This window comes from Rhipicephalus microplus, chromosome 6 (assembly GCF_043290135.1).
Source record: "Rhipicephalus microplus isolate Deutch F79 chromosome 6, USDA_Rmic, whole genome shotgun sequence".
Classification (NCBI taxonomy): domain Eukaryota; kingdom Metazoa; phylum Arthropoda; class Arachnida; order Ixodida; family Ixodidae; genus Rhipicephalus; species Rhipicephalus microplus.
The window spans coordinates 144,125,888-144,368,868 of NC_134705.1; the positions used below are offsets into that span (position 1 = coordinate 144,125,888).

Below are 242,981 nucleotides of genomic sequence, written 5' to 3' on the forward strand. Positions count from 1 at the left end.
CAATACTTTTTCCGGGAAAGAAAATGGCATTTAGGATAAACAGGAAGGGCATTGAAAGGTCCTTTTCGCACGTGTTGCTGGTTACAATCTGCACTTGGGCTGTAGATGACGCGCATTCGACGTAAGAAAAAAGAAATAAAAAAAACGGAGCGTTTATCAGTGGTTACTCGATGCATTACGTGGTTTAATTTCGGAAATGCCGTGTTAGCCATTTTTAGACGACCGGCACATATTTTTCTTGCCGCCCCGCCGTGAAATGAGAATACTAGGCTTGTGCAACTAGTGAATTTATTGTTCGCAGTTAATTCGAAGCGAATAGTAAATTTTGTTGAATACTTACGAATATAATTGAAATAGTATAGAGAGAGAGATTAAAATGAGGGAAAGGCAGGGAGATTAACCAGAAAATGGAGCATCCGGTTTGCTACCCTGCACTAGGGGAAGGGGGAATGGGGAAGAAAGATGGGAAAGAAAGCGAAGAGGGAAATAGACGCGCGCAAAAATAGAAAGGGGCTGAGGTGCTATAGTCTATACAATAGGCCACTGCCACGCAAAAAGTTCAGTAAGGCCTTCATTTATTTTCTGTGAGCACAAAAATCATGCCGTCTTTCAAGCGCTGATTGTCCAGACAAAGGTCTGTCGTCAAGGCGAGCTAACGCAGCAGCTAGTTGCACTCTTTGCACGCTGTAACGAGGGCAGTGACAGCGAACGTGCTATATAGTTTCATCGCTGCCGAAATGACCGCAAGCAGCACTTTCATGCCGATTCGGAAGGCGAAAGTTTTGGTGAAGGCGACACCAAGCCATGGTCGGCAAAGCATCGTTGTCTCGAGTCGAGAGAACCCAGACGAAGACCGGAGTCGACGAGACGTGTCCAGCCTATGCAGTCGCGTGTGCCGTAAGCACTCGGCGTTCCACAGGGACTTTAATTCTGCATTAGAGATTTTTCGGATTGTCATTGCAGCATCATTCCTTGAAATTGGTATAGATTCTTCTTCACCATCTTCGTGGGCTGATCGAGCAGCTGCGTCGGCATGTTCGTTGCCCAATATGTCGCAGTTACTTGGAAGCCACTGAAACTTTATTCTGTGTCCTTCGTCGAAGAGGTCGGTGAAGCAGCTCTCTAATTTCCAGCACTAGTTGTTCATGAGGTCCCCAGCGTAATTCGAATATCAAACACTGTAGTGCTGACTTAGAGTCCGGGAACATGCTCCATTTCTTGGCTTCTTAGTGTTTAATGACTTTAACTGCGCTACGTAGAGCAGCAAGTTCCGCAGCTGTCGATGATGTCTGGTGGGATAACCAAAACTTCACCATTGTCGCTGTTGCAGGAAAGATCACCGACCCTGCAGACCCATCCACTTTAGTTGAAGCGTCAGTATATAAATGAGTATGCTCACTGTACTTCTCGTATAACAAGAAAAGAGAAAGCTGCTTTAGCGCTGGAGACGAGAGCCGGGCTTTTGAACCTATGCCTGGAACCGTGAGTTCAACATGTGCATAAGTCATACTCCATGGGGGAGTTGAAATTCTGGATGGAGTTGTATATCCCGTTGGAATGCGTGTGCAATATGACAAGACTGTCTGGCAAAATGAGGCACGAGGTCGGCCTTCTGGCAGTGAAGCTAGATGATGGGCAGGGGCGCGAGTAAGATGCCTCACGTGTGCTCTGAGCACTTCTATTATGATATGCGTTTTGAGCGGGTAGTCATTAGCGATCTTGATGTCTCAGCTCTTGATGAACATCGCGGTAGTCCCTGACAAACTCGCAGAGCCAAAGCCTGGATGCTTTCGAGAGTCCGAATGCTGGTTCTACAGGTATTGGTCAACACAGGCAAACTGTAGTGCAAATAGCCAAGCAAAAGCGTCTTGTACAATTGCATCATTGCATGTGCTGAAGTCCTCCATGTTTTTCCTCCAAGATACTTGAATAAGTTAGCAATTTCTGTCAGCCTCTTTTCAAAGTGGGCCACATGTGGGCCCCAGCAGAGGTCTCTATCAATGAATACGCCTGGAAATCTGTGCGTCTTGACATATGGTATGACTTGGCCGTCGATAGATATAGCGTATGGTTCCATTGGCTTTCGACTAAAAGCAATCATTGTGCAATTCGCTGGCGAGATGTCCAGACCCTGGTCCTTGAGGTACACTGATACCAACGTCACAGCTTTCTGAAGTCTTGCGCGTACCTGAGGTCTTGTCACGCCAGATGCCCAGACGCAGATGTCGTCAGCGTACATAGATAACTTGACCACACTTGGTAGTCGTTCTACAAGACCAATGAGAACAAGGTTGAAGGGGGTTTGACTCAAGATGCCACCTTGGGGAACTCCGCGATGCTTTGGGTGTTGGGAGGTTGAACCATCTGCAGGGTTCACAAATAATGTCCGCCTTTGTAAATAACTGCGTGTCCAACAATAGAGTTGTCCGCCTAGGCTCACTGACTCAATGGCTTCGAGGATGGCATCGTGAAGAACATTGTCATATGCTCCTTTGGCGTCAAGGAACATGGCAGCAGATACTCGTTTACATGTCTTTTGATGCTGGACATATGTGACGACATCTATAATATTGTCGATCGAACTTCGGTGACGGCGAAAACCAGCCATGGCGTTCGGATATATCTCATAGTATTCCTGGTACCATTCAAGCCTGGCCAAGATCATTCTCTACATTACCTTTCCTACGTACGCAACTTGAAAGTGCGATTGGTCGGTAAGAGGTAATGTCCAGGGGAGATTCGCCAGGCTTAAGAATCGGTACCAAGCGGCTAATCTTCCAATCTTGCGGAACGACGCCAGCTTGCCAGGAATCGTTGAAGATGTTAAAGAGTGCTTCTCGTGCCCGTTTACCAAGGTTGCACAGCATCCTGTATGAAATGTCATCCGGGCCAGTCGACGACGACTTATTACAAAAGACGAGCGCCGCATCGAGCTCCTGTGATGTAAACGATAGATCTATGCGCGGGTCCCGTGAGTGAGGAACATGATTCACTGTATGTAGTCTTGTGTACGTTGTCTGGCCCACAGTCATAGCGCAGGAATCTTCTGCTACCTCAATTTCGTGTAGGTGATGAAAAAGTGCAAGGGCTTTCAAGGGAAAGCGCTGTTCTAGAACAGAACGTAGGCCTCGCACAATTCTCCATATCTGAGACAGTGGTTTATGAGGATCTAGTGACGCACAAAATTTCCTCCATCGTTGGGTGTCTAATTTGTCGAGGCGCCATTGTATCTTCTTTTGGGTGCACCGGGCTGTTCGTAGATTGTCTGTGGAATTGGTGTGATGGTATCGTCTTTCGGCACGACGGCGGATCGCACGAAGTCGCTCCAGCTCTAGGTCAAATTCAGAGTACTTCGAAGAGCATACTATTGTGCGCACAGCCACATGTGCAGTTTCCTTAATAGCTTGCTGAAGACCATCGGACAGGCCTTCCTCACAAGCATCCTCAAGATGAGTTTTGAACACAGTCCAATCTATTCTTCGTGTTGTGGTAGAGGAGTATGTGTTCGAAATACCTTTAATGTTCAGGTAAGTGGGGATGTGGTGGCTTCCATGTGTTTCAATGTCCAAAAACCACTTTACCCGTGTAGCAAATCGGCGTGAAACAAAGGACAAATCAAGGCAGCTGCTATATGTGGTGCCTCCCAAAAAAGTATGACTGGCGTCATTCAGAAGGACGAGACCATGGCTGGAAACCAATGATGCTAGACGTCGTCCCGTTGAATTAAGCTTTGAGCTTTCCCAGATGGGATGATGCGCATTTAAATCCCTGGTGATAACCCACGTACCCGGATGTGCCCTTAATATGCCGTCTAGTTTGTTGGCATCGAATTGACTTGATAAGGATATATACACACCCAGAAGTGCGAATGTCACCTTTCCTTTTTTTAACAGACAAGCACACATACTGATAGCCGTCGTGAGGTTGCACTGGCTGGACGACGTAAATAAGCTCCCGACGAATAAATACAACCTTGCTACTTTCGATGTCACTTGAGGAAAAAAATGACTCGTAGCTGGATAGTCTGATTGGGTGCGATAATTTTGATTCACATATTCTCATGATAGAAATTGGTACAGATGAACGAACTGGCGAAAATCAGATATGCGAAACCTCAGACCTCTTGCGTTCCACTGAAAAAATGACGATTCTCTGACCTCCTGTCGGAACGACATGTGATTGTCGGCCATGGCTTTACAGGAGGCTTGCAACGACCGGGCTTAACGCGTCCAGCACCTGTAGGCTGCTCCTAGCAGTTTTCGTATCAATGCTTGTCAGAAGACTTCCGATGACACTCACAATAGATCGCAGCATAGGAATAGTTTGACGATCTGCTGTTGGAGCCTCGTCATCAGCATCATTGGCTTTCACTGGGAACAGAGAGCGGGAAGGCTGCTCGGAAGGCCGTGCGTTCGCAAGCACCGGCCAGTCTTCAGGGGAGAGAGGCTTCGCCAGTGGAGGTATTCTTGTACTCTCTGGCTTTCTACTAGATGTAGATGGTGGTGTAGACTTAAGTGGTGCATGAATATCACCATGACTGGAGCGCTTCCGCCGGTGGCGATGTCGACGCCGGATTTCCTGTGAAGCTTCTTTATAGGTGGAGTTATCCCTAACCGTTTTTTCAAGATACCCATTTCTTTCTTGAGTCTTGGGCATTCCTTAGACGTGGTTTAATGCGTACCTCGACAATTGCCGCACCTATAAGTTGTTGCACAACAGGTGTCTATCGTGTGCGATGCCGCGCACCGGGGGCATACGGTGGAGTTCACACAGACGCTCTTCACATGGCCAATCTTGAAACACTTGTGGCACTAAAGCGGCTTTGGGACAAAATACCGTACCACATGCCGGAAATGTCCCATCTTGACGTGCGTAGGGATTGAGTCGCCCTTAAAGACTATCTTAACGCAGCGGCTGTTCCCAAGGCGGCTTATATGCTTAATAACCACTCCTTGATACGCCGGTTTTATCACAATGGGTAGATCCGTGTTTGGAATTGCCAAGTCAATGTTGTAAATGACACCTGCAGTGCAGGTCCCAGTCATCGGTACGACCGCTCGTACTTTGACATCTCCAAACTCTGTCATCATTCGAAGCTTCTCCAGCGTGTCTGCCTGTGTTGTGTCAACAGCTAAAACGTTCTTACGTGTGTTTAGCCGGACCTCTTTGATTTCATTCTGTGCTATTCCCTCAAGAACAGTGGAGATAGCTTGCCTCTTCAATTTGCGAAGGCTGATGGAAGGATCCATGGGCATGAAGAGAATGGTATGCGGCCAGCGTTCACTCCTTGCCTTCATGGTTGATGTGCTTCCTGGTGATGACGTCTTGGTGAGCCTCCTTTCGGCCTTCCGACTCCTCACAGACATGAAGCTGCCATCTGATGAGTCGTCGCCGTCGACTGAGTAGATGTTTGTGTCTTCACTGGAGCTGCACCAAGAGCCTCGTTTCCTTACGGAGCTTACGAATGTTGAGCTGTACCCAGACGGGCCAGCAGTCGGCTCTTTGTCCATGGGCACGAGAGCAGGAGCATATCTTGAGCCGTCACTGGTGTTGGACCATTGAAATGATACATTTGACATATTATGACGGGGTCGTGACGTAGATGAAGGAAGCAGACTCGATGTTCAGATGAAACTGTTTATTCGGCCGAACTTGTGGCCAGTAAGCGGTAAGTAAGATTACAGCAACACACTGACACTGATCGCGGCGAACAGAGCGTCGGCCGTCGATCAACTCACAAGCAGCGAAGCGTGTCGGCATTTATGCATGTGCCATCGAATGTTCCATCTTTACCATTAATGGTCATGCAAGTTGTGGGATGATTTCGAGTGTTCGCGTCTTGCGTCCAATCTTAACCAAACCATCTACAATAATCCCGGACCTTCTGGAGCAATGAGGCGCGGTTTGCGCGGAGCATTCCTGACGGGTTTTGTAGGCAAAAACCGAATGAAACAATAGTGAAAATAACAAACGCGCGTGATATCATAAACAAAAATGAGCATATTTGACGTGACCCAAGCAACCTACGTAGTTTTTTTTTTTTTTGGAGAACAAGGCATGAGCAAACGTCCTTTTTTGTTGTTTGAACGAAGCGAAAGCAACTTGGAAGAGGAGGGACAAAGCAGTGTCGGTTGAATGCAAGTAAAGCACGTTACGTTTGAAAATTCTCTTATTCGCTATACTTTGAACATATAAGCTGGCGTAAGAAGATTTTAAATCTAAATAATGTTGAATCGATGCCACATAGATACCTTAATTTAACTTCGCTGCAATGCGATTTTTCTTGAGCAAGCGTTTTGCTGGCTTGGCACTTCTAATTTGCAGTGAGACAACCTTCTCAAAAGATTGCATGTTAAATAATAAATGACCATTCGTCCACTTCGATACATAGAAATTTCTAATCGCAATTGCGAGCAGAAATGAATTCAAATATTGTAATATTCGTCCAAGTATTCGAAGCATTTGAATACTCGCACAAGCCTAGAAAGCACACATCATGCGGAAATTAAAAAAAATGTAACAATAAAGCCCGTTTCTGGCGAACATGAATGCTAGAAACTACAAGGTCAATTACAGCGAAGAGTTAACACAGAGTAAAACTATGAGATGGCGTCCACACGAAATGTCATCGATGAACGAGTTTGTACAAATGATAACAAAACTTTATTTCACCTAAGCACAATGTGGGTGTTTTGTTGTGCGGTATACATATTGTATTTGTTTTCGTCTTACTGTATGTTACCCGCTGGCATTTTTCGTACATTTTTGTCAATCTCCGTTACGTTGTGTATCCAGTGCACTTCCTACTATCTGGATAGGCTGTACTGTATTTGCCGCAAATTGAGCTTGTGTTCTGTCTTGTAATCATGTTGTATTCCCCCCACTGTAATGCCTTATGGCGCTGTGGGTATCATATAAATAAATAAAATAAATAAATAAATGTACGACCGCTAAATATCATGGGAGCCATCTCTACACGTGTGCCCTTAAGCCGGGAGATTGTGCTAAACCTGAAGGTTCATCGCAGTCTTGTCAGCTGTATTCAGTTAGTTTCTTTGTAGCGCATGGAAAGGACCAGATTAAATGATACACAGGGTATTTTAGACATACAGGGTACTATGTACCTTCATATGTGCATTCATTTTGTCCTGTCTTTTTTGTGCGCTACGAAGAAACTAACTCAAGATGTGCTATCAACAAGCCTGTATCGCATGCCTCGTGATCTTGTCAGCCATGCCACAAAACGAGCAAAAGTCTATCGCTATCTACTTTGACGAAGAAAGCCAACCACGCTTGGTAAAAAATGGGGCATTATTTTTCATAAATTCTACAACCATTAGGTACTGTTTCTGTGACACACGCACACACTCAACGAGCAATAATAGTACACTGAGGTAAGACCATTTTAATACTTGTTCTTTGATGTGCAGCGTAGTAATTGTTTCGTTTTACTATTTCCTGCATGCTGCCACGGTGCCACAAAGTAATCTTCATCACTTCGCCAAAATTCTGGAGACAAACGTAAATTCCTGTTTTTTTTCACGCATGTGATAACGAAAATAACACAAATTGCTTGGATATCAGCCTATATTGCTCAATCGGCTATTGACAAAACTTTTAATTTTTTTGCGCATTGTGTGTGTAAATTTTCTGGCTGGCAAGTAACTGTAACCACGTCAAACACAAATAAGATAGGTGGGATGATTATGGTGGTGGTGATAACAATATTTGGTAATAACCTCAACAGAAGGAAGACTGCGAGAAACTATTAAAATTAGTCACAATAATCTGAAATTTTGCATGAAATTAAGCCACCGTTGCACTAGTGGTGCAGAAAAAGCAGGAATGAAATGTGGAGCTCTACGGCCAGATTCGTTTAATTTTAAGTTCCTTTTCATTTCATTCCCAGCAAGTGGCGACACCTGTACGCGACACCATCTCTGCAAGGCAGCAGCGGTGGCCTGCCATAACTGAATCGGAAATGGGCGAGAAAAAATCATGTCTCTTCAAACTGAGCTCGTTGTCAAAAACACCTCATGGGTATACGTATCAAACATCGACTGGATCATATTGGTAAAATTGCACCATCGCACTGTTAAAGGCTTCCCGAGACATCTGAACACCACCCATAAGAAACACATAGCGCATTCATATATTATATTGAAGAATACGGAAAATCACTCGATTTTTCAGCAACTTCGCTCTTAAACAAAAATTTAATGCAACGTATCTTTTCATGAAATTTTGCTTGAGTTCGAAGTTCCCGTGTCTAAGCTTGAACTATTCAAGACACAACGTATACGTGGTCGTAAAATTGGAGCACTTAACCATTGGGCTTGCGGCAGAACCTGCTGTACTTTCAGCTCACAACCCAATATAAACTACGTGGACCAACGGGCAGACAGAGCCTTGAGTTTCCCAATCTAGTGTTTTTTTATGGTGACGTATGTCAACACTCAAGTGATGGCACAATAAACAATTTCGCGTAAATTCTTCTTCTGCAGAGGACACTTGCATATGCTATTTCCTCGACTTCGAATACTGCTTCTGAGAGTTATCTTGAACTTACTCAAGACACGGCATGCTTAAGACACGTCAGTAGTGCAGAACAACTGTAACAAAAACAAGTGTGGTCTGTTAAGAAAATTTTTTATCTGGCTATATTACATTTCGTCCTTGTATCTTCTTGTCTTGTGCAACGCCCCCGACTTGTCCAGTGACCTTGCCTCCGAAGGCGTTGTTTATATCGCTCGGCGTTTGTCAGCGGACCGAGGCAATAAGCTTACGTAGGCCGGCACATTATTGTCCACGGCCGCGCGTAAACTACGTCCGTGCGATGGCACCAATTCCAGCCAATGTATCGCCAGCACGTCGGGGCCAGCCACGCGAGAATCCAGCAGCCGAGCGAGGCACGTGTGACATCGCTGACAAATTCGGGGCACTCGTCTCTCTCCTTCCCGTTTCCTTTCGTTCTTCGATCCCAGCACCTATAGAAGCGCGCATGAAGAAGAAAATAAGAAGGCAGCAACGAGTTAAGTGGACTGCCATCTCTTGTGCGCGGTTGCTGCTTAGCGCACTCTCGCTCGCGCTCGTTCACTCTCAACACCCCGCTGCTTGTCTTCCATCCTCCCTCGTCTCTGCCGCAGCGCCACCTACAACGCACGCCGTTGTCCCAACCCGGCTGAGAGGTCTCGAGCTTGTCCGCCGATCCCGGGCCTCAGACACCGCGCGCGCACCCCAGGCTAAGCCACCGGTTCTCCTCGCCCGGCTCAATCGATTGCGCGAAGACCACGTTGTGTTTCTGAGTGTGACAAACGTGGGTGCGCTTCCTCCGATTGTGTTTAGTATCGCTCCTTCTGCGATAGGAGCAACGAAACTGCGCGGGACACCTCCGGGAGAAACGATGTTCTCTGCTGTCGGGTAATTTCTAAATGGGTGACACCCGTGAGGGAAAAAAAAAAGTCGTGAACGATAAACGCCACTGTCACGCTGTCTCGCTACCATGTGGGACTCTTAAGTGCGTTCGCGGACGGGCTTGCTGAAGTTCGTGTTCTCGGCGCATCTCGGGACTCGCGACAACCCGCATCGTTATGGACCCTGCATATGACACTTTGAAGTTTAGTTTTGACTAGTTTGCCTTCCTAACAGGGAGTAACATCGGTGGCGTATTGCAATCAGCAGGAATTTTCGTCGGTGAGTACTGGTGAATTGAACACTTCTTCATCAACCTCTTTTCAGAGTTTAAAACCTTTGTACGCACCTTGGACTGCTTTGCGCACATCACAGAACTACATTAAAATTGCCTTGCTTTCAGCGCTAACAGCAGCAGAAGTGTTAGTGCAGTCTCTATTTGTTTACGTACTGAAGTTCTCTCCAAGGAGATAACTGAACATATAAATGTAAAAGTTATCAGTGACAAAACAGACAAGTTATAAACAATTTATACTGCAACTCTATAGGCAAGACACTCAAATATATATATATATATATATATATATATATATATATATATATATATATATATATAAAAGCACCAGAGTGATTTTACTTTTTTACTTTTATCATTTTGAAAATTCGGCAGTACAAATATACATGCTGCAAATCGTACGTGTCCGAACAGAAACAATATTTAGTCGTCGAAAATTTTTCTGAATGAGACATTTACGAAGAAGTGTACGGTTTTTCTTTTCTTTTTTTTTGTGGAGACGCACACCAAAAAGAATCATGATCAGCCGCACGTCTCTTAGCAGCTTCGATCACTGAAAGCTTACAACACAGATTATGAATCGACACACATCGTAGCCTTTTGCACGGCTACTTCCAAGCGGAAAACTGTGCTTCTCAAACTTTCTTAGTATTCTTCTTCGTGCTCTTTCCTCGCATTTTTGAGACTATTGTTCTATTATTCTTGGCTGCAGAGCACAATCGAAATATCGAGGGGCGCATTTTCCTTGAGGAGTGAAGTAGAGCCCCAGTTTTCATTCTTGCATTAAGAATATCTCACTAGGATGAGACCGTACCTAAATTTTGCTACTTTGAAACGTATTATTCATTTATTTTTGTGAAACGGTGAAACACAAAAGTATGGCCACTGGTGTTGCACTTACCTTTAGCTTGGTTGTTTGGTATTCATATTATAACATAGGCGTGCCTAGGGAAGGGGGGGGGTTAATTGTTCATCGGAGTGCCCCTTTCCTATTATGTCAATGTATCAGACTTACTTCGCGACCCCCCCTCCCCGAGTTAGAGCGCGCTCCCACCTATTAGATCAATGTATGGTGCTGACTTTGCACCTCCCCCCCCCCCGCACTTGCCCTCCACTGTGCCTCCTCCGTGCCCACGCCTATGGGCATTTTAAACTTTTGACTGAACATCACGGCGACAACAACAGCAACGACAATTTATTTTTTCCGGTGATATATCTTATATTTGGGGCCTTGGTTAAAAGGATTAGAGAACTATTCGAGGCAGTAACAAAGCGTTTTCAAGACGAAACGTGTTCAAAACGCGCGCGTGTACTTATTGCGGCAACCTGGCTGCAGCAGCATGCACACCAGTTCCACATGCACTAGAGGTGCGTATGAATTAGGCGATATGGGTGTATATTCGATGGCATCATCTTGCAAGGATGCTATAGGCTGGTAGCATTCAAGAAAAAGAAGGTGTTCTATTCACCAATAGTAAGTTTTATTGCAGAGTTTCTTAGTATTAGGGCTTCAAACATGGCTCTATAATTAGCGACGCATGGTGTGACCCCTGCCAATGAATCATTCAATATCTAATTGAATTATATTTCTTTCTAGAATGTTTCACTTCGTGTGTCATCTGTTCGCAAAAATCATCTGCTGGCTAGTAAAATTTACACTAGTGTATTGAAACCCACAAACGCCTCTTGAAAAAGAAAATGTAAAACAAAACGTTGGGCATTGCAGAAATATATGACAAAACTCTTGGTGCTTACGACATTGGAGAGTCACATAAGAAATTTCAGTGGTGTGCTACAGTTTGTGTGAGTGGTATATGTGTTTTTACACTTACCCGCACTTTCTGTGCTAGTTCAGAGTGTTGCCATCTTCTTCCTTTCTTCTTTTTTTCATGCGACTACACTGGTACCTCACACCTCCTACGCGCGCTTAGAGTTAAGTGTGCGCAAACTTGTAGAGCTCTGAATTCGTATTAGTTGAACTGCGTGAAAAACGTAGACAAAAAGAAACGTACCGCAAAGGCGCATACTAGCAACTGAAAATTTATTGGGAAATAAAAAAAAAGATGCATAGTATGACGGCATAAAACCACGTGAGCAAGATTAACCACCCGAAAAACCCCACAGGAGTGCATCAAGATACCCAGTGTCTGCTTCGTGTAACGTCACAGAAAGTTTGGAAATACAGGCATCCCCGGCTTTGAAAATAAAATAAGCTTTTACGGCCTCACGTTCAATGCGTTTTTTGTAGCGAGCCAGAACTTCCGGAGACCAGGCTGTATTTACAACCACGGCCGTGTGGTTACAGGTTCGTCGAACGCTGTCCTTTCATTCTGAGTTTAACTCGGAATGATTTACGGAATCACTCAACGGCCTCTTCTTCTGAATTAGTGCACTGTCGCCCGGCACATGCGTGTTAGTAATTGTGCAGATTCAGTGCTGATTCTCAGTGCCAGAGTAGCGTGGACTCATTAAAAATGTTCGACATATTTCCTAACTAAATTGTAACCGCTCACTTGTCACAAAAAGCACTACCCTCTTTAGAAGTGAATGTAGTAAAGTGCCAGTTAGCGAAATGTACTACCTATAGTTAGTTAATAGTGTGAAGTCAAATGGTTCCTTCATTACTAAATTGTTATTAACCACACTTTTGACCGCATTAACGCAAGTGGACTACAATTTGAGGTTTACGAGATTACTTAGATGTTATTAGGGGTTTGCGCCTATTTATATGTAGTGCGCTTTGCCGTATCAAGTGATTCTATTACGAACTATGAGATAAAAAAATTAGGTAGTAATTCCCTCGTACATCAATTATTGGCTGCTAACTACTCCATGTAACTACCGTATTAAGTGGATCTCACAGTAATATACTGATAGAGAACTGATCACAAACTTATTTGATCACACTATACTCACGTATTATGATACTCACATAATCACGTATGAGTATGTTCGCATATAATATCAGTATGCGAACTCATATGGACGGATTGCAAGCGAGAACACACACATAAACGCACACACAAGTTCACGACTTTATCATAGCCGATTTATACTCTAGCAGCAGCATGAAAGCTTTTTATGCCCCTACTTTGAGATTGCCCACCATGCACTGGTTAGCAGCCAGAGAATTTAGAACAACTGATGTTTTCTGCACATCATCGTGTGCCCTTCTATTTGCTAATCTGTGTGCATGCCTTCACATAGCACGAAACTTCTATTCCATGGTTGTCAATAGAATTAAACTTTGCCTAAATTTTTCTTACGAGTGTCACGATTACTGTAAAATATACTGTGTCATCTACCAAACGATCTGGGAAGGTAGGTGGCTTAGCAGTCGCTTAGTAAAAATGCTAAGAAGGTTTCCCTGGTTAGTAACGGTGAAAGTTACAAGCTATAGCTGCTGGCTAGTAAAGGTATACGGCGAATGTTGTCACATTCGCTAAAAAATGGTAAATACATTCGTTTACTAACTGTATTTGTAAGAGTGTAGCGTGATACAACTTATTTCACTTTTCGTGGACCTAAAACTATGCCACTTTATTTACAAACGTTGCTCTAGTTGTCGTCAGAATGGGACTCAAGCGCTACGATGGAATAGCCAATAATAAAATGTGGGCTTTCATATCTCAAAACCATAATTTGATTGTGCGCGATGTCGTAGTGAAGGACTCCGGAAATTAGGCCCATCTGGTGTTCTTTGACGTGCGCTGACATCACACAGTTCACGGGCATCAGATGTTTCGCTTCCACCGCAACGCTCCCGCGCTGCCGGGACCGAATCGGCGACCTTAGAGTCAGCAGCAGGGCACCGTACCACTGGTCCGCTGGGGCGGACGAGGCTCGATCGGTTGTGAGCACGCTTATAGGAATTGCGCGAACAAGCTAATACCTCATATTCTTGAAATTTCTTACTGAATGAATCGATCATTGAAGATCAAAACAAAATAAATTTATTTTAGCCAGGAATTGAACTACATCATACATTTCCTTAAAATTTTCTAGAGGGGACCCTGGCGTTGCGATCGCTTAGCGATCATGGGAATGATGTGTAGTACGCGGATTCGCCTAGTCTTTGTACTTATGGACGGCAAATCGCACTTGTGGCTTCGTTTATTGCTGTGTTTTGGTTTTGTTTTAAAGGCATGAATGAACTCTTTTGAACTTCGTGACCCGATTTGGAAAGATAAGTCTAAACGAATAAAGTGGTGAAGCGCAACGACTGAACATTCACTGATTATTTCTTCTTGACAAAACAGCTTCAAGCCACACAAAAACACACACAGAGCCGAAAGTACGAAGATTAAAGCAATCCTTGTATTATACAATCATTTCTATGCTCGCTGAAGCGCCATGCGTTGTAGCTCCCATAGACACTAGCGTCAGAGTTTCCTCCAGTGAATACATACAAAAGTCTATGAACTAGTGAACGTTTCCGAGACGATAAAGTGCTAGAGGCGTGCCGCGCTTGACTACACTATAGCTGTTTCCTATAGGTGCCTCACATAGCCGTAAACAGTGATGGTCTATTTGCGGATTACCAATTTTCCTGATTGAACAACTCCAAATGTGGACGTAGCCGCTGGCCAAATGGGTGTGGTTGCCATGTCATCACCATTTGCACAGCTCCACGGTATCAATCGGTCAAACGCTGGGCCGTGCATGGGCCATTACTAAGATGACCTCTGCCTGTTCATAACACGTAGCCCTACGCACCTGAAAAATTTGACTTCAAATTCGAGTGCGCTGCCTTTTGAATTAAGTGCTGTGAAAGAGCGAGAAAAAAAACGAAGTAAAGGCGTGTAAAAGAAGTGACACCTTTTTTTTTTATCTCCCTCAAGGAAAAAAAGTCGCTGGGAAACAAGAATTTTCTATTCTTTTCTTAGTCGTTCAAATAAATGAATAAGAAAGAGTATTACAAACAAGGGGAGACAATTACACTAGTATTGTAAAACTTAGAAGGGTAGTGACACGAAAGTTTTCTGTTGTCGTTTTCTTTCCGTAAAATGAAAGGCGATAACTCAAGGGCCAAGAATATGTACTGCTAAGCATGAGTGCAGCCCAGGAAAAGTTACTGCAGAATGCTTTTAAAAGCTAGTTTCCATTTCTACTGTACCATGATGTCACAACGGTGTATGAGATTCTCGCTACTTGTTTGCACAAGATATTGTGATGCTTTTGTGAACGCTTGGTACCATGGCTGCTTTTGTAACGCACAAGGGACCATTTGGAGTGTTTTAATGGTGCATAAGCGGCCATTGCGAAAATTTTGGTACCAGGCGTCATCGAAATTAGCGAGACTGCTGCGTGAAACCACCGGAATCAGCACGCACTTGACGTCAAGCTAGTATTGATGTTGCTTGGTCCGCCATTGAAAAATTTACTTTAAGCTCGAAATAAAATATCCGACTGGTTTGCATCTGGGAGAGTTGGTGATCTTTGATCATATCTTTTTAACTTTACAATACCGCATCTCGTCAACCAGACTGGTTGCATTGGCTTTGGACTATTCGGTCACAATATACGGCTTAGCTGATGTGCTGAGGGCGCAAATTGCACATACTTCACTGCTTGCGGTCAGCTATCTGGAATGCCTTCCAAAACGACCACAGTCGTCGTTCCCCAACGTCCTCAACCCTCACCGCCCTTCGCTACCATCGGGTTTACATCTTTGGTGCGTTCGCCATCCGCCTTGTGGTGCTTACCGGAACCAGAAGGGCACCTTTCCACACATCGAATAAGAAACAGGAAACGCATTTGTACTTCGACTTTGAAGCAAGCAGCTATGGACCGTTCGCACACTTACTATGCGGACAGAATTCACGTATACATGCATGGCTCAACCACCCAGACAAGCTTTACCGCTCCCATCGTCATCCCAAAACGACATATCAATCTCAGTGACAAGCTTCGTCTCGTGAGCACATCGACTGGTTCGGAGCTTGTTTTCCTGCAAGGTGTTGTGAATTAACTCACAGAAAAAGCGGCTAATCGATAGGTCGATTACGCGACTGAAAGGTGGCTCTGCCATGTCTCTTGTCGGCACTCCGCCATGGTTTCTATGAACAACTTTTTTGGGGGACACGAGGTCTGACTGGACAAGTACATAACGCATTGTTTCACAGGATGGCAAGCCATTTCTGTATTTCTAGCGTTGACCTCACCGGTAAGCTGTCTCAAAAGCGCATGCAGGAACGAAGCTTGTTTCTATACCTTTATCAAGGATTGACGCTGCTCGATAATTAAGAAAGCTGGCACAGAGCATGACAGTGCAGAAGTGGAAAACATCGCAGTTCATAGACCATCGACCGTATTCTTTCAACCAATCTATTCGACTAGTGGCCCCTACCTGGTCGTTTCCGGCAGTCACCAACGCTCACTCATTCAAGATTGAGATGACCGACAACGTTGGGTACAAAGATGAAAATATTGACCATATTTTGTCCTGCCACTCGACATACTCAAATGCGAGACTTCATCTCCGTGTTACATTAGATGACTTGGACTGCAGCGCTTTCACTGTTCCGAAAGGCAAGAAAAGTGCTGTTGCGTTCGTTCAATAATAGCAGACTAACTCGGCATCTGTCACGCCAAATGCAGAACTATCAGGTTGGTGGAAAGTCACTTTTCTCTTTTCCTCTGCAACGTTACTTCCCCAGTGCGGAGAATAACTTACCGGGCTCAGCCCAGGTCTACCTCCTGCCTTCCTTCTATTCTTATTCTCCTGTCTCCCTCGCACAATTGTACACAACTTGTGTTACAAAAAGAAACAGTGAGCTATCAAAATATTAAAAAAATAATTTATTAAATTGTCTGAGCTAACGTGAGCAGTCGCAATTGTTGCTTCAACTGCGAAAGTAGATTCCATCCACCAACTGATTTTTTTTTTACCAGCATGCTCTTTAAGATCTGCAAAGGCTGCACTCGACACACAAAGTTAGCCCAAGGAATAAACCAGGACGCACAAACGCCAGAGTACACGTGCCACTGCCAGTCAATTTAGTAAATGAGTGGGGTCGCCTGCAGCATTTTGCATGACAAGCTATTTTCTAGCGACACAACTATATGGATGGTTTCATAGGTATTAGAGATCGTATGTGTATTCCCAACTGGAGTTGCATCATGCATCTCGCATTTATTTACGCGATAGCTTTAATTAAAGAGCTTGATTATTGGAATTTACGGAGATGACGTCGTTGGTTGTGATCAAAAAATTGTCATCTTGGGCGAGACTGAAACGTAGAAAAACATGCAGATAAAATCAAAATGAAAAGTTTTGTGTCTGAGTGCGGATTGAACCCAGGCCACCTGCGTAGCAAGCCGGTGTTCTACCATAGAGCTGCAATATTTCCTAATAGCAATTTGACAAAAAAAAAAGAAGAAACACTAATGAATGTCATGTACTGAAACGAGGCTTTAATAACGTGTCATATATTGCATGGCACAAGCGTAGACCCACGCCAAGCATCCAAAGATGCAGATTAAGCAATGAGTGGGTCTCTAAACGGGCAACCATTAAAAAGCATCAGATATATTTAATCATAATCGGCAGCACATCCATCAACACAGTGAGCAGCTGTTTGGGCAACGTGTTGCATTACGGACGCATAGTGGGCCCTGCGCTGATTCGCTAAAGAAATAATTGCGGCTCATTCGGCACTTAACAACTGTGCCGGAGGTAGACATTTAATGGTGCTCTCAAACGGCCATTGTTACGAGCATAGTAATTCGTTTTTCTTATGGCAGGGCTGAGGCGTACACTCAGAAATGAAGCATGCTAACAGTTCAGAAGGCCATACTCACGAGGCCTGATTACGCTATAGCGATCTACCAACTCTTCAAGGTGAAGCTCAAGCATCCTCCAATTTTGCCTTTAATTTCTCAAATTCAAGTGTTCACTAGTCAATCGTGTTGCCGGTTGGGAGGTTGTCAAATAATGATAGCTTAGTGCAGATTGAATTACCGTATGCCACTAATGTATCTTCGAAGAACTGCAAGGAATCGTAGTTATTCCACAGCACCACACACGCCTGTTTCACGATCATTCTGTGGTTTTGGCAGGTTGAATATGAGGCCTAAATATCATTTCTTTTATTATCAGTATGTATGGGCTTCCAATATGTATGGATGAGCTCAGGTCGTATGGCCCGTCTCAAAGAAATATGCTTTTTATTGTAGAGATAGTTGCAGCGGGCAGCCTCTTCTTTTTTTCGTCCGCATTCAAGATTCCGAGATAGCTCAAGCACACATAAGCAATGTCGTTGCATTTACCTATATATGCAAGCTACTATACGCGTATAGAGATACCATCCAACCCAGCGACAGCCAGATACAGCGCTAAAAGGATCTCGTGAAGTTACGTTTCAGCGCCACAGGGAAGAAAATATGGAGATGCCACAAGTGACGACCATCACGGCACTTGTTATCAGAAGTGCTTGTCACCAAAAGTGCTTATACAGCGCCTAACTTCATCTATGTTTCTTGCGATCATTCAACATGAAGTGGAATCGAACCAATTGGCACGCCTGTCCACCTTGCGGCTTTGAAAATTCTTGGAACATTCATTATGCAATCGCATAAGACGACTGAAAGTTCAGAGCCTGGTTATTTTCTTTTCTTTTCGGGGACTGTAATGATCTTTCTGAAAGCTTCCTGCACCTAGCCTGTTTTTGCACAGCCTCCGTGATTGGCCCTTCTCTCACAAACTGATGACATCATGGTGTCTCGCCAATTAGCTGGGCAGCCCTTTCGGTTACAAAGCTTTTAGCACAGCGACTAATGGCCATTTTAAAATCACTGTATATTCGCCTCCGCCTATCATCCCTTAAAGCCAATGCTATTGCCACATCCTCTGCGACTGTCGAATCTTCAGTAGTGATTGTCACGGCATCCCGAGTGAGCCCTTCGCCATCTACTACTACTGCCGTGAAGGCTTCCTTTTCTCTCACCCATGCGGCATCGCCAAAATTCGCATGTTCTATATCCTGTTCTATCTCCTGCCGCAAAGTTTTCACCCTTGTCTGTCTTCTTTCCTGATTGTTCACCGGGTGCATATTCCTGAGGAAAGGAGTGGTCTGGACTTCATATTTTACGCTATCTTTTAGTTCTACTGTATTCTCAGTCGAATCTCTGGATTCAGTTGGGTGCCACCCTACCTTTCTAGTTTTGCTCTACCTGACCTTGTTCCAGAGAGCCTCTCTCTGTGGGCAATTCGCTGAGCTTGAAATATCTCGACTATGATGTTGTGGAAGCCTAGTTTCACTTAATGATCATCCGGTGTATTGATCCGCAATGCTACAGTTGTCTTGACAAGCCTTTTAATTAACCTTTCAACTTGCCTAGCTAAGTTTGTGGCCATCTAAGCAGCCCAATTACCTAAGAGAAGTGTCAAAAGGCGAAGGCATGGGCCACCTAGTGTTTTTTTTTTGTGCACTTAGTTCAAACTGCACGGTGTTGAACAGGATTACACAAGTGAAGGAAAATGCTTAATTGAAGCATTTACCTTCACGGGCTGTGAGTGTCTGCATATACATATACGCAAGGTGGTGATGGTGAAAAAAGGTCCTTTATTAATGCATAAATCAAAATAGAAGTGGTTGCTGCCTCAACTTCTAGCTCGAAAACGAAGCAGTGATAACGTCACAATGATGATGGTAAACGTAGACGCTATTTAGCGACAACTAAATTGGACAGGGATATTTTCGACAAGTTTTTCGTTTTAACCGGCCTTGTGCTACACTATACCGGCATCATGTCTTAAAATGGCAAGGTACCTTTTTTGTTCGCGAACGTATAGTTCCTTCGGCAAAACGTCCCGATAATTCACATACGGCAATCTTGTTCATCAGGACTACACGCGATATGATTGCGGGATAATCACCATGAATTGTTCTGAAAGGGTATTGGGGATCGGAGGGTTCTTGGCAAAAGAAAAAATGGTTACAGGAATGTAACATTGGTGTAACCATTCGCTAAACGATGCTTCTACGCGACCACTGTCCACATCTCAGCCTTCGACTCAATTGATTAACGAATACCAGGCAACAACACTCACCAGCACGATCTGTAAAAATATATGTACTTATTATTCGCGAAGCAACGGGAAAGCCCAAACAGCTTCTCTTAATTACGCTCGTTTTAGTTTAATTGTAACGAGCAAGTCGCCGCTTTTGTTAGATGTTTGAGAGATCACATTTGTCAGTAGTGGTTGTTGGTTTATTTAGGCTATAACAGAAAAAAATTATAGCTGCGTGCGTGTTTTCAGCCGCTCTGTCTGGAGCACCCCAAATGTGAGGAGAGTGCATTCCCGCCATTACATTCTGATGCCGCGTAGGGGGCCCTGCTCTCGCTTCATCCTTTTTCGTGTATTTCTGATCAACAGGAAGCTGCAACTCCTGGTCCCTATAAAACACACGTTCCGCTAAAGTGTTCTGATGGGTCGCCGGGTCATTAGCCGCCCGAGCCCTTCGATACTCCTGGTCACGTAGCTTTCCCCCGCCACGCCCTATCTGGGCGGGGCGTGTACCAGGAAGTGAGGTGCGCGACACCGTTCTACTTCCGCGGAATTTTCGTGGTTCCGTTAGCCTTTGAACAACCGGAGAGCAAAGCTCTCCTTAATGTTCAGTTCAGCGAAGCAACCACCCTCTAATCATCAAAAAAAAGAAAGGGGGGGGCACGACGAACATCGTCTCTAACCAAACCACGGGAAGAGCTAGGTTAAATGATATTGAAAACGTGTCTGCAACCCTGCCATGTACGTGACTTCGCTTTTGCAGACTATAATTCTCTCCTGGTGGACTCTGGTTTCATTACTCTTACTTGAAGCCTTTATTTTATGGGTTTCAACTGTTTGTGTTGTGTTATGCGCAATGAATACACAGGCTTTAGTTTCTTTTGACTTCCTTGACCGTTTTCGGCATCATCTTCATATCTGTCTCACCGCTGTTTTATCCTCGCTGACTGAAGGACGGTGGGTCGACGAATATGGCTGTGGTATTACCTTCCTCCGTGACAAATTGTCTCTCAATGCGGTCCAGTCACGCAACGTCTGTTGCTTTTTAAATAGTTGGCATAAGCTGTACGTGACAGCGCTGACCTAATGGTGACCGCGTCGATGCGGGCACATTATGCAACGTTAAGTAATTGATCCTAATGAGAAGGTGCTTTTTGCGTGCGCATTAGGCACGCATGTGCATGCGAATGTTCTTTGTTTTATTTTGTACGCAATATTATAACCGACGTCACGAAATGCTCTGCATTTTCCTCTTGTGATGCAGTAGGAAGCGAGAAAGGGTCGAATGAGCAGTAATTTCATTAGTCCCCGGCTTTTGCTGCCAAGTCGAGATACAGTAACACAAGTATGGATACAGCGGCTTCTAGCGCTTAGTTCGCTCATAACTCCCACGTAAAACTACAAGTTTCATAGAGACATTAAAACGATGACCGCGTATAATTTGGATATAAATGCCTTTAACTGTTGAGAGTGCTGCGTACAGTGTGTATTATAGTATGCTTTACGGCCAATAAAACTTATTTTCCTAAATTCACATTAACAAGTGCTCAGCTTTGACGGGACCACACGGACTAATTAACGTAACGAATCAGAGATTGTCTTTCCGATGATGACGTTGTGAAATTCTGGCGAGTGTGCGTAAATTCTTTCCCGTGACTGTCGTCTTCTTCTCTTCCGCGCCAAAAGATTAGATGCCTCACCAAACGTGAAAACTTACCATCGACGTACATCGACGTACCGCGTGCAGCCTCAAAACAAGAGATGAAAGAAAAAATCAGATGAGAAAAATTATACCACACGACGTCATCATAATGTCACAGATGGACAAAACTTGTGATGTCATCATTACGTCGCTATGACGTAACACAACGTGAAAACACGTGGTGGCGTCTTCGCGTGACATCTTGACTCGCTGAAGCGTGTTGCGATTATGGAGGCAGTGTGTAACCAGTTGAGGTTCAGGAAGTAAGCAGTGCGTCCGCTTTTTGAGGCAGGTAATAAGACCACGTTTGGTGCAGAGATATCTCGGAAGAAGGCTAGGGATAAAACAACGTGGTTTTTAAGATGCGTAGCGTCTTTTGCACGTGGTATGGTGCCTGGAATGTACTTCCTCTAGTCCGGCCGTGGGCGTGCCAAGCACCCACATCACGAGGTAAGCGCACGTGCACGAGCGACCACGCTCTGAAGAAGCATGCGCGCACGCAACGCGCGTGACAGTGACCTTGACAGTGCGTCCCTCTCGCCATCTTGCTAGGGAAAACAAGGAACACGCTGAAGTTACACGAACCTCTGAGTACTACCAATTGAAAATGGCGGCCATAAGGGAAGATGCGGGTCGAAAAACGCGAGCTTTTTTTTTTGTTTTCAACATTACCGACTTTTTTATTTTCGCCTGTTTTGATAAGATTAGTACCTCTACTGTTATGAAAAAAATAATACAGGCCAAGACTTAACTCAAAATTCTCTAAAATTGCATCTAGAGAGCACATGGTGCCTGTTAAAAGGTCCAAAGTGTGCAGTCTTCAAGCACCTTGCCGGCAATAAAGCGCCGCCGCTAGCCATTGTTGATCGCATGAGTCGAAGAGTCGAGCCTCACCCTTCAAATAACAACAGTTTCTCTCGCTGATGCAGCGCAAGAAATAATGAAAAGAAGCACTCTTCTGCGCGTTTTTCGAGCGCCGTGACTGGCTTATCACATGGTACGAATCGGGGACCGCCATTGGCCGCTGCGCGCCTGCATGTGCTGTGAAACCTATTTGCGGTGTCCATGTCTTGTCAAGCAGCGCAGCTGAACAATGCTTTCCTCGTGTAATTATCTCTATTATGAATGAAAAAATGCATTGCTCGCAAGTCAAAGCCGTTGTGCGGCACGCTCTGTAGGAATAGGCTACAAGCAGCTGGTCCGATTTGCGGCAGTTGTTGGCTGGCAAAAGCCAATGCATCGAAAGTCATTCACACCCGTCAGCCAGAAAGTTCTTGATGCGGCAATGGATGACGTCAGCACCAATCTTGAGAGGTCGAAAGAGCTCGCAGTGAAAGAACTTAGCAGGGACGACATTGCCATTATGTACGACGGTATGTGGCACAAACACGGCTGCAAAATGGCATGACACTGGACTTAGTTTGGCTTTTGCAGTCCTGTCGAACTTTTTCCTAGCTTGCAGTTGGCATAAGGCTCTGCCAGATGGAGCGGAAGTTTGGCAAGCGTTTCATGGCCCTGTCTGTGAGCGAAATGTCTGTGAGTGAAATGTCTGTGAGGAGTCGGCTCGAAAAAGCCGAGAGGGACAAACTCATGGCGCTGGCGTATTTTAGTCGCAGTGGCCACTACAAGAAGGATTGTTCTTTATGTTGTGCAAATTTCATCTGATTTAATGATATTTTTCAATAATAAAAACTCAATTTTAACTTTAAAACTTGTTTTTCTCAAAACACAAATTTCGCCATTATTTCCAATGTGCCCTCTTTTTTAGAGCACTTCTAGTGCTCGGATCTGCATGAAATTTTGCCCGAGTTTTTTTTCAAGTTATGACAAAAGCAATTATCAAGTTTAACTTTCGATATTCAATTGTATAATAAAAATTGTATGTTTACCTTTACTAGGGTAGGTGAAATATGGACTTTTTACGTCTATTATTTTTCACGCGTATTACATATTTTGTATGTGCTTCCTATTTAGTTATTTGCACTCGACACATTATTTGAAGCATTGTAAATTATGAATGGTAAAAAATTACAGAAGTTTAGGGATGAAAAAATGGTGGCCAAAGGGTTCAGGTTTTCACTTTGTCATGTTGCAGAGCTAAAAGTGTGTAACTTGCAAGAAAACTAATTATGTATTTGAAATCAGCATAGAACGTTCCATAAACAGCTCAAGTTTAATTGCTCTAGGGCGAATATTAAAAAAAAGCGTCTTCGAATAGTATCTCCCCATAAGTGGCTTGCCGCCGGTTTGCTTTGTGGCTGTGTCGTTTCACGCAGCGTGTTACAGAGCCAAAAGTCGTATAGACTGGGCTCTTAGTGACACAACTTTTTTTCTAGATTTTTTCTTTGCCATCTGTTTGTGTGAATGTTATAACGCCGCATCCGTGACAAAAATACGTCAGTGAAGGCGTGGTTCACCACAGTATACGACACATCCGTGTCAGAAAAAAAATTTAGTGGCTTTCCACTCTGTGACAGGGGGTGGGTGATCAGTGGAGTTGACGGACACAAATTCTCAATTAGGAGTTGCTCAATAGGATCACAAGCGGAGAGTTTTGTAGATGACAGACATCACAAAAACGGCGTTTTTGGGTGGGACAGGCGTCTTCATTTTAACGTTTGAATTTCGAAGCACATTCTTGACGTAAACGTTTCGAAAGGAAGCATTCATAGTTGTTGCGTTTGGTCGTGGTGGTGTTGTGTACAACTAAGACATTCGCTTTCCTAGATTGTGGGCGGTGTTTCAAATACAGCCCGGCCAAGAAAACTCATTCTGTTTTGTTTATTTCTTTATCCTGTGGACGTTTTTTTTTCTAATGAACTAGTTTTTTTTTCCGAAGCTCCACTTAAGAGGATCTTATTAATTACTTCAAGATACACCATGCAACCTGAGTGGTGCTATGACTTTTGGTCTTCGCACACAGGCATGACACTACCGTAATAGACTTTAACACACACACAAAAAAACCAAGGCTGATCTCGTTTGGCTCTCTCATAAGCGGCAACTCTTACAGAAACTACTCAGTAATTATTCACGATGCTGCCACACAAGCAACGTGCACATCACAATCTCAGCATTGCTCGTTCCAGTCATTAAGGCGGACCAGTGGAGAACCCCAAGAGGTCTTTCCTCTCTTTCACTGATGATTAATGGTCGCAGCTAAGCCAGTCGTATGTGTGCCGTGGTTGCCACTAACGACTACAATGCCGTCGCACCTCATTAAGCATACTTAGCCCCGCGCGCACATTTTCATCTGTTACCTCTAAACGGCGCGGAGATATTTGAATCACCTTTGCCTCCTTTGTTTTGTTAATATATCTGCTCAAATGGCGGTAGAGGTTCGTTGTGTCAAAGCTCCCTGAATACAATAAAGCAATGGTCACATTGAGTCCTGGAGCTTTCATCAACTAACTCGCGTTAAGGAGGCTTTGAAAATTATGAACTTTCGAGAAAACGGCCAATGACTTGATAGCTAAACAATGAGCGAATGTGAACGATGATGACATACCAGTGACATTGCCCAACGGGACTTCAAGTTCCTCTTATATTGAGCTAATTCTTTAGTGTAAAATGATTTGTGTGACGAGCTTTCCGGACATTTCGTTTTCTTGGTGGTAATAAGAAAGTTTGGTAATGCCGAATGAACACAAATAACCTCCTTCTACGATTCGGCTTGAATTGAGGGCAGCTGTCGAGTGTAACATCCGTTAGGCTATATAGAAGTTCATAAACGGACAGTTGATTAATGACGAGGCGCTTTATGGCGTACCATTCATTCGACTTTCATACACTGCCTATACTTTCTACAGATGTCTTCTAAAGGTCAAGTGCAGTGTGGTCTGCCCTTTCATTATTTAAAACATATATAGACGGCCGCTGAACTGGAAGCTGTGCATAATTGCGACCACCGAAAATACTAAAGCCTACATTTGGGGCCAAAAGTATGTTGTGCAACAATTGAATATAGCATGTCATTTCCTCCAATGTGTTAAACCTGTAGGGGTAGATTCGCACGTTGGTCACACCGAAGTACTCTTTCAGCTAAAGCATTTAATGCCTTATCATACGGGATTCTAATTTCTTTGTTCACGTGATTGGACTAGGATGGAATTCTGCTTTCTCATACTAGAATACGAAGCTTTCGGAATCATCGTTAAACACTTTGTTCTAAACACCCTAATAAACCATCGCCATGGGGCAAGTAATAAAAGTGGTCATCACATTTTGACGTCACTATACGACGACAATATGACGTCTTCATGACGTCACAATGACGTTACCACAGGGCACCATAATTTGGTCAAGAATTGTCCAATCAAGGAGACATTGCAAAGCAAGTCAAGGTGGCTCCGATCTTGGAGGCCGAGAAAAACCACGCCAGGTGCACAAACCTTTCCAATTGTGTCAGGGCAGTGTTGATACTTAGAGTGAGAAGAAAAAGAAGATGGCTCCTTCCATAGAGTCGTCTGAAGCGAACGCATAGGACAAGCTGGGTGCTGTTTTTTTTTTTGCTCATTTGATTGTTAATTTCGGCGAGTGATTGAAGCGGGAAAAACGAAGCGCATAAACAAACAACGATGCAGACTTTCCCTTGTCTATTTATAGAGAAGCTCACTTTAAAACATGTGAAGATGTTTTGTTAATGCACATTTTCCCTGAACCTGAGTCTTTACAGAGAACGACAGTGCAATGTCCGCATAATCTATGGGAAGACCATTAGCCATGCTAACATGTGGCATGACAGACTTCAGTCTCACATCATCATCTCGAAGCATTGTCGTAAAAAATCACCGAGAGACGATCACGATACTCCCTAACGTGAATTTTAAGCGCAGCTTCATGCTGGGCAAAGCCCACTATATTTGACGCTTTGACTACGAAAACTCGTAGCAACGTAACATTGGTTACGTAATGTCACAGAAACTGGAAACGCAATAGTGCTGCGCACACCATGCACTCTGTTAATTGCAGGCTTTGCGAGCCAAGCGATGCGTAACGACAAGCCCCGTAACGACAGCCCCGTAACGACAAGCGAAGCTAGCCACTCTGCATTTCCCAGCCCTGCCTGTTCACGAGCTCTGACCGGTGAGCCAGTATGGGTGGCTTATGAAAAAAAGCGATGTTTGAGGCCAGTGACTCGTGGTATCGGCAGTGTATACGCATTCGCTTTCCTTCATTCTCTCTCGCTTTGTTGGTTGCACCGAGGCTTACGACGTCTCTCAACGCGGGAACAGGGACCTGAGAACTGCGCTACTCAAAGAAAAAGGCCCCGCTCACGGAATAGGCAAGACGTTGCGTCGGACACATCATTAAAATGTATCCGTTAACAGGGGCGTGACCAGAGGGTGGCACACCGGCAACGTGCCCCCTCCCTCCCCAATATGTTTTTCTCGCCATGGCTTAGAGAGCGTAAAATTGCCATTTTAAGGGGGTGCCCCTGCCGAAGTCAAGGTGGTGACCCCCAACACCCAGAAAAAATGTCTGGCTATGCGCCTGTACATTTCTGTTAGTCCCCCTTCCCGGTAGCGCTACCCACAGCAAAATTACGTAAAAAGATACCTACGATGTGTTTGATAAATTCAAGTAATGATAAGCATGTTATTCTCGTGTAGTAGAGATTATGCATTGGAAATGGTGAAAGCTGCATGTGATAATATTTATCCGAGTTCAGGGTGATCCGGAAGTCACACCTTACAAACAATTTCTCAGTGTGAATCGATATCAACGCCTGAGGCGCCTCATTTAAAGATAACTGTCATTCGCAGTGGCAATAAATTACTCGTGCTTGTTCATGATAATAGCGCGAGCCACTATGGTCGTCGTCTTTTTTTTTTTTTGCGCTGTTATTTTACGACCAAGCTAGATGCCATCACCGGATATCACTTTCTTTAGGAATATACTCTCCTACGGTTCGTACAGAAAAAAGAGTCAAAAAACTTGGCGAAGCCGCTGGGAAACTGAGCGGAATACGTAACCTCCCCTCCACATTTCAATATCTAACTTATGCAAGCATTCAAAATTCACTTTCTTGCCTATTTTCGATATCACCGAAGCAGTAGTGCAGCCAAATAACGTGTGAGTCTTGAATCCCACAGCGAATTTTATCAGAGGAGCACAACGTGAGATTCATTCTTGAACTTTCCTAATGAGCGTCTGAAAATGAGTAGATTAACTTTCACCTGTCTAGAATGCTGAAAGCACCCATGCATTCATCTGAAATACACACTCCGTGTAGTACATTCACAGAAAGAAACGATGATCGCAAAACACTAAGCCATGCTTGTACCGAAGAGCCGACAGCAATCAAAAGGCAGCAAGCTGATTATCCCTGCAGTAGAGTGGCTTCATCGTAGAAAGTTCAGTCAGAGGTTAAAAAAAATACTGAAAAAGTTTTTTTTTTTACCGCTCTGGCTTGATTGCTTCGGTGGGTGTGGTGTGTGTCAGCAGAAATTAAACTGAACCATTTAAGAAACGTTTCGTGTTTTAACACATAATCTCTCGTTGAACCTTTTACTTTTAATTTTCTTTATCTGCGCGAGACCGTCGCTCGCGAGCCATTTTCGGAAGTTCTCCCTAATGAGTTCGATGTATATGCTCCCTTGTTTTAACCACCGCGCATGATAACAAGCTGCGCGTATTACCCACAGCGAAAAGTTGCACGAAAAACTTGCGAGGTCACGAGCGATTACCTTTGTAGCCCTCCCTGTGGGCACACTGGGCATACGTCATTAACTGCGCGAGCACCTAGGCTGGCGGTTAATTTCAGCACTTCCAAACTTGAGGCTGCACGCACGCCTAAGTGACTCCTAGCGATTACGCCAACTTGTTTTTACTAACAAGCCGTCCTGTGCAAGCTATATAGTTTTTCTCTCGAGTTTACACTTTTTTCTAGCATTTCATTGGCCATTTGTTTTTAAATAAATGGGGTTGCAGCTTAAAACGTGGGTGCTCGAAAGAAGCTGCTCAACACTTCACCTGGAAGTTCCTAATTACTTCTTATCTCCGCTATTACGCCTTATCTTTTCTTCAACACAAGCAGCTAACTAATGGTTCAGCAAGTACGCCCAATTTCTGGCTTCTCCTAGTAAATTCTATCATTTTTGTTTGAACAGGCAAGAGAGTTCACTACATAAGAAATGCTTTTATGTGCTGCGATTCCAGGCAACAAGACGACAAGGTACACCTTTTCAAAACTCTGCATAGAACACCGCTATTCAGGAATACCCCGTTTATTTAAGACTTCTTTTTCTTAATTGTGTTGTACTTGGTGTTAACTCTACCTCTGCGTATAGTAGACGATAACTTGTTTTTTGTTCCTTACATGTTCGCGTGCAACATGCAAAGCTTCATTACTGGGCATCAAAAATCTTCATTAATACAAAAATCTTAGATACCTCATAAAACGCGGAAATTGAGCTTTCGCGCAGTTGGTGTCAACGCAAGTGAAGGTAAAAAAAGATCAACACCACACGATGAAGTCACCGTATGACGTCACCATAGCGTCATTGCATGGCGTTCATTTGGGCCGATTCCGGAGGTTGTGAATAAACGAGATGATTGATATGTCGGGTTTAACGTCCCAAGACCACCATATATGAATATGAGACGCTGTAGTGGAGAACTCTGGAAATTTCAATCACCTGTGGTTCCTTAACGTGCGCCCAAATCTGAGCACACGGGTCTGCAGCATTTCCGCCTTCACAGGAAATGCAGCCACCACAGCCGGGATTTGGTCCCGCAACCTGCGGGTCAGCAGCCGAGTACCTTAGCCGCTAGACAGCCGCTAGTGTGGTGCAACAAACGATTGCGGAGCAAAAAAGCTTGTAAGGCGCATGGTCCTGGAAGCAATGCCAAGCCACATTACTTCCAGACAGCGCTCGGAGCGAATCTGGGAAGTATCAAGACATAGGCTGACAAGAAAAACTAATTATTGGTGTGGTTTGAAGGGAACCCATTGACCCTATAGGTTTTCGTCTATTTCCGTCGTGGCGTGCGTTAGAGTTGTAAGTTCGGTTCAAATACCACAACATTGCAAAGCGCTATATACGTAGCGATTTTCCCTGAGGCTTACATGAAACCTGATTCATATGAGATTTGTTTCAGTAGCAATTTGTTCACCTTCGTACCAGGCTGCCGGCGACATACCCTTTCTGTGTAGCGCTGACATGCATTTAACACAGATGATGGACACCCCTCGTGTTAGCCTTTTGGTCAATAGAGAATGAATGATAGTGAAGGAGAGGCAGGGTGGTTAACCAGTCCAGGATAACCGGTTCGCTGCCATGCTCGTGGGAACGGTATGGGGGAGACTGAAAGAGCGAGATGAAATATAAATAAGGATGGCACCTCACACAGCACACACACAAGCACGCAGACAGTAACTGTTCATCAATCTGGCGTGGAACGCAACGCCACTGTCATCATCGCTTGTCCAGGTCCGTTTTTCTCAAAAGCGTCAGCAGTTCGAACAAGGTTTGTCATAAACTTGTCGTGCACACAAAAGGACACTTGGGCTTACACCTCGGCACAGCGTATCACTCGCGGAATCCACAGAAACCCGTAGCCTACAGTAAAACCCGTTTCCCGTCTGCCATCAGGCACGACACCAACGCGCGTCTTTGCGGCAACGCAATCCAACGCGCAAACGGTGTGTCTCGCCAGTTGGTCTACATTGAATGGCCCGATAAGCTGTGTACACATCTCGCTAAGTGCGTGGACCTGTGTGTTCGAACATAGATGTATAAGTGAGCTTAGTGTTATGCGTCGCGAATATCACGGCGTCCAAACAGAACCAGAAAGCACTTATATCAGGATGTATCCTAACATCGAATAAATATACTCCAAGGTAAACCACGTCTGAAGCTAATCGGAATTACAAAATATGTTCAAAGTACATACTAGATAATTCGTTGTTTGGCTATTTGGTCAACAGCGGTAAACCACAAAGCACAGATTACGTAAAGTATATCGAGGAACACACATAGCACAGGAGAAGCGCAAATCGCAACTGTATAGCGGCAAACTTTAGTACATGTACGCACTTGTCTTTTCGGACTATGACGTGCCATGCACTTGTGTGTACTATTTGTGTAATGTGTATATGCAGGGAAGCTTTTAGCAGTAAATATGGTTGCAAGTTAGCACTTGTGCTGCGCCTTGTGTTCTCTATATCCCATGGCTTATTCGTGCTGCGTGGTTTGCCAAGAAATGAAATACATTTAGGCAGCTGTAAGGGCAATTTTTCTCCGCAGCAGAGATGTGGATGCTTGAGGATAAACTTGCGTAAGGAGACATTTCGCAATTTTCTTAATACGTATTCCACAGCTGCAGACTGATTACACACGCATATCATGCGTATTCATTTTCCGATCTCCAAGCACGTTAAAGTGTACTGTCATGCCACTCATCAAAAAAAAAGAAACTGGCAGAGGTGCTCTGACATTCAAATTCAATTTATTTAAGAGCCATCAGAGGGATTGCGTGATGTGAGTACAAATATAAAGAATTCCAAGCTTTGATATAAATCCGAGGTGTGCAATCTATATGCATTCATCAAGAATTAAAAAAAAACTTACCAGTGGCTACACGTTTTATCATTGTAATTAAATAGAAGAAACTCTAATCCTGGCACTCTGATGTTCCACCACCTATTTCTCGCTTCAAGTAAAACGAATATGAAAGGAAAATATGAGATCCTGTTGAACTAATAGATTACTTGTCTCAGTCAATTTCCCTCGTGGCAAAAGGTTACGCACAAACTCTTCCGCCATGACTTTTGATCAGTAGTGTAGCAAAGGAGTGGCACACAGGGTTCGTGCCCCCTCCCCCCGAAATTGTTTTTTTTTTTTTGCCGTAGCATACATAGCGAAAAGCTAACATTTCGAAAAGCACCCCCCCCCCCCCCACCCCAAGAAAAAAAAATTCTGCCCAGGCTCCTTCTCGTATTACACTCCTTAATTTTAATTACCGAAGCACAAATAATAAGCAGGCGCGTAATGTCCACTTGGCGTTTAAGCTAAGCTATCGTGTCAGAATTGCTCATGTCGTGCCTGACGTCATCCACACACGCACGCACAATGTTACCATCCCCACACGCACGCACATACACACGCAGGCAGACATACACACATTGTTCCTTATAGACAAACCCGCCACGCGGTACTTGACTGCTGACCCGCAGGTTGCGGGATCGAATCCCGGCTGTGGTGGCTGCATTTTCTATAGAGGTGAAAATACTGTAGGCCCGTGGGCTCAGGTTTGAGTGCACGTCATAGAACCCCAGGTGGTCGAAATTTGCGCAGCCCTCCACTACGGCGTCTCTCATAATCATGTGATGGTTTTAAGATGCTAAACTTCACATATAAATCAATCAATGTTCCTTAAGCTAGTCCTCGTCGTTTAATCTGCGAAAGAGGTCATTGAAGGGCGGTGTCTTTTTTGTTTGTATAAACGTTGCTGTGCCCCAACGAACTGGCACCACTCAAAAAGCTGCGAACGCTAGAAGGAATTAGCAATGGGCATGTGCCATCACAAGTCGGTTCTCTATATAGATGGTTAACTATAAAAACGCCGCCCCTTCACATCCCTTACACAACAACCAAAGATCTTGCGCCCATCAGCTCCATCAGCCAACCATATTCACCGGGTAAATTGTTCTCAAGGCTGTTTTATTTTATTTATTTTTTGTGCGACACTTTCACTTACCTTTCCATCCCCCTTCTTTCCGCCAGATTTTGATTGTGAAGTGTGACCAAAGTTCTACTCAACTTGGACGTTTGTCTGGTCTAATTAGTCTAATGTAGTGTAAGTTCTCTATTAAACACGCCGGTTGTAATTCGATAACTTTAAGACGTAAAACACTGAATGCATCATTCACCAAGGCAAGAAGCGACGCGCCACATGTACAGCCCACACAATAGGAGGTATACAAATCCAAAAAAAAAACAAAAACAAATTCGCAAGTTGAGCTTCGTAATGTCCTTCTTCCTTGACAGCACCTCCATTTAAAAAAAAAGAGTGAAACCAAGAAATTTACCTTCCCAATGGACGCGAAAATAATTTTCAACCAATGCAAGGACTCAATTACAGATGTAATATCTTACGTAGTAAATACTCCAAGCCCGTAACCGTTGCCGCGAACTACGGCCAATGAAAGGAGCTCACCCACAGACACACGTGCCAAACATTTTTCTGCTAGCTTCGTTTTGCCGCGCTGACCCCGCCTCGCTCTAAGCTGCGCTAACAATTACCAATTGTTTCATGTTACATTACGTCCAAGTTCCCAAAATGCTGTCAGGTCACTGAATTAGACCACGAGCTCGTTGGCGTCTCGATTTCACAACACGGCACCGCGTATGCAAAGCACGTTCATTCGTCGCCCTGTTCGCGGCCGGTGATTAGGACGGCGCGCCGCATTACGGTGAAGCAACCGCCAACAGGAGCCTAGAGAGAAAAACCACCTCTAGGCAGGACCGAATCAGGATCACCTGCAACACCTTTCGGTGCCCACGCGCAGCGTCGCTGCGCGTTGGCGATGAGAGAGGTGGGAGTGGTGTCACATGCATAAGCGCACAAGGAAGGCAGAAACGACCGAAAGAGAACGAAGGCAATTACGCGTTTCTAAGGCTGCCACACCTGCTTGGATGGCAATCGTGAAAAAAAAAAACTGCGGTATGGCGGTAAAAGAGCCGATTCGTGGAGCTCGCTCAGGCTCACTCGTGAAATATACCTTGTGCTTGGGCCTCCCTCTGACACAGACTCACGAAAATTTTCCTGAGCCGGACTCACTCGGACTCACACTGTCGAGAATTTTCTTCTACTGGACCCACTCACACTCATACTGGCGGCTCGATGTGAGTGAGTTCGAGTTATTCGACTGAAGAGTGAGTTCGCTGACCTATGGATAAAAGCGCGTCCTTCTAGGAAAAAAAAAAACACATGGCTAACGCAAAGGTGACCACGGGTGAAATTCTACTCTCGGTCAGCCATTTTTGAAGGATCGCTAAAGGCCAAAAACGTTTCTTTTTTTTCGCATGTCGGTAAACTAGTGGAGAAGGTTGGGACTGCCTAAAGTACCTCTCACCGTCTGTCAGTAAGTTAATCTTTCATAATTACAAGATCCCCCCTTCTCGTCCGAGAAGACGCTTGGAAAGCCAGAAAGCGCACGAAAAGAATATGCGACTAGCGAGGCCACCTTCGACTTCTCCCACTTGAAACTGTAACGTCATGTATTTGACGGTGTCTAGTAAGTCTTAGGTGTCGTAGCTCTCAATCGGCAGAAGTGGAGTACATTGTCCTCTGAGGATGCCATAAACATCACAGGAAATTTTGATTAGGCAAAGTCGCCAATTTCCGAAAATTACTTTGTGATTTCCAACACCACACTCGTACAGATTTCACTGTGAGTTTCAGAACAAGACACTCTCCTCGGTTATATTCTTGCGTTAATACACCACTGATGAGAAAAGGAACACTACTACAATTCTCGAAGTAAAATTAATCGATATAGATTGATCCATTGTTCTACTTTAGCGCACCTTCATCTCACCTAAATTGTTCCCAATCTCCTCTAATGTAAGTTGATTTACACTTAATTCACTTTGATCATTTTTCATTCACAAGCAATTCACTCGATTCAAGCTTGATCCTATCCTGATAATTCTCCGAGCGACTTGATTATTATTGGTTCACATTTAACTCACCTAGTTCACTATCGATTTACTTCATTTACTTTCGTATACGCTGATTAACTTTCAGTTTAACTAAATTCTCTTTTATTTGCACTCCTAGGCACTTGCATTAAGGACTTCTAGTTTTACGTGAAGGCCATTTTGGCAACAATCGTATTCACGGCACCACTTATTCAACGCGTATACAACTGACCCGCAGGGCACGGGTTCGAATCCCGGCTGCGGCGGCTGCATTTCCGATGGAGGCGGAAATGTTGTAGGCCCGTGTGCTCAGATTTGGGTGCACGTTAAAGAACCCCAGGTGGTCTAAATTTCCGGAGCCCTCCACTACGGCGTCTCTTATAATCATATAGTGGTTTTGGGACGTTAAACCCCACATATCAATCAACGCGTATGCAACGCTCAGACGCTGCTTGAGATAGCCGGTGCGCCGCGTTGCGTCCTCAAAGTTAGCAGGTGCTGATGACAGCCCCTTCTGCTTCCAGAAAAAGAGGGAGTTATAACTGCGACCTAAAAGTGGTGTACTTTACTCACAGGCGGCTCGAAACCGAACCCTTGCTCCGTCGAGCCCTATACAATAACGAACGTATTATGCTCTAGTACTTACTCCATTTGATACTTAGCAGTGCACTATATAGCGCTCTTGCGTAAAGCCCTAACACCGAGAACTAAGTTTTCGAGGGATTTTCAGCACCAACTGGCATTAGGGGAGGCCTGGCGAAATCGTTAACACCAAGAAGCGCTCGCTACGACGGTCGCTCCTTGGCGCCGTTCTGTCCACGCCAGATCACAGCGAACCGATGCGCCCGAGGCGTTAAAAACGGCTAGCGTCGGGCTACCTGGAGCGACGCTTAACTCGGGGATTACCTTGAATTATCTAAAGAACCTCTCACCAGCCTATAAACATACAAAAAAAGAGAAGAGTGCAATCTTCTCTCCCGGTAATTCTCGCCTTTCTAGCGCATTTCGTGATGCAGGCGGCGATTCCCATGGCGTCTATATAGTGTACATGCTCTCGATTGGTCCATATTACGCGAAATATCAGATGTGAATGGTCTCCTGCAGTGCCATGTGAGGCAGCCGCCCATTCGTTTTTGTTTTTTTTTTCTCGTCTCACACGACTACTGTCGGCGATCAACTGATTTCACTTCATTTTTCGTGTTGACGACTGCGCAAGCGGCGATAACAGCGTGCGGCAGAGAAGGGCGAAATCCTGATAGGCTCGCGCGCTTAGTTCTAACATTGTTCACGTGCTTTCACGAATTAAATGGCGAGGAGGGTACATAGACCAGGCAAAGAGTGAAAGTAGGGAGAAAACTGTCTGTCTGTCTGTCTGTCTGTCTGTCTGTCTGTCTGTCTGTCTGTCTGTCTGTCTGTCTGTCTGTCTGTCTGTCAGAAAAACTTAGCCCCCCGACCAAAGTGTAAGCCCATTCTGAACGCCCAGCCATCATGATATACTGGCTGCGCTTATACTTGTGGACATGGTCGATCAAAAAGCGAATATTACGCATATATGAGGCGCAACACCAGTACGTATGAGTATTAGTTGGCATGTTCCTTTATTAGAAAATACATAGATACGTGATTATAAGGACCCTATACGTAATTCTACACCATACACGAATTGCGTGTTTCTTATGCTGCGCTGAAAAAGGGAAGCTATGCACGAAACAGTACCATGCCGATGACATGGTGCTGCCACTTGCCAGAGGCTGTGGGCCCTGTACAAGCTCCTGTTTCCCGACATTACTGCTAGATGGCATCCATATCTCACGCAGCGCCTCGATCATCGTCTTCCCATTACATTTGCAGTGAAACACACTGATATACGTGGCCAATTTTTTTTTCAATCATACATCTTCCACGCTGGGAAATAGATAGCTGTGACAATCCACTGCGCATGGACGGATTGAACGCTGCAAGTTCTCTATTGAGAAGAAAGTCTTAGACGCAGCATCGAACTCGAAAAGCGGAAGCTGCCGGCGATGTCAAAAATAATCATGATGAGGATAGGTTAGAAGTAGGCGATACTTGTGACGTCATCAGACAACATCGTCACTTGGTCAAAGGTGTCGCCATGCCGGAAGAGCTGTCACACCAGGTGAAGTGCTTTCAATGCATGCGATTCTCTGAGGCACTGCAAAGACACCTTGGCTGCAGAGAGCTTTCGTGCATGGTGGAATGAGGAGGGGGGGGGGGGGGGGGAGTGCTACTAATGAGCTTTTTTTCTTTTTTTGTTTTGCTAATTGTTCATATAGGGTACTATTCGCTATTTTTTTTTTTTTTTGCTGCAGAACGTATCGCTATATAGAAACTAATGTAATATGAACCTCAGCTTTTCCACAGCAAAACAGGTATAACAGAACAAAACAGAACGGGCTCGTAAGCAAAATACGCACTTCAGATGGCGGTGTGTACTGTTGTACCCAGCGATTTCAGAGGCATGTCCCGCATCGCGTGTTTCTTCAAATGGCTGGTAACTAAGTGTATCCATCTATGAAGGCTTGCCGAGTGGTCTGTTAACATTATTGTGCTTTGTATTGCGGCAGAGGGTCACTTTTCTGGAGACACTGCCACCTTCAATGATGGTTTTCCTTACTGCGTTCCAGGAACAACGTCAAGAATATCTTTTTTCTTTGCTTGAAACGAATACAACAAGAACGCAAACTGCGCATGAATTGCGGACCTACTATTTATTTTTTCTATAAAGTGGTTGAAGCTGATTAGCATCACAATATTTAGATATTTATTGCAAAGTAAATACATAGATTTATTTGCTAAAAACTGAACAACACACTCATTCATTTTATTTCATTTCTTGGGGTGTAATGTCGACTACCTCAGAATCATGCCATGCGAATGCGACCCATCTGTAGACAGTGTATCATACTGATTTCTTGAAGAGGACAACGTAGCTGGATCCGGCCTTGAAATCGTTTCAGGAAAATGTATCAGGCACGATGTGACTTGGGAAAGGCGTTGCGAAAGCTTCTCTCGAATGTCTCATTCGGGGCAGATTACATTGTGATATTGAGTTGTGTATGCGCGAAGCTATCATCAGCATCCTCATGTGTAAATGAGCGCTAAAAAAAACCTGGGCAAAAGAAATCAATGCGACATCGCTAGGCTAAATGCAACACGTTTTTTTCTGGTTTTTTTTTTTGTTCACGTTTATTTTTACGTGGCATGTGCACAACAATGATGAGGTTCGTTTTCATGACTGCCACTAACTCGGTTTTAGTAAGCATTACTGAGCAATATTACAGGTCATCTCGGCGTTATCGATGCAAGGACAATGTCTGTGCAATACACCAAATACCATCTTTGCCGGCCATGGATGGCTTGCGCGCCCTCGGAAATGCCTTCAAAGGTGCAATTACTGACTGTTCATGGAACTTCAAACCTCACAGTAATCACCAAGAGCTGTTGCGTGGTGGCTTTCAAGTCGATTGTGTTTTTACATAGGCAAATGATTCAGAGTACTGTGTATTCTGCTATACGACCGAGTGGCATTCAGTTCCTTACGTTAAAGATATTGTGAAGAAAATTCAATAACGATTTCTATTCTGCGCGGAGCTCTCAGATAACTACATGAGAAGAACTTCACGTGAAATTTCCTTTGGGAATCCTGCATGACTATATGAGTGACGCGTAAACATTCGCGACCAATCACCCACGGTTTCGTCAAGGCATATCATTTGCGTTCTAAATTTGCGAGATTTTCAATTACGACAGACACCTTAGTGGAAAGTTCCGGAAATTCCGACAACCTGGGCTTCTTTTAACGTGATTCTAAATCTAATTACACGGTCCTCTAGCATGCCACCTCTATCAAAACTTGACCACCACGGCCGGGGTTTTGTCTCGAGACCTTTTGGATATCAGCCGAATGCCATGACCACTACAAAACGTCTGTGGGTTCGTATAAAGGCATCTAGTGCACTATTTTTTCCTGAAGACGTGCATTGTGATGCTCTTGTATTTTCGACGCTTGTTGTGCGTTGACACTGTAAAACTTTAGTCTATGAAGATCTATGCCTGAAGTTTGTCCTCTAACCTCGTTGTCAAGTAGCATAGGCGCAGCGTCTTTCAGCGTTGGGAGCATTCTTCAGTGTCTCGAACGGCGCAGTGCTAAGTGCATACCATAAAACTGGTGTCTGACCTTAAATTTTCGCGACAACTCAAGTTTTCTGCTGTGTACATTGTTTCATATTTACCTTACATGCTGGTCTTGAGAACATATGTATTACATCATCACGAAAATATTTCAAGCGACTTGGGAGCGTAGTGTTGGTTGTCATAAGCGTACTTTTCCAAGTTCGCTATTGCCTCATTGGCAGTTTTCTCATCGGCCCTTTCTTCGTACGCCATCTTACGTTTTTTCAGTTCCATCGGGCTTCAGAAGAATTAACGGGATGGAGAAGGAAGTCAATGGCATTCTCCTCACAGTTCTCGAACAAGGCACGCTCGCTGGTGGCTCCGGCATCGCACTAACGCGAGATAATGAGAATTGTGTCTATAAGGCGTGACCCGAATTCCCCCGCCGAATGGGCGGCGATCTCCATACAGCTCTGATATCGAGCTTCCCACGATGCTGATAACAATGATCATTGCATCGAAATTACAGGCAGCCGGACCAAAACACAGCATTTGCATTCGCGTGGCGTTCTGTACCACGGTGCTTAGAATGCGTCGGAGCGCGCCACCGGTATTGGTAGCTACGCTTATCCCTTCTTGTACGGCACTCTCGCTGTGCAGTGTGGTGCCATTCATTTTGCTATCTCCATCGTTTTTGTTCGTTTGTTTATTTATTTCTTTGTTTGTTTTTGGTGTGTGTGTGCGTGTGTGCGTGTGTACGTGTGCGCGCGCGCGTGTGTGTGTGTGTGTGTGTGTGTGTGTGTGTGTGTGTGTGTGTGTGTGTGTGTGTGTGTGTGTGTGTGTCGTTTCTGATTTTCCTTGTCTTTTCACCAATTACGGAAGCAACATTGTATAGGACGCTGTAACTCCAAATGATCGAGAGCTTCTAGGCTGAACAAACTTTTCCTAGATTGCGAAAACAAACCTGCTGACGCTAATCGATGCTAACGTCTTATAGGCTACTTGAGGTAAATACCTTAATTTAGCCGGCGCCATAATGGTGCGCCAACATCTCCTTATATATCATATCAATAAAAAAAAGAGGTAAATACCACAAATGTATCTAAAGGAACAAAAACGTGCTAATTAGCTACCACTAATCTATTACACCTAGGTGACTGATGTTTTTGAGGCATTGAAGATCTATCTGCGCACATTTGATTGATCTCTGACAACAGTGTGTAGTTTATAAGGAAATAATTTTGTGTGCTTGTAGAATATCACGTTCGAAAGAGGTTTTCATATGGTTATGAGGCAGGGAGTCGAGCCAGTAAGTCTTTCAATAAAGTGTTTAGTACCCAATCGATCTGTATTTACAATTGTGATGATTAATAATGCGCTAGCGCGGTGTTGTAGGTGGGCCTTTATGAAATTATGGAAGCGTGCTTACGCAACAACGCATCGTTCATGTGCCACGATGCTCCTTCGTTGTTTTTATTGTGATAGCGCTTCTAAGTGCTCATTTTTAGGGGCTTTATGCTGTCGCCGTCATGTACCGTGTGCGTACATACATACATACGTACATACATACATACATACATACATACATACATACATACATACATACATACATACATACATACATACATACATACATACATACATACATACATACATACATACATACATACATACGTACATACATACATACATACATACATACATACATACATACATACATACATACATACATACATACATACATACATACATACATACATACATACATACATACATACATACATAGATACATACATACATACATACATACATACATACATGCATACATGCATACATGCATACATACATACATGAATACATACATACATACATACATACATGCATGCATGCATACATACATACATACATACATACATACATACATACATACATACATACATACATACATACATACATACATACATACATACATACATACATACATACATACATACATACATACATACATACATACATACATACATACATACATACATACATACATACATACATACATACATACATACATACATACATACATACATACATACATACATACATACATACATACATACATACATACCCATAGTTTGTGAGTCAACGATCGTTTGCTGATTTGATATGTGGGGTTTAACTTACCAAAACCACCATATGATATGAGAGACGCCGTAGTTGAGGGCTCCGAAAATGTTGACCACCTGGAGTTTTTTAACATGCACCCAAATCTGGCCACACGGGCCTACAGTATTTTCGCCTCCATCGGGAATGCAGCCGCCGCAGCCGGGTTTTGATCCCGCGACTTGCGGGTCAGCAGCCGAGTGCCTTAGCAACTAGACCACCACGGCGCAGCCTACAATCGTTTGCGGCGGGGCACGTTGGACATCTCAGCCGGCAGCACACGTTCTCGAGCTTTTGGGACGTTAAATTCTACATATCAATACATTCTCGAGCTTACAAGCAACCACCTATACATAGATATCATTTGTTTTTGGCACCGCGCTAATCTTTTTGGCGACTTTAGCGTCGCGGCGGCTTCTTTACTAACTCGCGAGATGGCTCGCAAGGGCGTGGTTAAAGGATGCAGACATTCTGTTGCGGCCAGGCGTGATGGTTGTGAAGCTATAGTTCTTGTACTCATGCTACCAGCGTTTCTATTGTTTCGCGGTGACATGAAACGTCGTGGTATACTCTGTTGTCCGTTTTCGCATACACTCCAGCAGTTTTACATGTGTCTGATAGACCTGCAGATGGTTTAGCTTCGCTTTCAAAGGTAGAACGCCATAGCGTAGCGAAGCCCAGCTTGCATCACCTTATAAATGCTTAGCCAGGATTCGCCTCTTCGTGAGCACCTCAACCGCACCGTGAGGAAAAGCAAGTCTGTGTGCCTGACGCTGGCCGTTTCAGTATAATATTGAATGCTTTCTGCAAATGGCGGAATTCCCGCTACGCCATAGTGCATCAATCTAAAAATTAGCGAAACACCCACTACGCATACGTAAGGCAAAACGCACGAACCCGCACAGCTGCAGTTTGTGTATGCGCATGCTGAGGATAACGATGAACTGCGCCTGAACGTTTCCCAGTGGGTGAGCCTTGCAGTGCGTGAACCTGCCTATCATTCTGCGATTCTCAGGCTTTGGCGTCTGGTGCATTTCTACGCTTCTCTTCATATTCGTTTGCCGACACCACTGCCCGCTGGCCTTCTTAGTCACCTCATGTTTTATGGTATTCACTAGGGCTCCTTAGTCTTGTTGCTACCACATTCAGAAGTTCACGCTTGAGGCAAAAGTGTGACCTTTAGAGACAACACTCTGCTGTACACACGTCTTGAGAATGCTAGCACACCAGCGAAACCTGCTGAGGCGGAAGTTTCCGCTATCTTTGAGGCATGACACACACATAGAGAGAGAGAGGAAAAAAACGTTTATTGGCGAATGTGCATACAGCATTTCTTCTTTGGCTGGGGCCCTCGGTCCAGGGCTTCATTGCTTTGTGCGATCCTCCCTGCAGGGGTAGCCTGCCATCAGAGCATGGGAGGAATGGGAGGCCCTCCTTGCATCTCAGGATCTGGACGCACTGCTTCGGTGTGTGAATTGGGGTGCCAGTGCCCGGGCCCTCCGTGGTCTGGACACCTACGTGCCATGGGGTGGCCGTGCGGTGGCCCAGAATCAGCAAAGGATTTAAACTCACTCGCCCAATGAAGTTTATCCTCCTCCTCTGTAGCTATAGTGTCTATGGAAGCCGCAAAGCATGGTGCTTCAGTAAGTATATAATAATGGCAGGTACTGCGGAATCAGGGCGTCGATGTGAGTATATATAAACATCCTGGAAGAAATCTACAGGAGATCAACTGCTACCATAGTGCTTCATAAAGAAAGCAACAGAATAATGATCAAGAAGGGTGTAAGGCAGGGAGACACAATCTCCCCAATGCTATTTACCGCGTGGTTACAGGAGGTTTTCAGAAGCCTAGAATGGGAATAGTTAAGGATAAGAGCTAATGGAGAGTACCTTAGTAAACTGCGCTTCACCGATGACATTGCATTGCTGAGTAACTTAGGGGACGAATCGCAACTCATGATTACAGAGTTAGACAAGGAAAGCAGAAAGGTGGGTCTTAAAATTAATCTACAGAAAACGAAAGTAATGTACAACAACCTCGAAAGAGAGCAGCGCCTTGAGATAGATAATGGTGCCCTTGAAGTTGTATAATACTATGTGTACTTAGGACAGGTAATTACCGTGGAGCCGAACCATGAGATTGAACTAACTAGAAGAATAAGAATGGGGTCGAGCACATTTGGCAAGCACTCTCAAATTATGACAGGTGGATTACTACTATCCCTCAAGAGGAAGATATATAACAGCTGTATCTTGCCGGTACTTAGCTACGGAGCAGAAACCTGGAGACTAACAAAGAGGGTTCAGCTTAAATTGAGGACGACGCAGCGAGCAATCGAAAGAAAAATGGTAGGTGTAACCTTAAGAGACAAGTAGAGAGCAGATTCGATTAAGGAACAAACGGGGGTTAAGGATATCATAGTTGAAATCAAGAAGAGAAAATGGACATGGGCCGGGCATGTAGCGCGTAGACAGGATAATTGCTGGTCATTAAGGGTAACTAACTGGATTTCCAGAGAAGGCAAGCGAGTTAGGGGGAGACGGAAGGTTAGGTGGGCAGATGAGATTAAGCAATTTGCGGGCATAAATTGGCAGCAGCAAGCACAGGACCAGGTTAACTGGCGGAACATTGGAGAGGCCTTTGTCCTGCAGTGGACGTAGTCAGGCTGCTGCTGATGATGATGATGATGATTATGATGATGATGATGATGATGATGAATGGCAGTTAGTACATGAATTCGCCTAAGTTTCGTTCTTTCAGCTACGTATTGTCTGTAGCTTTTTTTTCTTTTCCCAAGGCGAAATTCGACTAAACATCAGCAGTCGCCCTTCAACAGCTTGCGTCTTTTTGGCCGACAAATTATAATCAGCTCACGACGCTCAGAACGAGCCAATATTTTATCTAAAACAAAATCCAGAAGTGCATTCGAAGCCGCAAGCACTAGGCAAATCAATGTACTGCAGAGCACGAATCCTGTGATGACTGAACGAAAGCGACACCACTGTGTTCTCTAGCAAATACTGCGCGAAACTCGATGAGCTATGTATACTGCCCTTCTTGCCGCACCTAGGACGTACGCGCACGAACTGTCTGTCGTAGATCCCTTCTCCCACGGCTTGTGTGCTTGATACACCATTGTGGCAGGCCTCATGACAATGGCGTCACCCAATATGATTTATAGCGCACTCTGGTTGATTTGACCTTCACGACGATTCCGGCAAGTTTGCGCAGTTTGCTGGTTTGCCGGACTCTATAGAGTGCGTATTTGCGCTTCTCGGTTCGTAAACAAGCAAAAAAAAAAACAGCACGAAGCACAGGAGGAAAGGGCAGAAACGAACTAAGCGCTGTCTTACAAACAAAGCTTTATTCTCCATGAGGGAGCCTTGTTAATTTCTAACAAATATCTTGCTGCATCTTGCCCCTGTTCTCACTCCCTCACATACTCTATAAGTAATGCAGACGTACAGCTCTATTTCCCAGATTTCGACGTCTTCCGATGTGATCGGGTAAACAGGTGAGGCGGTGGTGTCCTGTTGGGTGCCCATCGTAGTTTGCAGTGCTGTCGTGTTGTCATAAGTTCCCCACTCGAAATACTGTTTATTCGATGGACAGCTGCGTATCCTGCTGTCATAATTGGCGTATGCTATCGCCCACCAGATGCCGACACCTCCTTCGTACCCAATTTCCACGACGCGTTGCAGTTCGTCTCAACCCTACACCCCAACACGCGTATTGCCATTTTTGGTGATTTTAACCTTCCGGCTATTGACTGGTGCAACCCCGCTATCACGCCGGCGCACAAAAGCGTCGAAAGCGATTTCATAAACACGTGTCTTTCGTTCGGGCCTTCGCAGTTGGTCACATCACCCACAAGAACTACAAACCACTCGAACAATCTACTTGACCTGGTTCTTGCTTCTCACCCTGATAGTTTCTCCCCACTCACCTATCTGGATGGTATCAGTGACCACGCTATCATTCATGGTACATTTCATTGCCTACACAAACGCCCACCGGAATTATCGAAAACAATAACACTTTGCGATAAAGGTAAATATCTCGATATGAACGCTGAACTGGGCCACTTTTGCGATTCGTTCTTGTTGGATTTCAAAAATCGCTCGGTTGAAACAAATTGGTCAATCTTTAAGTATGAAACGCAACGTTTGATTGCAAAATACATACCTACAAAAACGATAACAGAGCGGATCGCATCCCCATGGTTCAGCGTTACTTTAAAACGGCTCAAAATAAAAAGAAATAGGTAATTTACAGCGGCAAAAACATCCACCGACCCACGCACATGGGATAAATATCGAGCAACATCGAAAAAGTTCGATTCAATCCTGTCTAAATCCAAACGCACCTTCTTCTCGTCGACACTGCCAGCTCTGATTCGCACTAACCCTAAGCAGTTCTGGAGGGTCATTAACCCCAAACACGTAAACCCTACAGTTTCCTTGCTTGACTCCTCAGGAACTGCTATTCCTGACTGCAAGGTTGCCGAGTCCCTTAACTCCACATTCTGCTCAGTATTCACCCGCGAGCCAGACGACGGCCCTGTGTCCCTTTCTACTAAATTGCACTCCATCATGCCCAGCATTACATTCCAACCAGACGGCATCTCAAACGTCATTGACTCCCTGAAGCTATCTTCGGCCTCAGGCGTCGACGGCATAAATGCGAAAATTCTTAAAAACACCAAACACCTCTCTAGCATCATTCTTAGCCATATCTTCCAGCAGTCCCTCTCAACAGGTTCTGTTCTCCAAGATTGGAAAACAGGAAAAGTGGTGCCTGTCCCCAAGAAAGCCTCAGATAACGCGTTTCGTCCAATCTCTCTTACATGTGTTTGCTCTAAAATAATGGAACATATCATTTACACGCACATAGCTAGCTTTCTGAAATCCGCAAAGTTCTTTCATCCCAATCAACATGGCTTCCAAAAAGGTCTCTCCTGCGACACTCAATTGGCACTCTTCCTAAGTGACATTAATTCTAAATTAGACATTAACGTCCCCGTCGATGCTATTTTCATAGATTTCGAGAAGGCCTTCGACAAAGTTCCCCACAAGCGTTTGCTATCTAAACTTTCACACTTAAACCTTGACGAACATGTATTTGCATGGCTTTCAAACTTTTTAACTAACCGACAGCAGTTTGTCTACGCTAACAACAGTTCTTCATCCTTATCTCCTGTCCTATCAGGTGTTCCTCAAGGGACGGTCCTCGGGCCCTTACTTTTTCTCATATACATTAACGACCTACCAGACAATATTTCTTCAAGCATTCGGTTGTTCGCGGACGACTGCGTCATTTATCACCCCATTATCGATCCCAGTGATAACGCAGCACTCCAGCAAGACCTAAGGAAGATAGACGAATGGTGCAACAAATGGCTCATGGTGCTAAACGTTCACAAAACATCCATCATGTCATTCCAAAGGCGTCACTCCTATTCCACGTACAAATATTTTTTAAGTGGCTCCGCTATATTTCCTGTCTCGTCCACTAAATATCTAGCTCTTCTTATTTCTCATGACCTTACATAGTCATCCCACATAAATCGCATTACCAGTGACGCGAATCGCACGCTGGGCTTCCTCTGACGTAACATTAACCTGGCTCCGTCCACAGTTAAATTATTGGCCTGCGAAACGCTTGTTCGCCCAAAGCTGGAATTCGCGTGTGCAGTCTTGGACTTACCACAAGCTAACTCAAGTACCATCCTTGAATCCGTTCAGAACCGTGCGGCCAGATTCATCTTTTCCGATTATTCATACCACACAGGCGTAACACTTCTTAAACGTAAAGCTAAATTGCCAAGTCTCAAAACACGACGTACAGTAGCACGATTTTGCCTCTTCCACAAATTCTACAACTCGTTATCATGCGAAAGCTTCCACATTAAAACTGCTCACCACCCATCGAATCGCCTCCACCACTCAAAAGCAGTATACCCACCTCGTGCACGCACGACCGCCTATCTAAATTCATTTCCTGTTCTGACAGCCACCGAATGGAACAGCCTTCCTGAAAGTGTCGTCACCAAAACAAACCCGACTCTGTTCAAAGCGGCCGTTGAAAAACTTCTGTACTGATTATTTTTGTGTCATGTATGCGATTATCCTTAGTGGTGTTATCTGCTTCGCTGGTTGGCATTGTATGCTTTTTATGCTTCGTTGGTATGCTTCGTTGGTTGGCATTGTATGCTTTTTTATTAACAGAGCGTGCTTGATACCCTTTCGTGATACGCTCGTGCAGTTTTTGTTTTCTTTTTTTGTTTTCTTTTTTGTGTTTGTTGATCAGTTGTGTAATTTTCGTGCTTCAACACCCCTCATGTAAAACCCCACTCATTGGGGTCTTTGAGGTACCTGTAAATAAATAATAAATAAATACTGTCATGACCCATGTGCGCATAAATGAGGAGTAAATTCCATGTGAGAACGTCACTCAGCGGCTTGGTCTGTTTCTGTTCTTTCGGTCTGTGCTTCGAGCTGTTTTTCTTATGTTTTCCTTTTCTGCTTCGCTGACTTCCAAAGCTCTTCTCTTCTTCGGTACACGCTTGTCAAACTGTGTGCCTGTGATAAACTAGGCAGGTACTCAGCACTACGAGAACATGGGTAACAGTGAAGATTTCACGTAATCAGTTCAGTCACCATATTACATAAACATTGAGGAGTTTCTAGCAGCTATAATTACGTAACCCTATGAATTAAGTCCTAAGGCTTAGCACCCCATTTTCGCGTAAACCTTTAGTAGTACTTTTTGTCTTCAGTAGCTTTGCACTGCGCGTAATCGTTTCGCGTGCAACAATATGCAAATCGTGAAGCATGAATAACATTTGTAAGCGTCGTTGTATTTTCCTCTTAGGACTTGCGAATCATTCTTAGGTGGATAAGATTGCCAAAAAAAAATAATATTTCCTATAGAAAAGCCCTTACTGTGTGCTGTAACTGAACACATCTTACATGAATATTTAGTGCGTGACGCGAGAGGCTAAACAAGAGATCATTTTGACAAACGTTCTTGTGTTTTATTGTACCTACATGGCGTCGTCATTAGCGAAAGCGCAACTGTACGCAAAGCGCCATGCCAAAACTTACTCGGTGGGAGTCTCGTATCACGGGTTGCCTAAGCAAACATTACACTCCCACAAAAATCACCTGGACAGGAATGTAGGTACACGCTATCTTTTCGACTATAGCTAACAAGAGTCGATTGTTCGATCCACTATCGAGCACATGACCTCCACGTACTAAACGATGCATGCACTCCCCAAAACAAGACAAAGGCTCAGTTAGGCTGCTGTAATTGTTTGAATTAAATATTACCGTACAGATATTTCACTATTTCCTTAAATAATTTATATCATGATGCGAAGGCACAATGTGCCTCATGATAAATGGAATGAGAACGTCCGGTGTCATTGACAGTATAAGTCAAGAAAAAAAAGCAAAATATTCTTATCGTAACCATCCTCGTCATCATTGAAGTGTCATCACGAATCAGTAATGAATCTAACGGGTTTGTTGTTATTCTACCGGAACACTGTGAAAATTGGTCTGAGAACGTAAGATATTTTTATGAAAAAGTTTTCTTATAACCAAAAAAGAATTATTCTACAACTAAGAACACAAACTAAGCTTTCTTCTCAAAGTTATTTTCTACCGCAGTAATTTTATAACCGAAGGCTCATGTAGTGATGCGCCATGTCTACAGCGACAAAACAGGACGCTAAGCTGCAGCTTCATGGCATATAAAATATTTTGTTCAGCTATCACTACTTGTGCAAGGCTGAAGCCATAGAGGAGCTTTCCAAGTAGGTCGCCTATAGTCATCTGCTTGGTCAGCTTCGAAGTGAAGACCCTATCAGCTCTGTCTTAATTTTAGTTACGCTAATTAACTTGGCCCTAATGGATATAACACTGAACACTTTTGTCTTGATTAGAAGTTTCCAATTAAAACTGCAATTGTTATTTTGGGTGCAATCAGCAAGGTCATCATTAACATGGAGCTGTGTAGGGTAATGTAATTAGCACGATCATACTTATCATCATATAAGTAAAGTCTAATTCGCTGGATTTTTTCTTAGCGTGTTTGTGATTAAGGTCACGGTAATTAACAAGGTTTGTTTAGCACGTCAACTAGCATGCTTTATTTAGAATTGTCCAAGCTTTACAAAGCTTCATTAGCATGCTCATATTAGGACGCGGCGTAATTACCTAGTTCTTATTACGACCTGGCTTAATTAGTTTCGCCATAGAATGTCCTAGTTTAGCTAGCAAAATGTACCGCCCAGCCAAATGGCTAATTAGCCAGCCGCACGTGCTCGGGTGCTAGAAGGTGATGAAGAAGAAAGAGGAAACACGCATCGTTTGAGAAGCGGGCTAAAATGTATAGGTCGACCGAGATGATTAACACGTACCCTCGGTTTTAGCGGTGGTCACGATATTGGAAAGCGCTCCACCAGAACAAATCTCAGGGGCCCACGTGCTGATTACTCTAAAGCAGACTTGAATTTAAGCAGTTTGCGCCTTTGAAGGGGCCCTGAAACACTTTTTCAAATAACCATGAAATGAACTTACTGGAAAAACTTATTGTCTCACGAATTCAACGCCGTAAAAATTTCGAGAATCCGTCCAGTGCGAGTGGAGTTACAAAGGTTTGTCGCATGCTGCAATTCCAATCTCTCGTCTCTCGTCCCGACGAAAGCGCTGCAAGCTAAGCAGGAAGGAATGACAGGGACACAGAACAACGTCACACGTGGTTCGCGAACTTGAGCCCTTTTTTCTTCTTTTTTTCTTCGAATGCGTTGCTTTTTCAGTGTGATCGTACGCGCAGGCGTGGACAAGTAGCGGCCTCCCGCGGTGATCTATGTTACGACTAAGCGCTCCATGTTCAAGTCAGCCATTGGCTGACAGATGGTTTGGTGACGTGTGATTTTTGTGCACATAACGTGATTTGCCGAGAGAAGAAAATGCAGTTTTAACTGACTTTGATAATTTATTGTGAATTCCAGGCCACGTTGCTGTGCTATAATATTTGGCTTGCGTGTTGTCGGGAGCCTCTAGTACCAATCGGCAGCGTTTCCTGACCATGCTCGAAAACCCCGCTGCAGTGGTCTAGTGGCTAAGATACTCGGCTGCTGACCCGCAGGTCGCGGGATCGAATCCCGGCTGCGGCGGCTGCATTTCCGATAGAGGCGGAAACGTTGTAGGCCCGTGTGCTCAGATTTGGCTGCACGCTAAAGAATCTCAGGTGGTCGAAATTTTCGAGCCCTTCACTACGGCGCTTCTCATAATCATATGATGGTTTTGGGACGTTAAAACCCACATATCGATCAATCAATGACCATGCTCGAAAAGTGTTGCAGGTCCCTTTAAAAATTATCATCGGAAATAGTCTCCGACAATGTCATTTCATGGGTGGATTTCTTCACGTAGTCGAATGAAAAGCAAAAATAAAGAATATACATCTGGTTTGAAAACGCATATTGTTGAGGAATGGAATTGGCTTTTTCGTACTGTTGCCTCATTCAAATGGGGTGTCGCCAGGGCTTCAAAAGAAAAGCTCGGGCCATCCTACATAGCGCATTTGACGTGCTTCAATTGGTGAGCGCATGACACTGTTTGGTGCGAACGCTCACAGTTCTTTCCTGAGCCGCCTCGCCTTTCGTTCAGAGAATTCGCAACCATGTCCACAGACCTTGCTTGGTGTGTTGTTAGAATGTTAAATTTCTACGCTCACATGTCTCCCATTGTAAAGCTTGTTATTAATGGGCTCAATACAATGACGGCTTTTTAAATAGAGTTCCATATCATCATCTCTATCAAAACCAGCACCAGACGGGTGTCACAAGTACAGGGCTCTGCGGGAGCTCGAGCTGCCGCGATAGCAGCTTTTTAATGAATAAGCATCTTACTCTAATTATTTATTAAAATAATTATGCACGATGCAAGCTAATATGCTGGCACATGAAGTTGTGGCAATAGGTTGCCAAGATAATGAAACTGCAAAAAAAAAATTAAATATCGCCTATTCATGAGAAGGACAACACCTCTAGCAATAGTACAAAACTAAATAATTTCGCTAGAGCAAAAGGCACAATAAAAGAAAAAGGCGCACATACTAATTATGCCTTGATGTAAAATACCATACAAAAATAAACACAAACATAACAACCACATCCGCATAAAGTGACCAAAATAGACTCAAGTAGTGCTTGAGGTTGCGCTTAATGAGACTTTTAAGGGATTGTGCTCTGATAGCATTACGTGCGTCATATTTATCATAATTACCTCCTGCTAAAAGCTCGCTTCCTGAAGGGCGCCAGGGATATTTTGTCGGCAGCACATATCTCTATGGCCAACGTCAGTGCCCCCAATTTATTCATCTCAGACACTGGGTTATGCCGTTTTGTCCTTTTTTTTTTCTTTTCCTTACTATGCTACTTACCTGCTTCCGGCTGCTTGCGCAGGAAATACTTACGGAACCTGGTGTATCACACCAAGTGTGCCTCCTTCGTCAAACTCCTGTGAGGGGCTTTTCCAGCCTCGAGGACCTCTCACCTATCCAGGGTGTAAGTTAGGCCGAGAGCGCTAAACAAGTCCGCCCTATACATCCGCGCTGTTGGCAGTATCGGCCTTAGCGTAAAGAGGAAGGCAAAACGCAGAAGTTTTCGCGCCAGCATGAGCACTTGTCGGAGGCCGGACCCGGGGCTAAGAGCTCGTTAATCACGTGAGGTGAACGCCTGTCTGATACCGCGTGCTCTCTCACCACCCCTTGCCGTCGCTTTTACGGCATGCATATAAAGCCGGACAGCTTGGAGAACCATGTTCGATGGCGGTAGCACAGGTGACGCTCTTGCGCCGCGCGCTTAAAGGACATACCCTCCTCTTGCTTTCAGCTGAGCACACATTATACTCGAGCCCTCGTGAACTTCTAGGGTAAAAGTCATCGGTTGTGTGCTCGCATATAGAAGCGTCAATTTTATTCGGAGCCACTTTCATGGTTTTGTGCCTCTTCTTGCTTCGATAGAGCATGTGTGTGACGTTCGATCCTTTTTAAACATTACGATCACAGTAAGCACCTATGAACGCCTGTTGCAGCCGCAGTGAAAAAAAGCCTCTAAGCCGGGACCCCAGCGTGCCCACACAGGTCTGTCCTTCGCATTCCGCTTATCACTACGCCTATCATGGCCATCGTGAAGTTATTTTTACTATCGCGTCGTCAATTTCTTCGTCTATCTTGTCGTCCTCCGGATTCAGCGTTGCATCTCAACTTCATTTGGTCATATTTAGGTGGACCAGGAAATTCCAAGTGTGTGCAAATCGGTTAGCTCGAGCATTAGTGCGAATCAGGTGTCGTCGGAAGGGGTCTGAGTAGGCTGGGTGATGAAGATGTCGATAAAAAAACGAGAAGCCGAACAAGGAAAACTTGTTTGAAACGCGCTGCCCAGCTTAAAAGTTACAAGTTTACTCGCGAAATTGAACTAATTTGATTGATTGATTGATATATGTGGTTTAACGCCCCAATACCACCATATGATTCGAGAGACGCCATAGTGGAGGGCTCCGGAAATGTGGACTTCCTGGGATTCTTTAACGTGCACCCAAATCTGAGCACACGGGCCTACAACATTTCCGCCTCCATCGGAAATGCTGCCGCCGCAGCTGGGATTTCATCCCGTGACCTGCGGGTCAGAAGCCGAGTACCTTAGCCACTAGGCCAACGCGGCGGGGCAATTGAAGTAATTTCAGAAGTTGCGGTATATGCTGGCACGCCGATATATAAATAAGTTTTCATTGCGAATCTGCTCGTTCCCGCAACCACAGAGGCTGCTGCATTGCGTTTAAATGAGCTTAGACATTGTGGGCTTTGCCTTACGAGCAACCATTAAATGATAGCAGGTGGGCGGACACCTAAACGTTTGATGACAAGTAGGTTCGCTTAAAGAGCGCTTTGCGTATTCCGTGAAAAAAATCTGCAGAAGTCTTGTTTTTTTTTTCTGTGCTCTTAAATTTTGTGCGAATAATACAGGCTTAGTCAATGTTAGAGGTTGTGCGTTGTAGCTTATTGATAAAGTTTGCACTTCCAGCCATGAACGGTGGCTACATTTGTATTGGAGGAAAATTAGGGATAGCTTAGGTCCATGGTAAAGAACCCCAGGGAGGTCAAAATTAACCCAGAATCTTTCGTTACTATGTCTCATTGTCATCTCATGGTATGGCGCCAAAGCCTTCTCTGTTAACTTTTTTCTACCCGGTGGGTGCAACATGCCAGTGAAAAAAATACAATAAATAGCTAAGGCCAAACCAAAGTAGGTTAGACTGTACATGTTTCCACATGTGAATTTGTCACATGTACTTATAGTAAACGGAGACACCGCTGACGTTATGATGACGGGTAACCTTGAACAGCCTTCCCAAGTCAACCTTGCCCCACACAGGCCTGCAGCAGCCAGATTTGAGCCTACACTAGTTGGCGAGTTGGCTTATTCTGTTCGAACAGGAAGGCATGGTGACTAGGTCTGAAAATAACAAAACTAACTTCCGTGTAACAAGCGAGGAACTCGTTTCCCTAATCTCCTTTGCTAATGTGCACTCGGTGTAGTTTTATGGATTTTTTTCAAACATGACACCCGAGCCAGTATTAGGGGCTCTTTCGCATAATCATGCAACAATTCGCAGAATTACCTAGCGCTATCAGACTGCAGCCATCAATCAGCCAATATTAGTCAGCTTCAGCAGACATTAGCCATAACTTTGCGAACACTCACCGACGCTAACTACGGCTAACCATCGCGTACATATAGTTAGCGACGTGCAATACTGCTCCTGGTACACCATTGGCACGTGCGTGGAGAATAAGATAGTGGGAAAGACGGAAGGAAGAAGACGAGCTACGTTCTGGCGCATTAAATAATTGCGAGAATAATTAAATTCAGGCCTCGGGCGCTTTGTTTTCCCCTTGGAGAAATGAATTTCGGAATGCGCGAGAGTGCTTGAAATTGCATGGTGACGCCACAGTGGGAATGGCGAACATGCCTCGCCCACGACACGTTGTGCGTCCATGCATGCGTAGTGAGTGCATATACATGCAAAAGCACTCCGCGCAACCATCTGTACTGGTCCACATTTTGTTTTTGAAGCGACGATGCCTTTGCTCGAAAATATTCCCTCCCCCGCCCCCCAACGACAACCACGGACTCCACGCTTACGCTGTGGACGTGTTGCCACCAGTGCCCGTTGCATCATGGTCGTTCCAACAGAAGTGTTAATTTTTTTTTCTTTTTAATGGAGGAGGGCGAAAGGGTGAGGGAGCGGTAGCTGAATAAAAGATAATATGCATACATTGTTTTTACCCGGAAAGTGGCTGCAGGCTGGCACCGTGAATCGATGGCCGACTGTTTTCTGCAGGCCCACCTGGCGTAATCGCGTTCGCCCAATTTAAAGAAGTGCGTGCAACGCCTGTGGCCGACGTACATTCGCACAAGCACGCGCGCCATATACACGCGTGCATATGCGTATATTGATTGTGAGATAATATAGAGAGCTTATGTATCTGGTGCAAGGGTAACAAGTCAATGTAAGCAACACACAACGACGTTAAGGAAGGTATATAGGGGGAACATTACTTGTATGCTTTGACTGTAACATAGTAATTTTGCCACAAATGCAAAACAATTACATTGAATGTGAGCGGTGCTGGCTAATGCTCCCAGTATTACAGAAACATAACTACAATATAAGTTGCATGTGAACGTGGCCGCTGCTGTTGCTCAATCGCCAGGGCATCGAACGCGCCATCTGTTGGCTGAATGTTAGATTCGTACACGCTGCAAGTTTGCATTTCATCCACGCTACCTCTTTCCCACCTATGTCACGATTGCTCCTCTAGAGTGAAAACATACAAGTAATGTATGTTGTCCCTCCTTTTTGCTTGATTGTCTGTACAAAAGAAGCAAGCCTTCGATCAACCTCCCCTCTTTTACTCACGGGCTACACAAGGCATACAAGGATCTGTGCAAATGATACGTTTGATACGTTAGCTATTCTCCATTGGACATTATGAAACGCGATGCTATATGCACCTTCAGGAAAGCTGTCATGGCGTCACCGTGGTGTACGTCTTGAAATCCGGTCGAGTTTATAGTGCTCAGACATGGTAAACGTTTGGTTGAAATAAAGACATGGGTTAAATTCTTTATTTATTTATTTATTTATTTATTTATTTATTTATTTATTTATTTATTTATTTATTTATTTATTTATTTATTTATTTATTTATTTATTTATTTATACTGCCGATCCTCGCTTGAGGGTCATAACAAGGAGGGAGTTCAATAGTAAGTACAAACAGAAAACCACAAGAACTGGCACTCAAATAGCAATGCACACAAGAAACCAAAATTCACATTAGTTCAATTCAAGCATGACCAAAATAAGCATCAATTTCTCTGTCAAAGGAATGCACATCGGTACTATTAAGAACATGATGGGGTAAACGATTCCATTGTTCTCTAGCATCTGAAAAAAAATGACCACCGAAAGATGTCAGTGCGAGCGTTGAATGGTTTGATGGGGGCGTCATGATTTCATGTTTGTAGGAATCGCAAAATTTTAAAGTGCACGGTGCATGCAGACAGTGGTGCTGTCCGGCAGTATGTTGTACAACAATGCGTTAATGGGTTGCAACAAGCGTCAAGTGGAGGCGCGAAGTTTTAGAGTACAACATAGACGTTAACATTCTCAAGGTTCCACAGAGGGCGGGTGGTTCAGCCAGAACCAGTAGCGCCATAACAGCCGACGAATATCAAACATATTTAGCCAAACTTTTTGTTTCCGAAGTCATCTTTGCTGCAGCACGACCGCGATATGCAGAGAGAGAGAGAGAGAGAGAAAGAACATAAAAAGGGAGAGAGGTTAACTAAACTAAGTCTAATTTGCTACCCATATGGGAGGAGAGGAGAATAAGGGGCGTAGAAGAGAAAAAGAGAGAGGAGGAGATGGGCAGCGCACACACACACACACACACACACACACACACACACACACACACACACACACACACACACACACACACACACACACACACACACACACACACACACACCGCAAACACATTGCAGGGTTTCACAGGCGGTCGCACAGGGATGTTGCCCTAATAAATTGTAGAGAAGATCTTTGATGCAAGGTCTTCAAGTTCATCAGCCCTGAAAGTCTCACGAGCCCTTCTACAGCGCTATGTAAAGGAGGCAAAATGCCATGAGGTGCTCTGCCACAGCACAATAATAGTCCAGGTGAAGCGTAAACGATCTACAACGATGAAGCACTTACAGTGAGGCGAGTTCGTGTGGGTTCATAGTTAAGAGCGGCGCAAGAACACTAGACAAAAACGAAGAGAAACGCAAGGACGGCCGTTGCCTTTGTATTTCTCTTCACTATATATGTGTCTCGTTTTCTTGCGCCGCTTTTAACTATGTACGGGGAAGCATTTAAAGTATTGGGTGAAGCGTATCTAGATTGAAGAGAAACAGCCGTGGAGCCTTATACGTTTTCTTTAAGTGCACGTGCACGAGCTTTCTTGGGATAAAAAGACGCAGGGAAATCTTATACTTACGTAGAAATTAACCTAACAAAAGAGCATTCAGCTTCGTCAGCACCTGCCTCATGCCGACAAGGTTTGGCCTCTTCGTTGGACTATGTCACTGCCACGCTCAGTATGCGTGTTAGTTAACCACGACTCCTTGGTCACCAGCTATTGCAGACACACTTCCCAAATGCAGCAAGGCGTAGCAGGATGCAGCAGAACTTGTTCAATACTGCACTGTCGGCGTTGGTCTCAGTCTTAACTGCAGATGCTTTATCGAATGCTGACAAATGATCGAACACTCTCCCTCGACTCTTCAGATTGGTAAAATCTGATACTGCTTGCAGTTTCAAAGGCATATTTGGCAACGTCAATGGTGGGAGTAATCACAATTCACCTAAATAGAAGGTGCGGGAATATGCTTGTGCTACTAAACGTAGCACAAGCCTGTACTGAAACGCATTGTCATGGTGGTAAAAAATGACAGTTGTTATGCGTAACCTTAATTAGGCCTGTGGGAAACAACAACTTGCTCACAAGTAATGTTCTGAATTCGCTACACCAATATCTTGGTGGGCGGGAAGAGGACTAGGCAACAGATGACTAGAAATTACAGTATACATTGTGCTAACGGTATGATATTGTGGAATTCGTACGGAATATTCGCTAGAGATAATGAATACCTTGTACCGGAGGCAAAATAACAAAGCGTAGACCAAGAAAACCTCTTACTGTGGCACATCAAATTACATACACCTCGCACACTCTGTGATTACCCTGTTTCAGAGAAGTATGCATGCTTTGCATGTGCTGCGGCGAGAGTAAAGGGCAGCAATCACATGTTTTCTTATATTTGCTTCGGCACTACCTCAGTGTGGTCACGAGTTTCTCATTTGCATATATTGATTTCGCGTTCTCGTTTAAGGTGTGATATTTCGAGATTACATAATGAGGTATGTGGGAGCATGTGCTGAGAAAACCTACCAGACAAAAAAAAATGCGTCATTGCTAAGGGAAATCGCCTGGCACCTTGCCACATCTCGTATGTACTCTTCAACTGGAACTTGGGTTATGATTCTTGTATAGTACGAATAACAACGCTGTATCTTTATAATAAATGATGTGGGTTACCGGTAAAGGGGCCAGAGAGTTGGGCTCTTGCTAAAAGCAAATTTGGGAGCCCAACGTATAGAAATAAAAAAAGCAAGAATGTAATATGTGCGAAGAGAAAAACTGCTTAGTTTACGCATACTTGGCCCCTTAGTAGGCTTTGAAAGTGGATGCTCTATAAGCTACAATGTAGCGAACGCTCTCGGAACAGTATTGCCAAAACTGTAAGTATTGTAAGAGTTGTAACATAAAAAAATAAAGTAAAATCCAGAACTGAATTATACAACGTTTTCATTCCTACGTGTTTATGGCCTTTAGTCAGCTGCATTCACTATTGCCAGTATTATGTTCAACATCCCTCTGAGCAGCAATGTAGTCTTACGAACAACTTTGGGATGAGAACATTGTAATAAACAGGGCTAATAACCTGCACACTGTGAAGAGCAAAAGTAGTTTGTGCTTTCCAACACACGTGTAGGGTTGGCGACAGTTCTTTCGAGAGAAGAATTGAGGAGCCGTTTTATAGTGCAGTCATGCATAACCACCCCTCAAAAACGACAAGCTGCCTATGTATGGCTTCTCGTTCATCTGGAAATATCATGCGACGTGATCACACACAACCAGGAACTCTATACGAAGTACATAGCTAACGATGTTCTAAATTGGATTAAAATGCACGGAAAGGAGTAAAATATTTTAAGATTAAGCGCATTAACCTACAAATATTTGCGATAATTGCCTTGATACTGCTAAAAAATGATTCCGTTGGAAAAAAATGCTGTCGACTCCTGCGCCGCACAAGAGAGTAGCCCCACGGCCATACAAAGCACTTGATTGCTTCTGTTACCCACACTTCCCCAACAAGCAGGAAGTCATTAAGAAGTGCGCATGTTGCACAGCGAGTTTTCGAATGTCCTTAAAAAGACATTTGTCGTGCCGGAAAAACCATATATGCTTAGCTTTAGAATTAACGTCATCGACAGTTTATAAATGGTAAACGCCGCTGTGCGAACTCTGCGAGCGGAAATTTCTGTGAGGCCGTGCTACACAGTTTTCGAAGTTACACAGCAGGGGGCTGCATACATTTGTCTTCGCCACCCATTGCAATCTCACGACATGCGTTGCAATCTTTGACGTTGCTCCAAGGCTTCGAACTAGCGGCCCAAGAAAAGCGCAGCATTCGCATCCTTGTAATGAGCAGATGTGCTTAATGAGCGTGCTGCAGCGCAGTTGCTGTACTGGTCTGGATAAATGGCTTTCACTGTGTTCATCGGCTTTTTTATGTCCGCGGCGACGAGTCGTAACAGTCCTATATATATGTCGAAATCTTCTTGTGGAGCCATTGCACTGCGGAGAACCGTGGATGGCTGTTTTGATTCGCGAAGGCCTAGATTCTCATCGACATGTTTTTTTTTTTCCTGACGCTCGATGATTTCATTGAAATGGTTTGATTAGCATATACACGCATATATACGAGCAAGGAATTGCTGATTCGGCATTGTGAGACATTTTATTGCCTGTGGTGTAGTCGTGCAGACTTTGCGGGCAGTTCGTTGTGCTCCAGTAAATTCATGTGTGTCAGTACGTCTGTATCTGTGCGGGTGGGTTCATAACATCTGTACCGTAACGAAGTTGTCCCGCTCGATATCTCCGCATCCGAATCACCACTTGAAGAAGCTCCTTAGCGGCAGACCTCGTTGCACAGGGAGTGAACTTCCCTTGAACCCACACCCGCGCCAAATGACCGTGGCAGGGTTCATTTCATTTGCTGAGACGCGGGCCTACGCGTGATCAGAAAAAAAATTACAATCACGGAGTGAGTCCTTCTAGCTGTTCTTTTTAACAGTAAAGTCGTTTCAGCTAGCCTTAAGTTGCATGTCCCATCACGATTCATAAACGGCTATGTGCGAAAGGAATTGTGCAAGTCCCATAACTCACGACTGGTCTACTTAAAGTGACGAAGGCAACACTTATCACAACGGGCTATTATAAAAGAAGTATCTTCGTCACGAACGGGTATGTGTCGCATAAATTGAGTAAATGTGACTAGTCCCCTAAAATGAACAAGACAACGGTTAGCCTGAATTGGTATGTGTGAATGTGCGGCGCATGAGAAAACTGCCGTCATCGTAGAACGGTGCGTGCAGCATAAATTGTGCGAATACCAATACTCACAACTTCCACTAGAAAGCAAGAAAGCGACAGTTGGAACAACTAACGCGAAGTGATGACGGCGAGTCGAAGGCTCCGAGTACACGTACAATCAGAAAATACTAGGGAACGGGAAAGGCAGCGGCAGCTCCGAGAAGACCCCGAAGCGATAAAAAGCCTTCGGCGAAGCCGTACCTGCTTCGTGTTTGTGGTTTAATTCGAGCCTGTCTTCAATGAGAATCAACGTGGAAACAACCTCGCATCACCTAGCTAAAGCTTATAGCAACGAACCGGAAGCAACCAAGAAGCAACTTCGCATCACCTTGCTAAGGTCTAAATCAACCTCGACGCAACCGTGTTTTTTTTTTCAGAATCGTCCAGTTTCGCTGTTTCAAGGCCTGCGCAGTTAACTGCAAGATTGGCCAACTGTCTTTTTTTTTTCGTCGTTTATTAGAACCACAAGGGATAACAAAGTGAAACAATTCACAGGGTGAACAAAGTGAGCTTATTTGTTTTTATTATTGTTGGTGGCAATAACAAGAAGCATACCATCGATGTAATGGAATAACAGGAAAACAGAGGAGACAGCAAGAACGGAGACGGGAAGGCTTAAAACTCAATAGAATAACGAAGAGGAAAGATATATAGTGTCGCATGTCCGCACGACTAATCGTCAGCCGTGGTGGAGTAATTGCTATGGTGCTCGGCTGCTAACCCTAAGGTCACGGGTTCGACTCCGGTGGTGGAAGTCGCACTTCAAGGGAAAGGAAATGCTATAGAGGTCCATTCACTGAGCGATGTCACTGCACGGTAAAGAACACTAGGGGGTAGAAATTTCCGGAGACCTCCAGCACAGCGTCTCTCATATAGTGGACTTGAGATGTAAAACCCCGCATATTGATATTGCACTATAATTCGGCAAGCATTTGAAGACCATAGCATTGTTCAGAAAGCCATAGTAATTTATTTTACAAAAAAAATAATTTACACATTCATTGTTCAGGCTTTCCTTATGTAAAGTAATGCAATTCACTGTTGAAAATACACAGCACTTTTTTTTAAAGTATAGTGTTTCTTTTTCGGAGACGCTGCCTTGCAATAACCAAACAAAAGTATGTGTTGACGGAATGGATGTATTACACTCTCCTCACGCGCCATCGTCGGCAATAGACCAGCCACATTTTTGTTTTTTTTTTGCTTTTGTTTCTCTCTCTCACTTGAACAGATCAACGGCCCCCTACATGGCACGTGATTTGAAATACTGCAGCATGACAGCAACCGTGGTGCATGAACGTTCATATTAACTAGCGTGAGCCATTCTTCCCGACGCACTAGTGATATCTCCGACCAACTGGTGTATAGGCTAAAGATTTAGACAACGTTGCGTTAATCATGGAGTTCCAGTGAAAAACGAGTTGGTTCTGGCCGTCCATGATGCAGACGCATAGTAAGCAGCTCCATGAGTAACGAAAGTACTTATCCATCTTGGCTAGGTCAGGTTGGGTTACTCTCTCGCGACAGGATCAGACTACGACCTTGAAGGCGACTGATTGGATTATCAATCAATGTCAACCCAAAGAACTATACAGCGTTTCCGTTTGCGCACTGCAAACGGAAACTGGAAACCACGAGAGTTCCCTTCTTTGGTTGTTTAATATTCCTGGCGCGGCGTCACACTGCAAGGGTTTATCCATATTGCTGTCGGCGTGCGATAGGAACTATCGGGGAAGAGGAGAACACAGCTCCTCCTCGCTGGATGTATAGTGAGCACGAGCATACACAACTGAAGCCGCACTGTGGACACAGTTGCTCGTCGTTGTCTCGACACTAGCTGTCATTTCTTCTTCGTTTGGGATTTCATGCCCGTCAGGAGCAATACGTAACCAATAGAAGGGGGAAAACGAACTGTAACAAAAAAAAATAGGTCAAGACTACGTGAGCAGTAGCAAAGAAAACATCACTAGTGGCGCGTTACTGCACAGAACCGCGATAAATAATATTAGTCAGATTTCTTATCGATGTTAGAGAATTATTCAGGAGAGTTGGCACTTCCGTACTTTTACGTTTCAAAGCAGGACCATTGTTAGTGTTTTGTGTTGCAGAACTTGATTCCTACCCACAAGGAATTACGTTTGCTTCATCGGATAATGCCTTGCCATAACAGTGGTATATGCGATGCGGCACGATGCACGTTTGTTGTCATTTCTTTCTGTCGTATTTGCAAGTCCTGCAAGCGGAAGTATTGACACAATGGATCTTGGTCCTGTAATAGGGATGGCGTTCCATCCAGGCACCGAGAATGTTATCAATACTATGTTTTCTCCCTACGAAAGCACGTATCGAAGGCTACCCAAACGCTAAAGATGACACGTTTGTTCTAAAATAATAGGGCAGCAAAACAATTGGTATTCCAAGCCTGAAAAAAGCACGGACGTGAGTCTGGGTTGCCTACTTTGTTTCTCTTCATTCTTTTTTCTCTCTTTTTTTTCTATCACTTTCTTGTCTTGGTTCATTTGTTTTTCTTTTCACTTTTTCTCACTACCTGCTTATTTCTTTATTTATTTTTGTTTTTCTGTGTATTTCTTCCCCTTCTATCTCTCTCTATATCTTGATTTCGTTTTACAACTCTTTCTTCTTTCTTCTCTCTTCATTTCATTCGCCCCCTTTCTCTCTTTTTTCTCCTCTCTTGGTCGTTTTTTATTTTCTATCACATATTTCTTTTGTTTTCTTCCTACATGTTTCTCTCTCAGCCTTCCTATCTTTTCTTGTCTTTCTTCCCTTTCGTCTTGTATATTTATCTTTCTATCTACCTCTCTCTACTCGCTCTCTTACCGATCAGAGTTGTGGCGTCCCACACCTCAAAAATCGGTACTCGTATTCTGCAATCGAAGCAAGAGATTTAGAAGAGGATGAAGAGCACGTGCTGATTGGTGGTGATCATATTGTTCTGTGAGTTATGCAACGACTAATTATCATCATCATCATCATCTTGACCATAATTATCATCAGCCTAACTACGTTTACTGCAGCCAACGGCCTCTCCCATGTTCCGGCAGTCAACTCGGTCCTGTGCATGCTGCTGCCATTTCACACCCGCAAACTACTTAACCTCATCTGCCCACCTAGCTTTCAGTCTCCCCCTAACCCACTTGCCTGCTCTGGGGATCCAGTTTGTTACTTTTTATTTTATTTTTTATTTTATTTAAGTATACTGCAGACCTTCTCGGTTCAAGCAGGAGTGGTACATAGGATATACAAACAATGATGTCATGTACAGAAAGGCACCGACACAATCCAAGAAGAAAAAAAAACTATTGAATTCCAAGTAGCCAAAACAACAGTGTCATAATGCAACGTTCAGAATCATGCTAAAAGGACAAACCAGTCAAAGGGAAAGAAACTGCTCTCAATAAATCCCTATTCGTACATTTGCGTCTATTGTTCAAAACTTATACTTTTAATTTTTTCAATAAAGAACTCTACGGTGTCACAGTTCACAGCTATTAATGGAAGTTGATTCCAATATGCAATTGATGGCGAAAAAACTGAGTTTTTGTGAATGTTGTTGTGACTTGTGGGCAGTCGTATTGTCTTATTGTGGTTAGTTCTCGTGGAATGCCTGAAAGGTTCATGAAGATAGTCTGATCTGGATATTGTATATTTCCCATCATAAAGAAGATACAGGAACTTAAGTTTAGAATGTATTCTCCGTTCGGAAAGGCAATGAAGTTCGGCTTTTTTACGCAGATTAGTAACACTGGTATACCTGGAGTAATCGGAAAACACAAATCGAACTGCTAAGTTTTGCACTCGCTCAATTTTACTAATGAGAAATTTGTGATGTGGACTCCAAATCATATCGGCGTATTCTAGTGCTGGTCTAATCAGGGTCTTATAGGCGGTTAGCTTTACTGCAGGGGGAGTGTTACAGAGTTTTCTCTTTAGAAAGCCCAATTTACCTTGCGCTTTCGAACAAATAGCAGTTATATGTGGATCACAATTAAGGTTGGATGTTAATGTAACTCCCAAATATTTAACTTGATCGCTTTTGGTAATTTCTAAATTGTCTATTGTATAAGCAAATTTGAGTGGTTTTTTCTTATTTGTAAAAGTTATGGCTACGGTTTTCCGCGCGTTCAATGTCATTCCCCACTAGGAACACCAGGCTTGAATTTTTGTTAATGAGTGATTAAGGTTAATCTGGTCCTCAGTTCGATTTACCCTTGTGTACACAACGCAGTCATCTGCGAAAAGCCTTATTTGAACGGGTGAGTCAATGACCATAGGAATGTCGTTGATGTAGATAAGAAACAAAATTGGTGCTAAGACTGATCCTTGTGGTACGCCCGAAAGGACGTTCACGCGGTTTGACGTGTGGTTGTTCACAGCGACAAACTGCTTGCGGCTGTGTAGATATGATGTCATCCATGTAATAATATTATCTTCAAAACCAATTGCATGCATTTTAGTTATTAGATCAGGGTGGCGAACGACGTCAAATGCTTTTGCAAAATCTAAAAAAACGGCATCTATTTGTCCTCTTTCATTCAGTGCATTCGCAATGTCGTTGGTAATCTCGGCTAGCTGCGTGACTGTCGATAAGCCAGATTGAAATTCATGTTGCCTATAGTAGAGTAGGTTGTTAGTTTCTAAATGTGTTATAATGGCTTTAAAAATTATATGCTCTAATATCTTGCAACACGTGCTGGTTAATGAGACCGGGCGGTAGTTACTGGATTGTAGTTTAGAACCGGATTTATGTATTGGAATAATCTTTGCCATGCGCCAGTCATTAGGGATTGTCTGCGTAACTATTGAAGTGGTGTAGATTTTATGTAGATATCGGCTTATCCAGTCAGCATATTTATTAAGAAAGGTGTTCAAAACATTGTCTGGGCCTGGAGACTTCTTAGTGTCAATGTTGTGGAGTAGGCACTGAACACCTTCTTCATTAATCTGCAATTCTGGCATAGGGTTAATTAAAGGATATGATGGTAAAGATGCTCCAGAGGACCCATGCGCGAAAACTGAGTGAAAGAAGGCATTTAATTCATCGGCTATCTGGTCTGGTTGCGTGATAATTTTGTTGCACGATGTGAGCTGGGTAATATCAGAATGCTGCTTAGACAAGTAGCGCCAAAACTTTTTTGGCTCAGACTGCATGAATGATGGAAGCGTGTCGGAATGAAATCGAGACTTAGCGCTGCGAATTTTGTTGTTCAGTGTAGCGATAAGGCCTTGTAGTTGATCAGATTTTCCGGCCTTGCGTCGCCTTTTAATCTTCCTTTTTAAATGTATGATCGCCCGCGTCACCCACGGATAATCCCGGTCAACGCGTTTTCTTTTTAAAGGTACGTGACGAGCTTCACAATCGCCCACGATATCTTTAAAGCATGTCCACAGTTCGTCCACGTTGTTAATTTTATCGAAAACAGGAAGCGACGATTCTAAATGGGCGAAGATAGCAGCGTAATCTGCACGTGCATAGTTCCTGAAATAAGTAGCTCTGGATTCCTTTGTTTTTTTAACTATTGTTAAAGGACACGAAAGAGAAACAATCTTGTGGTCGGAAATCCCATCTTCAACACTTATACAACAGTTTTCAAGGGAATTACTTACAAACATGAGATCAAGCACAGATGAACAAGAACCTACAATACGCGTAGCACTAGATACTAGTTGTGACAATGAGAAACTAAACGCTGTTAGCAACAATGATTCCGCACTTGCTACCTCTAGATGATCATGACCCAATTCATGCCAGTTAATTCCTGGCAAATTAAAATCTCCGCATAAAATTATCTTCGAACGTGAATTTGTGTGTTGTGCAATACAGTCGTGCATAATCTCTAAATATTCAGGGGAAGAGTTTGGTGGACGATACACTGCGCCCAAGAATATGCTTTTTCCATAGTAAGTGATCCGGCACCACACACTTTCATGGTTGCTAATATCCTCTAAGCGGGAAAACTTCACATTCTTTTTATAGCTATCGCTACTCCGCCGCCTCTTATTGTTCTGTCTTTGCAGATTACTTTGTATGAGGAGGGGACAACCTCAGAATCAAGCACGCCTTCGTGCAACCAGCTTTCTGTAATAACTAAAATATGTGGATTGTGGTTTAGTACTAGGCTTTCCAAAAGGGTTAGTTTGTTTAAAACGCTGCGTGCGTTAAGTGATACAATTCGAAGGGTTTTAGAACGCTCCCGTCATTTCTTCGTTTGAATTTCCGGCTGCCTTTGCACAGGCGTAACTGATTTTGTCATTTTAACCCTTCGATTGTGATGCAAATTCCAGACGAACAGTTTTCCGTCCACTTTTAGTTTGTCATAAATTAGCGACACTTTTAAGCCTTCGGCCCTTTCCTGTGATGCAGAATGCCAAAGTTTCTGTCGTGTATCACGCACTATTTTTGAAAAATCCTCCGAAATTGCTATTTTCGTTCCTTTCAGTTTGCTGCAGCAGGACAAAATTCTGGTTTTTTCTGCAAAGTCATAAAGTCGAAGGGTAATCGGACGGTGGTGTTTTTTGTGATATTTTCCCACTCTATGAATCCTTTTTAATGACTTTACTTCGATGCCTAATACTTTCTGGAATACTTCTTGCTTAACTATGACCTCTAGTGACTTCCAATCTTCGTCTAATTCTTCATTAATACCGTATATTACGAGATTGTTGCATCTGCTCCTATTTTCTAGGTCGTCTACTTTGGCCGATAGTTCAAGAAGTTGGATGTTTGAGCTGCTATAGGCTTCCTCACATACCGGCAACTTTTGTTCAAGCGTTTGCAGGCGACATATTTCTTTTTCAATAGACGTAACCCTTTCTTGAACGTTGGTCACCGCAGATTTGAATCTTTTTAGGTCGGAAGTCAATTCTTTCAAAGATTTGGTAGTTTCCCTTTGCTGTTTCAAATTTTTTTTTCAGTAGGTCGTTAGTCGAACTGGATTCAGACTCCGAGTCTGATGTTGGCCCCGGATTGGTTTCTATATCGCCAGCGGTTAGTAACAGCAACTTGATAACATCAGCACAATCTTTGACAGTTTCAAGAAGAAAATGTGGACTTGGCAGCACCATCAAGGTCAGGGAGTCATCTCGAATGGAAGAAGTGTATTGCACACTAACCTGGATAACGAACAGTAGAGGGATTAGCACCCTGTCCTTTCTGGTGCAACCAAGTCCACTGAAAGATGCATCGTTGCACCCGGTATTTATACGGTCGAGATGAGGGCCTTGTGTTGACGTCACTGTGTCAGTCCGCCACTGTCTGCGCAGTATGCTTTCATTGATGTCGGGTGGTAACAGTTTCGTTGCGTCCATGGCGCATTGGTCCGGCTCAGGTGTTGTGTTGACTTGCAAACTGGCTGAATCACCGGCCACAGCGATATGCCCCGTAGAGCACAAAGCGACCTGGATAACGAACAGTAGAGGGATTAGCACCCTGTCCTTTCTGGTGCAACCAAGTCCACTGAAAGATCCATCGTTGCGCCCGGTATTTATACGGTCGAGATGAGGGCCTTCTGTTGACGTCACTGTGTCAGTCCACCACTGTCTGCGCAGTATGCTTTCATTGATGTCGGGTGGTAGCAGTTTCGTTGCGTCCATGGCGCATTGGTCCGGCGCAGGTGTTGTGTTGACTTGCAAACTGGCTGAATCACCGGCCACAGCGATATGCCCCGTAGAGCACAAAGCGACCTGGATAACGAACAGTAGAGGGATTAGCACCCTGTCCTTTCTGGTGCAACCAAGTCCACTGAAAGATCCATCGTTGCGCCCGGTATTTATACGGTCGAGATGAGGGCCTTCTGTTGACGTCACTGTGTCAGTCCGCCACTGTCTGCGCAGTATGCTTTCGTTGATGTCGGGTGGTAGCAGTTTCGTTGCGTCCATGGCGCATTGGTCCGGCGCAGGTGTTGTGTTGACTTGCAGACTGGCTGGATCACCGGCCACAGCGATATGCCCCGTAGAGCACAAAGCGACCTGGATAACGAACAGTAGAGGGATTAGCACCCTGTCCTTTCTGGTGCAACCAAGTCAACTGAAAGATCCATCGTTGCGCCCGGTGTTTATACGGTCGAGATGAGGGCCTTCTGTTGACGTCACTGTGTCAGTCCGCCACTGTCTCCGCAGTATGCTTTCGTTGATGTCGGGTGGTAGCAGTTTCGTTGCGTCCATGGCGCATTGGTCCGGCGCAGGTGTTGTGTTGACTTGCAAACTGGCTGGATAACCGGCCACAGCGATATGCCTCTAGAGCACAAAGCGACCTGGATAACGAACAGTAGAGGGATTAGCATCCTGTCCCTTCTGGTGCGACCAAGTCCACTGAAAGATCCGTCGTTGCGCCCGGTATTTATACGGTCGAGATGAGGGCCTTTTGCTGAGGTCCCTGTGTCAGTCCGCCACTGTCTGTGCAGTATGCTTTCGTTGATGTCGGGTGGTAGCAGTTTCGTTGCGTCCATGGCGCATTGGTCCGGTGCAGGTGTTGTGTTGACTTGCAAACTGGCTGGATCACCGGCCATAGCGATATGCCCCGTAGAGCACAAAGCGACCTGGATAACGAACAGTAGAGGGATTAGCACCCTGTCCTTTCTGGTGCAACCAAGTCCACTGAAAGATTCATCGTTGCGCCCGGTGTTTATACGGTCGAGATGAGGGCCTTCTGTTGACGTCACTGTGTCAGTCCGCCACTGTCTGCGCAGTATGCTTTCGTTGATGTCGGGTGGTTGCAGTTTCGTTGCGTCCATGGCGCATTGGTCCGGCGCAGGTGTTGTGTTGACTTGCAAACTGGCTGGATCACCGGCCACAGCGATATGCCCCGTAGAGCACAAAGAGACCTGGATAACGAACAGTAGAGGGATTAGCACCCTGTCCTTTCTGGTGCAACCAAGTCCACTGAAAGATTCATCGTTGCGCCCGGTGTTTATACGGTCGAGATGAGGGCCTTCTGTTGACGTCACTGTGTCAGTCTGCCACTGTCTGCGCAGTATGCTTTCGTTGATGTTGAGTGGTAGCATTTTCGTTGCGTCCATGGCGCATTGGTCCGGCGCAGGTGTTGTGTTGACTTGCAAACTGGCTGGATCACCGGCCACAGCGATATGCCCCGTAGAGCACAAAGCGACCTGGATAACGAACAGTAGAGGGATTAGCATCCTGTCCCTTCTGGTGCAACCAAGTCCACTGAAAGATCCGTCGTTGCGCCCGGTATTTATAAGGTCGAGATGAGGGCCTTCTGTTGAGGTCCCTGTGTCAGTCCGCCACTGTCTGCGCAGTATGCTTTCGTTGATGTCGGGTGGTAGCAGTTTCGTTGCGTCCATGGCGCATTGGTCCGGCGCAGATGTTGTGTTGACTTGCAAACTGGCTGGATCACCGGCCACAGCGATATGCCCCGTAGAGCACAAAGCGACCTGGATAACGAACAGTAGAGGGATTAGCACCATGTCCTTTCTGGTGCAACCAAGTCCACTGAAAGATCCATCGTTGCGCCCGGTGTTTATACGGTCGAGATGAGGGCCTTCTGTTGACGTCACTGTGTCAGTCCGCCACTGCCTGCGCAGTATGCTTTCGTTGATGTTGGGTGGTAGCAGTTTCGTTGCGTCCATGGCGCATTGGTCCGGCGCAGGTGTTGTGTTGACTTGCAAACTGGCTGGATCACCGTCCACAGCGATATGCCCCGTAGAGCACAAAGCGACGTGGATAACGAACAGTAGAGGGATTAGCATCCTGTCCCTTCTGGTGCAACCAAGTCCACTGAAAGATCCGTCGTTGCGCCCGGTATTTATACGGTCGAGATGAGGGCCTTCTGTTAAGGTCCCTGTGTCAGTCCGCCACTGTCTGCGCAGTATGCTTTCGTTGATGTCGGGTGGTAGCAGTTTCGTTGCGTCCATGGCGCATTGGTCCGGCGCAGGTGTTGTGTTGACTTGCAAACTGGCTGGATCACCGGCCACAGCGATTTGCCCCGTAGAGCACAAAGCGACCTGGATAACGAACAGTAGAGGGATTAGCATCCTGTCCTTTCTGGTGCAACCAAGTCCACTTAATGACCAGCGGTTATCCTGTCTACGTGCTACATGCCCGGCCCATTTCCATTTCCTCTTCTTGATTTCAGCTATGATATTCTTAGCCCCGTTTGTTCCCTGATCCACTCTGCTCTCTTCCTGTCTCTTAAGGTTACACCTACCATTTTTCTTTTCATTGCTCGCTGCGTAGTTCTCAATTCAAGCTGAACCCTCTTTGTAAGTCTCCAGGTCACTGCTCTATAGCTAAGTACCAGCAAGATGCAGCTGTATTACACCTTCCTCTTGAGGAATAGTGGTAGTCTACCTCTCATAATATGAGAGTGCTTGTCAAATGTGCTCCACCCCATTCTTATTCTTCTAGTTACTTCAATCACGTGGTTCGGCTCCATGGTTATTACCTCTCCTAAGTACACATAGTATTTTACAACTTGAAGTGTACGATTATCTATCGCAAAGCGCTCCTCTCTTTTGAGGTTTTTGTAGATTACTTTCGTTTCTGCGGATTAATTTTAAGACACACCTTTTTGCTCTCCTTGTTTAACTCCGTAATCATGAGTTGTAATTCCTCCCCTGAGTAACTCATCAATGCAAAGTCTTAGGCGAAGCGCAGGTTACTAAGGTATTCTCCATTAACTCCTATACCTAACTGTTTCCATTCTAGGCCTCTGAAAACTCCCGTAAGCCTGCGGTAAATAGCATTGGGGAGATTATATCCCCCTGTCTTACACCCCCTTGATTGGTATTCTGTTGCTTTCTTTAGGAAGCACTATGGTAGCCGTAAATTTCCTGTAGATTTCTTTTAGGATATTTATATATGCTTCGTCGGCGCCCTGATTCCGCAGTGTCTGCATGACCTGATATTTCTACCGAATCAGACGCCTACTCGTAATCTATGAAGGCGATGTATAGTGTTTGGCTATATTCTGAACATTTCTCTATTACATGATTGATAGTACGAATGTGGTCAATTGTTGAGTAGCCTATTCTAAATCCTGCTTGTCCCTTTGGCTGATTGAATTCTAATGTCGTCTTAATTCTGTTAGCAATTACCTTTGTAAATAGCTTGCATACTGCGGAAAGTAAGCTGATCGGCCTGTAATTCTTCGAGTATTTGTCATCTCATTTCTTATGTATTAGGATGATGTTAACATTCTTCCAAGATTCTGGTACTCTTCCCGTCAGGAGACACCGCGTGAACAGGTTGGCTAGATCTTCTTATACGATTTGTCCTCAATCTTACAGCAGATCTGATGTTACCTGAACCTCACCAGAAGCTTTGCTTCTTTACATGTTCTCTAAGGCTTTTCTGACTTCTATCATTACGGGTGGGGTGTCAACTGGGTTACTGCTACTTCTTATTTTAAGGTCGTGGTTGTCCGGGCTACTGTGCAGATCTCTGTAAAACTCCTCCGCAATTTTAACTATCCTATCCATATTGGTAGTTATTTTGCCTTCGTTGTCTCTTAGTGCATACATCCGATTTTTGCCTATCCCAAGTTTTCTCGTCACTGCTCTGACGCTTCCTCCGTTCTTCAGAACGTGAGAAGGACTAATGGACGTACTTAAAATATATTTTAGGTGAATGCTTTTTCTGCTTGAAATCAGATGAAAAGTGAGCCATGAAAGATGATGAAACGTGTGATGTAGGAAGAGCGCGTATATCAGTAAAAAAAAAAAAGACCGTCATATTATTCTTCCTGAGCGTAGATCTCAGAAATAGCTTTTCGCGGAGGAAATTCGGAGCTCTGTTTATTTCAGCGGACATCAAAAGGAATACCTCATTATCATAGCACAATTTCGAGTGCACTCCCGCTTTTTATTTCCTTGCGCACAGTTTTATTATTATTTTAATATATTGTGCTACGAACACCACCCACAGCATTGCAACGTAAAAAACAACAAAATGGGAAAAAACGCGAGACGCTTTATTTCAAACACTGAATTTGTGCCTAGATGGACATCATAGAGAACAGATGTGGTCAGTTCCGGTCTAGATATTATCGCAAACTAAGGCCGGAGTGATGGGCGAAAAGGGAGGGGGGGGGGGGGGGCGTGGGGAGTGGAAGTGTGGATGGTGGGGATGCGAAACAGCGGGGAGAGAGGAGGTTGGCGAAGAAGGAGCTCTTCGTATTGATAGAGGCGTTTTCCGCTCGATCATCCCCGCCGAACGCATGTCTCTATAGATCACGATGTATTTATTTTTGCTCTTAGACGAATATTTCAGCGCGTCCATTTTCTTGGTACGTTGGCTGTGCCTCCGACTTCCGGAAACCGATTCTTTGTGGCGTTCCTTCCTTGTTTTTTTTTTCTCTAGCCGGCTCTGTGCTGTGTTTGCTCTTATGTGATGTGGCCCCTCTTTTTTTTTTCTCTCTTTTTTTTTTGGGGGGGGGGGGGGGTCCATGTCTCTCCGCTTTTCCCGTCGATGCGCTTTCTCGGGTTCCATTGTTCCCTTCTGCGCGGTGCTGCGATTTCGCTTGGGAACAATAAAAAAGGCGGGAAGCGAGGAACGGGCCCGACCGGATTGAAGAAGCCACAGTCTCGGATGGCGGTTTATGGCTTGGCGGCGTGAAAGAGCCGTCAGCGAGTGGAGAGATGGTATAGACTGCTCTGCTAATAGTAGAAAGAGGCACGAAGACGGCGCCCTACTTGACTTGAAGGGATGTCTCGTGAATGTTTCCAAAAGGGTAGTCTCATTCTATGCGAGAGTCGGGAAGAAAAAAGTTCGAGTGACAAGTGCGCTGCTACAGAGAGCTTTGCTGACTTGAAGAGCTGCTTCCTGTGGCTGGCAGTGCCATAAAACATGGACTACCGCACCCAGCGCTACCAGCCTTTTTTCTTTCGTTTTTCTATCGTTCTCGCTCGGACAGACCTAACTTGGCCTCTTCAAAGCCATGCAGACATGCTTCTTCGGCAGACTTTCTCTGAACCCTTCCACGAAGAGCTGAGAAATATGCTCGCTACATTTGCAGCCACGATGAGTTCGGAAAGACGTACCCACTAAAGTAAACCAGCTTTTCGAATCTTGCCCTTGTGACCTCTCATGGTGCCTCACTTCCATTCTATATCCTGAATGCATGCTATTTGCAAGACAGGAAACCTCCACTAGGGAGTCATCTGCACAAAGGGAGTATGAAGTTGGTCGCAAATGCTTGGTGATTTTCAGAGCACTGCCGTCCTGAAAAAAAAAAAAAGAAACTCACCAGTGATTACGATACCGCTTGACGGAAATTCTGGGCGCAAATTTAATAATTCACAACTACCATCGAACTGCAAGCGTCACTAATATGAAATGAACACTTGGAAATCCCCTCGTTTCATGACGTAAGAAACTATCACTTCTTTGCTTTCTTCATAAAACGTATTACACAAATAGGAGCTGAAGTCCCGTTACATCGCAACTGCATCTTATATCTCCCCTCGTGTTGATCATACTGTCAGGGTTGACGTATCTTCAGAGCGCGCAGTTAGCTACTCTTATTCATTCTAGTCATGAACACGTCATGATTGGAATCGCTCGCTTGAGTCACTAGTCGCTATCAAATATAAATGGTTTCCGTAAAGCACTAAAAACACACTATAAAGCTGCATTACGCTCACAAATCAATTCACAACTTCATGTTTCTTTACCACCTATTTCTTTTCGGGCCTTTTTCTTCTCAACATTTCGTTCCTTTGTCTCGTTACTATTTATTGCTGTTTTATATTTTTTCGTAAATCGATAGATTCGCTTTTTTATCCCCCATCCTGTATTTTTTTTGCACCTGTGTTTATGCATGAAAGTACATCTGTCGATTCATATGGTTTATTATGGACTGTCATTCACCGCTATTGCTTCATAAGTGTTTATTTTTGCGCCCTATTATTTCTAGTTGATGTATAAGCATATCCTGTTTGTTGCCTACTGTGCTATTTTATAGAGTGTTATATTTTCTTTAGCCCCTGCCCTCTACAACGATTCTTGTGAATCGTGAGGGTACCAATAAATGAATAAATAAATAAATAAATAAATAAATAAATAAATAAAAAGCTGTTTATTTTTCAAAATTTAATACCACGTCACTAACCACCGCGAAACCTGTCATGCACCAATCTCACTCCCTCCTCCGCGACCTCGTTCTCTTTCTTCCTCGTTTGCTCTGCCGGTTGCGACGACGGCACTGAACCCAAGAACAGGCGTTTAATGGCAATCGTAATTTTTTGTCTAATTTTTTTCACCAGGGAAAAAAATAACTCTTAGGAATTTGTATAACTTGTTCTTTGAGAGGAATAAATACAGTGTTTACGAGGTTCCTCACTTTTTTACGAAAACTAAGAAATCGCGATTTTGTCAAAAAAGCGGTTGTTTTTTTTTCTGCCACCCAAAGTTTTATTTTTGTTTTCAGTAACAAAAATATCCCCCCCCCCAAAAAAAAACAAAGAAAATATCACTACCATTCTTCGGGCTCGAATGCTTATAAGCACACGGCAAATTTCACCTAACTTGGGAATGGTGATCCGGAGCTCGTGTTTGATGCTATATGGACACACACACACACACACACACACACACACACACACACACACACACACACACGCATGCACGCACCCCCCCCCCCCACACACACACACACGTTTGAAGAACAACTAGAAAAGAGGGTGTTCCGGGTTATGAAACGCGTTGGTGAAGTGGCGCATCATCTTGCTCCCTTGTCATCTTCCGTGCTGCGTAGCTTTCAACGCACATCTTTCTTTCTCTCTCCTCTCCCCTTTTCAATCTTCCTCATGCAATACCCGTGAGTAGGGTAGCAAAGCAGTTATCCTGGAGAGGAACCTTTCCTTCTCTTCGACTTCAGCTCTCTCTCTGGTACGAAAGAATAGAAAGGGTAATAAACTTCAAATTCGACCAGGTCCTTTGTACTTCTCTCCTGACGCGTGTGGCCAGGTAACCAGTCCAGGTAACTGTGGCTCACTGCCACTGCCCGAGCTATGTTCAGCAATCAGTCGCCAGGGTCTTGCGTCACCAGCAGAGCCTCCCACTGTTCATAGTATTCTTTCTCTGGATCCACGTCTTTCTCTTCGTTTGTAACCGTCCTTGTTGTTGGGGTAGTTGGTATATCACTTCTAAAAACATGGTTTCAACGCAAGCACATGACATACTGACGCACACACCTAGGCATCACACACGCACAGCACTCACTTCCACTAATTTTGTCATAGCATGAAGGCCTGAATATATACAGGGGCCACATGCGCGCCTTAACATCAGAAAAGGCGAGCAGCCAATGCCATTTAGATAATAGGTGATCGGTAATATGGGAAATCGCAGGGAACTGCGGGATACGACAGCTTCCAGTTCTACGTGTCCAACGGGTTAGCAGCAGCAAGCGTGCATTTTCGTAACGCTCCGTTGAAAAAAGCCCCTCTCCGTGCAATGTCAGTGCTTTAGAAATTGCTTTTTTTTTGTTTCTGCTAACCGTGACGGTGACGATGACAAGCTTGAATAATGGGGAAACGTTTTTATTGCACTAAAATGATCTGCTATGTTTTAATGCTGCTTGGGGGTATTGTCAGCTTGGCTAGCAGATCAGTCGATACAGAAAACAGTTTTCACTGTATGATGATACGTTACTGCAGATAAAAAAATCATCATTTTAAAGATCTCAGGGGATGGTGATGACTGTAGTAGTGTGCTAAGAGTTCATTTCGGTATCGCTACTTCGGCCGACATCGTCGGTCGTTAGGCATGAAGCGCAGCACTTATTGAGTGCGTTTAGATACCCTTTTTTTGTTGTTGTTGCTGCTTCTAGCCTTCAGCGCGCTAGAAGATGCACTTTTTAGTCCAAACCAGATGCTTATTTAAACGCTGATCTTGATCAAGTTGCGTGGCATGGCGTCACATAGACAATACAGTCAGACATAGAGGGCGCGGAATAATCTAAACCCTGCGCTTGTTTAACGCACTTCTTCCTTTGAGTGCCGTCCTGGCGCACACTTTGACCAAGATTAACGCAAATGCACTCGTCCAGCGTTTCGTGTAAACTTACTCTTGAGTGAAGCTTTTTGTCTTTTTTTTTGTCATATATATGGGTGCTATGGCCGGCGCTCATCTCGTACGGCAGGTATATTCCACCGTCACCCCCGGAAAATCTTTTCAGGCCTGCACCCAGCAATCTGACGTCATTTCCGGCCGGCCGACTCTCGGGGAAGCCGCAGCGGCAGCGAGCGCAGCGTGGGCGGCGGTGGTGACGGTTCGGCGGCGTGGTGTTGACGGTGTTTCGCGTTTGTTGCTTTCCGTTGTTGTTTTGCGGCAATTTCGTTTCCGTGCGTGATGCTGGAGTGATGCGACAATGTGGAATTAGTGTTGTGTACCCGGATGCACCGGCAACTACAAAACAGGAAAGAAGATACAAGTGTTTTCCTTCCCTAAAGACGCCGACGCTCTCAAACAATGGCTACGCGCCATTCCTAGGAAGGACTTCGTGCCGACTTCGTGCACTAAGGTAAGAATTTGAGATGCTCCTGTTCTTAGCTTGTCGTTGCTTGTTCGGGTAGAAATCACCTATGATGGGAAATACTTGAGCGTGTGGCCGCCGGGCCTCGCGAAGCGCTGACGCCAGCAGCGTTCGCAGAAAGGATGGTCAGCTGCGCTTTGTTCACTAACAGTGCCGTGGTGTCGTCCATTCTTGCAAGCTCTCGGTGGAAGCGCTTCGTGGAGTGCGGTGACATCACGCTCCCGTGTTTCCTTTCATGTTGCTTAAACCGCTTGGCGCAGCGCTTTTATTTAGATGCTTGCTAAACGTAGGTAGACTTTGTTTTAGCTACACGGACTGTAAACACGGTCATGCAAACGGGAGCGCATTTTTTTCTTTTGAGAAGTGGCGTCTCAGACGTTCTTGAAACGTTTGTGCAGGTGTGCGCGGATCATTTCGACGCTTCATGCATCGAGAAGACGACATCGTACACGGATCCAAGGACATGGAGAGTTATTGAAGTTGCACTCCCAGTACCACGGTTGCGTCCTGGATCTGTCCCAACGGTATTTCCCGGCTGTCCGTCCTACCTATCAGTACGAGACCAGAGCACGAGAGAAACCCCTGACGCCAAGAGGAGCCGACAAGAAGCCTCCCAACTCGCCCGTGCTGTAGAAGAGTCGCTGGCGTCGTATGAAGCGGAGCAAGAACGAGACCGGTTTTCGTCCCTCGAAGAACTAAGGGCTCGCCTGCAAGGGATGTCAGTGTCTCCGAAGTGGACTGTGATTCATAAAGAAGAGTGCTCCATGTTTTTGAACATTATCGACTATCGTGAACCTTGTTTGAATGCGTCATTGACCGTGTTTGCAAACCTTGAAGTCTTTGCCTGCTATCAAGGTTCACCAATCAAGAACCTTGGTAGCGCTGTTGTACCAGACTCAGTTCAAAAAGTAAGTTCCTTGTTGGAAATTTTGAACAACCTGTCGATGCTGTCTGAGGAGTGCTGCACTTATCGCCACCTGGCTCAGGCAATACATTCCCTTCTGGACAAATTGGAAGCCAGCATTGATGAAGGCAAGAAAGAGACGGTGAACTTTATGAAGGAGCAGCTACTACTTCTTTCTGCAAAGCGCATTCAGTATAGCACCCAGGTGATGGTCTTTGCATGCATCTTGCGTACAATGTCACCACATGCCTACAAGTTCCTGAGAAGCACAGGTGCACTAACTTTGCTTCACCCAAGCACTATTAGAAATGTGTGCTCGTCTATTCAAATGTGCCCACAAGTTGATTCTTCTGACGACACTTTCCTTCACTATGTGTCTCAGAGATTCAAACATCTGCAGGCACATGAACAATCTGTTTTGTTTTGAGTTTTATGTGGCAAGATATTGTGTTTTGTACTTTTGGCATATTTTCAGCATTAAGGGCAACATCTTGTGTTGCCTGTCGTCTGCCTGGACCGAGAACAATGCGCACTGTGATATTTGTACAGACGGCGTCTGGCTGTGATAAATAAATATGCATTATTCCATTCACGATATTCATTATTTCTTGATACCTTGATAAGTTCCCCAACCGCGGTGGCTCAGTGGCTAAGGCGTAGCGCTGCTGAGCACTAGGGCGCGGTTTCGATGCCCGGCTGCGGCGGCCGCATTTCTGATGGAGGCGAAAAGCAAAAACGCCCGTGTGTACGAGATTTCGGCACACAATAAAGATTCCCAGGTAGTCAAACTTGATCCTGAGCCCTCCCCTACGGCGCGCTTCATCGCCTGCGTTGCGTCGGCGCGTTAAACCATACAATCAATCGATACCTTGATAAATCGTGCGGACATGGTGTCAAGGCACCTCGCCCGAGTCGGTAGGCGTGAAGGGCGCTCGCGGCAAGCGCTCGCGGCTGGCGCAGCCACCCAGCGAAGGGCGGCCGGCCGGCCGGCGCGATGTGACGTCGTCGACGTCACGTCACGTGACGCGCAGGCCTGAAAAGCTTCCGGGGGTGACGATTCCACCCGCGTGTTCCCATAATATTTTTGCAAGGCGCGTCTGCGCGACAATTTATTTCTCAATATAATATTCGCAGCAAATTTATGCGTAAGCTTTTTTTTTAGCGTGGAATACACACGTATCTGTGATAAAATGCTTTTCGCACACACTGACTTCAACGTTCCGTACTCAAAGGCTACCTGTCGCTGTGGCTCTCTTCACAGCCGCGGCACACCTAAATTTTCTTTCTTCATTCCGTGGGAATTGATAACTCCATTTGCCTTCACGCTCGAGTCGCAGAAGCCGACGGCTGAACAACTGACCACGGTTTATCTGGACGAAGATAAACGGGCGACCACGCGCGCGAATGCTGAATAATCTGAGGCTTCCGGCGAAGCGGTTCGCCGTCGTCTACTCTTCTCGAACAGGAAGCCGGTAGCAGACAGTGCGGCCCACAATCCCTCGCTCTTTTACTGGTCACCTATTTCAGGCCTGCTCACTGTTCCAGCCATGGGCTTTGACGACACTCCGTTTAGACTAGTTTCACTGCACAGACGTACCCACGCTTGCTCTCTTCGCTCGACATACATCGCTTGCCAAACCTGCAGACGAACGTATTCATGACGTGCTGGTGTGCTTGTTGGCGACTCGAGAAGACTGTGTTTTTAGGGGCGAAGCTCCTTAGGGCGTGGGCTGTGCGTCCCCTGTAGCCTGTATGTAGCCACCTCTAGTTTAGTTCTTGCAGTGTTCACTAGATGGCGGTACCGTCCCCTGTATGTAGCCACCTCTAGTTTAGTTCTTGCAGTGTTCACTAGATGGCGGTACCGTCTCCTGTATGTAGCCACCTCTCGTTTAGCTCTTGTAGTGTTTACTAGATGGTGGTACTTGTAGCTGATGATGAAAAGAAGCAAGATGTTATAAACTAGAAAGCGGTACTTGTAGTTGATGAAAGACGCGAGATCTTATACAGGAACCGCTCTCCCTTCATTTCACAGACCATAAAGCCGTCATAATGAAAGGACATCGCAAGCCATCCATCGTCTAAGAACAAATAAAAGTTGATTTGTGTACATACACACACAGCGTTTCTCACGCCTTTACATGATGATCGACTGGGCGAATTACACGGAAGATTCACAGTTTACCGATGAATCCCTCCGGAGCTTCGCCCATTCATCATCATTCACCCCGTGAATATGCCGTAATTTTTTTCTGTGTCCGTGAACTGCAGCGTGGATACGTGATGCGCTCTGTGCACTGGATATTCCAAATCTGTACGGCTGCGAATCCGAACGGTTGCGCGTTGCTGCGTGGCAAATTGTCGCGGCAAAGGGACCGAAGTTGGGTGTGTTCTGGTTTCCTACAAACAACCGAAGAACAAAATGGGTGTGCGTCGTTCGTCAAGCTGACGTCGACATCCGTTTTCTTGGTGACCCAAAGGTACATGTGTCCGTACCACGTAGTTCCAAGTTGTTTAAACGACACCATCTCTACCGTATTCTGTTCTTATTCTAAAATAAAGGTGTCATGTGTGCTTCTTACTTGTTGGGGTAAGCCGTGGAATTAAAGTAACAAATGCGCGTAGAAAAGTTTCAGAACAGGCGCTTTTCCTTCAGGGTCGGTAAACATTTCTTTATTTGCGATTAGCGCCTTGGGCTTCTTGTGTTATCTTTTTTTTTACGCAGGATGAGGAAGATGGAAGGAATGATGTTGCGTTTCTTAGTGCATTGTTTTTGTGCATAGTATTTTCTTGCCCGTGTTCCTACCACTTTATAGCGGTATTTTATTTGGCGCCCGTCTCATCCGCACTTTAGCTTAATATGTTTCCTTGAAATTTAGATGCGTGTAGACACTTATGGTAAGGTGCTTTCTTAAACGGTTTTTAAGTGTGTGAGCTCTACTTCAAAGTAGAGAAATTAAGGACCGATGCGAAATATACCGATCCAAGAACCACCAGGAATGTAGAAGTGCCCACGGGGGCTTAAAATCTAGACACAGAACTAAGGTATATGAGCGACTACGCACCACGGCGAGAGGGGCCAGAGCAAAAGAGGAAACGCCGCTTGTTGTTTGGGTCACCAGAGATTTTTTTGAAACCAAATATTTGTTTTCTCTTGTGAAGGTATATTGTGCTTAATAACGTACTTGTCGGAGCAGCACACAATTTCATCGATAACTACGATACGTGTCTATGAAGACATGATCGTAAGAGTAGAAATCAAAATGCAGAAATTTTTCAATATATATATTGTGTGTGTGTGTGTGTGTGTGTGTGTGTGTGTGTGTTGGTGTGTGTGTGTGTGTGTGTGTGTGTGCGCGCAAATAAAGAATGAATAAAATTTACCTAATGCATTTCGTTACTTTGTTGGTTCATCCTATGTTGCACTCATAGATCGACCACACGTTGATATCACACAGTCTTTAACTTTTTGTGTAAGAAATGGTCCACGGACAGATTTCTAAACGCTTTCAAGTGCGATACATCACTTAAACCAGCCCCATCACCCCGCCGCGGTGGTCTAGTGGCTAAGGTACTCGGCTGCTGACCTGCAGGTCGCGGGGTTAAACCCCGGCTGCGGCGGCTGCATTTCCCATGGAAGTGAAAATGTTGTAGGCCTGCGTGCTCAGATTTTGGAGCACGTTAAAGAACCCCGAGTGGTAGAAATTTCCGGAACCCTTCACTACGGCGTCTCTCATAATCGTATGGTGATTTCGGGACGTTACACCTCACATATCAATGAAACCAATTAAACCAGCGCATTTTTTACGCAAAAGGTAGAATAAGGCTGTTAAGCGTGTAAAACTCGCCGCAAGTGCTCTATCATGTAACGGGAGACGATGGTAACAATGGATTCGCTGCCTCACTCGCGCGCTTAGCTCACTCGGGCAAAACGAGTGTTGTCACAGCGGCAGTGAGCAGGCCTGAAAGTAATTTTATATATGTGGCATCGCAACAGCACACATTATCAAGACATACATTTTTTTCCTCTCACTGCCTGGAAATGATAAACTGGGATACACCAGGAAACAAAGATAGCGAATGAGCACTTACAGAGTGGTCCTTATTTTTTTTCTATGAAATAAGAATCAAATACTTCACATGTAGTTTTGCCTAGCGCTTCGGCTAATGATATTATAGACTCAGAGAATAGGGCATCACAGCCACGTAATATAGCATGCGCAACCATGTGCGCATACTTGTCATCTCGTTTTGGTAACTTTCTAGCTTACTCCCTTAAACAGTAATTATTACATCTTTCGGTTTCACTGATGCACACGTAACCGCAGGATAAGGGTATTGAGTATACGACCATAGCGAACCTCTCACAAAAAGCTTTTTATGCGTCTTCTTGCCGCTGTGCTTTTTTGCTGTCGCAAATACGTCAGCACAATTTCTTGATTTTCTCGGGTGCTAAAAACATATCGGTACACCGCGCCTGCCTACGCCTTTCTTGAAATTGTGTGAGAGCTTATGGGATTAATTTTCTCGACTTGTGGCCTAATCCTTGGGGGCTGGGTAGTAGTCATCGCTTCCTGTTCTCCATGTTTAAACTTCAGCAGTAGTGATTCAGCAACGGCTGAAATGACCGATCGAGGGAAGCCAGTAGCCTCTAACCGGCGCACCTCATCAAAGAAACGTACGTTTCTATGCTTTGGGGGTACGACATCCTCAGCACCGACTCCAAGCAATGAGACGATACTGCCTTCTCGAGAATCTTTGAGTGGGATGAAGTGCAGGGCAATAGCTCCTTCTTGAAACGAAGATAATAAAACAAGCGAAAGTGTTCAGCACTCCACGTGAGGCTCAAGTGTAAAAACTACAGACAAGCTTTTTGTGTTAATTCAACAGTAAAGAAAAAGTCTCTTCCTAGTTTTTTTCAAAAACGTTCAAAATATTTTCACTGCATGTAAGGTCTTCCTGTTTATTTTAAAGAACTAAAAACATCGTCGACGTATCTCGAAACCTTCAAGATATTTTTCTTTTTGAAAGCATAATCTAAGTCTCTATATACTTCAGCCAAAAATATATCACCTAGAACCGACGGGAAATTGTCTTCGTGTGCGCTTATGCGTGATGACGGTGAGAAGTCCAGATCGGTATAGCGCCCCAGCACCCAGGGGCTCAGGGTTCTGCATGTGTCCCGAGGACACATGCAAAACCCTACGTCACGGAGTAATGGAGCGGAACTGCAAAACTTGGAGTTTCACCCGTAGATCCCTGCATACAATGCATGCATCAGTGTTACTTGAGGGTAAGTTGCGGCCTGGAGTCTTCTCCAAGTCGCCGCTTGCTCCCTATTCAGACTCTTGCGTGCCAGCGGGTGCCTCTTTTTCTGCTTCCTGCAATGTGCCAAAACGTCTGAATACTTCGGTTTGCGTTCGTTCTTGTCGTGACTGCCATCGGCACGTGTTCCCTTCGTGTTCAAGATGACTCGGCTCAGGATCTCGAGCTGCGGCATGCGATTCCTGGTTTCTCAGAGACTCGTGCGCCGAAGAGTCCGAGCCTGTAGGATGTTTAGGAGTTGGTTGTTTCCTCCACTTTGGTGCTTTTTGAGACACAGAATGCGGCTTTTCTGATGCTTCTGTTGATGTACTTTCTACGTGCTTCTTGTGAATCCGCTATCATGGTAGCAAGTGTAGTGATGCGGCCTGTCACCGCGCACACCGTGGTCGTAAAAAAAAAAACAGGCCGCATCTTCCCAAGGGGGGAACTCGAGTAAATACGTCGTAGTGTGGGGGTTTATCGGGTGAATGTCGCGTGATTGGGTGTGGTTCGGGATTGCTTCATTGTTCACTCTTCAATGCTTAAATGTTCGCTCTTGCCACTATGCCAGCCCACGCTCTACTTTCGACTCTCTGGTTGACACAACAAAGCAGACGCTGTTACTGAAAATATGCGTCTGTCTCGTACAACCTGGCTGTACACACGCGTTTACTTGGATGTAGCGATCACCAGGACTATGCCTAGCTCTGTCACTCTACCTGCTTCCCTGGCTGGTGAAGATGTTGTTCTCAATTGTTTGCCGTTTCCTTTAACCACGCTGGTTTCAGAACGGCCATTTGTAATATACGCCACTGCGTCCGTGTACCTCACGTTTTCTTCATTTATGTTGGTGCCTTCTAGTGTCTGCTTGATCAGTTGTATCCTCGTATGTCTTCTTCCTTTGTCTTATCCGGTGTGCACATTAGTATAGTGCTAATGCGTAAATTGTTTCTGACCTCATACGGAATACGCTGAGCAACGTGTTCGTTGTCTTCGACGAGGTAACCTAAATCTTGCAGTATACAGTGTTCAACTCGTATTCATCAGCTGCAGTCTCTCCAGCTTGTTGACATGATGCGCTTCCACAAGCGGTTTTCATGTTTTGTTTACTTCCGTTGTGAGCAGCCTATCCGCTTGCCTGAAGCGTGACAGACCCATGGGAATATTGTCGGCTTTTCTAATGAGAGTGTTCATTTGACTCAATTCACTGTCCTTCGTGTTTACGTATGCGTCATCAGCACTTGGGTTATTCTCGTGCAGTATTCTTTTTTAATCGATCACTTTTGTAGTCTCGCTTTTTATCAGGTAAGCTTCCTTGTCTCACGTTTGTGTAAACCTTTTTCTAACCCTGCATCATCGGCCTCATCCTTTAGATTTTGAAGTCTGATGAATACGAAGCATTGTAACCTGATGAATTACGACACCTTCCACGTTCACTTCTGGGTCTCGTGTCTGCAGCACTTTTCGGACTCTTGTGCGCTTTTTGAGAAACAAGAGCCCAGACTTTTCTGCGGCACTCGTCAGTCCAGCTGCTTTCAGGTATTGTTCTGTTCAGTCAACCGCTTATCGCACAGAAATCGGCTGTTGGGCCGTGCGAAAGCTCTTGAAGTGGGCAACAAACCCTTGTAACTGCGCTCGCTCTTGGGGAATGAATGGATGAAGTTTATTTGGTACTTCGGAACGTGCTTGAGCACGTTGCGGGCCGCTCCAACGACGGAACAGAACGACCGATTCTCTCTGCTGCGTCGCGGGCCTGGTGGACTGCTTATAGCTGTTGTTCGAGCCCGGAGCTTGCAATAGCACCCTCCCATTTGAACAGCGTGATTACTTCCCCACAGCGCAACGCCGGGCACTGCCAGAGCATATGCTCCAGGGTGGCTGTATCGTCGCAGAAAAAACATGTATTAGTTGGCTGTATTTTGAGCTAAATTTTGCTCAATTGCGCGAGATTAGGGTACGCCCCGACCTGGAGAAGCCTGAGTGTCAGAGCCTGAGGTGTGCTTAGCTTTTTGTGTGGTGGAAGGTATTGTCTCCGCGCCAAGTAAAAAAATTATTTTGTCAGTTCATTATACGAAATGGGAGGGTCACGGTTCTTCAAGACATCAGCGCTGCACCCCCCCCCCCTCCCCGAAAGCTACGCGGTTTACTAGTCCTCACGCAGCTATGTAGGCTGACTCATTGAGATTGGGCGGGGCTCCCTCAATGTGTCCCATAAGAGCTGGGAACCAAACGAGCGTGTGTGGCTCGATGTCTTTGTCCCGCGAAATTCGCAAAGCCAGTTCCGATATTGTTTGCTTGGCAAATGCTCGGACAGCCTATTCTGAAAGTATTTGCGGCAGTCGATTCGTGATCCCATAAGATATATAGATGATTATTACAGAACACCGACCACTTTTGGAAGGCTGCGTGAATAAAACAACTGAATACGGGTAGTGTGAATTCGCATGTGCGTTAGAAAAAAAGATAAAAAAGACCTTCCTAAAACTTCTTACTTCAACGCCAGTCACTTTTAAATATAAGCTATCTATATTTGTAGTACAATTACGTCAACATTAATCATAAAAAGTTGAGTAGTAGTAGATTTTAGAGAGGAATGAATCGGCATTGTTGACCGAGAACTCATGTCCAAAAACAATCGTTCATGTGCAACGATAATGGCAACCGTGATCCTACCTGAGTCGAGCTTTTCAGACTTGACATCCGTCAATATCGTGTACCAAAGCGTGCCTCGACGAAGCGCCTCTGGCTCGCTTTTTGTCTAACTTCGATGCCACGTGCTAAGAAAAAAAAAGAGACCATGGCATGCCAACAATAAAACTTCCTTTGTTCTTCGAGTGCAAATAATTCTCGGCTCCTTGAGCAAAGTTTTCCATTCAGCTAAGAATGAGAGCCTCGGTGGGCTGAAGACAAAAGAACTCGCGCTCATCAACGCGAACGCGTCGTAATGGACCGGTGCTCATTCAAATGAGCCAGACTGCAATCACCAACGCAGGTGTTCTCACGAAGAAGCTGTTTTCGCAGCGCATACATCATTGAGTTGTGCCGCTTGCATAAATAACAGACCAGTGTAAATATGCAGGGGTTGCCATTAAAAGTGATTTTTGCGAAGAAAGATATGTTTATCGTCAAGAACCATGGCACCAACACAGGAGTTTTAATTTGTTCAATCAGAGCACACTAACAATTCGAAGCTAGAGACGACGTAAAACTAAACAAATGACTGGTGTGGGCCGCAATCCTTCTGGTCAATTAGAAAAGGCTATCACACCTGCAGTATAGCATGAACACGTCAGATACGAACAAAGAATTCACTGGAATGCCGGGACAGTGTCGCTCAAACCTACAGATAACAAATCACCGCAATTAAATTAGTTCAAGTTGTGTTTCCTCTTTGAACCTTCCTCGAAACCAGCTCGTGCTATTCCTGTTCTGTAGTCTGGCAAGCCTCCCATGGAACTCAACGCCTATCGCTTCATTGCTCTCCTCAGCTGCGTGGGAAAGCTCAAGGAGAAATGGTGTCTGTACACCTGGACTGGTTGCTGATGAACAAGAATGCATACCCTACACAAATGCCTGGATTTAGAAAAGGTCACAGCAACATTGACAATGTAATCAGTCCCATCAACTGCGTCGAGTTCAACAAAGCGACCAGCAACATCACTACCAGCGTATTCCTCGACGTCAAGGAAGCATTCGATAACTTGACTTGTAAGTCGATCCTACACGCTCTGAAATCTTTAGGAGTAGGTGGCCGTGTGTACTGTTGGATCTCGGACTACCTCAGAAGTCTACATGTCCACGAAAGAAGGTGACACAGCTCCACACAGAGTCAATTGAGGAGTTCCCCAGAGTGGTGTTATCAGTCCAACCTTAATCATGATACCTTGCTCTCATTGGACTTAAGAATTGCATCCCTGCATCGATTGAAATCTCACTGTACGCAGATTACATTTATACATGGAGCAGTGGTCGCAACAGACGTGTCCTACGAGCAATATTGCAGAAAGCTCTCAATTCAATAAAAAAATTCTTACTTGTACGAAGTCTTACGATGTCCCCAGAAAAGTGTGCCACCGTTGCTTTTAGGAGGCGTGGTTCCTCACACTACACAATAAAGGTAGCGCATTCTCTCAATCAATAAGTGACAAGTCAAGAGTTTCTGGGAGTAAAAATCTACCGGCTAATGACATGGACTCCCCACGTTCGGATACTAAAGGAAAAAAGTTGCGCCAAACGCGAGAATCTTCCGCTTGTTATCAGGCAATGCCGGTGGCTGTTCCGTTAATGCCATGTTACCAATGTACGCTGCTCTCGGCGAAGGTCTTCTACGTTACAGTCTTCCTGCAATACATGGAATTTCTCGAACCAACATACAAGCACTGACTGGAGCTCAAGAAAAGGCCTTCTGGGTGTGTCTCGGTTTACCAAAGAACATATCAAGCATAGGAACCCCTGCTAAACGTAGGTGCCTTTCAGCTCATGTTCTTCTGCAGCAGGAGTTTCTTCGAGTCCACTTGCATTATGTCACCAGAGTGCCGGATCATCCGCTTGCTTCACTAAGTGGTCCTGTGTGGAGCCTCCTTCCGCTACACTATCAAAGTGCATCAATGCATACGGACTCATCGTGGAAAACTCTTTTATGAAGCACAGTCACCTTCGTATCTGGGTTCAAGAGCAAGAGACGCACGTCCGGACCTGCACTCACGTATTTCACTCTAGATCATTTGGAAAACAGCTACAGAGCCCATCCTCATATTTACACCGACGGCTCTGTTGCGTCTACGTCATCCGTCATGGACGTCTGGATTTCATCTGTCGATGTCCCCATTTCTGCCACTATCAGTCCCTGTACCTCAAGTACAGCTACGGAACTGGCTGCACTGCGAACTGCCCTTAATTACATTATGGACCAGACAGATGAGCCCTGGGTCATCTTTATTGACTCAACTGCAGCGCTGTAGTCGCTGAAATCTTCTTGCACGCAGGACCAACTCGTCACGGACATCAAATGCCTATGCAAGAAAGCCTTCGACCTCCATCACCCCATTCTTCTGCAGTGGATACCTCCCCACTGCTGAATACAAGGCAATGTGCGCTCTGGTGATGCTGCCGAAGCTGGAAAGGACGCTTCGACAGTGATCGTAGAGATACCTTTCTCGAGGGAAGACGCTGCAACGCTAATGTCAGCACCCGTTTGGCACCTCCAGTGATTCATCTGGAGAGACCCTAGCTACCAGTATAGGCCTCTGTATTAGATTGATCCATCGTGTCACTTAAGTATGCCGCCAAACCTCAACAGGCAAGATGAAACATCCGCATCCCATTAGACGTTGCATATACGAATTACTTCAGTAACAAAATCGCACTGTCAAACCCATCATATCGTGCATAATGTAACGTCGTAGAAGACATCAATCACAGTCTCTGTGATTGCACGTTATACGCATCAGAAAGACAGTCTCTGAAGATGGCCTAAAAATACAAGATATAAACTAAAATTCGAAAAATATTCTAGGCCCATGGTAGAACAGCTCCAGTGCGTTAGACGCCACAAACGTGCTACTGACATTAGACTCAACAAACGTGCTACTGACTGACGGGAAACAGGCCTGAATGAAACGTTGTAAATAGTGCAATGTGTGTGAGTGACTGTATGTGTTGTGTGACTGTTATACGTGTATGTGACTGTATGTGTAATGAGTCTATCACTGTATATATTATTGCTGCTACCCGGCAACTTGAGTGAAAAGGCAAGCAAACCTCTCCAGCTCTCCATTAAAAGGATTCTCTCTCTCGCTTCATTGATGAGTCTACTGCTGATGAACAGTGTCACTCATTTTACGTCTGCTTGTGCATAGAATGTGCCTTGCGACAATCATAGGACTCTTCGCGAGCGCCCTAAAGCCTAAATTGCTTCCACTGAGAAAGTTGTCAACTTGAGTTGTTCATCTTTATTTATTTCTTTTTTTTTATTATAGATGCTTTCACAACCGCCGAATTTCCTACGAAAACGGCCACCTGTCCAACGTCTCAACTGTGGCTTGTATCGAAACAGTGCCACCCAACGACCTTGCTTTGACTATACGGCCGAATATCAGAGAACCTGTCGTAGCTTCAGCGACTTTCAGAATACCTACGCAAGAAAACCACAACGTGTGCGAACTCTATATGGAGCTACTCTTGCTCCTCGAAAACCATCGGTGAACGCAGCAGACACCAAGGCACAAGGCAGAATAGGTTCTCATATCACCTCCCTCCGATTTAAAAACTTAATTTTTGCACACCTTGTTACCCAATGTGGCCTTTTTTCTCTACCCTCGCTTTACTGGTTAGTCACTGGCAGTGACTTTGGTATGAATATAATACTTATAATAATATTAACAATTATAACAAGCTCACAATGTCAACTTACGGAATTGCATAAGGCGATTCGAAGGTGAAATCAATGTGCTTCTTTGTCTTCTCAGTTGATGTACTGATCTGCCCACGCTACCTCGAAAACGTTTTGAACTGCCTAGCACGTCGTATTGTTTTAGACGACCTCAGTGATCGGCTCACCTCTGATGAAGCAACTGTATCACGTGATGACGTCTTCGTGGGACGTCATCACGCGATACACCACGCTATGTGACGTCACAGTAACTTCCTCATGTCGCAGATTGTTGGCGAATCATGACGTATGTCAAATTCCAATGGCAGACAGCGAGCACTGAGCCGAAGTGTGAATGGAGCACGCAGATCCGAGCGGGATTGCTCTCGCCAAATCTGCGATTAGAACAGGCGCGTCTCGTTGGTGAGCAGAAATCTAGCGAGAGAGCACGAGAGGGTGCGAGGGAGTGCGAAACATTTTCCAGACATTCATAAGTGATTGGACGAAAGGTGGGTGCACAGAATACGTCACTTCAGCTTCCGGTCAAATCCGCCGATTTCGGAGGAGCATTAGTTCTTGCTCCATGGATCAATTCGTGATCTGTAGTGGCTCTCAATCTGCCACTGGAACTCACAATTCACGCTCCCACTCTAGCATTGGAATGTGGTTGCTCCGCTAAGAGCATAAAAACTTGATCTGGATCTGCCATTGGAATTCAACAGTAATTATGATCCTAAAAGGGACTACATCACTCAATGAATATATCGAATAACTCGCGTTGATGCCTACTCCAACGGTCCACTTCCATGTTTGATGGAGCCTCTAGGGCATTCGCCTTAGTATCTCGCGTTTTGCGAGGAACGCCGCAGTGGACGACTCCGTAAATTTAGACCGCCTGGTGTTTAACGTGCCCTCGAATCGCCTAGCACAGTGTTTTCTACCATCTCGCTTACATCGGAAATGGAATAGAATGAAAAAAATGGCCCCATATCTGCATGTTGCACTGCAAACGTCGTCAAAAGACGATAGTCTTGCATGTGGAGAGAGTTAACAAAACATTTATTTGATGTACTCCACAAAAAAAATCGGTGAATGGTATTCTGGAGGCGTTCTGTTAGAGTGCCTAGAGCGTGCAGTGGAGGAGAACAAACGCATCAAGTCACGTCACACGTTAGACATGAGCGCCATCTGGCAGTTTTCTTGGGAAACGTGGCGCGTGGCTCTGAGACGGATGTGCGTACCTGTCTCAGAGGTGATAAGGTGTAGAACGCAAGGTGATGGGTAGGTGCCACCATCGTCTCGTCTTAGCAAAGCGTTCGAAACAATCGCCTTTTCGTGCAAGCGTTGCATGGTCAGCGCAGCGTGATGAGCGCTCCGGTCCTTAAAATTACTTCTGTATGCCTTTTCTAGTAAAAGACGCAGATGCAGAATATAAACGTGTTGTTATAATGCACCAGACATGCGCAATAATTGCTTATTGGTTGACAATTGCATAAGTATGAACGCTAAATCCTAAGCAACATTGTTGGGCGCTGCGGATGGGGTCGGCCATTTCAAGTATCCGGTGCTGTTAGAAGTAGACAAACAGACAAATTTACAGACAGACAAACCAAAATTTTTGTTTCGAAGGTCCCCAAGAAAGACTATCGTAGCGGGCGTCTGCCACGGAAAGCGATTGCGCAATTCTATTCAACTCGCGACTTTTTGGTCAGCAGCGGTGAATGGTTACCGTTGCGCCAGCGAGGTTACTTGTGAAGAAATTGCGAAGAAAGAATTTCTGAGGTTGTTGAGATTTTTACAACCGATATTCATTCATTTGTTTACGTTTAGCATCTTCATTATTACTTTCAATTGCGCGATTTTCAGGTTCGTAAGTATAAACAGTCAAAGGCATCCCTACTATCGTGTGCTGCGATTTAAATTAACGGTGACATTGTATTAGGTTAAGTGACTAAAGCCTGCTAGGTATTCTTTCCTGTGAAATGGTAGATCAATAACACTTAATTAGTCAACTTTAATTTTTTAATACTAGATAATTGCTGTCATTATTATCACCATCGCAATGCAAACAATGAGCATTTTCGAAGATGACCTTTGGCTGCGTTTTGAGCAACAGATTTTCCATCAGCCGGTAAGCAAGGCCTGCCAATAAAACTATCCCATGACCATACTGCAACACCCAACCAAATATGGCACCCTCTTTCAAGCTCGCAATGATAGGCGGAATCAAACGAAGACAGACATAAAGCCATATCTTCGCGCGTTCCTTATTTTCGATCTTGTTCCATTCGACTTTCGCCCACAAAGCCTGTCAGGAATACTCAGCGCAAACTGCACCTCACTGTTCGTGAAAGTTCGCGATTATTGTTGATCATTCTGTTAAGATAACGCGCAAGACGCGATCACTCGAGATTACTCCACAGCTTGCTTGATGCAATTGATAACTGTGGAATATTTGGCAGGCCAGGTATAAATGGCGACGCGCTTCGCCGCTTAGCAGTTGATCGACGGTCGACGCTGTGTTCGCCGCTATAAGTGCCAGTTTGCATTGCTATAGCCTGACCGTTTGTTTCCCGGCCACAAGTTCGGCCCTTTCACTGTTTACAAACACAGACCCTTTATGACTTCTGGTTTCATGCACCGATGTGCTCTAATAACGTAGGTGGACTACAAGAGCTTTAGAAAATAGCCCGCTGATTTTCTGCAGTTTCCTTTCTTTACTTCACAAAATATATTAAAATGAACGTTCTTTTGAGCTACATGAAAATTATAAAAGGTTTTCTTGTACTTTACACACGTTCATTTTACGTGAAAAATGAAAGAGAGACTTTCCTCACCCTTGAAAAGAACTATAAAACGTGCTGTTAGTTTCGACGTGAGATGCTGATAAATGAGGTGACCGGAAGTTTTTTTGGGTACAATGCTTGCAACCTTGAAACCGTCTATAAAGAGTTCTCTGTTCGACAAGGCGATTGTAGCCTACGCCAACGTGACGACTACGTGACAATATTTAATGACATGGCAGTTTCAATTCTTAATACTGATGTGCACTTGTTCGTCACAGTCACATTAGAAGCTTGTGTCCAACATATATTGGGGAGTTTTTTTTTTAATCTTTATACGCAATGCACTCAACTTTATAGCTTTATCTCTACACAAGTAAGTGTCAAATTATAATGTTTTAACCATCTGAATATTTTACAAGATAATAGGAATGGTGTAAACAGGGTGTCCCACTTGACTGGCAAGTGTGTAAAATTATGCCGACGCACTCCGCAAAAAAAAACGATTAAATGCATGTTGCTGATTATATCACAAATGAAGGGATGCTACACTTTGTGTCCAGTCTAATTGGTTTTATACGGTGGGCTAATAACCTTCTTTTAAATCAGCATAGTGGGGTGAAAAATTGGAATCAGTTGCAACACAGATTGTTCTACATTGATTGTGCTTCGGCTTATGAAATATATAGTATACAACCTTCCAATATATTAAGAAGTAGGCGTTATCGTCTGTGTGCAAAAAAAGCTATTGTATTTACTCGAATGTAACGCCAGTTCCAGTTTTTGTTTTTCAGAGGTTTCCTGTTTAAATTAGTAGTTGTTAGAGTTTATGTCCCAAAACCACGATATCATTGTAGGCGGTGCTGCAGTGGATACCTCTATTAGTTTCGATCACCTGGCGTTCTTGAACGTGCACCTAAATTTACGTACACATGCCTATTGCATTGTCGCCTCCATCACCAATGGGGCTGCGCGGCCAGGATTTGATTTCGCGATTCGCATATCGGGTTGTTTTCTTATCTGATGTCAACCCTCGTGTTGTACTTGCATACCGAAATACTGCTATGTTAACTTTCTCTCTTTCCTGGACGCTACAAAAAGTCCCCCTCGCGTTACAATCAAGTGAATGCAATGCCCTTATTTGGCCGAACGCGGCAGTGAATCGTATGGCTAAAGAAAGTTCTTCTTCTCAGGGAATCGAAAAAAGCATCGAACATTTCCCGCCTGAGTCCCGAACCGAGCAGGCTGGCACTTGAGGAAGGCGGCGCGTTTTGATGACCCGTGAATCACGTTGCAAGCCGTCCGCTGCGAAAACTCCTCCGTCCGCACGTGTGAATCCACTTACAGAGAGAGGGCAGAGTAATTCCGCGAACAAAAGCGTGTTAAGAACATCGTAATCGAAAGAACTCGCAAAGTTCCTTATTCGTTGGCCTAAGACGCAGCCTTTGCCGGTGGTCAGTTTTCTCAGTTTATGAGGCATGTAACGCTTTCGCCTTAATAAAGATGCGATGGGAATGGGCAGTGCGTGTAGCAATAAGGTAGGATTATTACCGGCTGTTATATTTACCCGACCGGATTCCTAGAGAAGTCAAGCACGCTAGGGTCAGGCAGAAAATTGTTAGATTGGGAAGTGAGATGGAGTATCTGACAAGTAAGAGAGGCCTTTTGGACACCGCGAGAGTAAGACAAGACCAGCGCATTACTTGCGCGTTGTTCTAAAACTGCGTATACTTCTTCTCGAATGGCCCCAACAGTAGTTCTATCTGGGGTTATACCTCCCAAAGCTACGATCATTAAGAGGGTGCCGTAGCTGGAGGTTCTTAGAATTTCGAGCACCTGGTTTTCTTTAATGTGCACCTAAATGTAATGCTGCATTCGAGTGCTCGTTTTTGAGCGCTCCATCTATAGCACTCTGGAGACTCGCGCCACGTCCGGATGGTCAAAATCGAGCACTCTGAATACGTTCGGTTGGCTCTTTTAGAACACCAGGCTCAAACGCCGCCTTAACCGTAGAAATTGACTCTAAAAAAGCTGTCTGCTATGAAAGGTGTTTTGTCTAGCTGCCGGTGTTTTCTTCCACGAAAAGCAAAGTTTAACATTTATCATACGTTATGTTCCTCCCATTTGACTTATTGCAGCTTGGATGACAACTGGAAAGACAAACAATATGAAAGTATTTTTCTTTGCAAAATATGACAATTCGGCGCGCTGACATCATACTTTTCTGAAGACAACACGGCCACCCTTTCAATTATTAATATCACATATTTCTACACATTTCACCTGCATTATTATTTTTGTTTGGTTCTTAAGTACCCCCTTCGATAATTTATTGTTTTTGCGTTGTGAATGTTTGACGCCGAAAGTTTGTTCCACGAAATAGTGATATATTGTATGTTTCATGATTTCATAATAAATATAGCCTACAATATTTACAGCACACCCTACTAAACATTTTAAATAAATTGAAGTTGACCACTTTTGTTCATTGAAGGAACTTCGGATGCATTTTGTAAACATATGATGACTCAGCGTATTGCTTCTTCTAAATTATCGTTTTAGTGTTCATATACCAGAGACAATACTTTACAGTTTCCTGTAACCGTTGTATATATTTCTGTCTTCTTGTGTATCAAGATTCTTTTTATTATTATTCATAGTTTGTAGATCTTGTTTTGACTATTTATAAAAAGACTGGATTTATTTTTAGCATGCTATTTTTCATACAGCCACCATGCATGCCTTCTAACCAACCATCCGCCAAGTCAAGCTGTTATGGCCCAGCTTTTGGCCAATGGCATCCTCCAGAGCCCTCGCGTGTCTGCAAATAAATCTGTACTGTATTGCAACTCGAAGCAATATGAGGCGCTCGCACTTTGACATTGGCATGTGACTGAGTCGAACTCCGTGACTCCCGCATCGCTTAAGTTCGCAGCCGAACAATGCGGTGGCTTGTACCTTCTTCCGGTCCCCCGTTACACCGGCGACCGGCTGCGTGTTTGGCTCGGTCAAGCGTGTCGCTCGGATCAAGAGCGCGCTCCGAATTGCAATCTGTGAGCGATGGTGCCCATTCGAATGCGCCGTAAGTACAAGGACCACTAACATCAAGTTGCTTCACCAACTACCTCCTCAAGAACTGCTTCTTTGAGATGAAGAAATTTGAGCGGACAACTTTCGCGAATCCAGAACAGACCCGTGTTAATTGGATAAAGATTAGAGAAGCCTTTGCCCAATGCTGCTCAGGCTGGCGGTGATGATGGTCCTACTGAGGATGATGTCCCTCATTCTGACCGAAAAGACCAGGCGTGTTCCATTGAAGCACGTCGCCCAGAGTCTATGTATGCATCTTTGCGCCGTCTGGTCACGTCGCCTCAATTTCTCTCTCTGACCACTGCGCTGTCCTATATGGGCGTAGGCCATGTACCGACGACGGTTCCCGCCGCCTAATTTCGCTCCAACTTTGTGGCGCAACGATTGGGCAGCTTTCCCATCATGTGGTAATTTAGTGCGATAACCTCGTAATTGAGATGCTGTACAGGTGTACGGGGAGAGAAGAACGGTATACTCACCCGTGGTGAAAGGGGTGGGAGACGATGTCAGACAGAAAATTAGTCCTTTGACCCGTCGTTACCGGACCTCGTAAGGGTTTTTAGTTGTCACGAGAAAGTATTTATTGAACGCGTCTTGCAAAACAGGAGTCCTCCAGCACACCAATATCCCCCTTGGTGGGTCAGTGCCTGCTGAACTGAAGGTAGTGGTTTCGATCCCGGCCGTGGTGGTAGTATCTCGATTGGGGGAAAATGGTAGAGGCCCGTGTACTGCGTCAGTGCACGTGAAAGAACAATAGATGGTCAAAATTTCCGGGACCCTTTATTATGGCGTCTCTCATGATCTTATCGCGGTTGTGGAATGTAAAACCTCATAATATTACTGCAGTACATACATATATGCATGCTTACATACATACATACATACATACATACATACATACATACATACATACATACATACATACATACATACATACATACATACATACATACATACATACATACATACATACATACATACATACATACATACATACATACATACATACATACATACATACATACATACATACATACATACATACATACATACATACATACATACATACATACATACATACATATTGCGGTGACGACAACAGAGAGAACGCCCCCTGTTCAATCCAGCTGGCCCAATCCTACCTTCTCCTGCCCAGACATCGTTCACGCTGCCTCTCTTTACGACCTTCACAGCCGACTGTCTCATTAAAGCTGGGAGTTCGACTTAGGATGAGAAACACGGCGCAATAAAAAGACGAGGACAAAGGGCCACAGTGCGCAGCGTGAATGTTGAGCTTACAGCTGAACTTTATTGCGCCAACGATTCGCTTTTACCCTCAGAGGTGTCCTTTTCACCGTCAAATGGAAACGAGGTCCATTGCATGGAACAAGATCCGTCTCTTTTCATGAAGACTGTCTTCTGAAATGCCCGGAACAAAAGGATGAAGGTCCATGTTGGTATTGGACGCAGTTCGTGTTGCGGCCGCGTTGTGGGCATTATCACCATATAGAGGAACTCTTAGAGCTTGAATTCACGTAGCTGGCGAGGATGTCAGCGACATCCTGCCAACTACTGTGTAAATCATCGGCACGAGGCTGTATGCGCATGTCTGTCAGGGTAATTAGTTCTTGTGTGTCCTCAGCTCTTCTTAACGAGGCTGTTTTTCATGGCGTTGGCATGCCCCCATTGAGCAAAGGGGCATGCAATATCTTCGGCTCCGTCGGCAGCCGAAGATATTGTTCCGGTGGATCAAAAGTCTCCTTTTCCTGGAGTGTAAGAGAACACCATGTTTGTTGAACGACAGGGTTAAGAACGGTTGAGTAATTCCTTTAATAGGTTTACGTTTGAACTTTTATCGTCTCAGCCATTCAAAGATTACTTTTGTCTATGAAATATTTATCATCGATTATTGTCGCCACTTCGATAACCACATTTTAAAATATTTTTTTTTTATTCCTGGGGTTTTGCGCTTCAGAAGCATGATATATATGGCTATGATGGGGGGAGGTCTGCGGAAATTGAGACCACTGGACACCTTTAACGTGCATATAACTTAAGTATGTGAGCTTTTTGCATTTTCAGCTGCATGAATCGAAACTGCGATCACCCTGGGAGGTACTGAACGAGCACCGTTTGATCCACATGCCCAGCACAGTTGCCATTGTACCACAGCGGTGACTAATATTTCAAAGAGGCTAAAACTGTTCATGCAAACGTGGCGATCAGCTAGTTCTACCTTCCACGCAAACTATTAGAGACTGGGCTCTAATTATTTGTACGGAAGATTCAATGTCTAGCAGCGATGAAAACATGACATCATAACGGTTTCGTAAATTATATTCGCATTGATATCCTATGCATAATTGGTGCTTAGTGCGATAAAAAGCATGTGATGTAAAGCCAAACAAGAAAGGATTTCCGAGTTTGATGTAGGCTTCAAGTGATCAAAAGCCGTAAAACAAGGTATGTTTACGGAGTTTTGTGGAAGTCTCAATTCCGCTAAAAAGTGACACTTATCATCCGGATTTCTAAAGCCTTAGTTCAAACCCAGCAACGTCAAAAATATTTTCGCTTTTATACAATCATTTTTATGAGCAATGAAAATCTTGCATGACAAGGGAATGAACGGACGGCCGGACAGTTATCTTGTTGTATCGGCATAGAAGTGTGCCCGCATTCACAAGTCCTGTCCAGGAAGATACGTAACCTGAAGCCGACGTGGAGGATTGTACAAACAAAGAAAATTTATAATTTGCTCATATTTACTGTATTACCCGCGTTTTCGTGGTCTCGCGATACATCTATGAGCATCCTAATCATCATCATCGGCCTGACTACGCCCACTGCAGGACAAAGGCCTCTACCACATTCCGCCAGTGAACTCGGTCCTGTGGTTGCTGCTGCCACTTTGTACCTGTAAACTTCCTAATCCTTCCCTGCCCACCCAACTTTCTTTATTACCTCACCCGCTTGCCTTCTCTTGGAATCCAGTCAGTAACTCTTATTGACCAGTGGTTATCCTCCCTAAGTGCTACGTGTCCGACCCATGTGGATGTCTTCTTGATTTTAGCTATAATATCCTTAACCCTGGCTTCTTCCCTGACCCACACTGCTATCTCTTTGTCTCTTAAGGTTAACCCTACTGTTTTCCTTTCCATCGCTCGCTGCGTCATCCTTGATTTAATCGGAACCCTCTTCATCCAGCTATACTGCGGCTATATTGTACAACATTTCTAGACGTCCACGATCGCAAGAAAGAACTTCAATGACGAGGTGAATGCTGCATTCACCAAAATATATGTGTTCAGCTCGGGCATTCCACTCGCGCTGGTAGCACCCTGTTCTTGAGCAGGAATTTGCCAATAGGTGACGATGAAGGTGAAGGTGATGAAGGTGAAGGTGACACTTACCAGGCCCTGGAAACTCAGAGCTATAGCTTCGGTTCCAAGAAACATGCACGCTCGTAGCGGTTGCTGGGTATCCTAAGATTCGGTTGAATAGAGTGAGGTTGTTGTGAATGTTCGCAATTATTGGATTTTACAAGTTTTTAAAAATAAAAAATTAATACCCTCGTAAAGAACTTCTCTTTTGTACATATGCTTTCTCTTATCCCTTATTTTGTGAATTTGAAATCAGGTGAAGTGGGTGAAGAGATTGACTTAGGTTCATGGCACTCGCCTCCACTCCTTCACGCCCCTCGCTCAGCGATATAAAAAAAAAATGGATCGCACTCAGTTATCTCGCTCGGATGGCGTGCCAACTACGGGAAAGATAAAGACAGTCAGTTGTGGCGGGCAGAGAACGGAAGCCGCAGTGAGCTACGCCGAACAAGTCAGCCATGCATTTGTCGAAGATGGCTAAATCGGGCAACTCAATTTTTGCGCAGCTCTGCGGTGTGCAAACCCGGATATTTTTAGTTCCGCGGAGGTTTTTCAGCTTTTTCTAAAGTCAGTGGGTCAGCACAAGAATTTAAACTCATTATTTGAGTAGGTATTTATTTTCCATGAGTGCATGAAAAAAACCAGTTCTCTTCAAGCCTGACTGGACTGAAATAATTGCAGTGCTACTTGACTAATTGATTGATTTATTAATTGATATATAGGGTTTAACGTCCCGAAACCGCCATATGATTATGAGAGACGCCATAGTGAAAGGCTCCGGAAATTTTGACCACCTGGGGTTCTTTAACGTGTACCCAAATGTGAGCACACGGGGGCCCACAACAATTCAGCCTCCATCGGAAAGGCAGCCGCCGCAGCTGGGATTTGATCCCGCAACCTGCAGGTCAGCATCCGAGTACCTTAGCCACTAGACCACCGCGGCGGGGCTCACTTGACTAATTGGTGAAGACGGCATCCGGGCTGCTGTCGGGAAAACGCTTTTACGAAAGGCTTGAATTCGAGTTGGCTGGGCTACATAGCTTTAGCATCTTTATCTTTGTGCGGTGTGGTTCAAATGTTGCCAAGTAACTGTAGGCTGCTTCCTACTCATAAAATTCTTGTAGCCGCAGTTTGAAAATTTGTGAGTATACTTCTAACACGGTCATTCAAATACACGTAATAGACTAAATGCTTCTAAAATTGTTACAGAGAATGTCGATGGAGCCAAAGTTCTCGCAAGTGAACTTTACTTCTTCAAGGCAACGCTGTTGCTCCGACGAGGACAAGTCAACTTGCCGAGACATTGTTTCCAGCGACGCTACTTTTCGAAAATCGTCTGTTCGCTTCAAGCCTCCACGTGCCTCTGAACTACAGTTTCGTTTAGTACCTTAGTTCGGTAGGAAAACTACATCCGCCGTCATAACAAACGTGATTGAGTCGAATAAGACGTGTCCTATTCGCGATTGTTGATAATTATCGAATTGGTTCGGATATTCTGGGCTCAATATTGGCTCATTATGTCCGTATGTCTGTTGAAAGGTAAGTCTGCTTTTATAATTTTACGCTTTCACACAACATGCAAGTCTCTCTTTTTTATACAAAACTTACAATAAAAAATATTTGTGCTGATTGAGTTTCTCCCACTGAGAATTCAGTCATCTTAACTTTCGCCTCTTCAGAACGCAGGAGCAAAATAAAAAAATTATTAACAAAATTTCACCAATGAACGCATCGCCCAAGAGGCCAGCCAACCTAAAAGAAGGCAGGAGCACATTCCGCCTGCATGCGAAGCGGGAAAAGAGAGCATGCGTGGAAACCCTCTTTCTCTCAATTCTCAATTTTTCTTTCTTTCCCTTTGTTTGGTGACCTCATCAGTGACTTCATGAAAGAAATTTTCTGTTCGTGATTTATCTTAGTAGGATGCCCGGCAACCGCTAGTGGTAAATGCGGCGCTGCCGATGTGTATCAGCATGCGAGAGCGAATACATGGGAAGTATCGGAGTTTCCGGCCCCTGCACTTGCCACTTCTGGTCACGCTTCTGGTCATACACTGTTCACCTAACTCGACACCCACTCTTATAAAATGCCAAGATATCTGCATGCACCATTAGAACGCGTAGTATACGCAGTGCAAGACAGGCGTAAAGGGGGACCACTCAATCCGAAGGTTTCGTTTGTGTGTGCAATACCGAAATGCTAGAGCTCTCATGGACATCGTGTGAAGCCGCCAGGAAAACACCGGTTTCTGAAAGCAATTTTTAAGATCGGAAAGATTCAGACATTAGAAATATTTTATGCCCAAGTCGGGGCGGTCGCGCTATGCCACTTCTGGGGCCATCCCAGACGCTGGTGAATGCTATAGGAAGAAGACGAAATACGACATGCCGAAGCCATCCCAACAGAACGTTTTAAATACCACTACAAGGACGCACTCTAGCTACAAGTAGTGATCACTGCCCCTCGGTATATTTGAAGTCAGCATTCCTTCAGTGACGGTAGACCACCAGGTGCAAAGTTTTATAGACTACTCTAAATTTAGAAAGAATTTGCAGTCAACGTTGCCTTTCTTGCCCAGTATGGAAACAAATGTTCAAGCTATGGGCCTTCGTTCTACTCAAAAGCGTACAATTGAAAAATCACAGTTCACTATATCTTCAACAAAAGGAAAATTAATATCTGCCTCGTGGAATCTGGATTGTGCTAGAGATTATATATGCCGGAAAGCTGCATAGAAAAAACTCCTTTCCAAACAGTGTCCTACTAAGTGGAAAAATTATCCCTATGCTAAAGCTACGTTTAAGAGAACAGTTTCATTAGTGAAAGACGATTATGAAGAAAAACGCTATAGCTATCTACCCAAGAGCGGTAACAAGAAAGCTCTATTCAGATTTCACCGTAATTGTAAAGGAAAGCTATTGCAGCACCCGTAAATATTGACTCGGTTATTCCTTCCTCAAATGAGTTAGAAGATATCTAAGCTGAAATCGGAATAGGATTAGAGAAGATATTTTCATCACAACTACAAATAAAGTTTGTAAAACCTTCATTCAGAAATGATTTTGTTGAAGTAAGTATGGATAAACTTGCGCACGCCGTTCGTCTTCTGCTAAACACCGGTACTGGACCAAATGTTGTCACTGCAGGAATGGTAAATATTATACGACATCTCTTGTGAAGACCATCTTAATGTTCTCAGCGACTCACTTGGCAATAGTTGGATACCTCCTGACCGGAGACTTGCAAAAATAATCCCGCTTCTTAAAAAAACAGGGACTAGGAATGCAGATAGATGACATTAGGCCAATCGCTTTAACATCACTTGTAGTTAAGTTAATAGAAAGAATATTTTGCATTAGAATTATGAAGTTTATAACAGATAATGCAATACTCAGTACGTGTCAGATTGAATTTAGACCAGGTTACTCAATATGGTGGGTGCACGTTGATTTAGAGGCTCGTGTAAAGCTTGCTCGCCACAGACGACAATATGCAGCCTAGAAACCCTTGATTTAGCCAAGGCATATGATAGTGTTGAACATGTTATTCTTTTCAATGCCCTAAAAGACCTAAACTTCCCGCAGTATATTACAAATTGGACGTACGAATTTTTAAAAGAGAGATAATTTTATTCCTCCCAACGAGGTGTTTCAACACCGAAGTATAGCCAAACGAGAGGTGTTCCTCAAGGCTCTGTTCTACCAACAGTGATATAAAACGTTTTGTTAAGTTCAATACCACTGAGTGATAAGGTACAAGCATACGTATATGCAGATGATATTTCTTTTTTCGCATCTGACTGTGATATTCATTTACTACATTCAACTTTACAGTTTTGTTTGGCAACATTGGAAACCTAGTTTGGGTAAATTCGTATAAAGCTGAACGTAACTGAAAGTGCAATAATAGTTTTTCCATTTGACGTACCAGTTAATATTTCTCTTCAGTACCATCAAGAATAATTCACCAAGTTAACTGTAATAAATATCTGGGTGTATTGTACGATCAAAAAGTGAGCTGGCATGATCGCATTGAACATAATAAAATTAAGGCTACACACGCTGTTGGGATGATAAGTAGGCTTGGCCAGCTCCATTGCGGTCTTCGCAGAGATACGCTGATCATGATTTACCGCATGTATGTTCGTCTGATTCTTAAATTCAAATGTGTCCTATTCTCTGGTGGACCAGCATACAAAATAAACCCCTTGATTCTCTTAGAGCGGGAAGCTCTGCGAAGTTGTTTAGGTGTGTTGAAATTCACATCTAACAATGTTTTGTATCAAGAAGCTCGGTTACCCACTCTTGCTTGCAGATTCCGTATTTTAACAGTTAAAACTTATTTAAAATTGTCTTAATTCACTTTAGGAACGCGGCAGTTCGTATTCTTTGCCAAGCCCGGTATCTTTTTCAATGAGCATTCGTCCCGTGTATATAAACCCCAAGTGTTGTTTGTTTAAACACTTCTTGATGCTTTGAGTGCTAATATATTCGAGATCATACCATGGGCAAAGTAATCAGCCAAGTGCAAATAGAATTCGACGATATCTTACCAGCGAATGCTAAACACTTGCATGCTAAATATTTCATTGGCCTATTATTTATTTATTTATTTATTTATTTATTTATCTATTTATTCATTTATTTATTTTCCAAATACTGTTCGCCTTTCGGCTGTTACAGGGGTGGTACATACTAATAATGTCAAACATCAATACATTCAAATCATACAGCGATTCAAACAGCAACACTTGAACTTGGAATTGTTACTTGACATACATAGGAAACTCCGGCTTTGAGGCTGAAGGAAAAACAGTGCAGTCGTAGTAAGCATACAAATAAATTGTAATAAATTAACATAGTAGACCATGCTTACAGAAAAATATCTTTGAGCCCTTCTTCAAATTTTTCTAATGAATCACAATGAACCAGTGGTAATGGCAAAGCATTCCACTGACGAATTGTTTTTGGAAAAAATGAATTCGCATATACATTGACACGCTGTTGTGGCACTTCGTATGTGTAATCATTTACATTTCTCAGGTTTCTTCCGCGGCGTGGCGTTAAGTATTTTGTTGTGTTTATGTTTAATTTATTTTTTACAATAAAAACAAGAACTTCATCCTTGCCAATTGCCGTCGTTCAGCTAAAGTGGGCAGTTGAAGAGAGCGTAGCATTTCTGTTACTGACTCAGTCGAGGAGTACTTTGAAAGAATAAACCTGGCAGCTCGCCTTTGTACTCTTTCTAGCATATTAATGAGGCCGATTTCCGAGGGATCCCACACAATGCTGGCATATTCCAATGTTGGCCGAATATACGTAAGATATGCTGCTAGCTTAACGGGAGTCGTAGCAAGTCTTAATTTTCTTCGCAAGTACCATAGTTTTCTCTCCGCCACCGCACAAATGTTTTCCAAATGGGTCCTCCAATTTAGATTACTGGCTATTGTTACACCTAAATATTTTATTTCATTGACGGAAGACAGGCGGGTAGAACATAGAGTGTAATTGGAATAGAAGACACGCTTACTTTTGTTTGTGACGCGCAAAGCAACTGTTTTAGTTTGATTTATTTCCATTTTAGATTCAATGCACCAACTACTGACAGCCTCAAGAATATCATTAAACGTTTTTTGGTCAGCTTCACTGTGTATTTCTTTATAAATTAGGCAGTCGTCTGTAAAAAGTCGCACTGTAGTACTTCTATCTATGCTGCATGAAATGTCATTTATGTAAGTTAAGAATAATATTGGTCCTAAAACTGAACCTTGCGGTACCCCTGAGGTAACGCTTAATAACTCAGATTTGAAGCCGTTTATTTCTACATATTGTGTTCTGCCTGTCAGGTACGCACTTATCCACTGTATTATGTTATAATTTATGCCTAGGTGTGCTAACTTAATAATTAACTCCCTGTGAGGAACCTTGTCAAAGGCTTTGGAGAAGTCGAGACATATTGCGTCAATCTGAACACTATTATTTAAGGCACGCGTGAAATCATAGACTGTTTCTATTAATTGGGTTACAGTGGATAAATTCTGCCGAAAACCATGCTGATTAGGAAAAAAATGTTTTTGTGCCCTCAAGATACGTGTACATAGCTTTGGATATAATGTGCTCTAAAAGCTTGCAGCATACACAGGTGAGGGAAATTGGACGGTAATTTTCCACCTTTTGTTGGTCTCCACCCTTATGCGTTGGCACGACCTTCGCCACAAGCCAGTCGTCTGGGACACACTTTTGCTCTATTGAGGCATTATATATTATGTATAAACAGTGCGCAAACCATTCCGCATACCTTCGCAGTAAATAATTTGGTATGCCATCTGGTCCAATCGACTTTTTCACGTTCATGTTCAGTAATAATGATACGATGCCTTCATAAGTGATCTGAACGTCAGGCATAACTGACAACTGAGAAGGAGGTGGCATGGATGCATCACCATTATCACGACAAGCAGTAAACACTGACTGGAAAAATTTGTTGTGTAGGTAGGCGATGGAAGAGCAGTCTGTCACCAATTCATCATTGACAACAAGAGAATGCACGCGTCTTGAGTGGTCTTCCTTCTGAGACAAGTGACGCCAAAAACGATGGGGAGAAGATTTCATAAATGTCGGCAATATTTCTTCGTAATACTTTGTTTTTGATTTTTTCAGTTCAGCACGCAGAAGCTTTGATAAATTGTGTATCTTGGATTGATCTTTGTTTACTTTTTGCCTCTGGCGGTTAATGGCGCACTTCAAATGTATTACCTTCCTATTCATCCAAGGATACTGTTTATTTTGTTTATTTTTTGCAAGGGCACAAATTTGTTGATACATAGCGTGACAATTTCTTTAAACCTTATCCACATCTCATTGACGTCACTTTCCTCACTGAACGCATCCAAAGAAAACGACAAGTAATCAATTATGCTTGTATCATCAGCCTTGTTGAAGTTGCGCACATGCCTGAAGCTTTCTTTTTTGCATCGCAAGGCACCATCAATGCTTATCTCAACTGAAACAAGTTTGTGGTCCGACAATCCATGTTCAATTGCAAGGTTGTAAGTGTCGATTCGCCCGTCAATAAAAACTAGATCCAGTATGGAATGCGGATACCCTGTTTCACGTGTACTGTCAGTGACAACCTGCGTGAGGTCATGGCTGAAAGCCATGTCTAAAAGCCGTTGTCAGTCTATTGCTTCCTTTGATTTAGTTGAGAATGTGGTACAATTATTACCAGGAAGATTGAAATCTCCCACAATAACCATTCTACAATTCCGGGTAGCAATACCATCAAGGTATTGCTGCAAACTTTCTAGGTATGAACTAGGGGCGCCTGGAGGCCTGTAAACGGCACCCAAAACAAGGGAAGTTTTGCGTAATTTTATTTCTACCTATGCACTTTCATGGTGGGGTATTCCTTCCATAACAATTGCTTCAACATCTTCTGCAAGTAGGATCGCCACACCACCACCTCGTGTATCGCGGTCTTTCCTAAATATCTTGTAGCCGGGTGGCACAATTTCGCTATCCGCTATTTCCGGTCGCAGCCACGTTTCTGTGACGGTAATTACGTGTGGGTTATAGCTTGCTAATATATATTCTAGGTCACTAACTTTATTCATAAGGCTCCGAGCATTTAGATTAATTAAGCGAAGGCTGCATGCACTTGACTGCGAATGGCATCAGTCATCGTCGTCAGAGTGATGTGGTTTTTTTCTTTGTATGCTTAAGCTTAACTCGGCACTTTTTGTCGTAGTCCCAGGAATACACGCCTTTGTCTATGACCAACTTATTGTAATTCAAACGCATGCGTTTTCCTGCATCTCTTTCTTTTTTTTTCCTCATTCCCATAGTAGCTTACGCTTGGCTAGAGTTTCCTTGCAAAAGTCGTCCCCAACTGATATACTGCTGCCTTTTAGCTTTTTGCAATTTTTATAAACTGTTAACTTCTCTCGGGAGTCGTATAACTTCATAATGACCGGACGCGGCGAACGGCCCCCTTTTCGGCCTATTCTGTGGATCCGCACAACTGTTTTTAGTTCGACGCCAAGCGTGCGAACAAAAATGTCCTGCAGTACCGCTTGTTCCAGGTCTTCTGCGGTTTCTGCCTCGCCCTCTTCAACCCCAAAGACCAAAAGATTATTCCGTCGACTCCTATCCTCTAAGCTTATTAGCCTTTCTTCTTGTCTTGATAGTGTCACGTTTAGGTTCGTGACGGTTTTTGTTAGCTGGCCTATTTTTTTTACCCTGATCTTTGATTTTTTGAATGGCGTCTTCTATTTTAGTCATTCTTTTTCCTAGAGCGCTCAGATCTGCCTTAATTGACTTCTGACCTTCAGACAGTTCCTTTAGGAAGACTTTCACATCAGGACCTGGGTTGAGTTCAACATCGCCATACAATAGCAGGCACAAAAAGGAAAATGCAGAGAACAGTACACTTGGGCACGGCAGCACAACAACAAATCTGTTGTCAGTTTTGCAACAGTATTCTGAGTAGAAACTGACCTGTTCGAGCAACAGAAGCGGCATATTAGGCGACATTGCTTTCGCAGTGCTGCCGTGCCCACTGAACGCTGCTGGCAGGGGGTCCTACTTTATAGGTCCCGCGAAGAACCGCTCTATGCGCGTTCCAGGGTGCCTGCGCTCGAGGGTAGCGTCGACGATGTGCCCGTGGTTGATAACAGCGGTGTCAGCAGCTGGTACGGCCACGCATGCGCTGTATGCCCCAGCTTGTAGTGATGCGCAGACGATTGATTGATATGAGGGGTTTAACGTCCCAAAACCACTATATGATTATGAGAGACGCCGTAGTGGAGGGCTCCGGAAATTTAGACCACCTGGGGTTCTTTAACGTGCACCCAAATCTGAGCACACGGGCCTACAACATTTCCTCCTCCATAGGAAATGCAGCCGCCGCAGCCGGGATTCGAACCCGCGCCCTGCGGGTCAGCAGCCGAGTACCTTAGCCACTAGACCACCGCGGCGGGGCTGATGCGCAGACGAAGAAAACCTGTTCGAGCAACAGAAGCGGCATATTAGGCGACATTGCTTTCGCAGTGCTGCCGTGCCCACATTAGAATACAGAATACCTGTCTCAATTAGGCACTAATACAGTAATTGCAACGGATGCATCTATCAGTGGCGAGAAAGCAGGTGTGGGTATACTTTTTTCTCTCTCATTATTCTGGTCCTTTTCAGTACGCCTCGCAGATTACACACCAGTATTTGAAGCGAAATTAACGGCCATTAAACTAGTTCTTCGTAAACTTACTGCGACTCATTCGACAGCTGGGATATTGACTGACTCGTATTCTATTCCATGTGTTCATTTTTATAACCGTCGTCGGCATCAGCAGTACTAGAAACTTTAAAACCATTAGTCCCAGCAAACATTCGTCCAGTGCGAGTGATATGGGTGCCAGGCCATCGTAGTATATTTATAAATGAGATTGCTGACACACTCGCGCGAACATTCATTGATCTCCAGATCGTGCCAATCATGAAGACTCATCAAAAATTACGATACCGAATCCAGAATTCTCGCATCTGCACTTCGCATGGAATAATAAATGGTGTCACACGCGTAAGTAGGAAATATCCATAATAAAATTACGTTACCGTGTACCACCCCTTAATTTCTACTTAAACAGGGCAAGTCTGGTGCCATCCCCTCTGTGCTCAAGCTGTATAAACCTAATGATATCGACCGTTTTTTTCTAACACGCCACCGTTTTAAAATCGAAAAAAAAAATTGTTTTAAAATTTGGTTCAAAAAACTAGGAATTTCACTTACTACGAATACTTTGCCCTTTGCGGCTGCTTCATGAGGAGTCAGCGACAGGAACATCTGTGGGGTCCTCTGTAAATTGCTAGTGCTGAGCCACTCATCAGCTCTCAATTTTTACAAGCCAATCTAACATTTACTATTTGAATATTCCATGGTAACAACTTAACCTTCAGAAGAACTTTATATAACGATTACACCTCAGTTATTCAAAAAGATATATTATTAAAGACGATAGTCTTTCTTGGGGACCTTCGGCGCAAATATTTTGGTCTGTCTGTCTGTCTGTCTGTCTGTCTGTCTGTCTGTCTGTCTGTCTGTCTGTCTGTCTGTACATTTGTCTGTTTGTCTGCCATTAACGGTACTTTAAACGGCACCAATGTGGCCAAACGATACTCCAAACGGCCAACCCCATCCGCGGCGCGCACCAATATTGCTCAACATTTACCTCAATATTCTGCATGTGTGTCTCCCACTGGAATAGGCATACATGAGTAATTATAAGGGCCGTATCCTTCATCCTGTGGCGCTGACCAGGCAACACTTGCACGAAAAGGCAAGTGTTTCCAACGCTTTGCTAAGACGACATGGTGGTGGCACCTACCCGTCGCCTTGAATTCTACACCTTATCACCTCCGAAACGGGCACGCAGGGCGCGTGTGCTTTGTTTTCCAAGATAACTGGCAGATGACGCTCACGTCTCACGCGTGACGTGGCTTGATGCGGTAGTTCGCCTCCGCTGCATGCTCAAGTCACTCTAACGCAGCCCCTCTAGTATACCATTCACCAATTTTCTTGCGCAGAGCATAAAATAAATGTTTTGAACACTCTTTCCTGACGCAAGACTATCTTCTTTCGATGACATTTGCGGTGTAACATGCAGATACGGGGCCAATATTTTTTTTTATTTTCTTTCACTTTTTTTGCATTGTGCTAACATGATCCCTCTAAGTCAAAACAAGATAATCCTATTTCCTTAGCCTGGCTTACATTAACCGCCTGCTTCTTGCACAACCCCCCTGGTGAGAACCACAAAAAAGGATCAAGCGAGCAAGCAAGAACGTTCTAGGGAGAGATGCTCTACGCTTGCTTGTCGCTTACACCACTCAAACGAAGGTGAATTCACCTCCGACAACTACCGAATGTGATGTTGCGTGGAATTTTTTTATTTATGCATGCGTTCACTTTTTCGATTATATGGTTATTGATGCTCACTTTGGTAGATCTTGCCCCTTCTATCAGGTCTAATTTGTGCCACAAATTTAATTGGCACCCTTCAGAGTATCATTATCTTGCTGAAGCTTGCTTAAGAGACAAAATGAAAACATAACTTATTTTTCGCTCAAGAATTTATGACACATATGGAAGTAAACATGTATTGGATAGGCAGCCAAACTCTGAAATGCGACCATATCTAGAATGAAGGCTTTTCACCGTAACTTGAGTTTCTTGTGTCGTTTTGTATTTGGCTCTATCAACAGTAAAGCAGTATCGCATCCGTGCCGCTTGAGTGATTTTGTTACACCAGAGAATCGTTCTCACCAGAAGTGATGTTACTATAGTCGGTGACAACCTAAGAATAATTGTAAGCTCCACCCACGTTGGTCTTCGTCTCACCCAGCCTGAATTAGCATAAATTTCGTATAAAATAACTTCATTTACAGTATGTACAGAACACAAAGGCTTCATAACGTTCCAGTAATAGGGCACACACACTTCGACACATCCCTGTATCACGACCAACATCACACTTTGCAGTGAAGACATCATTGCTCCAATATACATGACAATGTTGGCATACATGTACACAAGAACTCAATCCGATATCATGATACAACGAATGGTATAACGATAGAATCGATGCAATGAAACATGATTTGTAGCGAATTAAATCATATATAACGACTCAATAGGCGCTGCTTAGCACCACATCAGTCGAAAAATAAGTTGTATCCTTTCGTGTTCAATTTCGACGAAAGGGCACGACCAATGCCACAGAAACTCATGCTCCCATTGGAAGAAAAGCTTCTCAAAGAGGAACGCGAGCATCTCTCGTCTCATTCTCCCAAGTATCAGCCACAATGCACGCCGGCGGCACTTGGCAGCTACAGCCTCGCATCGGTTTCTCCAAAAGTTGAATGAACAGCCCCACAACTATTAAAAGAGCGGAGAAGCACCCGCTCGGAAATCTCCCACTGGACACGAAAGTTGGTGTACCCTGTCCCCAAAAACCGGCATGGACCGCACGCCAAAAAAATTGTCGAATCCCACGTACAGTGGGAATCAATGACATGCGAAGCACGAATGAAAAAGGCTGACATTGCACTTTAAAATCAGCAAAAAGTTACGAGGTTGAAGTAAATGATGCCGTACATGATTTCCGAGTCATAATTACCATGTTGGGATGTGTCGTTTACCTTCGTCATCTATTCACGTCACGTGATACCAAATCTAGTATATGTGGAGCTAGCGAAACGGCCGCGAGCACGCTATTAGCGTGGTATGTTGTCATGTTCTTACATGACACGCGTGCCAGGATTATCATGTTTGCACCAGTCATATATTTCGTCATCCATTGACGTCAAGTAACATCAAATTTGGTATATGTGAAGCTAGCAAAACGGCCACGAAGACATCCGGAAGGGTCCAATATACTGCAATGTAGCGTTGACGTGCGTGTGCACTGGGAACAGCGACGCTACTTTAGCAAAACGTGAGCACTCCATATAGCCCGACGCCAGGCGTGACCGGCGCGACTAGCGTCCGTTGGCACGGCCTGACGCAACCGGCGCGAAATGCGACATGCTGCGTTTCGCGCCGATAGTTGACTCAGACACCACTGCGTCTCCCTCTTTTCGTAACGGAGGGATGCCAGACGCGCTGAAACGCGCATGCGCCAAAGCAACGCAGCGATGCGCGCGCCTGTGAATATATGGCAGGACCTGTGCCCGGCGTGGCAACGCCGGCGTGAAGCGACGAAATGAACGCCGGCGAGCCCACGCACCACGGCACGTCGAAGTGTATTGGCGCCTTGACTGCGGCACGTATTCATGTTCTCACATGACACGCATCTCATTAATATCATGTTTGCACCAGTAACATACCTTCGTCATCCAATGACGTCACATAATACCAAATATGGCATACATGAAGCTAGCAAAACGGCCGCGAGCGCATTATGAGTGTGGAATGTAGTCATGTTGTTAGAGGACACACATGTCGTGATTATCATGTTTGGATGTGTCATTTACCTTTGTCGTCCGTTGTCGTCGCGTAATACCGAGTTTGGTACATGTGAAGCTTGTGAAACGGCCGCAAGCGCATCATGAGCGTAGCGTGTAGTCTAGTTGTTACATGACACGCATCTCACGTTTATCAGGTTTGCACCAAAAATATACCTTCATCATCCATTGACGTCCCCTAATACCAAATTTGGTATAAGTAAAGCTAGCAAAACAGCCGCCAGCGCATAATGAGCGTGGCATGTAGTCATATTGTTACATGACACGCATCTTATGATTATAATGTTTGCACCAGTCACATACCTTCGTCATTCATTCTCGTACCGTAATACTAAATTTGGTATATGTGACGCTAGCGAAACCGCCGTGATCGCAACATGAGCGTGGCATGTAGTCATGTTACATGACACGCATGTTATGATTTTCATGTTGTAACTAGTTAAATATGTTCTTCATAAAGTGATGTTATGCCATTCCAAGTTGGGTATCGACACGGCCAGAAAAACTAAAAGTCGTCACGTATATATATTTATCCTTGTTGACAACGCTCCCGTTGTGCCATATCCCATACCTTCACCTATATATATATATATATATATATATATATATATATATATATATATATATATATATATATATATATATATATATATATATATATATATATATATATATATATATATATATATATATATATATATATATATATATAGACACGTGAACACAATCTGTTGGCGGAGGTAGTTTTAATATTTGTGCGTGGCGGAGCTTTTTTTGACGGCTAGTAGAAGAGAACCAAGAAGTTCGGCTCGATAGTAAGTGACGTGCTGAAAGCCGGGCTATTATTGATTGTAACTTCATTACCACGATGATAGATAGATAGATACTATAGGAGAGCTTGAAACCGTCCAGTGGGTCCTCACACTTGATGAAACCATGGTGACAAAAATTCTTCTATCCCTGAATGAAATGTGCCAACATCGGAACAAGGCATTGTGTGTGTGTGTGTGTGTGTGTGTGTGTGTGTTTGTGTGTGTGTGTGTGTGTGTGTGTGTGTGTGTGCGTGCGTGCGTGTGTGTGTGTGTGTGTGTGTGTGTGTGTGTGTGTGTGTGTGTGTGTGTGTGTGTGTGTGTGTGTGTGTGTGTGTGTGTGTGTGTGTGTGTGTTAAAAAAGTGTTTAACGATCTAGAGTACTCGGTACTCTACTATGAGAGAGCTTAACGCCGTCTCTTCGTGGGGGTGTTTGTAAAAGTGGGTAACGACTTAGAGTACAGGGTACTTTACTATGGGAGAGCTTTAAGCCGTCCCGTGGGCCTCAATAAGGCCCAAGCACGTGTATTACTCTATGGCGTATCCCTCGCCCGTCCAATGACCTGTTTAGAAAAAAAGATTATTCTCACAAGCGTCAATAACACTCAACCGGGGGGATGGGGGGGTCGAAAAAATGGGTAACGATTTAGAGTACAGGGTACTCTACTATGGGAGAGCTTAAAGCTGTCCCGTGGAGCCATGACTCCACTCTTAACAGTACGCTTTTTAGAGCTGCGTGTGTTTAGAAAAAGTTGGTAATGATTTAGAGTACGATGTACTCAACTATGGGAGAGCAGAAAGCCGTCCCGTGTAGTACAGAAATCAAGTAATACCCGTTCCACACGGGCAGAGAAAATGGCATTTACCCCCGAATGCCTTCAGATTTATTGCCATTCGCGCGGTGCCACTCGGGCGAACGAAATGCATTCGTCCGAATGCCATTCGCCACCAAATGCCTTCGCCAGAACTCAGTTGACTGAGAAATGCCTACTCTCGACGACACAACTCGCGAAGCGCGATTTACATTAACATAAATAAAAGAAATCATATTCAGCTAAAAATCAATATTCCCGTCTTTTATCTGCACTAAACTCTTAAAAAAGTACTTTGAACATTATACGAAGATAAGGTTGAAATAGTTTCAAATTAATTGAAGTTTAATGTCCTGAACCTGGCGCATAATAACTCGTCTCTGCTCCAGAACTATTCGCTCTTTGAGCACGATGCTTTGCACGGAAACACACAAGTGCTGCCGTGAAAGAATGAACTTTGCGAACATCTTCTGAGAGATGCGACAGGTACGATGCGACAGGCGCCATTTTCTATTTACGCTGTGGATCTGACTATTGTTTGCTTAGGTTGCTACGGTCGGCTGCAACGTCGTAAAACAAAGCAAGAAACTAAAACTCAGGGCAGCGTAATATGCTTATTTCTACATTTATTGATTATCTGATGTGTATGAACCTTGTAAACGCTTGTTTATTTTTTTATTGCTATTCACCCAATTCTCACTTGGAAAGAGCTGCGATCGACATCATCAAGTCAAATGTCATTCGCTTTGGACGTGTAGCAGCGCCGCCAAAAAATATGTCATTCGGGAACGGAGGGCCTTCGCCACCGAATGTCATTTTCTATGCCTGTGAGGCACGGGTATAACATGGACTTCCTTCAATCTGTGTTTAGAAAAAGTGGTTAACGATTTAGAGTACTCGGTACTCTACTATGGGAGAGCTTAAAGCCGTCCCTTCTGTCTGTCTAGGACAAATTGTTATTTACACGGTCAGGCAGATAACGTGGACGTTACGTATTATACTTGTCCATACAGGCTTGTCTTCAATTCACTAGTTCTTGATTGAAAAAAAAATCAATTTTTGACCAATTTCGTCAAAAATTCCGACTGCAATGTTATGCACAACATAGCGTTTCAACAAACAACGATGGACCTTTAACTTATAATTTGTGTATCATTTGCGCTACTCACAAAAACCTGCTTATGGTTACAACGCAAATTGTCAGTCATTGCTTGTTTGCACAGATGAATGACAGACGCGCAGCGGGACGGAGGGTGGAGCGTGTGTACAATGCGAAGCATTTCTTAGCAAACTTCGGTGACTTTGAGCGTATCTATCTATCTATCTATCTATCTATCTATCTATCTATCTATCTATCTATCTATCTATCTATCTATCTATCCGCGTACGACGGTTAGCTCTTCTGGCCGTTTCGACAATTGTATCGATACCAAACTTGGTATGGCATAACATGACTGTATGAAGAACATATTTGACACGTCATAACATGAAAATCATTACACGTATTTCTTGAATGTCATAATTTAGATTTCATGGTCCAGCAGCTTTTGCAGTGGTTTCGTTCACATGGCACGTTGCAGAACTGGTATGGTATGGCATGATTGCATGGTAAACACATGTGACAGGCCCTAACACGAAAATCATGACATGCGTGTCATGTAACAACATGACTACATGCTACGCTCATGATGCACTCGTGGCCGTTTCACTACTGTCACATATACCAAATTTGGTAATGCGGTATGTGAATGGTAGACGAAGGTATGTGACTAGTGCCGACATAATAACTATTAGACGCGTGTCATGTAACAACATGACTAGATGCCACGCTCATGATGCGCTGGCGGCCGTTTCACTAGCTTCACTTATACAAAATTTGGTATTTCGGCACGCGAATGGATGAATGAGGCATGATACTCGTGCGAACATGATAAACATGAGATGCGTGTCATATAACAACATGACTACATTCTACGCTTATGATGCGCTCGCGGCCGTTTCGCTAGCTTCACATATACCAAACTCGGTATTACACGATGTGAACGGACAACATAGCTAAACGACACATCCAAACATGATAACCACGGCATGCGTGTCATGTAACAACATGACAACATGCCTCACTGATGATGCGCTCGCGGCCGTTTCGCTAGCTTCCCATATGCTAAATTTGGTATTACTTGACGCCAATGAATGACGAAGGTATGTGACTGGTGCAAACATGATAATCATGAGATGAGTGCCATATGAGAACACGACTACATGCCACAGTCAAGGCGCCAATACATTTCGACGTGACGTGATGCGCGTGCTCGCCGGCGTTCATTTGGTCGCGCCACGTCGGTGTTGCCACTCCAGGCGCCGGACCTGCCATATACTCGCAGGTGCGCGCCGCGCTGCGTTGCTGTGGCTCATGCGCGTTGCAGCGCGTCCGGCACCCCTCCTTCACGAAAAGAGGGAGACGCAGTTTTCTCAGGGCAACACATCGGCGCGAAATGCAGCATGTCGCATTTCGTGGTGGTTGCCGTCGTGCCGCGCCGACGAACGATGGTCGCTCCTGGCGTCAGTGCTCGCGTTTTAAGTGTGCATACACTTTATAAGCGACCCCAAAACATCCACCGCCGTCGGCGGCGTCCGCAGTCTTCTCTCTATCTTTAAAAGAAAGAGGACTTGGCGGGCCGCAGCGCGACGCTCTACCGAATAAGCCACGGACGCGACGCTGATATCGGTGTCAGTAACGCGCCTTATACCCCCTCCCCCTTCGCTCGCTCCTCCGCTTTCCTCGCTCGCTGCAGCTGCACCCCTCTCTCTCGCGGGCCCGCCTCCTCTCTCAGTCTCCCGCCGAGAGCGGGTCGTGAGGGGGAGTTAAGATAAAATCCGTTGGCATTCGCCAGTGAGTTAGCGTAAACTCCCCCGTGTGATCAAATTGCGATTCCCAGGAACCATTACACCATAAAGGCACCATAGTGTGATTAATAAATATAATAGTGCGAATTAATAAATACCCCTCATAGAATCACCCCGTGTATTCGCACTTAACCATGTTCACCCTCGGGGAAATGCTTGGGAGTTTTTTTGCTAACGAAGCGTCGCTGCGCCCAGCGTGCGCTCACGTCAACGCTACATTGGAGTATATGGCGCCCTTCATGGTGCACTCGCGGCCGTATTGCTAGCTCCACATATACCAAATTTGGTGCTACGTGACGTCATAGAATGATGGTATACATGACTGGTGCAAACATGATAATCCGGACAAGCATGTCATGTAAAAACATGATAACATACCACGCTCATAGCGGGCTCGCGACTGCTTTGTTAGCTTCACATATATCAAATTTGGTGCTACGTGACGTCAATGAATGATGATATACACGACTGGTGCAAACATGATAATCCGGACACGCGTGTCATGTAAGAACATGACAACATACCATGCTCATAGCGTGCTCGCGACCGCTTTGTTAGCTCCACATATACCAAATTTGGTGCTACGTGACGTCAATGAATGATGATATACATGACTGGTGCAAACATGATAATCCGGACACGCGTGTCATGTAAGAACATGACAACATACCACGCTCCTAGCGTGCTCGCGACTGCTTTGTTAGCTCCACATATACCAAATTTGGTGCTACGTGACGTCAATGAATGATGATATACATGACTGGTGCAAACATGATAATCCGGACACGCGTGTCATGTAAGAACATGACAACATACCATGCTCATAGCGTGCTCGCGACTGCTTTGTTAGCTCCACATATACCAAATTTGGTGCTACGTGACGTCAATGAATGATGATATACATGACTGGTGCAAACATGATAATCCGGACACGCGTGTCATGTAAGAACATGACAACATACCACGCTCCTAGCGTGCTCGCGACTGCTTTGTTAGCTCCACATATATCAAATGTGGTGCTACGTGACGTCAATGAATGATGATATACATGACTGGTGCAAACATGATAATCCGGACACGCGTGTCATGTAAGAACATGACAACAACCATGCTCATAGCGTGCTCGCGACTGCTTTGTTAGCTCCACATATACCAAATGTGGTGCTACGTGACGTCAATGAGTGATGATATACATGACTGGTGCAAACATGATAATCCGGACATGCGTGTCATGTAAAAACATGACAATATACCACGCTCCTAGCGTGCTCGCGACTGCTTTGTTAGCTCCACATATACCAAATTTGGTGCTACGTGACGTCAATGAATGATGATATACATGACTGGTGCAAACATGATAATCCGGACACGCGTGTCATGTAAGAACATGACAACATACCACGCTCATAGCGGGCTCGCGACTGCTTTGTTAGCTCCACATATACCAAATTTGGTGCTATGTGACGTCAATGAATGATGATATACATGACTGGTGCAAACATGATAATCCGGACACGCGTGTCGTGTAAGAACATGACAACATACCATGCTCATAGCGTGCTCGCGACTGCTTTGTTAGCTCCACGTATACAAAATTTGGTGCTACGTGACGTCAATGAATGATGATATACATGACTGGTGCAAACATGATAATCCGGACACGCGTGTCATGTAAGAACATGACAACATACCACGCTCATAGCGGGCTCGCCACTGCTTTGTTAGCTCCACATATACCCAATTTGGTGCTACGTGACGTCAATGAATGATGATATACATGACTGGTGCAAACATGGTAATCCGGACACGCGTGTCATGTAAGAACATGACAACATACCACGCTCCTAGCGTGCTCGCGACTGCTTTGTTAGCTCCACATATACCAAATTTGGTATCACGTGACGTGAATAGATTACGAAGGTAAACAAGACATTCAAACATGATAATCATGACACGGAAGTTATGTACGGATTCATTTGCCTCCACGTCGTAACGTTGTACTGATTTTAAAGTGACATGCCAATATTTCTGATTCGTGCTTCGCATATCATCGATTCCCACTGTACGTGTGATCTGCCAATTTTTTTTATTCTTAGTTTGTAACTGATTATAGTGTGCAATAAACTTTTCTGTTTTAATCAAAGTACGGTCCAGAAGCACTGCACTACATCACGCAGCGCGGCTGCGTTTGCTACCCCCTGGCGGTTTTCGTTCTTGAAATAGTTCACGGCGTAATTTTTGTCAACAGGATCTCACCAAGTCTGAGACCCCCGGGACGGCTTTGCGCTTTCTCATAGTAAAGTATTATGTACTCTAAATCGTTAGCCACTTAATCTAAACGCAGTTGTGCTATGGGGTTCCCCTGTCGCGTAACGATAGAGTGCCACTACCGTGGGCTCTCTGGGGACGGCTTAATGCTCTCCTATAGTAGAGTACAAAGTACTCTAGATTGTTAACCACTTTTTCTAAGCACACCTAGGAGTAATTACTGGCTGTTCACCTCTCGAATCTTGCCTACCGGGGCAGCTTAAAGCTCTCCCCTAGTAGAGTAAATCATACTCTTAATCGTTGAACATTTGTTCTAAACACACCACACTTGAGGTTCACTTCTCGGTTCTTTCTTTATAGTACATAGAGACGGCTCACTTCTCTCTCATGGTTGAGTACGAAGTACTCGAAACCATTCAACTTTTTCTAAACACCTCTCTGAGAAGAGGTTTTCCTGTTACGATGACACACGTACTTTACTTTAAATGGCCAATCAACAGGCTCTAATTTTTTACACCCACCCCCTCCGGAAAGAACCTTGGCAATACGAAGAGTATGCCGCGGCGATCACGTTTTCCGAATATTACAGCACTGTGTGTCGTGCAGAGCCTCCATCAAGAAAAACAATGCCCGCCCTCGTTTCCTACGCCTGACTAATCCTCCTTTCGCACGCAGTGACGCAAAGTCGCCGATCGTCGACTGGACGCAGCACACAGCTCGTCGATTGGTCCGAACCAGTCGCGACGATGGGATACGCCAACCCCGCCCTGTGAGAAAGAAGGGTGGCGTGACCGCGCGATAATTTGAAACCAGCTGAAACCGATGTTCTAGCTTCCGTAGTTTCTTTAATATAGCACTTATTTGCAAAATTCTTGCGGGTGCGTGTTCAAAATGACAAGGGGCACATATTTCTTTTTATAACAATTTTTGGACCTCTTGGATGTGTACTAGCCGTTTAAAGTATGAATGGGACAGCTAGACTTTGCACAATTCTCGTATTCACAGGCTTTCCTCTTTTGTACGCATGCATACGTGATAGTCGTGAATACATGAGAAATGTATTCCTGTTTATTATACATTTATATACTTAGTGTGAATTTGGGCACACAAACAAGAAGCAATGTTTCAGTGTTCATGTGTGAAATCTATATTCATGCTGTTTTTCTTCTTTTGTTTGTTTGCTTGTTTTTTGTTTGTGAACAAGTTAAGTGTGCAAGAAATGTTTCCATTTTCTCCATCCCATGTCGCCTTCTTCAAGGCACCTTTTTTTGCTGGCTAGTATAAGAAAAAATGATGAGTTAACTTAAAACCACACCTGAGCAAACTACAGGACGGAACACGTGTGTTCGCCACGTAATCGAATACGCAGCTAATACTGTTTCCCAACTGATCGAAGTGCACATGTGCAATGGAGTTTTCATTAGTACAAGCAGAGTGGCCGTCAAAATTCTGGAGCAACCACAGGAAGTGCACCGAACTGAATTTTCCAATGAAACACTAGAATACTCCAGGCCAAAACACGCCAGAAATTCTTCACGCGAAGGTCACGACAACGGGTTGCGGAAATCATTGGTGCTCCCACTCTGTATGTTTTTCTGGCAATCTTAATCGGGTTTGAGGGTGACTACAGTTTTTTTTTTCGAGCTGATGGAAAAGGACCTATGCCATTCGTTTTTGCAACTAAATCCGCGAGTCGCTGAAACAATTAGAACGATCCGACAAGAAGCGCGTTGCTCAAATGACCAGTGCAATTCTCAAAGCAGCTCCACAGCGGCCAGTCAAAAGAGCCCTAAGTTTCATCTGCTTGCTTTTTTACAATACTAAATATTGACTTAAGGCTGAACCACGTGCAGAGTATTTGCAGGTGCTATCTGCCGTTACGTTTTGCGGCGTGCATGGTCACACTAACAACGCCCTAGAGGGCGGTCAACCACGTGAAAAGCGCCGAGGCCAGTGCCAGCCGAGCGTCACACATTGTGACCAAAAGGAATGAACCTGACAAGTCGCAAAACAGCGTGCAGTTTCAGAGAATAAATCAACGAGCAATATTCCTCATTGCAGGTTTCATGTCTAATTTGCAGTCCTGTGGTGCGGTAAAGAAGTCACAGTGTGACTGAAAGATCTACTTTTCTTTACTTCATTTGTAGCACCATCTATTGAGATTATTAATCACAAAATCGTTGTAGACTCTGAGCTTGAAGTTGTCGTACGTCTTTGAGGCCCTGTATTGGGCCCATACACCAATTTATGAAAGGCCTGCCGATGAACATACGTCTCGGAAACGGTTCGAATACATCTCGAGCGCTAGCTTTCAAAGCTTCCGTGGAACAAGCCAAATTAAATACAAGCATCACTCAAGAACTTGCGGGCCACATGGTGTACGGCGAGGACTTCTTATATCTGGGGCGGGCAGCTGCTATTTTTGCAGCAGCCACGACACCGTTGCGTAGTGGATGCAGCAGCCAGCCGCGATGTGATTCGTTCTCCCTTCATAGAACCTCTTCCGGTGTCAACACCGGCAGTGTGAATATCGAGAATGTCCTGAAATAGCTGCTGTGGCCACCATAACCGGTAGCGTCAACCCTGAGTGACGCCAGCGTACGAAATGTGCCCCCCCCCCCCAAAAAAGGGGGGGGAGCTCTTTGTAGTTTAACCTTGCAGTTTAACCTTTGTAGTTCGTCCTAATCGCTAGGCCTTTTCGGCACTGGAGTCTCTGCTTGTCTCATCTGCGCAATTAGCGACACTGACCCACTCAACGTTATGAATCGCCAGTAAGTATGCCATCGAAATTACGGCTAAGCCATTTGAGACGTAATCTCACTCCACGAGTGAAGGAAAATTAGTATAGGTCAAGTACTCATTTCCGCTCTGCAGAAAAAGTTGTGGCAACACAGCCGAACACGAGTACATTATTTGAAAACTACCCCGAGTGCATTTTTTTTCTTGACTGATAATATTTGGGCCAATACATTGACTTCGACGGCTGTGTTATTACTCGAGAAAGCAGTCGACATTAAGTCACTCTCACTCGCCCACGACGAACTCTGCGACGCATCACAGCCACGGCTCTTCCTCGGCATGCTCGAACCACTTCAGAGCTTTCGCGTCCCTCATGACATTGTCTCTAAATAGATTTATAGAAAATGATCAATCGGATGAGCAGACTAAGTTAAAGCAAGGCATCGGTGGCGAATATTTGTTTTGCGGGACAATAGTCATCAGTTCATCGTTAATGAATATTACCATCCCTAGACATTATGCTAAATACGAGTGGGGCTAGGGCCTTTGTGTGCCTAAGCGGTGTTAATTTTCTTGGCCATTATGTGGGTGACATTAGGTAAATGAGCATGGCTGTCTGCCAAAAAATAAAACAGTGCATTTCAGTAAGCAAACAAACACGATAACCGTTGCAGGCATCCTTGTTCGTCTATCAGTACATCTTCACTGTCAAAAAAAAAATCGGTAGTAAACTGTTATCTCCAAAAATCACTGTAGAAATCGTACCCGTGTTATACATGTTTCGTCCTTTTCAGCGCCAACGCGAGTACCATTTCACAATATTTATTTAAATGGCGTTTTACCCACTGCGATTAGAGAAGGCGAAATATGTTTTTGCTACACTTCAACGTTTTTAAACAGTGTCTCGAGGCCTATAGCCGAATGCATGAGAAGATTACAGGGGTCAGGTGCAGGCGTGTTCACCCAGAAGAAGTGCGAAAAGGTTTCGGCCGCCGGCAAACAAGGCTACTACGCACAAAACGCGAAAAGAAACAAAACGCAGATTGAAGAAAATGTTTCTCTGCCTGACCGCGCCCCGCCGTGGTGGTCTAGTGGCTAAGGTACTTGGCTGCTGACCAGCAGGTCGCTGGTTCGTATCCCGGCTGTGGCGGCTGCATTTCCGATGGAGGCGGAATTGTTGTAGGCCCGTGTGCTCAGATTTAGTGCACGTTAAAGAACCCCAGGTGGTCGAAATTTCCGGAGCCCTCCACTACGGCGTCTCTCACAATCATATGGTGGTTTTGGGACGCTAAACCCCACATATCAATTAATCAATCTGCCTGACCACGTGTGCCAGCTGCTCCTGTTTTTGTGGTAAACACGTGCGTAGCGCTTCCTCGAGGAAGGCTGCTGCGCCTGCACCACCGCCTCTCTGTGCTATGGTCAACAAACGTGAGGGCTGCTGACGTATCGAGATTACATGCGCCCGAAAGTCACTTGGTCTATATTTTGCGGTGCAACCGCGGGAGCGCTGCTTAAGATGTACGAGCCACCGTCATGCTTTGACAAATGGCTGATGTTGACGCGTGTGAATGAGGAGCCCACCGCCGAACCAACCGCGCAATGAGCTAGCAGGTAGGGGCCAATAAGGATGCTGATATTTTTCAGGTGTCACAAAACAGCATTACAGATAGATTCACATCTCCGCAGTAAAGGTGGCCTAGAGGACCGTCTAACGAACTTAACGCTGTGCTAGTACGGCGCGCAAAGTGGGGCCGTATTACTTTCTGCACGTTCGCTAGAAAGAAAGAAAAAAGGAAAGAAAAAAGTACACTGAAGAAACAAATAATAATAATAATAATAATAATAATAATAATAATAATAAGGAAGAAACCAAAGAAAGAAACGAGGTGGAAAGAAACAAACAAGGAAAGAAGGAAGAAACAAGGAGCAGGAGAAAAAAAGAACAGAGAAGGTCAAGTAAAATGATGAACGCAAGGAAGAAACAAAGAAGCGAATAGGAAGGACCGAAAAAGGACATACAAAGAAAGAAACAAGGAAACAAGGAATGACACAAATTCGAAAGAAAGAAAGAAGTAAGCAGAGGAAGAAAGAAGGAAGGAAAGGAAGAAAGAAAGAGAGAAAGAAAGAAAGAAAGAAAGAAAGAAAGAAAGAAAGAAAGAAAGAAAGAAAGAAAGAAAGAAAGAAAGAAAGAAAGAAAGAAAGGAGGAAAGAAATAATGATACATCAGCAACGCACACGCCAAGGCTTGATTCGCCTTCATTCCCCTGATAGGGGAAGGCCTCCTGGGCTTGTTATTTTTTGCCCTCTTTACAAACACTAGTTTGAACATACGGCATCCCGAAAAGTGTAGTTTGGCGGCATCACTTACATTCTACTCGGCGTTTATGTTTACGGCATCTCTTATTTGTTCTTTGTCAGCCATGATGACACAATGCCAGTGGTTCGGCTTTGCGGAGCCTCCGAACTTTTACAGTGTTCAATCTCGTCTTACCAGTTCGTGCCATTTCGCCCCTGTTTCTGTTGATTACGCAGTGGGATTCATTTATTTTGCATAGTTAAGCCTTTCGCTTCCCTCACTTGTGTTGCTCAACATTGGAAGCAATAGACTGAAAGACAGAGGCACCTCCGATCATGTTTTCACTTGGGGTTCGTGGCTTACTCTGTTGCTCTTCGCGTGTTTCTCTGTTGCTGCACGTAGAACGCGGCAACCGCTGTGCATACGTTATTCCTTAACTCCATGTTTTACGAGAAAACGTACAGTTTCACAACGCAACTTCGCTCAGGAGCCAAACGTACTCGTTTTCCTGACCCGGGTTGTAAAAACCGGGTTATCTTGTACCGTAGTTGCAATAAGCTGGATAGATAGAGACTGTCTGTGAATATTTTAGCTGCTCGCTGCAAGCAATATGTGAGCTTACTGTCTCATATCGTTTTGAATTGTACCGCGCAGAATGTATACGACTGCAGACGGAGAAGCCCACACGGACAGCGCCGACTCTATACTTCTCGTGTTTTCTTTTTGTTTTTTTTATTCACAATCAAGTTCCTTGGCGTATGCAGGTACGGGTTCTCGCCTGGGTAGTATACAATAAGCCTTTAGTTTAGAGTCAGTGCCTATCGGTGGATGCTTTTTTGTCTTTCGTCCTGTGTTTCACGCTGTACTGGTCTATATGTTATGTATCCCGGCAGTTCGGTCGGTTTTCTACTGACATTTACTTGTTTCTTTCACAGTGGAACAGCGACTTCGCTTGCACATAATGATGATAATGATAATAATAAAGATTATTAGCAATTTTATATTACTATATCGTAGTAATGTGTTGGGTTTAACGTCTCCAAACCACGATGTGATTGTGAAAGATGCCGTAGTGGAGGACTGCGGAAATTTCGACCACCTGGTGTTCTTTAACGTGCACTGTGGTGGCACACAACACGGGACTGTACCGCTTCGCCTCCATCTGAATGTGACCACCGCAGCCGGTATCGAACCAGCTACCTTTCGGGTCATCAGCTGAGCACCGCAGCCACTTTTACACCCAGGCGAATGCCCACATAGAATGGCGTTTGCCCGTTGGCAATCCTAGTTGCGTGTGGCTTGCTGCAGCCTGGAAACGTTGAGCCCACTCATATAAGGATTGTTGCCAAGCAAAACTGCGATTCGTGTTTTCAGAGACTTTGAGGTCTGATGGAGGTTAGGATGTTCGAGTGCACAAATGTGCGCGCTGACTCTTTTGAGAAGAAAAAAATGATACTCATTTCAGAGTGAGTTTTTCATTTCATTACCTTGAAGACCCCTCTAGGGGGTGTTACATAAGGGGTGGATGTAGAGAAATTATACAAAAAAGAAAATGCTAACCATGTATGTTAATTGCGAGACAGACAATGTGTTACATTTTGTAAAAATAAACTCATTTCATTTCAATTAAGATATGAGGCTAATGGGGACCCATTGGTACATCCATACCGTGAAGCACCTTCGAACGTGAATATTTCACTCCATGTGTACCATTCTGAACCTCTAGCACTCTACTCTATTGTAACTTCTCTCTGCAATAGAATTTGATGTCCCCAAAGCCGAAAAGTGATTTTCACGACATTTGCCAAATGTGCTTGCGTTGGTCAGCTTGCGCTGAGAAACTGTAAAGATTGGTCAAAAACTGAGAGGGATATTGATCACATAATGCAAAAAATCAGCCCGCTCTTTTTGTGGTGACGTATAAATCAAGTGGGCAAAGTCTCGGTGAACGCCTAATGCAGAATTTTCGCCTTAGAAATAAGTGCCCAATATACCATCGACTGGTGGGATATAGTTGCTATTGTGTTTCAGCGCAGCTAGAGAAACACGCGGACACAGAAAAGACGCGTGTACACTGCGCTAAAAATGTTTCATCATGTGTAGCAATTGTCTGTTCCCGATATAAAGTAACGTATTCCAAAATATAGGAAAGATTAGGAGTGACGGAACTATTAGGCTAAAGGTTATAAAAAGGTAACCGTATGACTAAGTGCGACTAACAGCGGCGTTACGACAGCAGTACAATAATTGGCGCGCCAAATGGATAATTTTGCTGTCGTTATACTCATCCTCACCATTATTATCACCCTAAGCTGGATTCACGTTTACACTCGCGTCTACTTACACGTATTCGCAAGCACTATCGTTCACACACATCTTGAATATTTAGTGATAAGCGGCATGAGTCTTGACCTCCCCACCACCGACTCTTCTAGGGACGTTCTTGTATAAGATAGTCTATATTGTTATCTCTTCCGAGAAAAATGCCCTTACTCATTTGGCAACCACACGTAACTTGTAATCGAAGGTGCCACTATATCAAATGGTGCAAAGAACAGTGCTGATTACGTGAGTAAAGGATGTTAAAGAGCACTGACGCTATGGTCGCACTTGGTAAATCTAGCTTAACGGACTCATGAGTCTACTACTTCGGACTCAGTCAGACTCATATCGAACTGTGTGCCGGATACTGAGTGAGTCTATATTTCACGAGCCAGTCTGAGTGAGCTTCACAAATATCGCCGATCTAGGTGGGTGTGTGCCACACATCTGGAGGGAAGCGTTTGACGACGTACGTGGTAGGATATTGTAACGGTGCGATGGATGCCTTTATGTACAGGAGATGATCAATGCGAGAGTCCAGGGATCTGGCCGATCACCGCTCATGCCAACCTCGTTCTCCTCTTCTTCCACGCGCATCCTCAGTATCGTAGCACTTCCCCCTTTACAGACGATGCCCACCGGGCGAGTTAGGCTTCGTTGCGATGATGATAGCGTTTTAAACGGGCAACATGAACGACGTTGGTCTTGCTTGAGCGGCGGCCAGTTGACAACAGCTGAGATATCACGTACGTGACATCGCTGAGACGTTCCAAGACAACAAACGGACTGGTGTAGTTGGCCAGAAACTTTTGGCAGAGGCCACGCTTGCGAAGCGGCGTCCAAAGTCACACCAAATCCCCTTTCTCAAACCATACGTGCCGGTGACTTCTGTCGTAACGGTTTTTGGAGCGTTTCTGTGAGACGAAAGTTCGAAGACAGGCGATGCGCCGGGCCACTTCTGCGCGGCAAATGGTTTCGGCGAGAGTAGGTTGATCAGTCTCGGAAAAAGGAAGGATAGTGTCAAGAGCTGTGCGGGGTTGGCATGCGTAGAGCAGATAAAATGGACTGTATCTCGTTGTTTCGTGCTGTGCAGTGTTGTAGGCGAAAGTTATAAATGGCAAAATCGCGTCCCATGTTTTGTGTCCAGAATCAACATACATGGAAATCATGTTGACGACAGTCCTATTTGTTCGTTTCGTCAAACCATTAGCCTGCGGGTGATACGGGGTAGTGTGACGAAAATGGCACGAAGCAAGACGAAGGAGGTCTTCAACTACATCGGCAACAAATTGCCGCCCGCAATCACTGATGATGACACGGGGGGATCCATGGCGTAATATAACGTGTGACAGCATGAACTGTGAAACTTGAGTGGCCGTTGCCGCAAGAATCGCCGCAGTTTCGGCGTAACGTGTGAGGTGGTCAACGCCCACAATAATCCATCGGTTGCCGTTCGTTGATCGCGGAAAAGGGCCGAGCAGGTCGACACCTACGACGTCAAATGGTGAACTCGGGGGTGCTATGGGATGAAGTAGTCCGGCTGGCGGAGTTGTAGGACGCTTGTGGCGTTGACATTGCTCACAGCTCGCAACGTATGCAGTCACACTTTTACGCATCTTCGGCCAGAAAAGCGTTCTTGCGTGCGATAAAATGTGCTAGAAAAACCCATATGGCCAGATGTTTGGTCGTCGTGCATTGCTAGAAGTACGTGTTGTCGAAGACTTGTAGGCACAACTAGAAGTAGGCGAGGGCCTACGCCGGAATAATTCTTTTTGTAAAGGACGCCATCCTTTACGACGAAATCACGTTGACCGTTCGTTCCGGAAATCAAGAAAGAAGCGAGACTGTCGTCATTGCGTTGCTCTGCTCGAAACTTTGTTAGGTCAGGGAACGGAGTATCCACTACAGCCAAATATTCATCAAAGTTGTCAGCGTCACACTCGTTTGTCGGAAGGGGAAGTCGTGAAAGGCAATCAGCGTCGGCATGACGACGACCGCTCTTGTAGCAGACTTCAAAGTCGTGTTCTTGCAATCGTAATGGCCAACGAGCAAGACGACCAGGTGGGTCCGTAGTCCAGTGAGCCAACATAAAGAATGGTGGTCCGTGACAATCGAGAATCGGCGTCCATAGATATAAGGGCGAAACTTGTGCACGGCGAATATGACCGCGAGACATTCCTGCTCTGTGACAGTATAGTTTCGCTCCGGCTTACTTAAACAGCGACTGGCATAGGCAACGACGTGTTCAGCAGCTTCATGGCGTTGGACCAAGACGGCGCCAATACCTACACCACTGGCGTCGGTATGAACTTCTGTGTGCAGCAGATGGGTCATAGTGGCGAAGTACGGGCCCTGACGTAAGAGCAAACTTGAGTTGCGAAAAAGACGACTCGCATTCCGCTGACCACCGAAAAGGTGCGTTTTTGTTGACAGCACCTAGGATCGTCAATAAATGCCGATAGCATAATCTCGCCAGCACCGCCATCTACAGTAGCCCCGCACTCGCGTAGAAAATTGATGCCCAAGATGATGTCATGGGTGGAGCTGGTCAGGACGGCGAATTCAGCCTCGAAGACCTTGTCACCAAAAGTGACACTAACAACACACACACCGATCGGGCACAATGTCTCCCCGCTCACTGCACGAAATGATGCACAACTGTCCCAGCGAAACATCACTTTATATCCTAGCCGCAATTTGAAGTTAAGACTCATCACTGAAACAGCTGCTTCAGTATCTATCAAAGCCATCGTAAGAAGTCCATCAATAAGCACGGGGACCCTATTTTGAGTCATAAAAACGGGTGGAGGCATAGGCGGATGTAGTGACAAATGTTCGGCGACCTCACCTCCATTGGCCGCACCACCTAGTTTCCCGGAGGCGGGGAGGTGACGCGTCGACCAGGAGATGGGGAACGGAACCGGCGTGTTGTGGGCGGCGTCAAGCTGCACACGGAGGAAGGCGATTCGTTGCGTAAATTCCGGTGGAAATTGCGTCCTACATGTGTATCACTGTGGGTCGTTTGCTGGAAGCCGTCCGCAACGTACGCGTCCCGCATTGAACGCATACCACCGCGCCAGCGGTTTTGTCGAGAAGAAAGTGATGGTCCCTCGTAGTAGCGTTGCTGGGGGCGACGCCTTTGACCACAGAATCGAGCCACATGTCCACGGAAACCGCAGTTAAAGCACACAGGGGCCTCACGCACGTCGCCAAACCTTCCACGAGGCGCCATGTGCCCATGATCGTCCCACGAAGACACCATTGTAGGTGGTTGGCGGGAGGCGTTCTGCAAACCACGGCGATGATGTAAGTTGTCGGTTGGGGGCTCTGGTGCTCTTGATTGGGGCACATCATATAGCGTGGCATCAACAGCAGCACACATTGCGTCGTATGGCGGGGAGGTGTTGATAGCAGGTGCTCTCGGCGGGTTGACAGCATCACGTCGTCCAAGTTCTTCGCGTACGATTTGCCTGATCATTGAGGCAAGATCACAGGGGGATGTTGGAGGGACGTCGACACTTGCAATGGTGGTGACGTTGGCAAGTCTGCCAAATTTGGGAGTGATGCGCCTAGCCTTCAGTGTCTCAAACGTGCGGCAGTGCTGTATTACGTTCGCTACAGACGCCAAGGTGTCCTTGCCGATGAGGAAATTGTAGACATCCTCAGCAACCCCTTTGTGAAGATGCCCTACCTTGTCATCTTCTTTCATGCGTGGGTCTACGGACTTGCACAATTTCAGGATCTCTTCAATGTACGTTGTGCATGTTTCACCGGGGACTTGAGCACGCTGCATCAAAGTTTGCTCAGCGCGCTTCTTCTTCATCAATGGGTCCCCGAAGCAGCTCGCTATTTCTTTCTCAAACGCTTCCCAGGTCGTTATTGTTTCTTCGTGGTTTTCAAACCACACCAACGCCGTCCCTTGAAACAATCCGACGTTGGACAACCGGGAGGCCGCATCCCAACAGTTGTATTTACTCACACGGTTGAAGTGTTTCAGCCATTCGTCGACGTCTTCTCCGACCCTCCCTGAGAAGCTTCGTGGTACCATGTGCCAGGGCCACGCAGCGCCAGACGAAGAGTGCGTGGTGTCGCCGTCAGCAATCGGATCCATAGAGAGCGGTGGTAGACAAGCCAGTCGGCGGCTTCGGCGTAGTTCTTGAGGTAGCGCTTCCGTGATCGTTGGCCTTGGATCACTCTGCTGTACTCCGCACCTTCCACCAATCTTGTTACGGTGCGATGGATGCCTTTATTTACCGGAGATGATCAATGCGAGAGTCCAGGGATCTGGCCGATCACCGCTCGTGCCAACCTCGTTCTCCTCTTCTTCCACGCGCATCCTCAGTATCGTAGCAATATTTAAGTTACTCATTTCATAACCAGCCATACATATTCGTCAAACGCTCTTAGTCTCCTATACTAATTTTTATTTCTGCAAAATTGAGCAGGTCATTACGAGAGCACCCAAACGTATAGGCGGCTAGGTAGATATCTTGGTAGATAGATGGACTGATAGCTGAAACACTCAAGGTGCTTGCAGTCCGTTCTGAGATGCTTCGCATTTAAAACCGGCACTATATGAATGGTTCTGGTTCCAATAATGAGTTAGCTGGGATACACATCATATCGGAGCATGAGTTTGCTTAAGGCAGCGGCCATTGAATAAAATGATCCCCAACAATCGTGACGCTTCTCGTGCATTTAGGCGCGGTCTGTGCGAAGTATTGTGAACAGTCTCTGTGGGTGTAACCAGAACACACCAATATCAAGCACTAATCACGCATGGCCACATCGTCGCCACGCTTTCACACAGCTTTCATGCTATAGCACTGGTCCATTTGCCACACCGCCTCATTTGCATGTTCTCACAAAACAAAGCAACCTTCAAACGTTATTTACCATGCTTCGTAAAGGCTCAGTGAGTCCATTGCTCTGTGTGACTTTTGAAAAGCTATCCAACTGAGGTTGAAGGTAGCGTTAAGATGGAATCCTGAGCCGATGAAAAAAATTTGAAACACGGGGTGCGTTCCAAGGGTCTCTGAAAATCAGCGTATCCCTCATCGGCATTATCAAAGCAAGAAGCTCTTCGCTATTTAAATTTTTTTATGCGCCGAACGAAATAGTTCAAGTGTCTCTTCTTCAAGTCTCGTCCCAACTCACAAGTATTGTGTTCATCGAAGTCAGTATTCATGCAATTATCTTGTGGAAAACCTAAGCCGCAATTCTCTTCTGCCACCAAAGTGGTCCTTTAACGCAGGTAACGCGGTCACTAAATTGAAAGATCAAATCGTAACTCTGGTATTATATGTCGCGTTAAAGATGCGCAGTTAGCGTAAATCATCAAGATCACTCTACTACGGCTTCTTTCATACCCCGAGTAGTTTTCAAAAGCTAACCCACCTTATAATATTCCTTCTAACTATAATAATATATCTGTTATATTGATATAAGTCACATGCATCTAGAGTGAACAGCCGAAAATTGTTCCACTGTCGCATAGTACGATCCTAATTGTGTTTGATATTGTAACTAAAAAGCTAACAACCATCGAATCGACTCGAACAACGCCGTGTCCTGTAGCATATTCACACTGTTTTCGGCAGGTATCTTAACAACCAAACTATTGCCGAATGATTCAGAAATGATCTCAGAGTATAATTTCATTATCTCGGTGCTTTTTACATGATAAAAGCGGATTTCGTTTCCGTCTTCTTAGCAAGAAAGTTGTCATCCAAAAGGGCAATCAAGGTGGCTTACTTCGACAAAGCGCTTCCCGTCATTTCTCCTTAGATCACGCTATACTCACAAATCTACGGGGTCGTTTCTATACGCCCGCGTACGTTACGCAGTCCAGCTCCTCTCCTTAATGAGATCTTCTTATTCTGCCCGGCGCTGAAGAAGAGGATGGAGCGCGAACGCCACGATTTTGGCGGGCAGCTGAAACGACATGACTCGCGATAATCTCTTCGAGCATTTCCACAAAGGCCCCGCTCGAGTCTGTGAGAGTCGTTACTCGATGCTCTCAAAAGGGCCTTCTTTAGGACGAAAAGAGAAGTGTCTTTGAGCGCACAGTTCCGCTTCCACAAAACGCAAATAAAAGAGCGCATTTTCTCTCTCTTTTTTTTTTCAGATACCTTTAATCTCGTATCCCAAACTGGCCACCTGCGAACCGAATTACGGAGTTGAGAGATTGAGTCAAGAGCGAGACTTTCTTCGGTTGGAGAAACAGGCACGCGGAAACGGCAGCAACAGTCAGTATGAGTCCTAAAAACGGAAGCACGACGGCCCACCTGCGCCCTCCTAGATGAAATCTTGTTTGTAGTATAGATGACTCTGCGCAAATTACCTCATTAGGAGCTCCCCACGCAGTGATTAAGTTCAGGAAGTTACGGTTCAACGATTGTTCCCATTGGCCATCCAGTTTTCGATGGAAGAAGCAAACACGAAAAATCGCGTTCCAACATACGTAGAACAAGGTTCCGAGTTCGAACTCCCGGGTTGCGTGATAATAAAAATCTCCACAGTTAACAGACTGAAATGAATAGGTTAATAAGAATGGATTCCCCGAATGATTGTGCCATTTGATGCTCACACTTGCATGTAAATAGGTAGCTGCCACAATGTAAATTAATGATCCCCGTTTCTGGGATGGCAGTGTTGGTGTATTCACATATCGGTGAACCAATAAAAGATTCTAATTAGCGTACGAATATGCCTCGCGCTGCTAACCACCATTCTCAATTGTCTCCTCAACTGCTCTACTATCGCTGTAGGTACTAATGAACACGCCATTTATCGGTTTCAGTCATCGCAGGGTCAACCTATGTTTTGTCGCCGTCTCGTACACCTGCGCCGAAACTTGGGGCACAAGTGTTTTCTGGAAAATCTAGTCTTATGGCTCGTGCGCAAGTGTATGCTAAATGAACTAGCATCAACATTTTCTCTGTTAGATTTCTCTGTTAGAGAATAACGTCATTTTGTTGTAATCGTTAACTGCATAAGTCGTTTGCGAATATGGGAATCTTCACGTTACACGCGAAGTTCAGCGTGCATCGCGTAGTTTCCGGGTCATACGGAAGAAGTCTGGCTTTAAACAAAAGTTGTGTTTTCGAGGCGTAGTGTGTTCATTGTTTGCGCACACTGCATAATCGGCATTTTATACATGTTTTTTCGAATGTGTAACGGCGGGATAAGACAAGGCAATCAAATGAGAAAACGAAATCTCCTGGATGTATTTACATGCTGAATGCTAAGTTGCTACGTGACATGCAGGTTTACTTTCTTCCGAAGCGCATTCTCTCTTTTCTATCGGGCAAGTGAGATTTCGCTTATGTCCTCGCTGCCTCCGAAATTCTCGAGAAACATGAATTACAGTTTTGCTATCGCAATAAAAAAGTGATATATGTTAGCTTTAATACTTGCAACTAAACTGTATGAAAACAAAAATATAACGATTAGGACGCTTTGACTTATTACAGGAAATAAAAAATATTTAACCGCGAAGGCAAACTTTAACAGTGTTCATAAGGAAGTGGTAAGAGCGTCGCTACCTCTCAGTTCCAGTGATTTTTGTTTGCCATCCTTGATTTTTTGTTAAATTTTCAATCACTCAAATTACATTACAGTAAGGGAGGTGCAGGCGAGGTGGAAACATTTTATGTGTGGTACAAAAGTCTACTCAGTGGAACATTCTTACTAGATTACAAATCGAAGTGAGAGTCACGAAGCGTGACACAAAGCATGTTCTGCAGTTTCCGCTTCAAACCCTGTTTGCCTTTCGGTTTTTTTAACAATATTTTGCACTTATACGCACACATGGCCAAAAACACGCACGAACATCCATAACGGCCTTCAATGCAACTTCTATTCCCCTCAGAAAACTTCAGGTGACGGCCTTGGTTATCCTAAAGACCTAACAACTGCCACTGCGAGTACCAACTAAAGATAAGCGAAAAATACTTCAGCCTGTAGACGGATGCAGCCTTATGAAGAAATCTCCGAATTTAAAGCAATATAAACAACCCCTCTACCTACATATATGTATATATATATATATATATATATATATATATATATATATATATATATATATATATATATATATATATATATATATATATATATATATATATATATATATATATATATATATATATATATATATATATAACCAGCCGTGAGCTGGTTATTTTTTCATCCACTTTTCTTTCTTATTTACATTCCGTTGGTTCTAATAACTTCCCCTGAACATTCCTTGGCATTACTGTCTGTTAGATCTCATATATATATATATATATATATATATATATATATATATATATATATATATGTGTGTGTGTGTGTGTGTGTGTGTGTGTGTGTGTGTGTGTGTGTGTGTGTGTGTGTGTGTGTGTGTGTGTGTGTGTGTGTGTGTGTGTCTGTGTGTGTGTGTGTGTGTGTGTGTGTGTGTCTGTGTGTGTGTGTGTGTGTGTGTGTGTGTGTGTGTGTGTGTGTGTGTGTGTGTGTGTGTGTGTGTGTGTGTGTGTGGCGCTATTATAAATGGGAGACGTGACCTGGCTCACATGCCATGTTTATTCCGTTCTGACTTCTTCCTTCGCGGCTTCTACTACAAGTCACTGCTTTCCTACGTCACGGGATTCCCCCTGCCCCCGACAGAATGCGTGCGTTAAAATCAACAAAACAACAAAAACCATACTGTAAACTGAAAAATTTTTAAATGCGCAGTTGTGTGATTTCAGAAGGGAGTTTCTTAACTCGTACAAAAGCTTCACAGCAGAGGGCAGCAGTCTGGTCATATCTATATAGGGTACATCTGATGGACGAGTGTGCTGTTGCGCGCGGGATAGCATAACCCCGCCCTGAACATCTGCACTGATGATGACACGACTTTAGGTCTTGTGAGGAACGAACAAGACTCAAGTTGAAATCTGTGTAGCATTGAATTGACGGATGTCTTTGGCATCGGATCCAGCGCCGTCGTGGCAACAGACGCTTTGCTTCTAGTCGGCGAGCGTGAGAACCAAGGCTGAGGGGACGATGTCTTTTTTTCTCCGCGTTATACGTGGTAGCTTCATGTCTCTTTCGTAACTCTCTGTGGCGTTTTCTCAGTTTGTTGGATCGCGGACACGGCCTTGAGAACTGAAGAAAATTTTGTCAGCGTTGCTTTCTGTGAAGATGGCTTAGGCATTGACTTTCTCTTTGCTTCTTTTATTGGTGTTGGCTCTGTTGACCTTTAAGCCACAAGTGCATTCACGAAGAGGTTTCACTTGATCGTTGCTCTTGTTCGAGTAGCCGTTGTAGTGCCTGGGGTTCGGGGAGTTGCCTTTGTTGAAATTTCTCGTTTTGTTGTCAAGTTGGTTAGATGGGTATCTTTCGGGAACATTAGTTTGCTTTTCTTTGCGTGGCGATGTGATCAGTCGATAGTCGGTAGTCGATAGTGTACTGCAGGGCTTTTCTTGAGATGAAATCAGCGTCGCAGACTGGTCAGAAAGCTTTACAGATGGTTGTGCGTCATCATTCATTGTAAATGTTTCTGTCAGTTCACATTGCGCCGGCTTTGTCGGATTCGAAACTGCTGTAGTGCTTCGACTCACATGCGTGTTATCACTTGAAGATTATAGCACAGCCGACAAGGCTCGAGGTGCTTCTAAAGACGTTTGTTTTTCTTTTTGATGGGTAAATGAGCTGAGAATGGCTTTTGAAAGACTCTGATCTGGAACATCAAGGTGTGGGCTGGTGTTGGGAAGATTCATGAACTCGTCACGCGTAAATGCCATCCCGCGTCCGAAGCCATGTGGGTCATGTGTGCGACACGTAGCATCAAGTGATTCGGGTTGTTCAGTAACACCTGGAGTGTTATGGTGCCGTAAACACATTGAAAATGCCTATTTAATTGCCTGTGAGAATCCAACCGTAAGCTCGATCTTTTGGCAAAATGGTTACATTCCTATCGGCATACGGTGGCATTACCTTGTCTGCTGCGACGTGCAAGTCCCTAGTCGGTGTTGTAATGCGTGACGTGAATTAGCACGAGTCATATGATGGTACAATGGTGGAATATTTACTCTGAAGTCTTGTGTGGGAAATACGCTTGCTGCGGGAAAACTTCGTGTAACTGTGATGGGTGAGTTAAAAAGTCTTCAGCTGATGAGGCATGGACAGGTCTCCGTCGTATTCTTTGAAACAGGTGATCATTTCTTCTTTGATCTTTTTCCAAGACTCATCGTTCTCGAAGATGTGGGTGAGGTAAAATTTGAATCAATCACCTGAGATATAGTCAGTAAAGTTGGTGATCATTTCCCGTTTTGACCAGGATGCAGCGGTGGCGTGGAGCTCGAGCAGGTTGAACCAGTCCAGTACGGGTCCGTCGTCCGCTGATCTGGTGTACTTTGGGATATCAAGGTCGCCTGATGGCGCTGTCAAGGTGCTGGTCTTGGTGTAGAGTTGCGGTATACTTGTGTGGTCCACGTTCAGTCACTGCGTTTTGCTGAGATCTTCGATGATGATGGCCGGCTGATGAAGTCGCCGCTAGGTCTTCATCCTGTCGACTCGTGTGACGTTATGATGAATGAGATACGTGGCCTGGCTCATACGCCATGTTTATTCCTTTATTCCAATCTGACTTCTTCCTTCTCGGCTTCTACTACAAGTCACTGCCTCCCTACGTGATATATATATATATATATATATATATATATATATATATATATATATATATATATATATATATATATATATATATATATATATATATATATATATATATATATATATGATGAGATCTAACAGACAATAATGCCAAGGAATGTATAGGGGAAGTTATTAGAACAAATGGATTGTAAATATGAACAAAAAAAAGTGGGTGAAAAAATAACCAGCCGTGAGCAGGCTGGTTATTTCTTCACCTACATTTCTTTTTTCATATTTACATTCCATTTGTTCTAATAACTTCCCCTATACAATCCTTGGCATTATTTTCTGTTAGATCTCATTATTATTGTATCAAAACACGTAAAAACGAGCCCTTAGGTATACACTTCTTTCCCTTATATATATATATATATATATATATATATATATATATATATATATATATATATATATATATATATGTGTGTGTGTGTGTGTGTGTGTGTGTGTGTGTGTGTGTGTGTGTGTGTGTGTGTGTGTGTGTGTGTGTGTGTGTGTGTGTGTGTGTGTGTGTGTGTGTGTGTGACGTAAGAAGGTACCGTCTGTTGGTAGGGAACAAACGAGGGTTAAGGATATCATAGCTGAAATCAAGAAGAAGAAATGGACATGGGCAGGGCATGTAGCGCGTAGACAGGATAACCGCTGGTCATTAAGGGTAACTGACTGGATTCCCAGAGAAGGGAAGCGGGTTAGGGGGAGACAGAAGGTTAGGTGGGCAGATGAGATTAAGAAGTTTGCGGGTATAAATTGGCAGCAGCAAGCACAGGACCGGGTTAACTGGCGGAACATGGGAGAGGCCTTTGTCCTGCAGTGGACGTAGCCAGGCTGATGATGATGATGATGATGATGATGATGATGATGATGATGATGATGATGATGATGAGCCAGGCCACGTCGCCCATTCATCATAACGTCACACGAGTCGACAGGATGAAGACCTCACAACCACTTCATCAACCGGCCATCATCAGCGAAGACCTCAGCGAGACGCAGTGACCGAACGCGGACCACCGAAGTGTACCGCCACTGCATACTATTGAAACCATCATGACGGAACCATCTACTGACCTTCCCATCCCCAAGTACACGGGAGCAGCGGACGATGCACCCGTGCAGGACTGGTTCGACCTGTTCGAGCTCCACGCTACCGCTGCATGATGGTCGGAACGGGAGATGATCATCAACTTTACCGACTACATCTCCGGTGAGGCTTTCAAATTCTACCTCACCCACATATTTCAAAACGACGAGTCGTGGGAAAAGATCAAAAAAGGAATGATCGTTTGGTTTAAACAATTCAATGATGACTACAACGAAGATTCGCTTATAACTCACCCTCCACAGACAACCGCGCTCAGTCGTCAAAGTCAAAAGCACTCCTCAAGCATTTGAACACCCAGAATGAATAGACCACTGCCACAACACAAAATGGAACATCAGTTCACTGACAGGCGGCCGTGCATATTTCGAGAACAACTCAACCATCCAGCGCAGCTCCCTTGTGCACGAAAGTCGGCATTTCCAAAGTCGTGGCACCAACATACGACACGAGACGTCATTTACCCTACTGATGCCTTTCATGCTTCGTCTCGCATACATGGTCCACTACCTGGTTTTCTACGACGCAGCTCTTCAAAGGCTCCTAACGGTCACTATTCGTGTAATAAGGACGCCTTGTTCGTGGTAGACTAGCTGACACATGGGGAAAATACCAAACAACGCCAAGATGACTCAAAGAGTGAAAATCAGTCATCACGCATTGTAGCAGCTTACTCCCCATCTCGCAGACTTGGCCCGCCTCCTCGTTTTCCATCGCTTGGCTCTTTCGTGACTCACAATGTCCATCTCACATCTAGCACGCTCACAATGGTCGAGATAGAGCTGTGGAGCTCGGACGATGCTACGCCAAGCCCTGGACTTACCACCCAGATTCATGCGCCAGAACTGCTCGCATCGTTAGTTGCACAGAAAGATGGCCATTCACAACTCAAACCTTACCGAACTACCCCTGTTGCGGTGTTGCCGTCCAGTGCGCAGCCATCAAAAACTTTAAACACAGAAGGCTCAGGCGCATCGAACGTCCCATGCTACCAGGCGCAAGAACCACTCCTAGTGAGCCGCGAAGAAGAAGCCCCTGATGAACTATCTGTCAACTCTGAATGTTTTTGTCGCAAGAGTTCATTTCCATGGCACCGCAGACTTGCCAAAATCCTGGTTCAACCTGGTGATGCGACGTCACATGTGGTACCCTCATGCAGTGGTCACCAATCCAAGAATCGAACCAATTCAGAAGCAAATCATACATCAAACCTCGTACACAGTTGTCTTTCAGAAGCGTCCGTTATCAACCACGTCACAGAAGCCTTTGAAGAGCAGGCTAGCAATGATGGCGCACCACCAACCATGCCCGATAAGCGAGAAACCTGTTCATCATGCATCAGCCGTCTACAGGACGCGTAAAACCTCAAAGTAAATGAATGTCCCATTCCGGAAGGCTTGCCACTACAGCCATCTACTGAGCAGCATCAGCAAAGCAAGCATTGCCAAGCGCGCAACTTCACGCGACAACAAAATAGAGTGTAACGAATGCATCAACGAACGCAAAATTCAACGGAAGCACACTCCCCAATTGAAGAACAGCAGAAAATAATATCTCTATCCCAAAAAGTATTCCAAGACGTCAAATTTTCTCGCACAGAGGAAAGTCACCAGAAACGCTCCCTGTTCCTGCAGTTACACAGACTGCAACACCACGGAAAACGCCAAGAAAGATGCGGAAGCACTTCTTGCATACCGCCAGCCCGCAGGCATCACGCTGTCACAATCCGTCAAGAAGCACGCATTTTAGACGCAAAGCGTCTGTAGCAGCCACGACTCAGAATCCAACGCATGAGACATCCGACCTTCCAACGCTACAAGGACTCTCAACCTTGTTCATTCCTGAATACTAACCAGGTTGTGCCATCATCATTTTTAACGCTGAAGGCATCGTTATGCTCTCCAGAACGCAACAGCCCACCTCGCCCACCTGAGGTCTCCTAGATATCACCGGACTGCCTTTCCTGTGAACATTTTGTGCAAGTGCAAGGAACCGCCATGTGGCATGGAACTACTGCATTTTCTGGCCTTATTTTTTTATTATAAGACTCCATTTGTTCATGCTTTCTAGATTGTAGCTCGCGCATTCTTTCGGGGGGAGGGGCAATCATGTGACGTAAGAAGGTAGCGATGGTTGGTAGAAGCAGAGGAGGAAGAAGTGACAGTAGAATAAACATGGCGTATGAGCCTGGCCACGTCGCCAATACATCATAGCGTCATACATATATATATATATATATATATATATATATATATATATATATATATATATATATATATATATATATATATATATATATATTATATTTATATATATAACTCGCTCGCCCATACAGATTTAGTGTCTGTAGTGCGAGGGGTAGTCTTACTATTGGTGCATGGTGGAGCTTTTTCGGCGCCAAGTAGAACAAAACAGAAGATGACAAAGACGTTCGGGCTCAATTGTAAATCACGTGCTGAAAGCCGGGCTATATATATATATATATATATATATATATATATATATATATATATATATATATATATATATATATATATATATATATTGTGATGACGTTTATTTAAGCAGAGAAGTCGCAACGAGGTCGCGACGGAAAGTGGGCGTACGGCAAGTCTGGCAAAGGCGGCACAAACTCTCGCGCAAGCAGAGCACGGGGCTTTTCGTTGTCTTCCGAAGGCGCATACGCGTTGGTGCGTATGCTCCATCAGTATGAATTTCTGTGGCAGCAGTGGGGTCCTAGTGGCGAAGAATAGGTGGCGAGATCAGCAGGCGGCGCAGCTGGTGAAATGCGTCGTCACATGCAGGTGACCATGCAGATATACCTTCGCTGTTGGAAAGCAGACTAGTCAGAGGTGCGATGATGGACGCGAAATTGCGCACGAAGCGACGAAAGTAAGAGCAAAGACCAACGAAACTCCTTAGGGCTTTCAGTGATGTGGGCATTGGGAAGTCAGCGACAGCTCGAAGGTTATCGAGATCCTGAAGAACACCGTCTCTGGTGATGACGTGTCCCAAGATGGTTATTTTTCGTGCTGCGAAGTGGCACTTATTATAGTTAAATTGTAGGCCTGCAGAAGTTAGACACGTCAGAAACTAGTAGAGGCGAACAAGATGTCTCGGGAAATCAGATAAAGTGACTACGATGTCGTCCAGGTAACACAAGCACGTTTTCCACTTATGGGCACGCAAGATGGTATCGATAATGTGCTCAAATGTGGCAGGTGCGTTGCAGAGCCTAAATGGCATGACTTCGAACTCATATAGGCCATCCGGCGTTACAAAGGCTGTTTTAGGGTGATCACATTCAGCCATTGGCACCTGCCAATACCCAGAACGCAGATCCAAGGATGTGAAGTACTCGGCGCCTTGTAAACAGTCAAGAGCATCGTCTATTCGTGGTAGCGGGTAGACGTCTTTCTTTGTAATCTTGTTTAAGTGGCGATAGTCCACGCAAAATCGAACGGTGCCATCTTTTTTCTTTACCAGAACCACGGGTGACGACCAAGCGCTTTGAGAAGGCTGTATGACTCCACGTTAACCATGTCATCTACTTGCTCCGTAATGACGCGGCGCACTTCGGCAGAAACGCGGTAAGAACGCTGTCGCAGAGGCGAATGTGAGCCGGTGTCAATAGTATGAGTGACAGTCGTGGTGCGGCCCAAAGCAGGTTCTTGAAAGTCAAAAGAAGAGCGAAACTTGTTAAGGAGAGCAACAAGTTGGCGGCGATGCGAGAGGAGAAGGTCTGCGTCAATAGCATTGTCGAAGACTGACGAACTTGATGGCTCAGGCGCATGAGTTATTGCGGCAATGTGACATGACGTTTCGTCGGGAAGAATAATATCATTGATATGGTCGACAGGTTGCACATATCCTAACGTTTCACCACGAAGCAAGCCAATGGGGTAGCTGCAGTGGTTGGTAACCAACATTACGGTTAAACCAGACGCAATTGTAAGAACGGCAAATGGGAGCACGATGCCCTTGCGTTCAGTAAAAACAGGGGATGGCGTAAACACCACCGTGGCGTCAGGTTGCGCCACACATGAAAGGCTAATAGGGACTGAAGCTTCCGAAGGCAAGGTGATGTCGTCGTCAGCGATGAGTTTGCAGAGCAGTGGTGAATGGTCGGGCGATGGAAATTCACAACTTGGCGCTAGGGACACTTCCGCACAGCAACAATCGATGATAGCTTCATGACCTGATAAGAAATCCCAACCCAAAACGAGGTCATGAGAGCAAGATGGTAGTACAAAAATTGGACGATGTACAAAACGTCTTGGATGACGACGTGCGCCGTACACACAGCCGTGGGATGAATGCGTTGCGCGCTAGCTGTGGACAGCACGATGCCACAGAGAGATGTGGTCACTTTCTTCAGTTTGCGACAAACTTTTGCGTTCATTACAGAAACGGTGGCCCCAGTATCAATTAACGCTTGTGTGGCGACTCCCTCAACATTGACATCAACAACATTTTGCGGCGAAAATGGAGGCCTTGTTAATTCCGCAGAAGTTGCAGTTCTTGCCTCTGGAACTGCGCTGATTAGTTTCCATCTTCAGGAGGTGGTCTACGACGCATAGGAGATGGCGATCGGCGACGAGGAGATGGGAAACGAGAATTTGATGGGCGACGATCCGAGTCAGAGTGCCTCTGTTCTTATGCAGACGTGGTGGCCTGCTGCGACGAATAGGTAGGAGCTCCAAAAGAGGCGTACGCAGGTGTGGGACGGCGGCGGCAGTAGCGTGCAATGTGGCCAGCGATGCCACACGCGAAGCAGATAGGACGGTTGTCATGGGTGCGCCACTCGTTAGATGGGCGCAAAAAGCGAGGTGAGGGCCTGTAAACCGGAGGCGCTGCCAGAGGAGGTGGAGCTGATAAGGATACTGGATGCGGTGGGGGCTGCGCAACCAGAGCTGCGTAGCTGAGAGGTGAAGATGGTGCAGGTGGTGCGTAGCTGACAGCTGAGAGATTAGATGCTGCCGAAGTGCATGCGTAAGGGGCCTGCACTGTAGGTAGGACATCGCAAATTTCAGTGCGTATGGCCTGCTGCAGTGTCGAAGGCAGGCTTGCGGTGGGCGCGTCGCTATGCGGCAGCAGGGAGAGCTGTCGGGCGACTTTCTCCCTGATGAAGTCTTTGATCTGGTTGGACAGACTTTCTTGGCGAACGTTGGCATTTGCGAGTGCGACGGCTGAGATTGAATCTGGTGATGGGACTCTCTGTCGGGCGATGGAACGCTGACGGCGTAATTCATCGAAGCTCTGGCAGAGGCTTACGAGGATCGCCACCGAGGTCGGGCTTTTCGCTAGCAACATCTGGAATGCGCCATCCTCAATGCCCTTGAGAATCTGCCGAATTTTCTCTTCTTCGGGCATAGATGGGTTAACACGCCTGCAGAGGTCGAGCACATCCTCAATGTAACTCGTAAACGTTTCGCCAGGCTGCTGGGCTCTGTGGCGCAGACGCTGGTAAGCGCGGAGCTTGCGGACCTCTGGTCGGCCGAACGCTTCAGTTACGAGGATCTTAAAGGAGGACCAGTTGGCGATGGTGGTTTCGCGGTTGGTAAACCAAAGCTTAGCTACGTCTGCCCATTAAAAGATAACATAGGTGAGCTTAGAGTCGTCGTCCCACTTGTTGCTGGCGCTTACGCGTTCGTACAAGGAGAGCCAGTCTTCGACATCTTGCTCACCACTTCCGCTGAAGATTGGTGGGTCCCGCTGGCGAGTAGCGCCGGGGCAGGTAGACGGGGCAGCTGATGGCGCTGGCTGGGCTGGGACGGGCTGGTTGGCGACTGCGTCAGTCATGTTTCGCGGTAGTATTTCAGGCAACTTGCGAGAGCGGAGCTCCAGGTCTGCTTGGGGATCTCAGCAGCCTCCACCAAATGTGATCACGTTTATTCGAGCAGAGAAGTCGCAACGAGGTCGCGACGGAAAGTGGGCGTACGGCAAGTCTGGCAAAGGCGGCGCAAACTCTCGCGCAAGCAGAGCACGGGGCTTTTCGTTGTCTTCCGAAGGCTCATACGCGTTGGTGCGTATGCTCCATTACAATATATATATATATATATATATATATATATATATATATATATATATATATATATATATATATATATATATATATATATATATATATATATATCGTCTTTATTTACCCTCTTGACAGAGCCTTTACTATCGTACCTTTACGACACGGCGCACACACATCTGAGGCCATGGTCTGCACAAAATACATTATTTTTGTAATGAGAACACATATATACATAGATAGATTGAGTGATTGACAGACAGACAGGCAGACAAACATATAGATAGATAGATAGATAGATAGATAGATAGATAGATAGATAGATAGATAGATAGATAGATAGATAGATAGATAGATAGATAGATAGATAGATAGATAGATAGATAGATAGATAGATAGATAGATAGATAGATAGATAGATAGATAGATAGATAGATAGATAGATAGATAGATAGATAGATAGATAGATAGATAGATAGATAGATAGATAGATAGATATCACATGCGTGCGTGCGCATATTTTCTAAACACCAAGAGTGGTATGATTGCTCTATATTACGGTTGCAATCGCATCGAATCACGCATTGATGCCGGAAAGAAGTTGAAATATGGCCATCATGGTCCACAGAGCATTTTGTAGCGCTTTGTGATGAAGAGAATTAGGAAGACGCAATAAGTTTGATCAACTTCATCGAAATCAAAAATATTTTTTTTCAAAACATCGGTCATATCTTCTTCTTTATATTTGTTAGGTTTAACTGAATTCTAAAATTATCAAAATCAAGCATACTTGCACTAAACTTACATTTAGCGCACACTCACACACACTGCCAAAGAGGGGAACGACACCAGCACTACTATACACTAAAGGCTATATTCGAACAAGGAAAACTTATATAACGATGCTATCACCTGGTGTCCATGCTCATCGTCGTAGTTTCGAAGTCCGGGGCCTGTTTGTCTGTGTGTTCTACTGTGTTCTAAAAAAATAATTTTATATGCAGTCATACCAACTAGACCTTTTGTTGCAGTATTACTCAAGTATACTCATTTAAATATGTTTTTCTCTTTTTGTTTTCTTGTGAAGTAATCTAATGAGTGATTTCAAAACCATCTATTGCTTGAAGTTATGAAATTATGAACAAATTCTTTTATATAGCAGTGTACCACTCATTTCATGACTGATCCCCATGGTGGGCTGCGCCAGGACACAGGGGGCATTTATTCATTCATTCATTCATTCATTCATTCATTCATTCATTCATTCTACCGGAAAGATTCGCATGATGACCAGCGCAGCGCCTTGAGTTTCTTAAAAATGCTACTGGAAGAAAATATGGGGCCACAGTCCCTCGAATTGCCAAGACTATGGCTTTCGAAAAGCAAATATATGCTCATGTTATCGCAGCCTGTGTCACGCGGTAATCCTAACAATATTGCGTACCTGCTGTTTTGACAGGTTTCCATGGACGTTTTTCGGTTATCGAAGTAGCCAAAGCCTTGATCAAACGCGTTGCGTTTGAGGAAAGGTACTGCAATCGAAGCACGATCTCATTCAGAATGAAAAGTTTCGCCCGTCCGGCCTGCATGGAGCAAAAAAGAGCGAAAGTCACTCCGCCGCCGACAGTGAATCGCGTTAGAAGAGTGCGTTCTCCACTCTCACGGAAAAGAAGCAAAATCTGTCTACGTACGTGATGTGGTCTATACGCTCGGTGCATCTGAAGCGAAGCAATCAATGGCGAGATTTTCTTCGAGCACGCGCGAACAGGCACTTCGCCAGACTCGTCGTAGAAGAACAGGTTTTTTTTCTAGAGGAACGTGAAGGGCTACACGAGTAGGAAGGTTTTTTATAAGACCGGGTGCAGAAACAACGCTGCATTGCTTGTGCTGCGAGGCCGAACTGCGAGACTTGTGCTTTACCATGCAGAGCAGCCATCCATTCACTGGCGTGTCTTCTTCAGCATAGAAACTGCAAGAGTTCATCCTGACAACTCAAACCATGCCGCCTCGATGATAGGGACCTTATGCAGAAGATTTAGAAGCTTGCAAGCTTAACGGTGTGCTCTAAAAATCATCCTCGCGCGTATTGTTGCATGTGTAGAGACTTGCAATTTGTCTGCGACGTTGTCTGCGTTATCAGTGTACCGTATACCATAGCCTGCAAAACGGGAGACGGAATAACTGGTAATATCTGGCAAGACCAGGATTAACCCCAGATTAACCACTATCGTTATTGCAGAAAGTTGAACTTATATTTATACTGGTGTAAATTCTCGGCAGCTGCCTAATACAAAATGACGTACTCTTTTGAATTATTTTTTGGAAAAAAACTTTGCTACAACAATAAACGAGAATATAATTGCGGTTGTACCAAGAGTTACAGTATATTGATAACATCGCCCGGTAACCTAGTGTCAAAGAAAATTTCTTGCTCATGTACCGCAACACTGGACGAGCTCAAAACCTCTCATGAATATATGATAATGGGAAACAGAAGATAGCGTAATAAGGCGAGCGCCACTAGGCCACGATCGAGTAGCTCTCCTTTTGCGTCCTTGTGCGATCGAACTCCTGCAGCGCTGCCCACACGAGATCTCACGGTGGTGCAATGTAAGCGCGACGTATACAGTGCATTGCGTGCGAGTGAAAGACTCGTCATACCCAAGAATGAACAGGAGACCCCCCCCCCCTCTCATTTCCCAACAGTGTACCACTCGTAATAAAACATTTTGGCACTGAAAACGAGGTAATGCTTGTAGAAGCGCGAGTGTGCTCGTAACTCGCCGTGTTGGTGTAGCCGCTGTGCTTTGATTCTCGCCGGAGTGGCGTATTACTACTGATATGATGCGGATTACTTGTGCGTCACATCGTGGCACGATGATTGGGCAGAGATGTAGAAGAGCGTTGTGGAACCTCTTTGGCTGGTTTCTGCATGCGGTTACGTGCGTGTTATGTAAGGCTACCAGGCGCACTATGTCTATAAAAAAGTTCGTCTTTTCCAACTTTCTTCTTTCCTTCAAGTTCTTAACGAACAAGCAGAGTAAGTAAATCAATCGGAATAACGTTCAACACCCTACGTGATTATGGTGACGTATTTCTGCAACAGTACATAGAAGCACAAGTGGAGTACAAACTATACGGTTGTTCGTACAGATCGCAAATATCAAGAACAGGAGGACCGTGCAGGCGCAATGACGTATAGAGGCACTTGAGCTGCAGCGCTATCTCGCTCGTTAAACCGAGTAACGATTGTGACACATGTGCATACTGTTCTTACGGCACATAAAACCTCGAATATTGTCGGATTCAAACAGAGCCTTCATGGTTGCCCTCTTGACGAGAGCTGCCTGAACACTTAGAAGTGTAGCAGTTTGGGCTAGTTGGTATGACATGACGATAGTTATAACGCGAGAACAGAACGACGATAAAGAGACAAGAAGGATGTCATCGTTCTGTTCTCGCGCTATAACTATCCTTCCTAAACACGTCCGTTCCCTCCGCACTTGAGAAGTTCAAGCGAAGTAATGTTACGTCAGCCACGTTTCGTATAAATTACACTTGTGTCGTTCAAGTACAAAGAAACTGCATCACTCTTTTGATGTAATGTACAGCGCCTATTAAAACCGTCGAGTTCGCATTTGTATCGCATCTGCTCACTTAGCGAGCAGCGCAGGTGAACCCTACGCACGACAAACCTCATTTCCCGGCCGTCCACCTTCCGGCAACAAATTAGCGCCAATAAACGCCTGGCGCCAGGTCATATACGCTGAAAGTTAAGTTCGGTGTTTCATTGTGTACAAGAGTTGCGGAAACCGGAGGGTAACTTCGGGACAGCGGGCTAATTTCAATTTACGCCGACAAAGTAAGTGTACCGGCTGGTATAGCGAATCGATTAAGATTCCATTTAAAGGCGAGGCGAGGTAAATATGTTGGTTCCAAAAAACAATGTATGGTAGGGTGCTTAACTGAGCCCTTCTATCTTTCGCAGTCCTTATCACTCTGGGAACAAAACGCTTAATGTAACACACTCTACCATGGCTGAAATAGGTTCGCTTTTTCGGCACAGAAGCTGTTTCAGCCAGAAAAATCTGTGTTATGTACAAAAAAAAAAAACCAATGCAACTTGCGCAGGAGATGAAAAGCCTGACGGGGATGGGGAGCTGGGCAGGCTTCGTCGTGTCACCCTGGTATTCTCTTACTTCCTTTTTTATTTTTCTCAGTTTTTATCTTTTTATCTTTTTGTGTCTATATATTATTATTATCATCAAGGCACCCAGAAGAACAGGTATTAGACCTTTTTGGCCGGAGCACGTGCTCAATCAGTTATCCTATCTATGTGGTTTTGTCTGTGTTACGTCAAGCTACACGATGACTGTATTCGACAGGGTGGGCCCCTTCAAGTGCTCAAAGCTTAAGGCTCCTCGGAGCAACCTTACATTGCCTCTATCGATCGCTAATGCCCGGTAAACCAGCGCGCGTTTTTGTCGTCGTCGTCTTCGTGTCGTCTTCACCGTCTTCTTCGTTGTCAAAACAGGTGTCCCGATCGCTCTGGCACGTGGTGCAATCTGCTGTCAACATTTTTATTTTTTTTTCTCCGATCCTCCCCGCTGTCTTGCTAGCCGTGGCACGAAAAATTGGGTCAAGCTATTTTTTTAACTAGCGTTCCATTGTAGGTAGTAGAGTATTGAAAAAAAAATTGTTATCCCTGTTTCAATGACGTTACATCAATGATCAAGAAGTCACGCATGCGTAGAGACACTCAAGTGAAAGCGTCTGTCGGCGACCACGCGAAGTGCGAGAAAGCGAAGAGGTCGTGACGAGAAGGGCACGACACGTGGAACACGCGAAACACGGGGCATATAATTACTTCCGTATCGCTGATTGCTAAACGGTCTCGGCAAGTTGTAAGTCGATTGTGCAATGCACTGCGATTCCCTCTGCACCGATTCGCGTGGAGCCAACCGTGCGTTAATGCATTATCGATAAGTCGGCGCCCGCGGCGCCGTCGACAGACTACACGTGGTGCACGCTAATTAGTCAGTTACTAAATATTCATCTCCTCGCATACGATTGTCTGCCGAGATGATTGTGCTGGTGACATTGCGTCGTGCGCTAAATTTTCGGAAGAGCGACACTGACCTTGTTTTAGCGTGCATCTCAGGATGCACCAAGTGAGTGTGATGGTGAGCTTAACAAGGACTGTGATTTCAATAATTACGACGAAAGTAATAGTACGAATACAGTAATTAGCGTTAATCATAGGGACACGCAGGTTAACGTGAGTTTACACTTGTCTGAACACAGTAATGAGTACACACATACCACGGCTTAGAAATACAGATGAATGTAAAAATGCTTGCTTATATACGACGGAAAGGATTTCGGTGAGCTGACGTTCTGGAACAAGAGATTCCATGAAGCATCCATGGGACAATTATGGCTGCTACGATTATCATAGTGGACAATGCGTTTTTTATATTGTATTGTTTACTTCCCTGTATAGGTGCACGAGTTATCTATTTTTGTTGTCGTGGCCAGGAAATTCCTGAATCAGGAAGCCAATGATTTTTGGAGGTTTCTTCAGCGCACCAAGGCATTTTTAATAACAGGTCGTGAATCTCGTTTTCAAATAGAATCAGCGGTTCCCCCACTCTCTGCGCCCTGGCTCAACGCGCCGCCCAGCTCTCTGGCCCCACCGGCTAAGGACAGACCTGCCGGACGCCCTGGACGAGGCCGTGGGGTCGCCCCCAAGCACTCTTCTTCCGGACACCATCGACGACCTGGACTAACCACCCTTGGTGCCGTTCACTTCAACATTGTGCGTGGGACGCTCGCCAGGACAGTTCCGGCGTCTCGCCGGTTGCATCTGGCAGCGGCAACGCTCCCGTGTTCTTCATGTGAACCAGTAACGATGGCTGCAGCGGAGCTTAAGACGCAGCCATCACAACCATCATCCGCTCCGAAACGCAGTGCGAAACGCGTGGCTGACTCACAAATGGGAATAGATGATTTGTCTGCTTCAGCCACACCGGCAAGCAAGCGGGAGTGCCCCTCTCCGGCAGCTGTCGCCTCGCCTGGCACCGAGTCTAAGTACAAAGTCGTCGTAAAACCTCGTGAGTGCTTCGATGTATCAAAATTGTCAAATCGCCTCCTTCAGTCAGCCTTCGACACCTGCCTCAAAACCACCGCGTTTCAAGGTTTCTCCATTCACCATCCCACCAACAGCGTATCCGTATGGGTGCGTTCGCTAGCAGACGTTGACCGCCTCACCCACCTGCAAACTCTGCCAGTCACAGCTGATTGTACTGTACAGGTGCAAGCGTACTTGAGTTCCGGCTCGGACTTGCGTCGGTATGTGGTCTCTGGGGTTGACCCAGGGGAATCGCCGGAGGGCCTTATCACTGCTTTGACCTGCTCCACACACAAGATTGTAACAGCTCGTTATATGGGCCGTGGACGCACGTGCCTTGTCACTCTCCAAGGGCCTCGAACGCCACCAAGCCGCATTACGTACTATGGATGCATCCTGAAATTTCATGTGTACAAGCCCGGTGTGGTACACTGCTATCGGTGTTTTCGTACCGGTCACATGCGAGATTCTTGTCCCCAACCCGCAGACACCTCCATGGAGTCCGTCGAGACGCGCACGTACAAATGTGGGCTCTGCCAAACGGACGATCATGAAATAACGTCCAAAGATTGTCCAGTTAAACAGAAGGCTCTCAAAGCCCGTCGCCAACGCAAGCGCCGCCAGCGTTCGGTGACACAAGAAGAAAGGGACGCCGACATTCCGACTAGCAACCGGTTTGAACTGTTGTCCCCCTCCGAAGAGGACACACCAGCGTTGGTAGAACCTGAAAATGCTTGCTATGAAGTCCCCACGTACAGCGACGCCGTCAAGCGGGGCAAAAAACGTGTTCAGCAGCCTGCGAATACGCCTAAATTGAGCGTTACGGGTACAGACGATCTGGCGAAGCTTGACCAACAGATACAGCAGCTCCAAATGGAAGTCAAGCGCCTCGCTCAACGCAGAACCCATCTCGCTCGACCCGCTGGACCAACTGCGATGCGCGGTACAGACGTGCCGTACGCTGCTTCTGTGCCTGAATTATCCTGCGCAAGCGCGTCAGCACCAGTCAAGATGACTCCGGCAGAGCTCCTCCACTTTGTTGCCCGGCAACTGCAAGAGCTTTCAAAGGTGGTGCTCGCCAACCTTCCACCGCAATGACCACTCCTTTGAAAGCAACGCGCCACCACTGTGTCCTGCAGTGGAACTGCCGGGGACTTGCAAATAAAGTTGGTGAGCTTCGCTATCGCCTTGCGCTGGGGAAGCTCCCCGCTTGGTGCCTGCTTCTACAAGAAACGAATTCGCTTCCACGCATCCCTGGATTCACTGCGTATGATTCCCCAACCATCCCTGATCGACGCTGCACCAATGCGTTGGGACCTCCAGGCAAGGCTGCAGTGTATGTTGTGACTACATATCCTCAAACGCAGGTTCCCCTGCTGCAGTGGTGTAACCAGTGGCAAGAAGTGGTGGCAGTGCTCGTTAGACTTCCGCGTACTGACGTGATTGTGGTTTCAGTTTACGTGCGTCCGTATAGTGGCAGCGCTCCCCGACTGCGTTTGGGGTGGCTGGCTCACCTGCGTCAAACCTATCCTGGGTGCCCAGTACTAGTTGGGGGAGACTTCAATGCACCTCATCAGTCGTGGGGCTACCCTTCTTCCAGTGCTAGAGGCAACATCGTGCTAGACACATTTACAGACGCGCACTTTATCCTTCTGAATGCCCCGGCTACTTCTACACGTCGGTGGGATCATCCCTGTGCTCCACCTTATGCGCCCGATCTCTCGTGGTGGTTGGGCATGTGTGACGTTTCGTGGGACCTAGAACCAGACTGCTGGGGGAGTGATCACCATCCGTTGAAAATTGGTTTGGCCGCGTATAACCAGCGCCGCCTCCGACGTCGATGCTACACAACCAACTGGGACTTATTCCGCAAAGAACTGAACGACTCGATTGCTGATACATCGTCTGATCCATTGCAGGTGTTAACCAGAGCTGTACAAGCCGCCACGCAGTCAAGCTGGGTAGAGGAGAACCGACCACATCCAAATTTACATCTTCTGCGTCTGTGGGCAGCACGCCGTCGTGCAGAGCTGGCCTTAAACCGAGATCCGGCAGCCGCTGAGCTTCGTGATAACCTCAACAGACTCACCGCTGCGGCGCGTCGCTGCGAGAAGCGTCTCGCCCGCGAACGGTGGATGGACTGGTGTGCGTCACTCGGTCCATCGTCTTCAACCGCCTCAATATGGCGAACGTTCCGGAGTATGGAACTAGGCGCCCGTACGCCGGACCCAGCGGCCAGTGCGTGTCTGTCTTCTGGATGCACGCCAAGCCAGTTCGCTCCAGAAATAGTTAAGGCTTTCTTCCCGGCCTACAACCTGGCCCCACCACAATTCGACTGTCCGTGTAACCTGCCTCCGGAGGTTGGCGTGACTCCCAGTCCGTCGGACATCGAAGGCATGCAAGCGCCATACACGATGGCGGAGCTCCAGGCAGCAATTGACCAGGCAAAAGTACGCAAGGCACCAGGACCAGATGGGATCTCCTATGAAGTGTTCAAGAACATGGATGGCCCTGCACTGCAGTGGCTGCTGGACAAGCTTAACGCAGTCTGGACGACCGGAGGGCTGCCTGAATCGTGGAAGCATGCCGAAGTTGTGCCGATACCTAAGCCGGGAAAGCACCCGAACAGCCTCTCTAATCTTCGGCCGATTGCTCTAACGTGTACGTTGTTTGATTGATTGATTGATTTGTGGGGTTTAACGTCCCAAAACCACCATATGATTATGAGAGACGCCGTAGTGGAGGGCTCCGGAAATTTAGACCACCTGGGGTTCTTTAACGTGCACCCAAATCTGAGCACACGGGCCTACAACATTTCCGCCTCCATCGGAAATGCAGCCGCCGCAGCCGGGATTCGAACCCGCGACCTGCGGGTCAGCAGCCGAGTACCTTAGCCACTAGACCACCGCGGCGGGGCAAGCTTGTGCAAGCTTCTTGAACGCATGTTGGCGTCGCGCATCTCCTGGTGGCTGGAAAAGCACGCCTGGTACCATCCGGCCCAGATTGGCTTTCGACCGCACCTGGGCACGGAAGATGGCCTAGATCATTTGACGTCCATGGTGCTTGTGGGAAGAAGATCAAGCAGCATTCGAACCCTTCTCGCCATGGACGTTCATAAGGCCTACGACAACGTCAGCCACTCTGCGATCCATCACATAATGCAATGGCTTCAACTTCCGCCTCGCGTCTGCGACTTTGTGGAGTCTTTTCTGGCACACCGTACCTTCTGCATCAGAGTAGGCAAGGAACGAACCGGACACTTTGTAATGAAGCGGGGTGTACCGCAGGGCTCGGTTCTAGCCCCGATACTCTTCAATATTGCCCTGTTGCCCCTCGCGTGGCAACTAGCACGCATTCCAGATGCCTTCTTCCTCCTGTATGCCGATGATTTGACTGTGTGGACACTACATCCAGACCTTCAACGCCAGCAGGAGGCACTCCAGAGTGCTCTCGACAAGGCGTCGGACTGGTGTGCGCGCATAGGACTGACACTATCTGCCACGAAGACTGCATTCATGTCTATCACCAACAGACGAGGTCGCCGTCGCCTCCTGCAGACGCCGATATGTTTGAGCCTAAATGGCCATACCCTCACCCCTGTATCCACTATACGTGTGCTCGGGGTCGAATTGGACGCATCTGGCTCTGCGAATGCGTGGGTTCGCTCTGCTCGCCGGAAGAGTGCTAATACCCTCCATCTCATTCGTCGCATCTCTCAAAAGACGGGGGGTGCCTGTTCTCGAATGGCCCGTATCTTGGTGCGATCAATCCTACAACCTCGGCTCGTTTATCAAGCTCAGTTTCAACGACTGACTTTGAGAGACTGGGACTTGCTCGAAACCGCCAACCGAGATTCCATGAGGGCGATTACATGCCTTCCCCGTATGACACCTATCACGACCCTCCAGGCGGAAGCGCAGCTCAACACCATCGACGAAATTGTACACCAGCGTCGAGTCGCTCGCTACCTAAAGAGTCAAGCTGTTCCTGCGGCGGCAGCTCTAGCTCACTACTATGGTTCAACGCTGCCACAGCCTGACGCACCCGTGGCAGAAGTTCCACCATGGCTCAAGGCACAGGCCAGTGACAACCGACCACTGACCCGCCTGCGACAATCCACCCGACAAGCGGCGCAGGAGGGCATCGTCACTACCACCGAGAACTCACTAGCGGTATACGTAGACGCAGCTACCGATAATTGCGTTCTGCACACCAGTCTCGTATGCCCCGCGCAACCTGAAATCCAACATATCTGCTCTTACGTAACAGAGGCACCGTTCCCATCCGTATTAGCGGAGCTCACTGCTATACGGGACGGGTTAACAGTTATGATATCCAAAATGGATTCTTTGTCACACGATAAATTGCTTGTATATACGGACTCCACGCAGGCAGTTCGAGAGCTGCGAAAAGTGACCAGCTCCATCGATATAGCCTCCGATATACACCGACTGATCCACTCATGTGCCTGTCCTGTCCGCGTTCTGTGGACCCGCCGGTCTGCACCGGCTCAAGTGGAAGCAGATGCCGCTTGCCATCCAGCGACTGTTCAACACCCGCTGCCTCTACTTCGTTTGTCCCCGAAGGACAGCTTGCTTGTGCACAAAGAAACCCTCCGGCGCTCCACGCGTGCTCTCATTCCTCCGCGTGGATCTGACCTTCCCGGCGGCTTAACTCGCCGAGAGGAGGTTGCGCTCAGGAGGATTCGTGTGGGCGCCGCCTTGACTCCTGCAATCCGGGCTACATGGACATCTGGTGCACAGCCTCCCCCAACGACGTGCCCATTCTGCGTTGCCCCAGCCACAGAGGCAACGCTTGATCACCTATTGGGAACCTGCCCGGGCCTTCACCAGGCTCGCACTCGCCACCTACGCGGCCTTCACCACCACCCCGGCCGACCACCTGACTTGACGCGCTGGACGCACGGTCCACTGCATCGACAACTCCTGGCCTTCATACAGGAAACAAAACTTTTCCTTTTTATTTAACTGATGCCGTAGGGCATACTAGCGCCAATAAAAAAAAAAAAAAATAGAATCAGCGAGAACTGTCCGAAAATTTCTGAAACACCTGAAATCGGGATGCGAGAATGTGAACTGTGCTCTACAAAATATTTATTGCATATGTATTTAATGCCCCTTTATTTCATGTCCATATCACTGAATACAGAAGCCTAGTCACGAGCTCAGAGTATTCAGCCGTGCCACCTCGTTCTCCTCGTCTTCGTTCGCTTGTTCCTAAGCTTATATATAATAATATGTCTATTTGCGGAAAAGGGGAGCTTTACGAGGTAATCAAGTTTGAAATACTGCGTATTCTTTGGCATAGACCAATCGTGGGACGTTCTAAAGGAAATGACGTTCTGTATGCACACACAGAAAAAGTGCACTCTAAATTGTCACTTCACATTTTCCTGTTCACTTCATCACCTTAAATTGTCGCATGGTCCCAGAAACTTTATATTAAACCTTTATTGGCTTTCTTTTATCCAGCCCTTGTATTTCGCAGTGTTTCATTCGGCGATATTGTTTCGCTTTTGTTGTTGTTTTGTTAATCCTGCCGTCAATTGACATGGCCACAAAATGCCTTGCAGGGCAATGTGAACCCACCATCGGCGTCGGCAACTAGCAGCAATATATGTGCGATGTAAAAGACATCCTCTGACTATCCCAGCCTATATTCATATAAGCTAGTAACCGTTTGCTACCATGCGAGAACTTGAAAAGCATGTGCCTTTGGATCGGTATTGTAATATTTATTTGGGTGAATATTGCACAGCGGACGTCGGAAACTCATCTCCCATATCGGTTGCCATTCCAAAATTTTACAGGTTCCTCGCGCGATGTGCGCAGATAGCCGAAGGTAACTCAATAATGCAAACAAATGAATGCTTCACACGTGGAACGGTGCGAGGCATTCATTATTCAACGGACGTTGTCAACCTTGTCTATAGCGAAAGCAGTCAGTCGGCAAATATGAAAACTGGACACTATCAAGTCGTGGACGCGGCCGAACCACGCAATGTTCTGAACGAATAAATGCGCTTTTGAGCCCGCAAGTGCAAAGCCTCAGTCTGGCAGGACACCAACACACACACACACACACACACACACACACACACACACACACACACACACACACACACACACACACACACACACACACACACACACACACATGTAGTGTGTGTGTCCAAACTTGGTTGTTGGAGCTAACAGTGATAACAGCGCAGTGATAACAGCGATAACAGTGATAACAGCGCAGCTTTCAGTGATGGTCCGATGCAAGTCACATGTGCACGCTCTTTCTCAAAAAAAACTGTTTACTTGAGAAGGAATGAGATAGAAAACTGTATTCGTGAAATTTGCTTCGTCACATGACCTCAGAAGACTAAAGTGCAACTTTTGACAGTGCAGAAGACACCGCAATAAAGAATTTTTCGGGTAAAAAAAGTATTTCCACATGACTTAGTTACGCAGGTTTCACATGGTGTACTTCTATAACTATTTCAATTTGAAACCACGGTGGACTTGCCACTTTAGCGCCTGCTATTGCATTATCATGAAAATTGGACATCATTATCAAAAGAACAAGAAATAAAATAAGTCTGCAAAAGTCCTTTGCAGTTCCGCTACACAAAAGGGCACAAATGGCAAGCCGCCCCTTAGATATACCCGTGCACATGTGATAGAAAGGGCCGGGGGGGGGGGGGCATAATTCAAGTCCCATACATTGACATAACAGGAAGGGAGCGCTGCCACTGGGAGGAAGAGCGCCAAGTCCGCCTCGTACATTCACATATTAGGGAGGGAACGGTGCGCTGCGACGAACCTTTGCCCATTCTGAAGGTGAATCCGGAGCGTGCCTATGCCCGTATAGGCACTCCTTCAGCGGCATCCCAGTGTTAGCATTCGCTCCTGAGATTGTCATTGGGCAACTACAGTGCTGGTGTTAGCCTCCAATGTAAATCTTCACGTTATGGTCTCGCAATGAACACTCTTCACGTGAAACTCTTCACGACATTTCAACACTGTCCGCCAGTGCGCGAGAATATCCAGGACACACTTCCCCCAAATATCAATTAAATCTGAGAAAGTCAGTGAAAGAATACTCCCGCATATATATATATATATATATATATATATATATATATATTGTGCACTAAAGTTCAGTAAGAAGAACATTTGTTCATGTTCCTCTCACCGCTGCAGTATCCAATGTGTATACACAGGATAAACTACAATATATATACTGTTATTCCTGTTATATATATATATATATATATATATATATATATATATATATATATATATATATATATATATATATATATATATATATATATATATATATATATATATATATACATATATATATATATATATATATATATATTTTTTTTCAGTGACGTATTTCTGTGACGGAAATGACGTTATTAACTCTCGCACACCTCCTAAATATTCCATTAGCAACGCAACAGAATCGGAGGCGCCTAGTCGAAAACAGGTGGCTGGATTTTCTAAAAAAGCTATATGTCACTTGCTAATATTACAATTTCACACGCTCATGAAAGAAATGAGCAAGTTTCACAATCACTGAGAGTAAAAAAATTTTTTCGTTATGCGCATTGAGCCCGTGCGCGCAAGTGAAGTATTTTACGCCCCCTCTGAAGAATGAGTACAAGAAAGTTCCTTCAGGTTGGCAGGGTCAATAAGTCTCGGAAACCAGCGACCGACGTCTAACCACAATGACCTCCACGCACCAAACTCACCGTGAGGCACACTCATACAGCCGACACTTCTGAACGGGCATCTGACCTTCTGAGTAGGAACCACGCTCAAGACACAGAGTGTTAAGAGAAACAAGGAGGCAGCGGCTTCGGAGGAGGTTGGCCTCTAAACGCGTTGGCGCATTCCCTCCTAACTTTTTGCGCTTTAAGCTACATTAGCCAAGGGTGAGCAGTTTCGCGTGGCTCACGGTGAACTGTTCTGCGCAAACGTGAGAGGTCATGACGTCACTCGGCGCACACCTAGCATGCCACAGAATTCTGGGAAGCGTCAGGTGTGACGTGTCACTTGTGGGCTGGCACTTGATTCGCGTGAGAACACTCACTCGTTAGTCCTCCCTTTCATCCGAGGTTCGTCCGTCCGTCATTCCGTAGCACATGCTACGTACATCCTGGTACAGCCGAGCTGGGCTGCTTCATATTTTTTTTTCGGCCATGATTCGCAGTATGAGAGTGCCTAAGGCTGTCATAAATGCGTTTGGAACAAAACTATGCACCATCTCCCCGAAGGGAACCCTTGTGGGATGCGAACGAGCAGCGGTGCACACGGCGTTGGTGCGGCTGAGACGGGCATCAACGCGGGTGCTGGAAGAACTGTTTGAAGCGAAACTCGCTGTAGCATTTACTCGAGTAAACATTTGTTTCAAAGACACGAGAGGCAAGACGCGTTGAAGACACTTGCGCTCGGCTTCCTTGACTCGCGTCCTGTCGGTGTTACCCGCGCGCCATCTGTATTCTCGAACGCAATCGGTGTTCTTGACTCGCATCTCGTCGGTGTCGCTGGTCTTCTACTGCCGACGCTTGCATTTGGCTTTTCTGGCACGCGCCTCATCGGTGTTGACGTCACCATTCGTGAACGCGATCGGCTTTGCTAACCCTCGCAACGCTGGCGGCAGCTGCGAAAGGTAGGCGCACACTAGCGGGAAGTTTGCCGCGACGGCGTCCAGCCCGTCGGCGTGATTGAGCAGCAAGCATCGATGCGCTGTCCACATTATGTAGTATTAGAATACCGTTTGCAAGCGCTGCAGGCGTTGCGGGCGTAGCGGGTACCATATAAGTTTTAGAACTACGTTCGCCCTGCTGCCAACCGCAACACACGATCGCAGTGACGCCAAAGCCTCGAAACCAGCGTTTGCGGGCTACATGCGGGCCGCGATCACTGCACGCTATTTCGAATTTTCTGCGCGCGGGCCGTGAACGCGAACGCCGACTCGCGTTACGAAGTATGCACAGTGGCAGTGACAGCACCGCAAGCGCTCGCGGTGCGCTATTCTAAAATTGCTTATTATCGGCACCGCGACATTCTCGAGGCATGCTCAGCGCACGCACCAACCGGTTCACGGCTTCTTTTCACCGACAGATGGAGATACGGGACGTGGGTGAGGCATCACCCCCGGAAGCTTTTCAGGCCTGCGCGTCACGTGACGTGACGTCGGCGACGTCACATCGCGCCGGCCGGCCGGCCGCCCTTCGCTGGGTGGCTGCGCCAGCCGCGAGCGCTTGCCGCGAGCGCCCTTCACGCCTACCGACTCGGGCGAGGTGCCTTGACACCATGTCCGCACGATTTATCAAGGTATCGATTGATTGTATGGTTTAACGCGCCGACGCAACGCAGGCGATGAAGCGCGCCGTAGGGGAGGGCTCAGGATCAAGTTTGACTACCTGGGAATCTTTATTGTGTGCCGAAATCTCGTACACACGGGCGTTTTTGCTTTTCGCCTCCATCAGAAATGCGGCCGCCGCAGCCGGGTATCGAAACCGCGCCCTAGTGCTCAGCAGCACTACGCCTTAGCCACTGAGCCACCGCGGTTGGGGAACTTATCAAGGTATCAAGAAATAATGAATATCGTGAATGGAATAATGCATATTTATTTATCACAGCCAGACGCCGTCTGTACAAATATCACAGTGCGCATTGTTCTCGGTCCAGGCAGACGACAGGCAACACAAGATGTTGCCCTTGATGCTGAAAATATGCCAAAAGTACAAAACACAATATCTTGCCACATAAAACTCAAAACAAAACAGATTGTTCATGTGCCTGCAGATGTTTGAATCTCTGAGACACATAGTGAAGGAAAGTGTCGTCAGAAGAATCAACTTGTGGGCACATTTGAATAGACGAGCACACATTTCTAATAGTGCTTGGGTGGGGCAAAGTTAGTGCACCTGTGCTTCTCAGGAACTTGTAGGCATGTGGTGACATTGTACGCAAGATGCATGCAAAGACCATCACCTGGGCGCTATACTGAATGCGCTTTGCAGAAAGAAGTAGTAGCTGCTCCTTCATAAAGTTCACCGTCTCCTTCTTGCCTTCATCGATGCTGGCTTCCAATTTGTCCAGAAGGGAATGTATTGCCTGAGCCAGGTGGCGATAAGTGCAGCGCTCCTCAGACAGCATCGACAGGTTGTTCAAAATTTCCAACAAGGAACTTACTTTTTGAACTGAGTCTGGTACAACAGCGCTACCAAGGTTCTTGATTGGTGAACCTTGATAGCAGGCAAAGACTTCAAGGTTTGCAAACACGGTCAATGACGCATTCAAACAAGGTTCACGATAGTCGATAATGTTCAAAAACATGGAGCACTCTTCTTTATGAATCACAGTCCACTTCGGAGACACTGACACCCCTTGCAGGCGAGCCCTTAGTTCTTCGAGGGACGAAAACCGGTCTCGTTCTTACTCCGCTTCATATGACGCCAGCGACTCTTCTACAGCACGGGCGAGTTGGGAGGCTTCTTGTCGGCTCCTCTTGGCGTCAGGGGTTTCTCTCGTGCTCTGGTCTCGTACTGATAGGTAGGACGGACAGCCGGGAAATACCGTTGGGACAGATCCAGGACGCAACCGTGGTACTGAGAGTGCAACTTCAATAACTCTCCCTGTCCTTGGATCCGTCTACGATGTCGTCTTCTCGATGCATGAAGCGTCGAAATGATCCGCGCACACCTGCACAAACGTTTCAAGAACGTCTGAGACGCCACTTCTCAAAAGAAAAAAATGCGCTCCCGTTTGCATGACCGTATTTACAGTCCGTGTAGCTAAAACAAAGTCTACCTACGTTTCGCAAGCATCTAAATAAAAGCGCTGCGCTAAGCGGTACAAGCAACATGAAAGGAAACACGGGAGCGTGATGTCACCGCACTCCACGAAGCGCTTCCACCGAGAGCTTGCAAGAATGGACGACACCACGGCACTGTTAGTGAACAAAGCGCAGCTGACCATCCTTGCTGCGAACGCTGCTGGCGTCAGCGCTTCGCGAGGCCCGGCGGCCACACGCTCAAGTATTTCCCATCATAGGTGATTTCTACCCGAACAAGCAACGACAAGCTAAGAACAGGAGCATCTCAAATTCTTACCTTAGTGCACGAAGTCGGCATGAAGTCCTTCCTAGGAATGGCGCGTAGCCATTGTTTGAGAGCGTCGGCGTCTTTAGGGAAGGAAAACACTTGTATCTTCTTTCCTGTTTTGTAGTTGCCGGTGCATCCGGGTACACAACACTTATTCGGCATTGTCGCATCACTCCAGCATCACGCACGGAAACGAAATTGCCGCAAAACAACAACGGAAAGCAACAAACGCGAAACACCGTCAACACCACGCCGCCGAACCGTCACCACCGCCGCCCACGCTGCGCTAGCTGCCGCTGCGGCTTCCCCGAGAGTCGGCCGGCCGGAAATGACGTCAGATTGCTGGGCGCAGGCCTGAAAAGATTTTCTGGGGGTGACGGGTGAGGTGATGCCCACGTGAGGAGTAGGCTCGAGCGTTGCGAGTGGTAGAGAGGACGAAGCGAGAGAGAGCTGACGCGCGGTGAGCCAAAGCCACCTAGAAAAAAATATTTTTTCTAGATGGATTTGGCACTGCTAAGAGGGCGCGAGCTACTTGGCACCGCTCCAACACCTGCGGCAAGGGGAGAGGTGTCGGTGGAGTGACAGCGTTACAGAGGCTAGTCTAAGAGCTGCTTCGCATCTAAAAAATTTACCATAGGGTGGACGCTGCTGTAATAGCACCTGCACAGAAAGAGGCCGATCATCCAGTCGCCGCATTGCGTTGGCAAGTACTTGTCTATCTGAGGCAAATCGAGGACAATGGCACAGCAGGTATTCGATATTTTCGTCGGTGCCACAAACATCGCACGCCAAACTGTCAGTAATTCCGATTAACGTGGTATAAGCTTTCGTGAAAGCAACTCCCAGCCAAAGGCGATAGAGAAGCGAAGCTGCACGTCGATGTTGGCCGGGTGGAGGCCGGAGTTGTAGTGAATGGTCGAGCTCGTGCAGTCTTGTACGTCGTATGCTTGGTGTGTTCCACTCCGTCAGGGTGAGACTGCGGGCCAGTTGACGAATCTGCCTCACCGCATCCGCTCTTGAGAGCGGAATCGGAACGCTGTTCGCTTCTTTATGTGACGTGCGAGCAGCATGATCTGCAGAATCATTGCCGCCTATACCACAATGCCCAGGTAATCACTGAAAGACGATGTCATGGCCTTTTTGTATTAAAAGGTGGTGAAGTTTCACGGTTTGGTAGGTCAACTGGTCGTGGCATCCGCGTCGGAGAACTGATATCAGGCGCTGTAACGCTGGTTTTGAGTCAGAAAACACAGCCCATTTACCTGGTCTTTCTTCTGAATTGATGAGTTCCAGTGCATTGCGCAGAGCCTCGAGTTCTGTCGTCGTTGACGTTGTCACATGTGAAGTCTTAAAACAGCGAGTTACCCCTTGTGATGATATAACCACTGCTCCACCTGAACTAGACGGCGTAGTAGAGCTATCCGTGTAAATGTGCACGTGGTTACTGTAGTTTTGTTCAAGTAGGAATAGACTCAGTTGTTTCAGGGCATGTGTCGGTAAGTCCGATTTTCTCCTCATTCCTGGAATTGTTAAGTGAACTCGTGGCCGGCTCAAGCTCCAAGGAGGTAGCAATGGCTTTGACGCAGGTGCGTATGTCTCAGCAAACGATGAACGATGCTTGTAGACAATAGTGCCATATGTTGTGCGGGTCCTTTCAGCAGCTAGGCTCGCCAGGTGGTGAAAAGGGGTCCTGGCATAATGCCTGAGGTGCATGCGCATTGTCTCGGTAATAATATGCGTCTTTATCGAGTGATCTTGAGCGATGGCAATAGTTTCAGCAGTTGAAGCACTGCGGGGTAATCCAAGGCATATCCTAAGTGCTTGGGCTTGAATGCTCTGAATTGCGCGCAGGTTGGTCTTGCCGGTGTTAGATATTGCAGGTAAGCTGTACCGTAAGAGTCTGATAAACAGCACTCTGTACAGTTGTAGCATGAATGGTATAGGCACTTCCCAATTCTTCCCTGCAAGAAATTTGAACATGTGGCATGTTGCAAACAGCCGCTTCTTCACATAGTTCACGTGTGGAGTCCACGACAGGTTTCTATCTATTATGACTCCCAAGCCCACAAGGCAGTGAAAGTGCTGTTGTGTTTCCTGAGAAAGACAGGCTTGTGTGAACGCCTCTGACATGCGTTAGACTTGCGGTTTCACTACACGCTGCAGTGAAATTACTGTCAGTCTCTTCCCCACCCTTTTTTCTCTTCCCTCTCTTCCCTCTCTTCCCTCTTTCTCGTCTTTCTTGTCCCCTTTCCTAATCCCCCAGTGTAGTGTAGCCAACCGGATGTCTTTCTGGTTAACCTCCCTGCCTTCTCCCTTTTGTTGCTTCCTTCCTTCCTTACCATAGGGTGCTATCACGCCCTACCATGAAAAACCAGTAAGCTGTCCTAGTATACTTCGAGCCGATGTGCTTCAAACCATATTTGGAAAACAGAGTTAACAATTTAGAGTATTCACTGGGAGGGCAAAAGGCCCTCCCAAGATAACCTTCCAAAGTCTCTCTATCAAGGCGTTTAGAAAAGGTAGTTCACGGTATAGAGTACTTTCTACTCTACTATGGGAGAGCATAGATCTGTCCAGGGGCCTCACGCTTGATGAGGCTGTGTCGACTAAAATCACAGCATATCTAGGGAGTGCATGATAATGACTGGGGCGAAGCATCCGTCAGTCTGTCCGCGCTCCCGTCCATTTGTTCGTTCTTGCTTCCGTCCATCTGTGTGACCGTCTGTCCGTCTGTGCGTGTGTTCATAAGTGCATCCATCCATCTGTTCCGGCGTCCGTCCGTCCAAGTGGCCATCCATCAGTCCGCGCATCTGTCTGTCTCTGCGTTCGTCCATGCGTTCATCCGTCCATGCATATGTCCATTTCAAGCGTCCATCTACCAGTCCGTGCGTGCGTCTGTCTGTCCGTCTGGTTGTCCGTGCGTCTGTCCATCCGTCCGTCCAGGTAGTGAACACTCCAAGTACCACCATCTCGCATCTTTTCATCACATATTCATCGTATAGAAGCACCGCCATCTAGCGGACGTTCCAAGGATTAATCGAGAGGTGGCATGGCTGGACGCGTGCACTCTCTTAAGGCCTGCGCTTCATGTCGAGTTGATTGCACTGCGGCCCAAACTTCTCTAAACCTTGCTAAAACCAAGCAAGTCACGCCCAGTGAATTTAACGTGACAACCTTTTCTGGTCCGATATTGTGCTCAAAGTGCATCCTTCTGTTACTAGTTTTTTTTTTAATGCGAAGCATTTCTTAGCGCGCTTCGGCGACTTCGAACGTATCTATCTATCTATCTATCTGTCTATCTATCTATCTATCTATCTATCTATCTATCTATCTATCTATCTATCTATCTATCTATCTATCTATCTACCTAGCCGCCACCGACTTTACTCTCCAGGCCGTCTCCATAATGGCATCAATACCGAATTTGGTATGACATAATAAGGCTGTGTGTAGAACATAATTGTCTGATGAAACATAAAAATTATGACACGTATGCCAAGAATATCATGATTTACATTTTATGGTCTTGCTGCTCTAACGTGGACCCTAATGTAGAAATCATGACATGCATGTAATGATTTTCATGTTATGACTAGTCATGACTGCACACCCGTTCATGGTGCGCTAGCGGTCGTTTTGCTAGTTTAACATGAAACAAATTTCGTATTACGGGACGTGAAAGGAAGGCAAAGGTACATGACACGTCCAAACCTGATAGCCATGACATGCGTGTTATGTAAAACATGACTACATGCTACACTCATAGCATGCTCGCAGCCATTTCGATAGCGTCACATATACCAAATTTGACATCAGGTGACGTGAATAGTGACGAAGGTAAATGATACAGCTAAACGTAATAATCATGATATGCGTGTCATGTAAAACATGACTACATGCCGTGCTCATAGCGTGCTCACGGACGTTTCGCTAGCTCGACATGTACGAAATTTGGCATTACATGACGTGAATGGACGACGAAGGTAAATGACAAGTCCAGACATGATAATCTTATATATGCAGGTCATGTAAAACATGACTACATGCTACGCTCATAGCGCGCTCGCAACCGTTTCGCTAACTTCCTCATTCGCGCTTCGCATGTCATCGATTCCCACAGTACGTGCGATCTGCCCATTTTTTTTATCATCAGCATCAAATCTAGCATCAAATTCAAAGCAAATCCTTTTGGAGGGTAAGTCACCGATACTCGTCTCCCTAGGTTATTTCATCAAAATTAGCTATTTTTTTATTTATGACTAACATGCGCGGGATTCCTCCTCAATTCAGACGAGTGCGCGCGTGCCGCTCCTCCAGTCTGGCCGTGGAGGTGGCTACACACTACTACGACGCGCTACTACTACTACTACTACTACTACTACTACTACTACTACTACTACTACTACTACTACTACTACTACTACATACATCGTGGACGCATGACCCACGGCTTAAGGAGCTTCGCCCCTAAAATTACACCGTGAAGACCGTGAACGCGTTCACGACGAGCCCAATGGGCAGGAGTGTTTAGAAAGAGTGTTTAACGATTTAGAGCACCTGGTACTCAACTATGGGAGAGCAGTGAGCCATCCCTCAATAATAACCAACTTACTGAAGTGTTTAGAAAAAATATTGTGAACGATATTGAGTGCTTGGTTCTCTACTATGGGAGAGCAAAATGCCATACCATGGGCGTCACACTTGATGTCGCCGTGCTCACAAAAATTGCGTCTCAACCCAGCTTTAACAGTTGCTAAGTTTTACGGAGTTAAAGGCAAACCAAAAGGAAGTAAGGACGTATTATATTAGCCACAACTGTTTGTGTGTTTAGAAAAAGTTGTTCACGATTCAGAGTACTACTCTACTATGGGAGAGCTGAAAGCCGCGTCCCGGGGGCCTAACTTGGAAGGAGAATGTGTTTAGAAAAAAGTGTTTGACGATTTAGAGCACTTGGTAGGCTACTATGGGAGAATACAACTGTTTTTTAACTGCAGCTTTATGCCGCGGTCAACAGAAAGGACGGATGAAACGTTTTCTCCTTAAAAAATAGCCGTCGCAAGTGTTCTGGGTGTCCCCAATGAATTGTTCTCAATACTTCAGTATTACTTGTAAAACCACAAGCTTTAAGGACATAGACCATGACATTCATTTAGCAGCAAGATACATTTAGCAACACATTATCAGAAAATGTCTTACTCTTTTTCCGCAGGCATTATTACAAATCACATAGTATGATTTTCGTAGCCCGTTGCCGCTCTTCTGATACCCCCGTTAATACTCGATTCCAGCTACACTCCAGCGATTGAGGGAACCGCAGTTAAAGATCATATACGAATATGATCATGAATACCAGGCGCTCTTTGCTTATCAACGAAAATCAGCTGTACACTTTTACCTGAAAAACGGAGGCAAGTGAAATGAATGTAGGCGTGTGTAGTGTGGTACTGTTCTTTCTTTCTTCCTTGTTTTCTTTTTTTTTCTTTCGCATTTTGTCACACTGCTACCAACCCAAACATTCAGTTTTTCAATCAATCAATCAATCAATTTATTCAGCTTCTTTGGATACAAAGAAGCTGAATACATACTTGCCGTTGTCACATAGGAAACAGACGCGGCGCCCGGGGGCACTTTGTCTCAGAGTCTCACGTAACTCATCAACCCATCATGATCGATACGTCTGTCCCGGCATGACCTTCCCCCCCCCCCCCCCCCCCCAGGGTCTTGTGAGGAGGAAGTTTTGTTTCTGACAGACGGCCATACTCTGGCAAGGGGGTCGCCGCTCGGTGCCAGGTGCCAAACAGACATGGCCTGCCTTCCGGTGTACAAGCCAGGGAGACCCTACATACGGGCATATGATTGAAGTTACATACATATGATTGAAGTTACGCACCCTTCGGTGCGGTAACTTTAATTACAACACGCAAAGCGGATGTACCCTGACAAGGTGGGCTAAGGACGCTGTGGACTAAGGATGCCCATGTGGGCCAATTCAGTGCATGGGGCGGGCTGCGGTAACGGCCCGCCTCGTGGCCGCTACGGCCCAGTGAGACACAATCCGTACGTCCCTTGGGGACTATGGGACTACGGTTTGGTGCAAAAGCGAATGCCACTCTGGAAAATTTTTTCTGAATCTCAGTCCGAGTGAGACCGAAGCGCAAGATATATTTCATGCGTGAGCAAGCTCAAGAAGTTTTGCCGACCTGTGCCTGCAACCCAAGGGCGTCTCACTTGGCTGGAGTAACAGGGTGTCGCCATTATGAGACAACCCCGGTTGCCCCGACATTTCACGTCGTTCGTGCTGATTCCGACTGCACCGGTGATGCTTAGTTTCCCATCGTATGTAGTATCTGAAGCGTTTGCCTTAATAATTCAGGTTGAAAACAATCAGAACATTGTTGTTGTTGTTGTTGTTTTAACTGTTTTGCTGTGGAGAGGTTGAGGAGCCTATTGCCTCGGCTACTCCATATCACAGAGTTCTGCAGCGAAAAATAAAAAAAAATAATACAGAACGGTACCCAAAAATTAACAATACGGAAAATGAAAAAAAAACACATAATAGCACACTGAAACCAGTTCAAATAACATGTCAATACACAGTTTTCTTCACGCAGTTCACACAGTCATAAACTACTTTCACGCACACCTTACTACTCTAATGCCAGTATATACATGACCACCCTTTACATAATACTCATTTCTGGCTGTCAGTCATAGGCGCTTGTCCAGTCCGGTCTCCACTAAAAAGTCTGTCAGGAAGATTATTGCCTTTTTCTGAAGATGCATCTCAGGCCATGGTCCAAGTAGTTTCTTTAGTGTGAGGGGCCGTCTGTCCAAACTTGCTAATTTGTTCCTTAATTTTTCTCTTTCTTTCGCGTATTTAATGCACTCCAAAAGAATATGGCGAACATTTTCTTCTGCATGACCACAATGTCATTCCGGTGAGTTGGATCGATGTATCTTGTGCAGGAAGCTGTTTGTGTATGCTACTTCCAATCTAAGTCGGTGGATCAATGTCTCTAGGTGTCGTGGAAGGTCTGTCGCTATGGAAAATTTTCTGTGTGGATCAACTTCATAAAGTACCGTTTCCTTTGATTTAGGGCTCTCAAACCACTTCTTCATCGAACAATGGTTAGCTCCTTGCGATATAAAATGTCGAATATCCGTCCCAGATATAGGGATTGTGCAATCCCGTCCTTCCTTCAATGCTTTCTTCGCGAGACTATCAGCATCTTCATTTCCCTTTATTCTAATGTGGCTGGGTATCCATTGGAATACGATGTTGTGACCCTGCGATGAGGCATATTCCACAGTTTCTGCGATACATTGTGGTATTTCACCATTTCTGTAAGGTGATCTCACATTTCTGATTAGCTGAAGAGCAGGTTTGCTATCAGTGCATATCACCCATTTTCGTGGATCTGGATTCTCGCAGATAAGCTTAACTGCTTCAAAGATAGCCACCAATTCTGCTGTCGTCGATGAAGATTTGTGCGATAATTTGTACATCTGCTTTTCCTGAATTTCGGGTATAAAGACCGCACAGGCTGACGCTTCTTCTGTGCATGATCCATCTGTATATATCTTCGTTTTTTCATTATGCATTACATGAAGCTGATGAAGTACCAACTGTGCCGCTACTAGAGGTGCCATGGCTGCTTTCTTCTCTATGCCGTCTATTTCACGGATAACGTTGAGAAGTGGCAGCGTCCAAGGTGGTTTTGAAGGTTTCCATTGTTTAAATTCTGGTACTACTGCTTGAAATGATGATATAGTATCCTGTAGTCTCGTTGCCGTTCTTTGTGTTAGTGTACCAGATAAAAAATGACTTTCATGTTGCGTGAAAATTCTAAATAAATTTCGAGATGTTTCTTCAGTTCGCAGTACTGCCAAAGGTGGCTCTCGAGCCTCCGCATACACTAAATCACTGGAAGTTGACCGGGGTAAACCCAGACATACCCTCAAGCTCCTTGCCAATAACAAGTGCAGTCTCCTTTCGGTGGAGGCTGGGAGTCCGTGCAGCAGGGGCAGTGAGTAAGTTACGATGGGGCGTATCCAGGCAACATGTAGGGCTAATAACGACTCTGTAGTACCACCCCATTTGGCCCCGCAGAGATGCCGGAGGATTCGAATGGCCTGATTCACTTTTTGTTCCAGGGACTGGACATGAGGCGACCATGTTAGTCTCCGGTCTAAAATTACTCCCAAGAATTTATGAGTTTTGACCATTTTAATACGCTGATTTTGCAGAATAATCTGGAAATTTCCAGGTCTTTTTAATGTAAACGGAAGTATGGCTGTTTTGGCCAGACTCAGTGCCATACCTCTTTGTTTTAGAAAATGGTCTACATTATCCAATCCTTCTTGTAGAGTTTGTTGTATATCCAAAAGCGATGGACCAGACGTCCATATACTTATATCATCAGCATATACTGAACATCTGATGTTGGGTGGAATATTATACGGGAGCTGCGCCATGACTGCATTAAAGAGAGTAGGGCTTAGTACGCTGCCCTGTGGCACTCCTTGGTTGACGACATGTTCTGACGTTGGGCCCTCCTGCGTAACTACAAAAATTTTCCGGTGCTTCAGGAAGTCAGCGATCCAACGCAGTATCTTGCCCTTGAATCCCTGTAACGCCAGGCCTTCCAGAACGTGAACGTGACTCACTGTGTCGTATGCTCGGTGGACATCAATCATTGATCAAAAATGATCAATGAACGAATTTTATGGTGGCAAGACATGAAAAAACTACTACCAGAAAGCATAGCCGGCTTCAGAAGAGGTAGATGCACAATGGACTGCATTCTGGATTTGGTCACAGATGTGGAAAACCAACGAACGCAAGGAATCATAACATATTAGGAGGCTTCCGAATAGCTTACGCAAACCTTTGCGTACGCTATTCGTCGCGTTCGCTGCCACTTTACACATGCATCATAACGCTAACCGCCCTTAGATTTCATGGTCCACCCGCAAAAAAAAAACTGAAATAGCGTGCGGCCCGCAAAGCTCGCTAAGCCCCTTTGCGTTTAGCAAGTGTGCGTCAGCGTTTGCGGGAGCGAACGCTGTTCGAATACTTATATGGCGCCCATACGCAAACGCTACGCCCGCAATGCGCGCTAGCTTGGTATACTCTATATGAAAACTCCCTGTTGTACGATCAGTTCAGTCAGAGTTTTAAACGTAAAATACGACATCGATTTGAGAGCATTCATTCTTATATGCTGCGCCAGAAATAATGCGAGAAGTACACGAGAATAAATTTCGGAACGGAAGTATGAAAACAATGCGCGTCTGCACGATTTATGATTGGTAGCACACCCTATCCTTCAATATCCTCCTTCATATTCGGTAAAGAAAAAGAAACAAAAAAGCCGACTGCATGTTCTTCGAATGCGTGGAAAAGTGAAGCCGCTTGTGGAAAATTTCCTTTATTTATTTACTATTCCTGGTGGCACGTTTGCACCTTTTTTTCTTTATTGTTGCGACTATTGTGTACGCGGACGAACAGACAAAAAATTCCATTGCGTCCACACGTTCTACTACCTTTCAAGCTCCCGATATTTGATTCCTCACATCGCCACGAAGAACGCGGACGAAAAAGAACTGTTAACACAAAGAAAGGAAAATATCCCCACCACGCAAGACAAACTTCGTCAATGAAGCTTCATTCGTGTATTAGTGCTTTTAGACCAGGGTCTCGGAGAGAGAGAGTATGTGGTCATTTGTCTATACAGAGATGCGTCGACTGGGTCCTCAATATCAAGAAAAAGAAACACAACGAGACAAACTCATAAACACGGTAAAACATCGGCAGCAACGAGATGGGGCGGGGGGGGGGGGAGAAAACCACAGGAGCGAAAACGGGGGCCGCTCCCACCATTGTTCTGGTGCACAAACACCGAACCACGCGCAGTTCCATCGGAGCATTCGGTTGACATTGAATGATGGCCCAATCAATTGAGAGAAGCCCGAGTCGGAGGCGAAAAAAAACAGCCCTACGGAAACGCGAATGAAACTATACGGGTGCTATCAATTTGCACAGCAGCCCGGTGTTGTACAAAGAGTCGGCCTATAGTCGCGATAAGGGTGTGTCGCTCCCTCCGAAAGCCATGCGGCGCTTGTGACGCGCCCATATCGCCCCCTCACGGTCGAATCGCGCTGCCACTCGGCTGAGCTACTTTTGGGTGCCAGTCAGCGTCGCTCCGTGCGACTTCGTCCCCGCTGCCAGTCGCAGCGAACGGCGAAGAAAAATAGAATTGCCGGTTATTGCCTCGTTTCCCCCGGAGTGACTGCAACGTGAAAATACAGTTCACACGATCTTCCGCCTCATCAAGTACTCACTGTGTCGTAGAGTTAGAGATAAGATAGATTGATAGAATAGGGCCCGGGCAGAAAGGGCCAATGCCTTGTTCTGAGTGGCAATAAAATTTATCCGTCATAAACACACATGCGGTAGAGTGATTTATAATTTAAGCAGGCAGCGTGAATTTTTCAGGTTCACTAAAATTTACAATGTGATCCAAAGGATGAAAAAGAAATGACTCAGACGAAAATCATTAGTGGCAATGTAATTCTGAGCGGCAATGTACTGCCTACGAATACATATGCAGTAGATTGATTTCTGATTGTTTGCTCGTAGAGCGGATTTTCCACGTTCACCATTATGGTGGCAGCGATTCAAGGGACGAAAAAAAATGACGCCGACAAAAAGAAAACTCAGGGGTGGGAGCAAAACGGGCGTGGGGATGCAATACGTTGACACAGAGATGTCGCGTTCCGAGAAATCAAGAATTTCTCACTTGTTTGCCTCAAACAACTTGTTGCAGAGAAACATCAATGTTGCATCACCTGATTTCTTATTCTCGATATAGCAGGCAAAAAAAAATTATGGCTCATAAGCAAGGTATCCTTGCCATGAGAACTGTTGGGGTTTAACGTCCCAAAACCTCTACATAATTATGACAGACGCCTCAGTGGAGGGTTCCGGAAATTTCGAGCACCTGGGGTTCCTTAACTTGAACCTATAGATCTAAGTGCACGCTGCTCGAGCATCCGTGCCTCCTTCCAAAATGCAGCCACGGGGGCAAGGATTCCAACCCGCAACCTCCGGGTCAGGAGGCTAGACCCCCTCGGTGAGTCAACGCATCTTTTTCCTACTTCAAAATGAATTTCGCGAGCATCCGGAGGTTCGTTCAAAGTAAGCAACGAAGTTGTTCGCTTCACCCTACAGTTACCGGCAGCATCGAACAACGTGTGCTTGGCAATACTACTACTACTACTACTACTACTACTACTACTACTACTACTACTATAATAATAATAATAATAATAATAATAATAATAATAATAATAATAATAATAATAATAATAATAATAATAATAATGTGGCTTTATATCTTAAATTGGGGGATATGATTATGAGAGATGCCGTAGTGGGGGGTTCCGGAAATTTCCAGCATCTGTTCTTTAACGTGCAGTGACATAGCACAGTACACGGGCCGCTACCATTCCGCCTCTAGCGAAATGAGACCGCCGCGGTCGGTATCGCACCCGCGACCTTCAAGACAGTACTCGAGAACAATAACCACTGCTTCACCACCGCAGACTGACGCGAGCTTTATATTTGCCATGAAATGGTAAGAAAAAGAAGAAAACGAACACGACCAAAATCAAAATCTCGCTTATTCAATAAACAATGCGTTCTCCGTCGTTATCGACGTTTCGATACTCGTGCTCTGGTGTTACGCACGATTGCATTATCTTGCGTGCACTTTCTCGCTTATCGATCAGAAAGAGGGAGATGAAAGTGTCGTCGCATTCCTCTCTCTCACCCGAGAAGTGCTGTTCAGCGAAACTCTCTTCGATGTTTGCAGAAACGTTGCGAAAGCACCATCTCGATGTCGAGAAAGATCTTACAAAATGACAAGAATGGAATGCAATTTTACGTCCTCGTCGGCAATCAACTTTTTACATTTTTGATCGCTAATTTTTTTCACGTTTTGGCTCGTGCTTTGCTTACCCGGTGTCTAACCCGAGCGGCAATAGTGCCGTCCTGCTAATCGCGAGAAGGCTGGTTGAATTCCTGACTATGGAGGCCAGGCTACTATGTGGACTCAATACAAAGGCATCCGGATGCTGACATTTGGGGACGTTCAACGATTGCACTTGTCCAAATGATTCCGGAGTGGCTCCCCTCGGTGTGCCTCATGATATTCATAATAATAGTTATAGCAATCACAATATCACGCATTGTTTTATATGTCGAAACTTCTATATCGTTATGAGGCATTCCACAATGTGAGTGCTCGGAAATTGCAGCCACTTCGCATTTCTCAACAAGCACGGATATCGCACAGTATACGGCCCTGTAGTATTTCCCCTCCATTTAAGTGGGACCGGCGCTGCCGAGATCCGAGCACCGCAACCACTACGCCACCGCGGGGAACATGTTTATAGTACGATAACGTTTTTAAGTGCGATACATTTCTTAACGAACCAAAGGCACCATGACCGTTTCTATCTATCTATCTATCTATCTATCTATCTATCTATCTATCTATCTATCTATCTATCTGTCTGTCTGTATGTCTGTCTGTCTGTCTGTCTCTGTGTCTGTCTTTCTATCTGTCTGTCTGTCTGTCTCTCTGTCTGTCTTTCTATCTGTCTGTCTGTCTGTCTGTCTGTCTGTCTGTCTGTCTGTCTGTCTGTCTGTCTGTCTGTCTGTCTGTCTGTCTGTCTGTCTGTCTGTCTGTCTGTCTGTCTGTCTGTCTTGGCCCAGGGAGCTCGCCATGTGATTTCGGCCGGAATAACCATTATTCATTACATCTAGTATCACATCATAACAATAACATTAACAACAAACTGCAATTCAGCTCACGATCACATGTCCGTTGTTCCGATTAACTATAAGTGAACTGCCCTACTTCTTCAGCAACACGTATACTCATGAGGTGGGCATTCCTGAAAGGCTGGCTATCACAATGGCGAGCCATCAAAGCGAGCCACAGCGCACTTCTGAGAATCGCCTTTGTGCTAAACTTCCGCGAGGCCAGTCAAAGAAAGCGTCAAAGGCTCTTGTTTTGAACAATAGCCATAAGACACAGCGTCCTTAGCTTGTGCGCTGAGGAACGTGACAGACATCATAAACGTCGTTTGCAGAAATTTCTTCCAAAGCAGAGTGGATTTGTGGCGGCAGTGTGTAGCTCGGTTCGGAAACAAAGCGTCATTTTGATGCAATGCCGCTGCTTGCTTATGAACATTCCATTGTTCTACAGTGTATACATATAATCACGTTCTCTGGTCACTCACTGCAAGTTGTCCATTGGTGTGACAATGGTGTGCCATTTTGACAAAGGTATTCTTTCCTCGGTCCTGCCTGATCAAGCACTTGCATGGTGAACTCCAAGCAGACGGGTTTCTCCTTATAATGTAGTCAATCTGAGAAGAATCATGTATTGCTCTGTTCAGTAGATATTATCGAAATTTCTCAAAATACCGTCTTTGAACACGAATAAACTTCTGCTAACGCTATTCCGAAGCATGAAAGACTCCTTGGCAATCAACTGCCATAGCCTCTTTCAGCGATGTGACAGCCCCTTGGATGGTGGGGAACATCCCACAAACGGTGACCATTCAGGCATTCAGAATCCAAAGCAGTCAGCTGAGCTCACGTCGGGGCTCTACTGATGCTGCGATAAAGTTGCAAGCTCTATCCGGTCCATTTAGAAAGTCACAGCCGAGACAGTTTTCGATGGCGTATTGTAGTGGTTGAGCTTTCAGTGATGGGTAATTTCGGGTCGTTTCTGCTTCATGGTTCAGCGAATTCGATGAAAACATTTTTTTTTTGTAGAAAACTGCGTTGACGGTTTTCCAGAGGAATGATTTCTTTGTACCCGCAATGTTCGTGGTATGTAACTCCGAATTCGAGCACGTGGTTTCAGAGTCGCACGGGAACAACAATGATTGATCCCCTCCTATCCGCCACGCAATACGTACAGCTCATATTCCGACTGCGTGAGCACTTCACAACAAAAACGTCAACTCTTAGCTTTGTTTCTGTTGATCGCTCAACAATATTGGAAAATATTTCGCACAACTTCAGCGAGTTTAAATTTGCATGAGTACTTTTGCGAGCCGATTTTTTGCCGAAATGGTATATATATTCATCCATTACCTAACCTGTCATTCAAAAGACAGTTCGATTCCAAGATATGTTACACTTTGCCCGCAAATTACGACCAAAGTAGGCGTTTAAGTGCGTCCAGGTCACTACATGTCCTCAATGGAGATTAGGACTGTGACAAAACAGAAACAGATGGCTTTCATCATTTAGTGCACTTTTTGATTGCAGTTCAACATCTATTTGCATCCGCTTTATTTGCACTGGCAAAAACGAACTCAGATAGCGTTCCAGTGCACCGCGTTTCACCCCCCCCCCCCCCCCGCGCAAAGATTCACATGGAACTTTGTCTCTGAAGTTTCCGCACTTTTGTCCTCAAAACCAAACGAAAGTCCGAAATTACGGCACACTTGTTCTCCATCGACAAGCATAGTGGCTTGAAGCAAAGTTTCGCGGGTGCGCTCACGCCGTATAACCAGCGCTTCTCGGTTCGTTGGATCCCCGTCGCACGCCCATCGTGATTAATGAACTCCCATTTAGCTGGTGGCCTGGAAACGCGTCCGAAGCTGCGTAAAACTCCGATGGACGGTCTTCATATAGCGCAGTTTCCAAATGTATGCCAGGTTTTGCAGGCACCACAGAAAGAGTAAACAAGCTGAGCTTTGCTCGCAGCAGCTATGGCTTCTTTGTGCACGTCTGAATGCAGAGAGCATTTAAGCGTGGTGTTTTTGCTGCAAATGAAAGTGCAGCGGCGCGTGTCATTATCGCAGCCAGCAAGCAGGTAGGCTTAGCGCTCACGTGTGCCCAGCAGGCGCTGTCTTGCGTATAGGCGTGTAAGCATAAACGCTCGTCTGCTGTCGCGCCTCTCCGACGACCATGCATGCCTTTCGCATTGCCCACAACACCGACTATCAAAACAAACGGAAAGAAAGTGAAAACGAGCACAAACTTTTGCAAGGCATGTCGCTTCGCTTGAGAATTGATTCAACGCACACTCCAGGCAAGGTTGAGTGAATAGGCATGAAATTACCGAAACCGAAAAGATTGATTGATATGTGGCGTTTACGTCCCAAAACGACCATATGAATATCAGAGCCCTCCGCTACGACTTTTCGGTGGTGGTGGTAGTGGTGATGTTACCCCGCCTGTTGCATCATCAAGCCCCGCCGTGGTGGTCTAGTGGCTAAGGTACTCGGTTGCTGACCCGCAGGTCGCTGGTTCGAATCCCGGCTGTGGCGGCTGCATTTCCGATGGAGGCGGAAATGTTGTAGGCCCGTGTGCTCAGATTTGGGTGCACGTTAAAGAACTCCAGGTGGTCGAAATTTCCGGAGCCCTCCATTACGGCGTCTCTCATAATCATATGGTGGTTTTGGAACGTTAAACCTCACATATCAATCAATATGTTGCATCATCAAAACCACCAACACCGCCACGCCGTAGTGGAGGGCTCCGAAAATTTCGACCACCTGGGGTTCTTTAACGTGCACCCAAATGTGAGCACACCGGCCTACTGAAAGGGAAAAGAGTTCAAATTCTTGAGCATGAACTTCCTACGGCGAAATTGTTGCCCCGCCGCGGTGGCTTAGCTACTCGGATGCTGGCCCGCAGGTCGCGAGATCGAATCTCGGCAGCGGCGGCTGCATTTTGGCGAAAGTGAAAATGCTGTAGGCCCGTGTGCTCAGATTTGGGTGCGCGTTAAACAACCCCAGGTTGTCGAAATTTTTGAAGCCCTTCACTATGGCCACTCTACTATGGGGCAGCATTAAGCTGTCCCGCTTCTGTGCTTAAATAAGACTGACTTCACCAAGTACGCAACGAAATGCTTGGTATTTAAAAAAAAACATGGTGTCATTCATTATTGCATGCCCTGAAACAACATGCCCATTTCGACACTCAAGAAATTCGCACAGTTATTGTTACTAATATATATATGACGCTATGAAGAATAGGCGACGTGGCCTGGCTTATACCCCATGTTTATTCCGTTCTCTCACTTCTTCCTTCTCTGCCTCTACCAACCATCGCTTCATACATCACATGATTCCCCCTCCCCCCGAAAGATGGTACTGGTTACAAACTATAACAAATTAAAGAAGTGAATGAACAAAACAATGCCCAAATTCACAGTTTCACGTCCAGACGGAGTTCCACCATCTCACTAAATCTTCAAGGCCGATTGAGCAGTCCGATGAATTTTATGACAACTCTGGTGGGCGAGGTTGACTGTTGCGTTCTGGCCAACTGAAGCATGCCTTGAACGTAGAAATTACTGATGACACAGCGATTCTCGTCATGAATGAACAAGGATCGAAGTACTTGTAGCATTTGAGAGTCGGATGTCGTAGGCACGAAGTTCTCCGTCGTAGACGCTGCTTTCTGTGTCGTGGCTGAGACATAACGAGTGCTTGCAGCCTGCATGTGCGAGAACCGAAGCTGATTGTATGATGCCTTTGTTCCTTCATTGTACACGTGGTAGCTGCATGTCTCTTTCGTGGCTTTCTGTGGTCTTCTCTCAGTTTGTTGAATCGTAGACGCGGCGTTGAGAACTGGTGCAGGAAACTTTGTCGACGTTGCTTTCTGCGAAGATGGCTTAGGCATCGACTTCGTCTTTGCTTCTTTAATTGATGTTGTCTCTGATGATCTTTCAGCCACAAGTGTACTCGTGAGGAGGTTTCACTTGATCGTTGTTCTTGTTCGAGTAGCCGTTGCAGTTCTTGGAGTTCGTGCAGTTGCATTTGTTGAAATTGCTCGTCTTCTTGTGAAAGTTCGTCAGATGGGCCTCTTTCAGGAACATAAGTCTGCTTTTCTTTAGATGGTGATGTGATCAGTAGATTGTCGGTAGTCGACACTGTACTGCTAGGCCTGTCCTGCGATGAAAGCAGCGTGACAGGCTGATGAGAACGCTCCCAAGATGGTTGTGAGTCATCCTTGATTATAAATGCTTCTGTCAGTTGACAATGCGCCGGCGTTGGTGGATTCGAAATTCCTGCAGTGCTTTGACTCACATGTGTGTTGTCACTTGACGATGAGAGCACAACAGACATGGCTTCAGGTGGTTCTGATGGCGTATGTTTTTCTTTTTGCAGCGTAGTTAGGCTGACAATGTCTGTCGAACGACCCTGGTCCGGAACGTCAGGGTAGGGGCTGGTATTGTTAGGATTCACTAGCTCGTCACGCGTGAATTCCGTCACACGCTCGAAACCGTCTGGGCCTTGTGTGTGACACGAAGCATCAAGGAATTCGGGTGGTTCAGTAAAATGTGAAATGTTGTGGTGCAATGAACACGTTGAAAATACCGATTTCATTGTTCTTGGGAAAGCCCGCTTTAGGTTTAGTCTTTTGCCGAAATGGTCTAAATTCCTTCCGGTATACGGAGGCTTTACCTTGTCTGTTGCGACGTGCAAGTTACCAGTCGGTGTTCGAATGCGTGACGTTTTTTCGGAAGAGTCATATGATGGTACAATGGTGGTATATTTTCTCTGAGGTCTCGTTTGGAAAATAGGCTTACTGCGGGAAGACTTCGCGTAACTCTGATGGGCGAGTTGAAAAGCTTTCCGCTGATGAAGTATGGACAGGTCTTCATCGTATTCCTTGAAACGACTGATCATTTCTTCTTTGATCTTTTTCCACGACTCATCGTTCTCGAAGATGTGGGTGAGATAAAACTTGAATGCCTCACCTGAGATGTCGTCAGTGAAGTTTATGATCATCTCCCGTTCCGACCATGATGCAGCGGCGGCGTGGAGCTCAAATAGGTTGAACCAGTCCTGTACGGGTCCGTCGTCCGCTGATCCGGTGTATTTGGGGATGTCGAGGTCAGCCGATTGTTCTGTCATGGTGCCGGTCGTTGTCCTTCTAGGCGATGATTCGGTAGTCAATGTATGGTCAGGGTGCCTTCTGGGGAACTGCGTCGATGATGAGTGACTGATGAAGGGGCAGACAGGTCTCCATCCTGTCGACTCGTGTGTGACGCTATGAAGAATGGGCGACGTGGCCTGGCGCATACCCCATGTTTATTCCGTTCTCTCACTTCTTCCTTCTCTGCCTCTACCAACCATCGCTTCATGCGTCACACACACACACAGATATAATATATATATATATATATATATATATATATATATATATATATATATATATATATATATATATATATATATATATATATATATATATATATATATATATATATATATATATATATATATAGCTGTCTTATGCGACTCGTGATGGTTCTTTTCGGTTCCACCCGAGAATTCGTATAAACATAGTTGTAAACTGTAAAGTGGATGATGGCGCAAAGGAAAGTTACATGTGAGAACAGAAACAAAGAAAATCACCAAAAAACACAGAGAGCTGAATTACGAGAAAGGTCTTAAAATTTAAAATTATAACCGCTATACATCGGTATGGCATCTGCTAGCTAAGCTCAACACGTTCGAGGTGAGCGTTACGACACCTAAATAGGAAATGACGACTCCTGTTCTTAACGCGATAGCGTCTGAGAGCTCTGTTTGCATCATTGTCGGTGTCGAAATGATTGGCTGTGAGCGAAAAGTCATCGTCTTGCCCATAATCGCAAAGTTGAGAAAGATGCAATTGAAGTAAATAATAAATGTTTCTAGGTCAAAGGGAGGACGATAGTTATAGCGCGAAAACAAAACAACGGAGAGACAAAAAGGACACGAAGTACACGTGTCCTTCTTGTCTCTGTGTCGTCTTTTTGTTCTCGCGCTACAACTATTGTCATACCATACCAACTAGCCCAAGCTGCCACACTTCAAAGAGAGGATAGAACACATGCTGTTTGCAGACCAGCACGTTTTCCACCACACATCCCCACGTCTGTTTGTAAATACAGCGAAGATAACTGCTTCTGGTTGGAAATGCAGTAAAAATCAACTTTGGGCTTTAGAAGCACTCACGTATTGTGTACTGGCTTCACGATACATGTAATATCGCAGTAATATTGCATTGTACAAGCGAAGATTGCCATTTGTCGTCAGAACATGGGATTATCATTATGACTTCGTGGTTCAAAGCTGGTCACCCACTACAAAAGGCACACACGTTACTGCACCTATTCTCTTAAGGTCACGTAGTGGGTGCATATATCAAGTTCGAAAAGATTTCATGTACCAAGTGTTTGAAGTGAGTACTAGGGACACCATATGGCTCTCGCGTTCAACTCCTCAAGGCGTAGCTAAGAGTCCTGCAAATTTCGTTATATTGTTAGCTTTTCATGTTTCAGGGTATTCCGTTAGGAACAGTTGAAAAAAAACCGATGTTGCGGTCACGCTTCACTTCTCTTGATTTTATTACCTTAAGGACCCCTTGCTAGGTGTATTACATACGCTAGGGGTAACGCTAGGTTTTGCGTGTAGGGTATTACACGCAAAAATGCAGGACATTTTCTCATGCGGGGAATAAAGGGGCACTACACGTGTTTCCTTCAGTCTACCCAATGGCCGGTCAGCCATTCGACGCAATTTCTTACAAAGATAATTCAATAGCACATTTTCGCGGACGCACGACAAAAACTAATCGCCCATTCTGCTCCGCCACTAGTGTTGACATTACGCCATTAGCAACATTATACGTGCTCGTGTACTCGGACCAAGCGCCTTTTGGTGAACGTTCATCTTAATGCTGTCGTGCAACGTGTCGCTGGCGCTGTCTCTCTCGACACCGGAAATGTTGCCCAGTACGGCCGCTCCCTTAGTACGGTCGTAGGTCACTGTCATCTGCACCCCTACAGCGAATAGTTCACCTGGACGCTCTATCTGTCTTTTGTATTACACCAATTTTCCAGCACGATTCGCATGTACCAGTGGATTACTGAATGCGTTGTGTCGCACTTCTTTACTTTTGCACGACAGCTTTGGTTAGAAAATGATCAGTTACGAAACTTTACGCTGCCAATGTTCAGCCCTTGCTACGTGAGTAGTGTAAGTACAGCTATTCAGTTTCGATTACGTGGTTCAAGCGAAGTATTCGCTTACGCCGCTAATCGTATTCGATTCCTTTGCACAGACAGATTTATGCTTTTCTGAATTCACATTGTTTGTCACTCCGCAGTGGTCGTCTAGTAACTAAGAAACTTGGCTGCGTATACCCGCCGGTTGCGAGATCGAATGCCAGCTGTGTGCGGCTGCTCTTTCAATGGAGGCGAAAATTCTGTAGGCTCATGTGCTTAGATTGGGGTGCACGTGAAAGAACCCCGGGTGGTCTAAATTTTCGGGGCCCTCCACTACGGTGTCTCTCATAACCATATGGTGGTTTTGGGACGTTAAACCTCTCATACCAATCAATCTCATTGTTTCATCTCTAGCAAATCGTCCCGCACCGTGTAACCCGCGTATGCTTTATGCAATTTCTTCAGGCTTGCTATTCCAGTGACGCCACATGGTATTTAAATGCTGCCACTAGCTTTCAGGTGGCCTGACGTCAGCAAAACACTTGCTCTCACGAGATGGTTATCCACACTGCAGCCAAGGATTGCGAGCATTCTGAGGAGTAGCGTGGCATCATCTGTGTCCCTGCGTTTCCGTGAAGTTGAGATCGTCAAGTGCAAATGCTGTGATTATGGTCTCCAGTCAATGAAGTCCGGGAACAGTAGCCAGATTTGTAGCAACAGGAATTCTTTGCTGGCACGAGCGACAAGTGGTCCCAGTGCTTTCTTTTCGAGCACTTCCGCTTCCGGTCAGGCACTTACTGTGGGTTTTTAACGTACTCAGAAAATTTGTTGTGAAAAATAAATTCCTACGAGAGCAATCGTTCTGGTTAAACAATCAAATACATTGCACAAGTTTGCAATTAGCACATGAGTTTTCTTACGGTACGGATATTTTGACTTCCGAAAAATTGGTACAAATAATTGAATGAGTTAATTGAAAGAGCGAGAGGTTTTCTTGTGAACATTTGTGATGATGTCACCCGGTGTACAAGGTATCAACCACGGGCTTCCTTCTGCGTGGGCTCTAAGATCCGTTTCAGCTCTGCCTTGAAACGCAAGAAGACACGAACACCGAGTTCAGAAAGTCGCTACTAGACGCCTAAGTCAAGGATTGGGGTAGCCTCCAATTTTATGGGCGATGCTCCTTAAAGCGGCACCCGTTTGTTCCTCGTAGTCGTAGTAGTAGTGTGTAACCAGTCTTACATTTTGGCATCCAAGGTGGGCACAGTGGGATATTTCTTCTGTGCGTTATTGAACAATAAAAAAATTCGCAGTGTGTGCGTTAACAAAAAGCTGAATTCTCCTGTCTCTCATTCCCCCTTATCTGCCATTGGCATGTACATTGAGCACTACCTGACAAGAAAGGGTTGCTACGTTATACTCGCTGGGCGTAACCTCCTTGGTTTTAGAAAGGTTTAGCGAGCGTTGGGCGGCAGTACCATGAATACAGTGAACTAATATATACCATGAACTCGAGGTGGTTAAAGGTGGGAAGTAGACAAAAAGCGCAAGCCATAAAAAAGTGTGCGTGTGCCTCCTCTCGTTCAGTCCTTGGAATGTCCGCTGGATGGCGGTGCTTCTATATGTGGAATATATGATGAAAAGATGCGAGATGGTGGTACTTGGAGTGTTGAGTAGATGGACGAACGGACACACAGACAGATGCATGGACGGACGCTCAAATGGCTGCACGGACGGACGGACGCATGGACGGACGCAGGAGCGGATGCATGGACGAACGCAAGGACGGGTGCACAGATGGACGGGCGGACGCACGAACAGTCGCAAGCACGGACGGGCGGATGGACGCACTGGTGGCCACACAGACGCACGCATGGACGGACGGAAGCAAGAACGAATTGACGCATGGATGCTTCGCCCCACTCTCCATCATTCACTCCGTGGATATGCTGCCATTTTATTTTTTAACACGGAAGTGTTTATGCCGGCGTCCACCACGATCGCAATGACGTATTTTCGTTCCAGAAATGACATTGAAAAATATACACACAATCAGAATACAAATAAAACAAAGTGCCGTCAACAGATATTGTGCGAGCTTTCTTATATCGATAAACATTGAACTAAGTCTCTAAGAACATGTTTTATTTTCTTGTGATAACGATTCCTGTGATGGATCTACCATGTTTTTTTTTTCATCCAGGACAGCTTTAGAATACAGTTCTTAGCTTAATGTGTGGTTTGCAGGATCTCAGCTTAATCATACGTTCACCGAAATTCAGTACAGTCTGGCTGTATACAAGTGCGTATTCCAATCATTGTAGGGCAACGGCTCTTGCGGTGGTTTTTTCAACACTCGCAAGGGGCGTTCGTAGTTTCAAAAGTGACAATGTGATAAAGCGCACCGTCTGTTCAACGAAATACATGGAAGAGCGCCTCATAGGCTACTGGTACTTATGCGCTTCGGTGCGGAATGAAACTAAAGAGTGCCACTTTCAAGAAGTTAAAACATTGGACACCTCTGGCAAAAGCTGGAAAATATTAATACTTGCAGCACTTCCAAGTGCACTCCGGCGACTCGGTAAATCCAACTTTACTGAATCAGTCACCGTAGCTGACTATCCAGCTTTGTCTTGGTTTCTGCTCAGAGTTGGCAGATGAACAGACCTTTGTGAAACTATTGAAACGTTATGATGTTGCTCAGCTGGTTTCGGGTCAGAGATGGATGCTTAAATTAGGTATCGAACACCTACACTTCATTCTGAACGCCGTGAACAGCATTGACAGCCGGATACTATTATACAAAACGGATAGCTGCTCCTAATTTCACCTAACACTGCGTTCCTAATTTTCCTTACGAACTGGAGGGAATATGCGACACTTGAGCGAATATCGATATCACTCTACCAATGTTTCGACGAATCAACAATGCGGACATAAAGAATAATTACATTCCTTGCATTCAATAAGGCCTAATTGAGGAACGGGTGTTCGCTTGGGCTTAAATGATCCGGAATAACGACGAATCGCACGGGCGCGTCGCGAGAAGTGATTAGGAACCGGGCTTGGAGTGCGCAACGATTTCCAGCTGTCGGATATAGCGCCGCTCTCATGCGAACCGGAGTCGAGAAGCTAAACGAGAGCCGACGGGTGCGTTTCAGGCTTGGTCGCCCACATTTAACTAGTGGGAGGCTCCCAAGAGACTCTTTACGAGCTTAAACTAGATTTACCTGTGCCCATTTCTCTCTCTCTCTCCCTTTGCATAACGTAAGCTACGTAATCATATATTAGAGCCTTCATATTATGGCGACAAATTTTTTTCGCGAGATTGAACGCCGTTTGCCTACTTCGTTTATAGGCACGTCTGTGCAGACATTCCGGTTATTGAGTAAGGACCCTTCTAAACGGCTTTTCGAAGCCCAGAAAGCTGGCGACTAGAGTTCATTCGCGAAAACAAGTTTATTCGCATATAACTAGCTGTGATTAGCCTCTGAAAACTGTATGAAATCAACTGTATGAAGTTTTCGAGGAGGCATCTTTCTTTTGATCAATGTTTTTCTTTTGATAAGAGAGCAAAGGGAAAAAACATAGCAATAAATATTTGGTAAATCCCACATACCCTGGGGAACCGACGTTAGGCAAAGGATGCGGAGGGAAGGTGGTAGTGTTGTAATTTTTTATTGGGTTACACGTCACAATAATACGCTAAATATTTGTAAAAATGTTGCACGCACCGGCATGTGTTGAACAGTTGGAGATGCTCATATAAGTAGTTGTTTGCACTGGCGCAACGATGCCAACAAGAGCATGACTATGAGCAACACTAGAAGTGATTAGCTGATGCGAAGCGCTGGTTCTCGCGATGATGGTAGCACTGGACACTGCTACATAAATAAAAAATTCAGCGCATGGGACCTAACTGCAATTGATGTTAACCCGACGTGAAGATTGTATCATGGGAGTACCTATGTAATGTATAAAAAATTGAATATCCTGCCTCCCCTTCAAGCACTGCAACCACAATTGACGTTTCACGAACATAATGGTCTACTTCAAAAAAAAAAATTCCGAGACATTTTGTGGCTTTGGGCTACAATACTTCATTACCACGAGGAATGCTTGCGTTCGATTCATGCTAGGACCCTGAGATTTCTTCTTTGCATTCGTCAGGTGAACGCTGCTGATGTCCGCTGTTTTGTAACACGAAAACGTAACTCTCAAACGCAGGATGGTCAGGGTTTAGCTCTCACGTGCACCAAACTTTTTGTGTTTATTAATTTGCAACTATCTCGAATTTCAACTAAAAGACAACGCTGTTTTTTTTTCTATCTCTCTCACAACCAATTCATCGACACCGACACCATAACGTATCCTGAACGAGCACCTTAAACAACACTAACACGTAAGTAGAAGGAGGGGCTGTATTTCGCGAAGCATGCCAGAAAAGGTGCACAATTGCATGACTATGTAGCAGTTGGTGCCCTTGTACTGCCGCAGACAACATTTTTAAAGCATTCCTGTCGTAGATTCAAGTCGCCCACGTCTTTATTTTTAAAGTATTTGTGGCGATGCAAAAATTTGTTTGACCTACATTTGCGACGTTCAAAGCCTGAAACGGATTACGCCTGCTGTTTTTCGGTGCCTAGAAACTCTTGCGTGTGTAATGGAGAGGAACTAGTAGAGCGCTGTAGTTTGTTTTTTCTCTTTCCCGTACCTGTTTTTGTCGCGCTAATATTCGTTTAAGATGGAAGCACACTAACTCGTCCCATTGTCCCTTCTAAACAGGAAGTAGATCAGCGCAAGGGCAGCAGCATCGTGTGCGCAAGAGAGGCACGAGCTATAGCCTACTGTGCTCGTAACTGCGCGTAGTCAGCCAACAGGTCCAGTGCAATAAATCACCTTTATACTTGGTTGGTATTTTTCACGTCACAGAAACGACATTTCGGCGCCTAAAGCATGCTTTTCCAGTGTCAAAAAGTCGACCTTGAATTATAAATGTACTGTTTCGTGGGACTATTGCTGCCGACTGCAGAAGTAAGCATCGTTCCAAGAGTAAACAGCGGATGAAGAAACTGCACGGGGACACTTCATAATGTATCTGAATATTACCAGTTTCCTACACTACAAACTCAGTTCCTACAGCTTACTTCTACATGGGTGTGTTTTTGGGTCTACGCTATCTTATTGGGCTCACTAAATTTCTGTTTACGCAACATTCTCGCTCAGCACTCGTGAGTTGCATCCCAGGAGATTAGGGAGACTAATTTACTCATTTTTTAATAAATAACTGCTGAAGAAACTGTTCATGTTTTGTTTCTATATTCGGTGGCTTCTAACACCGTTTTTGCACTATGAAGCATGATTACTTCCTTGTACTTCTAGAGTGGAGCGAATATGCAGTTACAATACCTTTATTTGAGCACAGACGAAGGCCACTTCTTTGCAACTTGGCGACGTTGGAACCCGATTTGGTGGTCTAGCGGTGCCTGCCGTTACCGAGGTACATATGCGTACCCATACGCACGCCATGCATCCGGCAGCCTAATTTTAGACCTAGATGGAACACTTAAATTATAAAGCGACTTCCCCAATGTTTGCCAGAACACACCAGGATGAGACACGTATGAGAGCTTTCGCCGACAAGTTAGTCGTAAGGTCTTCAACCTGCACATTCCATGGCTGACTGGTGTTTCCGAAACCACGCTGTTATAGACCTCCACAACGTCTTATAGCGCGGCTAATTGGTTTACGTATATTGAGGTGAAACAGTGCTAACAACGGTACAGGCAAAAGAATAAACGGAACGCAGCGCTACAAACTGATTTGATAATCAGTTTAGCAGTCGCTTCGCGCTTTTAGCTACTTCGTGTGTTCCTTCATTGGAGCGGTTTCGCCACAATGTAGGTGAGGCTCTACTTTGGGTGATCACAGCACTATCCTCCACATACAACAATGCCCGGAGCATCGCGTGCGTTCTGAACTGCTCCCTCAAGAGTGTTCGAAATATTTGTACACGGTACAACGTAACCTTTGCGCACGTAACACGAATGCACAAACGGAAGTTCGTTAAGGACCACAGAAGATTACATATCACAAACAGCGATCATTAGTACGATCGTTGAGAAAGTTTTTGCGTCCGATTGAGGGTACATCGAAGAGTACAAATTGAACGTGGAAGTATCATCGTTCCAAGAGTAAACAGCAGAGGATGTAAGCGGAGACACTGTATGACGTATTCGAATATCATCAGATTCGTACAGGACAACGTTTTCCATGTACCCTCATTTTGACGTAAAGAACCCCGTGGTGCTCGTATTCTTGATCGCTGTGAGCGAATGGAAACTGCGCTGGTCCTTGTGATATTTGCGTTTGTGTATTCGTGTTGCGTGTGCGAAACTTTTATTATGCAGCGAACTATGTTTAATTTTTTTCGCAAATTTGTCTCATTTCCATATCCTTGAACAATTCTCTGCAGCTCTCTGAGAGCTCAAATTATGTCGGCAATTCGTCTTCGAACCTCAGACGCTCTCTCTGAATAGCGTCAGGAACCACGAGAAACCTAAAAACGGCACTATAGCACAACCTCGTGTTCTCGCCGCCAGGCTCGCATGACAAAAGATTTTCAGTGATAACCACACATATCTGCACTTGTCCAGAGATATCCTCGAGAGTGATGACATTGCCATCCCGGGAAAAAAACGGTGCCTATAGTCGTATATGAATATTTTATTCACACAAAACGAAGAAAGATGGGAAAAAAAAGCATTTCTCTTAGGGGACATTTCGTTGCTCTCATTTCCCCCTCGAAAGCCCCGCGCGCCAAACAAAGCGCACAATGAACGAGCGACCGCTAATGCACCGCGACAGCCAGCAGGCCATGTGCTCAGTCATGCAATAAAAGAAGACTTAGCACGGCATCCCGCCTGCAGCCCTTCCCTTTTTTAGTAGAGCGCAATTAATTGACGCAAGGCCGGGTCTTTTGTTCGCCGGCAGCAGACTGTGAGCGTGAGCCGGGACCCTCAAACAAAAGGCCCTCCCGCCAGGGCCGTGAAGTATTGGGGCGTTGTTCGTTCAAGTATAAGTACACTTCGCCTCTTTCACAGCCCGCTGCTTGTGAAACCTCGCTTCAATGCCGCTTGGCTTTGTCCTTTTTTTTGTTCTTTTATTTCCCGCTCTATCCTTCTGGCGCTTCTGTCGCTTGCAAAAGACTAGCGGAAGTGCTTCTCTATGCCATGACATGGGTGATTGACGAGGTGCAGTCGGGACGTTGTTTGCTAGAACGTTGGTACGATAACAGAGAGCTCTCTCCTCGGCTCGGCCACACTGCTGAAATGAAGATAACGCAGCGATGACATGAAACGTGTTGTACCGTCGGACTGTGGGCGGCCACTTCATTAAGCGAGAGTGCACTAGCTTCACGCCCCTATTTCAACAGAATTCTCCTAGTTTATTCTTTACTTTCTTCTTTATTGTAACTCTTGCTGCCGTTTCCAGCTATAGCTTTTGCTGTTTTTTTGTTTGTTTACCGGTTCTTGTTTACACAATCCTCGTAATGTAGAATATGTTTCGAAGAGTCACCATATCCCGTAATATTTTTTTAACGTCGTCAGGATTCTTGTAAGTTTTTGTTTGCTTGTTATAGCTACGTTACCATTTGTAGACTGTTGTTCCTACTCTAAGCGTGTTTGTATGTTTATGCGTGAAATACACCTACACTCTTCTGTTAGTGAAATACGCGGAGACGTACATACGTGTCGTTGGGGCCCCGCGCAGGCACAAGTGACACTACCGTCGGTGGTGTTTCGTAACGAGTGAGCAGAGGCGAACGTCGCTCTTTTCATGTTGTCTTTGGACATTTTATTCGGTTTGGCTTTTGGATTCCTCATTACTTTTTGTAGGGTTTTACACGCAAGATTGCTGTGCGTGTACGACGCTTGCAGTCGATGTACTATATTCCCGCATTCCACCACCATCAAAAGGCGGCCGCCTTGTCCGGGAATCCAACCCGCGAACAGGCGTTGTAGAATAGGCCATCGAAATGTTTTTTTTTTTTGTTTTTTTAGTGCGCACCCTTCCCAACACCGAGGAGCTTGGCTTTCTCTAGTACCACAACATCAAGCTCAGCCACTTGATAATATTTTTTTTATTTTTATTGATAAGAAAGTGTCTGTGGAAGCCGTATCTAACCATCCAGTGCTGCCAGAGCGTATAGTATACAAAGAAGAAGATCGATAAAAATTATTTATTTATTCGTTTATGTATTTATTAGTGCTTCAAATGCCCCGTGAGGGGTATTACATGAGGGGTGAGTATAACTATCACATGGTGACATAGTATATCGATGTACTTACGTATTTAGGAGCCTATCGAAATTTTGCAATACTCTTCTAACTCATCCAATAATTACGCATAGCGACCATGTTAGGTAATCTTGTCATTCCTTCATTACCTCTGTGCGCACCAGTCCAGAAACAGAAGTGTTGAACTTTCTAATGCTTCGTGTCTGTGTCAATACAGGGAATTGTCGCTAACACCTATGAGGACCTGCTGACATTTCAATTGATATTTTATATAAAAAATAAACGAAACGTTGCCTCCTCCACAACACAAGAGGGCACTCACAAAAAGACGAAAAAAAAAGAGAGCAACTATTGACGTCAGCTCTGAGCCTCTGACTATCAACTGAATTTTTTTATTCAACAAAGCAACATATATACACACAGCGGAACACCGCATGATATAACATGTGCGTATGAACACTACGCACTGGCGACGGTACCCACGGCTTAAACAAAATCGTCAAAAACCACGTCCGAAGTGCCATCTGAGAGGCTAGTCTCTTTTTCAAGGAGATGAAATGGTTCTCACACATTGCTCTGCATAATTTTTGTTTTGAAAAACTTCGACGATTCCCGGCAAAATATCTTGTTGATGTCTAAAGCCCTTGTACCAACATCTAGAGAACGGCATTTACAATTCCTACAGTGGACAGCCAACTGAGTCAAGCGCTTTGTGATAAAGCACTCTACTAACTTGCCCAAAGTGCTAATTGCGCAACTTCGCTTGTTTACGACTAAGCCCTAACGAGAATTTCTCCTGTCGGATCGCTGCCGTATTTACGCTTCAAACGACATTGAATAAAATCGGAGGCTCCGCAGCCCATCCAACATGGTTTTCTCTGTTACAACCAACTACCACATAAAGTTCGCATACAACACGATGTTCTACTTTTACTCGTGACAGTAAGACAGTAGGCAATCCACCAGAATATGAACAAACTGGTCTATATGTTCAGTCTGTTCATTGTCGACCTTTACTGCAGCACCAGGTGTGGGACTCGAACACGCACGTGTACCAATAATTAACCCGCACTGTTCCGACTAGAACATGGACGCGTACGCTGTTTGACCATCTCCGGCAAGAACTAACAAAGCCAGTCTTCCGCGCGTTTCCGAGGAGCCACTGCTTTCCGGGACATTGGTCGATCGACGAAGAAGTCTTGTCGCCATAGCCAAAAACACCCGAAAAGGCTGGGCACGGAAGCGGACTATACGTCGCCTGGATTCTATGAAATATTAGTCACGGGCGTTCGACGATGGTAAAGGCCAGCGAAGAACGCACAGTTTTCGCGCGCAGTGGTTAACATGGAAAACGCGCGCAGTATCAAGTCGTGAGATTTCGAGTGACTGGTGATACCATTTACTATAAACCACGAATGTGAGTAGTCTAGACTTTCCTCCAGTTACTGCGACACCGCTTTTACGTTTATCGCCCAATGCCTGCAGAGTTGCGATGGCAGTGAGCAAAGTTCAACCGATATTTGCTGAGTGATGTGGCACACCACGCCATGTGAGGAGCGAGTAACAACAAGCATCTTTCCGCTCCCAAGGCCTTGTGTCAACAAACATGAAACACAAGCTTTTTAGAAACATAAGCCTTTTCTTGTAAGCGTGGGCTCTTTTGAAGACCCTTGCTTTGGTGGCATGCTACACGATTCGCGTTTAACTCGTCTACAATTTAAGCTCGGGCCCTCGCGAAGGGCCCGAGCTTAAATTGCTTAAATTAAACCTCAATCCTAAGTAAGCCTGTGGGAACCACGCAGAAAAACCATTTTGTCTTATTATGGTCACCTAACAGTACTAAGAGCCCAGAGCGCTTTCCTTACAAACAAATTTGGTGACGAAACTCAGTACGCTTTAGCGTGACAATGCACGCTGATGGCGTTCTTGGAATAAATTACTGAACGCTAGAGTATATCTATGCAGATACGCACGCAAGCATACACACACGCACAAATTCTGCGTTCGCCTGTGTGTCCTATTAGGTGCTGTGTAAAACAAGTTTCTCCATTCAGGAGCAATATTGCTGGCGGTCATGGGGTCCGAACCTAGATACCTTCTTTCAAAAGCAGAGGGTCTCGTACACTGAGCTCAACACCACTCATTTTCTGATTTTCTTTCACCAGAGCCTGCAAAAGTGAAAATATTTAAATGAATATTTCAACGCAACATTTATTTACATTTTATTTATTTATTTATTTATTTATTTATTTATTTATTTATTTATTTATTTATTTATTTATTTATTCATGAGTACCTTACAGGTCTCTTGTATAGCATTCTGTTAGACGTGGAGGAGAGGCACGGGGTGCGATACAGCATCAAATACTTAACTGACGTAAATATATGTGGTATCGATTAGTACAGTAGCTGCAACCCAACTCACGAAAATGAAAACGGAAAATATTATTTATAAAAAAAGAAATGTGGAGTGCTTACAGGGGTTTTATCAACTTTGGTATAAAAGGAAATAATTAAAAAGCAGCCGTACAACAGAAATGAGAAACTGACTAAACAGCGTTTCTGTAAATAAAGATCCAGGAAGAAAATAAAAACTTGTGAAAAAAACCATATCGGTTACAGTACACAGATGAGTGTGGCATTACCACACATCATAATTCGGAGCATGAATATATTTTCCTTTAAATTATCCAAGAACTTTACCCGGTCTCCCTCTGATGCGAGATAATCAGTAGATAATTTCCCATACGAATCGCCCGTGCAAAAGCCGATAGGTTGAACGCGTCAGTTAACAAAAGGTTATCTGAACCACATCAATGCATAGTGTGTCTAAGGTACTATAAAAATGAAGAGGAGAACAATCTCTATGAAGGCTTTGTTGGTAAATTTCGGGATGATGAAATAAAATACAGGCATGCAATGTAGGATTTTCCTCAAAACACAGGATACTGTGCTGCTGGTTCGCTTGGACTATGAAAAGCAGCCTGTGCTGTTTTCTCGTATTTACCTTTCGAATTCACTACCTATAGTCATGAAAAATTGTCACAATGTAAAAAGTGAAGTGTAAGAAAAGAAACGTTTATTTAAATTCTTTTGCTAACATTTCATCACATCTCCACTCTTGCTTTCTCAGTTATTGTTTTGTTTTATTTCATTCTCACTTCTCATTGCACTATTTAGAAGAGATGTGTAATTTGCTTACTTTCTTTTGTGTTGTTTCGAGTGCTTTGTGCCTTGTAAACTTGGTATTGTTGTTCACTTGTTTTAATATGCATTACAATTTTGCTTCGAGATAGATAATAGTGCACTTGAAGTTGTAAAAGACTATGTATACTTAGGGCAGGTAATAACCGTGGAGCCGAACCACGAGATTGAAGTAACTAGAAGAATAAGAATGGGGTGGAGCACATTTGGCAAGCACTCTCAAATTATGACAGGTAGATTGCCACTATACCTCAAGAGAAAGGTACAAAACAGCTGTATCTTGCCGGTACTTAGCTACGGAGCAGAAACCTCGAGACTTACAAAGAAGGTTCAGCTTAAATTGAGGACGACGCAGCGAGCAATGGAAAGGAAAATGGCAGGTGTAACCTAAAGAGACGAGAAGAGAGCAGAGTGAATCAGGGAACAAACCAGGGTTAAGGATGTCATAGTTGAAATAAAGAAGAGGAAATTGACATGGACCGGGAATGTAGCGCGTAGACAGGATAACCGCTGGTCATTAAGGGTAACTAACTGGATTCCCAGAGAAGGCAAGCGAGTTAGGAGGGAGAGACAGAAAGTTAGATGGACAGATGAGATTAAGAAGTTTATGAGTATAAAATGGCAGCAGCAAGCATGGGACCCACTTGACTGGCGGAACATGGGAGAGGCCTTTGTCCTACAGTGGACGTAGTCAGGCTGATCATGATGATGATGTAATGGTGATGATGTACTGATGATGATGATGACGATGATGAGTATGATGACCTTTTGCTGTACAAAATAAAGGCAAGAAGAAAAGGGTGGAAGCTTTTGCAATGAGAAATTGAAAAACAAAGAAGTGGGTGCTGCAGCCAAAGTTGCGACAAGTGGGCTTGCCTTGTTCAAGGCTGCAACTGATAACCGTGGAAGCAACAATGGTACAAGCAGCTTTGCTGTCTGTGCTATTCTTGCAATTCGTGCTTTTAGGATATAGTTCCTGTTTTATTGTTTCTCGATTCTGTGTATCCTATATGCGTCTAATTTGCTCCTCACTTGCCTGCCCTGTATTCGATCAGTAAAGTATCTCTAGGAGGTTTGCCTGACAGTGTTTACTTCTAGATCCTCTTGCGTAATACTTATCAACCATGTCGCTTGCATTTTTATGGTGTTATAATAAACTTGCAACATCAAACCTTAGGAGTCTATTATGAGTTTGCCTCAGATAACACACAGGCGGAACGCCATTCCATGCTCTATATTTGCTCATATTGCCAAGAAAGCACTATGCATCTGAAAGGCGCAGTGTGGACCTACGTGAATGCTCCATACTCCGGGCTCATACTGGTGGGAATCCCTAGAGCTATGTTGAAAACATTTTAAATGCGAATGCCTTTCTTAGTCGGAGTATGCCAGGCATCTGGCGGTGGTGTCCGCGGCAGCAGGTGTTATTCTCCCGCTCTCAGTCTCTCTCCCATTGCAACAGCTGCCGGCGCGTGCGCTTATCCTCGCCTCTAGCAACCGGAATACGTTGTGCGAGAGAAAGTAGGAGAGGGTAGGTGCAGTGTTTCCCCACTCTTTCTTTCGCCATTTGCTCTCTCTCCTCCCTGTGCCCCACTCTCCCGTCAACTCGCGCCTCACTCTCGACCGTTCGCTGGCTGGGCGCCTCTCAAGAACATTCGGAAATGTGTGCTCGAGATGCCGCTGTGAAACGCCAACGGAGAGCCGAGAACACTGGCGCTGTGTCCCGTTCGCTCGCTTCTCACTCTCGGCCGTTCGCTGGCTGGTCCTCTCTCAAAGCGATGCTAGAAGTCGGTGAAGGCGAATGTCTGACGACAACCGTGCCCTCTCTCGGTGCATGAAATGCATTCACGTTGTCTGGCGATTTTCTTCGGTGAGGTGGGGGCATTTTTTTCAAGACCATAGTCTTCGGATACTTGAACGCAGAAATTTCGATCTCTTGATGTGTCACATGCTTCAGCCACCCGACCAAGGTTTGAGCACTTGCTCAATGCGTGATCATCTTGAACTCGTGGCTGCGTTCATACTTTTTTTTTGAATTTCGATTTCAAAATTTGTTTTATTGTTTTCTTGTACAAGACACAAGAAACAAAAGGACGTTGGGGCTAAAGGCATATAGCCTGACAGAGGACCACACACCCTTGTACACAGTTCGTGCATCAAAAAAAAAATAAAAATAAAAACAGCTTTCGCGGCATCAGACCTTCATAAACAAAAGAAGCAACAGAGAAAAAATAGCTGCCAAAAAATATCATGTTACATTGAATCTGACTTGTGAGCGTTGTCGATCAAAAAGCAAATATTGTGCTTATCTGAGGAGCAACACCAGCTTGTAAGTGTTAGGTAGTGTGTTCGTTTACTAGAAAATGCATAGGTACGTAATTCTAGAGAGCCTAGTGCTTCTCAGGCTGCCCTGAAAATGTGACACTATGCAAGAAAGAAGGCTGGCAAAAAATTTTCGACATTTGCAGCGAAGCAGGCAAATGTGCAGCCAATTTTTTGTTGATAATATTGGTCTTTTCAGCTCAGGACTAATTGTGATCTCACGTAGTAGGACAAATCGTATGAGCCCTTTCACACTTCCGTCCTTCATACCATGGTGCTTGTTAGTAATGCCAGAGTCCTTCAATGCTTTATTAAAGGACTCTAGTATTAAAGGACTCTGGTAATTCGTTTGATTATTCTTATAGCGTTTGTTACCTTTATGTATGAGTTCCTCATGGTTTCCCCGCTTATACACAATTTCTCGATAACTATACCGAGCACATTGAGCTGGTTGACTATAAGGATATTTCACAGATTCATGGTGGGCAATCTGACTTCCCTATGATCCTCGTTTCTCCCGTAACCTCTAGCAGGTCTGCCCCTATGTGCGTGATGGCATAATGGAAGTTCTTTCTTTTTTGCAGAGCATGCGAGACCCGTTCGTCAGAGGTGATTATATCAGTCTCAGTCTGACTTAACCGCAGGTTTTTATTTCGTATTGTGAGCGAGAATGAATTTTCATACCACATACCTCAACACGCGTCTGACGAGACACGTAAGACATTCGCGTTTGAAAGCTGTCTTTGTGGAGCGGCCTGAACTGAAAAGCCGACGTTTAGCACGTCACCGAAATTCCAACTGGGCGAAAATTCGTTGCCAAACGCGGCGCGTACCGAATGTGTTTCGTTTGTCGCAGAATGTTCATAATGTTACGTCGCTTAAGATGCTCACGAAAGAAAGAAGGGAAAGAAATGACGCCGCGTTGATGACGCCCGAAAATGACGCTGCAAGGGAGCAGCTATGTAGAACGCGCGTCTGAATCCGAGCGTGTTATAATGGACGTCATCAAAAGGAGGACCATCTTTGCGACGTCTCTTCTGCTCGCCTGTTCGTCGTCGTGCGCTAATATACTTGGCATTTTTTCTCTTACGCAAGCACCTTTCTGTTTCTGAATTTTTTGGCCACGTTTATCATAATTAAGCCAAACGAAGCGATTACGTATCATCTAGATATGTCCAAGAAGAAATTCCCGAAGAGATTCCAGAGGAAGCCTTACTGCTGAAACTGGTCTGGAAGAGTTAAGTCTGGCGTAATTAGCACTAGGGTGACGTGTTTAAAAAAGAAAACGTTGCGTCTGAAGCTTTTAACACAGTCTCGGGATAAACGCTATTCTGCACAATAAAACATTTGCCGCAAATCTGCGTGTTTCACTGAAAATGTCTTCGAAAGACGACAGTTTTCTGTCTACAGTGAACCTTCACTTCTGTATGCAGGCACTGCGTGACATGTGGATGCCATCTGGCATTAATGTCGGAAAACAGAACCCTGTGTGGAACGAAAAATCACTGGTAGGTGGCAGCACCGTATCGTTTTAGGGAAGCGCAGGAAGCACCCATTTCTCCGTGCAGAGCGTCGCATTGTCAGTACAGCGTAAAAACACTAGGGTCTTTGGAATTACGTATCTATTAATTTTCTACAAATAAATGCACCACCATCAATACATGCATATTGATGTTGCGCCTCAGATGTATGTTATACTAGCTTTCCCATTGACAATGTTCATAAGTATGAGTGCAGCCACGATATCAAAATGGCTGCGTGTTGAGAAAGAGCCTAAACTCCGGACGGTTGGATGAATAATTTCGAGGGACCTTTCTCAGCTTGTCAAAGCGGCTATGTGCCACAGAAATCGCGTTAGCCCCACAACTCATCTCCCATTCACTAAAAATGAAGAAAGTATCTGTAACTAGCTTAGCGATTATGGATTTCTTGTTTGCCGGTAAAATGCCACCTTCAAGCATTATTTTGGGCTACAATACAACCAGTTCCTCTCAATTTTCCTAAGCTCATTGATGTTAGGGAACGACAAGACCTTTCTGACGACCTAGCTAGATGCCACTGTAGCGTTTACACTTTCGTGAAAGAAACGGCTCAACCACTTTAGCAGAGCAGACACTAAGCGATCTACTGACTTCGAAGTACTTTAGAGTTCTTGTAAAATTTCGTAAGGCTCAGAACTGCAATGGTGAAGGCTTCACTGTTGCATCAGCTTTCGCGACAGGAAGTGCGTTAAAATGACACATGAATTCTTTGGGCACCTTTTCTGATGATAAGCGATATTCAAACACCCAAACGTTTTCCTGTCGATACTGAAAGCTCCTCAAAACCCAAAATGTTATTTTAAGCACTGAGTCTGGATTTCCCCGATAAAGGCAGATAGCTAATACTAGTGGCTTAGCAATGGGCTTGTATCGGGTTTTATAACACCACCCGCAACGAGATTTTTCCAGTACGTGTATGTATATACCATAGGCGCGAAGCGCGTCAACAGTGAGTGTGGTCTAAACCTTCCCTTTTCTTATATTTCCAGAATTAATGCAGGTAAAACACGCAATGTCTGCGAATATTCGTAGCGTTTCCAATCATCAGTGACGTTAATGTTATGAAAGCAAAAAGCAAAAGCTACAGAGAGTGCGGCAGCCTCTGTGTAAATCTTTCGTGTCACCGCTGTAGCGATGACATTTATATGAAACTTCGACAGAAATATCCATACACGCTCAGACGACAGCTTCATGCGCTTGACCTAACACATCGAATAAAAATTCAATCTTAGTGCTTTTTTTATGTGTCGATTATCTTCCAGGCTTTTTCTTTCTCGCATACATGCAGATGTAGTGAGACGCTTTTTTATCTCGAAGCTAAGTCTCTCAGCATATTCGCATGCTGAAAGCTTAGAGTAATGATCTTCAGCTCTTGCAGCGCTAAATTAGGACCACCCGCTGATTTGTGAATTTCTTCGTGACCTTCTTAGTGAGTTCATTTAAGGTAAAAAATGTCTATCAGTGAATCAGAGTGAATTTTCATCTGCCATTGGAACGCTACAAAATGAGGACTCTATTCGCGAGAAAAGAATGTGACTGCAATCGTTGGCAAATGTCAGTAAACGGAGCTCACCGAGGTACCAGTATAAGCAGCCCCTGTCAGTCGCTAACAACCCTCACGCATTAAAACATTTTTTAAGGCCAGGATTCTAAGTTATCTTCTAAACAAAGCCCACCTGTGGTAAGCTCTGCTTCGATAGCTTTCTTGCGGCCATCCAACCATGGTAGAATTATTTATTTGAGGCGATATTTAAATGGAATAGCGAAAGTGCAAAGTGTGACTCTACCGCAAGTTGTCATCTGATGCACGCACGCAGGAGAAAGGTACGTTGAATTTTGGGCTATACTAAATTGGAGGTTTATTTAAACGTTCTACGGGGGCTGATCAAGTGTCGTATGTGTAGGGTCGATTCAATAACGCTGAAGACAGTTATTTGTCCAGGCTCTTCCGTCTTTCGTTACTGTTGATTGATTGATATGTGGGGTTTAACGTCCCAAAGCCACCATATGATTATGAGAGACGCCGTAGTGGAGGGCTCCGGAAATTTCGACAAGGTGGGGTTCTTTAACCTATACCCAAATATAAGCACACAGGCCTACATTTCCGCCTCCATCGGAAACGCAGCCGCCGCCGCCGGGATTCGATCCCACGACCTGCGAGTTAGCAGCCGAGTAACTTAGCCAATAGACCACCGCGGCGAGGCTGAGCAAAATGTATCTATTTACTCAACGCGCCTCTCCGAAGAAGTACATAAATGTAATGACACTACTGCGTAGATACATCCTCTTGGAACGTAGGTGACCATGACATTTTCACTTCGGCTTCATCGAGCGCCGTGTTATGATAAGAGCCGGCACAACTTGCTCACTTATACACCACCCTGCAGTTCCTTATTTTTGCGGGAGGACGCAACGGAGACGCACTTATATCGCAGAAAAGCTACACATCCCTCAGATGTAGTTCTTTCTGGGCCTTTCGTCAACATCTTGTACAATGGAAGATGCGCGTGTTCATTCTTGTGTGAACACGGTGTTTCCTGGGCAATCATCGCCAACCCTCACTCAGTTAGAGACAAATGCGTGAAACGAAGCCACAGCGAACGTGTCACAAAGTGTCGTCAGTGTCCAACGCACACCGCTGTTCTCTCAACGAGTATTCCAACCAACCCACCTTCCCACACTTTCGAAAAACAACTAATTCCTGTTTCGAAAAAGGCTGGCAGAAGTGATCGTGATCCTGTGAAGAAGCTCTGTTCCCACCCGGCGATAAATTATGGCTGTCCGTTTTAGACAAACACCGCACAGCACCCAGCTACATATGTATATTTTTTCCTGGACGTTTTTATCTGTAGATATTGAGCAGGCTTTACGCATTAAGCCACGGCAAAAGCAAGTCGAGAAGCTGGGGGCGTTAACTACTTTAGCCTGTATGCAAATCGTTCCGCAGTCGTGACGATGCCAAAGTGTACACTTAACACGAGCCTTGTGTTTATATTTTGCTTTCAAAGAGTAGAATAGCAAGAATATCCGCCATCGCAGTGCTGCGCAAGGAAGAAAGAAGTGTTGGCTACAAAATAACAAAATAAGCGCAGCATCTGTACAGCATGAGGTTGGTGTACGCCGTTACGTAAGTGTTTTATTGATACCTTTCTTTTTTTCTCGTTGCGATAAAGCCTCCGCATAAACCGCGAACTAACAGTTTCCGGACGTGTTCAGCATTTTAAACTTCGTTCGCAAGAAAATATTGCCGGGCTCGGTAACTGCGCGGGCTTCTTGCAATAAAGCTGTGCAAATTCATTAGCATAAACTTTTCACCGCGATGAGTTCAGATGTTATTTAAATTACATAACCACTTTAAGTTTATGCCAAACTGTAGAAGAATATGTTCGTTATTGTTAAGAAATCTCTGGTGTTTTTTTTACGTTTGTTTAGTTCTGGCTTTTTTTTTTCGCTCTTTATACCAACTTCGTTATTACTGGGCTTGGAGCTGTTTTTGAACGTGCTATGCCTATGAAATGTGAGCGGCTCTACGCGGAGTCTTTTTTCTACGCTGTTTATGCATGCACCAACACACGTACTCTTTCAAGCGGCTACGTTGAGTGTATAAAAGATATAAAACCCAACAGTGTTGGTGTATTCAGCACATTGATTTTCACTGATCGCTCATTTGCTTATGATGTGTTCCTCCTAAAAATAAGTAAAGAAATGTTGGCAAATTTTACGCACCTTCGAAATCGATGTCATAGAAGGTGACTGTGTTGTCATTTTTTACTGTGCGAAACGAAAGGAAGCAGCGCTAAAGATTTACCGAAATGCACGCACAGACACACGTTTAACAACCGTGTATGTTTTACGAGTATACAAATAGTTGTTTACAGTTCCGGTAAGGATGCCAACAGCAACATGCATATTAGCAACACCAAAAGCGGTATAAGATGATTTGAAGCGCTCGTCCGCGTTAGGTATAGTCCTGGACGCTGCAACATAAATCAACCTCATCGATAGCGCCTAACTACAATTGACGTTAACTTGACATCTCGGCTGTGTCATATAAGTACTTATGTCATGTTTTAGTGTATAGCCAGCAATGCAACCACTATTCACGTTTTGCAAACGTTCGGGTCTATTTCAAATATAGTTTCTAGACTTTGCATGACTCTGTGGTAGAGTACTTGATTGCCATGGACGCAGAATGCTTGGGTTTGATTCTTTCTTTCTTTCTTTCTTTCTTTCCTCCTTTCTTTCTTTCTTTCTTTCTTTCTTTCTTTATTTCTTTCTTTCTTTCTTTCTTTCTTTCTGTGCCAGTACAGAAAATGGAGCGAAGGCAAAAGGCTGAAAGCCTGACAAAGGGCCTTTGTCAGGCTTTGAAAGGGCCTGCTGCAGGACCCTGCAGCATCTATTCCTTACATTTTTTTGGATCAGCGCTGCCGACACCGGCTTTTTTTTTATGCTCACGCGTTAAAATTACCAACGTATGCCTTCACCGTTTCTGGGCAGATTAAACTATCAGCCGGCTGCGACATATACCCGCATATCATTGGCGCATACCCGCCCGGGGTATGCGCCACACGTCTGACGGAAGGGGTTAGATGAAGCACGCGATGGGATCGTGACATTATACATGTCATGAACAGCAAGTAAGTCATATTAGTCAGACCACCTTACCGTATACCATGCTAATTTTGGTTTACCCCAACTTAAGCGGGGATCACGAGAACACCCAGACTATGCAGCTAATAGATAGATAGATAGATAGATAGATAGATAGATAGATAGATAGATAGATAGATAGATAGATAGATAGATAGATAGATAGATAGATAGATAGATAGATAGATAGATAGATAGATAGATAGATAGATAGATAGATAGATAGATAGATAGATAGATAGATAGATAGATAGATAGATAGATAGATAGATAGACAGATAGATAGATAGATAGATAGATAGATAGATAGATAGATAGATAGATAGATAGATAGATAGATAGATAGATAGATAGATAGATAGATAGATAGATAGATAGATAGATAGATAGATAGATAGATAGATAGATAGATAGATAGATAGATAGATAGATAGATAGATAGATAGATAGATAGATAGATAGATAGATAGATAGATAGATAGATAGATAGATAGATAGATAGATAGATAGATAGATAGATAGATAGATGAATACTCTGGCATAGGAAACTGTGTAACACGAAAGCGAACCGTCTCTGTACAACTGTATAGTTGATTGAAATTACCTATGTAATTTTAATTACCAAGACTTAGAATGATTGTAAGGATGCCGGCAGCGAGACAGCGTTCGCGAAAAGGCCTGAAGCAGCGACGACGGCGGAGGCCGTGGAGTATGTCACCGAGAAGGCCATTGTACGAAGGAAGGCGGCCTGCACGACCACAAGAACCACAGCAGAGGTGATCGCGGCAAACTATAGCCCGTCTGCAACCTGTGTGTACGCAACCTGGCCGTAACCGCTTCGATGGATAACCTCGAGGCAGTGAGCTGTAAGCCCGGCAAGATAATGCGCACCACGGCTGTCATTGCGAGCAGAACTCCTTGCGCACGGCGGTGAGACTTCACCAGGTACCCGAAGCGCGAGTTCGGCGACACCCAGGGAAAATATCGGGGCTGGACGCAAGCTGCCGCGGTGGCCGCCAGAGCACCCACGCCCTCTGCGACTGCTGGCAAAGTGCTCAAGACAGCACCGATGGCAATTAGTGCGACCTCGTCAACGAAGTGTGCAATAGTGATGAAGGCAAAGGATGATGCCGAGGAATGCCGTCAAGATAACCTCAGACAACGAACTTTTCTTGAGGGGGGGATGCGTGGGGAATGCGTCCACCGCCAACCGGTGACAACACGTGCTGCGCAGTCGGGGTGCGCGTGTCTCGCAAGATCAGCTACAAAAGCGCCAGCGGACAAGATATGCGGCCAGTTGGCGATGGACTGCCGAGGCGATGGACTGCCGAGGCGATGGACTGCCAGCGTAGTGAAGGATAATCTTCGGACGGCGAGTGCAGTGGCCGGGTGCAATATGTTTGTCCTGCTAGGGTTGGTTTAATGTTTCTTGTTACTAATAAAGGTTTCTCTCGGTTTTGAGGTAGCGTGTTCATCCCGTCCAGTGGCCAAACAACGTGAACCTCACAAGTTAGACAACCCACGCAGGCTGCCAGCTGTCCAGCTGGCAGCCTGCGTAGGCTTGCGCAGCACCGGAAAGTGGAACCAATGTGTGCAACACACATCGATAACTGCGCGCTACTCAACCACAAAGAAATAACAAATGGGACACTTGTTTGTTCGGGCTCGTAATGTGTTCGTTTCGTGCATCCTTCTTTGTGTTTGAGCAGCGCGCTGCAAGTTTCGACCTGCTTAACGTTCTTCACGTGACATTTCAATTTGTTACTATCGCATTCATTGCTGCGCTCTTGTAGCGGCACTGACTTTTTTTATTAATCCACTGAATAAAGTTCAGTAATTCTTAAACAATATTAGGTTGTTCTGGTTATTACATATTAATCACAAATTGACGTATTCCCAATTTAAAAGAAAGAATACAGCGGTAAATTTTACTCTGTGAAGTCATTTCCCCCTTGTGTTCTGTTGTTTGACATAATAGGGCGGAAATACCAGGCGATGTACTCCTGGGGTAAAATTGGAATGGCGCTCCTCTACAACTGAAAGCCAAAACATTCGACACAAGAACTCCACCCATTCTGCATTTCTTCCTCAATTATTTCACAAGCCAGGGGCTTTTGTTTTCAGGAGCCAACAATCTGTCGGCTTTCTCCCAGATACGCGAAACTAAACATTCACAGATATAATGCATTCTACGGCGAATCGATAGCTCGTCCCTCATTCAAGTCGACCGATGTGCCCGCCGCTTTCGATGATCGAGGGCTGAAAAAACTTTTCTCTCGGGAAACGTTCCGTCTCATTCATGCATTAATTGCAAGCAAACAATTCTGGAAGAGTGCACTACGTTTCGCCATATTGTTGATTGCCTGGGCGCATGGAATTCATCTTTGAGTTCTTTTACGCTAATATAAAGTTAGTTGTCATCCGGTAGGAACTCATGAATGACAACGATAATGCAGGAAAAGATGAACGTGGCGCCTACATTTGCCATGTTTTATTTTAATTCACAACAAAGTGATGTTTCGTGAAATAAATTAAAATCGGTGTGGTTGTTGTTGTTGTAGTTGTTGTTGTTGTTTTGAGTCTTGTGAGTACACTTTTTTGTGCTACCTTTTGTCAATGAATGCATTTACGCCAAAAAGCGCGTATTTTCAGATTGTTTCTTAGCCGCTTGCTGACGCCATACACGCTATGAGGCGGCGTTCTGATATGCCCATATAATCAAAGTACAATAGCCTGCTACCGTTTGCTTTATTGTAGAGCTCTGATTTTTCAATTAGGTTTTTTTAAATACTTTTATGATTAAAAGATTTAGGTATATTTATTGGCACTTAGGTAAATGGGACGTGGTTTTGTATTGATATATAAATTGCGCTTTCATACATAATTGCGCATATCATACATAAATGGCGCTTCTCTCTTTTTTTTTTCAGCGCATAGTCTGCGTGTTTTGTGTCTTTGTCCTTATATTACTCAGGTAAAATGTTGTTATGCGCTGAGAGAAATAAGAAAATGACTAAAAATTAAAAAAAACTACGCTTCTAGATTTTCTGAGCAAAGCTCCCTTCTGCAGGCCGCTGGAGGTGCATACGTTTCAGAAGTATATTCTCTTCTCCAAGTAATAATATCTATGACGGTGGTGTTCGTAACACATTTCCTTGCTTTTATACACTTCTGTAGTGTCTCCTCTCGGAAACATACTTCATATTCACCGATTGGCAAGTGGCATGTTGGGCTTGCCTATGACATGACATGTTTCTATACCACAATTCAATAAAGTCACACTGTTGTATAGGGAACGAGTGTATTCGTTTTCTACGAGGGGCTTGTGCAACTGACTCCGCCGTTTTTCATTCGTTTGCGCAGGAACGGCCTACTCCGGAGAAGCGCAGCCACCAGCCGTATCAGCACTGTGGACGGCTGCGTGCCGTGACCCCACATCCAGGCTGAGTGGGCTGGCGCTCGCCCTGTGCCTCGGAGCGCTAATAGGCGCCACGGCAGTGGGCAACGCGCTCGTATGCCTCTCCGTATGCCTCGTCCGCCGGCTGCGACACCCGTCCAACCACCTGCTCGTGTCCCTGGCCGCCTCCGACCTCTGCGTCGCCCTGCTGGTCATGCCTCCCGCCATGCACCTCGAACTCACGGGCCACCGCTGGTACCTCGGTCCAACGGCCTGCGACGCGTGGGTGTCCGTGGACGTTGCCTCGTGCACCGCCTCCATCCTCAACTTGTGCATGATATCAGTGGATCGGTACTTGGCCATCACGCGTCCACTGACCTACGGAGTCCGGCGCACGGCACGAAGAGCCTGGGCCTGCATCGGTGCTGTGTGGCTTCTCTCCGGGTTAATCAGCGTGCCGCCTCTGCTCGTGCTTGGCAACGAGCACGGTACTCCCGAAATGCCCACCTGCCTCGTGTGCCAGCATCTGGCGTACCAACTATACGCCACTCTAGGGGCGTTTTACATACCGCTGGTGGTCATGCTGTCCATGTACTGGCAGATCCACAGAGCTGCCAAGAAGGTCGTCGAGGCCGAGCACAGGGCGAGGCCGGGTCCACGGACCAGGAGCCTGAGGGTAGCGGTGAGAGAGCGAAAGGCTTCCATAACGCTCGGAATCATACTGACCGCCTTCACAGCCTGTTGGCTCCCTTTCTTCGCCATTGCCCTCGTGCGTCCTTTGGGAGGCAAGCCCCTACCTGAGTGGGCGCACAGCTTTGCCCTCTGGCTGGGCTACGCAAACTCGGCCCTCAATCCAGTCATCTACGTCACATTCCACCATGACTTCCGGCGTGCATTTCGGGACTTGCTATGCCTACGATGCGACGGGCGAGATGGTGGCAGCAGCGCTGTTGAAATTGGAAGCACCAACGGAGAAGGAGGAAAGCTTCTCGGCATGAAGAACAAGATCGATCGCACCTGGACCTGACCGTGGTGGTCGGCGCCCACGGGTATCCGTTCCTGCAAAGGCGACGTGAGTGGGAAGCCTGCGAAAGAGAAACGGGAGGGACCGTGCCCGAAAGAACAGCGCCCTCCAAGTCCAACAACTTGCAGCTCGAGAGTGGCGCCAGCTGCTGTTCCTGTTCACTGACCATCATGCTCCAGCAAATAGAATGATTCGCCCACCAATCACGACAAACACAAGCTTTCAGCGGCACAAGATGGGCCCAGAAAACAGTACGACGGGTTCCAGATCCGACAGGACATCAACGTACTAAAAAATCTATCTTTTATGACAATGCCCAGCTTGTGACAACTAAAATGGCCAGGTCATAACAGGGGAGTGCAAGAAAGCCGGCTATCGTGGTCTCTACCATTTAGGATGGCAACGTGACCCACACATCTGTGTAAACCTAACGAACTTGTGCGGGATTGCTGCCATACTACTCCGTATTGTAACCTAAAAACCATGCTGATGGTTCTAATTCGCTATCATTATTACGCTAAACAAGGAACATTTGATTGCGTTTTCTTGAACTTGTACAAACTATTTTTGTGCGCTCATGTGACACACACGTGGAAGAGCTTGGTTATGTTTGGCAAATTAACATGCAGAATTATGAAAAAAAAATACTTGGAAAGAAGCTACAAGTAGGCGTTTTCGTGAGTAATGTGAATGTGAAAATCCAAACTACAAGTCACTTGAGAATCAAATTCAGCATTCGGGATATCATAATAGTATATCCAACGTTTTCACGCCAGCGGGCGTGATTACTTCTATTGTGAGCAGGTTTGGCCCATTTCTAGGCTACATCATTTCGAACGACAGCAAGTGTAATAGTAACGTTAACAATACTGTCCATTAGACATACATACGAAATATGATGAGAAAAGGCTTAGCTGAAAGAATATAGCATCAAATTGCGTAAATAGGCAAACATGAGAAATCACAAGTTATAGAGCCCAGGTAATAACCAAAAAAAATTATCTCATGAACATTCATGAGGGCTTGTTACCCTGAGAAATGGAAGCATTATCCGAGCGACTGTGACGTAGGCTTATAAGCCAAACAACTCATACGAGAGGTTACACCGAAACATGCAATTTATTTTGTCGAAACTTGACCTGCTACTTCAAGAATCTCTGCACAATGCACTTTTAGGCGCGACCATAAAACAGGCTAATTTCAGGATTTATCCAACACTCAAGAAGTCCCATCTACAAACAGTTCTATCTGCCAACAATGTGAAAGTATTTTTAATGGTAGGCACAAAATGCCTAATTTATAAATTAAAAAGTTATCACTAGGACGAACTAAAAAGAAATATTCTTGAAAATTGCCTTCTCAGAAATTCAGGCAAACATATTGAGGATAACATATTTAAGAATCACACCATAAAAAGTTACGAAGAACGTAAAGTAATATGCTTTAAAAGAATGAATGGGCAGTTGGAGCAATACTATTTTTAAGATATTGTTTCTCATGGAGAGCCTTTCAAGTTTTTTTTTTCCAGTTGCACTAGAATGCTACTTGGAAATCAATGCATCTACGTATATTTCAATGTGAGTGGCAATGTCAGCACTCCAGTCGCGAAATTTGGCACCGGGCAGCATTCCTAAGAAGAAATCTTTTTAAGGGACTTCTCTTATCGTCGGCCGAAATCAAGAATGCTTAATGGGGCAGCTGAAACGCAGACTGTCATTTTACGTTGTTTGGTAAACTTAGGCTCTTCACGAAGATTATGAGCAAAGTTCTCTTTTAAGCACCAACAACGTATACCCATTCGCCGCCTATATAGCCAAAGCAAGGTATTGGCTTTCATCACTTCAAATACTAAAGTTATGCAAAATTTTACGAGCTTTGATTGCATTCATACAAATACCTGTCGACAGTCTATGATAGCCTAATATGTCTCGCATTAGTATTGCATAGCCTATAAGCAGAAAAATTCTGATAAACAAGTCTACCCCGAAAACAACTTTTTCAAGCCAGTGTTCCCATCCATTCCAAATATCATCGCATAAATGCTACGTTCACAAGCTATGTGTTTTCTTATTCTTATCACATGTATTTGACGTTGACAACGTGGTTAATTCTGAAAAAATCTGCTTGGTAAAGGAAATTTTAAAAAAAGGAACAATGACCATTCTACCGAGCATGGTGCAATGCAGCTATTTAAACCGTTGCGAGTTCCTCAACAAGAAATTGTCGCATTTCTAGAGCTCAAAATCGCTGTTGCACGACATGCCATTATTAGGTGTTCTTTAGCGTGTATACGCTCTTCCAGGATTTTCAGTTAAGCATTTGAACGGTATCATAGAAATGAAACGACGATGAAAGCCAGAAAGCCGCTAGAACTCCAGTGTGACTTGTTTTTGCTGCCGTCGGGCCTCTTTGATAATTCCCAAATATAAGCATTGAAACCATTGGTCTTCCGTAAAGCAGACGTTCTATTTCTGGAAACTCCGAGCCCTGCACAAGAAAATTCATTCCTCACAACGTCCCAATTACTCATTCTTCTCGCTCAATATTTTTTACCAGAAACTTCGCAAAAAAGTCGTCCATAGAGTCATGTGCCGGTTGGCCCAGTTAACACTATACTTCGAAAAATTAAAGGCGACGTTCTCTCCACAGATAACGTTCTTTATACAGACAATGAAATTATCAAAAGTTTGACTAATTCTCACTTTCTAAGGTAAAATCAGAGATGTCAGTGTACAACTACTACACGATTGAAACACTTTTAAGCACAGTCTTAGTTCTTATCTCACAAACTGCTTGATAGCCTACCTACGTTGTTTTTACGCTCAAGTCACTATGACAGAAGCTGCAAGGAAAAGCAACCAGCTACGACTAGACTGTATTGGCCCAGGCTTTCACATACTGCCAATGTGCTTCGTCTCCACAAGAGGTTGTCCGCTGCGTCACACATTACAGAAGGTTTCCTTGTGGCTCTCCTCCTTATTTACTTACAAGCACTCCATTCATGTCACCCATTTGCCACTGAGTCACCGCTGGGAGTAACCTTGAGTATTAGCATACCCGTAGAGTCTTTACTCCTTTACGTATGAAACAGTGATTCATGCATATAACAACAAACGCTCACTGATTGCAACAGCGTCAAGAAAACGATGCAGTCTACGTTATCATAAACCACAGAAGAAAAAGTCGATACGCTTGCCTAGTAGTAATGCCAAGTTTTCGAGAAATATTGGCCATTACACAAATTGTGCTTATTTGCAGCGTGCTTAAACGCTTACTCGTGTTGGCTCAGTTCTAAGTTCTCATATGCTTTCAGTTCAGGTAAAATTCTTGATTAGGTTCCTCTAGATTAATACATCTGTACATGTACACATCTATACTTTTACACTTGGGCCACCAGGTTCCTGTCATATTATTAAAAAAAATTAAATTTTGCCTCGTAGATGAACTAAAGCTTGTGGGCGCAATTTCACTAACAACCACAGCTCATTCCAACTAAAATGCATTATGTTGACCGCTGGATCTGCGCAGTGAACATACACCTACCAAAACAACTGGAGACACATCTCAAATCACACGTAACAAAGCTGTCACACATTCAATGCTTCTCAAATTTTGCCACTTTTCTGAGACATCGGAGGCATAGTAGCATTGAACAACTAAGTTGGTGAATATTCATTTTTCGTTTAACTCAAAACGTTACTTCCGCCACTACTTTGATAGTGATAGCACATACTTCTAAGACATTGACAACCACTGCATTGATTCGATATGAGACTCGGCCCTTGAGCTATTACCTCGATCGGTTTAGAAATTGATGACTTCAGCAGAGACATATTCCATACAAAACTTTAAGCGTTGACTGTCCTTACTTTGGGTAGAAGCCTGGAAATTCTTCACGCAGAAAGCTTTAGTTCTGGTTTTCGACCAATCTCAAGAGCGTTTTCACGTTACTTGTGCGATTTGAAGTAATAGGGCCTAAATCATATCGCAGTAGGGGGCAGACATTCAAAACAGGAGAGCTACACATCTGACAACTTATACGAACATAAACAGCATCGCTTCTGCCCCTATTCAGTTTTCCCCTTATATAAATCATCCATCGCTAGAGTTTCAAGATGTCGACAACGTTACAGGGTTTCATCTCCGCTGTGGATACTATCAACCACAAGAAAAGTGATTGAAAAACAAAAGGTGACATTGCCGTAGATGTAGTCAGGGGAAGATGTTTTACTCGAAACGAGATTCTTCTCGCGCTTTCGTAACCATATTTCTATACAGATTGTCTCATATTGCTAGAAAAAAGTGTATTTTTTCGCTGTATCTTCCAAATTAAGAGAAAAAAAATAAAGAAGAGCTCGGTGGAAGAACAAGTGAGTGAAAGAGAAACAGGGTCTGACTGCTCTACACTCGAGCATGTAGCTCACTGTCCACGTGACCAAAAGGAGAAAAAAAAGCTCTATGTCATGTTTTACTTTTCAGGAAAGAAACAAAACTTTACGCGTTGTGAGAGCGTACATTCATCATGACATTTATGGCTCGTTTGGCTACTTCTGTATATAAAAACTCATGTGGTGTAAGATTCATGTACATATAACTGTACGTTCCGAGTACAATAAAAATACGGCACTCGTGCATTGTTGGTGATGTTTTTCTGCGCAATCAATAAATTGCAAATGACCCTCAAAAGGCTGTCATGTTTCTACTTCAGCCTATGCGATCTTTCAGTGACCCTTTTACTCAGGAGAGAAACCAGCATTTATTTTTGTATATGGGGAAGATATGGGCGTGGTAAGGCGTGTTCCTTGAGAAGGATACAATAGCATATCATGTGGCCCCATCACCTCGTTATCTGTGAAGTGTACGGTTCTTTTCTCTTCCACCCTAAGCTACCCTCTCCAGTGTAAGATAGCCAACAGGACGTTAACTTTTCTGTCCTTCTCTCTTGCTAAACTAATGGCCCTCCCTCTCTCAGTTTTGCGTGATATATTCCTTGACATATTTCTTTCTAACCTGTCGGTATTTTTTGTGTTTGATGAACACGTTTCAAAATAAACTCTGCGTTGCTCTCTACCTTGCTGCAAGCTGTACTCTTGTACAGGCCAGGAGTAAGGATGGCACTTTACGGAACACTTTTTTGTGCCACGTAACTCGAACAGAGGTGGAGAAAAAAAATTAAGCGATCTAAATAAAACTGCAAAAGAATGACAATAGGATTAACAAGTAGAAACATGCAGTTGCTTACCCTGCAGTTGGCCAAGAACTGGGTTGTAGTCGGTACAACGAATGATATAGTACTTCGAACTGTACAAGAGAAAGGTTATCCCTAACTATCATGAAATGGGCCAGTTACAAGCCCTCTAAATATCCAGATGCGGGATTAATGAGCAGCGATTGTTCTAAACCTGAGTATTTGTCTTTCCTTCGTGCTGATATGTCATCTAACGGGAGGCTGCCGACTTTCGAGTTGGACCAACGCCGAATGCATTCGCTGCATGGCCGATTTGACCAGGGCTACCAAGTATCTAAGCTTCATGTGGGGTGCTTTTACTTGAGGTCTCACTGAGGGCACCCAAAATAGACATAACAAAGGGAATTATGAAGTGTCCGAATATATGGTGCGAACAGTGAATGAAATCATAGTCACTGACAGCTTATTGTACCGCCATTGCACTATGTCGCAATTATCTTTGTTTTTGTTGAAGAGCTAATTTCGGAATTGCTATACTCTAAGAACAACAGAGAGTTGACCTAGTTGATACGAATTCAGTTCTAAATAAAACAGTACTTGTAGACACTGATAGAAGGAAGCCAAGACACCTCAAATGCAAACTAACAACCAAAAAAGTGCACAATGGTGGAAAAGAAAGGAGACACCAGGACACAAGATGCAAATTTTCATGCAACATATTAACATGTCAATCTAGCATTTGTGGTGGTCTGGCATGCAGAGCGTCTACATCCGTTTTTCAAGCTGAATTTCCGGTTTTCGAAGCTTCTGTCATGTATCTCATTTACATGTCCCAAATTCACTGACACATTCCACATGCATTGTCCTTGTTGAAACCCTAGACTATGCTGGCTACTTGAGAACAGTAAATTCGGCCACGTGCACTCAGAAACAAGTCGGCTAACTCACTTGTCGGGGCCTATGCGAAGCTAACAAAGATCAAGTAACGATAAATTCTGCTGACGTTGGTGCCGAGAACTGTGTTGGCTAAACGTCAACGTCATCGCACTTATCCATAGTTGTTTGCCGCTGGTTCATCATGTCGTGTCAATCATTACGGAATACACGGCGGTGGTTGAACGATCATTCACTTCTTCGTTAAAAGTCACCATTCACTTTTTTCAGAAAAAAGGATTGATGAAAATGGTGCGATTTATTTTCAAAATGCTGCAGGGATGTCCGTAGAGAACCTGTTAACGCTTTTAGCGTTTTATCTTCAGTACACTTTCATAAAGTTTGACGACCACATCTATCTTTAAAATAAAGGTATATGCATTGGTTCTCGTACTACACCTGTGCTGTTCCATATCTTTTTATCATCCTTCGATTGCATTGTAGATTGTCATGTGAGTTGCACTAACAATGACATGGTCCTTAAAATTTTTCATTATGTTGGCTTTTTAATTCTTTTTTACGAAGTTCCCAACTCAGTGTGAGCGTGCGCTAAAATTTGTCCTGGAAGACTTCAAAAATAATGGACTGGCATTTATTTTCGAACGCCCACAAGAAGGTAAGCTTCAGTTTTTCGACCTGCAGTTAGAGTTCAATGAGTGTCACGTGTGCTGGGCATACTTCTCACGTGCTCAGAAAGAGCTCCTTCGAGATTAATCGGCTCATTCTAAGACGATAAAGAGAGGCATCGCAACACTCTATTTAGAACCTGTGTTTCGGAAGTCGTGCATTCACAGTGTGCAAGATAGTTATGATATTCGATTGCAGAAGCTTTTTTTTTTTTCAGCGGGTTTCCTCGGTCGCTCATCGTGTCTCTTGCTGAAACGCTTTTCAATATCAAGCATGGCTACTCGAGAGATCCCGCTAAGTCCCTGGTCGACTGGTGCAGGCCAGCTGTGGTTCCGTACGCGCATATTAGGATTCCAGAAGATACAGGGCTTGAAACTACGCCTGCATGCATATTGGCCGCTTCAGCTCAAGGCGCTCTGTCTTACCATAGTAACCGAAGGTGCATGACAACACGACCGCGCTGCTCTAATGTTCGTCTTTCTTTTTTTTTCCTTCTTCGACCACCATACATAATCGCGTGTGTGTGTGATACGTTATGATCTCTCATATTTGAATCACGATTTTGTTTATGTCAACTGGCTATCTCTTCTCCGAACACGTGGCCTCCGAGAGAAATGTGCAAAGTGCCAAGGTAGAAAGAGTGTGCTGACCGAACTTCTACACTCCCGTGCCATAAATGAACAAAAAAAAAAGGCCAGCGAGCTTAACCAGTACAAATTACAAACACAGAAACCTAATACACGCGATAAAGTCAAGGCAATGTCACAAAAAATTGGTTCAAGTGGTGTTCGTCATTTTTGGCGACTAAGTTTGCAAGTCTGGCAAAAAGTCACAGTCGTCGCAGCACTCGCCCACATTATGCTAACGTCTATTTGTTTCCCGCCCCTCTCCCGCATACATGTGATTGTAGGCCTAGCGGCAAGTTAGATCGTATTTACGTAAACTGCGTGCTTCTTTTCATATATTTCTGTCATGGTTATTGTTCAGGACTATGCTATGCAACTGCCAACGTTTTCAAAATATATTATGTTTGCCTTATGTGATCCTACGTGGCGCCGTCGTCGACAGCGTGAGGTACGTAAAGACCGTTTATATATGTGTGCATTTGGTGAACGATGCAGTTCATTATTATAACAGTCACTGCATCACATTGCTTCTGCCGTACGGAGATTTTCTTAAAGCCACTTGACCAAGCGAAACGGTAGCGTTCTCGCGCGAAAGAGAAAACGAAGTCGCAAAGTGTAGTCCACCGGTAGGAAACGTAGAATTTAATCTGGATTCCCAAACCGCGCAAGTTTTCGAAGCTGTTCACGGATCAACAATAAGATGTTTGGGATATGTCAAATGGCTTAAACTAAATAAACACGACGAAGCTTCACGAAGGACAAATGGTTTGTGGTGTGCCTATGTTTATGGTTTCGTTTGAAACTTTGAGAAAGTATCAGCGCTGTGTGCGTCATCCTCCCTACATGCCTTTTACGCTGTTCACACACACACACACACACGCGCGCGCGCGCGCACCAAGAAAGGGACAGTTATCTTGTGCAGCAAACCATTCTTCTGATAGTGTAATTGAGTTTCGTTGAAAAAATTTTGACTTCCATAGTGCTGGTACAGCCATTCTAGTTAAGCCAAGTATCCAAACTGACACCATTTATCGTGTTCTTGAGCATTGATGCTTATGCAATCGCTAACACTGCTGGGTTCACAGCTTTATTTTGTCGGACACCTTAAAAGAATTTTAAGGTCAGATGTCATTTTAATAATGTTCTTAAGGGATGTTACCAACGTGGCCCGGAACAATCCAACATCAAACAAAAACATTATCATTATTTACTTCAAGCTCAACTGTAGCCCAGTTCAGGTATATTTACAGGTCGCATTCATACACTGTGTCAACAGCAACAATACATGCTGCAAAACTGCTCATCTGATCCCTACATGGTGAGCCTTAAAAACCTGCTACATCATGAGAGTTGCTAATTCATTTTACATTACTTTTAATTACTTCAGCAATATTAATTCATTAAGAAAGTCATAGCACAGATTATTCACAGGGTAATGCATTGGCGGATGCAGAAAGCAGACAGACTCGACTTGGCACAATGCAGCATCTCATTTATTATATTCCTATGCACGAGTGTAAGGAACACTAGCTCCTTCTAGGCTACATTCAAGAAGTGACACTAAAGCCGCCACGACCACTTCACGTTGGAAATGTCCAGGAGCTTGATGAAGTACTACCTATTCTGTTGAATCTAGGCTAGAGCAGTGAAATACTGCCATGCTGTCACGGTGTCATTTCAGATTGAAACTCAAGGAGGTCCGAAGGTCGCCACTCTCTTCCACATTAAAGCAACTTGTAGTGAAAGTTTACTTTGTTGAAGTCATTGCAGTTACCAACTCTATCGGCTGCGTAAGTGCATCACAAATAAATATAACAAAGAGAGCAAGGATCACGCACAGAAGCCATGAACACTGGCTTGCTCAGTATCTATGTAGACCTAGACCCGTAGATCTAGACCAGTAGACCTGGACCAGTTTGTATTAAACCAGTAGATCAGACCTAGACATCCAGCAAGTTGGATGTCTAGGTGTGATCTGTTTTTCATTACAAGAACCATAACCGTAACTACACCCACTGGAGGTCAAAGCTTCTTCTGTATTTTGCTAATCAACCCACTCCTGTGCTTGCTGAAGCTGTATTGTCAAAGAAAACGTTTGTTATCTCATCTGCTAATCAAACTTTCTCCTTCCCTTTCTAACGAGCATAATATTTTCCGAATAAATGCACAAAATCATAATCTTGAACTTAAGGCTGATGTTAACTTCGTGCACACGCTGTTCGATGACTGAGGACCTAATTTATGACGTCTACAATAATAAAATGCTTCAATCAAATAGTTAGCAATGGTTTTCATTATCTACGGGAGTACTGCCAACACAGATTCCAAAGTACAGAGGCAATATCTGGACAATAATTTACACAACTCTGAAGCCTTCCTTAAGACATTAGCTCTCCTTCATATTTTTCGAAATTGTTGCCTATTAGGAGGGCACAGTGTGCCTTTTAAGTTGAAAGCAGTATTTTCACTGCCTTGTTCTTTTTTGTTGTCTGTCCCTGTATGCCTCCCCTTCTTTTGCGTTGAATCGCGGTCAACTAGCTTTATTTTCGGTGGTGATGTGCATGCACTATTTATTTCATTTATTTCAGAAGTACTGCCAGCCTCGCACATGAGGCCTTAGGCCGGGGTGGGTGATACAAAAAAGGAAACAAGTATGAAGATACAACAGGAAAGGAAACACGTCACGTAGAGCTACACCATGAAGAACTAGTGCATCAAAGTAAAACGCCAGTACTTACACAATTGTAGTGGTTTACGCGTACACATACAAAAAAACTGTAATGACAAACATCTGCTCATACAGAACTAAGAAACAAATATCATATAACGGTTCAAAAATCGTAACATTTCAAAAATACAACGCATTGATATGAAAAAAGTGATAAAAGTGGAACATAAATGGAAGCCTGTTCAGGATGCGCAGTGGAAAAATAGAGGGCGAAGCGCAAAGAAAGATCAAATTCAAGTGGGTTGCTGGTGTTCAAGTTTTTCCATGAACGACTGAACGGTTTCGCAGTTCACCAGATCGGCAGAAAGAGCGTTCCAATTAGTGACAGTGCGCGGAAAAAAAGTGTTTTTAAAGGCTTTTATTTGACAGGAATATTCCTTCAGTTTTTTGGATGCTCGGAACGAGTTGATCGTCGGTGAACCGTTTTTATGTACGCGTGCTTGTCTATGCGTAACTTGTCGTGGTAAAATAGAAACATGTACTTCAATCGATCGTGTTGCCGTCTTGCCTGCAAGGTATCCAAGTCAGCTTTTTTTAACAGTTCACTGGGTGACGTCAGAGCGCTGTAGCGATTATATACAAATCGGATTGCTTTTCTTTGAATCATTGCAAGTGTTTTAATATTTACTTGGCTATGAGGGTCCTAAACCACAGATGAATACACGAGGATCGGACGGATAAAAGTTTTATACGCAATTAATTTTAATTTTGGGGTAGATTTGCGCAAAGAACGTCTTAGAAATGCTAGTTTTTGTAAAGCTTTCTTTTCAATGAAGGCAACATGCTCATTCCACCTAAAATCTGCACTTAATACAACCCCCAAATATTTCTAAGTTTTAACAAAACGATAGTTTTTGACCATTGATGGAATATGAGTGTTTCAAAGGAAGCAGCTTGCGCGTAACGGTCATAGCTACAGTTTTCTTTTCATTAATTTTCATTTGCCACACTGCACACCAAGAAGATATTTTTGTTAACGCTGCGTTTAAAAGAACCTGGTCGTCTGCACTACGTATTTCCTGATATAGAATGCAATTATCTGCAAATAACTTAATAGATGATTGATATGTGGGGTTTAACGTCCCAAAACCACCATTTGATTATGAGAGACGCCGTAGTGGAGGGCTCCGGAAATTTCGACCACCTGGGGTTCTTTAACGTGCACCCAAATCTGAGCACACGGGCCTACAACATTTCCGCCTCCATCGGAAATGCAGCCGCCGCAGCCGGGATTCGAACCCGCGACCTGCGGGAAAATAACTTAATAGAAACCGGGATATCATTGGCAATGTCATCTATAAAAATTAAAAAAAGAAGTGGCCCAAGCACAGAGCCCTGAGGGATTCCCGATTTCACCGGTCGTGAATCAGACTGGACGTTATCTATAGAAACTATTTGAAGAAAGGTAGGCCTCAATCCATGAAGTTAATGTACTGTTTTTTAGTATAGGTTTAAGTTTCGCGAGAAGTTTTGGAAGCGACACGCGATCAAATGCTTTTTCGAAGTCTAGAAAAATCATGTCAACCTGGCCTTGCCTATCTAGAATAGCTGCAATGTCATGAACGGTTTCCAACAATTGTGTAACGGTTGAGAGTCCTTTTCGAAAGCCGTGTTGTCGGTCATTGATTAAATTATTTTCCTCGAGAAAAACTGAGAGATGCTTGAATATAATATGTTCTAATACCTTCGCACATGAGCAAAGCAGGGAAATCGGCCTATAGGCGGAGACGAGAGAAGTGTTAGGTGATTTGGGTATAGGGATAATTTTTCCGAATTTCCAGTCATCTGGAAGCGCGCGCTGTGACAGTGACTTCTGAAAAATGATTCGAGCACCATTCAGCATACCTCACAAGGAACGTGTTAGGTATGCTATCAATACCAGGCGTCTTTTTGGGATCTATGTTAAGAAGTAGAGACAAGATTCCTTCCTCAGATATTGTAAGGACACTTATTGGTGGGATATCATGAAGCGTTTTTGAACATGGCTTACTTCCATTGTCATCAGTAAAAACTGAACAAAAAAACGTGTTAAAAGATTCTGCAATAGGTTCTTTATTAGTTACGATAGTCCCATTAACAAATATATTATGAAAACGCTTCTTGTTTGGGGCGAAATGCTGCCAGAATTTCGCTGAGGATGACAGCAAGAAGTTTTCTTGCTGTCAATATAAAAAGAAACGCAAAAATTGTAAATATGGGTCACTTCCTTAGCAGAGTGCAGGTAATCTTCTGCAGCACTATCACCGCCGAATTAATGAGAAAATTTGTGTCGGCGATGCTGTGGAAACGAAATCTGGTGTGGAAACTAACCAAACCGTGTGCAAACTAAGTTTACATGGGACAGAAAGGGTGCTGCCTCAATAACCGAATCAGGGGACACGAAAGAAATTTTAATAATAACAGGAGTCATCAGACTGTGGCTACAAAGCAACAAGCGAGTGGACCACACAATCAAAAATATCAAATCAAAGGTGAAGCAGATCTCCCGTATGATTTATAGAGTCAACAACCACCGAAACGGGTTCAACGAAGATGAGACACTCCGGCTGGTTCCGGTTTTTGTCTTTAGTCGGCAAACATATAGTCTTCCTTTCCAGGAGATCAACAAAACAGATCTAAAGGTCAAAGATGCGTTGATTCGAAGATCGCACAAGGCGACTCTCAGCCTTCCACTTGGAACGTCTACAGAAGGTCTTGAAGCTCTCGGTATACACAATCATTATTGGGAGCTACGCGCAGTAGCATTCCTTTCTCAACGGGAAAGGCTTACCTTAACCGCTCCTGGAAGAAAATTGCTATGCCATGAAGGTTACCCAGCTCGTCCTCAGTATGCGAGAGACGAACTGGGGTTCATGGTAAAACAGCTATGTGAAAAGATTCTAGTATCCCTGTTCCAAAAAAAAACATGAGCCATTGATATCACAAAGGTCACAGTAGTGCACGAGCTCTCAAGTTACAGCGGCAATTCGGGAACAATCCGGACATGGTGTACACAGATCTTGTGCTGTGCGGCACGAACAAGTACGCGCTTGCCGCCGTATTAGCAGCCCATGGGCAAGGCCTTCTGACTTGTGCCATAGCTCAATCCGCGACCGTGAATAACGCTGAGGCTTTAGCTGTCGCCCTTGCTAATAAAACTTGAGATATATTGGGACAATCATCACTTCTTACCGAATCCATGGTAGCATGTATACACTCTTTCTCACGAGAAGACTACCACACAACTACATTCGCCTATTATAGGAGTGGACCTAACGCAAAACCATGCTATCATTTGGTGCCCGAGTTACGCAGCACTCGGTGGCAATTAGAGAGCCTACGGCGCAGCTCATGATTTTACCAAGCGAGCGGCGGACCACTCCGACAAAAGCCCCTTCTTACCGCGAGATATTCTTGAGAACCAACAGCTTGAGCCACGAAAGTACAGTGTACCACACCCACCTCAAACCAGGCTGCAATTTTATGACTGGCGCCGTATACAAACACACATATCCAAATCATTCGTTGAAGGATGTCATTCATCCATGATGTATAGTGATAGCTGTCCGTGGTTCGGAGGCATGCCCACTCATGCCCACATAACGTGGGTTCGTGAGAACAGGCTAAATTAAATTCATCGTCATCATCAGCCTGACTACGTCCACTGCAGGACAAAGGCCTCTCCCATGTTCCGCCAGTTAACTTGGTCCTGTGCTTGCTGCTGCCAATTTATAACCGCAAACTTCTTAATCTCACCTGCCAACATATCCTTCTGTCCCCCCTAACCCGCTTGCCTTCTCTGGGAATCCAGTTAGTTACCATTAAAGACCAGCTGTTATCTTGTCTACGCACTACATGCCCGGCCCATGTCCATTCCCTCTTCTTGATTTCAACTACGATATCCTTAACACCCGTTTGTTCTCTAATCCCTTCTGCTCCATGCTTGTCTCTTAAGGTTACACCTACCATTTTTTTCTATTGCTCGCTGCATCGTCCTCAATTTAAGCTGAACCTTCCTTGTATGTCTCCAGATTTCTGCTCTGTCTCTAAGTACCGGCAAGATATAGCTGTTATATACCTTCCTTTTGAGGGGTGGTGGCAATCTACCTAACATAATTTGACAGTGCTTGCGAAATGTGCTCCATCCTATTCTTATTCTTCTAGTTACTTTAATCTCGTGGTTCGGCTCCGCGGTTATTACCTGCCCTAAGTAGACATACTCTTTTACAATTTGAAATGCACTATCACCTATCTCGAAGCGCTGCTCTTTCCCAAGGTTGTTGTATATTACATTCGTTTTCTGCAGATTAAATTTTTAAGACCCACCTTCCTGCTCTCCTTGTCTAACTCTGTAATCATGAGTTGCGATTCGTCCCCCAAGTTACTCAGCAATGCAATGTCATCGGCGAAGCGCAGGTTACTAAGGTACTCTTCATTAACTCTTATCCCTAACTATTCCCTTTCTATGCCTCTGAAAACCTCCTGTAAGCACGCGATAAATAGCATTGGGAAGATTGTATCCCCCTGCTTTACACCTTTTTTGATTGGTGTTCTGTTGCTTTCTTTATGAGTCACTATGGTAGCAGTTGATCCCCTGCAGATTTCTTCCAGGACGTTTATATATGCTTCATCGACGCCCCGATTCTGCAGTGTCTGCATGACTGCTGATATTTCTACTGAATCAAACGCCTTCTCGTAATCTATGAAGGTTATGTATAGTGGTTGGTTATATTCTGAGCATTTCTCTTTTACCTGACTGATAGCATGAATGTGGTCGATTGTTGAGTAGCCTGTTCAATATCCTGTTTGTTCTTTTGGTTGATTGAATTCTAATGTTTTCTTAACTTTGTTAGCAATTACTTTTGTAAATAGCTTTTATAATACGGAGAGCAAGCTGATCGGCCTGTAATTTTTCATGTCCTTCTCATCTTTTTTCTTATGTATTAGGATGATGTTAGCATTCTTCCAAGACTCTGGTACTCTTCCCGTCAAGAGACACCTCGTAAACAGGGTGGCTAGTTTTTCTAGCACAATCTGTCCTCCATCTTTCAGCAGATCTGATGTTACCTGATCCTCACCAGCAGCTTTGCCTATTTGCGTGCTCTCCAAAGCTTTTCTGACTTCTTCTATCATTACTGGTTGGGTGTAATCTGGGTTACTGCTAGTTCTCATAATATCAAGATCGTGGTTGTCCCGGCTACTGTACAGATCTCTGTAAAACTCCTCCGCTATCTTAACTATCCTATCTATATTGGTAGTTACTTTGCCTTCTTTGTCCCTCAGTGCATACATCCAATTTTTGCCTATCCCAAGTTTCCTCTTCACTGCTTTGACACTTCCTCTGTTTTTCAGAGCGTGTTCAATTTTCTACATGCTATACCTTCTTACATCGGATACCTTACGCCTAATAATTAACTTCGAAAGCTCTGCCAGTTCTATTTTGTCTGTTGTACTTGAGACTTTCATGCTTTGACACTTCTTAGTGAGATTTTTTGTTTCCTGGGAAAGCTTGCCAGTGTCCTGTCTAACTACCCTGCCTCCAGCTTCCACTACACACTCCGTAATGATACTCATCAGATTATCATTCATTGTATCTACGCTAAGGTTGTTTCCTCACTAAGAGCCGAGTACCAGTTCTGAAGCGAGACTCTGAATTCCTGTACTTTCCCTCTCAGTACTAGCTCATTGAATGGCTCCTTGCGTATCAGTTTCCGTCGTTCTAGGCGGATTCGAGACCGTACCATACTATGGTCACTGCATCGTACCTTGCCAACCACTTCCAGATCCTGCACGATGCCTGGGTGTGCACTCATTATAAAGTATATTTTGTTCTTATTTTCGCCATTACGGCTCCTCCATGTCCCCTTAGGTTTCTTCGTTTTTGGTAGAAGGTATTCAAAATCCGTAAATTATGGCGTTCTGCCAATTATACTAGTAGCTCTCTTCTGGCGTTTCTAGTGCCGATGTCATAATCTCCTACTGCCTGGTCTCCAGCCTGCTTCTTCCCTACTTTTGCATTAAAGTCTCCCATCAGTATAGTACACTGTGTTTTTATCTTACCTATTGCTGATTCCACGTTTTCATAAAAGCTTTAAACAGAAGCACCATCATGGCTGGGTGTAGGGGCGTAAGCCTGTACCACTTTCATCTTGTATCTCTTATTCAGTGTAATTACGATACCTACCACCCTTTCATCAATGCTATAGTATTCCTTTATGTTGCCAGCTATGTTTCTATGAATTAGGAACCCCACTTCCAGTTCTCTTCTGTCAGCCAAGCCCCGATAGCAAAGGACGTGCCCGTTCTGTAGCGCCGTATAGGCCTCATCTGTCCTCCTAACCTGCCCCGCCGCGGTGGTCTAGTGGCTAAGGTACTCGGCTGCTGACCCGCAGGTCGCGGGTTCGTATCCCGGCTGCGGCGGCTGCATTTCCGATGGAGGCGAAAATGTTGTAGGCCCGTGTACTCAGATTTGGGTGCACGGTAAAGAACCCCAAGTGGTCGAAATTTCCGGAGCCCTCCACTACGGCGTCTCTCATAATCATCAGTGGTTTTGGGACGTTAAACCCCACATATCAATCAGTCCTCCTAACCTCACTGAGCCCTATTATATCCCAATTAACACCCTCTAGCTCCTCAAATAGTACAGATAGACACACAATTGCACAAGTATGAACGCTAATTCTCGAGCAACATTGGTGGGCGCTGCGGATGAGGTCGGCCGTTTAGGGTATCGTCTGGTGACGTTGAAAGTACCGGTACTACTGAGGGTGGACAAACAGACAAATGTACAGACAGACAGACAGACAGACAGACAGACAGACAGACAGACAGACAGACAGACAGACAGACAGACAGACTTATTTGCGTCGAAGGTCCCCAATAAAGACTGTCGTCTTTAAAAGCCTATAATGCGCATAACTAAGCCACCATAATAACACGTCAATATTTTGTATGTGTATCTTTATACTAGAAAAGACACAAATAAGTAATTTTAAGGACCATGGCGTTTATCACACTGCGCTGACAGTTCAACGCGATTCTAGAAAAGCAAGTGTTTCCCACGCTTTGCTAAGATGACACGGTGGTGGCTCCTGCCCGTCGCTTTGCGTTCTATACTTTATCGCCTCTAATACGGGCGCGCACGCACCTTCCTTTGTTTTCGAAGATAACTCCCAGATACAGGGCCAATTTGATTCACCTAAACGTTTAATATATATATATATATATATATATATATATATATATATATATATATATATATATATATATATATATATATATATATATATATATATTTATATATATATATTTGTTATTTTTTTTGTTATTTGACACAATAATAATGAGCTCTAACAGACTATAATTCCAAGGAAAGTATAGGGGAAGTTCTTAGACCGAACCGTGATGTAACTGTGAAGAAAGGAAAGTGGGTGTGAAGATAACTTGCCGTGAGGAGGAACCGAACCGGCGATCTTCGAATAACGCGTTCGATGCTTTATACCACTGAGCTACCACGGCGGCTATTCTCCCAGCCACTTTATTGGGTACTTATGTGATTGAAACGTGGAAGTGTCTGCCAGCACCATCAGTAGCCATGGCAGCGAGTGTGGCACACTCTTTATGAGCCTGTGTGGCACCACGTAGCACGTGAGCTTATTACGAGCTGGCAGCTGACCAATAGTCCCTCGTATATGTCGCCGGTTCGGTTCCTGCCAATGGCAAGTCAGCTTTTTACCCACTCTTCTTTCTCTACGTTTACTTTACAATTTGCTGATGATTATATGTGAGGTTTAACATCCCAAAACCACCATATGATTATGAGAGACGCCGTATTCGAGGGCTCCGGAAATTTCGACCACCTGGGGCTCTTTAACGTGCACTCAAATCTGAGCACACGGGCCTACAGCATTTCCGCCTCCATCGGACACATGGACACTCATTTGATTTCGTTTGGTGCTGCACAGAACACATACTTACTCTCTCGGTGAGTGTGCAAAGTTTGCAAAACTTCAGATTTAGTATGTGGCCACAACTTTTCTCGTGTTTCAAAACGAAGTCCCCTACGTCGAGGCGTCCCTTTTTTTTCGTCTTTTGGGTCAAGCAACCCGAGTCCGAACACTACAGAGATAGATGCCTCTGGCTGCCAGCTCAACCATTCTCTGAAGATGTAGAGGTACTGCAATGTACTATTGAGGTTACGTTCCCACAACTCCATGCGCTCACATTATGGCGCGAGTCAGCGCTCAGTGAGCAAACAGGGGTCTCCAACAGTTGCGACTTTTAAGTAAGGCTTTTCAATCTTTTTCAAAGGGTCACCTCGGAGGTGCAACTTCACCGGCGAGAGCATTTTCGGGAATACCAAGAAGAAGAACGTAAATATTCTTTGCCTTGCTGGAATCGCATGGCAATCTTGACAGAAGGGAGTATATATTCATCCGTCTTCGGTTTCGAAGTTTCGGAGTAAGTTTCTAGTCGCCTCGGAATGTGTGCACCTGTGTGTTTGTGCTCGCGCGAGCACATTCAATGTGGGTGTGCGTTTCCGTGCATGTGGGTGGGTGTCTGTGCCTGCGCGTGACACTCGAACTTCTCAATAAAGAAACAAAGAACGAGAAGGGATGGAGAGTATTGACACCCAGGAGTTTTCGTTCAATCACCCTCGTTGTCTACTGTTTAAGTTCTTGTTTTTTCTTTTGTTGCTTTCTGATGCCAGAAACTTTAAGCAAGTGTCGCCAAACTCTGGCATACCGCGTGTACTGAATCGCTGAATTTTTTAGGGAACACAAGAATCGACGGTGTTTCGATGAGAATGATACGCGAAAACTTTATCAGTGTCCTCGTTTTTGTGTTTTGTCGTTTTCCTTTGTGCGTTATGCCTTGATCTGCAGGTACGTCATTGAGGACTCGAGCTCGTTGGTTGGATCATTACTCCTTCCGCTAACAATCAAAGAGGACAACTACTGAACGTGTAGAACGCGTAAAGGCTGTTTCACATGCCGCGATTACAGTGAAAAAAAAATCGTTCCGTTCGCTCCAATCGCTCTGTTCGCAACCGTCGCTAATGGCGGTTTCGTTTCACATGGACCGCGAACGGTCCGCGATTTTCGCTCTGCGACTGGAGCGGCGAGTTTTTGCCACCGCTCATTGTGAGAGACACGAATGTAATGTAATAATATGTGCATTGTGAAATCATGAAGTTACCGTGAACGGCAGCGAAGGGCCCGCTTGTTTCGTCATTTAAGAACACTTTCCAGTCTGAATTCATTTTAAAGTGCACAGCATCGGCCATTACCATATTTCGACGGCTTGGCTGGAGCAGCCGTATTTTGACGGGTCCCAACCAAAAATCACTTCTGCCGCTGCGATCAAAGCGAAAATTTCCGACATGTTGGAAGCTCGCCGCGGACTACTGCGGCGGGAGCGAACTGCCTTTTTTTTTTTTCGCTGCGAGCGAATTCGCAGCCTGAAAATCGCTACTTTTTGTGTCATGTGAAACGGCCTTAACAAGTGCTTTCTTTTTGTTGGGATAAGAACTGTACATGATAGGTAGTTTTTGAATATGGGTCCCAATCATTTTTAGGCCCCAAAAAACTATAGTGTTGAGGTCAGTGCGCATGCGCAAGACCCGCACAGGGTTGGGGCTTTGTGTTGCGGACACCTTTCTTCGTATTTAGGGAGCCCCAAAGCCTGCCTCAAAAGCTTCGCGTTAAACAAACATGACGGCACCCACTGAACTTACGGCCCTCGGCCAAGACTGTGATGACGTAGAATAAGGTGTGCACCCAAAGGGCCACAGGCCCTCATTTAAAACTCCTAGCTTCCAAGTGGCCGACCGAATGCGAGCAGACGCAGAGGGCTCTGGGGCCCAAAACCTTTGTGGCCTCTCTTCAAAACCTCCCCCATACCTTCTACAATACAGTGGGGGAAATGGGTGTCTTCGTCCACTAGAGCCCTGGAGCAACGATTTGTTTTGCAACTTCTCTGGAGCAACGATATTTTTTGCAACTTCTCTTGATTGAACAGTGGAAATGCGCCCACAGGTCATCAAAAAACACTGAGGTGGAGCTCTTTTGCTCTATTTACGCTTTACACTCTATTTACACTATTTACATACCAATCAATCAATCAACTGGCGACATACGGGTGTGTGCGTGTAGGGTGTTTTGCCGGTCTAATAAATATTTCACGGTGGCATGAAACTCCACAGCGAGTGGGCTACGATTGTAACAGTGGTCTTAAAAGCAATGAGTGAAATAGGAGTGCAAAACAAGAGCACGAACCTTTCTCGTTAGATATGTTTCTCGCACAGAAAAGTAGTTCCCACGAGTTCCCAATATTCAGTGGGATATTTTCTACTATTGAGCAAGCCACGGCGGTTGGTGAAGAGAATTGTTTATTTTAGACCATGTAGGTGGGCCCAAGAACGACTATCTAATTGATCGTGGCAGCCCTACTAAGTTTTTCTTCGTCATTCATTACTGTATTCAATCCTAATTAAGGTATTTCTATTGCAATGGTAGATTTGGTACTACACGTAGTAGATGCATGGAGATCGATACGTCTTCCTCCGAGTACGTGAAAAATCCTAGTCTTGGCACGCATTCGACTACTCTGAAAATCGCACAAAAGAGCACAATTATTTACGTCATCAGATTCGCGCAATAGGCTTCTCTTCCGGCCCGGAGACGACACTCATACCACTTGCAGAGATTGCGGTAAAACCTAGCGCTTTTTAGATCCCTGTGCTGGGATAGTCGTCTCCATGACCATGCGTAGGTTTCCCGTTTTCTAATGTTGATGGAGAAGTGGCTTGATGCGGCATAATTGTACATTCAGTGATGCACACGACAGCACTTACCTTGTCGCCACCGTGCGTAGTGCAATGTCCACACTTACAATGGGATAAAAATTTCATCACAATTATGCGTAATGACAGTCGCTGATGAACCAATTTGCGAAAATAGAAGTCATCGTGCCCTAAAATTTGTACGTACAGCAAGCAGTCGTCGACACCGTCACCACGCATATGCGCAACAACACAGAGCAGCAGTTGTTTTCCTACAGGATCAAATATATCTTGAAGGTGTCCGCACCTTGGTCCACCGCAAAACAAGATGGGTCCCTGTGTGTTCTTTTTAAAGCCGTTTTAATAACTGGCTGGTGCCTGTTTGTGGCTGCGGATAGTGCTTATCTCCTACATTGTTGTCAACAATAGCCAAAACTGTACAAATGAACACCTGGATGTCTATGCATATAGCCAATGTCAGGACTGCAGTATGTTTTCACTGGACAGGTGAGTTCACATAAATGAAAGCAACAGGAGGAAACCAATCTAGAGAAACCGGTATGTTGCCCTATACAATGAAGAAAGGAATGGAGAAGTGTCAAAAAAGCATACATAGAGAGGGGGGAGATGGGGAAACATACACACATGAAATCGCTGTCCACAGAGCGAGGACATCACTCTGTATACTGTGTTCAGTAACTGCGCGCGCCCTCGGCTAGCACGTCAGCGAGTGCAGCCCTACAACTTATCCTCGACAGGAGCTTCAGTGTCATAGCTTTCTACCAACAAGCATGACGATGTAACGAGAGAGGAAGACGGGACGGCGGCCAACGTGGTCGTGTCGTTCTCTCGCCACTTCATTCCACGCCTGAAGCGGAGCCGCGTGGCTTTCCACGTCCGACACACCAAGTGCGCTAGCTTGTTCTAATCCTCGCGCAGCTCGAGCTAGCATCAGCTGCGCGAGAGGCGCGGCGCGGTGATTGAGAAATGATGATGGTGATGGTGGCACTACAACGGCAATGCAAAGGCAAGGTGGAAGCCGATAGATTGAAACTCGCTCCGCCGTGGTTGTCTAGTGGTTATGCCACTCGAGTGCTTACACGTAGGTCGCGGGATCGAATCCCGGCGGTGTCGGCTGCATTGTCGGTGGAGGAGAAAATGTTGGAGGCCCGTGTACAGCAATTTATTGTGGTATCGGGGCGTCAGATTCCGGATAGATGTAAACACGATGAGGCGGCAAGTTGGATGATGAGAAGGAGAAACTGGCACTTTCTCCTGTTCATTCAACTTACCGCAAGGCATGTTGGTAGTAAGGTAAATGTGACCTAAGAACGTTTCCTTGCTCAAAAAGAATAACCTTAGCTGCTACTGAAGCGTCTATCTAGGCTTCAACTTTGTCACAGCATGAGACAAAAGTTGTTAAAAACAGAATTAAAAAAAAAGATGTGAATGAATGACTACTTTGTTAACTTCGTTTCGCTTATTTTTTTGCTGTTGCCACTGTACTCAGGTAGATTTATTTCGATTTATTGGTCCCCAGGTGGTCTCGCTGTAATGTGGCAAACTTACGACTCGATAAACACGCTCTCGAAACAAATTTCATTGCGGTCGGCGTGTACATTTGCATCGATATTGCTGTGTGCGCGCTGCTACTACTCTCTACCAGATTAATGGCATTGGGCGGAAACTTCGCGCTGGCCAGAACTTTTCAATTTATCCCTTTTCGATTTCTGGGAACTCCACTGAGAAGGTTGCAGGTTGGGAAAGCAGTCCATTTATTTTCATCTTCCTCTCTAACCGTGAAGTGAAGCATTGTGTCACTGAAAACGTGCTGCAACCACGGGCATCGCACTTTAGACTGGTTTGTCGAGTCTTTTTTTTTTTTTCAAGTCAAAGTGTACGCAAGTATTCCTTATAAATACATGAGTTTATTGTTGCGCCACCGTGGGTTATATGGCTACCCAATTTCATTGCCGGAAAAGCTGTATTAGACGGAAATAACCATGAATAACTAGATCTTGCAGGCGTTCAGGCACAACTTTATTTCGACAACCAGTTCACGGATTACGCAAAAACCACATTCACTTGGTTTCTATCCTACATCCAACTTTAGCCTTCCGGAAATCGGTCGAAATAGCTAGTGTGCTGTATACTAAATCTGTGGTCATTCGATATCGACGAATCACAAGGGCTCAACAGTTGGAAGGAAAAAAAAACGAAAATGTAGCATGACGCAAGCCAACAGGGAGTTCGTAGTTGGCGCACTATGCATTTTTTTTTTCTTGCTGCTTCTTTTATTGTTGCCTTACTATATTACTAGCCGCCTTGCAATCGGGAAGTCCCGTTACTATATTCTGTCCATATTTTTTACTAAGTGGTTAAGTTAAGTAAGTTAAGTGGTTTACTAAGTGGTTAGGTGACTAAATTTAACCAAGTGGGTTGAATATAAGTGGCTGTTATTCAGACTGTAAATGGTTCATCACTTTCTCATTGCACCCGATAATAACATTACTGCCCACCTCCAGGTTGAACGTAATATTCTCTGACGAGCAAGCTTACCTTAAGAATTCTTTGAAATATGTCATATACCTGTGTTTAGGGCAGTTGTTCCTATAGTGACAGTGCTTACCATTCGCAATGCGTACCAACAGGCAACCTCCCCTGCTTCCCGACGCAACGCGTTCAAACCCTGCAACACTTTTTGAGCATGGTCACAAGACGCTGCGTATCGGTAGTAGATGCTCCCGAGAACACACGAACCAAATTATATAGCGCAGCACGCAGCCAGGAATTCACAATAAATGATCAAAGTCGGATAAAAATTACTTTCCTTGCTCTCGAGAAATGACGGAAGCCGCTAAAAAATTACTCATAGAAGTCCACCTATCAGGCATTGGGTGGTTCGAACGTGGCACGATTGGTCATTACAGAGATTGCTGCGAGCGGCCGTCACTTGTCCACGTGTTTGCGCGCAATTACACTGCAGAAGCCGAGTATTCAAAAAATAAAACTGAAAAAAGTGCTCAAGGTCATTAGGGGTCTTTTTTTTTTTTTTTTTTTTTACCCCTGTCATCTCTCCCTGCTTAGCTTTCAGCGCGTTCGTCGGGGCGGGAGAAGAGAGAATGCCATTGCAGCGTGAAACAGGTCTTGCGTGAAACAACTCCACTTGTACTGGGCGGATTCTTCCTATGTTTTCGGCGTTAAATTAGTGAGGCAATAAGCTTTTTCAACTTAATTATTCCATGGTTACGCGAAAAAGTGTTTCAGGACCCCTTTAAAGAGGTCTCCTACGCAGACAGTTTCATACAGAGAGCTTCACAAAGAGTCCCAGGGTGTTGTTTGTGTACTGCTCTGCCCCCGTGGGTTTGTCGGCTTGTTTCATTTTGTCACTTTTTTATTGAGACACATATCCTGGGGGCAAAAAGGTCGACTTATATAGGAAAGTGCTATGGAGGCAAGATATTGTCACGGTGTCATGACGTGTACGAAGGAAGCAGACTTTACTTCCAAGATGACACTGATTATTTAGCCAAGCTTGTGACCGGTAAAGAGGTAGTCAGATTACAGCAATACGCTGCCACTATTAGCGGCAACCGGAGGGTCCGCTATCGAAAAAGTGACAAGTGGTAACAGTACAGCAAAATACAGCGCTCTTTCTGTCTACTCTGTTTCTTTTTTCTTATGTTCGCGAGCTGAAAAGAAAAACTTCCAAAAAAGCTTGCAAATATGACTTCGCACCAACTAGCCCAAGCTTCCACTTTGATAAGTGGTGAAGCGTGGGCATTTACACATGTGCCGTCGAGAATTCCAGTGCTTTTGATAGCGACCGCGTAAGTTCCAGAGCAATCTGTAATGTTGGCATTGTGCGTGTAATCACATCGGAAGGTTCTAAGGCTATCTTGAGAAAATTCTTAGTCAATCGGCACAGTTTGGACAAAACAGCACTTACACGTGTAATGAGGTGATAACATAACTCGAGAAAGCAGAGTGACAATATCTTTCACACGGTGGGTAACCTCCCCTCCCCCCAAGGGTCTGTATTCCCAAAAATATCTTATGCTTAAATGTTCGTGGGAGAATATTTTCAGCCAATCCGCATGCTAGACATATCATCAGCCAAACCAGCCGGCAATTGTCAAAAATCACTTAGGAAACATACGCTTCTTGAACGCGACTTCAGCGCACTAGGGTGTACCATTTGCGCGGTAATTACACTTTCACATGAATTCCTGGCAGGAAACATTACAACAAAAGTCGATGAAATGTGATACCGTAACCGACAGATCTCTGCAGTCCAGACCTCCGCAGTCCGACAAATCTCCGCAGCCGAACAATGTTAGGCTCCTCTTCATGATATGGTGGCGCTGGGCGTACAGGGCATGCACGCTTGCTGACAGAGCAGATCTCTGTATGCACCGACAGCGCTTACGAGTTAACAGCAAGAAACGACTAACGAATGGCTCTCTGTCTCGTAATCGAGTATAAACAAAAGCATAAAATGACGGTCGGCCAAAGCAGATGAATTAGGTGTTCGCAGGGGCACGCCTTGTCCCCCCTCCCTAGTCACAACACACTAACGAACTTGGTTGGACGAACTGTCTCGCGCCCCGCCGCGGTCGTCTGGTGGCTAAGGTACTCGGCCGCTGACCCGCACGTCGTGGGATCGAATCCCGGCTGCGGTGGCTGCATTTTAAATGCAGGCGAAAATGCTGTAGGCCTGTGTGCTCAGAATTCGTTGCACGTTAAAGAACCCCAGGTGGTCGAAATTTCCGGAGTCCTCCACTACGGCGTCTCTCATAATTATTTGGTTGTTTTGGAACGTTAAACGCCACATATCAACCAATCAATCGAACCGTCTCAGCCAAATACCATCAGCGTCACGCAAAACGGTGACGATCCGCATGAAGTCCCTCGAAAATATCTGTGTACGATATTGTTCAGTGACTTTAGCAGCATATATGCAGATGGATGCCATCTCTCGAAGGAGGCTGAAAAACCGGCGTCGCGCCTCTCCTTTGACTGGTTGTTCCAATTTCCTTAATTCAGGGCCCACATAAGGGCTGTGACAGTCGACTCTAGGTTACTTAAGAGTCGGTCAGAACGGCTGCTAAGGGCCTATTTCGTTTTGGTCCTTCTGCCAACACACGCACGCACGCACGAACACACACACACACACCCAGTCTCATGTGACGCAAAAACGGGTCAAATAAATTCATGGCGCATCCGTAAATACCCTTGCACAGATTGGTGTTACACGATGATCTTGCAGACATAGTCATGCTGTGCCACTTTCACTGAGAAAGTCCGGTCGCAATAACCATCAATCCTTTGAAAAGTGTTCAAAGTCGGGTCCACTGCGGTGGTGCAACGAATACAGTGCTCATCTGCTGACGAGTTCGATTCCTGCGGTGGTGGTTGCATTCTGATGCAGGTGGACTACTAAAAACCGGTGCACTGCGTAATCTCAGTGCAAGTTGGAGAAAACGAAATGATCAAACCTTTCTGAGCACTAAACTATGAAGTCCCTCGGAACCATATTTTGGTTTTGTGACGTAAAACACCAATGATTATTATTTCTTTAAGCCGCCGTTCACCGAAGCTTCACTAGCATCGTTTCTGCCTCAAACCTGACGTCATGATGTCGATCCGCGAATCTTGTCAAGGCGAAGTAGCCAGAAGCACGCCAGTGGGAGGCACGATGTCCTCTTGCATTCACGGCGAACACTGTGAGTTCTGCTGCCTCTGGCACTCAGCGCTTCGCAACTCAATTGGCCGGCAAAGACACATGGAATCAGAACAAAAATGTTCTTACCTTCGCCGAAGCGACTCTATAGCTAGACGCCGTGTTCCAAGCCAACTTATAAGACGACCACCGACGTAGAAACATCGACCCTTCTTCGGCAGCAAATCGTGAGGAAGTATTATGGGACTTCAGTTTCCACAAGCTGTTTGGTCGTAATCGTAATTGGTATGCCCCCGAGATGAACTTCTACAAGTTGGTGTACGTACAACCAACTCCTCGGATCTATCCCGCTACGGCACAGTGTCATCCAAATGCTAATGAACATATCTTTGTAATAAAAAAATCTTTTGTAATATTTTTTGCACTAAATTCGCACAGTACTGCTTTCTCACTTCTATGTTACAGTGATTCCCATGAGTTTAGGATCAACTGCATTAAGTGCTTTATAACTGGGACTTTTTCTGAAGTTAGCTTAAAGTGTATGAATCGGAAGTAAAGTACTGGACGCGCAGAGCTTTATGCCACGCTACGTTTAGGAAGATTCATGTGCGCTGACAAACTATACATCAAGAAGCCAGTGCCAGAGTGGAGTCTCCTCGATGTTCGGTCGAGCTGGATTGCAGAGTTAACGGAAGGTTTGAACTATCCAATTCTGAATTCACGGCGACGCGACCTCATGAAATGTGAGGCCCGTGGGACGGCATTTTGCTTTCCCATAGTGGAGCACCAAGTACTCTAAATCGTTAACCATAGAGCTTCCTAAATATACACTATAAAGGGAAATCTGACGGTAGTCTATAGGAGGTGGAACGCATGGCGCGTCAGCGTCCATATGGGAATGATGGGTAGTACACGTATTCATCTAATCTTCGTACTTTTGGCTCCGTGTGTGTTCGTGTGTCTTGAAGCTGTTTTCTCGCGAAAAAGAAAGTCACCGAATGTTCAGCGGTTGCGCTACACCCACCACCTTACTTTCTTAGGCTTACCTTTTCCGATCGGGTCATGAAGTTCAAAACAGTTCATCCTTTCCTTCGAAACAAAACTGAAACACAGCAATAAATGAAGCCACAAGTGCGATTCGCCGCCCGCAAGCACGGAGACTAAGCAAATCCGTGTACTACGTATCATTCTCGTGGTTACTGAACGATCACAGCGCCACAGTACCCTCTCGGTAATTTATGGAAACTCTGTGTCATTACCACAGTTAACACAGTATTTCATGCCGGGGTCCACTGCGGCTCAGCTGACGTACTTCCGTCATGAAAGTGATGTTGAAAAATATATAGTAAGAAATTTCAAAGAAACCATCGCATGGCGAACATTGGTTGCGCGGAATCCGATCAGCAACTTCTCGATTCTCCAAGCGTGGCGCTAACCACTACGCCTCAAAGCGTAGGTTGTATGGAGTGCTAATGGTAAGCCATTATATACAAAATACACCATTTGGTAGTCCTCATAGCTTCGAAACTTTGGTGCGTTTTTGTTTCCATTGGCGAGATGAAGCGACGGTATCGGGTTGGACTTGTTCTCAATGTCTCCACTTTCACGAAGCGCCAATCCCACGGTCCCACGGAGCGGGGTCTCTCCTGCGCGCGTGCTTATCAGACTCGTCATTCGGGAGTGAATGAAGAGTGGACGCTTCGCATGCGGCCGCTTCCGCGTTTACGAAAGGAGCGCGCTGCTGACACACGCCGCAGGAAGAATTGCGGCAGTTGCTGGTCCGCGCTCGTCTTGTATATGCTACTTTCGTGCGTGCTTTCTGTTTGAGGTGCGCGCTGCAAGTTTCGATATGCTTGTCATTCTTAACGCAACTTTGAAATTTGTTACTGTTGCTGGAACGATGCAGAATAAATGCTCACCCACCTCTGTAATGACACGCGTTTCGTGTCCGTGTTATACTGATTTCTATACAAGAGGATCAGACAAGTTTTTTTTTTATCTGCGCTAGCTGGCGGTGGTGCTTTGCTTGCATATTCATGCGCACAGCCTGCATGCCCCCAGTCCGAAACTCATTTAACCAAATGCTCCTTTTTTTATTTATCTGTAGCAGAAACGACAATAATTATCCGCTAGAAGGAAGCCGCGGGCTTCCGTTCCGACGTCGTCCCATGGTTTACTGTGGAACCTGCCCGACAGAGTTCGCATCTGGTCTCGACGCTGTTATTCAATATTATTTTGTCTTACTATAGCATGCATTTATTTCTAGATAAAGCGGCTCCCCAGTGAGCCCCGAGGCTCTGTCGAACAATCGATTACTCGAGCCTTATTGTTGCACGCTAATGAGTGCACGGACTCCATTGGTACACTCTTGATTATTCCCAGTCGTCCAGTGCGGCCGCACTTATGGTACTTCACATCCCAGCCTCCGGGCAAAATCATCGACCCACACGGGCAAACCTAGAGGAGTCGGATCGGCATATTGTCCACGTCGTGCGCCTTTGCCCCTTTCGCTGAGCCATTACTCAGTTCCACTAATTGTGCTTGGCCACGAATGGCTCGTCTAGTTCGTTCTTGATGCTCACAGAAAGCGTTTGGACATGGCGATGCCATTTAGTGCAATATAAATTTGTTTTTCGTTTTTTTTTTGCGTATTGGTCTAGGGTGGAAGTCTCAATGCATCGGGAACATGTGCAAGGGGCAATAGCCCTTGAATACGAATCATGCACAACTCATCGCGCAATAATAATCACTCATATTGATTTGCTTGGGGCTCACCTAACGATACGGCCGTGTTGTAAGAAATACACACATGGTCATATATACTACCTAAGAGAATCCACACGCAATTAAGGCAAGAAAACCATAGCGGATATTTTATGCCATTTTATAACTGCAGTGTAGCCTTCCGTGATGGCTACAAGAAAGGCAAGTGTGGCAAGAAGAAAGGTAAGAAGAAAGGCAAGAAGAAAGGCAAGTGTGGATTCTGGGTGTTCCCAACACCTCTTGAGCTCGTGCCTGCGTAAGATCTGTGACACACTCACGAAGCCCTCCTACCCCGCTCTAACGACGTTTTTATTTAAGGTTTAATAGATGGCGAGTGGTTTTGTTGTTAATCGTAAGTGGCCATGTCATCATCGTGAATCTGGAAGTCGGACGCCCTCCTACATAGATTATTGAACAAGCATCTGTGGTTCAGCCATACGTTCTAGCCAAGTGGCTTGACCTTCGTACAGGAGATACCGGTCGTGATGGTATCACCATTCTATTGTCATCGTTGCTTTTGTCGTCTCACTGACACACGGCACATGAGTGGCGAAGAGCATCAAAGTAGTTTCCCTAATGGGCATTTTTCATGCAGCTGCTTCCGAGAGTGCCTTGACCGACTTTCGTGGGTCAACATTACATAGCCTGGATTCCAGACCTGTCCATTGTTCACCTCGTAGACTTAATCGTGCTAACAGAAAGATACCTGCCTCCGCTGCTCGTCACTCCTCAGGCTCTCAAAGTAATCAAAAGACAGGACCCATCGTGTACCTACAAAGCAGTAACAACCACCTGTGGCAGTACTCCTAGCAAGACAAAGATCAAGAAATTTATTTAAAACTTTCACACATGACAGCCAATCTTCATCTGGAGAAATAACACAACGGATGGCGACGCGACTACAGGATAGCGTGTCATCATTCCAAGCTGTAGTACCAGGATATAAATGATGGGAACTATCGAAAGCACCTTGGACGCTGCCTGTTCTCAACGTAATCTGTGAAATGGGCGGCATACGCAAGAAAGCAGACATGGCGCCTCTAGTAGTGGCGCAAATGGTGCTTCATCGTTTTTGTACAATGCACATTGAAAAGACAAATATATATACAGATTTGTCCAGTACTGAAGAAGCCTCCATCTGTACGGTCTTTATACCCGAAATTTAAAAAAATACAATGTATATATTATCGCACAAAATTTCGATGACATCAGAACTGTTGACTATTTTTAAAACAGTCAAGTTTATCTGCGAACATTCTGAGACACGGCAGTGAGTGATGTCGACGGAAAATAAACCCGCCCTTCAGGTAATCAAACATGCGAGATAATCTTAGAAAACTGACAAAATAGCACAATGTATTGCAGAAACTGTAGAATATGCCTAAGTGTAGGGTCACAATGTCGTATTTCAACGCATACCCACCCATATTGAAATAAAGGGTAATGAATAGACAGGTAGCCTCGCCATGAAATCATTGAACGAAGGATGGGACTGCGCAATACCTATATCTGGAGTGGATCTTCAAAAGTTCAGAATGCAAGGAGGTGACCACTGTTCTACGGAGAAGTGTTCTGATAGCCCGAAGTCAAAGGAATCAGTACTTTATGAAGTTGATTCACACAGAAAGTTTTTTATAGCGACAGGTCTCCCATGACACTTGGAGACATTAATATACAGATTTTGACTGGAACTAGCATACACAAACAGCTTCTTGCCCAAAATACATCAATCCAACTCACTGGAATGTCACTGTTGTCATGCAGGTGAGAGTGTTCACCATATTCTTTTGGAGTGTGTAAAGTCTACAAATGAAAGAGAAAAATCAAGGAAGAGAGTGGCAAGTTTGGACACACTGCCTCTCGCATTAAAGATATTACTTGGACTATGGCCTGAGATGGATCTTCAGAAAAAAGGGGAATATCTTTCTGACAGACTTCTTAATCGAGAGCGGATGGATAAGCCCTTGTTATATACAACTAGGGATTGAGATACATGGAATGAAGGGTGACTACATATACTGCGAGTAGAAATACAAAGGAGTGCGTGTGGATGTTTTATGACAGTGTGATTTACTGCTAGTAAACTGTACATTGACATGTTATTTCAACTGATCTCAGTATGCTATCATATTTTTTTAACACGAAAGTGTCTTATGCCGGGGTCCACCACGGCTCCGTTGGCGTTTTTTTGTCACGGAAGTGACGTTGAAAAATATATACTGAGGTACCTCAAAGTAAAGAACCACAAGGCAAGAACTCGACGCACGGAATCGAACCAGCATCCCCTCGATTCTGAGCGAGCTGCTCTAACCACTACGCCACCAAGGTTGTTGTTTGGAGTGCTAATGGCAAGCCATTTATATACACGATACATCGTTAGGCAGTTCTTGGAAATTCAGAAATTTAGCGCAATTTTGTTATCAGCGGCGAGATGGCGCGACGGGCTCGCGTTGGGCCCACTTTAAAGGTCGTCGCCTCCGCCTCCACAAAGTGGGGTCTGTCCTGCGCGCGCGCTTATCAGACTCGTAATTCGAGAGATAACGAAGGTCACTTCGCACGCTGCCGTGGTCCCGTTTACGAAAGGAGCACGCTGCTGACACACGACGCAAAGAGAATTGTGACAGTTGTTTCCACTTGTCCTGTGCATACTTGTGCACTCGTTTCGTGCGTCTTTCTGTTCAAACGGCGTGCTTTAAGTGTCGAGCTGTGACAGTTGATAGTCCGCGCTCGTCTTATGTATGTTAATTTCGTGCGTTCTTTCTGCTTGAAGTGTGCGCTGCAAGTTTCGAGCTGCTTGCTGTTTTTAACATGACTTTGCAATAAAACAATGCACAATAAGCGCTTACTACCTCTGTCAAGACCTGTTTCACTTTCCTCTTACACCGATTCTTATATTGAGGAATTGTGCATTTTCAGTACCATTCATTCTAATTTTTGTTTGCTGCCAGACTGATTGATATGAAGTAGACGAGGTAATATGGACCTCAACCTCTCCACAGCGAAACAGATAGAGCAGAACAGTATCAGTCGCAAACGGCGTTAATAAAAACGGAGACGGCTATGTTGCTGCACATTGTGTCTAACCGATATTTTCTTTGATCTTCTTTAGAACCTCGCTTCCATTCTAGAGAACTTTTTACATCTTATTTTACTGTTAGGGCAACAATTGCCCTTCGTACGTGCCAGGTTGGTCTCCGATGTTTCCCAAAGCAGGCCGGACTACAGATTACTTTTTGACGACAGGAATCCTGTAGATGAACCTGTATTTAATAGGCTGGTGAAACCCGCCATATGGCCCTCACCAAAATTCTCAAACCCGATTCAATTGGTATAGGTTAGTTGACACAGCATTCAATAGTCCGAGAAAACAAAGCAAATGTTTCGTATTACTTTGTACAAGAAACTCATGTTACTTAGAAACTCAACTGCAAGGTACGAATAACAATAATTTTGTTCGTACTTTGTATCCTTCGTTAACGTAGTTAGCTAACCGAGTGCGGTCACGAAATGTCCTCGTATTTAGAGTTTTTGAGAAAAGCCTTTCTTTTCTTTACTGCGTCTCGGATCAGCATTGCCTGGAAGCATTGTTGCACGTGACCAGAACACCGACGTCCACTTTTTGTCTTCTCTACGATACCGTAATTTTTTTTTTGCTTTACTCTTTCCAAAGCTGCGTCACCTACATTCATACCACCCAATTCCACTTGCATATTGACAGAAATTTTTGTTGGTTTTCCAGCACTCATTTCTGGCGCAACCTTTCCACTTAACCTATTCACCTCGTTTTTCCCGGCATGCCTTTTCTTCGTCGTGCATTTCTTGTCAACCAAATAATGCGAATGCATACTTGTTCAAGTGGACCGCGAGAAAACAAGGACCCGGTAAGAAGGAAAACACACTAAATCATGTGTGTTCCCTTCTTGTGACCTTATTTTTCTTGTTGCTCGTTTCGACATGTATATTCAAATATAACTTGTCCAAATGTCGATTCCTCCCAACGGATGCAACTAACTTTAGCAACGAAAACAATGCTGAGAAAAATGCGGTGCTGCATTTCCCCGATAACAGACATATTATTGCGCTCTCTCACCGAACACCATATATCAAGCTATCACCGCTACCCACCCGTGGATTCTTTGCAACCCTTGCGTCACTCACCAAGACGCTTAAATCTTTTCTTTTTCTTTTATGCTACGTGAACACAGCTTTCTCCGTTTTCGTTAGCCTCATACGTCTTCGCGTAACTCGATAAAATATAAGCAACACATGCTGTCTCGAACTGTCATATTTCTTCCATTTAGCAAAGCTATTCGTAGAAACTATAGCAGAAACTAGTATTTCACCACTTGAGTGGAGTGGAAAGGCGGATGGCTTGGAAGCTATCTATTTTTGGACCACTTATCGCAAACAAAAGCGACATGAGAACGATAACAAGACGAGCCGTGAGCATCTTCACAGAAGCGTTCGTTATGTTTTGTTTCTTGGTGCTTTTTGTCTATATGTTCCCTGCCTCACTGTGGATTTTGACGCCAGTGATTTATTTTCCTAGAAACTCTTGTTCTATTGCAGCAGCAGCAGCACTCTGGGAAAATAACGCACGAAAAGATGCATCAGAAAGTTTTGTGAAGAGGCTATTAACCCACCCAACATGGGTAAGATACGCTATAAGGAGACTAAAAACACTTTAACGTATTAAGGTAGAGCAATCGACTATCCAGAATTTTCACTTCTCTGCGTGGTGTATAAAGTTACCCAACAAATATTAGGGATATTGTAATATATTCAAAAATAGGCGCAATGTCTCAAATCAGGAATCCCCTTTACGGTAAAATCCAATTTATGCCTTCACATTCAGACAGCAGCAGCGGAAAGCACACTCTTTAATTTTAAGCGCTAGATAATAGATTCACTCGTCTGTGACTCCAGCAGGTCCGTAGTCAAGGGGGGAGGAGAAGGGGTGCCCTGGGGGACGAGTCATTCCCTAAATTTTCATTGAGGCGGGTGTAATTTGAAGATAAATAGTTAAGGTGGCTGTTTTTCAAAAATAGTCAAAACCTTCAGTGAGTGCCACCCCCCGTCCCCCCAGGTAAAATTCCTGGCTACGGGCCTCGATGCATCAGATGCATCAAGCATGTGGCATCCAGTATATGAGAGCGACAGACGCACATCTTATGCATGTTCAGCAGTCATCGTCTACATGTACGTTCGCTGCTCGGCCTTCAGCTTTCGAAACATATCATACTGAAGTACTGCACTTCTTATAGTATTACTCGCACATCTGAAAAGCAATATTCCAACCAACAGAGGATGGGAACAATTGAAAACTTACTTTACCACTTCACTTCAATTAAGAGCAGCGTAAATAAGCATCGCCGCTTCCTCTTGGCATTACGATAATTGAAAGGCCTTCCCGTCACCTCTCCACCAATATTTTTCCTCTCAAATACTTTCTTCGTGCAACTTGACTGTATGCTCATGCGTCTCGCTATCTAAAAATCATTTCCTTCTTCAACAATGGCCTGCATGCGGTGATAAGTGGTCCAGCAGGTCACACAGCGATATTACTGTACATTTAAAGTGTCTGTGAATTGCCACCTGCAAGAGTTCGAGGGGAGCCGACGACAACGCTGCTTCTTCGTACACACGAATAAAAAATTCACCGACCATTACGACACTGCCTAATTTTAATTCAGATCCAAGCTTCGTGCCGGATCAAGGCCAACTGTGCTTGAAGTTTTGGCTTTCCACAAGGTCTCGACTACACCATGAAACATACTTTTTTTGTGAGGTAAGAAAGAACCCACTACGTAATTATTCATTTTTCCGTGGATAAGCGAGATACCCGCTACATACACATCTATAAGGTATCATGATCTCTTTCTTGGCGTACACGCGTCTGATGATGATGATGATGATGATGATTATGATGATGATGATGATCCTTGTTACTCTGGCGCACACCCACAAAGCTGCGGCGGCTGCATTTCCGAAGGAGGCGGAAATGTTGTAGGCCCGTGTGCTCAGATTTAGGTGCACGTACAAGAACCCCAGGTAATCTCAATTTCCGGAGCCCTCCACTACGGCGTCTCTCATAATCATATAGTGGTTTTGGGACGTTAAACCCCACATATCAATCAATCAACACCCACAAAGGGGGATCGGCCAAGAACTGGGCGGCAGGATCTTAAAGTAAAAGGCTTATGGTTTTACAAACACAAAGTAATTTTGGACTAAAAAAAATATATGTAGAAAGAAAAGCCGAAAATCCCCATCGATCGAAAAAGGAGTATATCTGAGCAGGTATCGATGCAGGCTAGCAGATGCAATTTGTGACAGAAGTAATGGTGGGTCTAAAACAAATTATTTATATATATATATATATATATATATATATGAAAGTAGATGCGCTTTCACATAACAACTGTTTATTGTGCCGACGTTTCGACAGGAACCCTGTCTTTTTCAAGGCATAATACTATTTACACATGTTCCGTGCCTTTTTATATCCTGTCGAGACAGGAGGGGAGGGGTCAATTGAGAGAGAGAGAGAGAGAGAGAGAGAGAGAAAAGGAAGAAACAACGAAACGGGAGGACAAACATTAAATAAAATATAGAAAATCTAGGAGAAGAAGCAAGACCGACATGGCGTAATTAGAAAGGAGCAGCATTTCAACAGAGTAGGGCAGAGGTAGATGAGGAATGTCATCATTGTCAACAATACCTCCCCCGCACCCACACTTCCCCAAGTGGGCAGGGAGCCGCCGTTTTTGTATTTCACCTTTCCGTGTAGTCCGCTGGCGGCTCGTTCCTCTTTGAAGTGTATGACAAGTTAATGGGGAGGGCTTAAGCGCTTTAAGTGCATGCTGGTGGCATCGGGAGGAGCGAAAAAGCCGGTGAATGAGGCACCGCCATCGATATTCATTATATGCATTCATTATGAATTCATTATGATATTCATTATATGCATATATATATATATATATATATATATATATATATATATATATATATATATATATATATATATATATATATATATATATATATATATATATATATATATAGTGGGTCTGGCAGCGGCATGGCTGACGGTTCTTTCAAACACGTGTGCTTCCTGTTGCAGATTGCCGCAAGCATCGCTGGCCCGTACTTTCTGAGCTCCGTCTCACCTTCAAGTTTCCCTCTCAACCACTCTGCTTTTGATGGCCCTCCCTTCAGTAAAGCCTGCTATCCGGCAGGTGGCAATGCGACTGTTCTTCTGACTGACCTCGCTGTTGCTTCACCGGAGTGCGCATGGCACAGCACTGGAACGTCATCGACACGGACACGAAATGATATAAAGCCGACGCTACGGTCAATCCTCTTCAGTGGGTCTGGCAGCGGCATGGCTGACGGTTCTTTCAAACACGTGTGCTTCCTGTTGCAGATTGCCGCAAGCATCGCTGGCCCGTACTTTCTGAGCTCCGTCTCACCTTCAAGTTTCCCTCTCAACCACTCTGCTTTTGATGGCCCTCCCTTCAGTAAAGCCTGCTATCCGGCAGGTGGCAATGCGACTGTTCTTCTGACTGACCTCGCTGTTGCTTCACCGGAGTGCGCATGGCACAGCACTGGAACGTCATCGACACGGACACGAAATGATATAAAGCCGACGCTACGGTCAATCCTCTTCAGTGGGTCTGGCAGCGGCATGGCTGACGGTTCTTTCAAACACGTGTGCTTCCTGTTGCAGGTAGGTCCGATATATCCTTCTAAATGTTATCGGAGCGATGACCGTTTCTTGTTGCTGCTGCCAGACCCTCAGCACTTTGTGTGTGTATTTTCATGTCTCCTGCATTCTCTGAGAATCTTGTTGCAACTCTCTGGCGATGTTGAGTTAAATCCCGGCCCAGATAAAAAGGTAGAAAGTATGCTCACAGAACTGATAACTGGACAGAAGCGAATTAGTGATGAGCTTTCGACGCTCAGTTCAAGAATGACTTCTTTTGAACAGCGTCTAGAAAACATTGAAACATTGTCTGCAACTGCAAATGATGCCATTCAACGTGTTCACGAACTAGAAGTAGCGGTTGCAAACCTCAAAGATACAATCGACAAACTTGATCGTAGAAATGATGACCTTGAAAATCGATCCCGCAGGAATAACTTGATCATTTATGGCCTGAATGAACCAACGAATGAAACTTCCGAAACGTTGCTGGTTTCTGTGACAAATTTGCTATCCTGCAAGATTGGAGTTCAATGCGATGGCATTGAACGCTGCCACAGACTCGGCACGCGAGGAAGTGAAAAGAGGCGCCCTGTAATCTTTAAACTACTGGACTTCAGAACCAAGCTTGAAATTCTTAAGAACGCCAGAAAGCTGAAAGGAACCAGCATATACATTAACGAAGATTTTTCTGCACGCATACGGCAAATCCGCAAAAACTTGTGGGATCATTCGGTTAATATCCGTAAACAGGCATCTAAATACAGATTACAATACGATTCCTTGATAGTCGACAGCGTTCGCTACTCGTGGGACAGTGCTCGCAAAACACTTATTCAGGCTCCTCGTGCCACCGTTTCTAGGGGCACAGAGTGACTCAGTAGTGAACGGAAACTAACCCTTTTGAACATAAATGCTCGCAGTCTGCTTAACAAGGTTCAGGATTTTAATTGGCTAGTAGAGTGTCACCACCCCTCAGTTATTTGTGTTACGGAAACATGGCTGAAAAACGCTATATCGGATTCCGAATTTTTGCCGCCAGCCTATTCGGTGATAAGAAATGACAGGCAATTCAGTAAAGGTGGTGGTGTTGCTGTTTTTATTAGGAAAGGCATCGAATTTTCAGTGCTACCTGAACTTCCCAATACTGAATCTGTTTGGTGTCGCATAAAACTTTCTGGTTTCGTGATGGTGATTGGAGCTGTTTATCGTTCACCCTGCTCTGAGGATGATGTATTTTCACATATTACAGAATACATAGCCCGTAACCGAATTAGTAATTATAAAATGATCATCACAGGCGATTTCAATGCTCCTTGTATTGATTGGGACTTGCTAACTTCAACAGGCCGTGAAAAGGCACTATGCGACTCCCTGATTAACATGGCTGTTTCTTTTGACTTAACGCAAGTGGTTGAACGTCCAACCAGAGATAACTCTGTTCTCGACCTTGTGTTCCTTAACGAAGAACTGCTGCAACATGGCTTTGAGTGTGACATAATAGATGGTTTATCTGATCACAAGGGTGTGTTGCTGCAACTAAACGTGACTCATGAACCTTGTAACCCGAAATTCAGCACCGTTACTGATTTCACGCATGCTAATGATCTTGCGATTGTAGAATTGTTAGAATCCTCTTTCGATAATTTTATGGCAAACAGTGAATCATGCAGTGTTGATGCATTGTTAGA

The 242,981-nt window shown here is 44.9% G+C and overlaps 1 protein-coding gene across 2 annotated transcripts; it reads left to right on the forward strand.

Moving 5' to 3' along the window:
- Window positions 1-9,229: 9,229 nt before the first annotated feature.
- Window positions 9,230-208,909, forward strand: LOC119167278 (5-hydroxytryptamine receptor 1). Of its 2 annotated transcripts, none has more exons than XM_075866789.1 (2): window positions 9,230-9,693; window positions 203,218-208,909. In XM_075866789.1, the coding sequence occupies exon 2, from the start codon at window positions 203,466-203,468 to the stop codon at window positions 204,276-204,278; it is 813 nt and encodes a 270-aa protein (XP_075722904.1). In that variant the 5' UTR covers window positions 9,230-9,693; window positions 203,218-203,465; the 3' UTR covers window positions 204,279-208,909. The 2 variants fall into 2 exon arrangements, with proteins under 2 accessions (XP_075722904.1, XP_075722903.1); XM_075866788.1 differs by lacking the exon at window positions 9,230-9,693 and adding an exon at window positions 196,720-197,028.
- Window positions 208,910-242,981: the final 34,072 nt, after the last annotated feature.

Excerpts from the sequence above, each read along its gene's own strand:
- LOC119167278 (XM_075866789.1), top strand. The coding sequence starts at position 203,466 with ATGCCTCCCGCCATGCACCTCGAACTCACGGGCCACCGCTGGTACCTC.